This window comes from Pongo abelii, chromosome 7 (genome assembly GCF_028885655.2).
Source record: "Pongo abelii isolate AG06213 chromosome 7, NHGRI_mPonAbe1-v2.0_pri, whole genome shotgun sequence".
NCBI lineage: Eukaryota > Metazoa > Chordata > Mammalia > Primates > Hominidae > Pongo > Pongo abelii.
The window spans coordinates 85,688,607-85,976,964 of record NC_071992.2 but is presented as its reverse complement, the minus strand read 5'-3'; the positions used below and the strand labels follow the sequence as shown (position 1 = coordinate 85,976,964).

The window sequence follows — 288,358 nt, the reverse complement described above, 5'->3', positions numbered from 1 at the left end:
ATGGCACCATGGTGCATCTGCTTAGTACTCAGGAGGTATTTGGGACCCAGGATGAATTCTCTCTCTGGAGCAATGCCATTGCAGTTTTTAGGCAGGTCACTATGCCGTTCCCAGGGCCTGCAAAAGCTGCTCCCATGGGTAAGGTTGTAAGAGTCCACAGTGGAAATGTGAACCACTGGTGGTCTTTCACTTATTCTTTCCCCACGTTAGGGAACCTCCCCAGGTTCCCATCCAATCCTGGCCAAGCTGGCTGCCTTGCTTTCCTCCCCTTCTGTGCCTTAGATGTTTTCTGTCACTTCTCTGTTGAATTTCAGTGTTCTCTCTTAGATGATCTATTTGAAGTGGGATTATCCACTTACTATTTAGGTTCTTCTTGAAGGAGGCAAGTGTTGTATTCCTCTAGTCAGCCATCTTAAAGCCCCTCTCTCTAGGGTAACTTAAAGAAGTTTGAGGCATGACAATAAAAACTCAAATACAAATATTTCTGTAAAAAAGAGGAGTTAGAAATACAAATAATGATAACATAATAATAGCTGCCATTAAAATAGTGCTTACTATCAGACATTATTCTAAGACCTTTACATTAATCAACTCATTTAATACTCATGCTATAATTACTTTTGAGATATTCACAGTGGAAGGCTGCATTAATTAGCTTTATTATGGCCTGTATATACCAAATCCAGGTTACATGCAATCATTTTATTATTTTTATAGTATATTAAGCCTGTATATTTGTCTTTTGAAGAAGAAATAACACTAATTTTTAAGGTATATTTTAACATGAAACTTAAATCACTGAAGAATAAATAGCAAGTCATGGGCGTGCATCCTGACTTAATTATAGTTAAAAATATCTGCTATTTATTTTCATTCATGATTTCTTAAGTCTCCAGTCTTCTTTTTTTTCTTCTTTCTTTCCTTCTCTCCTTCTTCAGTCCAAAATGCATCTGGTAGACCCCAGAAGGGCAGCAATGGTTGCCTGCAGGAGGATAATATTGGAGCTGGAGAGAAAAAGGAGCCTCCAAAGCTCAGTAATGTTGGCCTCTTGAAGATGGTGTTGGAGCCAGGTGGCAGGGGCAGCCCTGTTTCAGCTAGTAAATAGCAGCCAATGCAAAGGTAATGTTGGAGTTAGGAAGCAGGGACAGCCTGACATGGTCAGTAACTGGCTACATAAAAAGGATTAGGCAAATTAATGATAATGAGAGCCAGGTTTCTCAATGACTGAGAACAACCTTATGTGTTGGATAGGAATTGGACTTAGCATGATCTCATGGTTTCAGAATGTGTGCGTGTGTGTGTGTGTGTGTAAATAATGATGTAAAGGGATGTGTGTGTTTGTGTTATTTCTTGGCTCTGGCCTGGGAATAGCAACACTGAATAGCAATTAACCCATCTATTAAATAACATCCGGCACCCAGATCTTGGTTTCCAAATTCCAGTCTACATTCAAAGGAACTAGAACTTCTTAGAGAAATGGCTGAATCCAGGTCTTGGCAAGGAAAGTAGAAGACTAGCCTAATACATCTTTTGGTGCCAAATGGTAAAAATTTGCTGAAAGAACTGTGAAGATATTTCAAAAGCAAACAGAAGCCAGCATAAAGGTGCATCTTATGGCCAAATCTGGGATAATTTGAACGTCAAAATAATGATGACAACATATTATAAACCATCAAATAAAACAGAAATCCATGAGTCTACACTGATCTAAATAAATAAATCAGTAAATAAAAAGAGAGTAAAGGAAGCTCGGTTTACATTATAATACTAACTAATAAATGTAGGAATGAGACATCTATTTTGTCTAACTAGATGGAATTAGAAAAAGCACCACTCAGAAACCATCATAGTAATAACTAATTCAAGCAGGAAACATCAATGGATGCTAAAAGTAGTAGGTGAGAGTGAGATGAGGAACAGATATTTATATAGTTTCAAAGTATTTCCACACAAAATACTTAATTACAGAGAATTAAAAAGCAGCTTTACAATGGAGGATCCTGGGAGACAATATGTTAATCAAGTAATCAGAATTTATACCACCACTATGGGGGGAAATTGACCTTATGTGTCACCTAATTGAAATGCAAGGAGAATGCATTATTTATGTGATATTTTTGCCAAAATTTGTATAACCTGATCATGGGGAAACATTTGAAAACTCAAACTGAAGGAACATTCCACAAAGTGACTGATCTGTGACCCTAAAACATGTCAAGGATATGAAATGTGAGGGAACACTGGAGAATGATTCCAGATTAAAAGAACCTACAGAGACATGACAACTGGTTGCAGCATGTGACTCGAGACCTTATGCTATAAGGAACATCAATGAGGCAATGAGTGAAACTTGAATGGGGTCAATAGATACAGACAACACAGGAGGTTTTTTAAGCTGTTCTTGCAATTTTAATGCAAGTTTGAAATTGCTGTGAAATAAATTAATTTTTAAATCTCAAGTAGATTATGAAATAAAGTTGAATATGACACAGTATAAAACCAAACTGTGATTTGTACATTAAACAGAAAAATCACAGAAATCTGATGAATTATTTCCTTATTGACATAAGTACTCAAATAAGCAGAAATTTTTATTTTTAAGTATATCCTTAATAAAAACTAAGAAATCTACCAGTTCTTCCTTTACAGAGATGGAAACTGAGGTCCAGAAAATTAAAATAGTGTTACGATTGTATCAAACTTACAGAATACTATTTATAGATAAGAATATTTTCTTTAAAAAAAAATCTGAGGTCATTATCTTGTGTCTCGACATGATTAAAACAAAAGCCTGTTTTTCACAGTTTAAATAATGCTCCAAGTAATTTTTGTAAAATGGAAACATAATGATATACCTATTTCAGTAACTGGTCTACCCAAAACCCTGTGAATTTAGACTCAAAATTTTTACTCTCATAAGAGACAGCTCACTTTTAATCTTTCAGTTTGATATGACCATTTTTTATAAACACTTTGTTTCTCAATTTTTTTAGGGAGTAAAAACAGTAAAAATCAACCTAAAAACAGATTTGAGGTACAAACAATTCCCATAGATATTGTAGTAAACATTGTGAATTTCTCCTTAACTTCTATTCTAGTTCAAATGATTAATCTTAGTCAAGCACACTAATTCCCCTCCCCTGGCCAGCAGTTGCCTCGAGGATGCACAGGCCTCTCAGGGATTTTAGGGTATGGAGTGAGTCTTTTCTGTTGGGTAATGCTGAACTTCTGGAAGCCATATTATAATCATAAAAAGAAGTCTGAGGATGGAATCAATGCTATGAATGACATAGTGGAGATATAGAAAAATCTCAATGTTCAGTATCAATGTTTAGCCACCGAACTAACCAACACTGAAGATTACTTTATCTGAGGATTTAGTATTAAAGAAAATAACACAATCATTATTTAAACCAGTTTGAGATGGGTTTTCCATTGCCATCAAAAGTGTCTTGATACATACATATCAATGAGAAAAAAATTATAAGGTCAGCGAAGTTGTTCTACAAAGAGAATAAATCTTAAAAAATGCAAAAAATAAATAAAATATCAGATATAGGCCTCGAATTACCCGAGTTTCCATATCTCAACCAGTTTTGGGAGGTTACAGTACCTTTGCAAGTGGATTTTGTAAGCAAGAGTCCAGAGTTATCCTAAAAGCCCACCACTAGGCCAAGGCCAGAAGATCATGGAGGTACAGCAATTAGCCCCATCAAGGTCACTGCTGACAGCAGTCAACACAAGTTACTTATTAAAATTGTCTGCTCCTAATACCAAACTCAGGGACCACATTCAAAATACCCACCCTAGAATTGAACAATGAGAACACATGGACACAGGAAGGGGAACATCACACTTCGGGGACTGTTGTGGGTTGGGGGGAGGGGGGAGGGATAGCATTGGGAGATATACCTAATGCTAGATGACGAGTTGGTGGGTGCAGCGCACCAGCATGGCACATGTATACATATGTAACTTACCTGCACATTGGGCACATGTACCATAAAACCTAAAGTATAATAATAATAATAATAATAATAATAAAAGAAAAAAAAAAACAAAAAACAAAAACAAACAAACAAAAAAAACAAAATACCCACCCTAGTAGCCATGCATGACCTTTAGGATAGTGTATACAACATGCTGAGTTGGAGAATTGTCAGATGGAACGGAGAGATGAGATAATAGCTGAAAGAGAATGTTAAATGGGCTCCTACCCAGCCAAAGCTATCAGGTTTCTCTGAAATGGCATGTGACTTCACTGGAATATCAGTTTACTTCAGACACTGTCCATTTGTCTGGACAGGGATTCCATGTAAGGGTATTGCCACCTGCTGGTCGCTTTCTTCTCAGGGACAGATATCCTTAAAATCTGGCTACTGTGCCATACCCCAGAGTATATGCTATTATTTGGCAAGTGGTGGTTTCTTTTTTATTGTTAAAGTTAGACTGTTTTCTCTGTTGATTAGACAAATACAAAATTCTCTTCAGGAAGCTGAGTAAGGTATCTCAGAAAACAAACAAAAGAGAAAAAAGAAATAGATGACAAACACATTTTGCAAGAATATCAGTTTTGTTAGAGTGGCTCACTAAAATCCTGCAGAAAAAATTGTCCTTATGTTTATGCAAGTATTAACACACTTTCATCAAAGTAATGTTGGCGGCTATGTTTGAGAAAAATAGACAGAAATGTAGTGTATTGGTTTATCTGAGCACGTATTTAAAGACCAAGTCTTAAAATGTCTGAGAATCCTAATCTCTTGGAGAATGTATTTTTCACATGGTATATAGAAAGAAACACTAGGCTTCAGGAAAAATGGTACAGATTCAGGAGGTTAAAGTGCTCTTTTTTAGTGAAATTTTCTGAAAGCATATCTGCTTTATATTGTAGGTACTGTTGGTGCAGGCAAATCCAGTCCTTCAAGACACAATATGGGTTTTAGGACCTTAAAATTTCTTTCACTATCTTCCAGCATACCTCCAAGTCATATGAATGTAATAAGTAGGAAATTGGTCAATATTATTTCACCCACATTTTATTCTTCATTCTCTTTTCTTTAAGAACATTGCAAGACTTCCATATCCGGAAACATCCCTCAGAATAGACCAGTAAGATTTGTACTATCTTACCTCATAATGGGAGGTACCAAACTTAAAAGGATAAGCAAATATATTAGAGAGCTGAAAAAGTGATGGATAAGCGAAGGTTAAAAGATTTGCTATGAAATTATTTAGTCTAGAGACAGGGAGTACACAAGGTTGCTTAATCACATGGACTTGAAAATGTCTCATAAAGAGCAAACTCTTAACTAGTTTTTTCTACTTTTGTAGAGGACACAATAAAACAAACTAAAACCACAGAGCAACGGACACGGTATAGTAGAAAAAACTTCCACACTTGGAGTCAGAAATGTTAGTCTACTTGCTAACTCTGTGACCTTGACTAAATTAAGTATCAGAGAGAGAACATCGTATCTTTGAGGTAACATGAACTTCAGAGAAAGATGGGACTGCTTTGTCCACCAGTTTTTGTTGTTTTTGTTTATTGAGTGTATGAAATTGAGCCAATTACCTAACATCTCTGAGCCTCAGTTTTCTCATTTGCGATGTAGGGATAATGATACCTATCTGGCAGGCTTGTTATGGGGCTATGAAATCGAATAACAATGCCAGGAATGCACTTAACAGAAAGCCTGACACATTATAAGGATTCAGTAAGTGTTCTTTCCCCAAGTCTTCTGTAGCCTGTTTCATTGTCTATAAAACGGTGGGTAATGATACCTACCTAACTAAATGACATCATAAAATGCATTCAGTACATACATGCATTCTCCCTCTTTGCCTTCTCTAAGCCTCACGTTCACCACCTATAAAATGGAATCAATAATACAACACAGGAGAGTTGTGAGTAAAAAAAGACAACGATTATAAAATCGTTCTGCACTGGCTATGGTGCATAGTAAGGACTTGGTAAATCTGTTATCATCACTATTATTTAAGAATATATTCAACAATCATCACTTGAAACATATTATTTACAATCATGCCTGACCCTAGATCAGCTGGTCTTTTTCAGCAGTCGGTAAGTCCTCAATAAAGGAACAAAAACTTTTGCCACTAATGGTAACACCAAATGACTGAACTTTTGTCTCAGCAACAATAGTCAAGATTTCAAGCCCCAAGTAGGAAGAGATTTTCAGTAATAATAAATGATAATGAAGATTGAAATAAATGACACTGTTTAGAAACCTCAAAACATTTCATTCAACATCAATATTAGTTGATAATTGTTTTCACCATCTTTATGTTCTCTGCTTATAGTTTAATATTGAAGTATAGAAACAGAGAGAAGGAATGCACATTTTCCATGGCCCTCCCAGTTATCCTTAGAGGACACTGCTTCTCTCTCAATTTACTGGCACCAGTGAAATCCAAGAGTAACAAATTCAATAGGTGTTCTTGTTGCCTCCAAACCAGGGTTGAGTCCAGCACAACCAAGATTTGGCTAAACTGTGAAGTTTGACAGATTTGTTTCTTCTATTCTTCCTCCCTTTTTAATCCCTTAAACCACACATCTTGTCCTTTCAGCCTTTTGCCAGCACTGACGTTCACTGACCTGCCTCCAGAGCATCATTCTGTTCTTTATCTTGCTCCCAAAATGTTTCCATGTACTCTGTCCCATCTCTTCAACTCATTGCTCTGTAAACTCATAATCTCATAGTCAAATTCACAATAATGTGACAGCAAATGTTTATAGGGTTTCCTATGCCAGGTTTCTCACTTCTATTCTTACAGAGCACTTTTGGAAACTATGTCTTAAACCCAAAAAGCTGTGGTAAGCCTTTTAGTCATCAAACATTCATTGAGCACTTGTTGTCTCCTCTAAGCCTCACCTTCTCTAAGGTGCTATACTGATATTTCATATATAGGTGAGATATGAACTCTGATTCAAGAAGCTCACAGTCTATTAGAAACAGATACATATGTAATGAATTGCAATATAATTAAATAAGTGGTATTAGAGGTATGCACTATAATAGAATGCAATTGAGGCACAAAGAGTTTAGGTAACCCGCTCCACGTCACAGACCTAGAGGTGGTAGAACTGGTATTTTGAAGCATTCAGGCTCCAGAACCTGTGGCCTTGACCACGGTGGTCAAGTAGCAGTAGTGGGCATAGTCACTAACAAGATGAATTATTTTGAAATGAAAATCACAAAATAATTTATAAAATGTAACTGACCAATTTCATTTTTAAAAAACTTTAAAATAATATGTTGAACCAGTAGAAGAAAAGATATGACACATATTGAGACATCAGTCTTCACAACTTATCCTCAGTGCCCAGCATAGTGTCTGACACCTTGTAGGTTTCCAATAAATATTTTTTAAGTAAAAGACTATTTATAAAACTAAATGTACGTTACCCAGCAATTCCATGCCTCAATATTTGCCCAAGAAATATGAATGCATATGTCCCTTAAAGATATTGGTTCAAAAATGTTTATAGAAGTGTTATTTGTAATAACTAAGCAAAAAAAAAACCCAAATATCAATCAATAGAACAGATTTTTTAAATTATTTTTTAAATCCATTCTATTGTGGTGTATTTATATAATGAAATAATAGTCAGAAATATAAGGAACAAATTCCTGGTACATGCAACACTGATGAGTCCCAAAAAGAGTATGCTAGTAAAAGAAACTAAACACAAAATGTACATAGTGAACTTCCTATATCTAGAACTGACAAACTAACCTGAAGTAAACACGCACACACAGAACAGTGGTCACCTCAGGGTAGGGAGCAAGGACATGGGGGAACCCTTTAGAGTGACAGTAATGCTCCATATCTTGGAAGGAATTTAGGCTACACAGGCATATTCATTTATCAAAACTCAGCAAGGTTTACTTAAGATTTATGCATTTTTGTGTGAAAATTGTACCTAAAAAATTAAACAAATATTGAATTTTACTTACATATTATAGATACTGAAGTGGTTGAGGAAAGCATACCAATGTCTACAATTCAGACATCAAATGCACCAAAAAATTTTGAAATGCACCAAAAAATAAGATAGGTAGAGGGATGGAAAGATATGTAAAAGGACAAATATAGCAAAATGTGTATAGTAGAATATATGGACAGATATATGGGTATTCACTGTAAAATTCACTAAACTTTCCCGTATATTTAAAATTTTCCAAAATAAAATGTTTTTCTTTAAATGAATGAAGTAAATAATGAAACAAAATAAATGAAAATATAAGCAGTGAAAGAATGTTTGAGATCATCTATTCTAAAATTACATCTAATGCAGGAATCTTCTCTAGAATCTCTCAAAACAATGGATCATACCAGCCTCAGTTTATAAATGTATAGTGGTTGGAGAGTCACTATGCCCTTAGGTAGTCTACTACATATTTGAACTATGACTAAAAGTAGTTGCTTAACTTACATTTAGACTATACTTAAGCAGGGAATGCAGGAGAGACTGTAAGAAGCGTAGTTCAAGGAATTAAAAACCTAAGCTTTAGTGTGATCTTTTCTCTTCCTAGATCCTTACTCCAAAAAAAGGATTGACTGTTTTTTTGCCTTGGTAAATTTAACCTAACTGGCCTACAGGTTTGTATTGTTATTCATTCGTTCATTCGATAAATGATTATTGATCCCAGACTATACTTCCTAAAATCTTAAGATCTGAATGCCTGAAAGTAAGCCAATGATGCTCAGATTTCTTTACACTCTGAAGCCTATGGTTCTAGGTGAAGAATTAAAGAATTAGCCAATTGATCTGTTCCAAATAGCTAACCAATTTAAAACGAAAAGGAAACCCATTTTATTCTTAGTGGAAGGGGCTTTATTTGAATTATATTTAATTGTCTTATTTCTTTTCCCAGTCAAATAAAGACTAGCTTACACATTTAAAATTTCCTATATAAGTGTCATTTTCAAGAAAGATCATTTCCTGAGCTATGGCGTCTTCAAGATCTTTGAGCTGCCACTCAATCAGAAGTAAGCTTCTTCCTTATTAGGCCACAGCTCCTCCTTGTGGTTGACAGAGGTAATACCCTTAAATGCCAGCCACAGAGGCAGTTAAAGAAACAAAGTTGATGTGATCATATTAGGATTAACTCTAGGATAAAAAGTACTAGCATGATTTGTCTTTAATACATATCCCTAGATTCTCACTCATTCATCTGATCAGCTAATCCAGCACAGATATTCACTGGTAGCACTTGAGAGACAATCCAGAGTGCAATGTTAGTCTAAGAATCTTTTTCAAATCTGTGGTGGTTTAAAGTCGCATATGAGTCTTAGCTACTCAAAACTAGTTCTAAACAATACTGGTTTTGCTTTGATCTATGGTAAATTAAACTATTGCATGGAAAAATATGAACTCTACTTCATTGTGTAACCAGTCTTGTCCTGCTCAGCATAATTCTTATCAGATCTTACATATTCATTGTTAAATGAATATATGGAAGGATTTATTATACCTTCTTCTGGTAGTTAAAATACCAGGTGACCAAACTACAATCCAAAAACATTTTAACAAGGAAAAATTAGATGAGACTAATAAGATATATTTTTGAATAAAAACAGGAATTTAAGCAACATCAAATGTGATTGGCACAAAATATAAGGCCTTGAATTAACATTTTTCAGAAAATTAACTGCAACAGGATAGCAGAAACATAGATTAGCAGTAGCACATGTAAAAATGGATCAACAGTGTAAGTTTGTTATTTAAAAGCTAATATGAATCTGGTCTATATTAAAATAAATGGAAACAATATAAATGTCCCTCAACAAAGAAAGAATACATACTGCTATAGTTACTTCAATGGAATATAATGCAGCAGTGAAAATGAATGAACTAAAGCTTCTTATATTAAATATTCAAATCTCTCAAACATAACAGAAAGTTGTAAAAGAATATATTATATATCAGATAAAATTTTTATAAAGTTTCAAGATTTTAAGTGCAAAACACTATATATTATATTCTATACATAGAAATATATAAATATAGAATAAAAAGAGAGAAATGCAAGGTTACTTGCAGAAGCAAGCGAGTTTGGGAGATCTACACAAAGAGTTTGGACTGTGTTTAGTAATATTCCATATTTTAAATCCAGTAGTAAGTCTATGGCTACCCATTGCATTACTCTTTACGTATTTTTGTATATCTGAATTATTACATGATAATCTTTAAATTTTTGATTTCACTTAAAGAAATAAATTGCCTACAATAAAGGAAAGAAAGTGTTCAAAGTCCTCTTCTTTTCACTAATGAGACCATGTATTGGCTTCTGTGTTTTTTGGAGAGGCAGCAAACATTTAAAAGAATATAGGAAAAAAGGAAGTATATTGAGAGGGAAAGGCACAATGAAGGGATTCAAATCTATGTCACAGTAAAATTCATTAAAGAAACTTATATTTTAAAAATATAGATGCCAGGACCCAGCCTCAGGGATGCTGATATGACTGGCTTGAGGTAGGCCGTGGGCATCAGTATTTGCAAAAATTTCCCTACATGGTTCTAATGCACAGCCAAAGTTGAACACCACTGGGATAGAAGTTGGAAGTTGTGGGGGCAGTGGAGGTATAGCTTCTACAAGACACATCACATTTCTTACATTTTTTTAAAACTATCTAACAAGTCGCAAACCTTAAAGAATAACATCTACATATATTTTACCTTTCATTTCTGATACTTAAAATGTTTTTGGAAAGTAATATATCCTGTATAATGTTATATTCACAATTTAATGAGGAATGTGACATAAATCTGAATACTAATAAACCATGTAGGCAAGGACTGTCTGTCATAGTGATTGCTATGGCATTTTGTTATTTGTTCATTCATCTGAATTCCATGAAAATTATAGAGGACAATTGCTGTAAATTACAATTCTGAGAAACCACAGCTGACTCAAATTGGTTAAATACTAAATTTTCTTTCCACCGTCTCCAGATGGCTCCTTATTCTGGGGGAGGGAAGAAATCCTCTATTGATTAGCTAGCCCTCTCCCTTGGATCTATAAAAGCTTAAGGAAAATGTACACAGGTGTTTGACAGAAGATATGACAAACCCATGAAAAATTTTTTACTAAAAATCCATGTTTGCAAAAGAATAATCATATAGTGCTGGGGTTAGACTGGATTTTATTAACTCGCTCATTTATTTATTCATTTGATAAATAACTACTGAACAAACTCTTAAGTGTCAGGGCCTAATCCAGACACTGAAGATATATCAGTGAAAAGACAGACATTGTCTTCTCCTCGTGGGGCTTATATTCTGGTGGAGAAGGTGAGCAGTGAGCAAGCAAATATTGACAAATCATGATAAGTGCTATTAGGGCTGTGAATCAGTTTCACTGCTTACCAGTTCTGTGACCTTGAGCAAGTTATTAACCATTCTAAACCTCATTTCTAAAACAGAGCTAATAGGTATCCCTTACTGACAGGGTTGTTTTGAGGATTAAATGGGTTAACTGCCTAGCACACTGTAACGCTTAATAGGAGTTATCTAGTAACATTAATAAGAATATTCCAGTGATTACACAGCATTTGAGCATTTACATATATACTTTATGTTGAAAACCCTGCTACAACAAAACCATTTTTCAGCTCATTCTCTCTACAGAATTCCTTTTTAATATCACTCCTGTAAGTAAAGTCTTCCCCTTCTGTCATCTTTTGTCTATGTCATGGAAATTCAGCTCCTTTCAGATTTTTCTACAGATATTTTTTCCACTCAAAACGTTATTTGTGTCTATTTTTGTCACGTACTTTCCATTTCCCTTTTCTTTTACTTTTCTCCTAAAAAGAAAGGAAAGAAAACTTCAATGTCCCTACCCCATGAATGTCCAGACTCCTTTGTTTGTTGAAATTTGAAGACCAGGAGGGTTTGAGAGCTGTAGGTCAGTATGCCCTCATCTAGCCTGGAACAATAATGCAAATGTGATACTCTATAAGAATGAGCTCACAGAAGAGTAGAGTAATGTATTCATTTATAAAAAGGAAATTGCACTCAGGATACCTGCTTTCTAGATCAGTGAATAGATGGCTATCAAGCTAAAGTAAACCTCTTAAAAGTTAATTTTTATGTTTAAGTCAAGCTGTGCAGAATGACCCTGAGATGGAATTAGGTTTATGGGCTAGGAACCAAGAAGTGCATTTACAGCTGCTCAGACACATAAAAACTGCTTCCAGGATCATAACAGGTGAAAAGAATTTCAGTCATCCCTGCCAGGGAAGCAGTAGGATACAGCAGGAAAATGCATAGGTTCCAATCATGGCATCAATATTTACTAGTCGTGAGGCTTTAAGTTAGATAACCTGAGTTTGTTCATTACCAATAAAATGAATAAGATAATAATATCTACCTCATATACTGTTTTGAGAATAAAAGGAAATGATGATTGTATGAAGCATCCTGGATCTAAACATCTATGAAATCTGAACATAAGTTTCATAAAAATTATAGAAACCCCAAAAAGGAAAAGAAAAAAATGATAGAATTGTGACTGACAGTGCAAATATCTGCACAAATCATGAAGTAAAAATGCAAAGCCCCACCAAAAGATGATAAAAAGGAGGGTTTGTAACATGGAGAAGTGATGAAGGAGAAGTCTTTAACAGGACATGATACAGTTACTGCAAAGGGAAAAATTACAACAGAATTAGAGGGCATTTTAATCAAGAGAGAAACTTAAATGTAAAGAACATACTTTAAATATAAATAGTACCTCAACAAATGCTATTTCCTTTCCTTTTCTCTAGCAGAAAGTCTGGAACAACAGAATTTGAAATTTTAAAACTCAAAGAAATTAGGTACTTTTTTTTTTTTTTTTTTTTTGAGACAGAGTCTCTCTCTGTCACCCAAGCTAGAGTGCAATGGCACGATCTTGGCTCACTGCAACCTCCGTCTCCCAGGTTCAAGCGATTCTCCTGCCTCAGCCTCCTGAGTAGCTGGGATTACAGGCGACCACCACCACATTGGCTAATTTTTGTATTTTTAGTAGAGACGGGGTTTCACCATGTTGGTCAGGCTGGTCTCAAACCCCTGACCTCAGGTGATCCACCCTCCTTGGCCTCCCAAAGTGCTGGGATTACAGGTGTGAGCCACTGCGTCTGGCCCAGAAGTTAGGTTTTTAAAAAGTTATCTGGTATACATATAGTTCCCCAAAACACAAAAAGACTAGGTAGTACAGTGAGTGAAGCATGAATTTGGAATTGGAGGATCTGGGTTCATATCCAAACTCTGTCATTTACTAGTTGTATAACCTTAGAAAAGCCCTACTTTTTCTGAAATTTGGTTGTTTGTATGTAAGAAGTCAATAATAATCCCCATTTCTTCCTTTTATTACTTCATAAGGTAGTTGTGAGACGTGAAACAAAATTACAGAATGCATGTTAGAAGTGTTTTGTAAACTATAGTACGCTGTATCTGCAGACACTGGGGCCTAATTGGTTTATTAAGAATTTATATGTAGTAGAAATGATATTTGATGATAAATTTTATTTACAGTAAGAGTAAGTGACTAATATTTTTCCCCTGGAGACAGGGTCTCGTTCTGTCGCCCAGGCTGGAAGGCAGTGGCACAATCACCACACATTGCAGCCTTGACCTCCCAGGTCCAAGTAATCATCCCACCTCAGCCTCCCGAGTAGCTGGGACTACAGGCGCCTGCTACTACTCTCAGCTGATATTTCTTTTTTTTTTTTTTGTAAAGACAAGGTTTTGCCATGCTGACCAGGCTGGTCTCGAACTCTTTGGCTCAAGGGATCCTCCCACCTTGGCTTCTCAAAATGTTGAGATTACAGACAGGAGCTGTGGCGCCTGGCCTGTGAGTGACTTCTTAAGCTCACAGAAATGACACCAAGTCCTTGAAACTGATGAGCAAAGAATTCTCTTCACTACATTAATTAGGACTTAGAATCAGCAGTAAGTTTTATAAATCTTAGGAATGGCAGCTTTTTGGTGAAAGAAATCACAAAGAAAACAGATCAACACATTTCACTACATATGCTTTTAAAATTTCTATACATAAGAAATCTAAAATTAAAAGGAAGAAATATTTATAACCAATATGACAAACATTAATATTCTTAATAAATAGAGGCTTCATAAAATTAGATGAGCAAAACAATAACACCTCAAAGAAAAACAGGACAGGAACATTAGCACTTTTACAAATAAATAAACTCATAAGAAGAAATCAACTTATTTAATCATCAAAAAAATAAAAATTAAAGCCCTAGTGTGGTATCACGTTTGAGCATTACTTAGAAAAGATTCAAAATGGCAATAATGGAGTATTAACTCAGATGAAATAGGAAATTTCGTAGTTTCTTTGGGAACATAAATTGGTAAAGTCTTTTTAGAAAACCAGTTCAGGCTGGGCGCCGTGGCTCACGACTGTAATCCCAGCCCTTTGGGAGGCCGAGGCGGGCAGATCACGAGGTCAGGAGGTAGAGACCATCCCGGCTAACACAGTGAAACCTCGTCTCTACTAAAAATACAAAAAATTAGCCAGGTGTGGTAGCGGGCACCTGTAGTCCCAGCTTCTCGGGAGGCTGAGGCAGGAGAATGGTGTGAACCCGGAAGGCGGAGCTTGCAGTGAGCCGAGATCGCGCCACTGCACTCCAGCCTGGGCGACAGGGCGAGACTCCGTCTCTACAAAAAAAGAAAACCAGTTAAATAATACATGTCAAGAGGCTTTAAAAATGGTCAAACCCTTGGTCCAGAAATTCTACTTCCTAAACCAGAGGTAAGTCCTGAAAACCTCCACGAATTCATGGAAATAAAAGTATGTAATAGCAACAGTAATAGTCATAGCCAGTTTAAGTGTTCATTGTTTTAACTTACTTATATTTTCCTGTTTAACCTATACAGAAGTCCTGTTATTTTTCTTATCCAAAATAAGAAACTGAGGCAGAGAAAGATTAATTCACAAAATGTCACACATTTGGTAAGTACAGAAGCTTGGATTTGAGTTCAGGCACTTGGACAACAAAGTCCACTCTTTTTATTTAAAAGATAAACTGCAACAAAAGCCTGTATGACAATAAAGGCCAAAGAAATGTCATATGGGCCACTTATTTTGTTGGTAAATGTTACCATGACTCTCAACAGGAGAATTTCCATTTTTGGAGAAAAACATTGAATTTCTTTGGCAATTAACGTAGTTTAAATTCTTCTAAAAGTTGGTAACTGAAAATTATTAGGAGAATAACAGGTAGAGGTGGAAAAATTAATGCATATAAAGACCTTAGAATGGGACTTGACTTTATTCTCAGGACTATTAATGACCCAATGGATAATATAGTTTGGGATAACTTAACCTTCACGTTTGTGATAGCCTCTGCTTTCCTATGCACTCTTTTCTTCCCACCAGTCTTTCTTTTTTTTTGAGACATAGTCTTCCTCTGTCGCCCAGGCTGGAGTGCGATGGCGATCTCACCTCACTGCAACCTCTACCTCCTGGGTTCAAGCGATTCTACTGCCTCAGCCTCTCTAGTAGCTGAATTACAGGTGCGTGCCACCGTGCCCGGCTAATTTTTGTATTTTTAGTAGAGACAGGGTTTCACCATGTTGATCAGGCTGGCCTCGAACTCCTGACCTCATGATCCGCCCGCCTCGGCCTCCCAAAGTGCTGGCATGAGCCACTGCGCCCAGCCCCCACCAGTCTTTCTTATACATTACAGTGAATGTCTAGGTGTTCAACCCACTACCCCCACCTAAACCTTGTCCCATTCTCCATGCCCACGGTTAAGTCATACATCTAAAATCTAAGTTTACGTGGGACCTACTAATTAAATCATATAATATCGGCCTATTTGAAGACTTTCATTAACCTTCATCTTTGAGGATAGAGCACTCCTCTACAAACCAAACAATGTGCTGTTTGAAACCCTTAAAAGGGCAACAAACTTGGTTGATGCTTTCAAAATTTTCCATGAAACTAAAGAAAAATGCCAGGCAGCCAAGTTGAAATAAAACCCTAACTTTGTTCAGTCAGTTGCTCCCATCTCATCTATTTTAATGTGTCTTACATGATGTGCACACTCATATTTTATGACACTGTTAATAATGAAATTCTTGTGCAAAAAGCATTATAAAAGCCCAAAGTGATTTTATTTATAAATAAGGTGTTCACTGGATATATTAAAAATGTATTAACATGAGATCACCTAATTTAAAATTTTAACAGATATCTACTAGTGATAAAAATGGAAAGTTCCATTTAAATTCCATGTAAACTGTAAATTAAGCAATTTTTATTTTATTTGGTTAAAACTTTTTCTTTCTCAGTATATTTTCGTACATATTAACAATTTGAAAATGACCACTTTTTTTTCCCAATAAATACATTCATAAGCAGTGCTGACATTTCTTTGGATTTCACTTCAACTGCCAGAGATTTTTGGCATTTTGCAAAAAGTCTAATTGCAGTGTATGTGTGTGCCAAGGAATGAACTTCTCTGCTTTAAAGGGAGTATCTGTGACTGTTAAAGTGACATACAAAAATATGCTACAGGCCAGAGAGATGTCTTGAGGAATATTTCCAAGGTCTCTCAATAGAGTTAACAGATTTTTTTCAACATCACAAAGCTTTCCAAACTTTCTCTTCTTCTTCTAATTACCATATGTAAAATGCCTACACACAACAGTCTCATAATCTCTTTCTTCTTTCTGTACGTATGTCTGGAAGCAAGAGGAGGACAGGGTGGAAGCTAAAAAGAACACTAAATAATGTTGAGTCTTAACTTTTGGTAACCACATCTATACTTTATGTTTGTGTCTTACTGTTTTTCTTCCCTGCCTATCAGTTTTCTAGGAACTGCATTTTATAACTATGAAAATAAACAACACAAATCACATGTACACATATATGTGTGTGTATGTGTACATGTGTATATACATATAACACTGTATATATAAATATAGCTTTTAATCATGGAATAAATATTCCATCAAAGAGACTTTTATGTTCCACAGAGGCAGTTCTCAAGTGACTTCATGGTATCATGTTAAAAACCAGAACACAGTCCATTTTTACAGTAGATTTACTCAATCACAGTTACTAATCAGATTAGCACCGCCTTTATGTACAACAAATTTTAAAAGTTGAAGGATCATTAAAGAAGCTACATGTTATGAGCCTGTGGCCTGCATTTTTTCACTTGTTAACCTTTTTTAAAAAATGGTCTTCAAAAATCACTTCAAGGAATTATTTTTCTTTTTAAACTACACTTAAAATAGAATATGAATGTATATTACAAATCAGCTTATTAATTTGTAATAATATATTGAGAGCAGAGCATTTTTATTTTAAAATGAGTTCATCATTACCTATATCAACGTACTAAACAGCTAAGCTCCATTTCTACAAGACAACATTTGAGAATGGTACAGGGATATTACACTTACAGTGAAGAGTTTCTCAAATTAACTGTAACAGAAAAAGATCTCCTGTATATGGGAAATGGAAAGTCTGAAAAGTTGCCCAGCCCAAGCTATTACAATTCTTAAAGGAAGTAACATAAATCAATATAAATAACTTTACCTGGGTAGAAAATGGCAAATTTCCATGCCTCTGAAATTCTTATAATTTAAATAAAAGAAACATTTAAACCATTTTGTCTGGCTTTAATTAGATTAAACTGATGTCTTCCATCAAAAAGTCAAAAATTAAGTTATCTAATTATGTTATTTGATGAAGGATGCTTAAGAATAAACAACAAATTGGTAGAACAAACCAAAAGAAGTCAATGTTTGTTTTTGCTAATAATAGAAAACAGGTAAATAGGCCTCTAACAAAGCTTCTGATATGCCACAAACTAATTAGTTCAAATTTCATCTCCGATTTTCGCAGTCCACACCTGGGAGGCTATACTGAGAACCAGTCAAAACTTTAAGCACAAGCTAAAATTCAGTATCTGAGAATTTGCAATACAAATGCTTTGGCCCAATACATAGCCAATAAAGTCTTCCCTTGGAAAACAAAGACCCAAAATAAAGTGAGTAAAAGCCTCACTTTTATCAACATGGATTTATCTACTATTCTGAGGTCTCTAAGTCTAATTTTTCTTTGAATTAGTTTATTCTATGTACCCTTATTTAAAATCGATTACAAAATAAATTATAAATATATATATTACATGACCCAAAGAGGAAATTGGACCATTCTGAAGGAAGTATAGTTTATTTTTTAAATCTCTTTGCAGAAAATTCCATTTTTTGGCATTGTGTTGCAGGGGTAGAGGAAAAAGGAAGGAAGTTAGGAAGTTAATAGACCGTGTCCATAGATCCCACAAATGAATGATCAATTTTCAAAGGATTTTTAAGTATCCAGGTGTCTAATAGATTTCCCATGGCTTATCTATTAAAATTCTAGATGACAGCAATGACATTCACAGACATGACTGCAATTTGGGAGGCACAGAAACTGGCCTTGATTTAAAAGAAGCTCTTCAGGGTGGTCCCATGAAATAACTACAAGAACTTGGTGCTTCCAGGAGCTGAAGAGAGAAGTAAGGCAATCATTCAAGGAAATGTCCTTTTAACTAGAACACAAATATAATTTTTCCAAGATACAGTAACTTGTCAGGATTCTTCAAGAGAATTGTATGAGTAATAAGTGAATTCACTGAGTATTGAGTAATGAGCAATTCTGTCAGAGAACTGTATGTGTTCAAAATATTGTATAATATCTAAGAAAACTATGAAGGAAGGCATAAGAGGAGGAAATAAGCAATGGGACTCAGAGAAGAATTCATGCCAACAAATTTTCCAAGATACCTGAGCAGGTCACTCAATGAAATAAAGACAAGAAAAACCTATGAAGTCCAACTGAAAACTCCAGTGGAAAGAATCAAGTCTAAGTATATGATCAGTAGGTGAAGTGCAGGGGGATAGAGGCAGGGAACGGGCTACAAATTACAATTTATCATTCACCAAATAACTCAAACAGAGGAAAGAGAACTTCTAGAAAAACTTCAGTCAAAGATCAGACCTCTATGTTTCAGAGAGTCCACACAAAGAACCAGATAATCATAATGAATGTGAAACTTGATTTGGCTTAAAGTAAAATAGTCTTGCCATTGAAACTACACTGAACGTTTTAACCTGACTTTCAGGATTGAGAAAACATCAAGATCTTGAAGGCTATCTTTGATATTATTATTAACTTCTTTATTAATACTACTACTTAGTACTTGTTGCCCTAATGAGTTCTTGTATCTGGGATCCATCTCTCAGGAAGTGCTTTCATTTAGATTGAGTCCACCAAAATCTAAGACCATACACCACAATTCAAAAAAAAAGCTATAAAATAGCTTGCTTCATGTAATCATAGATATTCACTAGACACTATCTTTTGCCCTTCCCAATGTTCCTAGGGTAAAAATGTCTGCCATGGCTCCTCCACAGAATTTTTGAGAGACAGAAAGAGAAAAAATGTAACTTCTGTTAGACTTAGTGTTTAACTTCTTTTAATTCCTCAGTAGGCAAAAGTTGGCAAGAAGATATTATCTTCTTAATGCAAGATTATCCACTCTACATTGTTCCTGTTAAGTCTTTTACATTGACCTATTCCTTGGTCTACTGACCTCCTGAAGTAGTAAAAGGCATTTTGCTCAAGGTGGTATGAGAAAATTTAGCAATAGGATTTTTAGGCCAGGAAATAAAGACAGCTAAATAAGAAGGGTCAACCATGAATAAAGAACAGACCTAATGAAAAGAAGGGAAATAGCAAACATAGGCCTTAACTTTTACTACAGAAAAATTCTTGATTAAAAACAATAATTGTGTTCATAATTCTGCTAAAAATAACTTATAAGTATTGTTTACTTACTATGTACCAGGCTAACATTTAAAACAGGTAAAATAGAGGATAAAGTTAACCAAATGATCAGATAGTATTTTTCTAAAATACACAATGGCTGAAAATAGTCTGCTTTTGCCTAATGTATTTCCTCAGTCACTATCTCAGAATCATAGTATATAGCACAGTATTATAGTTAAGCCAGTCCACTCCAGAAAGTACTGTAACCAAACTTTTCCACTGAAAAATTCTCAAAAGACTACAAATTGCTTTGGTAATATATTCCAGTGATTCACAACCCCACCACAAAAAATTCTTGCTACGAAAACTAGATTTCAAGTTCTTTGAGAATAGTGACTTTATTTCTACTTTAGGTAAAACAGTGAAATGAACAGTTTATCCTCAGTGTTCCTAGTGCCTTTCCTTCAGAACTCTCCTCAACTTTTCTGTATAGACCCGTGTCCACTTGATCAAGGACATGAGCCTTCTGGTTCCTCTTGATTCCCCCACCCTGACACCTTGGCTATCTAAAAGTTCTCCCAGGAGACAATCTCATAAACTCACCTCATTGAGATATGAAAACATTCAAAAATATCAAATCCATTACCTTTACTTGAGTACAAGAATCTTTTTCCAATAGCAATTTTCTCTTACCAAAAGTTCTAATCTCCTGCACACTTTTTTAGCAACCATGGGAATTTCAATTCTTGAAGATAAATTGTATGTCATTCCTATCAGAGATAAGCAGAAAAAGAAGAAAGTAGTAGTTGGTAATAGAAAAGATAGAGTGCATCTCAGAGCAGCAATACAAATGTTTGCATTGGACCTTCTTCAGAGATAGAAAAGCTGAGGAAAAGTAACCTTGAGCATTGGAATTACACTTCTACTTCTGTGAGTGGGTAGGAAGTTGAGTTATACTTAAGAACTGTGGTGGTGTGATTTTATGCAAATTGCAGTGATCAGAGCCATAGCTATAAAATCTTGGGTTGAGGATATAATTTAAGAACTAACTACTTAGTTATGCCAAATATGTAAAATAAAGAATTCTCAAAACTAGATCAATGTCGGATATCTAAGTTACAGTATATTTGTGGACCACAGTGGAATCTGGAGACAAAGTCAACAACTCTGGACCATTAAGGCATTCAGACACAAAAGATATCATCTCTTCATGTATGTATTATCTCTCAGAAGGCAAACTGAACACTTTTTATATCTCTTTGAAACTGTAGCAGACAGAGATCCCTGAAAATTTTATAAGCAACAAGCACTGATTGATAAGTGGAAATTATTTATAAAGTATGTATTATTATTAATATCAAATGGATGAAATGTTATGCACTGTATTTTGTGTTTTATATTCTTGACTTTAAGATTATTTATAAGAACTCTTATGTGTTTCTAAAACTTCAGTCTCTGTTTATCTGATAATGTCTTGTATTCTTTACCTATGAATTTTCTTAGAGTTTTTCAGGAACTTGGCTGTCTCAGTAGGGGGAGAGTCTGCTCTGTTTGCATTTCCAAGTAGGTAAAGTCTTAAAAATCTGGGGTTGGGGGCAGAGATGGAAGGAAACAAGTCATGCTTGCTGCTAAAGCTAAACTTGTCGCACAGAATCAACTTTCACTAAATATCCTGGGCAGTCAGTAAGTTAAAGTGATTATCTAACTGATATCCCCACTGCAAATCTGAACCTATTACTCTTTTTCTTTTGTAATATAAATTGTTATTTATAATTATATTATTATAAACATATAATTCATAATTTATATTTCTATGTTTTGAGGTAAATATAAGTAGAGTAATACTTTTAGGAAATTAGCAGATTCAGATACAAAGAAAAAAGTCCATCTTCTGCTTGACCACGTGTATTACTCATGACCACATATATTCCTGTTTTTCCCAAACTATCTGAAATTATTTCGACAAGGTCTTCTTCCATGACAATTACGATAAATTAATAAAATCTCTAATTAAACCCCTAAAACTATCCTGATGAATTTTAAGACCAGAAACATAGGATTGCTTTTAATCAAATTATTGCCTGGATAAAAAAATAAATGTTATGCGATACAACAAATTAAACTGACTTTTATTCAGGTTGATATGTATGAAGGTGCTTCTATTTTCCTTTACAATTGAGTAATGGGTTAGCTCTATTAACTTAATGCATCTATAGCCTCTTTTAATAATACAATATTCCTGCAAGTATAGATATAAAGGAATTGAAACTTATGTTTAAAAGAGAAGCAGCACATAAAAGTTTGGAAAATTTGCAGCCTGAAGATGCAATAGAAAAGAAAACCCCATTTTCTGAGGAGACATTCAAGCCCGCTGCAGAAATTTGCGTAAGTAATGAGGAATCAAATGTTAATCACCAAGACAATAGGGAAAATGTCTCCAGGGCACATCAGAGACCTTCATGGCAGCCCCTCCCATCACAGGCCCAGAGGCCTAGGAGGAAAAAATGGTTTTGTGGGCCGGGCCCAGGGCTTTGCTGTTTTGGGCAGTCTCGAGATGAGATGTGGTGCCCTGCATCCCAGCCGTGGCTAAAAAACTGCCAATTCACAGCTCAGGCCATTGCTTCAGAGGGTGCAAGCCCCAAGCCTTGTCAGTTTACATGTGATGTTGATCGTGAAGGCACGCAAAAGTCAAGAGTTGAGGTTTGGGAACCTCCACCTAGATTTCAGAGGATGTATGGAAGTGCCTGGATGTCCAGGCAGAAGTTTGCTGTAAGGGTGGGGACCTCATGGAGAACCTCTGCTAGGGTAGTGCAAAAGGGAAATGTGGGGACAGAGCCCTCACACAGAGTCCCCACTGGGGAACTGCCTAGTGGAGCTGTAAGAAGAGCGTCACCATCCTCCAGATGCCAGAATTGTAGATCCACCAACAGCTTGCACTGTGCACCTACAAAAGCTGCAGACACTCAATGCCAGCCTGTGAAAGCAGCCAGGACAGGGGCTGTACCCTGCAAAGCCACAGGTGGAGCTGCTCAAGACCATGGTAGCCCACCTCTTGCGTCAGTGTGACCTGGATGTGAGACATGGAGTCAAAGGAGATCATTTTGGAGCTTTAAGATTGGACTGCCCTATTGGATTTCAGACTTGCATGGGGCCTGTAACCCCTTTGTTTTGGTCAATTTCTCCCATTTGTAATAGGTATATCTACCCAATGCCTGTATCCTCATTGTATCTTGGAAGTAACAAACTTGCTTTTGATTTTACAGGCTCATAGACAGAAGGGACTTGCTTTGTCTCAAATGAGACTTTGCACTTGGACTTTTTGGGGCAATGCTGGAATTAATTAAGACTTTGGGGGACTGTTGAGAATGCATGATTGGTTTTAAAATGTGAAAGGGACATAAGATTTGGGAGGGAAGAGAGGCAAAATGATGTGGGTAGGCTTTGTGTCCCCACCCAAATATTATAGGAATTATAATCCCCATAATCTCCACATGTCAAGAAAGAGATCAGGTGGACATAAATGGTTTCCCCCATGCTCTTCATGTGATAATGAGTGAGTTCTCACAATGTATGATAGTTTTATATGGGACTCTTCCCCCTTAATTCTTGGTACTTCTCCTTCCTGCCACCTTGTGAAGAAGTTGCCTTGCTTCCCTTTGCCTTCTGCCATGATTTTAAGTTTCCTAAGGCCTCCCCAGCCATGTTGAACTGTGAGTCAATTAAACCTCTTTCCTTTCCATACATAAATTACCCAGCCTCAAGCAGTCTTTATAGCAGTATGAAAATGAACTAATACAAGCTGGTTGTTAAAAAGAGCCTGGCACCTCTTCCTCTCTTGCTCCCTCTATCATTATATACCATGCCTGCTCTATCTTTGCCTTCCAACATGACTGTAAGCATCCCCAGACCCTTACCAGAAGCAGATGCTAGCTAGCTCCAGGTTTCTAGTACAGTTTGCAGGACCATGATCCAAATAAACCCCTTTTCTTTATAAATTACCTATCTTCAGGTATTCCTTTATAACAATGCAAAACAGACTAACACAAAAAGTATGATCAGACAAAAGGGTATAATCTAGTATTAATAAACTGAGAGGAACTTAGCAAGGCCTATAGGTTCAGATTCTACTCTGTGTCTCTTACTATCCTTAGAGGTAAGGATGTTCTTTTTCTCTAGGTATAGGAAGGATACCTCTAGAATGAGGGTCTTATGACCTGCTTCAGGAGTGAAGGCCAGGAGAAGGTGAGAGAATGACCTTCCTGCTTTTGTTGTTTTCTCAAATGCCAATATGGCATTTTGGAGTAGCATGTTCTGAACTCTATCAGTGCTTTCCATCAGAAGTTTGTACTTCCAAAGGGGCCTCGCTAGAAGAGATATGACAAGGAAAAATGTTTTATATGAGCCAGCTTTCCTCTTTTTGAAGGCTGTCATGCTTAAAATTCACTTAAAAGACTCTAGGGTTTCTTCTCGTCTTTGGTCCAAATCTCAACATAGAGCCTCACACCTGTTCTGTCTTCAAACAGGTGTGGCCCTAGAGGAATGATTAACTAATGGTTTGAAAATGTCAACTTTTTCTTTACAGAAAGGGAGAGAAAACCCTTGGCAAGGACAATATTACTTTACATTTGCAAAGAGCTTTCCAGGATACAAAGTACCTTCACATCCATTCTTCTATTTGGTTCTCAAAATAACCCTATAGGTCAAAACAGCTGTTATTTCTATTTTATGTAAGGAAATTGAGGCTCAGAGATATTAAGTGACTTGTCTGAGGTCCTCAAATTGTTAAGTGATGGAGTCATAATTTTAACCCTGCTTTAAATTCCAAGAACAACAGTCTTTTCATCACCACTCAGAAAAGACTGAATACTGAAACACTAGTGGACACATTGGTGGAAACACAGTCTCATCCCTCAAGGAGAGAACGGAAATTTTTATATGTTAGTAACATGCTGGAAACTTCTAAGAGGTATGATTCTCTTTTACTCAATTTTCCTAAAATATCACTAAATCTTTTCTTTCAAGGAAGTAGTAGAGAAACAGGAGTGTCATTTAAACTTTAAAGCTCGAGGTGGAAAACTGTAAGACATATGCAGGCATCTTATCAATAAGTTAGACACAAAGGGGAAGCTGAAGGTTTAACAGACAAACCAGGAAATCTGTTTCCATGCAGTGCTAAACAAACAACTCAAGGGGGTGAAAGAACAGATCCAAGCTGCTGTTCCTTCTGCAGTCAGCTCTCTTTCTTTGCAGCTTCCTGGTGTATGTCTTTGCCTGTAAACAGTGTTATGAAATGGTGTGATTTTAACCAGCTTTGACTGCACCTTGCTCTAAAGGTTTACTCAGTGCAGTCCTTAGAGGCACATTACTATTCGGCCCTTTTCCAGGGAAGAAGTCTGTTCTTCATCAGCTTTAGAAAGACAGGAGTGCTTTTGTCTCACCGTTCCAGAGCTAAAGAAAGACCTGAGACCCAGCTGACTGGCCATGGACTTGGTCTTGCCAAACTGCAACCACACTGTAAATAGACCAGTGTGTAACCCAATTCCCTAGTAATGACTTAGCAGAGGTATGTAAAAATGGCACAGTCTCTAAGACTACTCAACCCCTAGTTACATTTCTCTATAGCAATTTAGCACAAACAAAATTCCCAAACCATCAAATGTATTCTGCACAACCCAGTAAAAATGATGTATAATACTATACTAAGAATACATGTGGCCACCTGCCCCCAGATTTCATAGATTTATCAAGAATCCCTAAGGACACTCAGATATATTCATTTACTCATTCATTTAACAAATAATGTCAGGCACTAGTTATTTGGTGATAAACAGTCATAGTTTAAGTGTTAGTTATATTATAATAAATAAAAGTCATAATATCTACAATCATGAAGCTTAGAATCTAAGCAAAAGATAGTCCATAAACAGGTAAATAAGTAAACATAAAATGTAATTATAAGCTAAGATAAGTGCTGCAGGAGATAAATAAAAAAATAAAGCACTATAATGGGAAACAAGAATGCCTGGGTGGTGAATGATAATTAGATGAGATGACCAGGGAAGAACTTTAGAAGAATTTAACCTGAAACTTGAAGAACGATGAAAGAGATAATCATGTGGAAACTTACCCAAAAAAAAACAAAAAAAACAGAAAAAAAAAACACTCTCTTGATAGTTTCCTTTGCTGTGCAGAAACCCTTCGGTTTAACTATGTACCATTGTCAAATTTGTTCTTGCTGCAGTTGCTCTTAAGGACTGTCATAAATCCTTAGCCAAGGCTGATATCCAGAATGGTATTTCATAGGTTTTCTTCTAGAATGTTTAGAGTTTCAGGTTTTACATCTAAACCTTTAACTCATCTTGAGTTAATTTTTGTATATGGTGAAAGATAGAGGTCCAGTGTCATTCTTCTGCATATGGCTAGCCAGTTATCACAGCCCCATTTATTGAATATGGAGTGTTTTCCCTATTGCTTATTTTTGTCAGCTTTGTCAAAGATCAGGTGGTTGTAGGTGTACAGCTTTATTTCTGGGTCCTCTTTTCTGTTATATTGGTCTATATATCTGTTTTTTAACCAGTAGCGTACTGTAACCTTGTAGTATCATTTGAAATCTGGTAATGTGATACCTCCAGCTTTGTTCTTTTTGCTTAGGATTGTTTTGGCTATTGGGGCTTTTTTTGGGGGTCCATATGAATTTTAGAATTTTTTTTTCTAATTATGTGAAAAATGACATTGGTAGTTTGATAGGAACAGTGTTGAATCTATAGATTGCTTTGGATACTAGGGTCATTTTAATGATATTGATTCTTCTGATCCATGAGCATGAAATGGTTTTCCATTTGTTTGTATTTTCTGTGATTTCTTTCAGCAGTGTTTTGTAGTTCTCCTTGTAGAGATCTTTGAACTTCCTGGTTAGATGTATTCCTAGGTATTTTATTTCTTTGTGTGACTATTGTAAATAGAATTACATTCTTGATTTGGCTCTCAACTTGAACATTATTGGTGCATAGAAATGTTACTAATTTTTATGCACTGATTTTGCATCTTGGAACTTTACTGAAGTCATTTATCAGTTCTAGAAGGCTTTTGGTGTAATCTTTATGTTTTCTACATATAGAATCACACTGTCAGCAGAGATAATTTGAATTCTTTTCCTATGTGTATGCCTTTTATTTCTTTTGCTTGCCTGGTTGTTCTGGCTAGAACTTCCAGTACTATGTTATCAAATACATTTATCAAAGATAAGACTTTTTGTGGAGTATTTAGGGTTTTCTAGATATAAAATCATATCATTCTCTTATCTTTCTCTTGATGTTGGCTGTGAGTTGTCATAGATGCTTCTTGTTATTGTGAGATATGTCCCTTCAATGCCCAGTTAGTTGAGGGTTTTTATCATTAAAGAATGTTGGATTTTATTAAAAGCTTTTTCTGCATATATTGAGATGATCATATGGTGGTTGTTTTTAATTCTGTTTATGTGGTGAATCACAATTATTGTTTGCACATGTTGAACCAACCTTGCATCCCAGGAATGAAGCCTATTCAATCATTGTGAACTAACTTTTTGATGTGCTGCCAGATTTGGTTTGCTAATATTTTCATGAGAATTTTTGCATCTAGCCCAATCTCTTTGGGCTTGCAAGGATTCTGTTGAGAAGTCCACTGTTAGCCTAATGGAGTTCACTTTGTATATGATTTGACCTTTTTCTCTAGCTGCTTTTAAGATTTTTTCTGTAGCATTGACTTTGGGTTGTCTGGTGACTACATGCCTTGGTGATGTTTGTTTTATATAGAATCTCACAGTAACACCACATTTTCTTTAGTCAATCTTGCATTGATGAACACTTTGGTTGATTCCATATCTTTGTTATTGAGAATAGTGCTGCTATAAACATACAGAACCAGATATATTTTTCATATAATAATTTCATTTCCTTTGGGCAGATAGTCATGGGATTGCTGAATCAAATGATATTTCTATTTTTAGTTCCTTCAGAAATCTCCATACTGTTTTCCATAAAGTTTGTACTAATTTAACTTCCCACCTACTGTCCAGTTTTCCCAGCACCATTTATTGAAAAGGTTGTCCTTTCAATCATGTATATGCTTGCTGATTTCATCAAAGATTAGTTGGGTGCAAATATGTGGCTTTATTTCTGGGTTCTCTATTCTTCTCCATTTATCTGTGTGTCTGTTTTATTTTTGTTTGTTTGTTTAGATAGAGTTTTGCTCTTGTCGCCCAGGCTGGAGTGCAAAGGCACAATCTCGGCTCATTGCAACCTCTGCCTCCCGAGCAGAATACCATTCTACCCAGCAATCCCATTACTGGGTATATACCCAAAGAAATATAAATTATTCTATTATAAAGACACATGCATGTGTATGGGCACTGCAGCACTATTCATAATGGCACAGACATGGAATCAACTTAAATGCCCATCAATGATAGACTGGATAAAGAAAATGTGGTGCGCATATACCAAAGAATAAAAAGCCATAAAAAAGAATGAGGGCCGGGTGCGGTAGCTCACGACTGTAATCCCAGCACTTTGAGAGGCTGAGGTGGGTGGATCACAAGGGCAGGAGATCAAGACCAACCTGGCTAACACAGTGAAACCCCATCTCTACTAAAAATGCAAAAAATTAGCCGGGCATGGTGGCAGGCACCTGTAGTCCCAGCCACTCGGGAGGCTGAGGCAGGAGAATGGCATGAACCTGGGAGGCGGAGCTTGCAGTAAACGGAGGTCGCGCCACTGCACTCCAGCCTGGGTGACAGAGCGAGACTCCATCTCAATAAATAAATAAATAAATAAAAGAAAAGAATGAGATCGTGTAATTTGTAGGGACCATGGATGGAGGCCATTATCCTTAGCAAACTAATGCAGGAATAGAAAAACCAAATACCACATGTTCTCACTTGTAAGTGGGAGCTAAATGATTAGAACACATGGACACATAGAGGGGAATAACACACACAAGGGCCTATAGGAGGGTAGAGTGTGGGAGCAGGGAGAGGATCAGAAAAACAGCTAATAAGTACTAGGCTTAATACGTTGGTGGTGATGAAATAATCTGTACAACAAACCCCCATGACACAAGTTTACCTATATAACAAACCTGCACATGTATCCTGAACTTAAAATAAAAGTTAAAAAAAATTAATAAATAAATACAATGTAAAAAAATTCTTCTGATCCATAAATATGCAATGTTGTTCCATTTGTTTGTGTCCTCTACAATTTAGTTCATCAGTGCTTTATACTTTTCCTTATAGAGATCTTTTATCTACATAAATATATTAAATAGGTATTTTATTTTTTGTAGCTATTGTAAATAGTACGGTCTTCTTGATTTGATTCTCTACTGGATTGTTATTGATGTATGGAAATGCTGCTGACTTTGGAACACTGCTTTTACATACAGAAACTTTACTGAATTCATTTATCAAAGATAATATTTCTCTGGAGTCTTTAGCGTTTTCTAGACATAAGATTGTACCATCAGTGAAGAGGAATAATTTGACTTATTCTTTCCCACTTTGGATACCACTTACTTCTTTTTCTTGCCTGATTGCTCTAGCTAGGACTTCCAGTACTAGCAATGTTGAACAAGAGTGCTGAAAATAGGCATCCTTGTCTTGTCCAGTTCTTAGAGGAAACTTTTCTACATTTCTTTCTTCAGTATGATATTGGCAATGGGTATGGCATATATGGCCTTTATTATTTTTACATATGTTCCTCCTAGTTTTTTGAGGGTTTTTATCAGAAAGAGACTGTAATTTGTCAAATGTTTTTTCCATGTCTATTAAGATGATATATAGTTTTTGTTTGTTTGTTTGTTTTTTGTTGTTTTTTTTCTGTCCTGTTTCTCAGGTATAATTTATTTTTTATTATTCTTATTATACTTTAAGTTTTAGGGTACATTTGCACAATGTACAGGTTTGTTACATATGTATACATGTTCCATGTTAGTGTGCTGCACCCATTAACTCATCATTTAGCATTAGGTATACCTCCTAAGGCTATCCCTCCCCTCTACCCCCACCCCACAACAATCCCTGGAGTGTGATGTTCCCCTTCCTGTGTCCATATGTTCTCATTGCTCAATTCCCACATATGAGTGAGAACATGCGGTGTTTGGTTTTTTGTCCTTGCGATAGTTTGCTGAGAATGATGGTTTCCAGCTTCATCCATGTCCCTACAAAGGACATGAACTCATCCTTTTTTATGGCTGCATTGTATTCCATGGTGTATATGTGCTACATTTTCTTAATCCGGTCTATCGTTGTTGGACATTTGGGTTGGTTCCAAGTCTTTGCTATTGTGAATAGTGCCGCAATAAACATACGTGTGCGTCTTTATAGCAGCATGATTTATAATCCTTTGGGTATATACCGAGTAATGGGATAGCTGGGTCGAATGGTATTTCCAGTTCTAGATCCCTGAGGAATCGCCACACTGACTTCCACAGTGGTTGAAATAGTTTAGAGTCCCATCAACAGTGTAAAAGTGTTCCTATTTCTCCACATCCTTTCCAGCACCTGTTGTTTCCTGACTTTTTAATGACCACCATTCTAACTGGTGTGAGATGGTATCTCATTGTGGTTTTGATTTGCATTTCTCTGATGGCCAGTGATGATGAGCAATTTTTCATGTGATTTTTGGCTGCATAAATGTCTTCTTTTAAGAAGTGTCTGTTTATATCCTTCGCCCACTTTTTGATGGGGTTGTTGTTTTCTTCTAAATTTGTTTGAGTTCATTGTAGATTCTGGATATTAGCCCTTTGTCAGCTGAGTAGGTTGTGAAAATTTTCTCCCATTCTGTAGGTTGCCTGTTCACTCTGATGGTAGTTTCTTTTGCTGTGCAGAAGCTCTTTTGTTTAATTAGATCCCATTTGTCAATTTTGGCTTTTGTTGCTATTGCTTTTGGTGTTTTAGACATGAAGTCCTTGCCCATGCCTATGTCCTGAATAGTATTGCCTAGGTTTTCTTCTAGGGTTTTTATGGTTTTAGGTCTAACATGTGAGTCTTTAATCCACCTTGAATTAATTTTTGTATAAGGTATAAGGAAGGGATCCAGTTTCAGCTTCCCACATATGGCTAGCCAGTTTTCCCAGCACCATTTATTAAATAGGGAATCCTTTCCTCATTGCTTGTTTTTGTCAGGTTTGTCAAAGATCAGATGGTTGTAGATATGTGGCATTACTTCTGTGGGTTCTGTTCTGTTCCATTGATCTATATCTCTATTTTGGTACCAGTACCATCCTGTTTTGTTTACTGTAGCCTTGTAGTATAGTTTGAAGTCAGGTAGCGTGATGCCTCCAGCTTTGTTCTTTTGGCTTAGGAGTGACTTGGCGATGTGGGCTCTTTTTTGGTTCCACATGAACTTCAAAGTAGTTTTTTCCAATTCTGTGAAGAAAGTCATTGGTAGCTTGATGGGGATGGCATTAAATCTATAAATTACCTTGGGCAGTATGGCCATTTTCACGATATTGATTCTTCCTACCCATGAGCATGGAATGTTCTTCCATTTGTTTGTATCCTCTTTTATTTCATTGAGCAGTGGTTTGTAGTTCTCCTTGAAGAGGTCCTTCAAATCCCTTGTAAGTTGGATTCCTAGGTGTTTTATTCTCCTTGAAGCAATTGTGAATGGGAGTTCACTCATGATTTGGCTCTCTATTTGTCTGTTATTGGTGTATAAGAATGCTTGTGATTTTTGTACATTGATTTTGTATCCTGAGACTTTGCTGAAGTTGCTTATCAGCTTAAGGAGATTTTCGGCTGAGACAATGGGGTTTTCTAGATATACAATGATGTCATCTGCAAACAGGGACAATCTGACTTCCTCTTTTCCTAATTGAATACCCTTTATTTCCTTCTCCTGCCTAATTGCCCTGGCCAGAACTTCCAACACTATGTTGAATAGGAGTGGTGAGAGAGGGCATCCCTGTCTTGTGCCAGTTTTCAAAGGGAATGCTTCCAGTTTTTGCCCATTCAGTATGATATCGGCTGTGGGTTTGTCATAGATAGCTCTTATTATTTTGAGATACGTCCCATCAGTACCTAATTTATTGAGAGTTTGTAGCATGAAGCATTGTTCAATTTTGTCAGAGGTCTTTTCTGCATCTATTGAGATAATCATGTGGTCTTTGGCTTTGGTTCTGATATATATGCTGGAATACATTTATTGATTTGCGTATGTTGAATCAGCCTTACATCCCAGGGATGAAGCCCACTTGATCATGGTGGATAAGCTTTTTGATGTGCTGGTGGACTCGGTTTCCAGTATTTTATTGAGGATTTTTGCATCAATGTTCATCAAGGATATTGGTCTAAAATTCTCTTTTATTGTTGTGTCTCTGTCAGGCTTTGGTATCAGGATGATGCTGGCCTCATAAAATCAGTTAGGGAGGATTCCCTCTTTTTCTATTGATTGGAATAGTTTCAGAAGGAATGGTACCAGTTCCTCCTTGTACCTCTGGTAGAATTCAGCTGTGAATCGTTCTGGTCCTGGACTTTTTCTGGTTGGTAAGCTATTGATTATTGCCACAATTTCAGAGCCTGTTATTGGTCTATTCAGAGACTCAACTTCTTCCTGGTTTAGTCTTGGAAGGGTGTATGTGTCGAGGAATTTATCCATTTCTTCTAGATTTTCTAGTTTATTTGCATAGAGGTGTTTATAGTATTCTCTGATGGTAGTTTGTATTTCTGTGGGATCGGTGGTGATATCCCCTTTATCATTTTTTATTGCGTCTATTTGATTCTTCTCTCTTTTCTTCTTTATTAGTCTTGCTAGCAGTCTATCAATTTTGTTGACCCTTTCAAAAAACCAGCTCCTGGATTCATTAATTTTTTGAAGGGTTTTTTGTGTCTCTACTTCCTTCAGTTCTGCTCTGATTTTAGTTATTTCTTGCCTTCTGCTAGCTTTTGAATGTGTTTGCTCTTGCTTTTCTAGTTCTTTTAATTGTGATGTTAGGGTGTCAATTTTGGATCTTTCCTGCTTTCTCTTGTGGGCATTTAGTACTATAAATTTCCCTCTACACACTGCTTTGAATGTGTCCCAGAGATTCTGGTATGTTGTGTCTTTGTTCTCATTGGTTTCAAAGAACATCTTTATTTCTGCCTTCATTTCGTTATGTACCCAGTAGTCATTCTGCAGCAGGTTGTTCAGTTTCCATGTAGTTGAGCGGTTTTGAGTGAGTTTCTTAATCCTGAGTTCTAGTTTGATTGCACTGTGGTCTGTGAGACAGTTTGTTATAATTTCTGTTCTTGTACATTTTCTGAGGAATGCTTTACTTCCAACTATGTGGTCAATTTTGGAATAGGTGTGGTGTGGTGCTGAAAAAAATGTATATTCTGTTGGTTTGGGGTGGAGAGTTCTGTAGATGTCTATTAGGTCTGCTTGGTGCAGAGCTGAGTTCAATTCCTGGATATCCTTGTTAACTTTCTGTCTCGTTGATCTGTCTAATGTTGACAGTGGGGTGTTAAAGTCTCCCATTATTATTGTGTGGGAGTCTAAGTCTTTTTGTACGTCTCTAAGGACTTGCTTTATGAATCTTGGTGCTCTTGTATTGGGTGCATATATACTTAGGATAGTTAGTTCTTCTTGTTGAATTGATCCCTTTACCGTTATGTAATGGCCTTCTTTGTCTCTTTTGATCTTTGTTGGTTTAAAGTCTGTTTTATCAGAGACTAGGATTGCAACCCCTGCCTTTTTTTGTTTTCCATTTGCTTGGTAGATCTTCCTCCATCCTTTTATTTTGAGCCTATGTGTGTCTCTGCACGTGAGATGGGTTTCCTGAATACAGCACACTGATGGGTCTTGACTCTTTATCCAATTTGCCAGTCTGTGTCTTTTAATTGGAGCATTTAGCCCATTTACATTTAAAGTTAATATTGTTATGTGTGAATTTGATCCTGTCATGATGTTAGCTGGTTATTTTGCTTGTTAGTTGATGCAGTTTCTTCCTAGCCTCAATGGTCTTTACACTTTGCCATGTTTTTGGAGTGGCTGGTACTGGTTGTTCCTTTCCATGTTTAGTGCTTCCTTCAGGAGCTCTTTTAGGGCAGGCCTGGTGGTGACAAAATCCCTCAGCATTTACTTGTCTGTAAAGGATTTTATTTCTCCTTCACTTATGAAGCTTGGTTTGGCTGGATATGAATTTCTGGGTTGAAAATTCTTTTCTTTAAGAATGTTGAATATTGGCCCCCATTCTCTTCTGGCTTGTAGAGATTCTGCCGAGAGATCCGCTGTTAGTCTGATGGGCTTCCCTTTGTGGGTAACCCGACCTTTCTCTCTGGCTGCCCTCAACATTTTTTCCTTCGTTTCAACTTTGGTGAATCTGACAATTATGTGTCTTGGAGTTGCTCTCCTCAAGGAGTATTTTTGTGGCATTCTCTGTATTTCCTGAATCTGAATGTAGGCCTGCCTTGCTAGATTGGGGAAGTTCTCCTGGATAATATCCTGCAGAGTGTTTTCCAACTTGGTTCCATTCTCCCCGTCACTTTCAGGTACACCAACCCGACATAGATTTCGTCTTTCCACATAGTCCCATATTTCTTGGAGGCTTTGTTTCTTTTTATTCTTTTTTCTCTAAACTTCCCTTCTTGCTTCATTTCATTCATTTGATCTTCCATCACTGTTACCCTTTCTTCCAGTTGATCTCATTGGCTACTGAGGTTTGTGCATTCATCACGTAGTTCTCATGCTGTGGTTTTCAGCTCCATCAGGTCCTTTAAGGACTTCTCTGCATTGGCTATTCTACTTAGCCATTTGTCTAATCTTTTTTCAAGGTTTTTAACTTCTTTGTCATGGGTTTGAACTTCCTCCTTTAGCTCGGAGTAGTTTGATCATCTGAAGCCTTCTTCTCTCAACTCGTCAAAGTCATTCTCCATCCCCCTTTGAGCTTTGCTGGTGAGGTGCTGCGTTCCTTTGGAGCAGGAGGGGCACTCTGATTTTTAGAATTTTCAGTGTTTCTGCTCTGTTTTTTCCCCATCTTTGTGGTTTTATCTACCTTTGGTCTTTGATGATGGTGACGTATGGATGGGGTTTTGGTGTGGATGTCCTTTCTGTTTGTTAGTTTTCCTTCTAACAGTCGGGACCCTCAGCTGCAGGTCTTTTGGAGTTTGTTGGAGGTCCACTCCAGACCCTGTTTGCCTGGGTATCAGCAGCTGAGGCTGCAGAACAGCGGATATTGGTGAACAGCAAATGTTGCTCCCTGATCGTTCTCCTGGAAGTTTTGTCTCAGAGGAGTACCCGGCTGTGTGAGGTGTCAGTCTGCCCCTACTGGGGGGTGCCTCCCAGTTAGGCTACTCAAGGGTCAGGGACCCACTTGAGGAGGCAGTCTGTCCTTTCTCAGATCTCAAGCTGCATGCTGGGAGAACTACTACTCTCTTCAAAGCTGTCAGACAGGGACATTTAAATCTGCAGGTTTCTGCTGCCTTTTGTTTGGCTATGCCCTGCCCCCAGAGGTGGAGTCTACAGAGGCAGGCAGGCCTCCTTGAGCTGCGGTGGGCTCCACCCAGTTCGAACTTCCTGGCAGCTTTGTTTACCTACTCAAGCCTCAGCAATGGTGGGCGCCCCTCCCCAGCCTCGCTGCCACCTTGCAGTTTGATCTCAGACTGCTGTGGTAGCAATGAGCAAGGCTCCATGGGCGTAGGACCCTCCAAGTCAGGGGCGGGATACTATCTCCTGGTGTGCCGTTTGCTAAGACCATTGGAAAAGCACAGTATTAGGGTGGGAGTGACCTGATTTTCCAGAGGCCATCTGTCACCCCTTTCCTTGGCTAGGAAAGGGAATTCCCTGACCCCTTGTGCTTCCCGGGTGAGGCAATGCCTCGCCCAGCTTCAGCTCATGCTTAGTGCGCTGCACCCACTGTCCAACAATCCCCAGTGAGATGAACCCAGTACCTCAGTTGGAAATGCAGAAATCATACGTCTTCTGCATTGCTCATGCTTGGAGCTGTAGACTGGAGCTGTTCCTATTTGGCCATCTTCATTTTTTAGCTTTCTGATGTGGGCATCTAGTGCTATAAATGTTCCTCTTACCAGAGCTTTAGCTGTGTCCCAGAGATTCTAGTACATTGTCTCTTTCTTCTCATTGGTTTCAAAAAACTTCTTGATTGTTGCCTTAATTTCATTATTTACCCAGGAGTCATTCAGGAGCAGGTTGTTCAATCTCCATGTAATTGTGTGGTTTTGAGTGAGTTTTTTAATCCTGAGTTCTAATTTGATTGCGCTGTGGTTTGAGAGACTGTTGCTTATGATTTTAGTTTTTTGGTTTTTTTTTGCTTTTCCTAAGGAGTGGTTTACTTCCAATTATGAGGTTGATTTTAGAATAAGTGCCATGTAGCACTGAGAAGAATATATAGTCTGTTGAGTTGGGGTGGAGAGTTCTGTAGATGTCTATTGGATCCACTTGATCCAGAGCTGAGTTCAAGTCCTGAATATCCTTGTTAATTTTCTGTCTTCTTGATTTGTCTAATATTGAAAGTGGGGTGTTAAATTCTCCCACAATTATTGTGTGGGAATCTAGGTCTCCTTGTAGGTTTCTAAGAACTTGTTTTATGAATCTGGATGCTCCTGTATTTGGTGCATATGTATTTAGAATAGTTAGCTCTTCTTGTTGAATTGTTCCCTTTACCATTATGTAATGCTGTTTTTTGTCTTTTTTTTATCTTTGTTGGTTTATAGCATGTTTTGTCAGAGACTAGGATTGCAAGCCCTGCTTTTTTTGCTTTCTGTTTGCTTGGTAAATATTCCTCCATCCCTTTATTCTGAGCCCCTGTGTGTCTTTGCATGTGAGATGGGCCTCCTGGATACAGCACACCAATGGGCCTTGACTCTTTATCCAATTTGCCACTCTGTGTCTTTTAATTGGGCCACTTAGCCCATTTACATTTAACGTTAGTATTGTTATGAGTGAATCTGGTCCCATCATCATGATGCTAGCTGGTTATTTTGCACACTAGTTGATGCAGTTTCTTCATATTGTCATAGGCCTTTATATTTTGGTGTGTTTTTGCAGTGGCTGGTACTGGTTTTTCTTTTCCATATTTAGTGCTTTTTTCAGGAGCTCTTGCAAGGCAGGCCTGGTGGTAATGAAATCTCTCAGCATTTGCTTGTCTGAAAAGGATTTTATTTCTCCATTGCTTATGAAGCTTAGTTTGGCTGGATATGAAATTCTGGGTTGAAAATTCTTTTAAGAATGTTGAGTATTGGCCCCCAGTCTCTTCTGCCTTGTAGGGTTTCTGCTGAGAGGTCTGCTGTTAGTCTGATGGGCTTCCTTTGTAGATGACCTGGCCTTTCTCTCTGGCTGCCCTTAACATTTTTTCCTTCATTTCAACATTGGAGAATCTGAGGATTATGTCTCTGGGGGTTGATCTGCTTGTGGATTATTTTAGTGGTGTTCTCTGTATTTCCTAAATTTGCATGTTGGCCTGTCTTGCTAGGTTGGGGAAATTCTCCTGGATAATACCCTGAAGTGTGTTTTACAGCTTGTCTCCATTCTCCCCATCTCCTTCAGGTACTCCAGTGAATAGTAGGTTTTGTCTTTTTATGAAGTCCCTCATTTCTTGGAGTCTTTTTTCATTCCTCTTCATTTTTTTTTCTCTAGTCTTGTCTGCATGCCTTATTTCAGCAAGGTGGTCTTTAAACTCTGATATCCATTCTTCTGCTCAGTCAATTCAGCTATTGATACTTGTGTATCCTTCACGAAGTTTTCATGCTGTGTTTTCCAGCTCCATGAGGTCATTTATCTTCCTCTCTAAACTGGTTATTCTGGTTAGCAGCTCCTCTAATCTTTATCAAGGTTCTTAGCTCCTTTGCATTGGGTTAGAACATGATCTTTTAGCTCAGTGTAGTTTTTTATTAACTGTCTTTTGAAGCCTACTTCTGTCTATTTGTCCATCTCATTATCCGTCCAGTTCTGCACTTTTGCTGGAGAAATGTTGCAATCATTTGGGGAAGAAGAGGCACTCTGGCCTTTTGGGTTTTCAACATCTTTTCATTGATTCCTTCTCATCTTTGTGAGTTTGTCTAGTTTCAATTTGAGGCTGCTGACCTTTGGAATGGGTTTCTGTGGGGACTTCTTTGTTGTTGTCGATGCTATTGTTGTTGCTTTTTGTTTGTTTTTCTTTCAACGGTCAGGTCCCTCTTCTGTAGGGCTGCTGCAGTTCGCTGGGGGTTCACTTCAGGCCCTATTCATCTGGTTTGCTCCCGCACCTGGAGATGTCACTCAAGAGGGCTGAGAACAGCAAAGATGGGTGCCTGCTCTTTTTTCTGGGATCTCTGACCTCAGGGGGCATCAACCTGATGCCAGCAGGATTGCTCCTGTATAGGATGTCTGACAGACAACTCCTGTTGGAAGGTCTCACCCGGTTTGGTGGCATGGGGAACACGACCCATTTAATGAATCACTTTCAGTGCCCCTTGATGGAGGGGGTGTGCTTCACTGGGGGTAAGCACATTCATCTGGGCTGTCTATACTCCTCAGAACTACCAGGAGGAAAGGCTAAATCTGCTGTTCTCCAAAGACTGCAGGAACTCCTCCCCCTAGGGGCTCAGGCCCAGGGAGATCCAGGTTCTGTCCGTGAGCCTCTGGCTGAAGTTACTGGAGTTCCTGCAGGGAAGCCCCACCCAGTAAGGATGAGTCAGGGTCAGGCCTGAAGAGGCACTCTGGCCAGTCTGCCACAGCCAGTGTGTTGGGCTGTGGGGGGGTACATGTCTTGGGACCAAGTTGTCCAGGCTCCCTGGATTCAGCAGGGTAAAAGCCCAGCCTGGAGCTATAGAGATGAATGCCGCCCTTCCCCCACCCAGGGAGCTTAGTGTGTTAGGCAGTTGTGAGTCCTGGTGCTGGCTTCTGCCCTTCCCCCAAGGAGCTCAAATGGCTTAGACAGCAGGCAGCCACAGCTGTGGTGCTGGTCACCCCTCCCCCCGGGAGCTCGGTAGGCTAAGCAGATTCCAGCTGCTAGACTGTTGAGAATATGCGCAGCTCTGGGGTGAGACACTAGGCCCCAGTGGCGTGGGTTCACGAGTGTGATCTTTCGATTCGTGGGTTGCACAGTTCCATGGAAAAAGCACAGTTTCCCTGGCCAGGTAGCACACTCACTCACCGCCTCCCTTGGCTGGGGGGTGGAGGTTCCCCTGCCCTGTGTGGCTTAGGTGGGCCGCTGTGCTACACTGCCCTTCCTTCCTCTCCACAGATCATGCCAGCCCCCTAGTCAGTTCTGATAAGACAATCTGGATACCTTGGTTGCCAGTGAAGGATTCACATGCTTATTATGGTTCTTTTTGATGGGAGCCTCTGATCACCACCGTTTCTAGTCTGCCATCTTGGCCCCACCCATTGGCCAGTATCTTAAACATTTGTGTAGAAGGTAAAGCAATTATGAATCAAGGGACCCCAGGGTCACCACAGCTTTCAAGGAATGTGTAATGCTCTTTTTCTTTTATATAAACTAGAATTGATTTTACCAATCCAAAAGTCTGTGAAATATGCAAAATAAAATGAGTCCATGAAGTAAAGACAAAAACGATAACAAAAAATTTATATTCATTCATATTATTTGACTACCCATTATATTTAGCTTCAATACCAGCAAAATTTGCTATCCAATTAAACATATTAGATTTAAAACTACACAAAAACTCAGTATAAAACCATTTTTTAGAGACCACAGTATGTTTCATAATTTTTTCGCCCTGTGTTATCCATGAAAAGCACACTTACCACCTGCGTTTAATGTATCCTATTTTCCAACTTGTTTCCCAATTTTTATCTAATAACAGTGATGTAACAGTATATGCTAAAAGCTTTACATGTACTATGTTATTATTTAATTTAGTGATCATCCCACTTTGCACATAAAATAACTGAGGCATAGAAAGTTAATATAGAAAAAAAGAATTTGAATCTATAAGTTGTACTGTATATAAAAGTTAACTCCAAATAGACCATAGATATAAATGTAAAACTTAAAACTATAAAATTGCCTGACCCAGCAGTCCTACTTCTGTGTGAACTCAGTGGAAAGGCATAGCCTCCTGTTATCCCAGGAAATACCCAAACAGCAGGGCAGGTGACCCCGCCTACCCCCACCACTTGCAGCCAGACAGATGACACCTGCTAGAGCATCTGAACCAGCAGTTCTGCTTCTGCGTGAACTCCGCCAGAGGGCTCAGCCTCCTAATGTCCCAGGATACAACTGCATGGCAGGGAGGGCAACCCCACCCACACTCACCACTGGTAGCCAGGCAGGCAATGCTTGCTAGAGCTTGTAGCCCAGCAGACCTGCTTCTACGGCAACTCAAAGAGTGCAGCCTCCTGTTGTCCTGGGAAACACCCAGAAGGTGGGAATCACCCCACCTATCCCTGTCACTGGTTGCCAGGAGGGCAACACCTTTTAGAGCTTCTGGCCTGGCAGTCCCACTTCTGCCTGAATTCTGCAGTCAGGCACAACCCCATATTCTACCAGGGAGCACTTGGTCACCAGATTAGGGCTGACCTGGCAAGGATATAGCCTGTCCACAAAATGCAGTCCCTGCCTGAGGGAGCAGAACTTCCAGAACACCCAACAAAAGAAACATGGGTGCAAAAACAGTTATCAAAGGATGCTCCTCCAAGACCCAGAAGCAGGCTAAAATAGAAGCCAGTTGACTGAGGCCACTTTATACCACAATCAAACCTCTAAAGGAATCAAAAAAGATAAAAGCAAAAAAACTCATCCAAAGGACAGCAACTTCAAAAATCATCAGCCCACACAGATGAGAAATAACCAGTGCAAAAACTCTGGCAACTCAAAAACTCAGTGTCTTCTTACCTCCAAATGATTGCACTAGTTCCCCAGCAATAATTCTTAACCAGGCTGAAATGGCTGAAATGTCAGAAGTAGAATTTAGAATATGAATAGGAATGAAGGTCATCAACACTTAGGAGAAAGTTGAAACCCAATCCAAGGAATCTAAGGAATACAACAAAATGATACAGGAGATAAAAAATTAAATGGCCATTTCAAGAAAGAGCCAAGCTGAACTGAGCTAAAAAAATTCTCTTCATGAATTTCATAATACAATCACAAATATTAACAGCAGAAATGACCAAGTTGAGGAAAGAATCTCCAAGTTTGAAGACCAATTCTCTGAAATAACGTCACAATAATTTAAAAAATAAAGGAAAATGAAAAAAACCTCTGAGAAATATGAGATTACATAAAGAGACCAAATCTATGTCATACTGTCAACCCTAAAAGAGAGGGAGAGAAAGCAAGCAACTTGAAAAACATATTTGAGGATATCACTGATGAAAATTTCCCCAACTTCGCTAGGGAAGCCAACATTCAAATCCAAGAAATGCAGAGAACTCCTATGAGATACTATACAAGAGACCACCCCCAAGCCACATTGTCATCAGATTATCCAAAGTTGGAATGAAAGAAAAATGGCTAAAGGCAGCTAGGAAGAAGGGGCAGGTCACCTACAAAGGGAGCCCATCAGGCTAACAGCAGACCTTTAGCAGAAACCCTTCAAGTCAGCATTCTTAAATAAAATAAATTCTAACCAAGAATTTCATATCCAACTAAACTAAACTTCAAAAGTGAAGGAGAAATAAGATCCTTTTCAGACAAGCAAATGCTAAGGGAATTTGATTTCACCAGACTTGCCTTACAATGTGTCCTTAAGGGTCCTTGAGGGACTGCTAAATACAGAAAGAAAAGACAATTACTGGCTACTACAAAAACACACTTAAAAACACAGACACAATAAAACAATACAATCAAGGCTGCATAATAACCAGCTAATAACATGATGACAGGTTCAAACCCACACATATAAATATTAACCTTGAATGTAAATGGGCTAAATGCCCCAATTAAAAGGCACAGAGTGGCAAGCTGAACAAAGAAATAATACCCAACTCTATGCTGTCTACAGGAGACCCACTCCACATGCAGTGACACTTATAGGCTCAAAATAAAGGGAAAGAGAACAGAAAACAGAAAAAAAGCAGGAGTTGATCATCTAATTTCAGACAAAACAGATGTTAAACCAGCAATGATCGAAAAAGGAAAAGAAGGGCTGGGCGCGGTGGCTCATGCCTGTAATCCCAGCACTTTGGGAGGCTGAGGCGGGCGGCTCACGAGGTCAGGAGATCGAGACCATCCTGGATAACATGGTGAAACCCCGTTTCTACTAAAAATACAAAAAAATAGCCGGGCGTGGTGGTGGGTGCCTGTAGTCCCAGCTACTCAGGAGGCTGAGGCAGGAGAATGGTGTGAACCCAGGAGGCGGAGCTTGCAGTGAGCCGAGATCGCGCCACTGCACTCCAGTCTCTGGGCGACAGAGCGAGACTCCATCTCAAAAAAAAAAAAAAAAAGAAAAAGAAAAAGAAGAGCATTACATAATGGGAAAGGGTTCAATTCAATAAGAAGATCTAACTATTGTACATATATATGCACCCAGCACAAGAGCACCCAGATTCATAAAGCATGTTCTTAAGAGACCTATGAATAGACTCAGATAACCACACAATAATAGTGACAGACTTCCACACCCCACTGACAGTATTAGACAGATCACTGAGGCAGAAAACTAACAAAGATATTTGAGATTTGAACTTGATGTATGACCAAATGGGCCTAACAGACATCTCCAGAACACTTCATCCAAAGACAACAGAATACACATTCTTCTCATCTGCACATGGCACATACTCTAAAATCAACCACACAATCAGCCATAACACAATTCTCAGCAAATTTTAAAAAAAGAAACCATGCCAAACACACTCTCAGATCACTGCACAATGAAAATAGAAAATAATGCTAATAAAATTACATGGAAATTAAACAACCTGCTCCTGAATGACTTTTGGGCAAGCAATAAAGTTAAGGCAGAAACAAATTATTTGAAACCAATGAAAACAAAGATACAACATACCAGAATCTCTAGAACACAACTAAAGCAGTGTTAGAAGGGAAGTGTATAGTCCTAACAACCCACAGCAAAAAGTTATAAAAACTTCAAATTAACAACCCAGCACCACACCTAGAGGAACTAGAAAAACAAGAGAAAACCAGCTCCAAAGGTAGCAAAAGACAGAGCTGAATGGAAGCAAACTGAGACATGGAAAACCATATGAAAGATCAATGAATCCATGAGTTGGTTCCTTGAAAGAGCATAAATAAGATTGATAGACCACTAGCTACACTAATTTTTTTTTAAATAGAATATTCAAATTAAAAAATCAGAAATGACAAAAAGATATTACTACAAACACCAGAGAAATACAAAAAAAAAACAAAACCTCAGAGACCTCAGAGTCTAGTATGAACACCTCTATACACACAAACTAGAAAACCTAGAAGAAATAGATATATTCCTGGAAACATATGACCTCCCAAGACTGAACCAGGAAGAAATTGAATCCCTGAACACACTGATAATCAGTTTCAAAGTTAAATCAGTATAAAAAGCTTACCAATCAAAAAACCCCAGAACCTGGCCAGGCACAGTGGCTCACACCTGTAATCCCAGCACTTTGGGAGGCTGAGGCGGGCAGATCACTTGAGGTCGGGAGTTTGAGACAAGCCTGGCCAACATGGTGAAATGCCATCTCTACTAAAAATACAAAAATTAGCTGGGCGTGGTGACAGGTGGCTGTAATCCCACCTACTTGGGAGGCTGAGGCAAAAGAATTGCTTGAGCCCAGAAGGCAAAGGTTTCAGTAAGCCAAGATCGCCCCACTGCACTCCAGCGTGGGTGACAGAACAACACTCTGTCTAAAAATAAATGCCCAAAGCAGATGGACTCACAGCCAAATTCTACCAGATGTATAAAGAAGAGCTGGTACCTTTCCTCCTAAAAATATTCCAAAAACTGAGGTAAAGCAACTCTTCCCTAACTCATTTTATGAGGCCAGCATCATCCTGATACCAAACCTGGCAGAGACAAAACAAAAAAACGAAAACTTTAGGCTAATATCCTTGATGAATATTGATGCAAAAATCCTCAACAAAATACTAGCAAATTGAATCCAGCAGCACATCAAAAAGCATATTAACAATGCTCAGGTAGGCTTTATCCCTGGGATGCAAGGTCGGTTCAACATATGTAAATCAATAAATGTGATTCATCACATAAACAGAATTAAAGACAGAAACCACATGATTATCTCAATAGATGCAGAAAAGGCTTTTGATAAAATTAAACATTCCTTCATGTTAGAAACTCTTAATAAATTAGGTATTGAGGGAACAAACCTTAAAATAGTAAGAGCCATCTATGACAAACCCACAGCCAACATCATATTGAATGGGCAAAAGCTGGAAACATTCTCCTTGAAAACAAGCTCAAGACAAGGATGTCCTCTCTCACCACTCCTATTCAACATAGTATTGGAAGTTCTGGGCTCAGAAATCAGGAAACAGAAAGAAATAAAAGGCATTCAAATAGAAAGAGAGGAAGTCAAACTATCCCTATTTGCAGATGACATGATCCTATATCTAGAAAACCCCATAGTCTCATCCCAAAAGCTCCTTAAGCTGATAAACAACTCCAGCAAAGTCTCAGGATACAAAATCAGTAGCATTTCTATACACCAACAACAACCAAACTGAGAGACAAATCAAGAATACAATGTCGGCCTGGCACAGTGGCTCATGCCTGTAATCTCAGCATTTTGGGAGGCCGAAGCGGGCAGAAGTCCTGCTCAGGAGTTCATGACCACCCTGGGCAACATGGTGAAACCCTGTCTGTACTAGAATACAAAAAAATTAGCTGGGCATGGTGGCACGCACTGGTAGTCCCAGCTACTCAGGAGGCTAAGGCACAAGAATCACTTGAGCCCCTGTGGTGGAGGTTGCTGTGATCCGCGATCACACCGCGGCACTCCAGCTTGGGCTACAGAGTGAGACTCCATCTCAAAAAAAAAAAAAAATGCAATCTCATTCACAATAGCCACAAAAAGAATAAGATGCCTAGGAATACAGCTAATAAAAAGGTGAAAAATCTCTACAACAAGAATTACAAAACACTGCTCAGAGAAATCAAAGCTGACCCAAACAAATGAAAAAAGCATTCCATGCCCATGGATAGGAAGAATCAATATTGTTAAAATGGCCACACTGCCCAAAGCAACCTACAGATTCAATGCTATTCCTATCAAACTACCAATAACATTCTTCACAGAAAATGAAAAAACTATTTTAAAATTTATATGAAAACCAAGAAAAAGCTTGAATAGCCAAGGCAATCCTAAGCAAAAATAGCAAAGCTGAAGACACTACATTACCTGCCTTCAAACTATAATACAAGGTTTCAGTAACCAAAAGAGCATGGTACTGGTACAAAAATAGACACATAGACCAGTGGAACAGAAATCGAGATCTCAGAAATAAAGCTGTACCTCAACAACCATCTTATATTCAACAAAGTCAACAAATACAAGCAATGGGAAAAGGACTCCCTATTCAATAAATGCTACTAGGATAACTGGCTAGCCATATGCAAAAGACTGAAGCTGGACCTCTTCCTTACACCATGTACAAAAATTAACTCAAGAAGGATTGTAGATGTAAATGTAAAACTTTTATATAAACCCTGGAAGATGACCTAGGAAATACCATTCCAGACATAGGTCCTGGCAAAGATTCCATGACAAAAACCTCAAAAGCAATTGCAACAAAAACAAAAATTAACAAATGGGACCTGATTAAACTGAGGAGCTTCTGCAGAGCAAAAGAAATTGCCAACACAGTAAACGGACAACCTACAGAATTGGAGAAAATATTTGCAAACTGTTTACCCAACAAATGGCTAATACCCAGAATCTATAAAAAACTTAAACAAATTAACAGGCAAAAACCAAACAACCTCATTAAAAAATGGGCCAAGGACATGAAGAGACACTTCTCAAAAGAAGGCAAAGGTGACAAACAAGCATATGAAAACATGCTCAACATCACTAATCATCAGAGAAATGCAAACCAAAACCACAATGAGATACTATCTCACACCAGTCAGAATGGCTATTATTAAAAAGTCAAAAAAATAACAGATGTAGGCAAGGTTGCAGAAAAAAAAAGGAACACTTATACACTGCTGGTGGTAATGTAAACAGTTCAGCCATTGAGGAAAGCAGTGTGGCAACTTCTCAAAGAACATAAAACAGAACTACCATTCAAACCCAGAAATCCCATTACTGAGTATATACCCAAAGGAATATAAATCATTCCACCATAAAGACACATGCACTTTTATGTTCATTGCAGTGCTATTCACAATAGCAAAGACATGGAATCAACCTAAATGCTCATCAATAATAGACTGGATAAAGAAATGTGGTACATACACACCATGGAATACTATGCAGCCACAAAAAAGAACAAAATCATATCCTTTGAACCAACATGGATAGAGCCGGATACCACTGTCCTAAGCAAACTAATGTAGAAACACAAAACCAAATACCACATATTCTCACTTATAAGTGAGAGCTAAACACTGGTTACACATGGACACAAAGAAGGGAACAACAGACACCAGGGCCTCATTGAGGGTGGAGGTTAGGGGAGTGAAGATAGAAATACTACCTATTGGGTACTTTGCCAATGAAATAATCTGTACACCAAATGTCCATGACACAAAATCTACCATTTCACACACCTGCACATTGTACCCCTGAACCTAAAATAAAAGTAAAAAAAAAAAAATCTGCAGTTACTGTAGCTATGAGACCAAGGGCTGCTAAAAGTTAAAGATTATATATGTAGATTTGGGATCATATCTGATAAGAGAAGAAGGAATATTTTTATCAAAATTTAAAAATTAGATGATTCAGTTCAAAAGGTTGAATCCACATGCAAATCCAAGTGGAGGCGGGCACTTAGAAGAAAGGCCACACCTAAGCTAAAGTGCGGAGGAGGTAAAAATTGTCTTGGCGTCCTCCTGCTTTTCTGGTTCATGTGCCTGTCCTTTCCCTGGTACTCTCACCCAGGTGACACCCTCTACTCTCCACACTACCTCTCCACCTAAAATGTGCGTGTGTGTGTGTGTGCACACCCCTCACTCTGACTGTTACCTCATTTTTTAAAATTCTTGCTGAAGCATTAACTGATAAAACAACAGACTGAAGTGTTAGTTGAAAAGGGATTCGTGTGTTAACTTTCCCACCTTGAATTTTGACAGAGGTCTCCTAAAAATCCAACAACCACTATTTGAACTCAAGAAATGGAGCTTTAATGCTGCAGGTGCTAACTGGGGGCACAGGATCCTGTCTCCAATTACCTTTCAGAAGGGCAATTTTTTTTGTTCACAAGGCCAGTACAGTCTGGAAGGTCAATACACATATATCTGCCACTGTCATGTTTGTCTTCTTAAGCCTGTAACCTAAAGGCATAATATATGTTATGTTAGGATTGAGAAGGAACAATTTAAGTGTTCATTCAACAAATATGTATTAAGTGGTTACTATGTGCTAGGCCTAGCAGTATGTCCTGTGTCTCTAACATTCTTTCTTTTAAGTAACATACAGTATTTAATTTTAAAATGAAGCTGGTATTCTATTGACATTTCTTTAAATTTACCTTACAGTGATATGCTTTACAAATGTCAAGTTAGTCAATAAATTTTGTAACATTATTAGAGTTACAAAAGAGAGATTTTAAGTCAATAATCTAATTATAAAAAACAGAGCTGAAGTTAATTAAAACAAATGAAAAAGAAAATCAATGAAGCCAAAAGTTTGTACTGTGAAAAAATAAACAAAGTAAACTAACCTTTAGCAAGACTGACAAAAAGAAGACTCAAATTACTAAAATCATGAAGAAAAAGGGAAATGTTACTGCTGAACATACACAAATATAAAAGATTATAAGGAAAAACAATGAACAATTGTAAAGAAACAAATTAGATAACTTAGATAATATGGGAAAGTGCCCAGAAAGGAAGACATTACCAAAATTGACTCAAGAAAAAATTCAAAATCTGGTACATATGAACAAAGAGAAGGGAATAACAGGCACCAGAGTCTAGTAGAAGGTGGAGGGAGGGAGGATGGTAAGGATTGAAAAACTACTTCTTGTACTATGCTTATTACCTGTGTGGTAAAATAATCTGTACACCAAACCCCTGTGACATGCAATTTTCTGTCAAAAAAAACCTGCACATGTACTCCTGAACACGAAACAAAAACTAAAAAAAAAAATAAAAATCTCAATAGACCTATAACAAGAAAAGAAATTGAGTGAGTAATCACAAAACTTTCCACAAAGAAAGGTCTAGTACCAAATGACTTAACTGATAAATTCTACCAAATGTTGAGTGAACAGACAACCTACAGAATGGGAGAAAGTTAGACCATTGTCAGATGCAAATTATGCATCCAGCATCTATAAGAAACTTAAACAAATTTGCAAGAAACAAAACAAACAACCCCATTAAAAAGTGGGAAAGGGCATGAACAGACACTTTCCAAAAGAAAAGATACATGCAGCCAAAAACTGTATGAAAAAAAAACTCAACATCAGTGATCATTAGAGAAATGCAAATCAAAACCACAGTGAGATAGCACTTCACACCAGTCAGAATAATTATTATTAAAAAGTCAAAAAATAACAGATGCTGGCAAGGTTATGGAGAAAAAGGAACACTTATACACTGTTGGTGGGAGTATAAATTAGTTCAACCATTATGGAAGACGGTGTGGTGATTCCTCAAAGACCTAAACACAGAATTATCATGTGATCCAGCATTTCCATTACTGGGTATATACCCAAAGGAGTATAAATTTTTCTATCATAAAGACATGTGTGGGTATGTGTCCATATGTTCATTGTGGCATGATTCACAATAGCAAAGACATGGAATCAACCTAAATACCCATCAATGGTAGACTAAATAAAGAAAGTGTGGTACATATACACCATGGAATACTATGCAGCTATAGAAGAGATCCTATCCTTTGCAGGAACATGGAAGGAGCTGAAGGCCATTATTCTTATCAAACTAACACAGGAACAGAAAACCAAATACTGTATGTTCTCACTTACAAGTGGGAGCTAAATAATGAGAACCTATGAACACATAGAGGAGAATAACACACACTGGGGCCTATCAGAAGGTGGAGGGTGGGAGGAGGGAGAGGATCAGGAGAAATAACTAATGGGTACTAAGCTTAATACCAGTATGACAAAATAATCTGTACAATAAACCCACATGACACAAGTTTATCTATATAGCAAACCTGCCCTGAACTTACAAGTTAAATTAAAAATAATAATAATAAATAAACAACAAAGAGAATAATTAACATTAATTCTTTACAAACTCTTCCAGAAAACAGAAGAGAATCAAAACTTTCTAGTTTATTGTGTGAGGATAGTATTATCCTGATAACAAAATTAGACAAATATACCACATACACACACACACAAAAGAAGAATACAAGCAAATATATCGTATGAATATAGACACAAAAATCCTTAACAAAATACTAGCCAATCAAACCAACAAAATAAAAAGGAGTAGACACCATGATCAAGCAGGACTTATTCCAGGAATAAAGATTGGTTCAACATTCAAAAATCAGCCAATATAATGCACCATATTAATAGAATGACAGGTTTAAAACTACACACACTCATGATTGTATCAACAAAGAAAAATCATTTGAAAAAATCCATCAACCCTTCATTATAAAAGCATTCAACAAACTAGGAAAACAGAACTTTCTCAACCTAATAAAGGTCATATGAAAAACCTATAGCTAACATCAAAATTAATGGTGAAAGACTGAAAGCTTTCTGCCTAAGGTAAGAAGTAAGAGAAGGATGCTAATTCTCACCACTTCTATTCAACATTGTACTGGAAATACTAGCCAAGGTAATTAGGCAAGAAAAAGAAATAAAAGGGATCCAGATTGAGAGGGAAGGAATAAAACTATATAGGTAGATGGCATGATCTTAACTGCAAAAATCCTAAAGTACTAATAAAAACCTGTTAGAACTAATAAATGAGTTCAGCAAGGTTGAAGAATACAAGGCCAGTATGCAAAAATAAGTAATATTTCAACACACTGGCAATGAACAACATAAAAGTGAATTTAAGGAGACAAATTCATTTATAAAGGCATCAAACAAAAATAAAACACAAAGTTGTCATTTAACATAAGATGCACAAAAACGATACACTAAGAATTACAAAACCTCATTAAAAGAAATTAAATATCTCTGCTTTTATTTTAGTAAATGGATAGATATCCTGTGTTCATGGATTTGAAGACTTAAATTGTTAAGCTATTCCCAAATTGACTTAGTGATTCAATGCACTCACTATCAAAACTTCAACTGACTTTTTGACAGAAATGGAGAGCTGATCCTAAAATTCTATGAAATTATGGGAGTTCCAAAACAGGCAAAGAAATCTTGAAAGAAAAGGGACAAAGTTAGAGAACACACACTTCCCAATTTTAAATTCTACTACAAAGCTACAATAATCAAGACAGTGTGGAACTGACATAAAGATAAATATATATCAGTGGATTATAATTGTAAGTCCAGAAATAAACCTATACATCTATGATCAATTGGTTTTAGATGAGGGTGCTGTTATAATCCATCTTCTGTTGCTTATAATCAAACACCTGAAACTGGGTAATTTATAAAGAAAAGGGATTCATTTCTTTGGAAGCTGAGAAGTCCAAGGTCAAGGGGCCACATCTGCTGAAGGTATTTGTGCTAGTTGAGGGTACTCTGCAGAGCTCCAAGATGGACAAGTGCATTACATGGCACAGGAGCTGAGCATACTAGCTCAGGTCTCTCTTCCTCTTTTTATAAATACACCAGTCCAATTCCCACAATAACTGATTAATCCATTAATCCATTGATTAATGTATGTATTAATTCATTCATGAGGGCAGAGCCTTCATGACCCAATCACTTCTTAATGACCTCACCTCTCAATACTTCCACATTGAGGATTAAGTTTCAACATGAGTTTTGGAGGGTACAAACATCCAAACCCTAGCATGCTCCAGAAGCATTCTATGAGAGAATGCTCATTTTAATAAATGGCAAGAGAAGGCTAACATCTATATTCAAAAGAATGAATTTGAATGCCTACCTCACACCATATACAACACTGAAGTCAAAATGGTTCAAGGATCTAAACAGAAGATCTTACACTATAACAGTCTTAGAAGAAAACATAAGTGTAAGCCTTTGTAATTGTCTTAGTCCATTCACGTTAAAACAAAAATTCTAAAGATTAGGTGGCCTGAAATAACATTTATTTCTAATAGTTCTTGAAGCTGGACAGTCCAAGATCAAGTAGATTCAGTCTACAATGACAGTAGATTCAGTCTACGATGAGGGCTTCTTTTATAGCCTTCTTCTCGCTGTGTTCTCACATGGTAGAAAGGCTGAGAGAACTTTCTGGGGTGTCTTTTATAAGGAGACAAATTTGATAAGCTTGTTTCAGAGATTATAATTTTTCTTCTTTGCAACTTTTGGCAATGTTGGCCATTCCCTCCTTGAAGCCTTCTTGCTTCCCAGAAACCTTCTATCATTTCTGCACTGCCCCCACACCCATCTCTTTCCACTGTTATAGAGAATAGCCTCGTCAGGCTCCCTTAAAGCCCTGTCTTGCACTAACTGCTCCTTATGTCAGTGTTCCAGAGTTGTGGGCTCAGTCTTTTTCACTCCATAGTTCATTTCTTTCTTTTGTTGACTGATTGATTTCCTCATTTATTCATCATCTGGCACAGTACATGACACCCTGAAGCAAATTCTTGTGACTCAAAACTCAGCTTCAACGTCGTTTCCTCAGGGAAGACTTCTCTTAACTACTACAGATATAGCCCAGCTCAGTTCAACTTTAAGGCAACTCACGCCTGAGGATCTTGGTACTTATCCCGGCTCTAAAACTTTTCCCACTGTTGTAATTATTGTCTGAGATTCCGCCACTAGACTCTGAGCCCTTGGAGACAGGAACTATGTTCTAGTAATTTTTGTTTCCCCATAATGCCCAGAAAAAGAAAAAGAGTCTATTGGTGTTAATTGAATAAATTAAAATATTTTGTAAGCTATTGTACTGTGCATGATTAGTGTTCCAAAATTAGAGAGATATCCTTTATCTCTAAATTGCAAAAACACTTGGAAGAAAGAACACTGAAGATCAAATGACTGATCCTTTCTTAAGGACAGGCTTGGACAGAGGAGAAGTGTGTGGTAGGAAACAGTGACGAACAGGGACTCCATCAAACAGACACGTGACCAAAGCCTGGCTTACTTAGTTACTAAGTCACTTGGCCCCTCTGAAATTCAGTTTCTATAGAAATTCTTGTAGAGTTTATAAATGAAGGGGGTAAATCACTTAAAATACTGAGACTTAGTAAACCCTAATAAATTTTAGGAATTTTTGCTGAATTTTATACAATCCAAAAATTCATCAGTGTCTTAGTCAGTTCTGTGAAGCTCTAACAGAATACCACAGACTGAGTAACTCATAATAGACAGAAATTTATTTGCTCACATTTCTGGAGGCTGGGAAGTACAAAATTGAGGGGCTAGCATCTGGTGAGTGCTTTCTTGCTGCATAACTCCATGGCAAAAGGGCAAAGAGAGTAAAAGAGAGTGGTGGGGGAAAGAGAAAGAAAGAGGGATGGAGAGAACAAGAAAGAAGTATTTAACTCATCCTTTTATAAGGAAGGAACCCACTCCCACAATAACATTACTCCATTCATAAGGGCAAAGCCCTCGTAGCCTAATCACTTCTTAAAAGTCCTACTTCTTAATATTATTCTAATGACAATTAAATTTGAACACAGGTTTGGAAAAAGATAAACATTCAAATCATATTAATCATTTTTTAATACATACTTTGTGTACTGCTAAGAAAAATATGCCATTGATTGAGAGACCCATTCTTTTTTTTTTAAGTGAGATGAGGGCTCACTGTGTTGTTCAGGTTGGTCTCGAACTCCTGGGCTCAAGCAATCCTCCCCCTACCTCAGCTTCCCAAAGCGCTGGGATTACAAAGCCACCATGCCTGGCCAAAAGACCCATTCTTATTTCAGAAGTGCTGAAGTATTCATGGAATAGATTACAGAATCAATAAAATCCCTTACTGCTGTTGCTATGACCTGAATGTTTATATCTCACCCCTGAAATTTATGTTTAAATCCTCCCCCAATTCTCAAGGTGATGGTGTTAGGAAGTAGGACCTTTGGGAGGTAATTAGGTCATGAGGACTCTGACCACATGCATGGGATTAGTGCCCTCATAGCAGAGGCCTGAGTGAGCTGTTTGCCCCTTCCACCATGTGAGGACACAGCAAGACGGCACCATTTATAAGGAAGCAGGCCCTCACCAGATACCAAATCTGCCAGCACCTTGATCTTTGATTTTCCAGTTCCAGAACTGTGAGCAATAAATTTCCGTTGCTAATAAGATACCCAATTTATGGTATTTTGATATAGGAATACAAAAGTACTAAGACAATTATGCCTTACAGGAAAAAACAAAATTGCAGAGGATAAAAACTAGACTGTAAGAGATTATTTTGGGGACTCTGAGATAGGAGAAGTTAGTCCTATCATATAATATATACTAGGATATAAAAAGGCAAACATCCTCTCCCCATTTCTTTCATTTCAGATGCAAGGTGCTGGACATTGGAACCCTGCTGCATGCAAAGGAAGATGACGAGACACATAATTAATGTGAACCATCCTCTCATGAACAGACATTTACAGAACTAAAGGGGAGTCAGAGCATTTCAAGGTAGGAACTCTTTAAAACTAAGCTTCTCTGAAATGAGAATGACTAAGTACAAAATATCTCACGCAACTGATAACTTGTTTTTTAGACAATTAAAAATATGAAAAAGAAACTAACTTCTAATACTTTTATATATTCAATACTTTTAAAGGCACACTTTCATATAAATTAGTGAAGTTTTGGACCTACTTTCAACTTGTTCCCCCACTTTGGCATTCTATCACATCAAATCACAGTAGTGTACAGGTGTCCTCTTTGGAATTTTGAAACTCAGTGTGAAATATAAGAGCACCATTTTAGATGAAAGTAAAGATCTTGCATAAGAAACAGCCAAAGTAATCAATTCTTTTTAATCACAGGGCTAAGGTGTGTCCTTTAGTAGATAATCTGTGACATGAGGCCAAAAAAAAAAAAAGAAACAATTGTCAAAGGTGACTGGGACAATGAGCACAGTGAGTATAGCTGTTCTTATCTCTGGAGACTAGAGCGCTCATGTAGATGGAGCATTAGTCAAAAATTGGGGTGGTGAATGCAATTGTTGCTAATGGTTACTCCATAGCAATATATAATGGAGTATGACTGGCATTGGCATTGCCTGCCAAACAAGAGATGCTGGACTATAATTAGAATGTTGGTGCTCATCAAAATGCAGTAAAACAAGAACAGTAATTACTTAAACCTGAACCTACATTCCACAAGATGACTTTGCTTTTTAAATTATTTATTCTGTTTTAGCATTTATTAACAAAAAAATATATAGGTCATGAAAAATTAAGATCTCATAGAGTAGAAAGATGAGATGAGTCTGAGATTTCTATATAATGACCAATATTTAGAAAAGTGTAAATTTCAATGAAAATCACTGCAGAGTATTTGTCTTACTCAGAAAGAGATTTCCTTTTGCTAATAGTTACCTCCTCATCTCTACTTCATTCTTTTGTACCACTGAGTCTGCATTGAGACAGAGCTGACTGACCACCATACCATAATATCAACAAAGAAATGACTTACAGGCTTGAACTGCAGCTTTCTGTTCTCTGAGAATGATTGATGATTGTGCAGTTATCAAAGTTCTCTTTGTAGATGAAGTTGAATCCAGCCTTGCATATTTTCTTTTGAATTTTTCAAAGCTTCCTATATTTATGAAGATTTAGGTAAACCACAATCATTCTAACATTTCTAACATATTTTTCATGGTCTCCTAGGCCTTAATTCTATAGAATTAACTTTTTAAAAATTACACTTAATTTTTTGTTTTTCTTATACTTACTATACATAGTATAGATATTTTCCCTTCAGACCTAAGTTACACCTAAACTGTGTTTTGTTGTTTGTTGTAAATGAAATTGGTAAGAAATAGAAAAGGACCATTCTAGTTAGTCATGAGATCACTGGTGATGTAAATTAGTTTGATTAAATAGCATTTTTGAAAAGCTAAATTATAATGGTCCTCATAAGGAACTTCACTATATTTTCTCATATTTGATAGATGAAACAAGGATTAGTCCAGTACTCAGTCAGCAAGCATACAACAGGATATGGACCTAAAATTTTCAGATTTTAGTCTGTTTCACATATGACCCACACACTTACATGTATAGCCCCAACACACTCTCACATCCAGGCCTTCCAACGCACTTGCAGAAATGTGATTTTTAGGACATTTTATAGATCAGGTCAAACTTTTGTTAAACATTATCTTGTAACATTTGCATTTACCTGATGGAGTTTAATTCTTCCCACTAGCAGGTTAGGAAACTCCAAAAAGCTATACTTTCTAGAAGTTATATACATAAGCTAAATTGAAGTATGGCTTCATAAATCATAGATACGTCACTTTTTAATCACTGTTTGAAACTATACATGCTATTGTTTTATAATTACCATGTTACATAAGTGTAAATAATTCAGTACAGACTTGGATATTTAATTTATGAACATCTGCGCTGGTTAAGCTTGCTTGCAAAGTCTTTCAATGATTCAGTGTAAAAATTATTCAATGTAACGTTGGCTTGAACATTTCATACAACTTTGCTGGCCCACCTGCCCAACGGTAGCAACCATACTTGTATGGCATACTTGCACTGCATAGCAAGAATGCTCCACATTGTTGTAAAACATCAACAGCAAACAGAAAAAGTTGCAACAACTGACAATTATTTCTGTGTTTGTTACAACCTTATGAGCTAACAACTAACATTTAATAACATCAGACATGGAGCTATGCACAATTCATGTACACTAACCCCATTCTCAGAACTACGTTGTAGGGTTGGTGCTATTATTTACCACAGGAAACTGTGCAACAGACATAATCACACAGAACTGATCAGTGGAGGAGTCAAGGTTTGAACTTTGGTCTTACCACTGTGTAACTATTAATGATAACTGAAATTAATTAGGTTATTTATCATTGAATTGGTTGAAGTTTGGATATTCAAAATATTAGATTTTTTTCTTCAGTTAACTTAAATAAGGTCAAAGTTAAGTTACCAATAGTCACGAATGAGACTATGTCATGGACCTATTCCTCTTAATTTTTTTAATTTGCTTATTTTCAAGACACCCAAAATGTTTTATTTCAGCCTTGACCAAATACATTAATAATCCTTTCACTAAAAATCATTAATCTAGAAAAATTGCCTTAGACTTTCTCCAAATAGTATTGAATAATGCTGGTCAAAATGTATCATGTAGATACCTAGTGCAACATTTTGTAAAGCAAATTGTACTTAAATAAACACAGACTTGGTTTGTCTGTGTAAAGACTGTATTTTCTGCTATCTGCAAAAAATGGACCACAGCCATGGAGGTGTATTCTCTTCTCTAGTGTTTTAAATATGCTCAGTAACCAGATTAACAAAGCACTGTTACATAAGTTTATCTTCTTGCTTCTCATTTTATTCTGGTGGAATGCACTGTGTACTCAGGACTATGCTAAAGCACCTAAACACTGCAACCCCATTCACTCTCCTCAGGTCTTGGGTTTCTAGACTTAATTTCTTCTCCCAACATTTGCCATTGTCCATGATGATATTTCCAAGCCTATTTTGCATTGAAGATTTATAGCAAATAATTCTTAACTGAGTCACCCACTAGGGTGGTCTTTTGAGAAAAACTACTGTTTCAGCATTATCCCCTAAAATTTTCTCCAGGGTTACTTTTAGAGAAACATATTTAAAAATTCAAACAGGTGATCAGTATCATTATTCTTACTTCTTTAAAAAAATTCTTGTCTGTATGCAAACAAGCAGCAGAATTTGTTTTCAGTGAAAGCATTTGGCTACAACATGGAGATACAGGATGTTATTGAACAATTTTGCTAATCATATCTGCGCAATAATAAATTTCTCTCTTCCATTCTCTTAACTACACAAGCTTTGCTCCAGGATTAGTTCTAAACTTAAAGACTTTGCAAGATTGCCTAATTTTGGAAGAATGTAGTTAATATCTCGTTCCAAGAGTCTACCTGAGCTACTCACAGCCATATTCAAAAACACATTTTGGTAACCACAAAGCAAAAATACTTAATAGAAACACAAAACAAAAACGGAAAAGATTCAAAGCATACTACTACAGAAAAACCATCAACCACAAAGGAAGACAGTAAGACAGGAGGAAAGAACAAATGTATATCCAAAACAACCAGACAGTAACTAACAAAATGGCAGTAGTAGGTCCTTACCTAATGATAATTTCCCTGAATGTAAATGGATTAAATTCTCCCATAAAAAGACACAGAGTGACTGAATGGACTGAAAAAACAAGACCCAACTATATGGTGCATACAAAAGAATAATGGCACACACAAATAAACTGAAAGTGAAGAAATGTAAGAAGACATTCCATGCAAGTGGAAACCAAAAGTGTAGTGTTAGCTATACTTATATCCAATAAAACAGACTTTGTCAAAAACTGTAAAAAGCAGCAAGAAAAAGGACATTATGTAATAATAAATGGGTCAATTTATCAAGAAAATATAATAACTGTAGGTATATATGTACCCAACATCAGAGCACCTAAATATATAAAACAATTATTAAAGGGTCTGAAGGGAGGAATAAATCACAATTCGATAATTATAGGAGATTTCAGTACCCCACTTAAAACAATAAAGAGATCATCCAGACAGAAAATTAACAAGGAAACATTAAACTTGAACAATATTTTAGACTAAATGGATCTAACAGACATACATAGAATATTCCATCCAACAGCAGCAGAATACACATTGTTTTGAAGTGCACACAAAATATTCTCCAGGATAGATCACATGTTAGAGCACAAAACAAGCCTCAGCAAATTTAAGAAGACTGAAATTATATCAAGTAGTTTTTTCAACCACAATGTTATAAAAATAGAAATCAATACCAAGAAAATTTCAGAAAATTAACAAATACGTGGAAATTAAACAACATGGGTCACCAATGGGTCACCAATGGGTCACCGAAGAAATTAAAAGGGAAATTTAAAACTATCTTGGAAGTCCAGGTATGGTGGCTCACACCTGTAATCCCAGCACTTTTGGAGGCTGAGGTGGAAGGACTCCTTGAGCCCAGTAGTTCAAAGTTGTAGTGAGATATGATCATGCCACTACAGCCCAGCCTGGGAGACAAATGACATAGAAAATATATAAAGATAGATAAATATAAATTTTGGTATGTTGTATGTAAGTATATATACATACATATATATATACATATACACACACACACACACACACACACACATATATATATAGAGAGAGAGAGAGCAAAAAAAAGTAAATACAACATACCAAAACTTATAGGATACAGCATAAGCAGTTCTAAGAGGAAAATTTATACTAATAAATTCCTACGTTATAAAAGAAGATCTCAAATAAACAATCTAACATTCTACCTCAAAGAGCTATAAAAAAAGAAGAAGAAACTAAACCCAAAGCAAGCAGAAGGAAAGATATAATAAAGATCAGAGGAGAAATAAACAAAATGGAGACTAGAAAAACAATTTAATTGTTTAATTAATTGTTAATCAATGAAAATGAGTTGATTTTTTAAAAAGATAAACAAAATTGGCAAACTTTCAGTTAGACTGATTAAAAATAGAAGATTCAAATAAATAAAATCAGAAATGAAAGAGGAGACATTACAACTGATATCACAGAAATAAAAAGGATCATAGGAGACTACTATGAACAATTATACATGAATAAATTGGATAACCTAGAAGAAATTGATAAATTCCTAGACACACAAAATCTACCAAAAGTGAATAATGAAGAAATAGAAAATCTGAAGAGACCAATAATTAGTAAAAAGATACAATCAGTAATAAAATGTCTCCCATCAAAGAAAAGCCTAGGACCTGATGACTTCACTGCTGAATTCTACAAAATATTTAAAGAACTAATACCAACCCTTCTCAAAGTCTTCCAAAAAAATCAAAAAAGAAGGAACACTTCCAAACTCTTCTCTATGAGGCCAGCATTATCAATAAATGTGATACATCACATTAACAGAATGAAGAAGAAAAATCGTATGATCACCTGGTAGGTGTAGAAAAAGCATTTGATTAAATTCGACATCCTTTCATGATTAAAAAAAAAAAAACTCTCATCAAATTAGGTATAGAAGAAATGTATCACAACACAATGAAGTCCATATATGAGAATCCTACAGCTAACATACTCAATGATGAAAAATTGAAAGCATTTCCTCTAACATCTGGAACAATACAAGGATGCCTATTCTTACCACTTCTATTCAACATAGTATTGCAAGTCATTGCCAGGGAAATTAAGCAAGAGAAAGAAATAAAAGGCATCCAAATAGAAAAGAAAGAAGTAAAGCTGTCACTGTTTGTTGATGCCATGATCTTATATATAGAAAACCCTACATACTCCACCAAAAAAAAAAAATCTGCCAGAACTAATAAACAAATACAGTAAAGTTGCAAGGTACAAAATCAACGCACAAAAATCAGTAGCATTTCTACACACTAACAACAAACTAACCAGAAAGAATTAAAGAGAACAATCCCACTTACAATAGGTATAAAAAAAGAAATAAATTTAACCAAAGAGGTAAAAAAATCTGTACACTAAAAACTATAAAAAAATTCATGAAAGAAATCAAAGAAGACACTAATAAATTAAAAGATATTCCACATTCATGGATTGAAAGAACTAATACTGTGAAAATGTCCATATTACACAAAGTGATCTATAGAGTCTATGCAATCCCTATCAAACTTCCAGGGTCATTTTTACATAGAAATGGAAAAAATAATCCTAAAATCTGTATAGAACCACAAAAGACACTGACCAGGCAAAGCAATCTTGAGCAAAAGGAACAGAGCTGGAGGCATCACACTACCCGACTTCAAAATCCACTACAAAGCCATAGTAATCAAAACAGCATAGTACTGGCATTAAAGTAGACATATAGAACAGCAGAACAGAAGACAGATCCCAGAAATAAACTCATGCATATATGGTCAATTGATCTCCCACAAAGGTGCTAAGGACACGCATTGGAAAAAGATAGTCTCTTCAATAAATGGTGTCGGGAAAATTGAATATCCACATGCAGACTAAATTGAACTCTTATCTCAAATCATATACAAAAATCAACTCAAAATGGATTAAAGACTTACATATAAGACTAGAAGGTATAAAATTACTAGAAGAAAACATAGGAGAAAAACTATAAAACATTGATCTGAGAAATGATCAATGTATTTGACCTCAAATGCACAGCCAAGTAAGGCAAAAATTGTGAAGTTGGATTACATCAAACTAAAAAGCTTCTGCACAGCAAAGAAAACAATTAACAGTGTGAGAGAAAATCTACAAATTGGGAGAAAATATTTGCAATCCATATATCCAATAATTGGTTAATATCCAAAATATACAAGGAGCTCAAACAACTCAGTAGCAAAAAAACAAAAACTCAGTTAAAAAATGGGCATGGGGCCTAAACAGACTTTCTCAAAAGAAGACATACACACTTTGGGCCGAGGAGGGCAGATCACGAGGTCAGGAGATCGAGACCATTCCAGCTAACACGGTGAAACCCCATCTCTACTAAAAATACAAAAAATTAGCCGGGTGTGGTGGCAGGTGCCTGTAGTCCCAGCTACTTGGGAGGCTGAGGCAGGAGAACGGCGTGAACCCAGGAGGCGGAGCTTGCAGTGAGCCAAGATCATGCCACTGCACTCCAGCCTGGGCGACAGAGTGAGACTCCGTCTTAAAAAGAAAAAAAAAAAAAAAAAAAAGACATACAAATGGCCAACAGACATATTTTTTAAATGCTCAATATTGCTAACCATTAGGGAAATGCAAGCTAAAACCACAAGAAGGTAGCACTTCACACCTCTCAGAATGACTATTATAAAAATGATGAAAGATAAGTATTGGCAAGAATGTGACGAAAAGGGAACCCTTGGTGGTTCAACATTCTACTATTGCTAGGAATGTAAATTAGGACAGCTATTAAGGAAAACTGTATGGTTTCTCAAAAAATTAAAAATAGATTTACCATGATCCAACAATCCCACTTCTGAGTATTTACCCAAACAATGTCAAATCAGTTGGTTGAAGAGGTGTTGGCAGTCCTACATTTATTGCAGCACTATTCACAATAGCCAAGTTATGGAATCAAGTAAAATGTCCATCAGCAGATGAATAAATAAATAAAATGTGGTCTACATATGCAGTGGGATACTATTCAGTCTTTTAAAAAGAAGAAAATTCTGTCATTTCTGAAAACATGGATGGAATTGGAGAACATTATCCTAAGTGAAATAAGCCAGGCAAAGAAAGACGAATCCTGCATGTACTCATTTATATGTGAAATCTAAAACAATCGAACTTATAGAAGCAAAGAGTAGAATGGTGGTTACAGAGGTTAGGGGTTGGGAGAGATGGGAAGATTATGATCAAAAGGTACAAAATCTCAAGCAGAAGGAATAAGATTATGGTGAAAGGGTAAAAAATCTCAGACAGAAGGAATTTTTTTTTTACAACTGTATGCAACATAGTGCATACAGTTTTAGAGTAATGTACATTTCTAAACTAAGGGTACATTTCAAATATTCTCATCACAAATATGCTAAGTATTTGAAGTGATGGATATGTTAACTAGCTCTATTTAATTATTTAACATCATATTCATAAAACGCAATATCACTTTTTATCCCATAAATTTATACGATTATAAATTGTCAATTTACAATAAAAAATAAAAATAAAATGCACACAAGAAAGCACACTGCAGAGGGAAAGACTAAACCCAAGAATAGCAAAGCAACTAATTTAAAGTCTTTCAAAGAGTCTAAGATAGCAGCTGTGCTGCTTCACATTCCTACATGTTTCCATCAGACTTTGAAGTTCAACTTAAGTACAGGTGATAGTGACAGCCTCTGTAGGACTTGGAAGCCAGTAAAGAAAGACTTTACTCAGGACATTTGGGCAGAGGTCTAGAGCTTATAATTTACAATCATACTTGTGTACGTAAGTGTGTCTTGTAAAGTTCTAACCACATACCAAGGGCTTTTCTTTGTTTTCCTAAATCCATAGTGTAAACCATAGAACACAAGTGCTATAAGTAATTCAATGAACAATTTTTCCCCCAGTAATCCACATAAATATTTTATGAAACTAATCTTTCTTTTATTTTTTCAGAACACACTTTTTGAGAAAGGTTGTTCCAAATGTCTATCAAGAGTATACTCTTTGGGTAAATGAGCTGAATAGACAACTCTCAAAAGAAGACATACAAAGTACCAACAGGTATATTAAAAAAATGCTCAACATCAGTAATTATCAGGGAAATGCACATCAAAACCACAATGAGACCTCGTCTCACCCCAGTTAGAATGGCTATTATCAAAAAGACAAAAAATAACAAATGCTGGCAAGGATTGAAAGACAAAGGGAACTCTTTTTTTTTGGAGATGGGGTCTCATAGAAAAATAATAAATGTTTGAGGTAATGGATATGCTGATTACCGTGATTTGACCATCACACATTGCATACATGTATCAGAATATCACCCTGTATCCCATAAATATATACAATTATTACATGTCAACTCAAAATAAAAGGAAAAAAAGAAAAGACAACCCACAAAATCAGAGAAAATATTGCAAATCATATATTTGATGAGGGTCTAGTAACCAGAATGTTTAAAGAATCCTTACAATTCAACAATAAAGAGATAAATAACCCAATTTAAAATGGATAACAGATTTTAATAGATACTTTTCCAAAAAAGATACACAAGTGGCAAATAAGCACATGAAAAGATGCTGAATATGCTGAATATTGTTAGTTGCTAAAGAAATGCAAATCAAAACTGCAATGCAATACCACTTTATACCCACTAGGATGGTTATAATTTTTTTAAAAAGAAAATGAAAAGAATTATTGGTGAGGAAAAGAAAGGAAGAGAATCGCTGGTCCGAGGATAGTAAGGAAGAGAATCACTGGCCTGATGATGGTGGTTTACCAGAACTTATTAACATCAGCATCACTGAAGTTGGTATACAACTCTCCACTGCTAAATTTGACTGTCTTTAAAAAAAAAGAAAAAAAAAGGAAGAGAATTATTGGTGTTGAAACCAATTGTTGGTGAGGAGGAGAAACCTCATTGCTGGTGGGACTGTAATATGATGCAGGCACCAGTGAATTAATTTGACAGTTCCTTAAAAAGACAAACATAGAATTATAATATCACCAAGTATATTAGTTTTCTGGGACTTCCATAATAAATTACAAAAATCAGATGGCTCTAAACAACAGAAGCTTAGTCTCTCATAGTTCTGGAGGCTAGAAGCCCAAAATCATGCTGTCAGCAGTCATGCTTCCTCTGAAGGTTCTAGGGAAGAATTCTTCCTTGCCTCTTCCTTGCCTCTTCAAGCTTCTGGGGGTTTCTGGAAATCCCTGGCTTTCCTGGCTTGTAGCTGGAAAACTTCCAAAATATGTGAAGATTGAACATTATGTTTCTATACAGTACATAAGTCAAAAAAATCACAAGGAACTTAGAAAATATTTTGAACTAAAGAATAATGAGAACACAACACGCCAAAATTTGTGGGACCACCTAAAACAATGTTTAGAAGAAAATGTATAGCTTTAAATGGTTATATTAGAAAAGAATAAATGTTCAAAAATAAATTATCTAAACATTCAGCTTAAGGAGCTAGGAAAAGGAGGGCAAATTAAACCCAAAGTAAGAAATAATGAAGATTTAAGTGAAAAACAATAAAATAGAAGAGAAAAGAGAAAAATCAATTAAATACAAGCCAGTTCATGAAAAAGTACAATAAAATTGAAAAACCTCTAGATAAAAAAGAGAGAAAAGACAATTACTAATATTGAGATTAAAAGAAGAAATATCTCTATAACACTAAATGCCCACAAGAGAAAGTAGGAAAAATCTAAAATCCACACCCTAACATCACAATTAAAAGAACTAGAGAAGCAAGAGCAAACAAATTCAAAAGCTAGCAGAAGACAAGAAATAACTAAGATCAGAGCAGAACTGAAGGAGATAGAGACACAAAAAAATCTTTAAAAAATCAATGAATCCAAGAGCTGGTTTTTTGAAAAGATCAACAAAACAGATGCACTGCTAGCAAGACTAATAAAGAAGAAAAGAGAGAAGAATCAAATAGACACAATAAAAATGATTAAGGAGATATCACCACCAATCCCACAGAAATACAAACTACCATCAGAGAATACTATAAACACCTCTATGCAAATAAATTAGAAAATCCAGAAGAAATGGATAAATTCCTGGACACATACACCCTCCCAAGACTAAGCCACGAAGAAGTCAAATCTCTGAATAGACCAACAACGGGTTCTGAACTTGAGGCAATAATTAAGGCTTACCAACCAAAAAAATTGAGACAATAATTGGTAGGCTTACCAACCAAAAAAAGCCCAGGTCCAGACGGATTCACAGCCAAATTCTGCCAGAGCTACAAAGAGGAGCTGTTACCATTCCTTCTGAAACTATTCCAATCAATAGAAAAAGAGGGAATCCTCCTTACCTCATTTTATGAGGCCAGCATCATCCTGACACCAAAGCCTGGCAGAGACACAACAACAAAAAAAGAGAATGTTAGGCCAATACCCTGATGAACATTGATGTGAAAATCTTCAATAAAATACTGGCAAACCGAATCCAGCAGCATATAAAAAAGCTTATCCACCACGATCAAGTTGGCTTCATCCCTGATATGCAAGGCTGGTTCAACATACACAAAGCAATAAACATAATCCATCACATAAACAGAAGCAACGACAAAAAACCACGATTATCTATTGAGAAACAGATAAGAAAAGGCCTTCGACAAAATTCAACAGTCATTCATGCTAAAAACTCTCAGTAAACTAGGTATTGATGGAACATATCTCAAAATAATAAGAGATATTTATGACAAACCCACAGCCAATATCATACTGAATGGGCAAAAACAGGAAGCATTCCCTTTGAAAACCAGTGCAACACAAGGACACCTTCTCTCACCACTCCTATTCAACATAGTATTGGAAGTTCTGGCCAGGGCAGTCAGGCAAGAGAAAGAAATAAAGGGTATTCGATTAGGAAAAAAGGAAGTCAAATTGTCTCTGTTTGCAGATAACATGACTGTATATTTAGAAAACCCCATTGTCTCAGCCCAAAATCTCCTTAAGCTGATAAGCAACTTCAGCAAAGTCTCAGGATACAAGATCAATGTGCAAAAATCACAAGCATTCCTATACACCAACAACAGACAAACCGAGACCCAAATCATGAGTGAACTCCCATTCACAATTACTACAAAGAGAATGAAATACCTAGGAATCCAACTTACAAGGGATGTGAAGGACCTCTTCAAGGAGAACTATAAACCACTGCTCAGCAAAATAAAAGAGGACACAAACAAATGGAAGAATATTCCATGCTCATGGATAGGAAGACTCAATATCGTGAAAATGGTCATACTGCCCAAAGTAATTTATAGATTCAATGCTATTGCCATCGAGCTACCACTGACTTTCTTCACAGAATTGGAAAAAAACTATTTTAAAGTTCATATGGAACCAAAAAAGAGCCCACATAGACAAGACAATCCTAAGCAAAAAGAACAAAGCTGGAGGCATCACGCTACCTGACTTCAAACTATACTACAAGGCTACAGTAATCAAAACAGCATGATACTGGTACCAAAACAGATATATAGACCAATGGAACAGAACAGAGGCCTCAGAAATAACACCACACGTCTACAACCATCTGATCTTTGACAAACCTGACAAAAACAAACAATGGGGAAAGGATTCCATATTTAATAAATGGAAAAGTGGGTAGCCATATGTAGAAAGCTGAAACTGGATCCCTTCCTTACACCTTATACAAAAATTAACTCAAGATAGATAAAAGACTTAAATGTAAGACCTAAAACCATGAAAACCTTAGAAGGAAACCTAGGCAATACCATTCAGGACATAGGCATGGGCAAGGACTTCATGACTAAAACAACAAAAGCAATGGTAACAAAAGCCAAAATAGACAAATGGGATCTAATTTAACTAAAGAGCTTCTGCAGAGCAAAGGAAACTATCATCAGAGTGAACAGGCAACCTACAGAATGGAAGACCATGTTTGCCATCTATCCATCTGACAAAGGGCTATTATCCAGAATCTACAAAGAATTTCAACAAATTTATAAGAAAAAAAAACCTCATCAAAAATTGGGCAAAGGATATGAACAGACACTTCTCAAAAGAAGGTATTTATGCAGCCAAGAGACATATGAAAAAAATGCTCATCATCACTGGTCATTAGAGAAATGCAAATCAAAACCACAATGAGATACCATCTCATGCCAGTTAGGATAGTGATCATTAAAAAGTCAGGAAATGACAGATGCTGGAGATGAGGTGGAGAAATAGGAATGCTTTAACACTGTTGGTGGGAGTGTAAATTAGTTCAACCATTGTGGAAGACAGTGTGGTGATTCCTCAGGGATCTAGAACTAGAAATACCATTTGACCCAGCCATCCCATTACTGGGTATATACCCAAAGGACTATAAATCATGCTACTATAAAGACACATGCACATGTATGTTTACTGCAGCACAATTCACAATAGCAAAATCTTGGAACCAACCCAAATGTCCATCAGTAATAGACTGGATAAAGAAAATGTGACACATATACACCATGGAATACTATACAGCCATAAAAAAGGATGAGTTCATGTCTTTTGCAGGAACATAGATGAAGCTGGAAACCATCATTCTCAGCAAACTATCACAAGGACAGAAAACCAAACACCACATGTTCTCACTCATAAATGGGAGTTGAACAATGAGAACACATGGACATAGGGAGGGGAACATCACACAAGGGGGACTGTCGGGGGTGGGGTCTGGGGGAGGGATAGCATTAGGAGAAATACCTAATGTAAATGACAAGTTGATGGGTACAGCAAACCAACACGGCACATGTATACATATGTAACAAACCCGCACATTCTACCTATGTACCTCAGAACTTAAAGTATTTTATATATATATATAGATAGATAGATAGATAGATATAGAGAGAGAGAGAGAGAGAAAACCTGCTAAATGCAAGGTACTGTGTTGATAAGAGGAATGTAATGGCAGGCCAGACGGACGATTCCTGCCCTCAGGCAGCTCCAAGTAATCAAAGGCATCAGTAAAATTTAAGGACTTCTTAATTTAAAGTGGCAGGAGAAGGCCCTTCTGACAAGGTGACATTTATGCTGAGATCTGAGGACTAAGGACGGACAGCCATGAAGAGAAAGAACAGGTGGTACAGAGGCTGTCCTATCTCCATTCCTCCAGCCTACAAGGAGAACCTGGCTTTTCCCTGCAGCCAAGTGTCTGCCACTCACTGATCTGGAGGGAGTTGCAGGAGCTCAGAGGAGAACAGGCATTTAACTCCAGACAGCATTCAGAGTCTTATAGAAACCCCAGGGAGTTTATCACATCTAAGACCCGGATAGCATCTGTATTAGAAATAAGAATCCGACCAGACAGCTCATGAAAGATTAGCTTTAATTCTTTCAGAAGAGAAAATGGCTTTTACCAAAAAACAGAAGAAATATCACTAAGATCCTACAGACACTTTAAAAAAGTTACTATTATTTAAATTTTTAAGTGAAAAAATTATTAGAATTAAGCCCTTCCTGTAAATAAAATTCAAAACTCAGATGACTTCATTTTCAAAGAGTTTTAAAAAGAACTCTTTTAGAAAATAGAGGAAGAGAAACCATTTCTCAACTGATTTTGTGAAACAGGGCTTTCCCAATACCAATATGAGGCAAAAGCATTACAAGAAAAGAAAAGACCAGGTTGGGGGCAGTGGCTTATGCCTGTAATCCCAGCAATTTGGGAGGCTGAGATGGGAGGATTGCTTGAGTACAGGAGTTTGAGATCAGCCAGGGCAAGATGGCAAGACCCCACCTCCACAAAAAAATGTAAAACTTAACCGAACATAGTGGCACACACTTGTGGTCCCAGTTACTCAGGAGGCTAAGGTGAGAGGATCACTTGAACCCAAAAAGTCGAGGCTGCAGTGAGCCATGATTGCACCACTGTAGTCTGGGCAACAGAGCAAGACTTAGACCTTGTCTCAAAAAAAAAAAAAAAAATGACCAATATTCCCCATGTACACAGAGGCAAAAATCTTTAATAAAAGTGCAAGCCAATTAAATCCACTAATACATAAAAGGTATAATACATCATGTCCAAGTGTGGTTTTCTCAAGAATACAAGGTTGGTATAATATTTGAAAATAATATAATCCACCATACTAACCAAATTAAAAAGATATCAGAGCATCTCAATAAATGCAGAGAAAGCATTTGACAAAAATTCAACACTTATTCATAATTTTAAAATCTCAGAAAACTGCAACTAGAATAAAACCTGAGAAAAAGCATCTACTAAATATCTACAGCTAACATCATGCTTAATAGTATGATATTACACTGTTTCACTAGTAGTGAAGACAATGCAAAGATGTCTGCTGTAACTTCTGTTTCACATTGTGTTTGAGGTTGTACTCAAGAAACCATGCAAGAAAAGAAATAAAAGTCATACTACTTGGAAAAAAAGAGCTAAAATTGTCTTAATTTGCAAGACATGACTGTACACACAAAATACTAAAAAATTTACCCAAAAAGTGACAAGAATTAAGAACCAAACTTAGCAAATTTGCATGATACAAAATCAATATGCAAGACTCAGTTAGGGTGATATATCCCAGCATAAACAATTAGAAGATGAGATTTAGAAAATAATCCTATTTATAATAACATAAAAATGAGATATTTAGGGATAAATTTAATAAAATATGTACACTGAAAATTATAAAACATGGCTGAGAACAATTAAAGACCTGTGTAGATGAAAGATATTGGGAAACTCAATAAAATTGATCCAAAGATTCAATACAGTCCTAATCAAAATTCTATCAGGTTTTTTCTAAAAGGTAAAAACTTGATTATAATATTTATATGGAAACAAAAGAGACATATAACAGTAAAAACAATTTTGAAAAAGAACAAAGTTGCAGGGCTTGCAATATTTATTTGAATATTTATAGTTATATTTTAAAGAACAGTATGCATTAGCCTAAGGACAGACAAATAAAATAGACAGCCCAGTAATGGACCATTGCATATAGGGTCAATTTATTTTTTACAAAGATACAAATAATTCGATGGGGAGAGGAGACTCTTTTCAACAAACTATGCTGGAACAACTGGAAATCCATATGGGAAAAAGTGAAACTAAACACGTCTCATACTACACACACAAAAAAACACCCCAAATGGCCTATAGATCTAAATGTTGAATTTATAGAGCTTCCAGAAGAAAACAAAGGAGAAAACCTTTAAGACTGAAGGGTAAGCAAATATTGACTTGGTTTGGCCAATAAAACACGAGTGAAGCGAGGCGCAGTGGCTACTCCCTGTAATTGCAGTGTCTCTAGAGGCTGAGGTGAGTAGATGGGAGGATTGCTTGAGCCCAGGAGTCCAAGACCAGCCTAAGCAACATAACAAGACCCCATCTCTGAAAAATATTAAATTTTTTAAAAATTAAATTAAATTTGAATGAATTATATCACTTCAGGGTGGAAGCTTTAAGAGATAGTGCATAATTTACTGTTTCCTTTTTCTACGCAATCATGAAACTATGGGTTGAAGTAGAATCTCTGTCAACCTGTATCCCTAAGTGTATAGGACAGATACTGCCAATAATTTCTGGACACGTGGCATGGGTGAGAATTAAGTATTTGTTGTGTTACATCATGAGATTTGGGCATTCTTTGTTCTGAAGTATGACCTCAAGGAAGAGATGGATGTTCTGTTAAAGGTGACTTATACAAAGAAAAATTGAAAAGTATTATAAAATGATGCCAACAGATAGCCGTGAAACTGTTTCCAGTGAACATTGCTCTAGATTTTAAATCTCCATACTTTTAGTCTACATGAAGATGACCCTATTCTACCAGCCATTCCATGCCTCCTTACTAAACCTAACAAAGATTACAAAGAAATGAAGAGTCCATTCCAACCAACTGGCTTAAGAACAAGTTAAATGGCCCTAATTCACCCTGGACTTTGATTCCAAATATTACAATGACACAATCATTTTGTTGATTCATTGCCTTCATAGGAAGCAAATAAATCAATGTTTTTGACCCTGAACACTTCCCCCTTTTAACTGGCAAATGTAAGTTAGAAATGGTATGCCAACATTTCACCATGAAGCTATCAGTTTCCTCCCCAAAGTCTGATCCACACACATCATAAAAGATTAACACACAAATTTAATCCAAGTGTTTCTCCCCTTTCCCAAAATGTACATGTTGAGGCCACTTTACAACAACCAAGATCATCCAATTTTGCATGTGGAGCTTGTTAAAAGCTAAGCCAAGAGAAAAGACAGCCTGAAGGGACGTAAAAAATTTGTGTTGCTCTATGCTCTATGACCATGGCCACTAGATTGTATTCAAGTTAACTTCTTGCAGGCATAATCCATCATTGACAGAACCAATTTGTTAATGAATATTCTCTGACTTCATTAAGCCATAAGGCCTGCTTCCCTGCATATCCATATCTGTAAACATGCCAAATAATAATCTTGTTTTGGTTGGGCAACCTGAACTAAAAATCCCTCAAAGATACTTGTAAACTGCTTACCTTGCCATATCTGCCAGATCTTTTTATAACCACTGAAAGAATGCACTGGCTTTCCTGAACACTCAGTAATCATAATATTGGAGCCTTTTACAAAGTGACAAGACTTGTGCTACAGTACGATTATATAATATGTTTATCACAAATATACATCTACATTACATGTATAAACTTTTAATTTAATATTTTCATGACCTATTGATTTTCCAACAAGCCAATGGACATAGCATTTTAAAGATAATGTTCAAAACACTTTTCGACTGAAACCAACAATGCTTTATCCTTGCCATTAAAACTCTATAAACTTTTATACCAAACACGCCCCTTTACTTTATACCAAACTAGAAAATTGGGAAGACAAACATTTGGCAAGTCCTAAAAAGCAAAGACTTGCAACACATGAATTAGAAATCAAGAAACTAATTTTTCTGTTCATCTTTCAAAAGGTCTTTTAATTTTTTTAACATTTCTACATAGATATAATAATTTTTAAAAGTCACCATGGTATTTCACGATGATGGTATGAGCACAAGATATCACAATAAAGAGAACTACAATGCATCAAAATGAAACCTTACACAGTATTCATTTCTAAACTCCTGTCAATGTCACAAATGTTATAAGATTCCTGGCTTGTTACCTAGTGAAATATATAATAACCAAGGCATTTCATGGTGTTTTAAACTAGATTGGATTGCCAAGAAATCTACTTCTCCCCCAACTGCTCCTATTATTAAATCGGGCTGTTCAAAATCACTGTAGGGTCAACACAAATGGAAATTTAAATCTTTAGACTCCTTTGGCATGGAATATTGTCCCAAACATACATCACTAAAAAGAGAGGTGCATCATTCCTGTGTGTTCTCTTTCACAAATCTTCTATTCAGAGATCAGCAAATATCCAGACAGATGGCAAACATGTGTTAAATATTTACAATGTTCCAGTTATCATGCTAGACTCCTGACACAGAAGTGAATAAGATACAATCCTGATCTCAAGTTGCTTATATTCTAGTAAAGAAAATGCATTTTAATTATGCAAAGATAATACATTCTCATGGTGTTAATGGTATTAATCTATCAGGTATAATGCAAGTCTGGTACTTGGATGGACCATCTCAAATAAAATTTAACTATAAAAGTATTCAAAAGTGCATTACACATGGCAGGAAAAACATTTTTCTTTTCTATGTTTTATTTTGTTTATCTAAATCTCATGTAGAAAATATTCTTGGGATTTTTAATAAACCAATTTTAATTAATTTTTCAAAAGTAGTCCTTCCAGAAATTTTGTCAATATCTACAATTCTCTTATTGCCATACTCTAAAAGATTCATGCTGCAACAGGATTGGATCATCTGCTTCACCCAAACCTCAAGAAACAGCTTGACAAGTGAGACTGGGTTCTCAAGAGGTCAAGCTAAAAGATATCATTAGTGGACAGAGTTAAGGAACATTTCAGCTATTACCACCCTACCAAAGAACATAGGCCACATTTTCTTTTGACCTAGACCAACCCAATCTTCAATTAATGTCATATGCAAGCTAGAATGACTAAAACAGTCACTTGTTCCCTAGGGAAAAAAGCATAATATTTTTTGAAGTATATTAACAGGCTTGTCTCTTTTACATTCCTTACAGACACACTAAGGTATCCATCTTCCTTGGAAAGTGAGGTGAATAGATCAGTGTTGTTGCCCCATTAATATAAAGAGAAAAAAATGTAGTAATCACTTGGACCACAAAATGAAAATTTCAACTCAATAAGGATAAAAAATAGTCTTGAAAGTCAGGCTTTGTAAAAATAACTTTCTAGATGGCTGAATAGGAACAGCTCCAGTCTGCAGCTCCCAGTGAGACCAATGCAGAAGGCAGGTGACTTCTGCATTTCCAACTGAGGTACCAGGTTCATCTCATTGGGACTGGTTAAGCAGTGGGTGTAGCTCACAGAGGGTAAGCTGAAGCAGGGTGGTGTTGCCTCACTAGGGAAGCACAAGGGGTCAGGGAACTCCATCCCCTAGCCAAGGGAAACTTTGAGGGACTATGCCATGAGGGACAGTGCTATCCAGCCCAGATACTACGCTTTTCCCATGGTTTTTGCAACCCACAGAACAGGAGATTCCCTCAGGTGCCTACACCACCAGGGCCCTGGGTTTCAAGCACAAAACTGGGCTGTCATTTGAGCAGACACCAAGCTAGCTGCAGGAGTTTTATTTCTGTACCCCAGTGGTGCCTGGAACCCCAGCAAGACAAGAAGCATTCACTACCCTGAAAGGTGGCTGAGGCCAGGGAGCCAAGTGGTGTTGCTAAACAGGTCCCACCCACATGGAGCCCAACAAGTTAAGATCACAGGCTGGAAATTCTCACTGCCAGCACGCAGTCTGAAATCTGCCTGGGACACTCCAGGTTGGTGGGGGGAGGGGTGTCCACCATTACTGAGGCTTGAGCAGGCAGTTTTCCCCTCACAGTGTAAATAAAGCCACTGGGAAGGTCAGACTGGGCAGAGCCCACCTCAGTGCAGCAAAGCTCCTATAGCCAGACTGCCTCTCTAGATTCCTCCTCTCTGGGCAGGGCCTCTCTGAAAGGAAGACAGCAGCCCCAGTCAGGGACTTACAGATAAAAGCCCCATCTCCCTGGGACAGAGCACCTGGGGGAAGACGTGGCTGTGGGTGCAGCTTCAGCAGACTTAAACGTTCCTGCCTGCCGGCTCCCAGCATATCTCCCAGCACAGTGTTCAAGCTGTGCTACAGAGAGACTGCCTCCTGACTGAATGAGACCTCCAAGCAGGGGTCGACAGACACCTCATACAGGAGAGCTCCGACTGGCATCTGGCGGGTGCTCCTCTGGGATGAAGATTCCAAAGGAAGGAGCAGGCAGCAATCTTTGCTGTTCTGCAGCCTCCACTGGTGATGCCCAGGAAAACAGGGTCTGGAGTGGACCTCCAGCAAACTCCAGCAGATCTGCAGAAGAGGGGACTGATTGTTAGGAGGAAAACTAGCAAACAGAAAGCAATAACATCAACATCAACAAAAAGGACACACACACAAAAACTCAATCCAAAGGTCCTCTGCATTAAAGAGTAACAGTAGATAAATCCATGATGATGAGGAAAAAACAGCACCAAAAGGCTGAAAATTCCAAAAACCAGAATGCATCTTCTCCTCCAAAGGATCACAATTCCTCGCCAGCAAGGGAACACAACTGGATGGAGAATGAGTTTGACGAATTGACAGAAGTAGGCTTCAGAAGGTGGGTAATACCAAACTCTTCCAAGCTAAAGAAGCATGTTCTAACCCAATGCAAGGAAGCTAAGAACCTTGATAAAAGGTTACAGGAAATGCTAACTAGAATAATCAGTTTAGAGAAGAACATAAATGACCTCAAGAAGCTGAAAAACACAGCACGAGAACTTTGTGAAGCATACACAAGTATCAAGAGTCAAATCGATCAAGCGGAAGAAAGGATATCAGAGATTGAAAATCAAATTAATGAAATAAAGGATGAAGACAAGATTAGAGAAAAAAGAATGAAAAGGAACGAATGAAGCCTGCAATAAATATGGGACTACGTGAAAAAACCAAACGTACAATTCATTGGTGTACCTGAAACTGATGGGAAGAATGCAACCAAGCTGGAAAACACACTTCAGGATATTATCCAGGAGAACTTCCCCAACCTAGCAAGGCAGACCAACATTCAAATTCAGGAAATACAGAGAACATCATTAAGATACTCCTCAAGAAGAGCAACCACAAGACACATAATTGTCAGATTCACCAAGGTTGAAACAAAGAAAAAAATGTTAAGGGCAGCCAGAGAGAAAGGTCAGATTACCCACAAAGGGAAGCTCATCAGACTAACAGCAGATTTCTCTGCAGAAACCCTACAAGCCAGAAGACAGTGGGGGCCAATATTCAACATTCTTAAAAAAAAAAAAAAAAAAAGATTTTTCAACCCAGAATTTCATTTCCAGCCAAAATAAGCTTCAGAAGCAAAGAAAAAATAAAATCCTTTACAGTCAAGCAAATGCTAAGGGATTTTGTCACTACCAGGCCTGCCTTACAAGAGCTCCTAAAGGAAGCACTAAATATGGAAAGAAAAAACATGTACCAGCCACTACAAAAACATACCAAAATATATAGACCAACGACACTATGAAGAAACTGCATCAACTAATGTGCAAAATAACCAGTTAACATCATGATGACAGAATCAAATTCACACATAACAGTATTAACCTTAAATGTAAATGGGCTAAATGCCCCAATTAAAAGACACAGACTGGGAAAATGGATAAAGAGTCAAGACCCATCAGTGTGCTGTATTCAGGAGACCCATCTCATGTGCAAAGACACATATAGGCTCAAAATAAAGGGATGGAAGAATATTTACCAAGCAAATGAAAATTAAAAAAAAAAAAGCAGGGGTTTCAATCCTGTCTCTGATAAAACAGACTTTAAACCGACAAAGATCAAAAAAGACAAAGAAGGGCATTACTTAATGGTAAAGGGATCAAAGCAACAAGAAGAGCTAACTATCCTAATTATATATGTGCCCAATACAGGAGTACCCAGATTCAAAAGGAAGTTTTTAGAGACGTACTAGACAATAATAGACTTAGACTCCCACACAATAATAGTGGGAGACTTTACACCCCACTGTCAATATTAGACAAATCAATGAAACAGAAAATTAACAAGCATATTCAGGACTTGAACTCAGCTCTGGACCAAGAGGACCTAATAGACATCTACAGAACTCTCCACCCCAAATCAACAGAACATACATTCTTCTCACCACCACGCAGAACTTATTCTAATATTGACCACATAATTGGAAGTAAAACACTTCTCAGAAAATGTAAAAAAATGGAAATCATAACAAACAGTCTCTCAGACCACAGTGCAATCAAATTAGAAATGAGGATTAAGAAACTCACTCAAAACCACACAACTACAAGGAAACTGAACAACCTGCTCCCAAATGCTACTAGGTAAATAACAAAACTAAGGTAAAAATAAATAAGTTATTTGAAACCAATGAGAACAAAGACACAATGTACCAGAATCTCTGGGACACAGCTGAAGCAGTGTTTAGTGGGAAATTTATAGCACAATGCTCACATCAGAAAGCAGGAAACATCTAAAATCAATGCCCTAACATTGCAATTAAAGAACTAGAGAAGCAAGAGCAAACAAATTCAAAAGCTAGCAGAAGACAAGAAATAACTAAGATCAGAGCAGAACTGAGGAGACAGAGACATGAAAAACTCTTCAAAAAATTAATGAATCCAGGATCTGGATTTTTGAAAAGATTGAAAAAATAGATAGGCCACTAGCCTGACTAATAAAAAAGAAAAGACAAAAGAATCAGGCCGGGTGCAGTGGCTCATGCCTGTAATCCCAGCACTTTGGGAGGCTGAGACAGGCAGAAAATGAGGTCAGGAGATCAAGACCATCCTGGCTAACAAAGTGAAACCCCATCTCTACTAAAATTACAAAAACAAAAATTAGCCAGTCATGGTGGCAGGCACCTGTAGTCCCAGCTACTTGGGAGGCTGAGGCAGGAGAATGGCGTGAACCTGGGAGGCAGAGCTTGCCAAGATCATGCCACTGCACTCCAGCCTGGGCAACAGAGCGAAACTCCATCTCAAAAAAAAAAAGAAAAAAAAAAGATGGAAAAGAGAGAAGAATCAAATAGACAGAATAAAAATGATAAAGGGGGTATCACCACTGATCTCACAGAAATACAAACTACCATCAGAGAATACTATAAACACCTCTACACAAATAAATTAGAAAATCTAGAAGAAATGGACAAATTCCTAGACACATACACCCTCCCAACACTAAGCCAGGAAGTCAAATCCCTGAATAAACCAATAACAAGTTCTGAAATTGAGGCAATAATTAATAGCCTACCAACCAAAAAAAGCCCAGGTCCAGATGGATTCACAGCCAAATTCTACCAGAGGTACAAAGAGGAGCTGGTACCATTCCTTCTGAAACTATTCCAAACAATAGAAAAAGAGAGACTCCTCCCTAACTCATTTTAAGAGGCCAGCATCATCCTGATACCAAAACCTGGCAAAGACACAACAAAAAAAAGAAAATTTCAGGACACTGATGAACATTGATGCGAAAAATCCTCAATAAAATAGTGGCAAACCGAATCCAGCAGCACATCAAAAAGCTTATCCACCACAATCAAGTTGGTTTCATCCCTAGGATGCAAGGGTGGTTCAACATACACAAATCAATAAACATAATTTGTCACATAAACAGAACCAATGACAAAAACCACATGATTATCTCAATTGATGTAGAAAAGGCCTTCAATAAACTTCAACACCCCTTCATGCTAAAAACACTCATGAAACAAGGTACTGATGGAACATATCTCAAAATAATAAGAGCTATTTATGACAAACCCACAGCCAATATCATACTGAATGGGCAAAAGCTGGAAGCATTCCCTTTGAATGCTGGCACAAGACACGGATGCCCTCTCTCACCACTCCAATTAAACATAGTATTGGAAGTTCTGGCCAGAGCAATCAGGCAAGAGAAAGAAATAAAGGGTACTCAAACAGGAAGACAGGAAGTCATATTGTCTGTGTTTGCAGATTATATGACTGTATATTTAGAAAACTCCATCATCTCAGTCCCAAAACTGCTTAAGCTAATGAGCAACTTCAGCAGTCTCAGGATACAAAATCAATGCGCAAAAATTACAAGCGCTCCTATACACGATAATAGACAGAGTCAAATCATGAGTGAACTCCCATTCACAGTTGCTACCAAGAGGATAAAATGCCTAGGAATACAACTTACAAGGGATGTAAAGGACCTCTTCAAGGAGAACTACAAACCACTGCTCAAGGAAATAAGAGAGGACACAAACAAGTGGAAAAACATTCCATATTCATGGGTAGAAAGAATCAATACCATGAAAATGACCATACTGCCCAAAGTAATATATAGATTCAATGCTATTCCCATCAAGCTACCACTGACTTTCTTCACAGAATTAGAGAAAACTACTTTAAGTTTCATATGGAACCAAAAAAGAGCCCATATAAGCCAAGACAATCCTAAGCAAAAAGAACAAATCTGGAGGCATCACACTACCTGACTCAAACTATACTACAAGGCTATAGTAACCAAAACAAGAAGACTGGTACCGAAACAGATATATAGAACAATGGAACAGAACAGAGGCCTCAGAAATAACACCACACATCTACAACCATCTGATGTTTAACAAACCTGACAAAAACAAGCAATGGGGGAAAGAACTCCCTATTTAATAAATGGTGCTGGGAAAACTGGCTAGCCATATGCAGAAAACTGAAACTGGACTCCCCCTTCCTTACACCTTATGCAAAGATTAACTCAAGATGGATTCAAGACTTAAATGTAAGACTTAAAGCCATAAAAACCCTAGAAGAAAACCTAGGCAGTACCATTCAGGACATAGGCATAGGCAACGGCTTCATGACTAAAACATCAAAAGCAACTGCAACAAAAGCCGAAATTGACAAATGGGATCTAATTAAAATAAAGAGCTTCTGCACAGCAAAAGAAAGCAGAGTGAGCAGGCAACGTACAGAATAGGAAAGTGAACATCATCATAGTAAACAGGCAACCTACAGAATGGGAGAAAATTTTTGAAATCTATCCATCTGACAAAGGGATAATATCCAGAATTTATGAGGAACTTAAATTTACAAGAAAAAAAAACAACCCCATTAAAAAGTGGACAAAGATATGAACAGACACTTCTCAAAAGAAGACATTTTGGCAGCCAACAAACATGATAAAAAGCTCATCATCACTGGTCATTAGAGAAATGAAAATCAAAACCACAATGAGATACCATCTCACGCCAGTTAGAATAGCAATCATTAAAAATTCAGGAAACAGCAGATGCTGAAGAGGATGTGGAGAAATACGTACGCTTTTACACTGTTGGTGGAAGTGTAAATTAGTTCAACCATTGTGGAAGACAATGTGGTGATTCTTCAAGGATCTAGAACCAGAAATATCATTTGACCCAGCAATCCCATTACTGGGTATATTCCCAAAGGATTATAAATCATTCTACTATAAAGTCACATGCACATGTATGTTTATTGCAGCACTATTCACAATAGCAAAGACTTGGAACCAACCCACATGCCCAACAATGATAAACTGGATAAAGAAAATGCGGCATTTATACACCATGGAATACTATTCAGCCATAGAAAAAGAATGAGTTCATGTCTTTTACAGGAACATGGATGAAGCTGGAAACTATCATTCTCAGCAAACTAACACAGGAACAGAAAACCAAACACCGCGTGTTCTCACTCATAAGTGGGAGTTGAACAACAAGAACACATGGACACACGGAGAGGAACATCACACACCAGGGCCTGTCAGGGGGTGGGAGGCAAGGGGAGGGATAGCATTAGGAGAAATACGTAATGTAGATGACGGGTTGATGGGTGCAGCAAACCACCATGGCACATGTATACCTATGTAACAAACCTACACATTCTGCACATGTACCCCAGAATTTAAAGTATAATAAAAAAATAATTTTCTAAATTTTTTATCCCCCTCTTTAACAAATGAAGATCTGATCATCTTAATCATAGACTTTCATATAGAAGATGTATATATAGAAGAAGTCCAAATAAGACAGAAAGAAATGTGAAAGCTTATTCTTTTCTTTGCCAGTGAACTTTGGGAAGAGAAGGAAAACAGAGAGAGAGAAAGCAGCAAAAGAAACAAGTACATTTTCTGACCTACCCTCTCCAAGCTGAAGTTCCAGAGAGGAGAAACTTTAAGATAAGATGAAAGGAATGTTGAGAGTAAAAGAGGTTTTTGGCCCTTTGGGACTCAAGAGCAAAACTGCTGTGCAAGGCAAACCTGTACTAATATGGTATAGTCCCAGCAGAGTAAAGAGGGCAGAGAAGGAAAGTCGAGCAGAAAAAGGCCTAATTGTCATTATTATCTCTCATTTGGTGGAGTAAACCTAAAGTTTTCCACATATCTCTAAGAAAAGAATGAGAAGATCCCAAGACAACAGTCATGACATAGGTTATCTCATAATGGGAAGCAAGGAGAGCTCATCAATAATGCTATAGACTCAAAACTATCTGCAGTATGTGGCTAAAAACTTAAGACAGACGCAGCATCAGTGGGAGTCAAGGTAAATCCATGTCACACAGGTTGGACTACCAGGGCCTGAAAAATCTGAATCTAAAGTTCTGTCAGGAATTATATCATCTGCAGACTCCAGAGGCAGATGCCAATATATTGCCTAGGAATACAATCTGCTAATCCAGCTCAACAGTTATCAGTAATTGTATACCCAAGGACCAGCAACAAGGCCAGGGTCTAAGTTCCCCTCTACCAGTACACTTGAATAATAATTTGAAGAGGAGCAACACCACTGTTTGCATTTCTGCTTCAAATAGGGGATGGACACAATTCACTGCCCTTATATCTACTATAATATGAAAAGGAAAAAAATAATTTTTTCAGAAATTAGTTTTAGATCTGCTTTTTAATTTGAAATTTCCTTTTAAGCCAAGAAGTTCAAACACCTATAAATTGAATATATACATTGTTTATGGAAATGATGTATTATAAATAGAATTACATTCATGAGAACTGCCAAAGGCCAAAGCAGCCAACCATGAACTCTCAAATTCTATTTCAGTTGAAGTCCACAGGGGCATTCTTACCTCACACCCAGATCTCTACGAATGCTAAAAAGCAGCAGAACATCAACTCACAGACACCTTAGAGTTATCTGAAATAAGTTGGCTGGATGATCCCTGCTCTATTCTACAAAGGCCAAAAGAGTCCACAAACATGTGGACTAAGTAAGCAAGGCCACTGCCTCAGGATATTTTTCAAAATTAACCATCATGCTTCTGAAGTAGAGTGAATCACATTCTACCCACAGATGTATTGAGCTCTGACTCAAATTCTCGGCAGAGACTATACTATCAAAGACCCCTTAATCCATTTTATAGCCCACATTTTTCCCTGTTTTTATCCCTTTCTCACAGACTACAGCCTGAGATTCCTTTTTGTTTAGATCATATAAATGGTAGGAATTACTATACAATTAAATCATTTTTTATATCCTCTAGTCACAAAATTATTCAGGATCTGGTCACAAGACTATTAGATCAACCTTCCTTTACCAAAAAATCCACCACATACAATTCATGATTTCAATAGTGTCTCTATATATTTTGTTGGAGGAATAACAAAAGTATGAAAAACCCATTTCTGCTTTGTAACACAAATAAACAAAGCTCATTGAGTTTTACAGCAGACTTGAAACCATTACTAGTGGCTGAATTATTAAGATTTGGGAACTACAAGGGTCCCTTAAAATTTAGGGATATCTTATTTATCTTTATGACATCAGTGGCTAGCACTGCACCTAGAACACAATTAGTTCTCTTTAAATATTTGTTGGCATGAACAGCTGAAACTAACCTCTTTATATATTCTTATTTTCAAAAAATACCATAACTTAAGATGGCTGCATTACTGAACAGAAAGAATGACACTTTTAATAAATTCATGGATGCAGGTGAGGTGAGGGAATGGTTTCAGGATAAAATTGTTCCAGCTTAGATCATCTGGCATTAGTTAGATTCTCATAAGGAGCACACAACCTGGATCTGTTCACAATATGGTTCATGCTTCTTTGAGAATCTAATGCTGTGGCTTATGGGACAGAAGGTGGAGCTCAGGTGGTGATGCTCACTTACCCTCTGCTCACATCCTACTGTGCAGCTCAGTTGCTAATATGCCAAGAACTGGCAGTCCGTTGCCCAGGGGTTTGTGACTCCTGGAACACAAGTTACCAGGGGCTGGAAAAAGAGGGAATGGAAAGTTACTGTTTAATGATTATACAGTTTTTGTTTGGGATGACTAAAAATGTTCAAATCTAGAGAAAAATATTTTAAAATTCATATGGAACCAAAAAAAAACCCAAATACCCAAGGCAATCCTAATCAAAAATAACAAAGCTGGAGGCATCACACTACCCAACTTCAAACTATACTACAGGGCTACAGTAACCAAAACAGCATGGTACTGGTACAAGAACAGACACATAGACCAATGGAACAGAATAGAGAACCAAGAAATAAGAGCACACACCTACAACTATATGATCTTCAACAAACCTGACAAAAACAAGCAAAGGGGAAAGGATTCCCTATTTAATAAATGGTGCTGGGAGAACTGGCTAGCCATATACAAAGAAATTGAAACTGACACCTTCCTGACACCATATACAAAAACCAACTCCAGATGGATTAAAGACTTACATGTAGGGGGGCAGCCAAGATGGCCGAATAGGAACAGCTCCGGTCTACAGCTCCCAGCGTGAGCGACCCAGAAGACAGGTGATTTCTGCATTTCCATCTGAAGTACCGGGTTCATCTCACTAGGGAGTGCCAGATAGTGGGCACAGGACAGTGGGTGCAGCGCACCGTGCGCGAGCTGAAGCAGGGCAAGGCATTGCCTCACTCGGGAAGCACAGGGGGTCAGGGAGCTCCCTTTCCTAGTCAAAGAAAGGGGTGGCAGACGGCACCTGGAAAATCGGGTCACTCCCACCCTAATACTGCGCTTTTCCAACGGGCTTAAAAAACGGCACACCAGGAGATTATATCCCTCACCTGGCTCAGAGGGTCCTACGCCCACGGAGTCTTGCTGATCGCTAGCACAGCAGTCTGAGATCAAACTGCAAGGCGGCAGCAAGGCTGGGGGAGGGGCGCCCGCCAATGCCTAGGCTTGCTTAGGTAAACAAAGCAGCCTGGAAGCTCGAACTGGGTGGAGCCCACCACAGCTCAAGGAGGCCTGCCTGCCTCTGTAGGCTCCACCTCTGGGGGCAGGGCACAGACAAACAAAAAGACAGCAGTAACCTCTGCAGACTTAAATGTCCCTGTCTGACAGCTTTGAAGAGAGCAGTGGTTCGCCCAGCACGCAGCTGAAGATCTGAGAACAGGCAGACTGCCTCCTCAAGTGGGTCCCTGACCCCTGACCCCCAAGCAGCCTAACTGGGAGGCACCCCCTAGTAGGGGCAGACTGACACCTCACACGGCCAGATACTCCTCTGAGACAAAACTTCCAGAAGAACGATCAGACAGCAGCATTCGTGGTTCACGAAAATCCACTGTTCTGCAGCCACCGCTGCTGATACCCAGGCAAACACGGTCTGGAGTGGACCTCTAGTAAACTCCAACAGACCCGCAGCTGAGGGTCCTGTCGGTTAGAAGGAAAATTAACAAACAGAAAGGACATCCACACCAAAGACCCTTCTGTACATCACCATCATCAAAGACCAAAAGTAGATAAAACCACAAAGATAGGGAAAAAACAGAGCAGAAAAACTGGAAACTCTAAAAAGCAGAGCGCCTCCCCTCCTCCAAAGGAACGCAGTTCCTCACCAGCAATGGAACAAAGCTGGACGGAGAATGACTTTGACGAGTTGAGAGAAGAAGGCTTCAGATGATCAAACTACTCTGAGCTACAGGAAGAAATTCAAACCAAAGGCAAAGAAGTTAAAAACTTTGAAAAAAATTTAGACGAATGTATAACTAGAATAACCAATACAGAGAAGTGCTTAAAGGAGCTGATGGAGCTGAAAGCCAAGTCTCGAGAACTAAGTGAAGAATGCAGAAGCCTCAGGAGCCGATGCGATCAACTGGAAGAAAGGGTATCAGTAATGGAAGATCAAATGAAGTGAGAAGGGAAGTTTAGAGAAAAAAGAATAAAAAGAAATGAACAAAGCCTCCAAGAAATATGGGACTATGTGAAAAGACCAAATCTATGTCTCATTGGTGTACCTGAAAGTGATGGGGAGAATGGAACCAAGTTGGAAAACACTCTGCAGGATATTATCCAGGAGAACTACCCCAATCTAGCAAGGCAGGCCAACATTCAGATTCAGGAAATACAGAGAACGCCACAAAGATACTCCTCGAGAAGAGCAACTCCAAGACACATAATTGTCAGATTCACCAAAGTTGAAATGAAGGAAAAAATGTTAACGGCAGCCAGAGAGAAAGGTCGGGTTACCCACAAAGTGAAGCCCGTCAGACTAACAGCGGATCTCTTGGCAGAAACTCTACAAGCCAGAAGAGAGTGGGGGCCAATATTCAACATTCTTAAAGAAAAGAATTTTCAACCCACAATTTCATATCCAGCCAAACTAAGCTTCATAAGTGAAGGAGAAATAAAATACTTTACAGACAAGCAAATGCTGAGAGATTTTGTCACCACCAGGCCTGCCCTAAAAGAGCTCCTGAAGGAAGCACTAAACATGGAAAGGAACAACCAGTACCAGCCACTGCAAAATCATGCCAAATTGTAAAGACCATCGAGGCTAGGAAAAAACTGCATCAACTAATGAGCAAAATAACCAGCTAACATCATAATGACAGGATCAAATTCACACATAACAATATCAACTTTAAATGTAAATGGACTAAATGCTCCAATTAAAAGACACAGACTGGCAAATTGGATAAAGAGTCAAGACCCATCAGTGTGCTGTATTCAGGAAACCCATCTCACGTGCAGAGACACACATAGGCTCAAAATAAAAGGATGGAGGAAGATCTACCAAGCAAATGGAAAACAAAAAAAGGCAGGGGTTGCAATCCTAGTCTCTGATAAAACAGACTTCAAACCAACAAAGACCAAAAGAGACAAAGAAGGCCATTACATAATTGTAAAGGGATCAATTCAACAAGAAGAGCTAACTATCCGAAGTATATATGGACCCAATACAGGAGCACCCAGATTCATAAAGCAAGTCCTCAGTGACCTACACAGAGACTTAGACTCCCACACAATAATAATTGGAGACTTTAACACCCCACTGTCAACATTAGACAGATCAACGAGACAGAAAGTTAACAAGGATATCCAGGAATTGAACTCTGCTCCGCACCAAGCAGACCTAATAGACATCTACAGAACTCTCAACCCCAGACCAACAGAATATACATTTTTTTCAGCACCACACCACACCTATTCCAAAATTGACCACATGGTTGGAAGTAAAGCTCTCCTCAGCAAATGTAAAAGAACAGAAATTATAACAAATTGTCTCTCAGACCACAGTGCAATCAAACTAGAACTCAGGATTAAGAAACTCACTCAAAACCGCTCAACTACATGGAAACTGAACAACCTGCTCCTGAATGACTACTGGGTACATAACAAAATGAAGGCAGAAATAAAGATGTTCTTTGAAACCAATGAGAACAAAGACACAACCTACCAGAATCTATGGGACACATTCAAAGCAGTGTGTAGAGGGAAATTTATAGCACTAAATGCCCACAAGAGAAAGCAGGAAAGATCCAAAATGGACACCCTAACATCACAATTAAAAGAACTAGAAAAGCAAGAGCAAACACATTCAAAAGCTAGCAGAAGGCAAGAAATAACTAAAATCTGAGCAGAACTGAAGGAAGTAGAGACACAAAAAACTCTTCAAAACATTAATGAATCCAGGAGCTGGTTTTTTTGAAAGGATTAACAAAATTGGTAGACCACTAGCAACATTAATAAAGAAGAAAAGAGAGAAGAATCAAATAGACGCAATAAAAAATGATAAAGGGGATATCACCACCGATCCCACAGAAATACAAACTACCATCAGAGAATACTACAAACACCTCTACGCAAATAAACTAGAAAATCTAGAAGAAATGGATAAATTCCTCGACACATACACCCTCCCAAGACTAAACCAGGAAGAAGTTGAATCTCTGAATAGACCAATAACAGAATCTGAAATTGTGGCAATAATCAATAGCTTACCAACCAAAAAGAGTCCAGGACCAGATGGATTCACAGCCGAATTCTACCAGAGGTACAAGGAGGAACTGGTACCATTCCTTCTGAAACTATTCCAATCAATAGAAAAAAAAGGAATCCTCCCTAACTCATTTCATGAGGCCAGCATCATCCTGATACCAAAGCCGGGCAGAGACACAACCAAAAAAGAGAATTTTAGACCAATATCCTTGATGAACATTGATACAAAAATCCTCAATAAAATACTGGCAAACCGAATCCAGCAGCACATCAAAAAGCTCATCCACCATGATCAAGTGGGCTTCATCCCTGGGATGCAAGCCTGGTTCAATATATGCAAATCAATAAATGTAATCCAGCATATAAACAGAACCAAAGACAAAAACCACATGATTATCTCAATAGATGCAGAAAAGGCCTTTGACAACATTCAACAACCTTCATGCTAAAAACTCTCAATAAATTAGGTATTGATGGGACGTATCTCAAAATAATAAGAGCTATCTATGACAAACCCACAGCCAATATCACACTGAATGGGCAAAAACTGGAAGCATTCCCTTTGAAAACTGGCACAAGACAGGGATGCCCTCTCTCACCACTCCTATTCAACATAGTGTGGGAAGTTCTGGCCAGGGCAATTAGGCAGGAGAAGGAAATAAGGGGTATTCAGTTAGGAAAAGAGGAAGTCAAATTGTCCCTGTTTGCAGACGACATGATTGTATATTTAGAAAACCCCATCATCTCAGCCCAAAATCTCCTTAAGCTGATAAGCAACTTCAGCAAAGTCTCAGGATACAAAATCAATGTACAAAAATCACAAGCTTTCTTATACACCAATAACAGACAAACAGAGATCCAAATCATGAGTGAACTCCCATTCACAATTGCTTCAAAGAGAATAAAATACCTAGGAATCCAACTTACAAGGGACGTGAAGGACCTCTTCAAGGAGAACTACAAACCACTGCTCAATGAAATAAAAGAGGATACAAACAAATGGAAGAACATTCCATGCTCATGGGTAGGAAGAATCAATATCGTGAAAATGGCCATACTGCCCAAGGTAATTTACAGATTCAATGCCATCCCCATCAAGCTACCAATGACTTTCTTCACAGAATTGGAAGAAACTACTTTAAAGTTCATATGGAACCAAAAAAGAGCCCACATCGCCAAGTCAATCCTAAGCTAAAAGAACAAAGCTGGAGGCATCACACTACCTGACTTCAAACTATACTACAAGGCTACAGTAACCAAAACAGCATGGTACTGGTACCAAAACAGAGATATAGATCAATGGAACAGAACAGAGCCCTCAGAAATAACACCGCATATCTACAACTATCTGATCTTTGACAAACCTGAGAAAAACAAGAAATGGGGAAAGGATTCCCTATTTAATAAATGGTGCTGGGAAAACTGGCTAGCCATATGTAGAAAGCTGAAACTGGATCCCTTCCTTACACCTTATACAAAAATCAATTCAAGATGGATTAAAGACTTAAATGTTAGACCTAAAACCATAAAAACCCTAGAAGAAAACCTAGGCATTACCATTCAGGACATAGGCACGGGCAAGGACTTCATGTCGAAAATACCAAAAGCAATGGCAACAAAAGCCAAAATTGACAAATGGGATCTAATTAAACTAAAGAGCTTCTGCACAGCAAAAGAAACTACCATCAGAGTGAACAGGCAACCTACAATATGGGAGAAAATTTTCGCAACCTACTCATCTGACAAAGGGCTAATATCCAGAATCTACAATGAACTCAAACAAATTTACAAGAAAAAAACAAACAACCCCATCAAAAAGTGGGCGAAGGACATGAACAGACACTTCTCAAAAGAAGACATTTATGCAGCCAAAAAACACATGAAAAAATGCTCACCATCACTGGCCATCAGAGAAATGCAAATCAAAACCACAATGAGATACCTTCTCACACCAGTTAGAATGGTGATCAATAAAAAGTCAGGAAACAACAGGTGCTGGAAAGGATGTGGAGAAATAGGAACACTTTTACACTGTTGGTGGGACTGTAAACTAGTTCAACCATTGTGGAAGTCAGTGTGGCGATTCCTCAGGGATCTAGAACTAGAAATACCATTTGAACCAGCCATCCCATTACTGCGTATATACCCAAAGTCATGCTGCTATAAAGACACATGCACACGTATGTTTATTGCGGCACTATTCACAATAGCAAAGACTTGGAACCAGCCCAAATGTCCAACAACGATAGACTGGATTAAGAAAATGTGGCACATATACACCATGGAATAGAATGAAGCCATAAAAAATGATGAGTTCATGTCCTTTGTAGGGACATGGATGAAATTGGAAATCATCATTCTCAGTAAACTATCGCAAGGACAAAAAACCAAACACCGCACGTTCTCATTCATAGGTGGGAATTGAACATTGAGAACACATGGACACAGGAAGGGGAACATCACACTCTGGGGACTGTTGTGGGGTGGAGGGAGCGGGGAGGGATAGCATTAGGAGATATACCTAATGCTAAATGACGAGTTAACGGGTACAGCACACCAGCATGGCACATGTATGCATATGTAACTAACCTGCACATTGTGCACATGTACCCTAAAACTTAAAGTATAATAATAATAAAATAAAATAAAGAAATTATAAAGAAGCAGAAAAATAACAACAATAATAATAATAAATAAAAAGAAAAAAAAAGACTTACATGTAAAACCTGAAACTATAAAAACTCTAGAAGCAAACCTAGGCAATACCATTCAGGATATAGGCATGGGCAAAGATTTCATGACAAAGATGCCAAAAGTAATTGCAACAAAAGCAAAAATTGAAAAATGAGATCTAATTAAACTAAAGAGCTTCTGCACAGAAAAAAAAATCAACAGAGTTAACAGACAGCTTACAGAATGAAAGAAAATGTTTGCAAACTGCATCTGACAAAGGTCTAATATCCAGCGTCTATAAGGAACTTAAATTTACAAGAAAAAAACAAACAGCCTCATTCAAAGGTGGGGTGAACAGACACTTCTCAAAAGAAGACACATGCGACCAACAATCATATGAAAAAAAGCTCAGTGTCACTGATCATTAGAGAAATGCAAATCGAAATCACAATGATATACCATCTCAACCTAGTCAGTGTGTTTTACTAAAAAGTCAAAAAAAAAAAAAACATACTGGTGAGGCTGTGGTGAAAAAAGAACACTTTTACACTGTTGGTGGGAGTGTAAATTAGTTCAACCATTGTGGAAGACAGTGTGGTGATTCCTCAAACACCTAGAGACAGAAATACCATTCAACCAGGCAATCCCATTGCTGGGTATATACCCAAATTAACATAATTGTTCTACTATAAAGACACATGCACGTGTATGTTCATTGCAGCACTGTTCACAATAGCAAAGACATGGAATCAACCTAAATGCCCATCAATGGTCAACTAGATAAAGATAATGTGGTACATAAGCACTGTGGAATATTATGCAGCCATAGAAAAGAATAAGATCATGTCTTTTGTGGAAACATGGGTAGAGCTGGAGGCCACTACCCTTAGCAAAGTAACACAGCAACAGAAAACCAAATACTGCATGTTCTCACATGTAAGTGGGAGCTAAATGATGAGAACACATGGACACATAGGGGGAACAATGCACACTGGGCCCACCAGAAGGCAGAGGGTGGGAGGAAGAAGAGGATCAGGAAAAATAACCAATGGATACTAGGCTTTATACCTGGGTGATTAAATAATCTGTATAACAAGCCCCCATGACACACATTTACCTATGTAACAAACCTGCACATCCTGCACATGTACCCCTGAACTTAAAATAAATTTTTTTAAAAGCTCAGGAAATGATAGTGGTGATGGTTGTATAATTGTGAATGTACTTGAATCATACACATAAAAATGGCTAAAATGGGCCAGGCATAGTGGCACCTGCCTGTACTCACAGCTATGGGGAAGGCTGTGTGGCAGGAGGATCATTTGAGGCTAGCCTGGGAAACATAGCAAAACCCTTCAAAAATTGTTAAAATAGTAAGTTTTATGTTGCATATATTTTACCCCAATAAAAAAAGGCATAGTGACTACCAAATATTAAAATAATGCCTCACAAACTGCTGTGTAATAATTCACTCTACAAGTGTGAAGACTCTAAGGTGTACATACTGTATAAATTACCTATCTTATTTAACCCCAAAAGAAACCAATGCTAATCAGTTAATGAGCAAATAGGTAAAATAGCTGAATATTAAAAATAAAGATGGACTACAATTCCCTTATCAGTAGCCTTAGCACTTTACAAAGTAGTTTGAGAACACTGTATGTTTTATTCTACTTACGAGTAAACTGAATAAGAATGGGTAAAAAAAAATGTTGTCCTAACAGAATTTGAAATAGCTATAGAATGATGACTGCTGAAGATATGCTAATTTGATAACTGAATAAATATTTTTAAAGGTCATTAGATTCATTCTGTAACAAGTAACTTCACATGTGAATATTAAAATATACATTATTTGAAAACAAAAATATAAAGAATATGGTCAAAACAGACAAGTTAGAAAACTAAATCCTCCAAAGGGTTAAAATAAGCTGTAGTCTTTAAGCAATCACCCTCTAGAACCATGTCTTCATAAATTTGATTCATTTATAGAGTGTTTTTGATGATAGGCAATTCTTTGTTGAAAGTTAAGTGCTCTTTTATATGAATAAATAAAAAAGGCTTTGGTTTGAACTAATACATTATTTTGACAAATGTTTATTGGAAACCCAGTTATGGGTTCATAAATCAGAGTTCTTTGTGGTCCATCAGGTGAGCTCACCAATGCCACCAGATGTCACGGCAAATACCAATAGGGTAATTAAAACAAGTCCATGGAATGCAGTCCCTCTGCTACACAATGACAATAGTCAAAACAAGAAGAAATAGCTTATTATCTTTAATTTAACCTACTGAAAATACTTCTGCAAGATGTCATAAGAATACCTTCAAAGAAAAAAAAAAACATTTGTTTTCTATTTACTGTTGTATTAAAATGACAAGGTCAAACATGATGCATGATCTGTCAGACAGATTATTTCCAAACCTATCTCACAATAAAAAGAAGGAAAATCATCTGCATGCAGTAACTAAACTATATCCTTAGAAAAATTATTCCTCTTTTTTTCTTCCTTTTCTTCCCTTCCTTTCTCTCCACCCCTTTTTTAAAATAGCTATTATTTCCTGAAAAGTGAGTCCTATTAATACCTAATGTACCTGGCCCAATGCACATCCAGTTGCATATTGCATGGGCCTGAACTGCTTTTAAAAATTCCATGATTAAAAGCTTGCATTCTTTTCTACCAAATAGAAAACATTTGGCAAGAAAATTCTAGCAAAACACCAAACCCATTTTTGACAAAAAACTGGAAAGACTTTTTACTCTGAAGACTTTTGAAAGTCCCTGTATAGTCCCGGCACTACCAGCCATGAAAAAGAAGGGGAACAAGGCTTTTAATTAAAATAGTCATTTGCATAATATAGCTTAGAGTGGGAAATTTTCTTGAAGGATTCCACCCTGTCAGAACAATAGGTAGTCCTCTGCATAATTCATCCTAAACGGTCATAAGTAACACAGGCCAACACATTAGAGATTGCCTCTAAACCAACCGGGCAGCTCCATGTAAAGGGCCAGTATGGTAAGGCCATATAAGGAGAGCTTTGCTATTACTCTGTAACTTCACTGCCCATGCCTGCTGCTTCACTGTTGATGATAATATAAACAGACAGTGAGTGACAATTTAAAATGCTAGCTATTGAACTACTCTAATCTTAAATCAAAGAAATTATGTCATCAAGACTGACTTAAAAGAGCAATGTCTAAATACAGGTGTTATTTATGAATGACAAAAATGTTGCCATTGTATCACAGGACAATGTTCAGAAAGAACTGAACTGGGACCTGGGTCTTCCAGAGCATCTCTGATTCCACATTATCTGGGTAATCCCATATTTTTTAAAAAGTTATTATTAAATGGGTGCCTAAACTATAAAGACAGCTAGTTGGCAAGAAAGAACTGGGGAATAAGACAGCCGGAATAAGCCCTGTCAACATCAAAACAAATATTATACACTGACCTCAGAAACTTTTCTGTCCAAAGAACCACAATTTGATGGGACTAGCGTATAGAGAAATTTATATTCCAGGGTGTTATTATAAACAATAGAGCAACAGTCTGGCAATTTTCGGAGTTTAACAGCTAAGTGTGGTCAGGGAAAGAGTGAGAGAGAGACCTACTGGTGCTGCCGTCATCCCAAGCTAACTGTGGGCATACTCAAAGATGTGCCTCCCTAAGGAACGACATCAGAGGCTTAACAACGTAGGGTTGGGGGTCATATAGCAGAGAGAACATGGGAGAGACTTTATATAATAATCCAGCCAATCACTAAACAAATAAATAAGAAACTAACAAAAACCAGTCCCAGGGTAGCGCCCAGAGTAGCTATATTATCAAAAATAGCAACCAACAAAAAATTATGAGGCAAGCAAAGAAACAGGAAAGTAAGATTAATTCTCTGGGAAGTGGGAGAGCAGACAACATAAATTTCCTGTCAAAACAACTAGATGTCAGATTTAACAGAAAAATAGTTCAAAGTAGCCATCATAGAAATAAAGGAAAGCAGCTGGGCACGGTGGCTCATGCCTGTAATCCCAGCACTTTGGGAGGCTGAGGTGGGTGGATCACCTGAGGTAAGGAGTTTGAGACCAGCCCGGCCAACATGGCGAAATCCTGTCTCTATTAAAAATACAAAAATTAGCCAGGCATGGTGGCATGCGCCTATAGTCCCAGCTACTTGGGGAGGCTAAGGCAGGAGAATCACTTGAACCCAGAGGCAGAGGTTGCAGTGAGCCAAGACTGCGGCACCACACGCCAGCCTGGGTGACAGAGCAAGACTCTGTCATAAATAAATAAATAAATACATACATACATACATACATACATACATGATTAAAGAAGTAAAGAAGGATATATTGACAATATTATACCAAATAGACAATACCAATAAATAGAAATTTTTTAAAAAAGGAACCAAATCAAAATTCTGGAGTTGAAAAGTATAATAACTGAAGTAATTTATTTGCTAGAAGGTCTCAACAGGATGTTTGAATTGAAAGAAAAAAGAACTTGCAAACTAGAAGATAAATTGACAGAGATTATGCATGCAAAGGAACAGAGAGAAAAAAAATGATGAGGAAAAAATAAACAGACCCTCACAGAAATATGGGACAGCATTAAATGCACCAACATGCACATAAAGGGAGTATCAGGAGAGGAGAAATGAGAAAATTCGTAACCAAATGAGATTTCACCAAGAATTCAAAGTTAAACATCCAAAACTCAAATAATGTAATAGGTCATATAAGTAACCTAAAAAACAAAAATCACATGATTATCTCAATAGACACAGAAAAAGAATTTGAAAAAAAATCCATTACCCTTTCATGATAAAAAAAAATTCAATAAATAGGAATAGGAGGAAATTTCCTCAACCTAATGAAAAGCATCTATAAATACCCATAGTTAACATCATACTTAGTGGTGCAAGACTGGATGCTTCCCCTTAAGATAAGCCACAAGACAGGGATGTCCACCCTCACCACTTCTATTCGACATTGTACTGAGGTTCTAGCCATGGCATTAAACAAGGAAAAGAAATAAAAGGTATCCAAATTGGAAGAGGAGGCAAATGATCTCTATTTGCAGATGACATGATCCTATATGTAGAAATCTTAAAGTAGCCCAAAAAACTACTGGAGCTAGTGAATAAGTTCAGCAAGACTTCAAGATTAATATACAAAAATCAACAGTATGTCTATACATTTGCAATGAGCAATCCAAAAATGAAATTAAGAAAACAATTCTATTCACAGTAGCATCAAAAAGGATATAACACTTAGGAATAAATTTAACAGAAGTACAAAACTTATACTCTGAAATCTATAAAAACATTGTTGAAAGAAACAAAACATCTAAATAAATGGAAAAAACATCTCATGTTCATGGACCAAAATATTCAATACTACTTAAATGGCAGTATTCCCCAAACTGATCCATAGATGCAAGCCCTATCAGAATCCCAGCTAATTTCTATGTAGAAAGTGACAAGCTGATTCTAAAATTCATATGAAATTGCAAGGGACTCTGGACAATTAAAATAATGCTGAAAATGAATAATAAACTGAGGAATCACACTTCCCAATTTCAAAACTTACTATAAAGCAACAGTAATCAAAACAGTGTAGTACTGACAAAAGAATAGATCTATAGAGTGGTCGAACAGAATTGAGAGGCCAGAAATAAATCCGTGTATCTAAGGTCAACTGATTTTCAATAAGGGTGCCAAGACTAGTCAATGAATGAAGAATAGTCTTTTCAACAAATGGTACTGGGGTAACTGGATAGCCATAGGCAAAGGAATAAACACTTATCTCACACTCAAATCAACTCCAAATAGATCAAAGACCTAAATGTAAATATAATGCACATATTATAAAAGTCTTAGAAGAAAACATAGGAGCAAATCTTTATGACCTTTTTGAATATGAAACCAAAATCTTGAGCAGCACAAGAAAAAAGCTGATAAATTGGACTTTGCTATGGTTTGTCCCCACCAAAACTCATGTGGAGGCATGGTCCTCATTGTAGCTATGTTGGGAGCTTGTGCCTTTAAGAGGTGATTAGGTCATTAAGGGGGATTAATGCCTTTTATGGGTAAATTCTCACTCTCACAGGACTGGATTAGTTATCTTGAGAGTGGTTTGGAAAGTGAGGCTGCCTCTCGTGTTTGGTCTCTGCACATGCCCACTTCCCCTTCCACTTATCTGCCATGTTATGATGCATCATGAGGCCCTCACCAGAAGCCAGCCAGATGTGGCCACTCAATATTGAACCACTCAGCCTCTAAAATCGTAAGATAAATAAACCTCTTTCCTTTACAAATTACCAGGACTCGGGTATTCAGGTATAACAACAGAAAACACATTAAAACAGACTTCATCAAAATTTTTAAATGTTGTGTTTTAAAGAAGCCAGTCACAAAAGACCACATCCTATATGATTCCATTCATATGAAAGTCCAGAATAGGGAAATCTATAAACAGAAGGCAGATTGTGGTTGCTTAGGACCAGAATCAGTGAGAGGGAAAATGGGGTGGAGGAGCGAGAGTTGTATTAATCATGGTTCTACAAAGACAAAAAATCAATTGGTTGAATATATAGAGAGATTTGCTTCAAGGAATTGGCTTACACAATTGTATTAGTCAGGGTTCTCCAAAGAAACAGAACCAATAGGGTATAAAGAGAGATACATGAGATGGGCTTTATTATGGGAATTGGTTCATGTGATTATGGAAGCTGAGAAGTCCCACAATATTACGTCTGCAAACTGGAAAACCAAGGAAGCTGGTGGCATAGCTCAGTCCAAGTCCAAAGGTGTGAGAACAAGGGAAACTGATGGTATAACTTTTACTTCGAGCCCAAAGACCTCAGAATATGGGGTGACAGAGCAGGTGTGGAGGTTTTGTCACAACTCTCAGAGTCCAAAGGCCAGAGAACTTGAAGTTCTGGTGTCCAAGGGCAGGAGAAGATAGATATCTCAGCTCCAGAAGAAATGGCAAATCACCTTTCCTCTGGCTTTTTGTTCCATCCAGGCCCTCAAATGATCGTATGGTACCTACCCATATTGGGTGAGGGTACATCTTCCTTACTTAGTCCACTGATTCAAATGTCAATCTCTTCAAGAAGTAGCCTCACAACCACACCCAGAAATAATGCTTTACCAGGTATCTGGGTATCCCTTTACCCAGTCAAGTTGACACCTAAAATTAACTATCACAGGCCGGGCATGGTGGCTCACACCTGTAATCCCAGAAACTTGGGAGGTTGAGTCGGGTAGATCACTTGAGGTCAGGAATTCAAGACAGCCTGGCCAACACGGTGAAACCCCATCTCTACTAAAAATACAAAAATTAGCCAGCCATGGTGGCAGGTGCCTGTAATCCCAGCTACTTGGGAGGCTGAGGCAGGAGAATCCCTTAAACCTCCGGAAGGCGGAGGCTGCAGTGAGCCGAATCGCGCCACTGCACTCCAGCCTGGGTGACAGAGTGAGACTCCATCTCAAAAATAATAATAACTATCACAATTATGGAGGCTGGCAAGCCCAAAATCAGCAGGGTGGGCCAGCAAGCTATAAATAGCATGAGCCAATACTGCAGTTCAAGTCTGAAGGCCAGAATTCTCTCTTGCTTGAGGCAGGTAAGTCATCTGTTCTATTCACGTGTTCAACTAAATAGATGAGGCCCATCCACACTACGGAGGGCAACATGTTTTGCTCCAAGTCCATTCGTTTAAATATTAATCTCATCCAAAAACATCTACACAGAAATATCCAGTACAACATTTTTTACCACTTACCTGGGCATCATGGCCCAGCCAAATTGACACATAAAATTAACCATCACAGAAAGGATAAAAGTAACAGTTTATTTTTGTAGGTAATGAAAATGTTCTAAAGTTAATTGTGGTGATAGTTAAAGATTAGAAAAGTTTAATGGTTTTAGTCTATTTTAATGACTAGGCTAAAAACCATTGAATTTTATACTTTAAACAGTTGAATTGTATGAATTATATATCAAGAAAGTTGTTTTCTAAAAGGAAGAGCAGACTCCAATGGCAATCTTCATATCCTTGGAGAATGAAAAAAAGTTATTTTACCTGCAATTTTTTAAAAAGCTGTACATCTACAGATACCAAGAAAACCTAAATCACTCCTCTGGAGTGGTAACCAATCAGTTATTTAACAGATATTTATTAAGACTTATCCCAGAACATGACTGAAGACATAGACAGCCCTCCAAAGCACATGCTGATGGATTGATTTATTGCTCCCAAAGTGGAATCAGATGATTTTCCTAGGGGAAAAAAATATACTCCATTCACTTTTCTAGGAGCTCAGAAAAAGTAACAGTATTCTGCTGTTAATAGAAACTCCTAGAAATTCTATGCAAAGTTCACAGAGCAACACAGAAATGCAATCCCTAATCTATATGACCTCATATTCCAGTTAGCAAGACACACTACCAGACACAAAACAAAACTATAAATAAAACCATTGTTTAACCTTAAAGCAACCATAGCTAAAGGGGCTCTATAGTTCAGAAAAAAAATAAGAGAAATAATATTTATCAATAAATATTTGATGAAATCCTACCATGCACATAAGTGCATTCTTGCATACACACACCACACACACACACGCATTTATACATACTTCCAAATCCCAGAAAATAATTTGCAATTTAAGCCTTATTCCTGATCTAATCACTACTTGTATTTAACAGTCTCAGCAGATTATATTTTCTAAATATCAGGAATAAACACAACATGCAACAGTCTAATGAAAAACTAAAATGTTATATGCAAAAGGATTAAACCTATTTGTCATATAGTCACAGTGATACCCTAGGGTGGCTGGTCTGTCACCAGCCAGAAACCTCTGTGGCCGGTGATGCCTCTGCTTGGGGTTTGCTTGCACCTGCTGGGTTCGTTCCACCCAAACGGCCTGGCAGGCTGCACTCAACTCGCACTACTGGCCTGGATCCCATGCCTGCCAAGGGTGAGCCAGGCACAGAGTGGTGAGAGGTGTGTGAGTGAGCAAGCATGGGTCCAGCCACTGTGCACAGCCAGGCGTGCCAGCTGCAGCAGGGGGGCAGCTCCAGGCACTGGCACAGATGCCGGCTCCATGTGAGGCTGTGGCTGGACCAAATGTACCACAAGTGGCTTCTGCTGCAGGCACCAACATCTAGACAAAGGGAATTTGGTGGCACCTGAAAGCTTGGAGGCACAAGTAACCACAGAACTCCAAAGAGGGTGTTACAGTGTGTCACAGCCCTGGCTTGGGGAGCCCTGAGGTCTGGACTCCCAGAAGGGCTGCAGCTCTTCTCTCCTTCTCGTCACCTACAATGTGGCAGGCATGGAGCATGTTTCAGCCCCGTTTGTATTACAGCTCTTTCAGTCACACCATTCAGCAGGCCCCAAGCTCTTGTCCCACATCCAGGAAGAGTGAGGTACACAAACAACTGGAGGGTAAGCAATGCAGAGAAGATCTTCATTGAGCGACAGAACAACTCTCAGGAGACCTGAAGTGGGTCACTCCTTTGGGTAGCTACTTTCTATAGGCAGGTCATCCCGATGAATGCCCAGCTCTCAGCAGAGAGGATACCCATGGTGGGTAGCTCCTTTCCACAGGCAGGTCGTCCAGGTAAGTGTTCAGCTCTCAGCAGAGAGGAGACCTATGGTGGGTAGCTCCTTTATGCAGGCAGGTCATCCTGAAGAGTTGAGGAGACCTGAAGTAGGTAGCTCCTCCCCAGAGCTTGTATTCCCAATGTCTGTGTGAGTCTGGCTGAGTCTGGGGTTTTTGTGGGCTCAGAAGGGAGGAAGTGCATGCTAATTGGTCCATGGGCAGCTATGGGCAAGCCCAGAAAAAGCACCATAAGTTCTCATCTGGGCAGCGGATTCTACCCAGAACTGACAGCCTGGCCTCCAGGCTTCAGGCTGTCCCTGGCTAGAAGGTGGGGCTTCACTGGGAACCTGCCCTTTTCCACCAGGAACCTGTCTGCCTCCTGCCACCATCAACATGCCGTCCACAGCGCCCAGGCTCCTCGTGCCAAGGGGCACCTGCAGACCTGCACAGAGCCACCCTCAGCCCCCACCAGCCTCCCTCCCACACGTTTGTCAACACCCAAAGTCTAGAGGGAGCCAAGGTTGCAGGGGGCTGGCATGTTAGTGCCTCTCTGAGTGCACACACACCCAGCCAGGTCACAATAGCACCCAGGCTTGGCTCCAACTTTGCTCCACACCAGAGAAGGTGCCAGGAGTGGGGAGAGACTAGAAAGCAGGAGCAGGCACTTCCAAGCCTGTGGGGGGAAGGGGGCTTCCTGGGCCCCTGCGAGTGCAGGGATGCCCAGGTCTAGAGCTGCAGCTGGGCAGCTACAGCTGCACCCAGGAGCACAGGTCTCCCACTGACTCAGTAGGGGGCAGGGCTCCCACCTGCTCCTGCTCCTGCTGGCTCTGCAGAACAGGGCAGCCCCAGCCACACCTCCCCCACTGCAACCCACTTCTTCACAGTGGCCATTCCAGATGGGCCGCTACTGTCGTTAATATAATTCTAAATTTTTTATATGATTATTGCTGTCTCGTACATGTGGAAGTAATTTTACAAAGATATAATAACAACATCAAAATCAAGTTCAAAAAATACTATCTTGGTGAAAGAATATCAAAAACAGAAAATTTCAGGGATAGTAAAAGTCTACAAAACACCATCACATATAGCATCTCACTGATTTTTCACAATAGTCCATGAAGACATTATTATTATTAAATATGTAATTCTTATTTTACATATGCAGAAACTGGGTCTTAAATGACTCATCAATGTCATCCAAAAAACAATGTCAAGTCTAGGAATCAAACTCCAGTCTTTGGACTTTAAATAAAAATTTCCACATTGCAATTAAAAGTAATTGTTGCCTCAAGCCAAGAATTAAGACTACTCAGAAAGGTATCTAAGACTCTACCTATCTATCTTAATCTGTTTTCTGTTGATTATAACAGAATACCTGACACTGGGTAATTTATAAAGAAACAAATGTATTTCTTACAGTTCAGGAGGCTGGGAAGTCCAAGGTCAAGGGACCACATCTGGTGAGGCCCTTCTTGCTGGTGGGAACTCTCTGCAGAGTCTCAAGGCCACACAGGGCATCCCATAGCAAGGGGGCTGACTATGCTAGCTCAGGTCTCTCTTCTACTTCTTAAAAAGCCACCAGTACCACTCCCATGATAACCCATTAATGTATTAACCTATTAATCCACTAATCTATGAATGGATAAATTCATTCGTAAGGCAATGCATTCATGACCCAATCCCCTGTGGAAAGCAGTTTGGAGATTTCTCAAAGAACTAAAAACAGAATTACCATTCAACCCAGCAATACCATTACTGGGTATATATCCAAAGGAAAATAAACCATTCTACCAAAAAGTCACCTGCACTCATGTTTATCTCAGCACTATTCACAATAACAAAGACATGGCATCAACCCAGGTGTTTATCAATGGTGGACTGAATAAAGAAAATGTGGTAAATATACACCACAGAATGCTACACAGCCATAAATAAGAACAAAATCATGTCCTCTGCAGAACCATGGATAGCTGGAGGCCATTATCGTAAGTGAATTAACACAGAAACGGAAAACCACATGTTCTCACTTATAAGTGGGAGCTAAACAATGGGTACACATGGACACAGAGATGGGAACAATAAACACTGGGGATTCCAAAAGGGAGAAGACAGGGAGGAGGGCAAGGGTTGAAAATTTATCCATCATGTACTATGTTTACTACTTGGACAATGGGATCAATAGACGCTAAAACCTCAGCATCACACAATATACCAGTGTAACAAATCTGCACATATACTCCTGAATCTGAAAAAAAAAAAAAGGCCCCACCTCTCAATACTGCCACATTGGGGATTAAGTTTAAGCATGAGTTTTGGAGAAGACAAACATTCAAACCATAGCACTATCAAGACAGAATTTTTAAAGTGCAGCAACAGCAGCAAAGAAATTTTCAAGTTCTGTACCAGTCTAGGCAAAAAGAAAATATAACATTCCTGCAAACTACATCTTTTCATTTTCCTCTAGTCCTTTCCTACCATCAAAGCAATATATCTAAAAGAAAGAAACAGCAAATTCCCTATACTCTGTGATCTTTATATTCCATGAAGAATATAATTATAATATATAATTATATTTTATATATTTTATACATTATATATTTGTATATATCATATATTTACAATATATTTTACTTTATTTGTTTTATATATAATTATATTTTATATTATATATAATTATATTCTTTATATTCTATATTCTTTATTCTGTTTCAATAAGCACTTCAGGTGATTCTGATGCACACTAAAGGATGAGAACCACTAGTCTATGAGAAGCATAGTATTCATATTTGAAGATATGAATGTATAATCGTATTCTCTATGGAATATAATTATATACTATATGCTGTTTATTTTACTGTATATAATTATATATTTATTATATACTGTTTAACATTTTTAAAAAGTACTTAAGTCCCACTTTCACAAAATAAAAGGCACAAATCTTAAAATGAAGGATACCATTTAACTACATAATCATCTCTGTAACAAACTAGATCTAATATCAAAATATAGCCTCTTTGGGAAACCACAAATGGTTCATGTTAACCCCAAAGACTACTATGTATATGTGCAAATGCTCACCTAGAAAAGTCCAACTTTGAATTTATTGTAATCATTAAGTGGGGCATCAGCCAGAGTTAGAGATGCATTATATATCTCTGACCCCCACAATCACAAGGACAAGATTTACAATTGGAAATGAGCATCAAGATATTGTGCGAGAAATTAATGTTTGGCTTTGGTGTTCTCCTGGCTTGTTAGCAATACATAGTTGATCCCATAAACCAGGGAACAAATTAAGCAGCACGTCCAATTTCTCTGTGGTTCCACTGCCCTCTAGTGGCTGTTTTGAAACTAGTTATTAACTGATAGCCTTCAAAAGTCAACCGGGATTTTCAAAGAAGAGAGGGGAGAACAGCAGCATCAGCAACATCCGGGAACTTTTTTAAACATGCAAATTTCAAGCCCTACCTAATGCCTACTAAAAAGAAACTCGGGATAGGGGCCAGCAATGTGTTTCAATAAGCACTCCAGGTGATCCGGATGCACAATAAAGGTTGAGAACCACTAGTCTATGAGGAGAGTATTCATATTTGAAGATGTGAATGTATATAGGTGCATATGAGTGTTCTTTTACGAAAGTATTGCTCATAATTATTTTTCTTTTTTAAATTTCAAAAGGCCTTTTATATGCACATAATAATCTAGAAAAAGCTCAAAATTTGGTTGCGGAAATTTAAGTCTTATAAAGCCATGACTGAACCATATAGAACATAAGAGGATAAAATTAAGTTCATTCTATATTAAAAGTTCATTTTAAAAGCTTACTATTTAGCCAAAACATCTGACCAGGATCTTCCCATTTATTTCTTGGCTATAAAACCAATAAGAAAATGTTCATTGGATGGAATGAATACTTAATCTATGTTTGTGTGGGACACTTAGCATTCAAGCTCCTTAGTAGATGTATAATATATTATTTACTACCCTTTTTCCCATTACATATATTGTTAATTGGATTATTCAAGCTAACAGTGACACAATTCCAGCTCTACCTTGAGCTAAAGCTGAAAAATATTTAGGCTAGACTTTTTTTAAAAAACTATATCATAGGCAAATAAATCATTTAGGCTGGCATGGTAACTCATGCCTGTAATCCCAGCACTTTGGGAGGCCGAGGCAGGTAGATCACTTGAGGCCAAGAGTTTAAGACCAGCCAGGCCAACATGGCAAAACCCAATCTCTACTAAAAATACAAAAATTAGCCAGGCGTGGCGGTGCACACCTGTAGTCCCAGCTACCTGGGTGGCTGAGGCACAACAATCACGTGAACCCAGGAGGTGGAGGTTGTGGTGAGCCATGATTGCACCACTGCACTCCAGCCTGGGTGACAGAGCAAGACTCTATCACAAAAATAATAATTTTTAAATCATGCATAACTTAGCATAGCTGTAGGTAACCTATTTGTCAGATAAAGATAGCTTGGTTTCACAAAAAATAAACTGGATTTGAGGTGAAAAATCCGAGATTTGATCTGTGTGGACTTTGGCAAATTACTTAAACTCTACGAACCTTGGTTCTCTCAGATAAAGGGTAGTGATGATAATAATAACTATATTGCAGTTTTTATCAGGGTCATAAGTAGGGATGAGAGAGGACTAAATGTTAAACTTAAAAAGCTTTACACATCTTGTCTAAGTAAATACTACAGAAAGATTTTTTTTTGAGGTCAAGTCTCGCTCTGTCGCCCAGGCTGGAGTGCAATGGCATGATCTCGGCTCGCTGCAGCTTCTGCCTCCCGAGTTCGAGGGATTATCCTTCCTCAGCCTCCCAAGTAGCTGGGATTGGAGGCGCCTGCTACCACAGCTAGCTAATTTTTGTATTTTAAGTAGAGATGGGGTTTCACCATGTTGACCAGAGTGGTCCTAAACTCCTGACGTCAGGTAATCCACCTGCCTCAGCCTCCCAAAGTGCTGGCAGAAAGATTGGCAAACATTACAGAAAGATTACTGAAAATGTTATAGATTAATAAGAAGGTGGGTTTATCTCTTACTGCACAAATCATCTCACAAATAACCACTATGAACTATGAACTCTGGACAAAATACTGACAATTACCTCAAAGCACTTGACAGCAAAAAAAAGCAAGCAGACACTGGAGAGAGGTCGACATCTGGAAGAAGGAATGGCACTAAGTGAGAGCAGACCCCACTCAGCACACCAACTACACAAAATCCAAATTTAAAAACCTACAGTTTTAGTGGTTTCAAGGCCCAGAGAACAGAGTATGTGGTGACCACAACTGCTGAAAAACGAGGTGGAAAATCTAGGAGAAAAATTGAACCAACAGAAAGGAAGTCTCACTTCATATATTAATTCTGCCCAATTTTAGGCTGACCTTGAACTATGCATATAAGGGGAAGACTGTGCAGCTCACTGAAGGTTAAATAAAGATTGTTTAGAGTTCAGAGTTTAAAGTTCAAGTTACTGCCTGCTGTAAAGAAAAAAAAAATGTTCCTCTGAAGAACAAAAATAATCAAGAGGATCTAAAATGTATCATTCATACCATCCAGGACACGATTCAAAATTAGTAGCCATATGAGCAAACGTGAAAATGTAACCCCTACTCGAGAAAAGGCAATCAATGGAGACCAATCCCAAAATGACCCAGGTATTGGAATTAGTGGACATATTTTAAAGCAGCTATTTTAAATATGATCAAGGCTATAAAGAAAAATATGCTTATGATAAATAAAAATACATAAAATTTTAGCAAAGAAATATAAACCATAAAAAAACCCAAGGAAATTTCAAGAATATAAAAATACAGTATCTGAAAAATGTTAAAAATTCATTATATTAACTTAACAGTAGATTGAAGATAGGGGGAATGTCAACCTGAAGAAAAATCCAATCTGGAGAACAGAGAAACAAATTGGAAAAAAATGAACAGAGCCTCAGGAATATGTGGGAGAATATCAATAGGTCTAACACGTGTGGAAGTGGAGTCCAAGAAGATAAAGAGGCAGAAAAAGCATGAGAATAATAATGGCCAGAAACTTCCTAAATATAATAGAAGACAAAAATTTACAGGTTCAAGAAACTTGGAGAACCCTATGTAGGAGACATACAAAGAAAAAACTAGAAAAAAAATACTATACACATGAACACAGTAGTCATACAACTGCAAACCAACGGCTAAAGGTAAAAATTTCAAGAATAGCTAGAAAAAAACAAATTACACACAGGGGAATAATGACGTAAATGATCACTAACTTTTTATCAGAAACAATGGAGACCAGACAATAGTGGAGTGATGTCTTTAAAACACTTAAAGGAAGAAAAAAACCTGTCAACTCGGAACTCTATATCCAACAAAAATATCCTACAAGAATGAAAGATAAATAAAGATATGTTCAGATTTTAAAAAAATAAAAAAAGAATTTGTCAGTAACAAACCTAAACTATAGAAAAAAACTATAATAAATTATCTAGGCTGAAGGGAAATAATAACACATAGACATTTAAATCTTCAGAAACAAACGAAAACACTTTCACTTTATGATTCAAAGTCTTTTGGCCCTTTATTACTCAAAGATTCTGACTCAAGTGCTGCCAAGCGGCTTAACTTCTTTTCTCACCTTCACCCCACAAACATACATGCAAATATATACACCAAACATGCAGAAACAGGGAGCTATGTAATTATACAAGAATCATGTGCCCAAGGTAAACCGCAGATTTCCTACCTCCCACAAGAGTAAATGGTTCACACTGCTTAACTTTCTCAAAGAGTAGCATAGGGGACATATTACTGAGTTTTTGCCCAGTTTTAATCTGGTTATTTAGGCTTTTTTGTTGTTGTTCAGTTACAGAAGTTATTTATATACTCTGGATATTAACTCTTAATTAAATATAGACAGTTCTCCAAAGAAGATATATGAATGGCCAATAAGCACATAAAAAGATGCTTAACATCACTAATCATTAAAGAAATCCAAATCAAAACTACAAAGAAATATCATCTCATATTCATTAGGGTGACCATTATCAAAAGAAAAAAAAACAGAATACAACATGTGTTGGTGAGGATATAGAGAAACTGGGGCATTTATGCAATGTTGGTGGGATTGTAAAATAGTACAGCCATTATGGAAACAGTATGACGGTTCCTCAAAACAACTACCATATGATCAAGAAATCCTACTTCTGAATAGGATTTAAAACAGAATTACCACGTGATCAAGTAATCCCACTTCTGAGTATATATCCAAAAGAACTGAAAGCAGAATCTCAAAGAAGTATTTGTAAACCCATGTTCACTGTTGCACTATTCACAATAGCCAAGAGGTGGATGCAACCCAAATATCCATTCATCAATCCATTCATCAATGAATGAATGGATAAAGAAAATGTGGCACATACATACAATGGAATACTATTCAGCCTTAAAAAAAGAAGTAAATCTTGTCATATGCTAAAATATGAAGTTCAAAGACATTATGCTCAATGAAATAAGCCAGTAACAAAAGACAAATACAATTTGACTACGCTTATATGTGTCTTAGTCTGTTTTCTGCTGAATACCAGGGACTGGGTAATTTATAAAGAAAAGTTTACTTCACTCATGGTTTTAGAGCCTGGGAAGGCCAAGAGCATGGCACTGGCATCTGGTGAGGGCCTCTTTGCTGTATCATAACACGGCAGAGGGCATCAAATAGTGAGGGCAAGAGTGTGCTAGCTCAGGTCTCTGTTCCTCTTCTTATAAAACCACCAGTCCCATCATGGGGAACCCACCCTGATAACCTTATCTAATATAATCTTAAATACTGCCCAAAGTCCCCACCACCTCCAAATGCCATCAACATACAAATTGAGATTAAGTTTCAAACACATGAAATTTGGGGGGCACATTCAAACCATAGCAACAAGGTGTCTAAAGTAATCAAACTCATAGAAACAAAAAATCATAATTGTGGTTGCGAGAGACTTGGGGAAGGAGGAAATGGGGATTTGTTCAATAAATAGAGAATCTTAGTTTTACAAGATGAAAAAGTCCTTGAGATCTGTTGCACAAGGTGAATACAGTTAACACTGGTGAACTGTACACTCAAAGTGATTAAGATGGTAAATTTTATATGTTTTTACCATAATTTTTTAAAAACAGAAATAATTTAAAAATATGATTTAGATACAACTATTCCAGCACAAATAGGATTAATATAATTATATGTTAAGAGTGCATTAATCCAGAAAAGCTAGGAAATAAGTAAATAATGAAATATCAGACCTCTCAAATGCACACCAATTCTCTTTTGTACTTACTGAATTGGAGATTTCATGGATGAAAGCACAGCAGATGCTAAAAATTTGTTTTCTTCTTTCCCTTCCTTCCCTTTTCCTCTACTCAATCTGTCCCCAACTGCAAATATATGCACTGAAGACAATAAAGGAAAAAATAATAAAGTGTTCTGCTTTTCTCTTCCCTTTGCAGTCCTCCATAACAGGTACAGTAGTATTAGTTCAGGAACAAGGAAGGAAAATGGGAGGGAAGCTCAATTCCAGCCTTCTCATAATGAAAACCAGACCATTTCTTATATTTCAGGCTCAAGATGGCAGCTCTACCAGGTAGTAGAAAGATATCTGAGTACCCAAGATCTTCAAACCAGATGAGAAATTAATTTTAAAAATAAAATACTATTATGTATCTCCTATTTCACAGAACTAATTTCAAATTAAAGGTGGCAAAAATAAGAGACAACACACCCACATAACACACATTTTCTTTACTAACCAATGAAACAAAATATAAGAAAATATATATCATAAATGAATAGCTTATTCCATTAGGAAATATCTCATTCTACATTCTCTTAGAACTGGTTTTCCATCAATTTCATCACATTTTGTTTCTGCACTTCTGTTTGGGTGAAAAGTCCCATAATAAACAATAAGAAAAAGAATTCCAAGAAGAAGAGTAAGAACTATAGTTATACTGATAGGTGTAAAATAGTCTGGATTAAAAATAGTGAGGGGGCAAACCCAGAATACAGTCAATATCCCCCAAGTGCCCAGTACCCTAACAATATAATAACAAGACATTGGACACTTGGTATTCTGTCCCTTAATATTAAAAAATGTAAAGATAAGAATGAATCCAACAACAATCCTATATAAGAATTCCATACATACAGAAGTACAAAACTGGGTGTTCTTTTTAAATGCCCATATTATACCTAACAACCAAATAAATAACAACAGAAATAAAGCAATCTTAACATTTAAGAATAGTAGAAGTACAACACTCAGCATCCACGATAATAATGTAAACAACTTGTAAAAGAGATATGTGATTTTGGGACATAATCCATTAAGAAGCTTTTTGTCAGGCAAGGATTTTCTTAAAGCTACTTGATAATCAACAGTTGACCAAGAAATAGCACAGCAAGAGACCATGATGGCCGCATCTATAAAACAAAAAAATAAAAAAGATATTATTATAGGAATAATAGAAATATTAAATTACTATATCCCATACATGCTATATCTATATACACACACCCACAAACACGTCATGTACTTTACTCTTCTCATCTAATCTTTTGAAGTAGATATTAATATGTCATATTATTATGTATGAGGAAACTGAGGCTTGGAGAGATACACTGCTTGACCCAAGTTGCAAAGCTAGTAAGTTGCAGAACTGATATTTGAACCTGATTCCAAAGTGGATAGATTTATCCACTATATTAGACTGCTTTATTATGATTTTTTAAAAATTCACAGGACAAATTTTATTAAGCAACTGATACACTGAAAAAAGCAAACTCTGTGAGTTAAGAGACTACAGTTATAATCCTAGTTTTTCTAGATGTTTTGACTGTGATTTTAGGCATACACCCAATTCACTAAGAGATAATAGCTTCAAGCAGGGGTAAGGGAAGGAGAGGAGGAGGGGTAGAGAGAGAGAAAGAAGGTTAAACAGAAAATTTAATATGAGATATTAAACAAGCCCAACTTCCCATATCCTGAAGATATTGAAACAAGTGAATGAGTATGTTCTAAAACTTACAACTTTCTGTAGGATTGACATCTATACCCCATTTTTTCTCAGCAAATAACAGAAAAGTAAGTTAATTACCACTCTCTTTCTTTCTTTCTTTCTTTCCTTCTTTTTGAGATGGAGTCTCACTCTGTCACCAAGGCTGGAGTGCAGTGGTGCAATGTTGACCTCCACCTCCAAGGTTCAAGCAATTCACCTGCCTCAGCCTCCTGAGTAGCTGGGCTACAGGCCCACGCCACCACACCAAGCTAATTTCTGTATTTTTAGTACAGACGGGGTTTCACCATGTTGGCCAGGCTGGTCTCAAACTCCTGACCTCAATTGATCCACCCAGCTCAGCCTCCCAAAGTGCTGGGATTACAGGTGTGAGCCACTGCACCTGGCCTACCACTTTCTATATAATATGATTGAAAGGCAGACTTACAAAAATTTATCTATTGATGAAGATAATGAGGACAGGACCTTTATAGATACATTTGCATGCTCTCTTGGTTTTAGCATACACCACTGTACCTCATTAGTCAAACTCTATTGGAGACTGATTTCAGTAATAAAAAAACTCCAGTCTCCTGCATAGAAGGCTCTGCATATGGTTTTAGCATACACCACTGTACCTCATTAGTCAAACTCTATTGGAGACTGATTTCAGTAATAAAAAAACTCCAGTCTCCTGCATAGAAGGCTCTGCATAAATTACTCTTTCTCTATTGTAATTCCCATCATGATAAATTGATTTTGTCCATGCAGCGGCAAGGTGAACCCACTGGGTGGTTACAAATCTGGGGGCTCGTCCAGGAATGCCCTTGTGACTACCAGCCCATGGTTCAGTAGCTCCACTCTGGCAATGGATCCAGAGGCCAGCCCAAGTGGCTGCCTAGCTCTCTTGGACTGGGGGCTGATTCTGCTACTCTTGGCAGGGTGCTGCCCACCCAATGTGCATGGATTTAATTGTAATACAGAAATAGTCCTGGTGAGACATCCCATAACTGTAGCCCCCTCACAGGGTATCTGTAGCTCCATGGCAGAGTATCTGTAGCTGTAACTCCATTACAAGGTGTCTGGTTTGGTGAGTATCCTAGGCATTGCCAATGCCTCCTTCTTTCTCCCAAATGGTTCGGTAGCCCCATGATGGGGTGTCTGTCCACAGCCCCATTGTGGGGTATCTGTTTGTAGCTCCACCACGGGGTGTCTATCTAGTTCAGCTTCTTTGGGGGTCTTGGTTTGTCTATAGCCCCGCTGTGGGGTGTCTGTCTCGGTTCAGCTCCTGGGAGTCGTGGTTGGCTCTCCCTAACTAGTAGGAAGTCTTGGTTCAGGAGATTTCTCCTCAATCAGGAAGATTTCAGGGAGATTTCTCAGACTAAGAATAGGAGGATAGTTTAGAAGAGATACTCTTGGAGTTCTTGATTAGGAATCTGATTTGGAAGGCCTTCTGTCCATCTTGTCTTAGTGTATGTTCGTATATGTGGAGGGGATCTCAGAAGGAATTGTCAATGGAAGTCCCACAGTCCTAACTCAGAGAACTTTCCTTGTCTGGTCACATTCCATGAGCCCAAAAGAATGCTCAACAGACCTGTCTCAGGGTGACTATCCACTCTTCACCTTGCCCAGAGACCACCCATTGTGAATTACCATTCAGAGGTCATCCTTCCCCACCTGGAGAGGATCAAAGACAACAGGGGACCAAGAGGAGAAAATTTGAGCTTTGCCAGGTTGATATTGGGTGCTGAATGAGGTGACTGGTGTCTGTTTTGTTACGTGTATTTTGCTAGAACGGAAAATGTTAATTCAGTTCCCCATGCAGCCCATTAGACAACATCTTGCAAAACTGAAAATCTTTTGTCTATGGTTCCATAAAACAGAAAAGGTGGCTTTTGTAAAGTGGCTTGAACCCCACAGCTATGGCACATCAATAGGGTCATCAAAAGTTGCTCCATTCTTCTGGAAGCTGCAGAGAAAAGGAACCCGGAAACCTGGTATGCCAGCAAAAAAAAAAACGCATATGAAATTCTTACCAGCCAAGTTTCTGGTCTCTTTCTCTCTCTGTCTTTCTCTGTGTGTGTATGTAAATGGTAGACATCACTACTTGTCTGCTCTGCATGAGTCTGATTGATAGAAAAAAGGATTTGTGAAACTAGTCTTAGGCTGTAGCAAATCTGGTGTGCTTTGTGCTAAGAATTTGTCTTTCTGTGTCATTCTATAATAGGTATCACAGGATACAATGAGGGTTTAGGGCCCCTATAAGGCTGCTTTTCAAGCCAGCCCAGCAGGCTGGTCAGTTACAAACTTTGCTGTGGGTCCCTGAAACCAATACTGGATGAAATTTCTCTATCTTGTGTTGTGTCCTTATGAGCTTAACCTTGTGACCATGTGGGAATACTTTCCCTTGGTTTCTGCCATCCAGAGGACAGTAATTTGATGGTTCATATCATAGCCCTATATATATAAATATTTATATATTATTTATATATATTTATATATATAAATAAAATATTTATAATATTTTATTTAAAAAACTAGCTTTAACATTGAAGATGCACTAATGCAAACATGAAATTTGGTTTTCTCATTTGAAAAAGACTTTTATGTAATATTAAAAGATAATGAGATAATGAAAGGGGTTTTTTTGCCCTTTTGGGTAAATGGCAGGGAAAAAGGGGGAGGAAGGACAAGATATCAGTTGGCCTCATGCTATCTCCATTGGGTCTTGTTTGGAAAACTAAAACTATTCAGAGTAAAGGGTTTTGCCTTAAAAAATATATTTTTTTCGAGTTACCACCTCGGATAAGTAAATAAACTGTGATCCTAATTTGTGATATCCAGTGTTTTAAGCCTTTGATAATTGACAAACTTTCCAAAATCAAATTATAAAGTATGTCACTTTCTGACCTAATTAATCCTTTAGACATTAGGTCCCCTGAAGTCCAAAAATGATGTGTTGGCTTATATGGTATAAAAATCATACAGGAAGCACTATCAAATTTAAAATGGTGTTTGGCTTTCTTTGGGCTGTATTTGTGTAAATGTGTTATAGGTATATGCTCCAAAATTATGTGAAACTCCTATAATTCTGATATGACTTAGTATATGATGTCGTTAATAATTATAATTATGTTAAATTATTCTGTGCCACAGAGGTAACAAATTTTCTTGTCAATTGTGTCTTTAACTATGGCTGCCCTAAGACTTTTTGTCATCCATAGGCAATTGTTGCCTTATTTTGATCCTCTTTAAATGGTGGTTTCCTAATCAGCTATAAAACTTTGACAGGTGCTCTTGAATGCAAATTTCTTATAACTTTGGAATTTATGACATTAGAATAAAGAGAAAAAACTTCCAAGACTCCCGCAGAGAGTTGAAATGTTCATGAATATCAAGCAGAACAGGAGTTAACTGAACTATTAGAAGACTAAAGTAATCTTTTTCTGACTTTTTTGCATAAAACATTGCTGATCCTTTTTGTTTTCCAGAGCCAACAAAACTTTTCTTTTGAGCTATTTATAGCTTTTAACAATTTAGTAAAATACATTCCTATGAACAAAATTTGGAGCATATTTGTCTCTCTACCTTGGAAACTATTTGTGAGTATTCTCAACTTACGGCAGTACAGTTATTTGCATAAGTGCAATAAGAATCTGTTTTCTTTTGTAACAGGACACAATTGGAGAAACTGGTTATTTTACCAAGGCTTTGACTGGAATGGCATACTTTCTTTAAATAATTGAGGTTGACTTATAGAGCCAAAAACAGCCCCTTGGGAAATCTGACCTCATACCCTGTCCACACAGTCCCTGTACAAGGTTCCTGACCTGTGGTAAGTAAAGAATGTCACTTTCTAACAGGCCTAGGAGCCCCAAGTTATCCTGGGACCCAAGAGGAGAGGAATTTTCCCAACTCATAGGTATTTGAGGTACAAGCCCATGGCTGGGCTCGGCTTTAAAAAACCTTATCCGAGATTCCTTACAGAACAGAGTTCACCAAAGCCAATTTTAAAAAGCCTATGTGAAAAATAATCTTGCTACACTGTATGCAATAATCAGGCCAATTACAATAAGACTAAAGTTCATTTTGTAAACAAATTAGTTCTATCATGATTTGTTTTTAATAAAAATGGGGTCTGGAGAGAGAAAAATTATGCTTAAAAAGAAAAAACTATAGTACACCTGTTGTTAGCTGTTCTTGAGTTTTTTTCTGCAGTTTGGACAAAATCCTAAATTCTTTTTGGGCTACAAGTTCTCAAACTAATGCTCTCAGATTTTTACTTTTAAAACTGGGAACTGCACTCCTTATCCTAGAGTCATCATTTACCTTATAGTATGCTATTCCCTTAAATGCTGTACTAAAACTATAGATGACAATACTAACGCCTTTAACATGCAAGCCTTGGAAGCCCAGCCTGCCCTGTGTGAGTAGGATCAGACAGTTGCAAAGTGGTTCCACTCCTCTCACCTTGGGGTCAACACCTACCCCCACTATGCCCCTGATCAGCAGGAAGAAGTTAGAGAAGTCTTCGCCCTTTTTCCATCTTCATTAGCCAACATCTTAAGATTAAGAGTTATAAAACCTAAAGAGAGGGATTGAAACCACCACTTCAAAATTACACCTTAGGCAGTGAAAGAGACCTAACCTAACCAACTCCATCTTGCTTCTAACCTCCAAGCTCTCCTTGTTCATTCCTGGGCATAGGTTGATCTAACTTTGGGAGGAACATAGTTTCTAGTTTCTAGTTTAAAAAAAGATAACAGGCCTTTCCCAAAACAAGCCTCTTTCTTGCCTGGAGTCTAGACTGCCTTTGTAGGACTAATAAATTAGCCATGAGATTAGAAATTATAGTTTAGGAGTCATGCAGCTGAAGGCTACAAGATTCTGACCCTACCTGAACTGCTCCTAAGATCAGTGCTTGAGATATTTTGCAGACCTGCACTTAATGGATCAGGTGGCACTACCCAGATCGATAAACTGACTCATCTGATCTTGTAGCCCCCACCCAAGAACTGATTCAGCACAAGAAGACAGTTTCTACTGCCTATGATTTCATCACTGACCTGACCAATCAGCACTCCCAGCTCACAAGCTTTCCCTACCCACTAAGTTGTCCTTAAAAACCCTGATCCCCAGGCCAGGCGTGGTGGCTCATGCCTGTAATCCCAGCACTTTGGGAGGCCGAGGCGGGCGGATCATGAGGTGAGGAGTTCAAGACCAGCCTGGCCAATATGGTGAAACCCCATCTCGACTAAAAATATAAAAATTAGCCAGGCGTGGTGGTGTGTGCCTGTAGTCCCAGCCACTCAGGAGGCTGAGGAAGAAGAATCGATTGAATCCAGGAGGCGGAGGTTGCAATGAGCCAAGATCGTGCCACTGCACTCCAGCCTGGGTGACAGAGCGAGACACTGTCTCAAAACAAACAAACAAAAAAACTCTGATCCCCAAATGCTGGGGGAGACTGACTTAAGTAATAATAAAACTCTGAGGTCCTGAAAAAAAAAAACTTATCTTCTTTAATTCAAAAATATTTTAGTTGAAACACAATTTTCCCCTAAATTGCCCCATGATATCTTTTTTATAATGTTTTAATTTTTATCAAATTAACACATATACAAAGGGACTTCCAAAAGTTCATGGAAAATGGAACTAACAGATAAAAACAAAAAATATAAACTTTATTTTTTAACATAAGCTCCATCAAGATCAAGACATTTATATAAACCATAATACCAGCCATATAGTCCATCCCTAAAGAATCGAGGGTCCTGGAAATTTAACTATGTCAATGCAATCTTTTTTTACATTATTAACTTAAGAAAAATGGGTGCCTTTTAACGGATTTTTTAAGGAAACAAAAAGAAGTCAGAAAAATCCAAATCAGTACTGTAAGGTGGATGTCTAATGATTTCCCATCAAAACTCTCACAAAATTGCCTTTGTTTGATGAGAGGAGGAGCAGGAACATTGCCATGATGGAGATGGACTCTCTGGTGAAGCTTCCTTGGGCTTTTTTCTGCTAAAGCTTTAGCTAACTTTCTCAAAATACTCACCATAAGCAAATGTTATTGTTCTTTGGCCCTCCAAAAAGTCAACAAGCTAAATGTCTCGAGCATCCCAAAAAACTCTTTGGTACCTTTCCTCTTGACCAATCCACTCTTGCTTTGGCTGGACCACTTCCACCTCTTAGTAGCCATTGCTTTGATTGTAATTTGCCCTCAGAATCATACTGGTAAAGCCATGTTTCATCTCCTGTTACAGTTCTTCAAAGAAATACTTCAGGATCTTAATACCATTTGTTTAAAATTTTCATTGAATGCTCTATTCTTACCTGCAGCTAATCTGGGTGCAACAGTTTGGGCACCCATTGAGTGAAAAGCTCGCTGAACTGTAATTTTTCATTCAGAACTCTGTGTGCTGAACCAAGTAAGAGGTCTATAGTGTGGGCTTTGCTCTCATTCTTCTTCCTGCTGCCATGTAAATAAAGAAGGATGTGTTTGCTTCCCCATCTGCCATGATTCTAAGTTTCCTGAGGCCCCTATCAGCATTGCAGAACTGTGAGTCAATTAAACTTCTTTATAAATTACCCAATCTCAGCCAGCTCTTTATAGCAGCATGAGAACATGCTAATACAATAAACTGGTAACAGAAGTGCGGTGCTGCTATAAAGATACCCAAAAAAAGAGAACCCAGACTAAGATGGCCAAATATGAAAAGCTCCGGGCTGCAGCTCCCAGCAAGACCAATGCAGAAGGTGGGTGATTTCTGCATTTCCAACTGAGGTACCAGTTCATCTGACTGGGACTGGTTAGACAGTGGGTGCAGACCATGGAGAGCGAGCAGAAGCAGGGTGGGTTGTCACCTCACCCATGAAGTGCAAGGGGCCAGGGACCTCCCTCCCCTAGCCAAGGGAAGCCATAAGGGACTGTGCTATCAGGCCCAGATACTATGCTTTTTCCCACAGTTTTTGCAACCTGTAGACCAGGAGAACCTTCATGTGCCTACACCACCAGGGCCCTGGGTTTCAAGCACAGAACTGGGCAGCTATTTGGGCAGACACCAAGCTAGCTGCAGGAGTTTTTTTTTTTCCTACCCCAGTGGCACTTGGAACACCAGCAAGACAGAACTGTTCACTCCCCTGGAAAGGGAACTGAAGCCAGGGAGCCAAGTGGTCTCACTCAGTGGGTACTACACCCAGGGAGCCCAGCAAGCTAAGAACCACTGACTTGAAATTCTTGCTGCCAGCACAGCAGTCTGAAGTCAACCTGGATGATCAAGCTTGGTGAAGGGAGGGGTGTGCACCATCTGAGGCTTCAGTAGGTGGTTTTCCCCTGACAGTATTGAGGAGCCCAGAAGTTCAGACTGGGCAGAACTCACGACAGCACGGCAAAATGGCTGTGGCCAGAGTGCCTCCCTAGATTCCTTCTCACTGGGCAGGGCATTTCTGAAGAAAAGGCAGCAGCCCCAGTCAGGGGCTTACGGATAAAATTCCCATCTCCTTGGGACAGAACACCTGGGGGAAGGGGCGGTTGTGGGTGCAGTTTCAGCGGACTTAAAAACGTTCCCACCTGCTGGCTCTAAAGAGAGCAGTGGATCTCCCAGCACAACGTTTAAGCTCTGATAAGAGCTTAAACTGCCTCCTCAAGTGGCAGTTTAAGACTGCCTCCTCAAGTGGGTCCCTGACCCCTGTGCCTCCTGACTGGGAGGCACGTCCCAGCAGGGGTTGACAGACACCTCATACAGTAGAGCTCCAGCTGACATAAGGCTGGTGCCCTTCTGGGACGAAGCTTCTGGAGGAAGGAGCAGGCAGCAATCTTTGCTGTTCTGCAGGCTCCACTGGTGATACCCAGGAAAACAGGGTCTGGACTGGACCTCCAGAAAACTCCAGCAGATCTGAAGAAGAGGGGCCTGACTGTTAAAAGAAAAACTAACAAACAGCAATAAAATCAACATCAACATCAACAAAAAGGACACCCACCCAAAAACCACATCCAAAGGTCATCAGCATCAAAGAGCAAAGGTAGATAAATCCACGAAGATGAGGAATAACCAGCACGAAAATGCTGAAAATTCCAAAAGCCAAAATATCTCTTCTCTTACAAAGGATCGTGGCTCCTCTCCAGCAAGGGCACAAAACAGGATAGAGAATGAGAATGAGTTTGACGAACTGACAGAAGTAGGCTTCAGAAGGTGGGTAACAACAAACTCCTCTGAGCTAAAGGAGCATGTTTTAATGCAATGCAAGGAAGCTAAGAACCTTGATAACAGGTTACAGGAACTGCTAACTGGAATAATCAGTTTAGAGAAGAACATAAATGAACTGATAGAGCTGAAAAACACAGCACAAGAACTTCATGCAGCATACACAAGTATCAATAGCCAAATCAATCAAGCAGAAGGAAGAATATCAGAGTTTGCAGATCAACTTAAAGAAATAAGGCATGAATACAAGATTAGAGAAAACAGAATGAAAAGGAATGAACAAAGCCTCCAAGAAATATGGGACTCTGTGAAAAGACCAAATCTACGATTCATTGGTGTATCTGAAAATGATGAAGAGAATGGAAGCAAAGTAAAAAAAAAAAACATTTCAGGATATTATCCAGGAGAACTTCCCCAACCTAGCAAGACAGGACAACATTCAAATTCGGGAAATACAGAGTATACCACTAAGATATCCTCGCGAAGAGCAACCACAAGACACACAACCATCAGATTCTCCAAGGTTGAAATGAAGGAAAAAATGCTAAGGGCAGCCAGAGAGAAAGGCCAGGTCATCTATAAAGAGAAGCCCATCAGACTAACAACAGATCTCTCTGCAGAAACCCTACAAGCCAGAACACAGTGGGAGCCAATATTCAACATTTTAAATAAAAGAATTTTTAACTCATAATTTCATACCCAGCCAAACTAAGTTTCATAAGTAAAGGAGGAATAAAATTCTTTACAGACAAGCAAATGCTGAGGGATTTTGTCACCACCAGGCATACCTTACAAGAGCTCCTGAAGGAAGCACTAAATATGGAAAGGAAAAACTGGTACTAGCCACTGCAAAAACACACAAAAATATAAAGACCTATGACACTATGAAGAAACTGCATCAACTAATGTGCAAAATAACCAGCTAGCATCATGACGACAGGATCAAATTCACACATAACAGTATTAACCTTAAATGTAAATGGGCTAAATGCTCCAATTAAAAGACACAAACTGGCAAGTTGGATAAAGAGTCAAGACCTATCGATGTGCCATATTCAGGAGACCCAGCCTTATGTGCACACATAGGCTCAAAATAAAGGGATGGAGGAATATTTACCAAGCAAATGGAAAGCAAAAAAAAGAAAAAAAAATCAGGGGTTGCAATGCTAGTCTCTGATAAAACAGACTTTAAGCCAACAAATATCAAAAAAGACAAAGAAGGGCATTACATATTGGTAAAGGGATCAATGCAACAAGAAGACCTAACTATCCTAAATATATATGCGGCCAATTCAGGAGCATCCAGATTCATAAAGCAAGTTCTTAGAGATGTACAAAGAGACTTAGACTCCCACACAATAATAGTGGGAGACTTTACACCCCACTGTCAATATTAGATCAATGAGACAGAAAATTAACAAGGATATTCAGGACTTGAACTCAGCTCTGGACCAAAAGGACCTAATAGACATCTACAGAACTCTCCACCCCAAATCAACAGAATATACATTCTTCTCAGCACCACACAGCACTTATTCTAAAATCAACCACATAATTGGAAGCAAAACCCTCCTCAGGAAATGCAAAAGAATGGAAATCATAACAAACAGTCTCTCAGACCACAGTGCAATCAAATTAGAACTCAGGATTAAGAAACTCACTCAAAACTGCAAAACTACATGGAAACTGAACAACCTGCTCCTGAATGACTACTGGGTAAATAACAAAATAAAGACAGAAATAAATAAGTTATTTGAAACCAATGAGAACAAAGACACAACGTACCAGAATCTCTGGGACACAGCTAAAGCAGTGTTTGGAGGGAAATTTATAGCACTAAATGCTCACATCAGAAAACGAGAAAAATCTATAATCAACACCCTAACATCACAATTAAAAGAACTAGAGAAGCAAGAGCCAACAAATTCAAAAGCTAGCAGAAGACAAGAAATAACTAAGCTCAGAGCAGAACTGAAGGAGATACAGAAACGAAAAACTCTTCAAAAAAATCAATGAATCCAGAGGTGGTTTTTTGAAAAGATTAACAAAATAGATAGACCACTAGCAAGACTAATAAAGAAGAAAAGAGAGAAGAATCAAATAGACACAATAAAAAATGATAAAGGGGATATCACCACTGATCACACAGAAATACAAACTTCCCTCAGAGAATACTATAAACACCTCTATGCAAATAAACTAGAAAATCTTGAAGAAATGGATAAATTCCTGGAGACACACACCCTCCCAAGACTAAACTAGGAAGAAGTCAAATCCCTGAATAGACCAATAACAAGTTTTGAAATTGAGGCAGTAATTAAGAGCCTACCAACCAAACAAAGCCCAGGACCAGAAGGATTCACAGTTGAATTCTACCAGAGGTACAAAGAGGAGCTGGTACCATTCCTTGGGGAACTATTCCAAACGATAGAAAAAGAGGGACTCCTCCCTAACTCATTTTATAGGCCAGCATCATCCTGTCACCGAAACATGGCAGAGACACAACAAAAAGAAAAGAAAATTTCAGGCCAATATCCCTGATGAACATCGATGTGGAAATCCTCAATAAAATACTGGCAAACTGTATCCAGCAGCACATCAAAAAGCTTATCTACCACGATCAAGTCAGCTTCATCCCTGGGATGAACAGCTGGTTCAACATACGCAAATCAATAAACATAATTAGTCACGTAAACAGAACCAATGACAAAAACCACATGATTATCTCACTAGATGCAGAAAAGGCCTTCAATACAATTCAACACCCCTTCATGCTAAAAACACTCAATAAACTAGGTATTGATGAAACATATCTCAAAATAATAAGAGCTATTTATGGCATATCCACAGCCAATGTCATACTGAATGGGCAAAAGCTGGAAGCATTCCCTTTGAAAACCAGCACAAGACAAGGATGCCCTCTCACACCACTCCTATTCAACACAGTATTGGAAGTTCTGGCCAGAGCAATCAGGCAAGAGAAAGAAATAAAGGGTATTCAAATGGAAAGACAGGAAGTCAAATTGTCTCTGTTTGCAGGTGACATGATTGTATATTTTAAAAACCCCTTGTCTCAGCCCAAAAACTCGTTAAGCTGATAAGCAACTTCAGCAAAGTCTCAGGATACAAAATCAATGTGCAAAAATCACAAGCATTCCTAAACACCAATAATAGATAAACAGAGAGCCCAATCATGAGTGAACTACCATTCACAATTGCTACAAAGAGAATAAAATACCTAGGAATACAATTTACAAGGCATGCAAAGGACCTCTTCAAAAAGAACTACAAACCACTGTTCAAGGAAATAAAAGTGGACACAAACAAATGGAAAAAACGTTCCATGCTCATGGATAGGAAGATTCAGTATCGTGAAAATGGCCATACTGCCCAAAGTAATTTATAGACTCAATGTTATTCCCATCAAGCTACCACTGACTTTCTTCACAGAATTAGAAAAAACTACTTGAAATTTCATATGGAATAAAAAAAAAAAAAGCCCATATAGCCAAGACAATCCTAAGCAAAAAGAACAAAGCTGGAGACATCATGCTACCTGGCTTCAAACTATACTACAAGGCTACAGTAACCAAAACACCATGACTGGTACCAAAACAGATACATAGAACAATGGATCAGAACAGAGGCCTCAGAAATAACACTACAGGTCTACAACCATCTGATCTTTGACAGAAACAAGCAAAGACGAAAGGATTCCCTATTTAATAAATGGTGTTGGGAAACTGGCTAGCCTTATGCAGAAAACTGAAACTTGATCCCTTCCTTAAATGTTATACAAAAATTAACTCAAGATGGATTAAAGACTTAAACCTAAAACCTAAACTATAAAAACCCTAGAAGAAAACCTAGGCAACACCATTCAGGACATAGGCATGGGCAAAGTCCTCATGACTAAAACACCAAAAGCAATTGCTACAAAAGCCAAAATTGACAAATGGGATCTAATTAAACTAAAGAGGCTCTGCACAGCAAAAGAAACTATCATCAGAGTGAACAGGCAACCTACAGAATGAGAGAAAATTTTTGCAATCTATCCATCTGACAAAGGGCTAATATCCAGAATCTACAAGAAACTTTAATTTACAAGAAAAAAGATCCCATCAAAAAGTCAGTGAAGGATATGAACAGACACTTCTCAAAAGAAGACATTTATGTGGCCAACAAACATATGAAAAAAAACTCATCATAACTGGTCATTAGACAAATGCAAATCAAAACCACAATGAGATACCAACTCACACCAATTAGAATGGTGACCATTAAAAAGTCAAGAAACAACAGATGCTGGAGAGGATCTGGAGAAATAGGAACGCTTTTACACTGCTGGTGGGAGTGTAAATTAGTTCAACTATTGTGGACAGTGTGGTGATTCCTCAAGGATCTAGAACTAGAAATATCATTTGACCCAGCAATCCCATTACTGGGTATATACCCAAATGATTATAAATCATTCTACTATAAAGACATGCACACGTATGCTTATTGCAGCACTATTTCCTGTAGCAAACACTTGGAAACAACCCAAATGCTCATCAATGATAGACTGGATAAAGAAAATGTGGCTCATATATGCCATGGAATACTATGCAGCCATAAAAAAGAATGAGTTCACGTCCTTTCCAGGGACATGGATGAAGGTGGAAACCATCATTCTCGGCAAACTAACACAGGAAGAGAAATCCAAACACCACATGTTCTCACTCATAAGTGGGAGTTGAACAATGAGAACACATGGACACAGGGAAGGGATCATCACACACTGGGGCCTGTTGGGGCGTCGGGGGCAAGGGGACAAGAGCATTAGGACAAACAGCTAATGCATGTGGGGCTTAAAACCTAGATGATGGGATAATAGGTGCAGCAAACCAACATGGCACATGTATACCTATGTAACAAACCTGCACGTTCTGCACATGTACCCCAGAACTTAAAGTAAAACAAAAATAAATAATAAAAATAAATAAATAGATTAATAAAATAAATAAACAGAGATACCCAAAAATGTGGAAGCGACTTTGGAACTGGGTAACAGGCTGAGGCTGGAACAGTTTGGAGGGCTGAGAAGAAGACAGGAAAATGTGGGATAGTTTGGAACTTCCTGGAGAATTGAAGGGCTCAGAAAACTGGAAGATGTGGGAAAGTCTGGAACTTCCTAGAGACTTGTTGAATGCCTTTGACCAAAATGCTGATAGTGATGTGAACAATAAAGTCCAGGATGAGGTGGTCTCAGATGGAGATGAGGAATTTGGAGGGAACTGGAATAAAGGTTACTCTTGCTATGCAAAGAGACTGGCAGCATTTTTGCCCCTGTCCTAGAGATCTGTGGGACTCTGAAATTGAGAGAGATGATTTAGGGTATCTGATGGAAGAAATTTCTAAGCAGCAAAGCATTCAAGAGGTGACAGAGCATAAAAGTTTGGAAAATTTGCAGCCTGACAATGCTGTAAAAAAAGAAAAATCCATTTTCTAAGCAGACATTCAAGCCCACTGCAGAATTTGCATAGTAATAGGCAGTCGAATGTTAATCACCAAGACAATGAGAAAAATGTCTCCAGGGCATTCCAGAGACCTTTACTACAGCCCCTTCTATCACAGACCTGGAGGCCTAAGATGAAAAAATGGTTTTGTGGGCTGGACCCGGGACCCCCCTGCTCTGTGCAGCCTCAGGACATGGTTCCCTGCATCCCAGTTGTTTCAGCTCTAGCTATGGCTAAAAAGGGCCAATGTAAAGCTTAGGCCATTGCTTCAAAGGGTGCAAGTCCCAGGCCTTGGCACCTTACAAGTGGTACTGGGCCTGCAGAAGCACAGAAGTCAAGAAGTGAGACTTGGGAACCTCCACCTAGATTTTAGAGGATGTATGGAAATGCCTGGGTTTCCAGGCAGAATTTTGCTGCAGGGGTGGATCCCTAATTGAGAACCTCTGCTAGGGCAGTGCAGAAGGGAAATGTGGGGTTGGAGCCCACACACAGAGTCCCCACTGAGGCACTGCCTAGTGGAGCTGTGAGAAGACAGCCACCATCCTCCAGACCTCAGAATGGCATCTCCACTGACAGCTTGCACAGTGCACCTGGAAAAGCCACAGACACTCAATGCTAGGCCAGGAAAGCAGCCTGGAGTGGGGCTGTACCCTGCAAAGCCACAGGGGCAGAGCTACCCAAGGCCATAGGAGTCCACCTCTTGCATCAGTGTTACCTGAATGTGAGACATGAAGTCAAAGGGGATCATTTCAGAGCTTGAAGATTCGACTGCCCCACTGCATTTCAGACTTGCATGGGGCCTGTTGCCCCTTTGTTTTGGCCAAATTCTCCCATTTGGAATGGGTGTATTTACTCAATGCCTGTACCCACTTTGTATCTAGGAAGTAACTAACTTGCTGTTGATTTTATAGGATCATAGGCAGAAGGGACTTGCCTTGTCTCAGATGAGACTTCAGACTTGGACTTTTAGGTTAAAGCTGGGATGAGCTAACATTTGAGGGACTGCTGGAAAGGGCATGATTGTGTTTTGAAATGTGAGGACATGAGATTTGGGAGGGGCCAGGAGAGGAATGATATGGTTTGGCTTTGTGTCCCCACCCAAATCTCATCTTGAATTGTAATCCTATAAGCCCCATGTGTCATGGAAGGGACACGGTAGAGGTAACTGAATCATAGGGGTAGTTTTCCCCATGCTGTTCTCGTGATAGTAGGTTCTCACAAGATCTGATGGTTTTATAAGGGGCTTCCCCCTTCATTCGGCTCTCATTCTTCTTCCTGTCACCATGTGAAGAAGGATGTGTTTGCTTCCCCTTCTGCCATGTTAGTAAGTTTTCTGAGGCCCCCCACAGCAGCCCTGCAGAACTGTGAGTCAATTAAACCTATTTTCTTTATAAATTACCCAGTCTCTGGCAGTTCTTGATAGCAGCATGAGAATGGACTAATACACCTTATTATAACTACATAAGTGCAGTGTTTTTATTGCTTACTTTTCAAAAAAACACTATATTTCCTTTCTTTTAAAATGTTTCATTATTCCTGAAGTTGACAATTGCCTTGTTTCCTCACTTGGTTAGTTTTCATAACCCTCTAATTATTTCTTACCAAAATCTTCAAATTAATTAATAAAACTCCTCCATATACATCTACTAGTTCTTTTTTTTTCTGGTTTTTTAGAACACCATTCTCCCACTCTAAGCCAGTTGTTCTTAAGTCTTGCTTCCAGTCTTCCCACAACTTCCCTTCACCTCTCTTCTATATTACTTTCCTGTTTCCTGGTTCTCCTATCATCTTTCTTGGTTTACTCTCATGTTTTGATTAAACTTTTGCCAGGCCTTCCTGAAAAAAATTTCTCAGAAGCCAAATTTTTTGAGACCCTGTATATCTCAAAACATCCTAATTCTACCCTCATACTTGATACACAGTTTTGCTAGAAATAGAATTCAAAATAAAAAAAATGTTTTCCATTGAAACCTTAAACTTACTGTTCTATTATGTTTTAATTTCACTGTTACGGTTAAAAATTTCATGCCATTCAGTTTTTCTATCTTTCGTACATTACTTTTTTTCCTCTCAAATCTTCTAGAATCATCTTTCTTTGCTCTCTAAAATGATATAATGATGTGCTTGATGTGAGCTATTTTTATTCACTTTTTCAATCTAATAACCCATATCATTTAATGATATGCCCTGTTTTTATTCTTCGGTGATTTCTCTAGAAATCATAACATGAATATTAAGCATATGAAAGTTTAAGGCTAATCAATATTGTTACCTCAAAGATGAATATATCAATAAGATAGTGAAGCTTAAATTTCAGGGACTCTCACTTGCCCAGTCTCCTTCCAAGCCTAGCAAAGCCCTATCTGTTCACCTTGTCACATATTTTTATAAAATTTGCAAAAATAAGACATTTTAATTGCAGTTGATTAAATTCCCTGTCTCTTTCTATTCTTGCTTACTTTCTCTCATATATTCCCCTAGTATGTTCAAGTGGCTGTGGGCATTTTGGGAATGTGGCTAAGGGAAACTAAGTTGAGACTACATTTAGTTTAAGCATAGGGGACATGTTTACATGATTTGCTTCAATAAGTAAGATTAGTAAGTGGTGGAGCTAGGATTCCAAGGCAGTTTACCTGATCTTAACATTTCACTAAATTGTCTTTCAGATGTCAACAGGCCTTTTATTCCCAATGTGAGGGCATGATAGTCTATTCTCATCTAGTTCACACTATTATTTGACATTTTTGCCAATTTCCCACTTTCCTACCTGCTTCTAACATATTTTTTTCTATCATATTGCTGCCCTAACCTGTACATTACACTCTATTCAAACTAAATTTTGTGCCATTGTCAAACTATGCCTTTGTTATGCCTTTTCCTCAGTCTAAAATGACCTTGTCCAATCACATTATTCTTATTAATTCTTTACTTATTAATTCAGAGATTTTCATTAATTTATTTCTGATTTGGCATTAAGTACTGACATCAGTGAAGAAAACAGAGAACTCCCATGTTCACTAAATAAGACATCAACAATAAACTAGTGATGTCAATTCAAACACTAGTTAAAATTAGTCACTTTATCTAAAAAAAATCTTCAAATACCAAAAAATCCTATGGCACATTATTAAAGAAATTGATAGAGGTTTTCCAAAATTTGACAATAATTGAAAAATACATATTTTACCAATAAGTTATGATGTTGACAAAAACTTTTTTAAATTTAAATAAAAACCAAATTTCAATCAACTACGCTAGAGAAAAGACTGAATTATTTTTTCAATTCTATGAAAATTATATTATAAAATCATCAAATCTAGAGCCAATCAGAGAGTACAAAGCCACAAATTTAGAGAAGAGTATTAAAATAATAAAAATATATTATTTTTCTTTCTTTTGTGAAATTTGTAGGTGTTAGCTTTCTTATATCTGTAATTTGCTGTAATTTATTTTGTTTTAAATAAATATTTACATTAATATCTTTTATGGACTGTATTGCATATCCCCAAAATTCATACATTGAAGCCCTAACTCCCAATTTGACTATATTTTGAGATAGAGCCTATAAGGAGGTAAAGTTAAATAAATAAGTTTATAATGGTGAGGCCCTAATCCATTAGGACTAGCGTCACTGTAAAAAGAGAGACATTAGAAATCTCTCTCCCCTCCTCTTCCTCTCCCTCCTCCTTACTCACCCCCACCCACCATTATGTGTGCACAGAGGAAAGGCCACATAAGCATGCAGCAAGGAAACAGCTGTCTGCAACCCAAGAAGAGAGGCTTCACCAGAAACCAACCCTATTGGCACCTTGATCTTGGACAACTAGTCTCTAGAACTGTGAGAAAATAAAGTTCTACTGTTTAAGCTACTCAGTCTGTAGTACTCTGTATGGCCACCCAAGCAAACACACACAATACCTAATTTTTTTCATAATATTGTTATTTTTCTTAAATAGGGTCTCTCTAAATGTTTTTGCTTTACACCTTAAAAACCCCACATCCAACTTTGCTTTACCTTTCTGCTATACTACCTAGTTTTTAACTCCACTTATTCTCCATCTGATTTACATGTGATCATTGTCCTGTATTTTCATTCTTCTTCTTAACCACATAGCACTTTGTTATAAAACAAAATGCCAATATTCATTTAGAATATTCAATATTCATTTATTCATTTAGAATCACCCATATACTACTTCCTTTGCTCTTTATTTCTTCTTGTGCCTCAGAACATTTCTGTTTTGTCTGAAGTATACTCTCTTTGGAATTTCCTCTGGTGGTGATATGCTATGGTATGAATTTCTTTCTGCTGAGTATGCTTGTAAGATGACGGGCTTCTTGAATCTGTGGGTAGGTGTCTCTCATCAGTTCTGAAATTTTTTGAGTGATTAACTTTTCAAATATTGCTTCCACTCCATTCTTTCTCTTCTCTCCTTTGGGGACTCTGTTCTGATGTATATTAGATGTTCTCACCCTATCTCTCATGTCTTTTAATATCTCTTTCATATTTTCTATCTCTTTGTCTCTCTAAACTACAATCTAGATAATTTCTTCTGACCTAGTAGTAACTCATTCATTGTCTATTTAATTCTGTCTAATCTGCTAAGTTGTTCCTTTCAATTCCTGAATTTTCTATTTCAGTAAGTTCTACTTATTTCCTTTTCAAATATAAACTCATTTTTAATAGTTTTCCATTCCATATTTTCAAGTTCATCTTTTAGTTCTTTAAACATAATAGGATACCTGTTTTATACTTTGCATCTGGTAATTTCCAAAAGTTCAAGTCTCACTGATTTTTTTTCCTATTTCCTCTAGTTCTTATTCATGATATCTTAGTTGTTTTGGTGCTATAAACTACTGTCAAACTTTTCTTTTCCATTGAAAACTTTTGTAAAAATTATTTGAGGCCTAAGAGAAGGTGAATTCTTCCAGGGAGAATTTATTCTTATTTCTGCCAGACACATAGGGGTACTATCAGTCTAGAATCACTCTAAACTATATTCATGGCTTGTCTTTTTTGTTAGAGTTTTTGTTTCTTTGTTTTGCAGGGGGAGTTATTTTGTTTGTTTTTTGGACTAGCCAACAGTTGTAAATTTTGGTTACAAAAATGTACACCTTCTCAAGGACGTTTTTCTCTGCTCTACTCAGCATCAACACACTATTACTTGCAAAAATCTTTGAAGTCAGGAGTCAGGTAGGTAACTTTACTCTTACCCTGAGAAGGGTACCTTTTGGAGTCCCAGTTTTACAGATTATAATTTACTAGGAGAGAGAGGTTCCTCATCAAGGTTGTGAGGACCCTGAGTTTTGTCTTCTGTGCCCTGAAAAGTCATCAAACTTGAAATTGTTTATAAGGTTCAGTAAAACCCTCAGAGTATAATTGCCTTCAGAGTCCTACTTAACTATGCTGCTTTCCCACTGTCATACATATTTTGGCCTGTTTTATCAGATATGTTATGTTTTAGGAATATTTTTAAAGATATTTTATCCAACATTTTTAGATATTTTCAGGGGAAGAGTTGAACAATGTAGCCTCTCAGTGGAAGTGTTGATTTAAATAACCTAGGTTTTCCATCTGCTTACCATCTTCCAAACATTTATTGATAGTTCTAATCTGCTATTCTACTCTGCACTCTCTGTCCTTATGTGCTTATATTGTTTTTACTCTTTTACCGTGATTTCAGAAGGAACAGAAATAAAAGCACGATTTCAGAAGGAGCAGAAATAAAACAGTATGTTCCGTCTTCTGAAGTACTACTATATACAACCTGACTTTTTTCTTCCAACTTTTAAGTTTCAAGGGGTACGTGTGCAGGTTTTTTACATGGGTAAATTGTCTATCACTGGGGTTAGGTATACAAATAATTTCCTCACCCAGGTAGTGAGCCTAGTACCCAATACATAGTTTTTTGATCCTCACCCTCTTCCCACCCTGCATCCTCAAGTAAGCCCTGGTGTCTATTGTTCCCCTCTTTGTGTTTATGTGTACTCAATGTTTAACTCCCTCTTATAAGTGAGAACATTGTGGTATTTGGTTTTCTGTTCCTGCATTAATTCACTTAGGAGAATGGCTTCCATCTGCATCTGTGTTGCTGCAAAGGACACGATTTCATTCTTTTTTATGGCTGTGTGGTATTCCATGGTATATATGTACCACATTTTCTTTATCCAATTCACAATCGATTGACATCTAGGTTGATTCCATGTCTTTGCTATTGTGAAAAGTGCTGCAATTAACATCTGCATGCATGTGTCTTCATGGTATAATAATTATATTCCTTTGCATATATACCCAATAATGGGATTGCTGTGTTGAATGGTAATTCTGTTTTAAGCTCTTTAAGAAATCTCTAAACTGCTTTCCACAATGGCTGAACTAATTTACATTCCCACCAACAGTTTGTATAACAGTCCCCCTTTCTCTGCATCTGCTACTTTTTGACGTTTTAGTAACAGTCACTCTGATTGATGTGCAAGGGTATCTCATTGTGGTTTTGATTTGCATTTCTCTAATTATTAGTGAAAATAGAACTTTTCATATGCTTGTTGTCTGCAAGTATGTCTTCTTCTGAGAAATGTCTGTTCATGTCCTTTGTCCATTTTTTAACGGTGTTGTTTGTTCTTTGCTTGATTTGTTTAAGTTCCTTATAGATTCTAGATTTTGACCTCTGCTGGATGCATAGTTTGCAAATATTTTCTCCCATTCTGTAGGTTGTTTGTTTACTCTGCTGATAGTTTCTTTTGCTGTGCAGAAGCTATTTAATTAAGTCACACCTGCCAACTTTTTTTTATTGCAATTGCTTTTGTTTTTTCTTTGTTTGTTTTTGTTGTTGTTGTTGTTTGAGATGGAGTCTCGCTCTGTCACCCAGGTTGGAGTACAGTGGTGCGATCTTGGCTCACTGCAACCTCCGCCTTTCTGGGTTCAAGCGATTCTCCTGCCTCAGCCTCCTGAGTAGCTAGGGTTACAGGTACATGCCACCATGCCCAGCTAATTGTTCTGTATGTTTACTAGAGATGGGGTTTCACCATGTTGGCCAGGCTGATCTCGAACTCCTGACCTCAGGTGATCTACCCGCCTTAGCCTCCCAAAGTGCTGTGATTACAGGCGTGAGCCACTGCGCCCAGCCTGCAATCATTTTTGTAGTCTTTGTCATGAGATCTTTGCCAAGGCCTATGTCCAGAATGGTATTTCCTAGATTTTCTTCTAGAGTTTTTATAATTTTACATTTTATGTTTAAGTCTTTAATCCATCTTGAGTTGATTTTTGTATATGGTAAAAGGAAGGCATCCAGTTTCAATCTTCTAAACATGGCTAGCCTGTTATCCCAGTACCATTTATTGAACAGACAGTCCTTTCCCTGTTGCTTGTTATTGTCGACTCTGTTGAAGATCAGATGGTTGTAGGTATGAGGCTTTATTTCTGAGCTTTCTAACCTGTTCCATTGGTCTACGTGTCTGTTTTTATACCACTATCATGCTGTTCTGGTTACTGTAGCCATGTAGTATAGTTTGAAGTCAGGTAGTGTGATGCCTCCAGCTTTTTTCTTCTTGCTTAGGATTGCTTTGGCTATTTGGGGTCTTTTGGTTTCATATGAATTTGAGAATCTTTTTTTCATTCTGTATAAAATGATAATTTGATAGGAACAGCACTGAATCCGTACATTGCTTTGGACAGCATGGCCATTTTAACAATAGTGATTCTTCCTGTCCATGAGCATCGAATGTTTTTCCATTTGTTTGTGTCACCACTGATTTCTTTTAACAGTGTTTTGTAATTCTCATTGTACAGATCTTTCACCTCCCTGGCTGGCTATATTCCTTGCTATTTTATTCTTTTTTGTGGCTGTTGTAAATGGGATTGCATTCTTGATTTGGCTCTCAGCTTGGACATGGCTGGTGTATAAAAATGCTACCTTTTTGTACATCGATCTTGTATACCAATTTTACTGAAGTTATTTATCAGTTCTAGGAGCCTTTGGGTAGAGACCACGGAGGTGTTCTAGGTATAGAATCATATTGTTTGCAAACAGGGAGAGTTTTACTTCATCTCTTCCTATTCGAATGCCTTTTATTTCTTTCACTTGCCCAATTGCTCTGGCTAGTACTTCTAGCACTATGTGGAGCAGGAGTGGTGAGAATGGGCATCCTGTCTTGTTCCAGTTCTCAAAAGGAATGCTTCCAGCTTTTGCCCATTCTCAGTATGATGTTGACTGTGGGTTTGTCATAAATAGCTCCATTATTTTAGGTATATTCCCGGGCATCCTTTGATGCCTAGTTTGTTGAGGGTTTGTAACATAAAGAGATGTTGAATTTTATCAAAAGCCTTCTCTGTGTCTGTTGAGATGATCATGTGGTTTTTATTTTTAGTTGTATTTATGAATCACATTTATTGATTTATGTATGTTGAATAAACCTTGCATCCTAGGAATAAAGCCTACTTGATCACGTTAGATCAGCCTTTTGATGTGCTGCTGGATTTCATTTGATAGTATTTCGTTGAGGATTTTTGTGTCTATGTTCATGAAGGATATTGGCCTGGAGTTTTCTTTTTTCTTGTGTCACTGCCAGGTTTTGGCATCAAAATGATGCTGACCTCAGAGAATAAGTTAGGGAAGATTCCTGCCTCAATTTTTTGGAATAGTTTCAGTAGAATTGATACCAGCTCTTTTTTATACATCTGATAGTATTCAGCTATGAATCCATCTGGTCTAAGGTTTTTTTCTGGTTGGTAGGTTTTTTGTTACTGATTTAATTTCAGAACTCGTATAACATAATTTTGTACATAGTTACTATAGAAAATTTGGAAATCCAGAAAAATATTTTTTAAATGAAAACAATCATTCATAATTCCTCCACCCAGAGGCAGACACACTTAACATTTTGCATATTTTCTTCCAGATATTTTTCTATATAATAATCTCTTTGTAACCTTAAAAATGTGCTGACAGAAAATTCTATAAACTGTGTTTTCCCTACATTCTACGTTACAATTGCTTTCTTGTGCCATTAAAAGTTCTTTGTAAACACTCTAGTGGCTACATAATGTTCCATACTAACAACCTACAATTATTTATTTACCAATTCCTCTATTGTTAGACAATTGAATTATATCTCATTTTATGCTATTTTTAAATAACTTACCTCAATTTCCTACTTCAAGAAGAAACTATATAGATGAAGATTGAATATAAAGATAGCTATCACTGGATCTCATAGGTAGTCCAGATGCTATGTATCCCTTGGAATCATCATGAGATCTCCCATAACACAGGCTGTAAGATCTAAATTTTGTACCTCTAGCTTCAGAACTATGTAATACAGAACTGTTAAGGGTTCTGTATCATATAGAACCCAATCCATGAATTATTTGCATCACAAAAAAGAGATCTCATACACAATAGAGATCTCATACACACAATCATTTTGTGTCTTACTAACAATCAAAGTAAAGGTAAAATATTAGAAGGGACCGTGTTCTAGAGGTTTACAGGAAAATGGGAACAGAGACACTGTTTAACTGATATCACACGTGAGTCTAGGACAGCAAGAACTCCAGGGAAGATAACAATCTTACCCCCTGAAATAAATCCGAAACTAAATGGAACCCTAGTCATTAATGCAATTTGGGACTATTATTCAGCAAATAAATCGTTTTTTAACATCTCAAGTTAATTACCTATAAAAGGATTTTTCAAAAAGGAAGATGGAAATAAACTTTTCTTTAAAAAATGAACATTTTTACCTTAACGAACAAATCTACTGTAAAACAGCAAACACATTGGCCAACTTGCAAAACATTCATTAGTTTTTTAGCATTTACACTTTTACCCAGTAATTCCACTTCTGGGAGTTTAGACAATGAATATACTTTTTACATGCAAGTGATTTATGCATAAGATTATTCGTTGCAGCATTTTTTCAATGGTTAAATATAAGAAACAACCTAAATTAACATAAATAGGGAACTTGTTAAATAAATTATGGTACATTCATAATTTGCAATACTATGCAGATAATAAAAATGAATGTGGGAAATTTTTCTGTACTAATATGAACAGATCTCCAAGATATACTATGAGGCACAAAAAACAAAGACAGTTTTTATTTCATGTTACCATTTGTGTTAAAGAAAAAAGAAAAAAAAAGGACATACGCTTTTAAAAACTTCTCTGAAGGAATCATCAAATAACTAACAATAGCAGTTTTCTTTCTGGGCAGATGAATACAGTATATATCTATATACTTTTTGATATTTTAACCATGTTACTGTACTTCCTTTTCAAAAGAATAAATAATTTTTAAAGTATTAAAAATTTCTAAAGTCAGCCAAAGATTTATATAGTTGACATAAGGTCTCAGTGGCATCCATTTAACACAAGGAGTTAAGAAAAACTTACACTGACTGAAATTCGCTTGTCCATGCTCCAGAAGAATGTAGAGTTGAAGAATAAGTTGTGGGCAGCCTTCCAGGTAGGTCTCAAATAGTCTGAGCATGCTCAAATCAGTCACTCTATCTATAACTTCTTTATGTAGATCAATTTGTTCTTCCATGAAGTTACTAGTATTGCTGTCATATTTAAAAGCTGCATGGTAACCCCTTTTCAAGGCAAACCAATACCTATAAAGTAAACATAAACACTTATCTTTAGTTTTATATTCTTTATATCATGTCTGTTAATACACATAATAATTTGGAAAAAGGAATATGTGTTTTAAGTACACAATTTTTCCACAAACTCTCTCTACTACAGATTTTTTGTGAACATCTCATAGTGGCTTTATTGAGATTCAGACCCTGTAAACCTTTATTGTATGTTTGATCTGCCAGTTGTGTGCTAGTTCTATTAAGTATACATAATCTCATTTCATCTTTACATTAATTATGTGAGAAAAGTAGACATTATTCCATTTCACAGATGGAAAAACTAAAGCTGAGAAAGAGTGATGTGCTGAAAGTTACACAGATAGTAAGGGGTAGACACAGAGTCCAAACCCAGATCTTATTATTTCTAGTCTTAACCACTACTTTCTGAAAGACAAACTGCAATTTTCCATCCATGCAATTGATCTGAACTACAACACAGATAATTTCCCTTATGAGAATATCAAGGTTGAAGATGAGATTGAATCTTCCTTTAATGTAATCTAGAAATTACTCAATACCTACAAGGTGCTAGGCTCTTTGACCATTACCATCCCAGAAAATATATAAAACTTCAAAGACTCTTGAAATATCCCTGCTCAGGCAAGTTTTCTTCTGAAAGAATTTTAAAGTGAACACAAGTTATCATCCCATAGATAAAACCGATAACAAAAAAAATTGAAACATTTATTTAGAAGAAATTTGAGGCTAGCAGTAAGGCAACCAGAATTCTACCCCCAAAGCTTATCAAAAGTCTTTATTTATGTCTCAGTTTCCTCACATATAAAATAAAGGCAGTGATATATGCCGTTTCAACCTGTTCCTTCTGCCAACGTTTTCCATTTCAGTAAATGGTAATAACATTCACTATATTGCTCAGACCAAAAATGTGGGAATAATTCCAACTCCTCTTTTTTCATGCGCTATAAAAATTCCTCAGCAAGTTTGCTTGGCTCTTGGTTCTAACTTCAAAGATATCCAGAATCTAAACACTTCTTACCACTTTCACTACTACCACTCTTGTTTAAGTAGCCAACTCTCTAGCCTGGATTCTTTCAACAGCCTCATAATTGGTCTCTCTGATTCTACTCTTGCTCCCCATATAAGCTATTCCCTACACAGCATTCAGATTAAACTTTTTAAACATAATTCAGATGTCACTCCTCATTGGGGTAGAAAATGTTCCAATGATTTCCATCAAACTTAGAATGAAATCCGAAGTCCTTAGCATATGTTATAAGGCCCTTCATAATCTACCTCTCACACATGCTACCACCACAACTACCTTTCCATCTCATTTCTCTCCCATTTCCAATATGGCCTCCTTGATGTTTTCCTCAACTTAAGGGCCTTTGTCTTTGCTAATTCCTCTGTCTGGAACTCTTCTAAACTCCATATATTTTCAGTTTGCTCCTTAACTTCATTCAGGTCTCTACTCAAATATTACTTACTTATAGATCCTTCCAGATCATACCACCTAGAGTAGTACTCTCTACCATATTCTATCTCTTTACCCCATATTATTTTTCTTCGAAGTTCTTATCACCACCTAGCACATTATTTACTTTGGTTTATTATCTTTACCTTCTCACAAGAGTGTAATCTACATGAAAGGACAGACTTTGTTTTGTTCACTGCTATATCCTCAACAACTAGAATAGAATTGGCACATAATAGGTGCTCAAGAAATATTTACTGAAGTAATAAATGAAAGCTCATAACATTTTTTCCATAAAGATAAATAGATGGTAGATATGAAAGGACTTTGGAAAGCTGAAAGTAAAACACAAATATAAAGTATTCCCATTGTAAAAAAGATAAATATATGGATATGCAAAGATTCTTTGTCTGGCAAAAAGGAGCATATTTTTACCATCACAGTTCTGGAATAACATTCCATGATGAAGGCATGGTCTCTACCCACAATGACCTCACAACCTAATGGGAGGGCCAAGCCTATAAACTACTAGCCGCAGTATAAGGCAGAAAAAAAATAGTCATTCATTAGAAAGGCAAATGCTGAGCTGTTAGTACAGAAGAAAAAAAAATGATTAATACTGCCCAGGATTTATAAGCAAGATTTCTAAGAAAAGTTGTGTTTTAGCCTTTTCTGGGTATCTGACATAGTAGAGAGTATGTGATTCCTGTTCTTGAAGTGGTATATAATCCAATAGGGTAGATACTATTGAAGAACTTGAGAAATTCACAAGTATAAACATACCCAGAGCATAATTATTACACGCAGCAGAAATTGAGAGAGGTAGCAGAGCAAAGTAGTTAAGAATGCAGACTCTAACAATGCCAGAATGCCGTGGTTCAAATTCTGGCTCCACTACTTCCTGGTCTAATCTCTCTGTGCTTCAGTTTCCTCATCCAGAAAATAGGGCCAATCATCATACCTCCCTCATTGGGTTGATGTGAGAATTAAATGAGTTAATATATGTAAAATGCTTAGACCAGGACCTGGCACATGTTAAGTGTCTGTTAAAAACAAAACAGATAGTGCTGCCTACAAATGTACACATTTTAATTTCCAGTGTCTTTAGGTAGAAATATTTTCTAATTCTGAAACAATTAATGGCAAATACATACAAAGTTCTGCTTATCTGAGGGTAATTTCATGGAAAAAGGAATATGAATATAATTTTTAATCAATAGGACACAGTTTCACTTTTTTATTTATTTATTAATTTTTTTTTTTTTGAGACAGAGTCTCCCTCTGTCGCCCAGGCTGGAGTGCAGTGGCACAATCTCTGCTCACTGCAAGCTCCACCTCCCGGGTTCACACCATTCTCCTGCCTCAGCCTCCTGAGTAGCTGGGACTACAGGTGCCCGCCACCATGCCCGGCTAATTTTTTGTATTTTTAGTAGAGGCGGGGTTTCACTGTGTTAGCCAGGATGGTCTCGATCTCCTGACCTTGTGATCCACCCACCTCAGCCTCCCAAAGTGCTGGGATTACAGGCGTGAGCCACCATGCCCAGCCTGTTTCACTTTTATGAAACAAATGATGAATAGGCCAAAAAAAAGGAAAAACAGAGAGGGCTTTCTTAACATAGTGTATTCCCATATTTTTATTCCTATATCTTCTTTTATTTGAAATAAAAAGCCACCAGCTTCCAGTAATGATGAATTACATCATATCAGGCTGACTCCCCTACTGATTACTAATATAAATTCCAGACAAAATATAAATGAAAACAAGGCAGAAAAGAGCAACAAAAGTAGGACTGGTGAACATGAAGATAGGTGCAATAGATTAAATGTCTGTGTTACCTCAAAATTCATATGTTGAAACCTAATCCCCAGTGGGATGATATTTGAGGTAGAGAGCCTTTGGAAGATGATAAAATTAATGGCATTAGTGCGCTTATAAAAGAGGCCCTAGAGAGCTGCCTTGCCCATCCACCATGTGAGAACACCACAAGAAGGCACCACCTATGACACCAAATCTTCCAGCACCTTGCTCTTGGATTTCCCAGCCACCAGAACTGAGAAATAAATTTTTGTTGTTTAAAACCTGTATTTTGTTTTACAGCCACCTCACTAGACTAACACTCAAAAGACTTAAGACCTCACTAGACTAAGACTAAGGGTCAAGAGAAATCACCCAAACTAAAGCTCAAAGGGGAAAAATTTAGGAGAAAAAAAAAATGAACAAAACAACAATAACAGGTAAAATTGAAGTCCTAGAAGAAAAGAGAGAAGGGCAAAAAAAAACACTTGGCAAAATATTAACCCAAAACATTTGTTACATTTGATCAAAACCAGTAACATACAGACTCGAAAAGCTCAATGAACCCAAGCAAAATAAATACCCAAACACCATACATAGGCACATCTTACTCAAATTGCTGAAAATCAAATGTAAAAAGAAAGCCTGAAAAATAGACAGAGAAAAAGACATATTCCTCACAGGGAAACAATGAGAATGTTGGCTGACTTCTCACCAGAAACAACAAAAGCCAGAAAACAACCATATCAATAATTACACTAAATGTAAATGGATTAAACACTCCAATTAAAAGAGATTATCAAACTGGATTTTTAAAAAGCAAGATACAAATTCATGTGTTTTGGAAGAGACTCCCTTTAAACATAAAGACTCAGATAGTTTGAAAGGAAATCACCAAATAAAAAACTTCATATGGCTATATTACTATCACAGACAAAACAGACTTCAAATCAAGGAATACTACCAGAGATAAAGAGGATCAACGTGTCATAATAATATAAGAATAAATTCATCATGAATACATAATATTTTAAAATCTGTATGCACCTAATGGAGCTTTAAGGTACACAAAGCAAAAATTGTCAAAGGTAAAGTAAGAAAAAGATAAATCTGCATTATCAGTTGAGGATTTTATCACCTCTCAGTAATTGAAAGGAAAAGGAGACCTTAAAAATATCAGTAAGGATACTGATCATTTAACATTATCTGCCTAATTGACCTAATTGACATTTATAGAATATTACATTCAATAACTGAAAATTAGAAATTCTTTTCAAATGCACATGGAATATTCACCAAGTTAGACTACATGCTGGGCTATAAAAACAAGTCTTAATAAATGTAAAAAGACTGTAATCCTATGAAGTATGTTATTATAATAAATTTAAGTGAGAAATCAATAACCAACATATTTTTTAAATCCCCAAAAATTTGGAGACTGAGGTAAAATTTATCCTAAAGTTTTATAAATATTGAACCCTAATAAATTTGAACATGACTACATGACCTCTCTCTAAGGAGTTTTAAATTGAAAAATAGGTAAGAAGGAGAGTTCAACTATTTAATGCCCATTTAACTCCATACAAGGGCCTAAGAATCTGTGGGAAGAAGGAGATTCAACTCCCATTATATTCATTTTTATAGAATTTAAACTTTTTATATGTACTAAAAAGAGCAAAAGCCATTTCCCTTTTTAAATAATTAAAATGCCGTTCATATATCCATCAAAAGAAAACTCTCCTTTGGCACAGAAAGGTTTTCATCACAAATCACACATCAAATAGAAATGCAAAACTGTCATTTAATTTATATTCTGGAAAATGAAACATCCTACTCCACAGACCCCTGAACAGTAATGGCATACATAGTAGCAAGAGGCACACATACCTAATAAATAATTCATATTGATATTCCTTGTCTTTCATCTACCAACACGAACTCAATTTTTCTATTCCTTAGGGAAACAAATCCACAATTCAGCAAATCTCAGGTTTTGCAATACTTAGCCTGGACAAACCTTTGGATAATTTGGCCCGTTTTTATGAACTGTTCTAATTTTTGCTCATTTCTCACTATTTATCTCAGTATTCTGCCACTTCCTGAACTAAAAATATACAAAGAGAAAGGAAAAGGGTGGGGATGTCAAGTGGCCAAGATGGCTGACTAGAAGCAGTTAGTGTGCCTGGCTCTAAGAAAGAAACAGAAGGAGCAAGTAAATACAACATCTTCGAATGAAACATCCAGGTACTCACATTGGAATTAATCAAGGAAACAACCTGACCTACAGAGAACAAAGAAAAACAAGGCAGGACAATGGCCACCTGGGAACAACACAGAGCCAGGGGTTTCTCCCCAATCTAGTCAAGTTGTGAGTCAAAGAGCAACCCGGGGAACTCATGCTTCTCCCACAGATCTTTGCAACCCTCAGGTCAGATCTTGTGAACCCATTCCACCAGGACCCTCAGTCTTCAGTCTGACAGACAGAGCTATGTAGAGTCTCAGCAGAGCAGCCACTCAGGCATGCATGGAGACCCCGGAGGCTTAGATACTAGGGCTTTCCAGCAAAAGTAGCTGCAGCTATGGCAAAGTAGGATGTTAGACTCCTGTACATACCCCTAGAAAACAGGCTGAATCTATGGGGCTGAACAGCAACAGCCCACAGGCCCCATTTCCACAGCACCTCACAAGTTAAGACCCACTTACTTGGCATTCTAGCCAGCTACCAATAGTGGCATTGCACCTCCCTAAGAAGGCACTCCTGGGAGGAGGAGCGGGCTGCCATCTTTGCTATTCAGGCACCTTAGCCATTCTAGCCTTCAGGCTTTGGAGAGTCTGAGTCCACCCAAGACAGAAGGGATTCCCACAGCACAGCACAGCCGCTCTATCAAAACATGGCCAGACTGCTGCTTAATTTAATTAATTAATTAATTAATTAAGCAGGTACCTGATCCCATTCTTTTTCACTGGGCAGGACCTCCCAACCAGGGCCTCCAGCCAACCCCAACAAAGCTTTCCAGCTGACACAGATCTGAATTCCCCCTGGGATGGCACTTCTAGAGGGAGGGGCAGGCCACCATCTTTGTTGTTTGGGCAACTTAGCCATTCCAGTCTTTGGGCTTCAGAGTGTCTGAGGCAACCAGGGGCTGAAGTGAACACAGCACAGCTGCTCTACTAAAATGTGGCCAGACTGTTTTAAGTGGGTGCCAATCCTGTTCCTGCTCACTGGGTGGGACCTCGCAACCACGGTCTCCAGCCACTTCCTACAGGTGCCTTTAAGCTGCCAACAGCTTTGCTGTTTCACAGCCTTCACTGGTAACACCTCCAGGTTCTGGAAAATCTGAGGTGACTAGGACTGGACCGGGCCCCAAGCATACCACAGCAGCCCTACAGAAAAGTGCCCGGACTGTTACATGGGTACTCATTCCCATATCTCCTCACTGGGCAGGTCCTCCAGCCCTGGGCCTCCAACCACCCCCTGCCAGAGCTACCGAGCCAGTACCAACTCAGTAACTCCATAGACAGAGCCTCTGGGGGCAACTGAAAGCCTCTTTGCCAGTGCCTCTGCAGTGGAACATGCCTTGCCACCTTCGGACTAACAAAGGAACAAAGATCCCAAGTGCCTTATCCACACCTTCAATGAGCTGCAGTCAACCTAAGGAGAAGAGGCCAACCAATTTCCCACAAGTCCCCCATACCCTGCATAGCTTGTCACCAGACAGAAAACCCCTGGCTTGGACCGATAGCACAAACCTTCCATCTTGGGCTGACTGCACTGAGCAGTTGCTGACCTGCATCTCTCTGGGGTGGAGCCCTCAGGAGTCAAGCAAATGATCCTTGGCCACAACCACTACTATGATCTTTTCCTCTGCTGCCTCTAACCTGGAGAAGGAAAATAAACACTAAGACTGTCCCAGAGCTTCAGTGGGCAGCCCAGGAGTGACAAGTTGTGAACTACAGCCAGCACTCAAGGGAGAGAGGAACCTACACTTTCAGAGCACTGACAGGGAACACAGCTGCAACTGTGAGGAAACATAGAGAAGCCACACAACCAAGCAAGAGTCTACCAACGGACTGATAAGCCTAAATGTCATCTGCTGGATCATACCCCCAAAGCTTCAACACCAAAAATATCTCACTAATATACCCCCACTGAAACCAGAGACAAGAAGTCAGCTTCAAATAAAGACCCTACACAAAGCCTCAGCCAAGTGAAAACACCCAGAAAAGAAGTCTATTGACTATACTCAATCTGCACTGCAGTTAAAGAAATACCCACATGCAGAGATGAGAAAGAGCCAATACAAGAACTCTAGTAACTCAAATGCCAAGTGTCATCAAAAAGCTAATCTACCATGATCAAGTAGATTTCACCCCTGGGATGCAAGGTTGATTCAACATGTGAAAACCAATAAATGTGATTCATCACATAAACAGAACTAAAGACAAAAACCACACAATCTTCTCAACAGATGTGGAAAAGGCTTTTGATAAAACTGAACATTCTTTCATGTTAAAAACTTTCAATAACCTAGGTATTGAAGGAATGTACCTCAAAAATACTAAGAGCCATGGCCAGGCGTGGTGGCTCACGCTTGTAATCCGAGCACTTTGGGAGGCTATGGCGGGCAGATCATCTGAGGTCGGGAGTTTGAGACCACCCTGGCCAACATGGTGAAACCCCGTCTCTACTGAAAATACAAAAAATTAGCCGGATGTGGCAGTGGGCGCATGTAATCCAAGCTACTCGGGAGGCTGAAGCAGGAGAATTGCTTGAACCTGGGAGGTGGAGGTTGCAGTGAGCCAAGATCGCACCGTTGCACTCCAGCCTGGGCAACAAGAGCAAAACTCTGTCTCAAAAAATAATAATAATAATAATAAGAGCCATCTATGACAAATGCACAGCCAACATCATACCGAATGGGCAAAAGCTGGAAGCATTCCCATTGAAAACTGGTACAAGACAAGGATGCCCTCTCTCTCCACTTCTATTCAACATAGTACTGGAAGTCCTAGCCAGAGCCATGAGTCAAGAGAAAAAAAAATAAAGGGCATCCAACTAGTAAGAGAGGGAGTCAAACTATCTCTGTTTGCAGACGACATGATTCTATATCTAGAAAACCCGTGTCTTGGCCCAAAAGCTCCTTCAGCTGATAAACAACTTCAGCAAAGTTGCAGGATATAAAATCAATGTACAAAACTCACTAGCATTCCTGTGCACCAACAACAACCAAACTGAGAGCCAAATAAGAAAGGCAATCCCATTCACAGTTGCCACCAAAAAAATTAAAAATAAAACACCTAGGAATACAGCTAACCAGGGATGTAAAAAATCTCTACAGTGAGAATGACAAAACACTGCTCAAAGAAATCAAAGACACGAGCAAATGAAAAAACATCCCATCATCATAAATAGGAAGAATCAATATCATTAAAATGGCTAAACTGCCCAAAGCAATTTACAAATTCAATGCTATACCTGTTAAACTACCAATGACATTCCTCACAAAACTAGAAAAAATTATTTAAAATTTATATGGAACCAAAAAAGAGCCCAAATAGCCAAGGCAATCCTAAGCAAAAAGAACAAAGCTGGAGGCATCATGTTATTCGACTCCAAACTATACTACACGGCTATAGTGACCAAAACAATATGGAACTGGTACAAAAACAGACACACAAACCAATGGAACAGAATAACAAGCCCAAAATAAGGCCACATATCTTTGACTATCTGATCGTTGACAAAGCTGACAAAAACAAGCAATGGGAAAAAAAAATCCCTATTCAATACATAGTGCTAGGATAACTGACTAGCCATATACAGAAGATTGAAGTTGGACCTCTTCCTTACACCATATACAAAAATCAACTGAATACAGATTAAAAACTTAAATGTAAAACCCAAAGCTGTAAAATACTCTGAAAGACAACCTAGGCAATACCATCCTGGATCTAGGAACAGGCAAAGAGTTCATGATGAAGACACCAAAAGCAATTGCAACAAAAGCAAAAATTGACAAATGGGATCTAACTAAACTTAAAAGCTTCTGCACAGCAAAAGAAACTATCAACAGAGTAAACAAACAACCTACAAAATGGGAGAAAGAATTTGCAAACTATGCATGTGACAAAGGTCTAATACCCAGTATCTATAAGGAACTTAACAACTTTACAAGAGAAAAACAAGCAATCCCATTAAAAAGTGGGCAAAGGACATGAACAGACCCTTCTCAAAAGACATACATGTGGCAAACAAGCTTATGGCAAAAGCTCAATGCCACTGATCATTAGAGAAATGCAAATGAAAACCACAATGAAATACCATCTCACGCCAGTCAGAATGGCTATTACTAAAAAGTCAAAAAAATAACAGATGCTGGCGAGGTTGCGGAGTAAAGGGAACCCTTATACACTGTTGGTGGTAGTGTAAATTAGTTCAACCATTGAGGAACTGTATGACAATTCCTCAAAGAGTTAAAAGAACTACCATTTGGCCCAGCAATTCCATTACTGGGTACATACCCAGAGCATTCTACCATAAAGACACATGCACACAAGTGTTCATTGCAGCACTGTTCACAATAGCAAAGACATAGAATCACCTAAATACCAATCAATGACAGACTGGATAAAGAAAATACTCCATAATATTCCATGGTGGTATATATACACCATGGAATATTATGCAGCCATAAAAAAAAGATCGTGTCTTTTGCCAGAACATGGAAGGAGCTGGAGGCTATCATCCTTAGCAAACTAACATAGGAATAGAAAACCAAATACTGCATGTTCTCATTTACAAGTGGGAGCTGGCTAGCCGCGGTGGCTCACGCTTGTAATCCCAACACTTTGGGAGGCCAAGGTGGGCTGATTGCCTGAGCTCAGGGGTTCAAAACCAGCCTTGGTTTTGAACCCAGCAACATAGTGAGACCCCCACCCCCATCTCTACTAAATACAAAAAAAAAAAACTAGCTGGGCATAGCAGCGTGTGCCTGTAGTCCCAGCCACTCGGGAGACTGAGGCAGGAGAAAGAATTGCTCAAACCTGGGAGGCAGAGGTTGCAGTGATCCAAGATCGCGCCACTACACTCCAGCCTGGCAACAGAGTGAGACTCTATCTCCAAAAAAATAAAAAAACAAGTGGGAGCTAAATCGTAAGAACTTATGAACACAAAGAAGGAAACAACAGACACTGACAGGCATCTACTTGAGGGGGAGTGTGGAAGGAGGGAGAGGAACAGAAAAGATAACTATTTGGTACTGAGCTTAATACCTGAGTGATGTAATAATATGTAATAACAAACCCCCATGACACGTGTTTATCTATGTAACAAACCTTCACATGTACCCCTAAACCTAAAACAAAAATTCTTAAAAAAAAAAGAAAGAAAAACAAAAAAAGAGTAAAGTGTTTGTTTATCTATCTGGCATCTTCCATTAATGCCCAACCTAATTCAATTTTCTTTTTCTTCTTTTTTAAACTGGCAAAATATTTAAATAATTCAAAAAACTAGAAAGTTATAAGTGAGAAAACTCTATCCTACTCCTATAACCCACTATCCAGCTTTTACCCTCCCCCATGACCACAGAAACTCAGTTATTAGTTTCATGTGTACCTATCTAGAGTTTCTTCATGCAGATACAAGCAAATATAAATATATATTAGTTTTCACCATCTTTTGTTACACAGATTGTGGCATACTATACCTCCTGTCTGCACCTTGTCTTTTCACCCAAAATAAGTCCTGGATGTCTTTTCATTTCAGTATATAAAGTACTTTATCATTCTTTATGATAGTTATGTACTATGCCATTGCACAGTATATTACAAACTCTATCAAAAGACACTAAAATTGTTTTCAATATTTTTCTATTAAAAACAACGCTACACTTAAAAATTGTGTGCATATGTCACTTTACATGTATGCAAGTATGATAAATTTCTAGAAAAGGAAGCTCTGGGGCTAATATACATATATATAATACATATATATAAAATACATATATATAAAAAATAATATATACATAAAATACATATGTATATATATTTGCAATATGGTCAAGCTACTTTCCACAGAAATTATACCAATCGATACTCTGATGAACAAGGTATGAAAGTATCTGTTTTCCCACACTTTACCAAGAGAATATATAGTCATTCAGATTTTTGTCAATCTAGTAAATGAGGAATAATATCTCAATGTAGTTTTAATTGGAATTTTTCATGAATGAGGCTTAGCATCTTTTATACAACTTAAGGCCTATTTGTATTTCCTTTTCTATGAACTATCCTTCTTCTCTTCCCATTTTTCTATTGGGTAGATGGTCTTTTACTTTTTGATTTCCAGAAGCTTTTTAAATATCAGAGGACTAGCCCTTTTTCTGTTATAAGTTTACAATTCTTTTTCCCTGTTAATGTTGTTTTTCTTTGTTATGCTTTTGTTGTGTGTGTTGGGATTTTTGCTTTTGTTTATTAGCATACATTTTTATAGTCAAATAGTCAAATCTACAATTGTTATAGCTTCTGGAGTTGGAGTCATGGTTACAAAGGCTTTCCCCATTTCAAAGTTATAAAGGAATTCTCCGATGTTTTCTTTTATAGTATTTTACATTAAATATTTGATTCATTAGAAATTTATCCTGCTATCTGGTATCCTACCTAGAAGTATAACATGCTATCTTAAAGTATCCCAACTTTATAAGTTAACAAAGTTTTTACTGTTTTCATGCTCCATATACTGGCTATTCCTTCCTTTTTTTCCCAATCAATTTCAAAAAAAAAAAAAAAAAAAAGGACAGGCGCGGTGGCTCACGCCTGTGATCCCAGCACTTTGGGAGGCCGAGGCGGGCGGCTCACGAGGTCAGAAGATCAAGACCATCCTGGCTAACATGGTGAAACTCCATCTCTACTAAAAATACAAAAAATTACCCGGGCGTCGTGGCAGGCGCCTGTAGTCCCAGCTACTCGGGAGGCTGAGGCAGGAAAATGGCGTGAACCTGGGAGGCGGAGCTTGCAGTGAGCTGAGATCGCACCACTGCACTCCAGCCTGGGTAACACAGCAAGACTCCATCTCAAAAAAAAAAAAAAAATGTGGTCTGTGTATTCATATGCCATACAGAGAAAAACTCGTTTATCGCCCTTGTGGTTTGTATGGGTGACGGGGAGAACTCTTGCAGAATATCCTTTCAAACTTTCTCCTGGCTTGGAAGAATTAGAACCCATATTTTGTCACATCAAAAACTGTGACACGCCAAAGACACACACAACATTTCACATTTCTCCCAGGGTCTACCTCTATGTTTCTACTAATATACTTCTGAAGATTTGACCACCACTTCCACAGAATGAAGATTTCATCTCCACAGACGAGACCTCTTTTCTAGATCATGTGCCATGGTAGGGCATAGCCTAAGACTGACCTTTGTGTGAAAACTATTATCACCAATTAAAATTTACAAATTTTGTTTCCTTCTAAATGGCTACCAAGTTTCCCCAACACTTAAAACCACTAAGCATAAAATCAGTAAAACTGTACGATATCTGAATGGCACTATCAACTACACTCACTAAATTTCATTTATAGAACACCAGAACAACCGCAGAAACACGTATGTTTCAAGTGTACATGAAACATTCATAAAGATGGACCATATGTTAGACAATGAAACAAGTCTGAACAAATATCAAAAGACTGAAATCATAAGAGTATGTTATCTGAACACAAAAGAATTAAATTAAAAATCAACATTAAAATAACTACAAAAGACCCAAATATTTGAAAAAATATTTAACAGTCTAACTCTTTAGTAAAAGACAAAATCACAAGGAAGCTAAAAAATATTTTGAACTGCACTGGGCACAGTGGCTCATGCTTGTAATCCCAGCACTTTGGGAGGCCAAGGCAGGAGGGTCACTTGAGGCCAGGAGTTCGGGACCAGCCTGGGCAACATACTGAGGTCCCATCTGTACAAAAAAATAAAAAATTAGCCAGACCTGGTGGCACATGCCTGTAATTCTAGCAACTCAGGTGGCTGAGATAGGAAGATCACCTGAGCCCAGGAGTTCGAGGTTATAATGAGCTATGATGACCCTGTCTCTATTTAGAAAGGAGAGAGAGAGAGAGAGAAAGAGAAAGAAAGAGAGAGAGAAAGGGAGAAAGAAAGAAAGGAAGGAAGGAGGGAAGGAAGGAAGGAAAGAAAGAGAAAGGAAAGAAAGAAAAGAAAGAAAGAAAGAAAGAAAGAAAGAAAAAAGAAAGAAAGAGAAAGAAAGAAAGAAAGAAAGAAAGAAAGAAAAAGAAAGAAAGAAAGAAAGAAAGAAAGAAAGAAAGAAAGAAAGAAAGAAAGAAAGAAAGAAAGGAAAAGAAAAGAAAGAGAGGAGAGAAAGAAATCCTGTCATTTTCATTTGCAACAATGTGGATGACACTGAAGAACATTATCTTAAGTGAAAAAAGCCAGGCCAGACACAGGAAGACAAATTTCACATGTTCTCACTCATACACTGGAGCTAAAAATTGAAACAAACTGATGGAGACAGAGAGTAGAATAATAGTTACCGGAGTCTGGGAAGGGTAGCAGAGAGTCACGCAGAAGTGGGGATACTTAATGGGTGCACAAATGTAGTTAGAATGAATAGGCTCTAGCATGTCATAACATAACAGGGTGATTAAAGTCAATGATAATTTACTGTGTATTTTTATTTTTTTATTTATTTATCTATTTACTTTTTTATTTTTTTATTTTATTATTATTACACTTTAAGTTTTAGGGTACATGTGCACAATGTGCAGGTTAGTTACATATGTATACATGTGCCATGCTGGTGTGCTGCACCCATTAACTCGTCATTTAGCATTAGGTATATCTCCTAATGCTATCCCTCCCCCCTCCCCCCACACCACAACAGTCCCCAGAGTGTGATGTTCCCCTTCCTGTGTCCATGTGTTCCCATTGTTCAATTCCCCCCTATGAGTGAGAATATGCGGTGTTCGGTTTTTTGTCCTTGCGATAGTTTACTGAGAATGATGATTCCCAATTTCATCCATGTCCCTACAAAGGACATGAACTCATCATTTTTTATGGCTGCATAGTATTCCATGGTGTATATGTGCCACATTTTCTTAATCCAGTCTATCGTTGTTGGACATTTGGATTGGTTCCAAGTCTTTGCTATTGTGAATAGTGCCGCAATAAACATACGTGTGCATGTGTCTTTATAGCAGCATGACTTATAGTCCTTTGGGTATATACCCAGTAATGGGATGGCTGGTTCAAATGGTATTTCTAGTTCTAGATCCCTGAGGAATCGCCACACTGACTTCCACAATGGTTGAACTAGTTTACAGTCCCACCAACAGTGTAAAAGTGTTCCTATTTCTCCACATCCTTTCCAGCACCTGTTGTTTCCTGACTTTTTAATGATTGCCATTCTAACTGGTGTGAGATGGTATCTCATTGTGGTTTTGATTTGCATTTCTCTGATGGCCAGTGATGGTGAGCATTTTTTCATGTGTTTTTTGGCTGCATAAATGTCTTCTTTTGAGAAGCGTCTGTTCATGTCCTTTGCCCACTTTTTGATGGGGTTGTTTGTTTTTTTCTTGTAAATTTGTTTGAGTTCATTGTAGATTCTGGATATTAGCCCTTTGTCAGATGAGTAGGTTGCGAAAATTTTCTCCCGTTTTGTAGGTTCCCTGTTCACTCTGATGGTAGTTTCCTTTGCTGTGCAGAAGCTCTTGAGTTTAATTAGATCCCATTTGTCAATTTTGGCTTTTGTTGCCATTGCTTTTGGTGTTTTAGACATGAAGTCCTTGCCCATGCCTGTGTCCTGAATGGTAATGCCTAGGTTTTCTTCTAGGGTTTTTATGGTTTTAGGTCTAACGTTTAAGTCTTTAATCCATCTTGAATTAATTTTTGTATAAGGTGTAAGGAAGGGATCCAGTTTCAGCTTTCTACATATGGCTAGCCAGTTTTCCCAGCACCATTTATTAAATAGGGAATGCTTCCCCATTGCTTGTTTTTCTCAGGTTTGCCAAAGATCAGATAGTTGTAGATATGTGGCGTTATTTCTGAGGGCTCTGTTCTGTTCCATTGATCTATATCTCTGTTTTGGTACCAGTACCATGCTGTTTTTGTTACTGTAGCCTTGTAGTATAGTTTGAAGTCAGGTAGCGTGATGCCTCCAGCTTTGTTCTTTTGGCTTAGGATTGACTTGGCGATGCGGGCTCTTTTTTGGTTCCATATGAACTTTAAAGTAGTTTTTTCCAATTCTGTGATGAAAGTCATTGGTAGCTTGATGGGGATGGCATTGAATCTATAAATTACCTTGGGCAGTATGGCCATTTTCACGATATTGATTCTTCCTACCCATGAGCATGGAATGTTCTTCCATTTGTTTGTATCCTCTTTTATTTCATTGAGCAGTGGTTTGTAGTTCTCCTTGAAGAGGTCCTTCACGTCCCTTGTAAGTTGGATTCCTAGGTGTTTTATTCTCTTTGAAGCAATTGTGAATGGGAGTTCACTCATGATTTGGCTCTCTGTTTGTCTGTTATTGGTGTATAAGAATGCTTGTGATTTTTGTACATTGATTTTGTATCCTGAGACTTTGCTGAAGTTGCCTATCAGCTTAAGGAGATTTTGGGCTGAGACAATGGGGTTTTCTAGATATACAATCATGTCATCTGCAAACAGGGACAATTTGACTTCCTCTTTTCCTAATTGAATACCCTTTATTTCCTCCTCCTGCCTAATTGCCCTGGCCAGAACTTCCAACACTATGTTGAACAGGAGTGGTGAGAGAGGGCATCCCTGTCTTGTGCCAGTTTTCAAAGGGAATGCTTCCAGTTTTTGCCCATTCAGTATGATATTGGCTGTGGGTTTGTCATAGATAGCTCTTATTATTTTGAGATACGTCCCATCAGTACCTAATTTATTGAGAGTTTTTAGCATGAAGGGTTGTTGAATTTTGTCAAAGGCCTTTTCTGCATCTATTGAGATAATCATGTGGTTTTTGTCTTTGGTTCTCTTTGTATGCTGGATTACATTTATTGATTTGTGTATATTGAACCAGCCTTGCATCCCAGGGATGAAGCCCACTTGATCATGGTGGATAAGCTTTTTGATGTGCTGCTGGATTTGGTTTGCCAGTATTTTATTGAACATTTTTGCATCAATGTTCATCAAGGATATTGGTCTAAAATTCTCTTTTTTGGTTGTGTCTCTGCCCAGCTTTGGTATCAGGATGATGCTGGCCTCATAAAATGAGTTAGGGAGGATTCCCTCTTTTTCTATTGATTGGAATAGTTTCAGAAGGAATGGTACCAGTTCCTCCTTGTACCTCTGGTAGAATTCGGCTGTGAATCCATCTGGTCCTGGACTCTTTTTGGTTGGTAAGCTATTGATTATTGCCACAATTTCAGAGCCTGTTATTGGTCTATTCAGAGATTCAACTTCTTCCTGGTTTAGTCTTGGGAGGGTGTATGTGTCGAGGAATTTATCCATTTCTTCTAGATTTCCTAGTTTATTTGCGTAGAGGTGTTTGTAGTATTCTCTGATGGTAGTTTGTATTTCTGTGGGATCGGTGGTGATATCCCCTTAATCATTTTTTATTGCATCTATTTGATTCTTCTCTCTTTTCTTCTTTATTAGTCTTACTAGCGGTCTATCAATTTTGTTGATCCTTTCAAAAAACCAGCTCCTGGATTCATTGATTTTTTGAAGGGTTTTTTGTGTCTCTATTTCCTTCAGTTCTGCTCAGATTTTAGTTATTTCTTGCCTTCTGCTAGCTTTTGAATGTGTTTGCTCTTGCTTTTCTAGTTCTTTTAATTGTGATGTTAGGGTGTCCATTTTGGATCTTTCCTGCTTTCTCTTGTGGGCATTTAGTGCTATAAATTTCCCTCTACACACTGCTTTGAATGTGTCCCAGAGATTCTGGCATGTTGTGTCTTTGTTCTCGTTGGTTTCAAAGAACATCTTTATTTCTGCCTTCATTTTGTTATGTACCCAGTAGTCATTCAGGAGCAGGTTGTTCAGTTTCCATGTAGTTGAGCGGTTTTGAGTGAGTTTCTTAATCCTGAGTTCTAGTTTGATTGCACTGTGGTCTGAGAGACAGTTTGTTATAATTTCTGTTCTTTTACATTTGCTGAGGAGAGCTTTACTTCCAACCATGTGGTCAATTTTGGAATAGGTGTGGTGTGGTGCTGAAAAAAATGTATATTCCGTTGATTTGGGGTGGAGAGTTCTGTAGATGTCTATTAGGTCCGCTTGGTGCAGAGCTGAGTTCAATTCCTGGCTATCCTTGTTGACTTTCTGTCTCGTTGATCTGTCTAATGTTGACAGTGGGGTGTTAAAGTCTCCCATTATTATTGTGTGGGAGTCTAAGTCTCTTTGTAGGTCACTGAGGACTTGCTTTATGAATCTGGGTGCTCCTGTATTGGGTGCATATATATTTAGGATAGTTAGCTCTTCTTGTTGAATTGATCCCTTTACCGTTATGTAATGGCCTTCTTTGTCTCTTTTGATCTTTGTTGGTTTAAAGTCTGTTTTATCAGAGACTAGGATTGCAACCCCTGCCTTTTTTTGCTTTCCATTTGCTTGGTAGATCTTCCTCCATCCTTTTATTTTGAGCCTATGTGTGTCTCTGCACGTGAGATGGGTTTCCTGAATACAGCACACTGATGGGTCTTGACTCTTTATCCAATTTGCCAGTCTGTGTCTTTTAATTGGAGCATTTAGTCCATTTACATTTAAAGTTAATATTGTTATGTGTGAATTTGATCCTGTCATTATGATGTTAGCTGGTTATTTTGCTCGTTAGTTGATGCAGTTTCTTCCTAGCCTCGATGGTCTTTACAATTTGGCATGATTTTGCAGTGGCTGGTACCGGTTGTTCCTTTCCATGTTTAGTGCTTCCTTCAGGAGCTCTTTAAGGGCAGGCCTGGTGGTGACAAAATCTCTCAGCATTTGCTTGTCTGTAAAGTATTTTATTTCTCCTTCACTTATGAAGCTTAGTTTGGCTGGATATGAAATTGTGGGTTGAAAATTCTTTTCTTTAAGAACGTTGAATATTGGCCCCCACTCTCTTCTGGCTTGTAGAGTTTCTGCCGAGAGATCCGCTGTTAGTCTGATGGGCTTCCCTTTGTGGGTAATCCGACCTTTCTCTCTGGCTGCCCTTAACGTTTTTTCCTTCATTTCAACTTTGGTGAATCTGACGATTATGTGTCTTGGAGTTGCTCTTCTCGAGGAGTATCTTTGTGGCGTTCTCTGCATTTCCTGAATCTGAATGTTGGCCTGCCTTGCTAGATTGGGGAAGTTCTCCTGGATAATATCCTGCAGAGTGTTCTCCTGGATAATATCCTACAGAATGTGAGCGACACAGAAGACAGTGATTTCTGCATTTCCATCTGAGGTACCGGGTTCATCTCACTAGGGAGTCGCAGACAGTGGGCGCAGGAAAGTGGGTGCAGCGCACTGTGCGTGAGCCGAAGCAGGGTGAGGCATTGCCTCACTTCGGAAGCAAAAGGGGTTAGGGAGTTCCCTTTCCTAGTCAAAGAAAGGGGTGGCTGATGGCACCTGGAAAATCCGGTCACTACCACCCTAATACTGTGCTTTTCCGACGTGCTTAAAAAACAGCGCACCAGGAGATTATATCCTGCACCTGGCTCAGAGGGTCCTACGCCCACGGAGTCTCGCTGATCGCTAGCACAGCAGTCTGAGATCAAACTGCAAGGTGGCAGCAAGGCTGGGGGAGGGGCGCCCACCGTTGCCCAGGCTTGCTTAGGTAAACAAAGCAGCCTGGAAGCTCGAACTGGGTGGAGCCCACCACAGCTCAAGGAGGCCTGCCTGCCTCTGTAGGCTCCACCTCTGGGGGCAGGGCACAGACAAACAAAAAGACAGCAGTAACCTCTACAGACTTAAATGTCCCTGTCTGACAGCTTTGAAGAGAGCAGTGGTTCTCCCAGCATGCAGCTGGAGATCTGAGAACGGGCAGACTGCCTCCTCAAGTGGGTCCCTGACCCCTGACCCCTGAGCAGCCTAACTGGGAGGCACCCCCCAGCAGGGGCAGACTGACACCTCACACGGCCGGCCAGGTACTCCAACAGACCTGCAGCTGAGGGTCCTGTCTGTTAGAAGGAAAACTAACAAACAGAAAGGACATCCACTCCAAAAACCATCTGTACATCACCACCATCAAAGACCAAAAGTAGATAAAACCACAAAGATGGGGAAAAAACAGAGCAGAAAAACTGGAAACTCTAAAAAGCAGAACGCCTCTCCTCCTCCAAAGGAATGCAGTTCCTCACCAGCAACGGAACAAAGCTGGACGGAGAATGACTTTGACGAGTTGAGAGAAGAAGGCTTCAGACGATCAAACTACTCCGAGCTACAGGAGGAAATTCAAAACAAAGGCAAAGTAGTTAAAAACTTTGAAAAAAATTTAGACGAATGTATAACTAGAATAACTAATACAGAGAAGTGCTTAAAGGAGCTGATGGAGCTGAAAGCCAAGGCTCGAGAACTATGTGAAGAATGCAGAAGCCTCAGGAACCGATGCGATCACTGGAAGGAAGGGTATCAGTGATGGAAAATGAAATGAATGAAATGAAGGGAGAAGGGAAGTTTAGAGAAAAAAGAATAAAAAGAAATGAACAAAGCCGCCAAGAAATATGAGACTATATGAAAAGACCAAATCTACGTCTGATTGGTGTACCTGAAAGTGACAGGGAGAATGGAAACAAGTTGGAAAACACTCTGCAGGATATTATCCAGGAGAACTTCCCCAATCTAGCAAGGCAGGCCAACATTCAGATTCAGGAAATGCAGAGAACGCCACAAAGATACTCCTCGAGAAGAGCAACTCCAAGACACATAATCGTCAGATTCACCAAAGTTGAAATGAAGGAAAAAACGTTAAGGGCAGCCAGAGAGAAAGGTCGGATTACCCACAAAGGGAAGCCCATCAGACTAACAGCGGATCTCTCGGCAGAAACTCTACAAGCCAGAAGAGAGTGGGGGCCAATATTCAACGTTCTTAAAGAAAAGAATTTTCAACCCACAATTTCATATCCAGCCAAACTAAGCTTCATAAGTGAAGGAGAAATAAAATACTTTACAGACAAGCAAATGCTGAGAGATTTTGTCACCACCAGGCCTGCCCTTAAAGAGCTCCTGAAGGAAGCACTAAACATGGAAAGGAACAACCGGTACCAGCCACTGCAAAATCATGCCAAATTGTAAAGACCATCGAGGCTAGGAAGAAACTGCATCAACTAACGAGCAAAATAACCAGCTAACATCATAATGACAGGATCAAATTCACACATAACAATATTAACTTTAAATGTAAATGGACTAAATGCTCCAATTAAAAGACACAGACTGGCAAATTGGATAAAGAGTCAAGACCCATCAGTGTGCTGTATTCAGGAAACCCATCTCACGTGCAGAGACACACATAGGCTCAAAATAAAAGGATGGAGGAAGATCTACCAAGCAAATGGAAAGCAAAAAAAGGCAGGGGTTGCAATCCTAGTCTCTGATAAAACAGACTTTAAACCAACAAAGATCAAAAGAGACAAAGAAGGCCATTACATAACGGTAAAGGGATCAATTCAACAAGAAGAGCTAACTATCCTAAATATATATGCACCCAATACAGGAGCACCCAGATTCATAAAGCAAGTCCTCAGTGACCTACAAAGAGACTTAGACTCCCACACAATAATAATGGGAGACTTTAACACCCCACTGTCAACATTAGACAGATCAACGAGACAGAAAGTCAACAAGGATAGCCAGGAATTGAACTCAGCTCTGCACCAAGCGGACCTAATAGACATCTACAGAACTCTCCACCCCAAATCAACGGAATATACATTTTTTTCAGCACCACACCACACCTATTCCAAAATTGACCACATGGTTGGAAGTAAAGCTCTCCTCAGCAAATGTAAAAGAACAGAAATTATAACAAACTGTCTCTCAGACCACAGTGCAATCAAACTAGAACTCAGGATTAAGAAACTCACTCAAAACCGCTCAACTACATGGAAACTGAACAACCTGCTCCTGAATGACTACTGGGTACATAACAAAATGAAGGCAGAAATAAAGATGTTCTTTGAAACCAACGAGAACAAAGACACAACATGCCAGAATCTCTGGGACACATTCAAAGCAGTGTGTAGAGGGAAATTTATAGCACTAAATGCCCACAAGAGAAAGCAGGAAAGATCCAAAATGGACACCCTAACATCACAATTAAAAGAACTAGAAAAGCAAGAGCAAACACATTCAAAAGCTAGCAGAAGGCAAGAAATAACTAAAATCTGAGCAGAACTGAAGGAAATAGAGACACAAAAAACCCTTCAAAAAATCAATGAATCCAGGAGCTGGTTTTTTGAAAGGATCAACAAAATTGATAGACCGCTAGTAAGACTAATAAAGAAGAAAAGAGAGAAGAATCAAATAGATGCAATAAAAAATGATTAAGGGGATATCACCACCGATCCCACAGAAATACAAACTACCATCAGAGAATACTACAAACACCTCTACGCAAATAAACTAGGAAATCTAGAAGAAATGGATAAATTCCTCGACACATACACCCTCCCAAGACTAAACCAGGAAGAAGTTGAATCTCTGAATAGACCAATAACAGGCTCTGAAATTGTGGCAATAATCAATAGCTTACCAACCAAAAAGAGTCCAGGACCAGATGGATTCACAGCCGAATTCTACCAGAGGTACAAGGAGGAACTGGTACCATTCCTTCTGAAACTATTCCAATCAATAGAAAAAGAGGGAATCCTCCCTAACTCATTTTATGAGGCCAGCATCATCCTGATACCAAAGCTGGGCAGAGACACAACCAAAAAAGAGAATTTTAGACCAATATCCTTGATGAACATTGATGCAAAAATGTTCAATAAAATACTGGCAAACCAAATCCAGCAGCACATCAAAAAGCTTATCCACCATGATCAAGTGGGCTTCATCCCTGGGATGCAAGGCTGGTTCAATATACACAAATCAATAAATGTAATCCAGCATACAAAGAGAACCAAAGACAAAAACCACATGATTATCTCAATAGATGCAGAAAAGGCCTTTGACAAAATTCAACAACCCTTCATGCTAAAAACTCTCAATAAATTAGGTACTGATGGGACGTATCTCAAAATAATAAGAGCTATCTATGACAAACCCACAGCCAATATCATACTGAATGGGCAAAAACTGGAAGCATTCCCTTTGAAAACTGGCACAAGACAGGGATGCCCTCTCTCACCACTCCTGTTCAACATAGTGTTGGAAGTTCTGGCCAGGGCAATTAGGCAGGAGGAGGAAATAAAGGGTATTCAATTAGGAAAAGAGGAAGTCAAATTGTCCCTGTTTGCAGATGACATGATTGTATATCTAGAAAACCCCATTGTCTCAGCCCAAAATCTCCTTAAGCTGATAGGCAACTTCAGCAAAGTCTCAGGATACAAAATCAATGTACAAAAATCACAAGCATTCTTATACACCAATAACAGACAAACAGAGAGCCAAATCATGAGTGAACTCCCATTCACAATTGCTTCAAAGAGAATAAAACACCTAGGAATCCAACTTACAAGGGACGTGAAGGACCTCTTCAAGGAGAACTACAAACCACTGCTCAATGAAATAAAAGAGGATACAAACAAATGGAAGAACATTCCATGCTCATGGGTAGGAAGAATCAATATCGTGAAAATGGCCATACTGCCCAAGGTAATTTATAGATTCAATGCCATCCCCATCAAGCTACCAATGACTTTCATCACAGAATTGGAAAAAACTACTTTAAAGTTCATATGGAACCAAAAAAGAGCCCGCATCGCCAAGTCAATCCTAAGCCAAAAGAACAAAGCTGGAGGCATCACGCTACCTGACTTCAAACTATACTACAAGGCTACAGTAACAAAAACAGCATGGTACTGGTACCAAAACAGAGATATAGATCAATGGAACAGAACAGAGCCCTCAGAAATAACGCCACATATCTACAACTATCTGATCTTTGGCAAACCTGAGAAAAACAAGCAATGGGGAAGCATTCCCTATTTAATAAATGGTGCTGGGAAAACTGGCTAGCCATATGTAGAAAGCTGAAACTGGATCCCTTCCTTACACCTTATACAAAAATTAATTCAAGATGGATTAAAGACTTAAACGTTAGACCTAAAACCATAAAAACCCTAGAAGAAAACCTAGGCATTACCATTCAGGACACAGGCATGGGCAAGGACTTCATGTCTAAAACACCAAAAGCAATGGCAACAAAAGCCAAAATTGACAAATGGGATCTAATTAAACTCAAGAGCTTCTGCACAGCAAAGGAAACTACCATCAGAGTGAACAGGGAACCTACAAAACGGGAGAAAATTTTCGCAACCTACTCATCTGACAAAGGGCTAATATCCAGAATCTACAATGAACTCAAACAAATTTACAAGAAAAAAACAAACAACCCCATCAAAAAGTGGGCAAAGGACATGAACAGACGCTTCTCAAAAGAAGACATTTATGCAGCCAAAAAACACATGAAAAAATGCTCACCATCACTGGCCATCAGAGAAATGCAAATCAAAACCACAATGAGATACCATCTCACACCAGTTAGAATGGCAATCATTAAAAAGTCAGGAAACAACAGGTGCTGGAAAGGATGTGGAGAAATAGGAACACTTTTACACTGTTGGTGGGACTGTAAACTAGTTCAACCATTGTGGAAGTCAGTGTGGCGATTCCTCAGGGATCTAGAACTAGAAATACCATTTGAACCAGCCATCCCATTACTGGGTATATACCCAAAGGACTATAAGTCATGCTGCTATAAAGACACATGCACACGTATGTTTATTGCGGCACTATTCACAATAGCAAAGACTTGGAACCAATCCAAATGTCCAACAACGATAGACTGGATTAAGAAAATGTGGCACATATACACCATGGAATACTATGCAGCCATAAAAAATGATGAGTTCATGTCCTTTGTAGGGACATGGATGAAATTGGGAATCATCATTCTCAGTAAACTATCACAAGGACAAAAAACCAAACACCACATGTTCTCACTCATAGGGGGGAATTGAACAATGAGAACACATGGACACAGGAAGGGGAACATCACACTGTGGGGACTGTTGTGGGGTGGGGGGAGGGGGGAGGGGGGAGGGATAGCATTAGGAAATATACCTAATGCTAAATGACGAGTTAATGGGTGCAGCACACCAGCATGGCACATGTATACATATGTAACTAACCTGCACATTGTGCACATGTACCCTAAAACTTAAAGTGTAATAATAATAAAATTAAATAAAATAAAAAAGAAACCAACAATCAAATATAATATGCAGAGAGAAAATAACTACTCATCTAGCATTCTATAGCCACTAAAATATCTCTCAATAAAGATAATGAAATAAAGACATTTTCGAACAACCAAAAAGTAAGAGGTGATGTCGCCAACAGCCCCTCAATAGATGACATTCTAAAAGGCAGACCTCAGGAAGGCAGAAGTAAAGTAATTCTAGGGCCGAACATGGTGGCTCACACCTATAATCCCAACACTTTGGGAGGCCGAAGTGGGTGGATCACTTAAGGCCAGGAGTTTGAGACCAGCCTGGCCAACATGACTAAACCCCGTTTCTACTAAAAATACAAAAATTAACCAGGTGTCATGGCACATGCCTGTAATCGCAGCTACTCAGGAAGCTGATGCAGGAGAATCTCTTGAACCCAGGAGGCGGAGGCTGCAATGAGCCGGGAAAGCGCCACTGCAGGCCAGCCTGGGTGACAGAGCAAGGCCCTGTCTCAAAAAAAAAAAAAAAAAAGAAAAGAAAAGTAATTCTAGGTAGAAGTCCTAAGATTCAAGAAGAAATAAAAAATAAAGAGAGTCGTAAATATATGGGTAAACATAAACAAAATTTAGTAGAATTTAACTACATAAGGTAGAAAAATACATAATATCATCTAGTGGGATTAAAAACAGGCATTAAAATGACAACAATATAAATATATTAGTTGGGAGCACAGCAAATCGAATTCTATTGTTTTGAGGTCTTTAAATTATCAATGTTAACAGCAAAGGTTTTGTTTTACTTTATACATGGAACAATTTAAGACCGCACATTACGCACTATACTTCTAGGTAGGATCCAGCATATTGGAACAGACCAATGCTCCTGCCAAAGCAACTAGAGAAACTACAAACTGGGCTGATATACCTACAAATGCTTGTTGCTTGGAAATATTTGCTGATTCTATTACTCAGAACAAGAGGTTGAAAACCTGGATTCTGCCCAAGCAAAGGGCTGTTGTTAGGTAAGAAGAGAGGCCTAGTTCAATAGATTATAGCACATCCATACTAAAGGATACACCATGCAGCCTTTAAAAAGAGTAAAGCAGCTTTGTATGAACTCACTTCAGAAGATCTTCAAGATGTTTAAGCTAGGTTTTAGAGGTCTGTTGACCTCAGCTCAATCAATTTTTCCAACAACATATGTGCCAAATTTTGAAACTACACCATAGAGGCTAAAAGCTAAGCAGAAAGTCTTGAAAAAGCAAAACAGGCTTTCTGGTAGTCTTATGGTGCCAAGATAAAAATTAGTGTTCAGGACTTGTGGAGGTGAGATGACCACACCATACTCTCAGTTCCCTAGAGATTACAAACCAAAAGCAGATTGAACCTTAGTCTAAATGCCTACCAGAGAAAAAGCAAAACAGTAGCATTTGGAACTTCTATCATCTTTTGTATACAATGTGTAATATTCAATCAAAAATTACTAGGTGTATCAAGAGACACTGAAAATCAAGGCAATTTGGCCTTTCTTTTATAATACAATTTATAATTGATAACACAATGTACCTTAAGGTCCTCATTTGAATGCTGATGAAAATAGTTCTGTAGATGTGCAAATTTTCCATTATTAGAATGGCAAGTAACAGAGAATTTACCGTATTTCTAAATTCCTTGCAAAAGCAACTTTTATCTTTCTTCAATATTACAACTACATAATTCTTAATATTGCTCATACGGAGTACTCATTTAATCTTACCTATTACATATGTATTTGTTCATCAGCACTTTTACTGTATTTCTTTAAACATTTTCGTCTTATTGAGAATGTGCAGTTTGAAAATTGACTTCTAATACCAACAACTAAAGCACTTTCTTTCCAGCTTTTCCTAAAACCTGTAAACTTCTTTCTCACTGCACATTCTGTTTCTTTTACATATTAAAAACATAATAACTATAGCTTCAAAAAGGCAAAATATGTGAAAATATTTTGAAAACTATAAGTCTCCACATAAATACAATTGCATTATTCCCATTAATTAATATAAGAAAAGCCTGGAATTTTTTTAATACATTCAACTAAGGATCATGAATTTGTTGCTTTTTAACAGGACAGAATCAAAAGTAGAATCACTTAAAGTAATAGTGGAGAGGTCATAAAAAATTAAATATACAGAGAATCATGGAATTCTGAGGGCCTATTTAGAGTCTAGTTTCTCTACCTATAACAACATGATTCTTAAGGTTGCTTTAGTTCTATGACTCTGTACCTAGCTAACCACATAGCTACTGCATTATTGCAGCAAAAATTTCATTTAGTTAAATCAATGATAAGTATCAAAAAAGTGAGTACTCTCTCAGTTACAAGTGAAATGCCATATTTACACAATCAGACTTAGAATATACACAGAAGATAAAAGTTCTGTAAGACATAGAAATGTCTTTTTCCTTCTCATGAAAACTGAGTTCATATCAGAAAATTTAATTAGATATTTAATTAGATAAATTTAAACATTTTTATAAATGAACCTGGAAAATTCTGACAGTATGGCAATGACTTATATTAGCACAATAGTGAGGAGCAAGTAACCTTTGTGCTTCATGCAAACAATGGATCTTTGTACATTTGACTACCAAGATACAAAATGGTAGCTTCTGTTTGGAAAAAGAAAAACAGTGGTAATGATTAAACATGTATGCTCACCTTGTAAAAACTCCTCCTTGCAAGCAATGAAGTAGAAGAAAACAATGCTGACTTTCTTGGCCTGCTTTCTTTAAATCAGCCTTGAACCAAGAATAACTAAAACACTGAGCCACAAGTGTTCCAAAAAGCATAAAGCTTAATGCTAAAACACTAAAAACGTACTGTCCTTCATGGAAAAATCTGACAGATACCCATATGTCCACAATTAAATCAGTTATGTAGATTATAATGCCAAGAACTGACATTATAAAATTCTGTTTAGTATATTTCATTATGAATGACTATAGCTTTTCGTTATCTACTTTTTTCTCCCTCACAAAAAGGGAAAAAAAGCCGAATAAATATTGGTATATCCTTTGGTATAGCATTGAATTTTAATTTCTACTCCCTAAATCTATTTAGAAGAAAGAATAAATAATATGAAATGGGAACACTAACACCAAAGTGACTAATTTTGACTTTCTTTTCTAAATCTCTAATCTAGGTCCAATGTTACAAGGCTTTAATCAATCTTCTGTTTCACAATGATCTTCATTGCAGATGACAAGACCTAAAATAAAACAGATATTTAAGTTCCAAAATATCTTTTTTTTCTTTTTATTATTATACTATTATTATTATTATTATTATTATTATTATTATTATACTTTAGGCTCTATGGTACATGTGTGCAACGTGCAGGTAAGTTACATATGTATACATGTGCCATGCTGGTGCGCTGCACCCACCAACTTGTCATATAGCATTAGGTGTATCTCCCAATACTATCCCTCCCCCCTCCCCCCACCCCACAACAGTCCCCGAAGTGTGATGTTCTCCTTCCTGTGTCCATGTGTTCTCATTGTTCAATTCCCACCTATGAGTGAGAATATGCGGTGTTTGGTTTTTTGTTCTTGCGATAGTTTACTGAGAATGATGATTTCCAATTTCATCCATGTATAATATTAAAAACTTGGCAATGATTTTATCAAAACTCTACTTTTTCTAAAAATAATATATTGCCACTAAACACAGTTCTTATACTAGCTTTGGGAAAGTCTCAGAAATATACTTGATAGTTGATAACTTCCTCTCAGACTATTTATCTTTTAAAAATATGACCTACCCACAAAGAAATTTATCACATGATTTTATAGTGGCAAACTGGAAACAACCTAAATATTTCAACATAAGGAAATGGTAAAGTAAATAAAGGTAGATTCATAAAATGGAATATTATAAAACTACTAAAATATATGTAACAAAGGTACAATAGTTGTAAAAATTCTTAATATGGTTTTGGCCCAGCAATTCCATCTAGGATTCTATCCTAGGGAAATATTCAAAAATGTACAAAAAGATAATCTTTGCAGAGCCTTTTTTATAAGAGCGAAATATTGAAAACTACCTGAATGACAATTGAGAAGCCTAGTTCAATAGATTATGGTACATCCATATTAAAGGATACACCATGCAGCCTTTAAAAAGATTAAAGCAGCTTTGTATGAATTCACTTCAGAAGATCTTCAAGATGTTTTAAGTGAAAAAAGCAAATCCCAGAAAGATAAATACTGTATACTATTTATGGTTTTTAATTATACATGGAGAGAGGAAGGGGGTTGAGAGTAGGAAGCAAACGCAACTTCAGTTGTTTTCTCTCTATACTGCTATATTTTTTGAGGTTTTTTTTTACAACACACTTGTACTGATGTTGTTAGGTATATAATTTTTTAAAATAAAAATAGTAAATGATACTCATGCAGAATCTCGATGACTGGAGAAAATATTTATGCTACTAATGAAAGCTAAATTTACTTACCACTATGTGCCAAGCACTGAGCAAAATGTTGTATATAAAACGCCCCAATTTAATTTTTCTATCACTTAAAATGTAGATTCTACTATTATTTTTACTATTTTATAAACATACTGAATGAACAGAATCTGTATACAAGATTTGTCTGACTCAATGGTGGTTTTTTGGTTTGTTTTCCTAATTAATTGCCAACAGTTCACAAAAAACGCAAATGCTTAACTGCTATCAAAAAACAGAAAGATCTTCTATACTAGATTAGTCCTTCATGAGCAGTGGCTGCCCCTTTAGATGGGGCATGCTCTCTCCTGTTCAACACAGTAGTCATCTGGCCCATTTCAGGCATTTCAACAGCTGGGTCTCAATGTTAATGCAGCTAGCTACTAGCTGTGTGTCCTTAAATGTGTTCGTTTCAGCCTTATACTTTATTTTCTTCATCTAAAATGTGGAGAGAATAATGGTATATACCTTATAGGGTTGTTGTGAAGGTCAAGAAAGATAATACATGTAATACATATAAACCCCTAGAAAAGTACTTGGCACACAGTTAGGGCCCAGTAAATGTTAGTTATCATTATTACTTTGCTAACTGCTTGCCTGGCCTCTGTAAGCATATGAGTTTGCAATGTCTGACCTGACTTCATATAATGTTAAGTGAAAAAGTACTATGGTATGATCTTAAAGGTAAGGAGGGATAAATGAGCTCTGGAGCCCTGAAGCAATAGGACTGGTGTTCTTACAAGAAGAGGAAGCAACACCAGAGAAAAGGCCATGTAAGGACACAAGAAGGCAGCCATCTGTAACCCAAGGAGAAAGAACCTCACCAGAAACCAACCCTGCTGGCACATTGATCTTGGACTTCCAGTGTCCAGAACTGTCAAAAAATAAATTTCTATTGTTTAAGCTAACAAGTCTGTGGTATTCTGCTATGGCAGCCAGACCAGTTAACACACTATGTTTCTATAAAAAATATTTATTACTTTAAACACACCAAGGTGAATGTTTACTAAAAACACACACACACACACTAATACTTACTGTGTTCTTATCATTTTATCACTTATAAGTATTTTGCTAAAAAGTCTTCAGAATAATATTAAAAGGTATTTCATTCGTCTTACAGAATAAAGCAACAGTTATGATCACTGCTTCTCCTGTCAAGAATGTTGTGGCCAAGAGGACAGAAAAAAAGTTTAAAAACTGAGTTTTTAAAATCTAGTGGGCCGTGAATTTCCCTGCAGTAGGTTTCTTATGTTAACATGAAAGACCTCAAGCCAATATACACATGAGGTTTAGGAGGATGAGATTAATCGGGAGGTTCTGCTCAATTGAACTAATTAAATATTTACTTAGAACCTACCATGTGCTGTTTTAGGCTTTCCTGGATATAGCAAGTGATGACAGACAAATATTCCTGCCCCTGTGGAACTTATACCCTAGCACAGAAAGATAATCAAGGGGTATCTCAATTACAATTATTTGATCTTTATAAATTATATGAATGTATTAAATTATCACATGTACCTCAAAAATATGTACATCTATTATGTATCATTTTTAAACATAAAATTCAAAATATAGTCAATTAACAATAAAAAATAATAAATCAAATATATTCGAAGGTGGTAAGTGCTATGGAAAAAATAAAGCATAGTAAGGAAGATCAGCCATTACAGTAGAGATGGGCATATCATGGGCTGTGACATTAATTAGATTGGTCAGGGCAGGACTCACTGAGAGGGTGGCATTTGAGTAGTGAAATTGGCCATGTGAATATGAGATGGAAAAGCTTTCCAGCTTGAAGGAACAGCTAGTTCAAAAGTCTAATGCACTAGATTTTGAATCCTTCAAAAACAAAAGTTTCAAAAAATATTGTCAGAAATTCCTTAGCATGGTTCTATTGGATATGTTTAATGTGCATACAAATCCTGTTCTAATATCATTCTTAAAAATATAATTTCTTAAGCTTTACTAAGAAAAAAATTGCTTATATAGGAGAAGAATAGATGGTAGTAATAGTAGCTACTACTGCTAGGTGTTTACTAAAAGTGAAGTTTTTTTGGCATAAATTATTTCATTTAATCCTCACAAATCCCTGTGAAAACAGTATTATTGACGCTATTGTGTAGACCAGAAAACTGAGGCATAGAGGTGTTGGGTATTTAGGTGAGTTTTCTCTAATAAGTAAAATCTGTTTGCCTCCAATGCTTAGGTCCTACCCACAATATACTTACACAGTATCTGAAGAGAAAACAGAAAACACTTATAGCTGTGTGAGTATAACACTTAGGCATAGCAGTCTATAGATTTGAGATAGAATACACATTATTATTGTATATTATTATTTTCTGTAGTGAAATTAAAGGGAGAGAGGAATATAGTTAGAATTGCAAATGATGTGATCTAAACCTTTCTAAACAAAAATCTTGGCCAGGTACAGTAGCTCATGCCTGCAATCTCAGCACTTTGGGAGGCTGAGCCAGGCAGCTCACTTGAGTCCAGGAGTTCAAGACCAGCCTGGGCAACATGGTGAAACCCTGCCTCTACAAAAAAAAAAAATACAAAAATTAGCCAGGCATGGTAGTGTGCTCCTGTAGTGTCAGCTACTTGGGAGGCTGAGGTGGGAGGATCATTTAAGCCCAGGAAGCGGGGGTTGCAGTGAACTGATATGGCATCGCTGCACTCCAGCCTGGGCAACAAAGTGAGACCCTGTCACAAAACAAAACAAAAAAAGATTTTTTTTTTTTTTTTTAATCTTTAACTTATTTTCCACTGCTTTTTCTCAGGAAAACTTTATAGTCTGAGAACATGTTCAAAAGAATAAAACTTGACTAAAACACAATAGTTAAGCTAAAATTTTGCTTTAAATGATTTTAAATGTAGATAAGTTCCTTAAAATTACAGACTATAATACTTCAGTATTCCATATGTGCATTTCTTAATCTCTCTACCCATAAAGAGAGCTTCCTTTACCTGGCAAGAGTAATAAAAATAGTAGTAGCAGGTTTGGGTGGGTTGTTTGTTTGTTTAAGAGATAGGGTCTCTCTATATTACCCAGGCTGGTCTTGAATTCCTGTGCCCAAGTGATCCTCCCACCTTAGCCTCCTGAGTAGCTGGGACTATCAGCACAGGTACCATACCTGGCCAACACTAGCAGTTTTGAGTCAACTTTTGCAAGATGGAAAGAATAATTTCCAAGAAACAGAAACTGTTACTGGCAGAACATTAGATGCAATAGATTAATCTTATATGGTAATATCCATATTCCTAATTTAGTCAGGCAGAACATAACACCAAGTAGAAGGAAACCTACATAGCAAGCTAATACATATGGCAGATCTGATAAAGAGAGCCTGCAGGTCTTTCAATAATCACATAGTTGTATAACTTGTATTAAGAATAGTTCATCTCTATCTCTATGGTTGATCACTATTCCAGTACCACCTTAGGTAAAATAATGCCACCTACAAAGTTTGGCTTCATAGGGGACTTCTTACACTTACTGACTTAATAGGACAATGATATAGTCTGAATACATGTCCCTACCAAATCTCATGTTGAATTGTAATCCCCCATGTTGGAGGTGGGACCTGGTTGGAGGTTTTGGGTCATAAGGGTGGATCTCTCATGGTTTCGTGCTGCCCTCACGATAGTGAGCGAGATCTGGTTGTTGTAAAGCATTGCATCTCCCCCACTACTCTCTTTTTTGCTCCTGCTCTCTCCATGTGAGACACCTGCTCTCTCTTCACCTTCTGCCATGATTGTAAGCTTCCTGAGGCCTCTCCAAAAGCAGATTCTGGCATTTTGCTTCCTGTACAGCCTGAAGAACCATGAGCCAATTAAACTTATTTTCTTATAAATTACCCAGTCTCAGGTATTTCTTTATAGCAATGCAAGAATGGCCTAACACAGAAAATTGGCACCAGTAGTAAAGTTTTGCTATAAAGATACCTGAAAACAAGAAAACAGTGTTAGAACTGAGTAACAGGCAGAGGCTAGAAGAGTTTATAAGACTCAGAGAAGAAGGGAAGATGAGGGAAAGTTTGGAGCTTCTTAAAGGTTGTGACCCTAATGCTGATAATGATATGGACAGTGAAGTCCAGGCTGCTGATGTCTCAGATGGAAATGAGTAATTTATCAGAAGTGGAGCAAAGATCACCCATGTTATGCCTCAGCAAAAAGCTTGGCTGGATTGTATTTGTGCCCTAGAGATCTATGGAAGTTTGAACTTCAGAGTGATGATTTAGGGTACCTGGCGGAAGAAATTTCTAAGTAGCAAAGCATTCAAGACGTGGACTGGCTGCTTCTAACAACCTATGCCCAGATGTGAAAGCAAGAAAATGACTGAAAATTTCAATTTATATTTAAACAGGAAGCAGAGCATAAAAGTTTGAAAAATGTGCAGCCTGGCCAGGTGAGACAGAAAGAAAAAGCTTCTTCAGAAGAGGACTTTAAGCAAGCTGTACAGCAACCACTTGCTAAAGATATTTGCCTAACTAAAAGGGAGCCAAGTGCTAATATCAATGACAGTGGGTTCAAGTGATTTTCCTGCCTCAGCCTCCCCAAGTAACTGGGACTACAGGCGCACACCACCAAACCCGGCTAATTTTTGTATTTTTAGTAGAGACGGGGTTTCGCCATATTGGGCAGGCTGATTTCAAACTCCTGACCTCAAGCGACCCACCCACCTCGGCCTCCCAAAATGCTGGGATTACAAGCATGGGCAACTGCGCCTGGCCCTCTTTTCTTATAAATTACCTAGTCTCAAGTATTTCTTTACAGCAATGCAAGAATGGTTTAACACAAACGGTTTCAATCCAATTCCAAATATCAACCTAGCTATGTGGCTACCTGGCTGCAAGCCAAAATAGGTAACTTTTGCCCACTGTACAACTATCTGAGATAAAGCAGATATTTAAAGAAATTAAAACTAGGAAACTTTCCCTTGTCAACCAAATATAACACATATAAAATATAGACTTACTTGTCAAATATAAAAAGCCATCTTTGACTCAAAGTCCCTTCTGGAAAAATCTTCATCTTGTGAATATTTTACTTCTTCTTCATTAAAAACAAGTATAATTAAAGGATGTATAAACCTTTAAGATCGAATACTAAAATGAAACTGAAATCACCTGTTAGTCACATGTGGCATTTTCTAATCTAGTGATAAGAATCTGTGCCATTGTGAATACAGTACACCCTTTTATAACTATCTCATTGAGAGGAAGAAATAGCATAGGTCCTTTCATAGGCTGACTAGGTTCCAAGCTTTCACTGTATTTGTCAAATAAGTCAAGAAAATACAATTTGTCTCACAACATATCCAAATGGATAACATGTCATGTTTGAAAAGGAGGTTCTTAAATTTGAAGTACTCTAACAAAGTATCATAAACTTAGCCCTACCTACTTTTCAACCTTATACCTTCTCAAATCTTATGCCCCAAGAGCATATGATTGTTGGTCTGTATTCCCAAAATAAGCACTACTTTTCTTCCATTTCCAAGCCTTTGCTCAAGGTTATTTACTGCTGTCTAGAATAACTGCCATCTATCTGATGAAATTCTGTCAATCCTTTAAGAATCAGCTCAAAAACCCACCATCTTTAGGCTTTCTCAGATCATCCCAATATGTTTCTCCCCTTTCTCCTTGCAATCTCATCACTTCAGCTGTACTTCTCTTCTAGTATTTACCCACATATGCTTTTTTTTAAGAGACAAGGTCTTGCTCCATCACTCAGGCTGGAGTGCAGTGGCACAATCATAGCTCACTATAACCTCGAACTCCTGGGCTCAAGCACTCCTCCAGACTCAGCCTCCCAACAGTGCTAGGATTACAGGCTCATTCCACCATACCTGAACCCACATATACTTTAAAAGTATCTCCTTCATGGTTATGACCCTCTAGAAAGCAAAGACTATCTTATTCATTTTTTTTTTCCTTTTTTTTTTTTTTTTTTAATTTATGAAGTATTTATTGATGATTCTTGGGTGTTTCTCGGAGAGGGGGATATGGGAGGGTCATAGGATAATAGTGGAGAGAAGGTCAGGAGATAAACACATGAACAAAGGTCTCTGGTTTTCCTAGGCAGAGGACCCTGCGGCCTTCTGCAGTGTTTGTGCCCCTGGGTACTTGAGATTAGGGAGTGGTGACGACTCTTAAAGAGCATGCTGCCTTCAAGCATCTGTTTAACAAAGCACATCTTGCACCGCCCTTAATCCATTTAACCCTGAGTTGACACAGCATATGTTTCAGAGAGCATGGGGCTGGGGGAAAGGCCATAGATCAACAGCATCCCAAGGCAGAAGAATTTCTCCTAGTCAGAACAAAATGGAGTCTCCTATGCCCACCTCTTTCTACACAGACACAGCAACAATCTGATCTCTCCTTCCTTTCCCCACACTTCCCCCCTCTTCTTTTCAACAAAACCGCTATCGTCCTCATGGCCCGCTCCCGATGGTCGCTGTCTCTTCGGAGCTGTTGGGTACACCTCCCAGACAGGGCAGCCGGGCAGAGGCGCTCCTCACCTCCCAGACAGGGCGGCCGGGCAGAGGCGCTCCTCGCTTCCCAGACGGGGCCGCCCAGGCAGAGGCGCTCCTCACTTCCTCCCAGACCGGGTGGCAGCCGGGCAGAGGCGCTCCTCACCTCCCAGACGGGGCGGCCGGGCAGAGGCGCTCCTCACCTCCCAGACGGGGCGGCCGAGCAGAGGCGCTCCTCACTTCCCAGAGGGGGCGGCCGGGCAGAGGCGCTCCTCACTTCCCAGAGGGGGCGGCCGGGCAGAGGCGCTCCTCACTTCCCAGACGGGGCGGCCGGGCAGAGACACTCCTCACTTCCTCCCAGACGGGGTAGCGGCCAGGCAGAGGCGCTCCTCACCTCCCAGACAGGACGGCCGGGCAGAGGCGCTCCTCACTTCCCAGACTGGGCGGCCGGGCAGAGGCGCTCCTCACTTCCCAGACTGGGTGGCCGGGCAGAGGCGCTCCTCACCTCCTAGACAGGGTGGCCAGGCAGAGGTGCTCCTCACTTCCCAGACGGTGTGGCGGCTGGGCAGAGGTGCTCCTCCCTTCCCAGATGGGGCAGCCAGGCAGAGGCGCTCCTCACTTCCTCCCAGACGGGGTGGCGGCCAGGCAGAGGCGCTCCTCACTTCCCAGAGGGGGCGGCCGGGCAGAGGTGCTCCTCACTTCCTCCCAGACGGGGTGGCGGCCGGGCAGAGGCACTCCTCACCTCCCAGATGGGGCAGCCGGGCAGAGGTGCTCCTCATCTCCCAGACGGGGCAGCCAGGCAGAGGTGCTCCTCACTTCCTCCCAGACGGGGTGACGGCCGGGCAGAGGCACTCCTCACCTCCCAGACGGGGCGGCCGGGCAGAGGCGCTCCTCACCTCCCAGACGGAGTGGCCAGGCAGAGGCGCTCCTCACTTCCCATATGGGGTGGCTGCCAGGCAGAGGCGCTCCTCACTTCCCAGATGGGGCAGCCGGGCAGAGGCGCTCCTCACTTCCTCCCAGACGGGGTGGCGGCCAGGCAGAGGCGCTCCTCACCTCCCAGACGGGGCGGCTGGGCAGAGGTGCTCCTCATCTCCCAGACGGGGCAGCCGGGCAGAGGTGCTCCTCACTTCCTCCCAGACGGGGTGACAGCCGGGCAGAGGCGCTCCTCACCTCCCAGACGGAGTGGTCAGGCAGAGGCGCTCCTCACTTCCCATATGGGGTGGCGGCCGGGCAGAGGCGCTCCTCACTTCCCAGATGGGGCAGCCGGGCAGAGGCGCTCCTCACTCCCCAGATAGGGCGGCCGGGCAGAGGTGCTCCTCACTTCCCAGATGGGGCAGCCGGGCAGAGGCGCTCCTCACTTCCTCCCAGACGGGGTGGCGGCCAGGCAGAGGCACTCCTCACCTCCCAGACGGGGCGGCCGGGCAGAGGTGCTCCTCATCTCCCAGATGGGGCAGCCGGGCATAGGTGCTCCTCACTTCCTCCCAGACGGGGTGGCAGCCGGGCAGAGGCACTTCTCACCTCCCAGAAGGGGCGGCCGGGCAGAGGCGCTCCTCACTTCCCAGACGGGGTGGCCGGGCAGAGGCGCTCCTCACTTCCCAGACGGGGCGGCCGGGCAGAGGCGCTCCTCACTTCCCAGACGGGGCGGCCGGGCAGAGGCGCTCCTCACTTCCCAGAGGGGGCGGCCGGGCAGAGGCGCTCCTCACTTCCCAGAGGGGGTGGCCGGGCAGAGGCGCTCCTCACTTCCCAGACGGGGTGGCCGGGCAGAGGCACTCCTCACTTCCCAGACGGGGCGGCCGGGCAGAGGTGCTCCTCACTTCCTCCCAGACGGGGTGGCGGCTGGGCAGAGGCGCTCCTCACCTCCCAGACGGGGCGGCCGGGCAGAGGTGCTCCTCACTTCCTCCCAGACGGGGTGGCGGCCGGGCAGAGGCGCTCCTCACCTCCCAGACGGGGCGGCCGGGCAGAGGTGCTCCTCACTTCCTCCCAGACGGGGTGGCGGCCGGGCAGAGGCGCTCCTCACCTCCCAGACGGGGTGGCCGGGCAGAGGCACTCCTCCCTTCCCAGAAGGAGTGGCCAGGCAGAGGCGCTCCTCACCTCCCTGAGTGGGCGGCCAGGCAGAGGCGCTCCTCACTTCCCAGAGTGGGCGGCCGGGCAGAGGCGCTCCTCACTTCCCATACGGGGTGGCAGCCGGGTAGAGGTGCTCCTCACTTCCCAGATGGGGCAGCTGGGCAGAGATGCTCCTCACTTCCTCCCAGACGGGGTGGCGGCCAGGCAGAGGCGCTCCTCACCTCCCAGACGGGGCGGCCGGGCAGAGGCACTCCTCACCTCCCAGACGGGGCGGCCGGGCAGAGGCGCTCCTCACCTCCCAGAAGGGGCGGCTGGGCAGAGGCGCTCCTCACTTCCCATATGGGGTGGCAGCCGGGCAGAGGCGCTCCTCACTTCCCAGACGGGGTGGCGGCCGGGCAGAGGCGCTCCTCACTTCCCAGACGGGGTGGCGGCGAGGCAGAGGCGCTCCTCACTTCCCAGATGGGGCAACCGGGCAGAGGCGCTCCTCACTTCCTCCCAGACGGGGTGGCGGCCAGGCAGAGGCGCTCCTCACCTCCCAGACGGGGCGGCCGGGCCGAGGTGCTCCTCATCTCCCAGATGGGGCAGCCGGGCAGAGGCGCTCCTCACTTCCTCCCAGACGGGGCGGCAGCCGGGCAGAGGCGCTCCTCACTTCCCAGACGATGGGCGGCCGGGCAGAGGCGCTCCTCACTTCCCAGATAGGGCGGCCGGGCAGAGGGGCTCCTCACATCCCAGACAATGGGCGGCCAGGCAGAGATGCTCCTCACTTCCTAGACGGGGTGGCGGCGAGGCAGAGGCTGTAATCTTAGCACTTTAAGAGGCCAAGGCAGGAGGCTGGTAGGTGGAGGTTGCAGTGAGCCGAGATCACACCACTGCACTCCAGCCTGAGCACCATTGAGCATTGAGTTAGCAATCCGTCTGCAATCCCAGCACCTCGGGAGGCCGAGGCAGGCAGATCACTGGAGGCCAGGAGCTGGAGACCAGCCCGGTCAACACGGTGAAACCCCGTCTCCACCAAAAATACAAAAACCATTCAGGCGTGGCGGCGCGCGCCTGCAATCCCAGGCACTCGGCAGGCCGAGGCAGGAGAGTCACAGGAGCCCGAGGCAGGGAGGTTGCAGCGAGCCGAGATCATGGCAGTACAGTCCAGCTTCGATAACAGCGGGAGACCGAAAAAAGGAGAGGGAGACCGAAGAAAGGGGAGGGAGAGGGAGAGGGAGAGGGACTCTTATTCATTTTTAACATGCCCTCAATATGTCTACAACATTACTTTGCATGTTGTAAGTAAATAATAAACTATTGTAAATGTAACTGAACAGAACGTAAAAAATATTTGATCTGATTTCTTGGAGAGGAACTTAAACTTCAAGTCACATTTCTAAACATATTCACAAAGACTTAATTTTGTATCTTTTTTTTTTGACACGGAGTCTCACTCTGTCACTCAGGCTGGAGTGCAGTGCCGCGATCTCAGCTCACTGCAACCTCCGCCTCCTGGGTTCAAGTGATTCTCCTGCCTCAGCCTCCCAAGTAGCTGGGATTACAGGCACCCGCCACCATGCCCACCTAATTTTTGTATTTTTAGTAGAGACAGGGTTTTGCCATGTTGGTCAGGCTAGTCTCCCAAACTGCTGGGATTACAGGCATGAGCCACCACACCCGACCAAAAAATATATCTAATTGTCCATAGGTTTTTTTTACCTGGATATACCACAATTACCTCAATTTTATCTCATCTAAAACATAGTCACTATCTACCCTCTATTTGTACTCTTTTTCTAGTATCTCCTTGTATGGCCCTATGCAAGTTGCCTTACTTTTAAATCCTTTGGCCTATTTCTTCATCTGCCAAATGAGGAGCTTGGCAATTGATTAAATGGAATCCAGAAGGAAAGTGCAAGTGAAAGTTTAATTTTTAAAAAAAGCTAATGAAACTGGACCTTGTCTCTCATCATATGCAAAAGCCAACTCAAGAAGGATTAAATGTAAGACCTTAAACTATAAAACTACTAGAAGAAAATATAGGTAAAATACATAAGGACATTGGTTTAGGCAACGATTTTGTGGCTAAGACCTCAAAAGCACATACAACTAAAATAAAAACAGACAAATTTGACTATATTAAATGAAAAAGCTTCTGCACAGCAAAGGAAACAATCAACAGGGGGCAGAAACATCTGCTGAACAGAAGAAAATATTTGCAAACTATTCTGACAAGGGACTAATATCCAGAACATACAAGGAACTCAAACTCAACAAGAGAAAACACAAATAATCCCATCAAAAAGAGGGTAAAGAAGATGAATAGACGATTCTCAAAAGAAGACATACAAATGGCCAACAAACACATGAAAAAATGCTCAACATCACTAATCATCAGGGAAATGCAAATCAAAACCATAATGAGATATCATCTTACCCCAGTTAGAATAGCTGTTATTAAAAAGACAATAACAGATGCTGGAGAGGATGCAGAGAAAAAGAACTCTCATACACAGTTGGTGGGAATGTAAATTAGTACAACCACTATGGAAAACAGTACAGAGATTTATAAAATACACACACACACACACACACACACAGAACTACCATATGATCTAGCAATCCCACTACTATTTGTGTATCAAAGGGACAACTGCACCTGCATGTTTATCACAACATTATTCACAATAGGAAAGATATGAAATCAACCTAAAAGTCCATCAACAAACAAATGGATAAATAAAATGTGATATATACACACAATAAAATATTATTTGGCCATAAAAAAATAATGAAATCATGTCATTTGCAGCAACATGGATGGAACTAGAGATTATGCTAAGTGAAATAATCCATGCATAGAAAGACAAATATCACATACTCTTATTCATATGTAGGAGCTAAAAAGTTTATCTCAGCCAGGCATGGTGGCTGAAGCCTGTAATCCTAGCACTTTGGGAGACCAAAGTAGGAGGATCACCTGAATCGCTTGAGTTCAAGAGTTCAAGGTTACATTGAGCTATGATAGTGCCACTGCACTGAAGCCTGGGTGAAAGCCAGACCCTGTAAGTAAATAAGTAAAGAAATTAATTAAGCTAAAGGATAAAAGAAGGGGAGTGCCCAGATTCTCAGGAGGAACACTATGGTCCAGAAATTACTGCTCCATCCTCTTCTCCAGGGTTCACTGACTTTCCAGCAGAGTTCTTAAAAAGGGAAGATGTGCATAACTTCCTGCCTGAATAGCCATTAATTGATGTCTATGATAAATACATACTGACAGACTGAAATGCCTGATGTAGGAGATTGGGTTACTTCAAGTATTTTTTTTTTTTTGAAGGGTATACTGCTTAACTTCCCATTGCAACAGGGGATAACTTATGGGATTATTTCAGCGATGATTTTTTGAATATTTTTCCATTAAAAGTACAACTGTGTGAAACAAGGCAAAGACATTTCTCACACACAAAGCAGATGTCATTAGCCACTCTGATACACTATGCTGCTGATTCATAAAATAGATAAGAGCAGATCGTTTTCTTCATCAGAAATATCTGGAAAAAAAAAAAAGCCACCAAGCACTGTATGTGTCAATTTCTCACCTTTTTTAAAAAAAAAAAAAAAAAGAGTGGGCTGCTACAGTGGATATGTTCTACATCTCTTTGGGGCAGTGATTACATACAATTATCATAACTCGATAGAACTGTCTACAGGATCTGTGTATTTTCTTTTAAGTAATTTATAACTCAACTTTTTTTATGGGAAGCTGTAGTTAACACTGGATAGTTAATACTTGGCTGATTAGAAACCGACTTGTTACAGAGAAAATGAGTCCCTTCCATCTTGGGCATAAAACGGCTCCACAAGACCAGCCCAGCTCTCTGGGCAGGCGGGTAACACTGGGAGGCAGAGGCATGCTCCTTGAATCTCACTGAGGGGGGCAGGCGTTAGTGCGAGGCAGGTAGCAGCAAGGCTGCACACGCAGACTCTGTCATCTGGGCAGCCGCCCAATCCCCGTTTTTCATTTGTAACAAAAATAGTGTCCACCTCTTAATAATGTTCTGAGGATTAAGGGAGTTAAGTGGGATGTTTGTAGAAAGCACTTAGGCATAGTAGGAAGTACTAAGCAAATATGTCTTACCACTATTTATTATAAAAGATGAACAGGCTGGCCCGGCGCGGTGGCTCACACCTGTAATCCCAGCACTTTGGAAGGCCGAGGCGGGCGTATCACGAGGTCAGGAGATCGAGACCTTCCTGGCTAACACAGTGAAATCCTGTCTCTACTAAAAATACAAAAAATTAGCCGGGCGTGGTGGCGGGCGCCTATAGTCCCAGCTACTTGGGAGGCTGAGGCAGGAGAATGGCGTGAACCCGGAAGGCGGAGCTTGCAGTGAGCCGAGATCGCGCCACTGAACTCCAGCCTAGGCGACAGACCGAGACTTCGTCTCAAAAAAAAAAAGATGAACAGGCTACTACTACTACTACTACTACTACTACTACACACACACACACACACACACACAGCCACTGCCTAAAAATCTGGCAATCCTTCCTGAGATTTATTACTGAGTAACGAACGGTTACCAAACCTATCTCCCAAATCACAAGACTCTTCCAGATTAAAATGTCTCTCGCCCACTTGGATCCACTCGCCTGTCTAGTACACAAACCCGTGAGGCACCAGCCCCCGTGACAGAGCCAGATTCCGGCTTCGCCTCACGCCGCCTCACGCCGCCTCACGCCTCGCGCCAGCCTTCTCACCACTGCCCGCGCAGCCCGCGCGACGTCACGTGACCTCTGGTTCCGCCTCCGGCCTAGCTGCCGGATCCCCGCCCCGGCTCGCCCGCGTTGTCACATGACACCTGGACCAGCCGCTGGCCAATCCCCTCCCTCCCGGCTTGCGCGGCGTCACGTGGACGCTACTCGCTGTCCACGGCCTGTTGGCTTGTTCCGCGCTGGAGTATCCAGATAGGCGACACGCCGGCGGGCGGCTGAGGCGGGAATGGCTGCTGTACTGCAGCGCGTCGAGCGGCTGTCCAATCGAGTCGTGCGTGTGTTGGGCTGTAACCCGGGTCCCATGACCCTCCAAGGCACCAACACCTACCTAGTGGGGACCGGCCCCAGGTAAACGTCCCTCTCCAACCTCCCCAACATTCGCAGCCGGCCCCGGAGCCCGGGCTTTGACTGATCGCGGCTGCGCGAGCAGTGGAGAGCGCCGCGTCCTGTCCCTAGCTGGGCAGCCCCGCGCCTAGCAGCCCCGCCAGGACTGCACGCAGACACTCGGCTCTCGAAGCTAGCTAAAATACGACCACCCCAGGTGATAGCTCTCTAATTTAGGGAGAAATGGAAAAAAAAAAAAAAAACTTATGTTTTGAAACCCGATTTACTGTGCTTGATGTTTGAATGCCAGGGTGTGCGTGTTTAAACTGTTGAGAAAATTCGGATGTTAAGAGTCCAAGAAAGCGTTTACTTTGCTCACTTGACTTTCACTGGTGTTTTGCCCAGAGTGTAACTTCCCTTCTCAAAAGCGATTAATTATGTTGAGGCGATTTCCTCAACTCAGCAGCAGAGGGCAGGATTCTCCTGGCTTCCAAATTGGTTCTCTGCAGCCTGTGGGATCGTAAGAGGAGCTGACATAAGTAATTTGGGGAAGTTTTTTGTTACAATTGTGTGTGACCTTGTTAGAGTTTAATTTGCAGACACAGTAGCACACCTGTATTTCTAAGAAGACACTTTTGCTCTTGTTTAGCTGCATTCTGTTTTAGTGGAATTATGCAGGAATGGGAGATTTGGTTTACTGCATAGTAAATCTTAGGCATTTAGCAACTTTTGTAGTCTTTACTGGATGAACCCAGATAATGTAGTTTCTCTTGAGCATAGAATTTAATTGTGCAGTCAAGACATAAATAATTTTTAAAATGTAATTGATTACTAAAAACGATTTAGTAAGTACAGTTAATTGAGTTTTCCTTGGAAGTGTCTACTGTTTGGCGTTTTTCCAGTAAATAAGAATTTTAGAAGCAGCAGACCTGCAAAGTGGGCAGGTGAAAGATTAAGTTCAGAGTAAACAAGGCAGGGTCAGGTAGTTACCAAAGGTTTAGGCTGCCACCAGAATCTAGGAGGATAGAGAATTAAGCAGGAAAAATGCCAGATCTCTAGGGTACAGTCTGTCTTGGCTGGAAGTCCCTCAACCAAGTAAATCCATAGGCGGTCTCTCTTCAGTGTGTCATCTTAAACTAGTCAATACCTCGGACAAAAGATGCTTATTATCAGAATTACCCTGGAAAGTCTCTTAGAAGAACACCATGTTGGAGATCAGTGTATTGTCCTCAGTAAGTTCAGCACAACCTGCCTTTTTTCCAGCGTTGAAACAGATGGCTGATTCTGTTTGTAAACCAGATGAATTGGCTTGTGTTTAGGGGCTATGTTGTACGAAAAATACATACTGTATCTTCAAACACTAGAATCACACTCAACATAGCAAAGTGCTAGTGCTAAGAGAGACTTAAAGACTAACTGAGGGAAAAGCAGATTTATAGTCTCCCGTCTTAAATTACTTAACACTGTTGCTCACATGAATTAATGGAGTGGAATGGCCAGTGGAATTACTTGCACTATGTAAATTATTTCTCCATATAGTTGAACTACAGAGTCCGTATACTTGAGCTAGAAATAAGTGTAGATGATGCTACTGTATAAAGTAAAAGGTGTAAAGTAAAAGGTGGCTAGAAATTAATATTAATTGGCCCCTTGTCAGATGTTCTGAGATTGGTATCCACCTGTTCCGCTTCACAAAACAGTTCTAAGATCACAAGCGGCTTTTGTATCACTAACCCCAATGGTATTTTTCTGTTCTCATTTTCCTTGAACTTCAGTGCTTTGACACCATTGACCACTCCCTCCTTAATTTGCCAACACCACATTCTTCAGGTTTCCTATTACCTCTCGAGCTGCTCTTTCTCTTTCACCTTGATAGAGTCACCTTCTTTACCAAATCTTTAATTATTTTAGTTATTCAGTATATAATCCTCATCTCTCATGTTCTTCTACTGTATTCTCTACCTAGGTGATCTCATCTACTTATTTGGCTTTGCCTTTATTATCTGTTTATTATTAACTACCAAATATATAGCTCAAGTTCAAATTCCAAACTTGATCTTCAGACTCAAGTAGCCAACTTTTAAGTCTATTTGCATGACTCACTGCTGCCTGGAACTCAGTGTTTTCCATACTGAACTCATAACCTTTCCCAGAAAACTGCCAGGTCCTCCTCCAGTTGTTCATATCTTGGTAAACAAAACCATCAAAGGAAATGCCTAAATACCCTTCCTGACATTTATTTGCTTCCTACTGCATATCCAAGCCATTATGAAGATCTATTCATGTCCCCTGCTGTCACTCAGTCCGAGCCAGCACAACTCTTGCTTAGGCTACTGTAATAGCCTCCTAATTGGCTTCTGTATGACTACCTCTGTCTCTCTTCAATCCAGTCTTCCCTATGTAGCCAGAGTGGTATTTTAGGAATTAAAACTGGAAGGCCTTGTGTATTCTGGCCTCCATCAGTCTTGTCAGGCTCCTCTCAAACCTCTCCCATTCCAGCCATGCTGGCCTTATAATGTCTCAGATGAGGTTTATGATTCCCTGTCTCAGGGCCTTCACGCATGCTTTCCTCTTTCTTCCACTCATTCCTCCCTTCTTTACCCAGCTAATCTCATTCATCCTTTAGAGCACAATTTAAATACCATTTCCTCATGGAAGTCTTCCCTGACCCATCAGACTGTATTAGGGGCACTTCATACTTTTCATGGTCCTTATCTCAATTATAATGAAATGATTTTTTTGTGCAAGAAGCTTAATGTCTTTCCACACCTTCATACCCCACTATAACGTCAGTTCAGTGAAAGCGTATTCATGGCTATATCCCCAGCACCTAGCACAGAGCCTTGTACACAGTACAGGTAGAACAGTAAATAGTTGCTGAATGAATGAGCATTCTGTACATTTTCTCTTAATTTTCACTATTATGACTCCAGAACTGCTGGATAACTACAGTTTTAGCTGGTCTTCCTTCCTCGTCTGATCAGCCCATGGAAGCCAAATGAATTTCACTAAAACACTGCTAGACCTAACTGTGATGCTTAGTACATAGGTACTCAATAAGCATTTGAATCAACAAATGACAGCCAAATTGTCCAGTATTTTTACTTTCCTCCTCTGCTCAAGAACCTCTAAAAACTGTAATTTTAACCTTTCCTATCAAAATTGTACATACTTTGTGGGCAGACAGTGTGGCTGATAATAGAAAAAGGTAGTCAAGTGGAATAGAATTAAAACTCTGGACTCTGGTTACCTAGATTAGAATTCTGGTGCCATTTACTAGCCATATGACTTTGGACAAGACAGTTCTAAGCTTCAGATTCCTGATACAACCCAATGAAGGTTGTATGGTACCTACCTCATTGGATTTTATGAGGACTCAGTGAAATTTAAGTGAAAAAACATATATGAAAAGCACTTAACAAGTTCTAGCACATGGAAAACATACCATGTTAGCCATTATTTTTATCACTTCTGCTTTCCTCATAACATCTAGACAACACTGTGCTCATAATAGGTGTTCAGAAAATATCTAATGATTTTTTAAGAGTGACAGCAAATAGAGACCAGTTAATAGCTATCTTAATAGTGACATGAAATACCTATAACAAGGAATTTGATTCTACTAATTTTCCACCAATTGAAAATTTTTTTCTCCATTCAGGTAGCAAATAGTTATTGTGTGCCTACTATGTGCCAGGCACTTTGCTCTAGTGAATAAATCGTTCATAGACCTATACAGATTCATCTATACTCTTCTCTTGAGCCCTTCATTAGCATAATTTGCATTTGCAAAATGACTTCCTGAGATAGGGATATTATTGTCTGTGGCCAGGAAGAACAAACTCAACTAGCCCATGTAGAGATGATACTATCCAATCATCTATTATAACTATTTACAGACATCATGGATAGAGTAACTGTTTGCTAAGGGAGAAACTGATAACATTTTTTTCAATTTCAAAACTGATAACAGTTTTTTCAAATGTATAGCTGAAGTTTTATTTTTGCCACATAATGATTCTAAGCACTTAACCTAAGCAATCCCCTTCTGCTAGAGAGGCAGTGTTTTGAATGGAGAAGTCACTGGACCCTTGTATCTGAACATCTAGTGCTTCCTAGCGCTGCCTCTTGCTGGTTATATGACCTGGAGCAAATCACTTAGCCTTTCTGAAGATTAGTTTTCTATAAAATAAATAATTAATAAAGTAATAATACCTCCCTAGAGTTGATAAGAGAATCAAAAGAAATAGTAAATATGAAAGCTCCAAATGGTTTAAATTGCTATGTCAATGTCATATGTTATCAGTGTGACTTTTTTTTTCCCTCAAAGCATGGTGCAAACTCATGTTTTAGGTTTCATAGTATCTAGACACCCCTCCTTTGTTCTGAATAGATTGTATTAATTCCAGAACTTTTTTCTGTTTTCTTTCTTTTGAGAGCCCTTCTTTTATCAATTCCAATTTTGTTAAACCAAGACAGGACCATTAAGAGACCTAAAACTGGAGCCCCAGAAACATGTTCTCCAGTACCACAGTCGTATGGTCACTCACACTTTTACCTGCAAACAACCAGCACAGGCATTCTAAAAGATCTGTTTTCTTTGCTACTAGATTTTATCAAATTCATGTATCAACCCTGTTAATTTTGTCATTACTTTTGATCAGTGTGATGTGATCTGGTCTTTAAATTACAGAAATTCATATTCATTTTTAGATTAGGAGATATTTCAAAACAGAGTTTCTTGGGAGGACGGGAAGGCAAGGATTAAGAAATAATTTTAAAAGTGGTGGGGCCTTGATGGATTGAAAAAATTTGAGCCTTACCTGAAGCATGGAAGTATTCTTTTAGTGAGGACCAGAAGACCCACAAAAATAGTCCTAGTGACTCTACTTTAGGGGCAGTGAGAATTTGTGGTAAATAACCCCAAATGCATGGAGGCAGCCAAAATCTAGGATGGGTGGGCTAGAGAGTATTATTGGAGGTATCATAGTATTATAGTCTTGTGTATTTTTAATTTAGCATAACTAAATATGCAAAATGCTAAGTGCAGTACAATGTATTATAGATATAGAAATAAATCCATAAATTCCTTGAACCAAACAGACAAGCTTTCTGCCCTGAAGGGACTCAAATTTGTAGGGTGGTGTTGGGTGTGGAAATAGGCAATAAACAAATAAATATGTAAATACATAATATATTACATGGTAATAATTGCTATGGAAAAAAAGATAAGATGGCTAGGAATAGCATCAGAATTCACTCTGACCCGAGTCAAACTCATCTCAAATTTGCTCCCTCCAGGGTTTACCTTCTTGATTAATGGCACACCAATCCTCCCACCTAGAAACCTCAAAGTCGCCAACTGTTTCCCTCCTTGCACATCTCGTTTAACAAATATCCTGTTGGTTGGTTGATTGTACCTTCTAAATGTTCTTTAAGCCATCTCTTCCTTACATTTCCACTACCAACAGAACCCTATAATAAATGCCCGCTTCTGTCTCCGGATAGGACAGTTCAACACTGTGTTTCTGAAGGACATCTACTGTGCTACAGAACATAGGGTGCAGACAGAAGCCAATGGGCTATGAGGCCATTGCCCTCCTCCCTTATGAGAGGCCAGTTTGTTTTTGTTGGCTCTGGGTCTCAGGGAGTAGCGTTAGGGAAACAAACCATCCAGTTACTCACTGTTTAATTTTAATGCTTTGCAAAATGCTTTCTATGGTATGTTACTTTTATTGTTTATTTCCAGTCATATGCAGTTCCCCTTCTCACCAACAGTTGAATGTAAGCAAGGTTGTTTTCTCCTGCTTACTGCAGGAAACCAAGTTATAGCACATATTAGGTAATCCATAAACAGTTATTGATCAATTAATGAATAACTCAGACTTTTCGTCAAGGCTAACCTGTCAGCCAGCCTGAATTAGTGAGGTGTTACTGTGAAACAGCATGAGTGAAGAAGTTTGTGAATTGGATCTTGAGCTGGGCATGGTGGCTCAACGCCTGTAATCCCAGCACTTTGGGAGGCTGAGGTGGGAGGATTGCTTGACCCCAGGAGTTAAGAGACCAGCCTGGGCAATATGATGAAACACCATCTCTACAAAAAATAGAAAAATGAGCCGGGCATGGTGGCATGTACCTGTAGTCCCAGCTACTCAGGAAGTAGATGTGGGAGAATTGCTTGTGCCCAGGAGGTCAAGGCTGCAATGAGCTGAGATCGCAGCACTGCACTCCAGCCTGGGTGACAGAGCAAGACCCTGTCTCAAAAAAAAAAGAATTGGATCTTGAGGAACATGTCACCCCCATGTCTTTAGTTCAGCAAAACTTCACAGAGAAAGGCCACCTCATAAAATCATGAGGAAGGGCAAACAAAATATAAGGAAGATTCAGAACCACAAGCAAAAAATACAGCTAATGGGGTTGTCTAAGTAAAGAAAGAAAATAGCTCAGACGTTTTTCCCGTGCTTCACTAAAGCCTTCATTTTCTTGTGTCAGGGTGCTAATGTAAAACTTCAGTGATAAGTTCTATATCTAGTGCCAAAGACTAGTTTCTTTAGGGGTGCCATTGAATCAAAATCTTTCATATCTATAAAACTTTTGAAATATACTGAGATATGAGATCTCAAAGGCAAATAGATAAGAGCACATATTCTGGCATCAGAATATCTGGGTTTGAAAGCTGTTTCTGCCAGTTATCTGTGGAGTAACCTGGGCAAGTTACTTCTAAATATAATGATAAAATATCTACCTTAAACAATTGTTACAAGGAATGTAATTGTTAAAATATGTAAGGTCCTTGGAATGGTGCCATGTTTATTTTAATTGCTACGTAAATGTTCAAGATGACTGCTATTATTCCTTGTTCAGACTTATATTTAGCTCTAATTTTTCTCAGAAAACTTTCTTAGGGTGAGATTACTGTAGTTAAGCTGAAGTGACGTAGCTGGTTTTTGAGCATGTTAAAAGTAAAATAATTTTTGCAGTTTCTTTAATGTAAATTATCTGCGTGCAAAATAATGCTAATGTCAACTCAGCGTTCCAGTTGTGTGATTATCTTCCATTTAATTTTCAGGAGAATCCTCATTGACACTGGAGAACCAGCAATTCCAGAATATATCAGCTGTTTAAAGCAGGCTCTAACTGAATTTAACACAGCAATCCAGGAAATTGTAGTGACTCACTGGCACCAAGATCATTCTGGAGGCATAGGAGATATTTGTAAAAGCATCAATAATGGTAAACAGAAAACATTCATTAAGCTTATTGAGGAAAGCCGTGTTTGGAGAATAATTTATTTCAGTTACAGAGCTAAGTAGTCTATAAACCATTTACTAAATACCTCAGTTTTAAATGGTACTTTTAGAAATTGATGAGACTGTTGAATACTGTGCCTAGTTTTAACAAAGGAGGCACGGAAATCCTGATTTCTGTTTCAAATCCTCAATTTTACTTTAGTGTGTGAGTTACTATTCAGACTTAATCATAACTAACAACTGTTGAGCATTTACTCTGTGCCAGGCACTACACTAAACAATTTATGTGGATACTGTGAGGTAGGTGCTCTTATTGTTCACATTCTAACAGATTATGTCAGGCCTTCTGTAACTTTAAGGCAGTTACTAAGATATGCTGAAATTCAGGCAAGATATCATTGTATTGATAATTCATTGTCCCTGAAACCTATACAGTACTGACATTTTCTGTCTCTTTATTTCCTCATCCCACCATCATATACCTAGATTCATTCATTCATTCATTAAACAAATATTCCAGTTACTGTTATATGTCAGACAGTGTTCTTGGCACAAGGGGTATAGCAGTGAACAAAACAGACTCTGTTCTCATGGAGCTTTCATTCCAGTAGGGAAAGTACTTGGTAAATAAATAATAGATCAAGCTGGGTGCAGTGTCTCATGCCTGTAATCCCAGCACTTTGGGAGGTCAAGGTGGGTGGATTGCTTGAGCTCAGGAGTTCAAGACCAGCTTGGGCAACATAGCAAGACCCTGTCTCTACAAAAAAAGTACAAAAATTTCCCGGGTATGGTGGCGTGCACCTGCAGTCCCAGCTACTCGGGAGGCTAAGGTGGGCAGATTGCTTGAGCCAGGGAAGCTGAGGCTGCAGTAAGCCAATATTGTGCCACTGCACTCAAGCCTGGGCACCAGAGTGAAAAAAAAAAGAGAAAAAAATAGATCAGATAATCATGGGTGCTATGCAGGAAAATAAAGGTACAAGAAGAGAAAGGGAAGAGAGAGTAAAGTGGAGAAGGACAAGGGCTGTTATATCCAGAGTGGACAGAGAGAAGGAGCAAGCTCCTGGCAGGAAGGCCTGCAGGCAAACAGCATTGCAAGAGCAAAGATGCTGGAATGAGAGTGTGGTTGGCACATTCAGGGCACAGTAAGGAGGTCAAGAACATTCATACTTATTTACATTGAGCTAGTATTTTTAAACATTTGTAAAGATCTGCTTTTTTAGGCCTTGTGACTACAGTTGGGACATCTCAGCTACCACACCCAATATCACCAGGCTGCCAGTTATAAAAAACTGGCAACCAAGCTTCCTTACCCTCTTAGCTCCTTTCTTCCAATCTAAGGGGACTGTGTACACAGGAACTTATAATCTCTCAGTCTGACTTCTCCTTCTCTTGTCTTACCTCTTTTAATTTTGTCTTACCTCTTCTTTTAATCTACCTATTAAATCTTGTGAATTAAAAAACTATTTTATGCCAGGGACGGTGGTGTGTGCTTATAATCGCAACCACTCAGGAGACTGAGGCAGGACGATAGTTTCAGCCCAGCAGTTCAAGACCAGCCTGAGCTACAAAGTGAAACCCTGTTTGCGGGAAAAAAAAGAAAAAAAAAAAAAAAAAACTACTCTGTGGTTTCTTAATTAGCTTTGTCACCTCAGCCAACTCTTCAGATTTTTCAGTTTGAAAAATTAAAATGTTTATGGCCCACTTTTTTCCTTCATAAATCAATTTTATTGAGCTTTAATTTACATACATAAAATGTGCCCATTTTAAGTGCACAGTTTAGTGAGTTTTAACAAACATCAATACCTATGTGACCATTCCAGTCAAGATATGGAACACTTCCTCCATTCCAAAAAGAGGTCCCCTCATGCTGCTTTGCAATGATTTCCCCCATCCCCAGCCTCCAACAACCACTGAAATAGGATATGTGTTTTCATTTATATTTGCACATAATTTTGAAAACAGATACAAAGTTATAGTATGACATTTATTTTGTAATTTTGATATAATTGTGATTTTTTTAATTGTCTACTAAAGGTCTCATAAGGAGAAATGTAATGACTCCATTTCTTTACTGAAAGATAAAATTATACAGCTTATAAACAAAACAAACAAAAAAACCTCAATATCTCAATCTTGTTATATAATGTCAATTCCCAGAAAAGCATATCATTGTTTTCCTTCGGCCTCTAAGATACAAAATAATAGAGTTTGGGGTTGGAAGGGGAGGTGGTATTTGTTGTTGTTTCTTTTTATTTCAGTGTTTCTGTCTCCTTTATCCTCAAACTAGCAAATTTCTATGCCTTGTCCATTTTTATTTGAGATATCTCTTTCTCCCTTCATATTTCCAGTGCTACCATCTTACCCCTAATATTCATTACCTTCCAGCTGGGAAATTGCAGTCATTCCCCTCCTGGGCTCTCTGATCTCCTTTTGGTCTCCCTACCCACAGCCACCATGTTGATCATCAGTTAACACTATTTCATTATCTTACTAAAGAGTGTGCAGTGATTACACATGGTAAAGTTTAAATTCTTCTATTTTGTAAAAGATAATTTGAGACCCTTTCTGATCTCAGCTCATCTTACCTATCCAACTTTACACTCTTCCCAGCCAGTATTTTGCAGTAGAAAGTTGGTAGCATTATGCTGTCACACATATGTCATGCTCATTCTCATTTTAATGCTTTTTTTTTGAGACAGTCTCGCACTGTCGCTCGGCCTGGAATGCAATGGCGTGATCTTGGCTCACTGCAACCTCTACCTCCTGGGCTCATTCGATTCTCCTGCCTCAGCCTCCCTAGTATCTGGGATGATAGGCGCACACCACCACACCTGGCTAATTTTTTTGTATGTTTAGTAGAGATGGGGTTTCACTGTGTTGGCCAGACTGGTCTCGAACTCCCGACCTCGTGATCCACCCGCCTTGGCCTCCCAAAGTGCTGGAATTACAGGCGTGAGCCACCGCGCCTGGACTTAATGCCTTTTCTAATGCTGTTCCCCTTACCTACAAGTCCTTCTCTGCACCTTTACCCATCCTGCTCATTCTGTAAGTCACACCTCAAGTTCTATCATATTTATAAATCCTTTCCTAACTCTCCTTTTTCTGAACTCCTGCTGCCTTTATTAGCTGAATTGTCCATTTAATATTCATTAAATGGTACCAAGTATAGTTCTTTGTTTCATGTTTGTAAGTTTTAGTTTCCCAATCAGGACAGCTTTTAAGAACTTTGATATCACAATGGTTGTATTCAGTATACCTAGTATACTGGTTAGTTAATTGGCACTCAATTGTTAATTGGTTAATTAATTTCTTTGTGTCAGTGAGGGGTGGTATAGATTAAGCTTATTTTAAAGGTTTAATATCTTAGCCACTGGTTTGGGGCTTCATTTCAGTACTCATAGCAAGGACCTCGTGCTTTCATTATTAATTAATGTTCATCCTTTTGTTATTAATTACTGTCATGACACCTTTGCTACATGTTAGGCACCTGGATAGAGAAAAGTTTCCAGGTTCTGTATTACTGCCTCTTCAACACTTGTCGGGATGCCAAAGCAGGCTACTTTTAAATTTTTTGTATAAACTAGGAGTGACTCGAAAAATAGAGGCTTTCATGTAGACCTAGAAGGGCATGAAAGAATGAAGAGCCATTTGGTTGAAAGATATGAAATAGTTATATCCCAGAGATAACCTGCTGTAATTCATCCCATTTTCTGTTGTCTCTTAATATTAATATGTTATGCAGTCATTCACAAGTGTTAGCTCTATGAAAGTTGATCTCTTAAAAGGCTTAATTATAAAGTGTGAGTTAATATATTTTATATGTTTTATGACTAGACACTACCTATTGCATTAAAAAACTCCCACGGAATCCTCAGAGAGAAGAAATTATAGGAAATGGAGAGCAACAATATGTTTATCTGAAAGATGGAGATGTGATTAAGACTGAGGGAGCCACTCTAAGGTAAGTAAATGTCCCTTAGCCAGGGAAGGTGAAGAGTCTGTGTATGTGTGCTATAAAAAAGGATGGAAGGATCCCAGCACTTTGGGAGGCTGAGATGGGAAGATCGTTTGAGCCCAGGAGTTCAAGACCAGCCTGGGCAACATAGTGAGACTTTGTCTCTACCCAAAAAAAAATTTAATTAGCTGAGCTTGGTGGCACATGCCTATAATCCTCGATATTCAGGAGGCTAAGATGAGATGATCGCTTGAACCTGGGAGGCAGAGGCTGCAGTGAGTCAAGATTGTACCACTGCACTCCAGCCTGTGCAAACGAGTGAAACCCTGTCTCAAAAAAAAAAAAAAAAAAAAATAGAAGATCTATGCATATGTGCTGGTATGTGTAAAGAGTACATCAGGAAGGATACAAAAGAAATCCAATAACATTACTTACTCTGGGAGGAGAAAATGAGTTGCTTGAGAAATGAGAAAAGAAAGACTTCACTCTTTATTAAATTGTTTATTTGAATCATATGATTACCATTGTTTTAAAAAATAAAATTTACACTTTAAAAAATAAGCGTTGTCTCCTAAGGAGGCTTAGGGATCTACTTATCAATTCAATTCACGGCTTTCCCATATTCTCACTTCCAAAAGATGACCCATACCTAAATTAAATAAGTTTTAGGCCTGACCGATCATACCTCATGACCTATCTGAGGGTTTCAAAATGGTATTTCAAACTCAGTTATTTTAAAACTGAACTCCTCTCTCCCCCACAATCTGCACCTGTTTTCTGATCTCAGAACATCCACTTTTCTCAGTATGTAAGACTTTACTCATTCTTCTAAGACAGAGACTTCAGGATTACCTTGCACTGCTCTTCACCTTTACCATCCCCCTCCCCTTGCCCACCACACTAATCAAGTTAGTTTTTACATCAAAAATATTTGTCAACTGACACAAACAAATGGAAACACATCCCAAGCTCATGTTTGGGTAGGATCAGTATTGTGAAAATGACCATACTGCCAAAAGCAATCTACAAATTCAACACAATCCCCATCAAAATACCACCATCATTCTTCACAGAATTAGAAAAAACAATTCTAAAATTCATATGGAACCAAAAAAGAGCCCACATAGCCAAAGCAAGACTAAGCAAAAAAAACAAATCTGGAGGCATCACACTACCTGATTGCAAACTATACTGTATTTACCTGATTCAAACTATACTGTATATACCTGATTTCAAACTATACTGTAAGGCCATAGTCACCAAAACAGCATGGTACCAATATAAAATAGTCACATACACCAGTGGGACAGAATAGAGAACCCAGAAATAAACCTAAATACTTACAGCCAACTGATCTTTGACAAAGCAAACAAAACCGTAAAGTGGGGAAAGGACACCCTTTTCAATAAATGGTGGGGGGATAATTGGCTAGCCACATATAGAGAATGAAACTGGATCCTCATCTCTCACCTTATACAAAAATCAACTCAAGATGGATTAAGGACTTAAATCTAAGACCTGAAACTATAAAAATTACAGAAGATAACATTGGAAAACCCCATCTAGACATTGGCTTAGGCAAGATTTCATGACCAAGAACCCAAAAGCAAATGTATTAAAAACAAAGATAAACAGTTGGGACTTAATTAAACTAAAGAGCTTTTGCATGGCAAAAGGAACAAACAGCAGAGTAAACAGACAACCCACAGAGTGGGAGAACATCTTCATAATCTATACATCTGACAAAGGACTAATATCCAGAATCTACAATGAACACAAATCAGTAAGAAAAAAACAAGCCCATCAAAAAGTAGGCTAAGGATGAATAGACAGTTCTCAAAAGAAGATATACAAATGGCCAACAAACATGAAAAAATACTCAACATCACTAATGATCAGGGAAATACAAATCAAAACCACAATGCAATACCACCTTACTCCTGCAAGAATGGCCATAATCAAAAAATCAAAAAACAGTAAATGTTGGTGTGGATGCGGTGAACAGGGAACACTTTATACACTGCTGGTGGGAATGTATATTAGTACAACCACTATGGAAAACAGTGTGGAGATTCCTTAAAGAACTAAAAGTAGAACTACCATTTGATCCAGCAATCCCACTACTGGGTATCTACCCAGAGGAAAAGAAGTCATTATACAAAAAAGATACTTGCATACACATGTTCATAGCAGCGCAGTTTGCAATTGTAAAATCATGGAACCAACTCAAATGCCCATCCATTAACGAGTGGATAAAGAAACTGTGGTGTATATATATATGATAGAATACTACTAAGCCATAAAAAGGAATGAATTATGGGCCAAGCATGGTGGCTCACACCTGTAATCCTAGCACTTTGGGAGGCCAAGGCAGGTGGAACACCTGAGGTCAGGAGTTTGAGACCAGCCTGGCCAACATGATGAAACCCTGTCTCTACTTAAAAAATACAAAAATTAGCTGGGCATGGTGGTGCATGCCTGTAATCCCAGCTACTTGGGAGGCTGAGGTAGGAGAATTGCTTGAATCCGGGAGGCAGAGGTTGCAGTGAGCCAAGATTGTGCCACTGCACTCCAGCCTGGGCAACAAGAGTGAAACTCCCTCTCAAAAAAAAAAAAAATAGGAATTAATTAACGGCATGTGTAGTGACCTGGATGAGATTGGAGACTATTATTCTAAGTGAAGTAACTCAGGAATGGAAAACCAAACATTGTTTGTTCTCACTGATATGTGGAAGCTAAGCTTCCACACAAAGGCATAAGAACAATACAATGGACTTTGGGGACTTGGGGGGAAGGGTGGGAGGGAGGTGAGGGATAAAAGACTACAAATAGGGTACAGTGTATATTGCTCGGGTGATGAGTGCACCAAAATCTCACAAATCACCACTAAAGGATTTATGTAACCAGATACCACCTGTACCCCAGTAACTTACGGAAAAAATATATTTGTCAGCTGAGCATAGTGGCACACGCCTGTAGTCCCAGCTACACAAGAGGCTGAGGCAGGAGGATCACTTAAGTCCAAGAGTTCTTGGCTGTAGTGTACTATGCCAATTGTATGTCCATGTTAAGTTCAGCGTCAATATGGTGACCTCTCAGACCTTAGGAGCTGGGGACTACCAGGTTGCCTAAGGAGAGGTGAACTGGCCCAGATCGGAAACAGCAGGTCAGAACTCCCATGCTGATCAGTACTGGGATCGAGCCTGTAAATAGCCACTGCACTCCAGCCTGGGCAACAAAGTAGAAACCCATCTCTAAAAAAAAAAATTAGGTAAATACGCACACACAAACACACACACACATATTTGTCAGTGCTATCCCTTCTTCACATCCACTACCAGTACTTCCTCCTTTATCTTACTGTCTCCAGTTCTCCCCTTTAGCCTACCATCCTACATTGTGCTACTTGAAAGCTTTAATGACTCTCGCTGCATACAAGATAATGTTTATTCTCTTTACCATACCACAGTCTGACCCCAGGCCACTTTTCTGGTCTTAGTTCCCACTCCCCTCACAAAAACACTTAGCCATATACAAATACTCCTGGGCATATTATGCCTGTTTATGTCTTTGTTTATATCACCCCTTTCCACTACTTGTCTCCCTGGTAAATTCTTATCTATTTATTCTTCAAAGCCCAGTTCACATGTTACTTATGTCAAGAATGCTTTCTGGGCAAAATTAACTGCTCTTCTCCAGCTTTTGTATAAATTTTATTCTATAATAGCACTTACTAAGTTGTATTGTGGTTTTGTGGAGGCGGGTAGGTGTCTCCTTAAAAAGCAGTCAGCTCCTTAAGTTCACAATATTATTTAATGCCAGTTGCCATAGCAAAACAACTCAGAAATGTTTAACGGCTCAAGTAGGAAATAAATTTATTTCTTGGTCCCATACAGTCCCAAAAAGGTTCCCAGTTAGCCAGTGGCCCTCTGCAAGTAACGATGTATGCTCCTTCCATCTTGTGATTCTACCCTCCTCAAAGCTTTTTTTTCAAGGTTGCATGCTCAGCTCGATCAATCCAGCAGGTAGAAAAGAGCATCGAAGGGATATTGCATGGGAGGTTTTCATGGACCAAGTCTTCTGTTGCATTGGCTGTCAATTAGGTCATAAGCCACCCCTAACTGTAGGGTGTCAGGGAAATATACTTTAACTGTATGCCCAGCAAAATAGAGGAAATGAGTTTAGTAACTAGATAGCCGTTCTCTGATACAGGCAGATACCAGATTCATCCTCACATCGTCACCTCTAGCACACAGAAGGCACTGAATATTTATCTTACATATAATTAATATCTTTAAAGAGGCAAATAGATGAACAGATGAGTAAGAGAAAATGAAGTAGTAGATGTCCATGTCCTCTTTTAAACTCGTGCCCCCTTTTTTCTACTGTGCTGTGATTTTCAAAATGTAGTTTAGAAACCTGCTAGTTTCTGGGCAGTTTCCTTATAATGCTCTTGTTGAAAATATAGCCAGGTGCAGTGGCTCACACCTGTAATCCCAGTACTTTGGGAGGCCAAGGCAGGCGGTTTGAGACTAGCCTGGGTAACATGGCGAAACCCCGTCTCTACCAAAAATACAGAAAAAATAGCCAGGCATGGTGGTGTATGCCTATGGTCCCAGCTACTTGGGAGGCTGAGGTGAGAGGATTGTTTGAGCCTGTGAGGGCAGAGGTTGCAGTGAACTGGGATAGTGCCACTACACTCCAGCCTGATGACAGAGCAAGACTCTGTCTCCAAAAAAAAAGAAAATATAATAGCATGTTATATAATTCGCCCATGACACCAAAGGAAAACAAATGTTATATTACTACTTCCTCAAAAAGTATTCTTGACAATACTGAAATTTCCTCCATAGCACACCAGCCCTAGACCAAGTTAATGAAAGGGGTAGAGATGGTTTATTGAATCTTCTGTCTCGAAGATTTGGCAATCACAGTACTGGTTTATCACAGTTATCATAGAATCATGGGTATTCATTAGAGCTATACCTAATTTACCAGATTAAAGATATGCAGCTGTTGGATGTTAACTGCCATCCAGATGGAACAGGACTTTTTTTTAAAACATCTTATCAAAATATAATATATAAACAGGAAAGATCACATAGCATAAATGTACAAAGTAATGAATTTTCACAATTGAACAAGGCCCATAAGCAGCATTCAGATGAAGAAACAGAACAGTATCAGTGTCCCAGAAATCTCCCTTGTGCTTGCTTCCCCTTCAGTTGAGTACTGTCTTGGATTCCTGGAGGGAATTGATGCCAAGGATTTCAAATATACGAATTCTATTTATTTTTTGTTTTACTGTACTCTGATGGGAATCTGTGTAAAGATTTAAGGGGAAAACTGACAAAAAGAATCAAAAACAGACACATTTTAAAAATGACTACTAGTAAATAATCTTTCTTCAAAATATAAATTCTCATTATGCTAAAGCCTGGATAAAACATTTAATTTCCTGATGACCGTGGTTTTCAACTTCCACTTTTATGAAGTCAGAAAAGCCCAATTGTTTTCAATATTAACATGTAGTATTTTAAGCAAAACCTTTGTTAAGCTAGCTAGTGAAAAGACATTTGACAGAGTTCAACTCTATATAAATAACAGCACTTAAGAGTTTTGTTCAGCAAAAGTTGCATAAATAGAAGGTTAAAATCTGCCTCAGTCCTCATGTATTCATTGGCCAGTTGATCTTGCCTACTTGCCAACTTTGAAAAAATAAAATAAAATGCAGTAGGGACAGAGATAATATCCACCAAGAACCTTGCAGTAAAAAGTAGAAAACTAGAAAGGTTTTTCAGTAAGAATTTGATTCTGGATGTAAACTAGCAAGCTAAGTTAAATTTCTTGAAGAAAAGTCAATCTGACAGTTTTTGATCACTGTCTTGAATTCTCTAAGAGAGCCATCCTTACAAAGTCCACTCTATCACAGAAGTAACAGAACTAGATAAATTTTCTACCTGCTAAATAGGAAGGCCACAGCTGCAGTTCCTGTGATCTTTAGCAAAGCACCCCTGATGTCATTTCCTTTTCTCCTCCTGCCTGTGTGAAGTGACTTTTAACAATTTTATGCAAATTACAGCAGCCACCCAGGTGACTGGAGAATTGAGATTACTGATTCCCCAATTTAAGAAAACCTGCTACTTGTTTTCTGTGTTTATATCACAGAAAAACAAATTGTTTTCTGTGTTTATATCACAGAAAACAATTACTGAGTTCTGTTGTGGTAGGGGGTTAGGGAGGGCTGATAATGAAGAAGGCATTGCAAGCAAGACAGTTTTCAGATGAAGAGTGGGTTCTCCAAGTGAGTTTTTGTAGATTAAAAAGAGAAAGATTGGGGTTCTGTTTGTTAATGCATTCTATGTTTCATAAGATTGTCCACAAGATGTGACACATCGCCACACACAGACACATATTTATATAGTTGGCTGGAAATACACCCCTTGGAATTATTTTCGTATAACATTGAATACTTCTATTAACAGCTTGCAGCAAGTTTAACCAGACAAAAGAGATGATTTCTAACAGCTCTTTAATACCTTGCCATTGGATCAACTATAATATAGTAATTGTTTGCAATATATGAAATATATACTTGGAAACTATAAAAGCATAATAGTTCTTAATGTCAGACATTGGCCTTTCAAAAATAATTGCTTCCATTAGTATCTCATGTCTTATACCTTATAGCTATTATATTATTAGACTTTTTAAAGTCTTTGCAGTTTCAATATTTAATATTAAGGATTTGGTTGATTTTTATATTTATGGCAAAGGAGAAAATTCCCTAAGTTATAGTCATTTCAGTTCTCTTAAATACTTCTATTTAAGAGTTGAATTTTATCAAATGTCTTTTCACTATCTAGGGAGATGAACTTATTAGTTTCCTCCATATCTTTACTATGATTTTCAGGGATCTTATAATATTGGAGCATTCTTGCATTTTTTAATAAACCTTATTTGGTCATGATCTTTCAATGTGCTTTTGGATTCTCTTTGTTAATATTTTGGTTATTATTTTTAGAATAGTAATAAAATTGGGTAGTAAGTATTTTTCTTTTTGTACCTTTGTCAGTTTGGGGCTTTATCTGTTTCTTTTTTTTTTTTTTTTTTGAGACGGAGTCTCACTCTGTCGCCCAGGCTGGAGTGCAGTGGTGCAATGTTGGCTCACTGCAACCTCCGCCTCCTGGGTTCAAGCAATTCTCCTGCCTTAGCCTCCTGAATAGCTGAGATTACAGGCATCCGCCACCACGCCCAGCTAATTTTTGTATTTTTAGTAGAGACAGGGTTTCGCCATGTTGGCCAGGCTGATCTCGAACTCCTGACCTCAGGCCTCGGCCTCCCAAAGTGCTGGGATTACAGGCATGAGCTACCACACCTGGCCTTTTTCTATGCTCCAGGAGAGTTTAAGTACATAGTAGTAAAATTATCTGACCTTTAAATGTTTGGTAGAATTATCCTGTGAAAATACTGAACCTTTAGTTTCTAATGACAATCACACATCTTTTTACTAGAGCTTCACTGTTGCTTATTAATAATGTGGTCCTGTGAGTTAAGCTTAACACAAACAACTTTATGCTTATTTCTGTATACTACTTTTTATAGATTTTTTTTAATATAAGGTTGGCCTAAACGAGTTTTGTATTCTAAATTAAACTATAATCAGATCATCTTGTAGAAAGACAGGTTTACTTAGGCTGGGCCTGGTGGCTCACACCTGCAATCCCAGCTCTTTGGGAGACCAAGGTGGGAGGATCCCTTGATGCCAGGAGTTCAAGGCTGCAGTGAGCCATGATCACTCCACTGCACTCCAGACTAGGTGACAGGGTAAACCCTCATCTCTTAAAAAAAAATAAAATTTTTAAAAACATTTTTCAAAAGGTTTACTTATTACTGTGGCTTCTAGAATCTAAAATCCAAACTTGAAAACATTTACATATCATGGCTAGGCTCATCAGGGTCTCAAGGAAGAGAGACACACATAATTACCTTTAATGGTATAGTTTTGTTGTACAGGAACAAACAGACAAATGACACAAATGATTAGCTAAGAGGTGAAAGTGGTTGCGTCTAGGGAGAAAGAAATTAAGCAGTGGGGCAGTAACAGTTACAAATCTTAGAGGACTATTTGATTCTTTCCTACATCTTATTTTTCAATTTGAGATATTAACTTTCCACTATGAAAAAATCAGAATTGGGTTTTCCTCTTCTCCCACTTTTGAGCACCATTCCTGTCCTCTAACTCTCAATGTCAATGCTGGTTAGATCAGCATTCGGTGTTGATGTTGTTATGACTGTAGACACTATTTACAGCTGAACCGTGTAGTAAACTATCCTTATTTTTCCTGCTTTCCTGCAGTTAGTCATTGTTTTTGCTTTTTATTTTGGATAGTTTTCTGTGTATTTATCACTAATTTAACTCTGAGTATATATATCTTCCCTTAGGGTGTTTAAATGCATCATGGATTCTCTCAATTTAATCTTCTGAAAGAACCTACCCTTTAAGCCTTCCAGCTAATAACTTGCTCCTGTCTGCTTGTTTTCCTCCAGGCCTGGTGCTGGTGTCATCTCAGAATTCCCTGCACTCTCACCTGGGGCTTCCCTTTGCCTCTCTCCAGTGTTGGATCTCCTTTCTCCAGTGCCCCATAACTGTCTTAAAACCGCCTCTGTTTTAGGGGAACCCATCTCCAGTAGCTTCCTGAGAAATGGTGAATTTTTGAGACCTTAGATGTCTAAAAGTATCCTTTTTTCATCTAACTTTATTTAAGGTATTTATGAGTATAGATTCTAAGTTGGAAGTATTTTTCCTTCTCGGTATTGTCTGCAAGGTTTCATTTCCTTCTGGTTTCAATATTGCAATAGAGAAATCTAAAGCCCTTCTGATTGCTGAACTTCTTTGGTCCCTGGCTTTTGCTTTTTTCCTTCTTTTCCACTGTATCCTGAAATTTCACAGTGATTCCTTCATCAAAGGAATCACTACCTCATCAAAGGATCCTACCTCAGCATGCAAAGGTGCCATATTTTGGCAGTAGTGTGTTCTGAGTCCCATCATCAGAAAAAACCCAGAGGAGCTGACTACAGTTTTAGTCAAAGCGAGTCTTTGTCAATCCATGATAGGCCTTTTCAGTCTGGAAACATGTCCTTCAGTTCCAAAAATTTTTCTTGAAGTGCTTATTTTCTCTCATCTCTTTTGCGCTGTTTCATTTACTAAAATTCCTATTATTTTGTTAGAACTCCTGTACTACTCTAACTTTATTTTTTTCTCTCTCATTTTTCATCTTTTTGCCTTTTTACTATACTTCCTGGGAGATTTTTGTTAACTTTATCGCCTAATCTTACTACATGTTTTTATTTCTGTTCTCAGATTTGTAATTTTCAGAAACTTTTTGTTCCCAAAATGTTCCTTTTATACTAACCTATTCTTGTTTCATAGTTGCAATTTCTTCTTTTTTTGCTAAGGATATTATATTCTGTGGGGTTTGGTTGTTTTGGAAATTTTCTTCTTAACACCCTTTGTTTGCTTGTTCATTTTTATTCACTGCCTTCAACATAACTTTCCTTAGATGCCTAGTAATCCTGATTATCTTCTCATGTTTACTAATTGTGTTCTGATGGAAACTACAGAGCTGTTTGGGAGCTCTGAGAATGTGAGGGGGAGTCTTCCATAGGCTTTAGGCCTCACTGTGGGATAATCTGGATGAGCTCTTCAGTTGGGAACTTTCCAACATTGGTATCGTAGAGCCTTTCTTCCTGAACTGGTAAAATAACTTAGAAAAAGACTCTTCTAATCTTCATGTAGCGTAAAGGCCTGGCTGCCAGAATTATAGAATCTGAGTGTGGAAAGAAGGCATAGGAATCTACATATATTCTTGTAATCTTCCTTTTTTTTAGTATATTGTCACTTCCTCCATCTATGCCTCTGTTTTACCCTCTTCAAAGATTAAACCTCCACCATTTCCCTTAGTGAGATTGGGGCACTTCTCAACTCCAAGTGGGAAGAGACTCTGAGGATCTGAATGTTTGTTAAAAAGACTTTCAACAGACTTCTTATTTCAGCCACCTTCCTTCCACTTCACCCTCCACTTGCAGATTTCCTAAATCCTTAGACTTTGAGGAATTCTGCAGTGCAAATCTGATTGGTTCTCAGCTTTCCCTGCTGCTTATTTAGGCTTCCATTTTCTCCTGTCTGATAAGTCACTTATCACTCATCTATATGTCATCACATTTACCCTATTCCCACAAAATATTCCATTATTGGGAAGATTTATTAAGTATATTTCAAGCATGGCTGGGTACAGTGGCTCCCGCCTGTAATCCCAGCACTTTGGGAGGCCAAGGTGGGCAGATCACTTGAGGTCAGGAGTTTGAGACCACCCTGGCCAACATGGTGAAACCCCATCTCTACTAAAAATACAAAAATTAGCCAGGCATGGTGGCGGGCACCTGTAGTCCCAGCTACTCGGGAGGCTGAGGCAGGAGAATTGCTTGAACCTGAGAGGCAGAGATTGCAGTGAGCCAAGATTACACCACTGCACTCCAGTCTGGGCAACAGAGTGAGACCCTGTCTCAAAAAAAAAAAAAAATTATATATCTAGAGATATATATATTCCAAGCACATAAAAACTCAATACTGACTAGAATAGCAGGTAATTATCCTATTAAACTAAATAAAGTATAATTTAAACCATATTCCTTCAGACATTTATTGCTATTTGTTGTGATTTATTTATGTAAAATGTAAAATGCCCAACCCAAAGTAGTGTAAGGATTAAATGTGTAATACGTGTAAATCCCTGAAGACACTGCCTGGTACATGGAAAGCAATCTATTACTAAAATTAACTACTACTAAGTGCCAAGTACTGAGTGTATAAAAATGAAAATGAGATAAGAGTCCTGCCTTTCTGGAACTCATAACCTTGTGAGGTAGAATAGTAAACAAAACAATGTGAAGCCTACAGAATAACATATAATTCAAAGTAGAAGAAGAATATAGAGGCAACGGTGACCAGGACAGAGAATTAAGTCTGTATATTGCTGAGAAGTCAGGGGGGCTTTGCAGAACAGATTATTTGAACTCAGCTTTTTGTTTATCTGGTTTATTGTTGGCATAGTTACAAAACAATATAAATGTAAATAAGAATTTTTGAAATAAAATACCTGTCATACTTTAAAAGTATTATAATCAGTTTTGTCAACAAAAACTGAAAATTGGAGGAAAGGAAAAAGGAAATAAAAGCATGTTAAATTTCTTATATAGGGTAAAATTTATAAAAAACAGCTCTGTCTTAAAATTTTTAATTAGAGAGAAAAAAATAGATTAAAGAGTCTTTTTCTGATTTGCATTTCTCTGATGGCCAGTGATGATGAGCATTTTTTCATATGTCTTTTGGCTGCATAAATGTCTTCTTTTGAGAGTGTCTGTTCATATCTTTGCCCACTTTTTGATGGGGTTGTTAGTTTTTTTCTTGTAAATTTGTTGTTCATTGTAGATTCTGGATATTAGCCCTTTGTCAGATGAGTAGATTGCAGAACTTTTCTCCCATTCTGTAGGTTGCCTGTTCACTCTGATGGTAGTTTCTTTTGCTGTGCAGAAGCTCTTAACCACAATGAGATACCATCTCACACCAGTTAGAATGGCAATCATTAAAAAGTCAGGAAACAACAGGTGCTGGAGAGGATGTGGAGAAATAGGAACACTTTTACAGTGTTGGTGGGACTGTAAACCAGTTCAACCATTGTGGAAGTCAGTGTGGCGATTCCTCAGGGATCTAGAACTAGCAATACCATTTGACCCAGCAATCCCATTACTGGGTACATACCCAAAGGATTATAAATCATGCTGCTATAAAGACACATGCACACATATGTTTATAGCAGCACTATTCACAATAGCAAAGACGTGGAACCAACCCAAATGTCCAACAACGATAGACTGGATTAAGAAAATGTGGCACATATACACCATGGAATACTATGCAGCCATAAAAAAGGATGAGTTCATGTCCTTTGTAGGGACATGGATGAAGTTGGAAACCATCATTCTCAGCAAACTATCACAAGGACAAAAAACCAAACACAACATGTTCTCACTCATAGGTGGGAATTGAACAATGAGAACACATGGACACAGCAAGGGGAACATCACACACCGGGGCCTATTGTGGGGTGGGGGGAGGGGGGAGGGATAGCATTTGGAGATATACCTAATGTTAAATGACGAGTTACTCGGTGCAGCACATCAACGTGGCGCATGTATACATATGTAACTAACGTGCACGTTGTGCACATGTACCCTAAAACTTAAAGTATAATTTTTAAAAAAAAGTCTTTTTCTGACCACCTTCTGCCTGTTAAGAAAGTTTCTTTTAAGCTTTTAGATAATAACTACTAAAATAAATTTTTTACCATTTATTAAGCATGCAACTTTGTGCCATCTACTATGCTAAGCACTTAAATACTTGTCTTTGAAAAGTATATACTGATGCCAGCCTAGGCAACATAAAGAGACCTTGTCTTTACAAAAAAATAAAAATAAATTAGCCAAGTGTGGTGGTACACACTTGTGTTCCCAACTACTCGGGAGGCTGAAGTGGGAGAATTGCTTGAGCCCAGGAGGTCGAGGCTGCAGTGAGCCAGGATCATGCCACCACACTTCAGCCTGGGTGAGAACAGCTTGGAAAACATAGCAAGACCTTGACCTATCTCAAAAATAAATAAACATATATGTATATGTGAGTGTGTGTGTGTGTGTGTGTGTTTGTGTATATATAAAATGATGTAAACATATAATAATGTAGGAAAATACAATATAATAAGTTAAGAATTCAAAAAATCAGGTATTAAAACAATATCACAGTTTTGTTTTTAAAATATAAATATGCATAGAAAATCAAAAAATACATATTCTGTAATAATGAAAGCACTCCCTCTGAGGAATAGAAATGATTGTTGATGTTCATTTCTTTTAAACACTTTCCTTTTCTATTTTCCAAATTTGTTAAAATCGGTGCTTATTATTTATAAAATAAGAAAAATGGTAGGAGGCCGGACGAGGTGGCTCATGCCTGTAATCCCAGCACTTTGGGAGGCCGAGGTGGTAGGATTGCTTGAGTCTAAGAGTTCAAGACCAGCCTGGTCAATATTGTGAGATCCTGTCTCTACAAAAAATAAAAATAAAAATAAATTAGCCAGGCTTGGTGGCCCACACCTGTGGTTCCAGCTACTCAGGAGGCTGAGGTGGGAGAGTCACTTGAGCCCAGAAGATTGAGCCTGCAGTAACCTGTGATCCTGCCTTTGCACTGCAGCCTGGGCAACAGAGTGAGACCCTGTCTCAAAAAAAGAAAAGAAAAAGGGTGGGAAAAGTATTAAATTTTACTTCAGAGTGAGAATCTTGGTTTAGTTAAAGGAGAGAATTTTCTAATGATAATTTTCAGTGGGTTCAAGAAAAAAAAAAAAGAAGCTTTTTAACTCATCTGTTTATTTGTGTATAAAGATAAGGATAGAGAAGAATTTACTTCTCAAAATTTCTCCTAAGCTTGAGTTCATAATTGTTATTATTCCTTATTTCTTCTTTCAACCAGAGTTCTATATACACCTGGCCACACTGATGATCATATGGCTCTACTCTTAGAAGAGGAAAATGCTATCTTTTCTGGAGATTGCATCCTAGGGGAAGGAACAACCGTATTTGAAGACCTCTATGATTATATGAACTCTTTAAAAGAGTTATTGAAAATCAAAGCTGATATTATATATCCAGGTGGGTAATTTTTTAATTTTTTTGTATTTTTATATTTTTAAATAGAGACAAGGTCTTGCTATGTTTTCTAGGCTGTTCTCAAACTCCTGACCTCAAGCAGTCCTCCGACCTCAACCTCCCAAAGCACTGGGTTTACAGGCATGCCAAAGTGGGTAGTTTTTCAAACCTAGCAAACCATTTGTGTCAAATGATGAGGAAGGTTCATTTTGGCTTGTCTCTGTATGTATTTGGCCTTGAAGAGATAACATATAAGGCCAGGCTCAGTGGCTCACATCTGTAGTCCCAGCACTTTGGGATGCCAAGGCGGGCAGATTATGAGGTCAGGAGTTCAAGACCAGCCTGGCCAACATGGTGAAACCCCATCTCTACTAAAAATAAAAAAATTAGCTGAGTATGTTGGCGAACACCTGTAATCCCAGCTACTTGGGAGGCTGAGACAGGAGAATCGCTTGAACCTGGGAGGTGGAAGTTGCAGTCAGCCGAGATCGCACCACTGCATGCCAGCCTGGGTGACAGAAGCAAGACTCTGTCTGGGGGGAAAAAAAAAACATATAAACTACTTCTTTAAAATATATCCCTCTTTGAGAGGCCTAGGTGGGCAGATTACCTGAGGTCAGGAGTTCGAGACCAGCCTGGCCAACATGGTGAAACCCTGTCTCTACTAATAATACAAAAATTACCCAGGCGTGGTGGCGGGTACCTATAATCCCAGCTACTCGGGAGGCTGTGGCAGGAGAGTTGCTTGAACCTGGGAGGTGGAGGTTGCAGTGAGCCAAGATCTGTCATTGCACTCCAGCCTGGGCAACAGAGCGAAACTATGTCTCCAAAAAAAAAAAAAAAAAGAAAGAAAATACACCCCTAAGTCCTGTCTAGCTGTGCAGTTAAACTTAAAGAGAAGGCCAAGAGCCGTAACTTTTGATAAAGATATGAGGGTTATTTTTCAACATACAGTTATTAATAGAACTGTTAAAAAGAAATAAACTTACATTGAAATGGGAAAATATTTTCATTCCATAAACCAGTTATTTTTGTTAACTCGATTTGTATTTGGACCACATTTTAGCTGTGTAACTTTGGGTAATGTTTGACCTCTGAGCTTTAGTTTTTTTTAATTTACAATATTGAAATACCAGTAGCTTCTATATCAACTGTAAAATGGTATCTTTATTTCCATTCTCCGGAAAAAGAAATATGTTAGTGTCTCAGATCTCACTAGACTGTTCTACAATATCAATCTCCCCTTCATCTTAAGAGCTAAGAAATGGCCAGGCGCAGTGGCTCACGCCTGTAATTCCAGCACTTTGGGAGGCCAAGGCAGGCAGATCACCTGAGGTCAGGAGTTCAAGACCAGCCTGGCCAACATGGCGAAACCCCATCCCTACTAAAAATACAAAAATTAGCCAAGCGTCTTGGTGGGCACCTGTAATCCCAGCTTCTCAAGAAGCTGAGGCAGGAAAATCACCTGAACCTGGGAGGCGGAGGTTGCAGTGAGCAGAGATCACGCAACAGAGTGAGACTCCTTCTCAAAAAAAAAAAAAAAAAAAAAAGCTAAGACACAGGACCCAACAAAAAGGCCCAAAAGGAAAAAAGGACTAGGTCACTTAATTTTCTAAGTTCTTCTAACTTGCTCCTAACCAAGCCATTGAAAGATCCATCCATCCAGTATCTTCAACACATTTACACTCTGCGATGAGTTCCTACTGCTGGGGGAATAGAAAACATACAGTAGAGCTGGGCATTTAGATTAATATGATGACATTAAAGGATTGCGGGCTGATAGCTTTGGGGGGGTTTGTTTGTTTGTTTTGCTTTGCTTTTGCTAAAGACAGCTATTTTTAAAGCGAAGAGGGCAGACGTTCAGTGAATTCACATTCAAGCTAAGCTAATGAGAGGCTACCTAGTAAAGATTCTAGAGTGCTTTAGTGAATCCAGTGAATGGGCTTACTAGCACAGCAGTTGTTTATATGTAAATTATGCTCTGTAGCCATAGCTACCATATATTAAAGCCTTCTAGCCATCAGGTTTTGTGTAGGGGCCTTTACAGTTGACATCCTCACCAAAACCCTGTAAAGTAAGTAGTGGTTTCCTTACCACACAGCAGAAGAAACAGCTTAGAGAGATTTAGATACTTCCTCATTTATTAGCCACACAGCAAATAAATGATAGGTCTGTGTCTAACCAGACCCCATAATAGGTTAGCCTGCTTCTGGATATTTTGTTCTCAAATATTTGAGAACATCATTCTTGCAGACTTATATAATATATAATATTAATGTGTACTGTCTTAAAGGGGAAGTAAATTATAGTATAACTTAATCTGGGTTGTCAAAATTTCTGACATACATAAGCCTATACATAGGATTCTTAAAGTTTTACTGTGGGTCTTGTGAATTTTTAATAGAGCTTGGTCATGTACATCAAACTGCTTTTTACATTGTCCTTTTGCAGTATTTTATAAGCTTAGCCTAATGGTCAAGAACACAGAGTGGTTAAGAGATCCTGTCAGAATCCTAACTCCACCCCTTCTTAGCTATATAACTGTGGACAGATTATTTACCCTCCATATGTCTCAGTTTCTGCCATAAGAAATGTGTAATAATTGTACCTACTTCATGGGATTCTTGTAAGAATAATGTATGTAAAACATTTAGGGCAGTGCCTAGCACATAGTGAGCACTCCATAAACATTACCTATTGTTATTATTGTAGTTGCTATTTTTATTGCTGTGTTTTATTGTTAAATTTTTATTCCATATTTTTAGTGTACACAGTATTTTCTATAGATTGTATTTGCTATAATTTTCTAATTGGGGGGCATTGTATATAATTTTTAAATCTCTTTCACCTGTATAGCTTTCCAAATAGTTCATATTTGAGATTTAGTATACTTTTTCGATATATCATATGAATTATTTTTAAATAGAGTGAGTTAGCTTCTGTTGTACTTAGTATTTTTTTATCTGGCTGAAGTAACTCTTATAATTATTTTAATTCAGGACATGGCCCAGTAATTCATAATGCTGAAGCTAAAATTCAACAATACATTTCTCACAGAAATATTCGAGAGCAACAAATACTTACATTATTTCGTGAGAACTTTGAGAAATCATTTACAGTAATGGAGCTTGTAAAAATTATTTACAAGGTAATTTTCAGTTTTCTTATTTGTATGTAGCCACAAATGTATTAGAATTATCTATTTAGTAGACTATAGAAACGATAAACTTATATCCCAGATCAGAAGTTATGCCACTTTTCTAGATTCGAGACCAGCAGCCTAAACTTTCTACAGTGCTAAAATTCAACAAAAACTGGCCTTAGAGAGCAAAGATAGCCATTTCAAGCCATCATTGAACTTTATATACTTAACTATGTAGGAGAAACTGCCTAACTATGTAGGAGAAACTACCAACAGCCTGATGATTACATTTTGTAATAATTTTTGCATTATTCTAGCCATCTTGATTATCTCGTGTCCTAGCCTGCACCAAGAGAGGAGGGGTGACCTGCTAGACACAAATATTGGAATGTTAACAGTGAGAAGTAGTGGCAAAGCAGTGAGAAGTAGTAGCAATGCCAAACAATGAAGAAAAAGAAAAAAAAAATCAAAGAACATGAGTAAAGTTAGTATGTAGGGAAAGAGACTTACACCTCACTGGCATCTGAGAATATCACTGTATTGACAGCACTATATAGCAGTCAGCATAATTCAGTTTTTCAGCAAATGTTTATTAGATGTCTGCTGTGTAGGCAGCATAGCTTAGAGGTTAAAAATGTAAGCTTTTGTGGCCAGGCATGGTGGCTCACCCCTGTAATCCCAGTATTTTGGGAGGTTAAGTGGGAGGTTTGCTTCAGCCCAGGAGTCCGAGACAAGCTTGGGCAACATAGTGAGACCTCATCTCTACAAAAAATTTATTAAATGAGCCAGGCATCATGGAACATGCCTGTGATCCCAGCTGCTCGGGTGGTTGAGATGGGAGGATCACATGAGCCTGGGAAGTCAAGGCTGCAGTGAGCCAACATCGCACCGTTGCACACCAGCCTAGGTGACAGTGCAAGACTGTATCTCAAAAACTTTTATTTTTGAGACGGAGTTTCACTCTTGTTGCCCAGGCTGGAGTGCAATGGCGCCATCTTGTCTCACCACAACCTCTGCCACCCGGGTTCACGCAATTCTCTTGCCTCAGCCTCCCGAGTAGCTGGGATTACAGGCATGTGCCACCATACCCAGCTAATTTTGTATTTTCAGTAGAGATGGTGTTTCTCAATGTTGTTCAGACTGGTCTCAAACTCCCGACCTCAGGTGATCCACCTGCCTCAGCCTCCCAAAGTGCTGGGATTACAGGCGTGAGTCACTGTGCCCGGCCCAAAAACTTTTTTAAAAAAATTAAATTTAAATTAAAATATACAAAGATATTACCCTGTAACCTAATAAATAAATTATAGGGCCAACTCTCTGTAGCATCATGAAAATTTTCTAAGAATAATGTTTACATTTATTCATTCATAAAATATTAATGTGTTTCTGCTACGTATTATTATGCTAAATACTGAATATTCAGTAATGAACAAAACAGATACTGCTACTGGGCCAGGCACGGTGACTCACGCCTGTAATCCCAGCACTTTGGGAGGCTGAGGCGGGTGGATCACCTGAGGTCGGGAGTTTGAGACCAGTCTGAACAACATTGAGAAACACCATCTCTACTGAAAATACAAAATTAGCTGGGTATGGTAGCACATGCCTGTAATCCTAGCTACTCGGGAGGCTGAGGCACGAGAATAGTTTGAACCTGGGATGTGGAGGTTGCAGTGAGCCGAGATTGCGTCATTGCACTCCAGCCTAGGTGACAAGAGTGAAACTCTGTCTCAAAAAAAAAAAAAAAGAAAAGATACTGCTACTGTCTTTATGGTGCTTACAACCTATTCTATCTATAGGAGTATATATAGAATATAAAACAAGATGTATACAAAGTGAAATTGTTAAAAATGTGTTTAAGATAGGCCAGGCACAGTGGCTCACGCCTGTAATCCCAGCACTTTGGGAGGCCGAGGCGGGCAGATCACAAGGTCAAGAGATCGAGACCATTCTGGCCAACATGGTGAAACCCCGTCTCTACTAAAAGTACAAAAATTAGCTGGGTGTGGTGGCGCTCGCCTGTAGTCCCAGCTACTCGGGAGGCTGAGGCAGGATAATTGCTTGAACCCGGAGGCGGAGGTTGTAGTGAGCCGAGATGCACCACTGCATTCCAGTGTGGCGACAGAGCGAGACTCTGTCTCAAAAAAAAAAAATGTGTTTAAGATAAACTTTTGTTACATTTTGCTTTTCTTCAAAGCTTTCAAAAAAATTAACTGTGTTCTTTTTTAAAAAATAGGAATTTTTTTCACCTTCATTTTTCTTTTAGAATACTCCTGAGAATTTACATGAAATGGCTAAACATAATCTCTTACTTCATTTGAAAAAACTAGAGAAAGAAGGAAAAATATGTGAGTATGCTTCCAAATTTTCTTCTATTACCAGCATTTAAAATATTTTTACAGATGCCTTAGTTTCCTTCGAGGAAAAATAATACTCATCAGAGTTCTCCTATGAATATCACTTTAAGTTGGAGGGACAGGCGCTAGGAAGGTCAGTAGCACAGGGCCAGTTGGAACCAAAAGCTCCCATGGGAATTAGAATCTCAGTTGGAATTCCAATCCTTACCCACCAGAATGGCAATCAAAGACATGTAGTAGGAAGATAACTTCTCTTCTCCCAGACCCGAAAACCATGAAGAATTTTACATGTGGTAGATTTGGGAACAACCAAAGGTTTTAAACAGTGGTAAAGGTAGTAAACTCAGAGATGTCAAAGCAGTAATTATGTAATTATTTTCTAGTGTTAGTTTGTCAAACTAATAATCTTTATAGAAATGTAATCCTTAAAATCCAGAATTCTAAGCTTGAATTTGATGTAGAAGCCTTAGCAATGTTTTTACATGTACCGAAAATACCCAACTTTATATTGAGCAACAAAATTATTTTAAGAATGAATGCTTTTTCTAGCCACAAGGTAACTTAAAATCCAGTGCATTTACTTATCTATTGTTAAATTTTTACTCTCTGATTTTCTTTCTACAGTTAGCAACACGGATCCTGACAAGAAATGGAAAGCTCATCTTTAGTTTCAGATTAAAGAAAGCTTTGTTTTATTTTGCTTTGAGAGAATGGTATGTTTTCTTAACTATAGGTTATTTTATAGAGAATATAAAAGTATAAAACATTAAAAATAACCCTAGATATACTTTAAAATAATGTTATATTTATGCTAAAATATGTAAATTACACTATACAACCATATGATAGGTTATTTCTCTAACCTTGGTCTTCTAACGTTTTACCAAAAATTCATAATCTAATAGTTTTTCAGTTTTCAGTAGATTAAATAAAATGGTTACTTTAAAAATAATAAAATTTATCTAATTTAAAGTTGATATTATTTTTGGTCATTAGTTATCTATTACTAGTGATCAGTAATACTGTTTTCTATAGCTACTTTGTTTAACAGCACAGATTTCTATGCACCTTTACTCTTTCCTCAACCCTTGTCTGTATCTGTACATAATTGCTTTGTCTTGATGTTTCTATCAATTATATCATGACTATCTATTGGTTCCATAACTCTGTATCATGTGTATTTTCTTATTCTGGTATACCACAAATGATTGATGCAAATGAATTTTTGGTGATTGAAAAATATTAAATTCCCAATTTAAAGTATTATATGATAAATAATTATTTCTGTAATCCATTAATGTAACCAACATACTTTCCAAGTTTAAATCTTAGTATGTAAATAGTCATCAGCTTATACGTGAATTAGGTACGAAAAGTTTACATTTAAATTAAAGGATTATAAGATAGGGCATTTTTTATATTTTTATATAAGTAGTATTCTTGTATAGTGGTTAGGTTCACAAGGTAGTCCACCAATGCTTACTTAATTTATACAGTTCTCAAACTACAATACTAAAATAAGCCCAGAATCCTGAGTGTATTTTGTTTACTCTTCCCTAAAGAGTGAGACTTAAAAAATTTTTTTTGTTTTATTTGTTTGCTTTTGAGACAGTCTCTCTCTCTGTCACCCAGGCTGGAGTGCAATTGCACAATCTCTGCTCACTGCAGTCTCTACCTCCCAGGTTCAAGCAGTCCTCCCACCTCAGCCTCCTGAATAGCTGGGACTACAGGCACATAGCACCACACCTGGCTAATGTTTTTATTTTTTATACAGACAGAATCTCACTATGTTGCCTAGGCTGGTCTTGAACTCCTGGGCTCAAGCAGTCCCCCTGCTTCAGCCTCCCAGAGTGCTGGGATGATAGGCATGAGCTACCACACCCAGCCAGACTTAAAATTTTTTTAATTTTCTTTGGCAGCTTCACCTCTTTCTGCCTCTTTTCCCAAGGTCCCTAGCCTTTTCATCCTAATACACTTATTCTCATGCTTTGAAGACCTAGACCCATATTCCTAGAACTGGTTCTTATTACAAAATAACTATAAACTCAAAAACAAAAGCAACCTGATTGAAAAATAGACAAAGAACTTGAATAGACATTTCTCCAAAAAAGATATACAAGTGGCCCATAAGCACATGAAAAGATATTCATCATTAGATAAATGTTAAAACCCTGAGATACCACTTCAGGCCCATTAGGATAGCTGTTATTAAAAATTAAAAATTTTTTTAAAAAAACAGAAAATAACAAGTGTTGGCAAGAATGTGGAGGAATTAGAACCCTTGGGCATTGCTGATAGGAACATAAAATAGTGTAGCCACTATGGAAAACAGTATGATACTTCCTCAAAAAAACCTTTAGAATTACCATATGATCAGCAATTTATCTTCTGACTATATACCCAAAAAATTAAAAGCAGCGACTTGAACAGACGTTTGTACATCCATGTTCACAGCAACTTTATTCACAATAGCCAAAAGATGGAAGCAACCTAAATGTCCATTGAAGGATGACTGGATAAATAAAATGTGGTATACACATAACAGCAGAATATTATTTCTTCTTAAAAAGGAGGCAAATTCTGACATGGGCTACAACATAGATGAACCTTGAAGACATTATGCTAAGTGATATTAGCCTGTCACAAAAGGATAAATAGTATACAATAGTACTTATAGGAGGTGCGTAGAGTAGTCAAATTCATACAGACAGAAAGAAGAATGGTGGATATCAGGGACTAGGTGGAAGGGGAAATGGGAAAATAGTGTTTCATGTAAGAAGTTTTGCAGTTTGGGTAGATGAAAAGAGTTCTGGGGATAGGTGGTAATGGTGATGGCAAAACACTGTCAATGTACTTAATGTCACTGAATGATACTGTGTTAGGGTTCTCCAGAGGGGCAGAACCAATAATATAAATGTATATATAAAAGGGAGGTTATTAGGGAGAATTGGCTTACACAGTTACAAGACAAAATCCCACAATAGGCTATCTGCAAGCTGGGGAAAAAGAGAAGCCGGTAGCCTGGCTCGGTGCAAGTCCAAAAGCCTCAAAACCAGGGAAGCCGACAGTGCAGCCAAGGCTGAGGCCAAAGGATTTATTCTTTTTGTGTGTGTGACAGAGTCTCACTGTGTTGTCCAGGCTAGAGTGTAGTGGGGCGATTTCAGCTCCCTGCAACCTCTGCCTCCTGGATTCATGCGATTCTCCTGCTTCAGCCTCCCGAATTGCTAGGATTATAGCCCCAGCTAATTTTTGTATTTTTAGTAGAAACTGAACTGGTTCTTATTAGAACTATATTTTTAGTTTCACCATGTTGACCAGGCTGGTCTCAAACTCCAGGATTCATTCTTGATATGCCTCTCTTCCTCCTCTTGTAACCAAATCTTCACCAAGTACCTAATGCCTGTTCCACCTCCAGAATGTATCACTACCTCTTACCCCACCAATACTCCTTAGTCCAGGCCATGGTCCTCTCTTGCCTGAACTAGTGCAATCAATTCTGGGCTTCTTACTTCTATTCTTGGAGGAAGTTGGGGAACAGGGGTGAGAAGGGCATTCTGAGCTGAGGAAATCTTACGTAAAAGCCATGGAATCATTGTCTTTTTATAGTACCGTGGCCCACTTCAAATATTGCAGGCTGCAATTAGATATATTGGAAGAGGGGTGATAATGGAAGGCTAGTACATTTATTGTTTATTGAAAGAGTCTAGCAACTGAGAGCTTTAACCAAAACAATGGCATTCATTAAATGTCTGCTTTGTCCTGGGTACTGGGCCAGGCCCTGGGGATACAAAGGTAAACAAAAGAAGCTCATATTTTAGTTATGAAGACATACAATTACCATGTGCTAGAGTAAAGGAAGAGGAGCTAACCTGGCTGGGTCATAGAAAGCTGCTTAGAGGACCCTGAGCTCAGTCTTAAAAGATGAGTACATGGTAGGCAGATGAAGTTAGGGGTATTTGTATGGGAGACAAGAGGAATTGTTCCAATTGGAGGAAATCGTGTATGCACATAAACAGATATGGCAGAGCATCATTTGGTTGGGGAACTAATTTATACAACTAGAATTTATGGTATTGTGTGTTGAGGCCATAGGGATAACAAGAATCTTATGGGAACACAGAATTCACACAGGAAGCAACGTATTGTCATCCAGCCGTGCTTCATACAGATTGGAGTATATATACTTTAGGAATTGGAAAGCAGTTCAGGTTCTGGGGCAATTCTAGTGTTATTTTGTTGTATCCTCACAGCAAGAGTTGGCCCTCTTCTATTACCGTGATTTCATTCCTCTATTCATTTCCATTACTTCAATCACTTTACCTTCCATTCAGAACACCGGAAGTTTTGGCTGACTCATTTTCTGTTTATTCAAGAGTTTCCAAAGCCCGCTTGTTGTCACCTCTGCCTTCTCTCTGCATATCTTTAGCCTCTGTTTGGCAACTGAGTAGCCCTCTTCGTGTCTCAGGTACTGATCTCCTCATAGAAAACAATCTGATTGGTGTGTTTGTTCTCCGTTTGAGAGAATTTTCTTGCCACACTTTCTTATATGTTACTGACCAGCCTTTATGCTGACTGCTCTGGACCAATCATCTGGGACCAGAAGTTTTATCAGAAGGGGACAGGGACCCCATTGAACAGAGGCAGTGGGGAGCATAAGCATTCTGAGATTTGGTCTTTTCAGTATAGTGGGGGAAGGAAAAAAACAGAAGAGGTATCAAGGATTCTAGAATAGGGGATGATAGGATAAATATTTAAGAAGAGGAATAGCACTTAGAAACCTATTAGATATTGAGAGATGGGGGATCAGGCAGAAAGAGAGAAGTCTGGAAGAGCTATAGATTTCTGGCTTGGGCAGCTGGGTAGATGTTGGTAGCCAGATTGAGAGAATAGAGGAAATGGGACAGGTAGAGTACAGAAGAGAAGAAAGATGCATTTTACTACAGATACAAGTTTGAAGTACCAGGAAACATCCAAAGGGAGATACCTAGTAGGCACTGAGATATATGGAACTGGAGCTAAGCAGATAAGATATATTTTGTTACAGGTAACAGAAACTTATTTCAACAAGCTTAAGCAAAAGGGGAAGTTGGTTGGCACATGTAACCAACCTGAGAAGAACAAGGGTAGAGCAGAGCCAGACCTGTGAACAAGAACAGATGTTTACATCCCATCAATACAACCCCACACCTCTCGCCTCTATTTATCTTTGCAGGTAAGAGATCCCACAGTCAACTGGGTTCTTCACATGATGAAGGACGTGGACATGGTTATGGGAGCTCTGGGCTCATGTTACTTTTTTTTTTTTTTTTGGAGACAGGATCTTGCTGTATCACCCAGGCCGGAGTGCAGTGCCACAAACATGGCTCACTGCAACCTCTGCCTCCCGGGCTTGAGTGATCCTCCTGCCTTAACTTCCCCAGTAGCTGGGACCACAGGTGCAGGCTACCATGCCTGGCTAATTTTTATTTATTTTTTTTTTGTAAAGATAAAGTCTTGCCATGTTGCCCAGGCTGGTCTTGAACTGAGCTCAAGCAATCCTCCTGCTTCAGTCTCCCAAAGTGCTGGGATTACAGTCATGAGCCCCCATACCTGGCCTCTAGGCTCATATTCTCACCACTCTATAACCAGCAGAAAAAGCTGGTTTGTCTAGCTTCCAGATGAAAAATCCTAGGGGAAGAATTCAGTGATCTATACTGGCTCATTACCCATTCCTTAGACCAGTCCCTGTGGTCAAGGAAACATTAGGTACTGTATTTAGCCCAGCTACCCCGTGGCTGGAGTGAGCAAAATCTGTTCCCAGAAGAAGACTGTCACAGGAAGATTCTGGACGAATATAGTTACCTTACTAAATAACTTTGCTTTCTTTCCAATTTGTGTAAAATATATAATAAATAAATCCAATTTTTCTGCAGCAATTTACAGAATGACTGGGTCAACTCTGTGCAACGTTAATCCTTTCTGTGTATTTCTCTTGCGACTTTGAGTATTTTGAAGTCATCTCTCCAGAAAAAGTTAGTGAAGTGGTTGGTAGCAGGGAAGATAGAATCCTGGAGAACATGTGAAAAGTATCAAAGGCAGATAGTCTTATTTCTGCCACTGCTGTTTATCAGTGGCCCCTCCAAAGTCTGTGCTTATAAACATATCACATCAAAATGAGACCTGCCGCCAATTTTCAAGGAATGTTGGAGAAGGAAAACTCTCATTATATCAGTCTTTCCCTCCTATTCTATTTTTGGGGGTGCTTGGAAGGATACTTTTGCTTTAATTTTTATTTTAAAAAATAGAGATGGGGTTTGCCATGTTGCCCAGGCTGGTCTAGAACTCCTAGACTCAAGCTATCCACCAGCGTTGGCCTCCCAAAGTACTAGGATTATAGGCATGAGCCACCACACCCAGCCAATACTTGTGTTTTGTTAGGGGATATATGTTCAGTATTTGAAATATTGGGGGATCTGTCCCAAGATGGCCGAATAGGAACAGCTCCGGTCTGCAGCTCCCAGTGTGATCGACGCAGAAGATGGGTGATTTCTGCATTTCCAACTGAGGTACCTGGTTCATCTCATTGGGATTGGTTGGACAGTGGGTGCCGCCCACGGAGGGCAAGCTGAAGTGGGGCAGGGTGTCGCCTCACCCAGGAAGTGCAAGGGGTCGGAGGATTTCCCTTTCCTAGCCAAAGGAAGCCGTGACAGACTGTACCTGGAAAAATGGGACACTCCCACCCAAATACAGCAATTTTCCCAAGGTCTTAGCAACCGCCAGACAAGGAGATTCTCTCCTGTGCCTGGCTCGGTGGGTCCCACACCCACGGAGCCTTGCTCACTGCTTGCACAGCAGTCTGAGATCAAACTGCGAGGCAGCAGCTTGGCTGGGGGAGGAGCATCCACCATTGCTGAGGCTTGAGTAGATAAACAAAGCGGCCAGGAAGCTCGAACTGTGCAGAGCCCACCACAGCTCAGCAAGGTCTACTGCCTCTAGACTCCACCTCTATGGGCAGGGCTTAGCTGAACAAAAGGCAGCAGACAACTTCTGCAGACTTAAACATCTGCAGCTCTGACAGCTCTGAAGAGAGCAGTGGTTCTCCCAACATGGTGTGTGAGCTCTGAGAATGGACAGACTGCCACCTCAAGTGGATCCCGGACCCCCGTGTAGCCTAACTGGGAGACACGTCCCAGTAGGGGCCAACAGACACCTCATATAGGCAGGTGCCCTTCTGGGACGGAGCTTCCAGAAGGAAGGATCAGGCAGCAATATTTACTGTTCTGCAATATTTGCTGTTCTGCAGCCTCCACTGCTGATACCCAGGCAAACAGGGTCTGGAGTGGACCTCCAGCAAACTCCAACAGACCTACAGCTGAGGGACCTGTTAGAAGGAAAACTAAAAAACAGAAAGGAATAGCATCAACATCAACAAAAAAGACATCTACACCAAAACCCCATCTGTAGGTCACCAACATCAAAGACCAAAGGTAGATAAAACCACAAAGATGGGGAGAAACTAGAGAATAAAAGCTGAAAATTCTAAAAATCAGAGCACCTCTTCTCCAAAGGATCACAGCTCCTCGCCAGCAATGGAAGAAAGCTGGGTGGAGAATGACTTTGACGAGTTGACAGAAGTAGGCTTCAGAAGGTTGGTAATAACAAACTTCTCTGAGCTAAATGAACATGTTCGAACCCATCGCAAGGAAGTTATCAACCTTGAAAAAAGGTTAGATGAATGGCTAACTAGAATAAGCAGTGTAGAGAAGAACTTAAATGACCTGATGGAGCTGAAAACCATGGCAAGAGAACATCGTGACACATGCACAAGCTTCAATAGCCAATTCGATCAAATGGAAGAAAGGGTGTCAGTGATTGAAGATCAAATTAATGAAATAAAGTGAGAAGACAAGGTTAGAGAAAAACGAGTAAAAAGAAATGAACAAAGCCTCCAAGAAATACAGGACTATGTGAAAAGACCAAATCTACGTTTCATTGGTGTACCTGAAAGTGATGGGGAGAATGGAAGCAAGTTGGAAAACAGTCTTCAGGATATTATCCAGGAGACCTTCCCCAAGAGACAAAGAAGGCCATTACATAATGGTAAAGAGATCAATTCAACAAGAAGAACTAACTATCCTAAATATATATGCACCCAATACAGGAGCACCCAGATTCATAAAACAAGTTCTTAGAGACCTACAAAGAGACTTAGACTCCCACACAATAATAATGGGAGACTTTAACACCCCACTGTCAATATTAGATCAATTAGTCAGAAAATTAACAAGGATATCCAGGAATTGAACTCAGCTCTGCACCAAGCAGACCTAATAGATATTAACAAAACTCTCCACTGCACATCAACAGAATATACATTCTTCTCAGCACCACATCACACTTATTCCAAAATTGACCACATAATTGGAAGTAAAGCACTCCTCAGAACAGATATCACAGCAAACTGTCTCTCAGATGACAGTGCAATCAAATTAGAACTCAAGATTAAGAAACTCACTCAAAACCGCTCAACTACATGGAAACTGAACAACTTGCTCCTGAATGACTACTGAGTAAATAACGAAATGAAGACAGATATAACGATGTTCTTTGAAACCAATGAGAACAAAGACACAATGTACTGGAATCTCTGGGACACATTTAAAGCAGTATGTAGAGGGAAATTTATAGCACTAAATGCCCACAAGAGAAAGCAGGAAAGATCTAAAATTGACACCCTAACATCACAATTAAAAGAACTAGAGAAGCAAGAGCAAACACATTCAAAAACTAGCAGAAGGCAAGAAATAACTAAGATCAGAGCAGAACTGAAAGAGATAGTGACACAAAAAAACCTTCAAAAAATCAATGAATCCAGGAGCTGGTTTTTTGAAAACATCAACAAAATTGATAGACCACTAGCAAGACTAATGAAGAAAAGAGAGAAGAATCAAATAGATGCAATAAAAAATGATAAAGGGGATATCACCACCAATCCCACAGAAATACGAACTACCATCAGAGAATACTATAAACACCTCTACACAAATAAACTAGAAAATCTAGAAGAAATGGATAAATTCCTGGACACATACACGTTCCCAAGACAAAACCAGGAAGAAGTTGAATCTCTGAATAGATCAATAACAGGCTCTGAAATTGAGGCAATAATTAATACCCTACCAACCAAAAAAGTCCAGGACCAGATGGATTCATAGCTGAATTCCACCAGAGGTACAAAGAGGAGCTGGTACCATTCCTTCTGAAACTATTCCAATCAATAGAAAAAGAGGGAATCCTCTCTAATTCATTTTATAAGGCCAGCATCATCCTAATACCAAAGCCTGGCAGAGACACAATAAAAAAAGAGAATTTTAGACCAATATCCCTGATGAACGTCGATGCGAAAATCCTTAATAAAATACTGGCAAACCGAATCCAGCAGCACATCAAAAAGCTTATCCACTGCGATCAGGTTGGCTTCATCTCTGGGATGGAAGGCTGGTTCAACATATGCAAATCAATAAACATAATCCATCACATAAACAGAACCAACAACGAAAACCACGATTGTCTCAATAGATGCAGAAGAGGCCTTCGATAAAATTCAACAACGCTTCATGCTAAAAACTCTCAATAAACTAGGTATTGATGGAACATATGTCAAAATAAGAAAAGCTATTTATGACAAACCCACAGCCAATACCATACTGAATGGGCAAAAACTGGAAGCATTCCCTTTGAAAACCGGCACAAGACAAGGATGCCCTCTCTCACCACTCCTATTCAACATAGTGTTGGAAGTTCTGGCCAGGGCAATCAGGCAAGAGAAAGAAATAAAGTGTATTCAATTAGGAAAAGAGGAAGTCAAGTTGTCCCTGTTTGCAGATGACATGATTGTATATTTAGAAAACCCCATTGTCTCAGCCCAGAATCTCCTTAAGCTGATTAGCAACTTCAGCAAAGTCTCAGGATACAAAATTAATGTGCAAAAAACACAAGCATTCCTATACATGAGTAACAGACAAGCAGAGAGCCAAATCATGAGTGAACTCCCGTTCACAATCGCTACAAAGAGAATAAAATACCTAGGAATCCAACTTACAAGGGATGTGAAGGACCTCTTCAAGGAGAACTACAAACCACTGCTCAACGAAATAAAAGAGAACACAAACAAATGGAAGAACATTCCATGCTCATGGGTAGGAAGAATCAATATCGTGAAAATGGCCATACTACCCAGGTAATTTATGGATTCAATGCCACCCCCATCAAGCTACCAATGACTTTCTTCACAGAATTGGAAAAAACTAATTTAAAGTTCATATGGAACCAAAAAAGAGCCCACGTTGCCAAGACAATCCTAAGCCAAAAGAACAAAGCTGGAGGCATCACGCTACCTGATTTCAAACTATACCACAAGGCTACAGTAACCAAAACAGCATGGTACTGGTACCAAAACAGATATATAGACCAATGGGACAGAGCAGAGGCCTCAGAAATAACGCCACACATCTACAACCATCTGATCTTTGACAAACCTGACAAAAACAAGAAATGGGGAAAGGATTCCCTATTTAATAAATGGTGCTGGGAAAACTGGCTAGCCATATGTAGAAAGCTGAAACTCGATCCCTTCCTTACACCTTATACAAAAATTAATTCAAGATGGATTAAAGACATAAATGTTAGACCTAAAACCATAAAAACCTCAGAAGAAAACCTAGGCAATACCATTCAGGGCATAGGCATGGGCAAGGGCTTCATGACTAAAACACCAAAAGTGATGGCAACAAAAGCCAAAATTACAAATGGGATCTAATTAAACTCAAGAGCTTCTGCACGGCAAAAGAAACTACCATCAGAGTGACCAGACAACCTACAGAATGGGAGAAAATTTTTGCAATCTACCCATTTGACAAAGGGCAAATATCCAGAATCTACAATGAACTCAGACAAATTTACAAGAAAAAAAAACCCCAAAAGTGGGCAAAGGATATGAACAGACACTTCTCAAAAGAAGACATCTATGCAGCCAACAGACAAATGAAAAAATGCTCATCATCACTGATCATCAGAGAAATGCAAATCAAAACCACAATGAGATACCATCTCATGCCAGTTAGAATGGCAATCATTAAGAAGTCAGGAAACAACAGATGCTGGAGAGGATGTGGGGAAATAGGAATGCTTTTACACTGTTGGTGGCAGTGTAAATTAGTTCAACCATTGTGGGAGACAGTGTGGCGATCCCTCAAGGATCTAGAATTAGAATTACCATTTGACCCAGCAATCCCATTGCTGGGTATATACCCAAAGGATTGTAAATCATTCTACTATAAAGACACATGCACACATATGTTGATTGCAGTACTATTCACAATAGCAAAGACTTGGAACCAACCCAAATGTCCATCAATGATAGACTGGATTAAGAAAATGTGGCACATACACACCATGGAATACTATGCAGTCATAAAAAAGGATGAGTTCATGTCCTTTGCAGGGACATGGATGAAGCTGGAAACCATCATTCTCAGCAAACTATCACAAGGACAGAAAACCAAGCACCACATGTTCTCACTCATAGGTGGGAATTGTTCAACTGAACAATTGGACACAGGGCAGGGAACATCACATACCGGGGCCTGTTGTGGGGTGGGAGGCTGGGGGAGGGATAGCATTAGGAAATATACCTAATGTAAATGACGAGTTGATGGGTGCAGCAAACCAACATGGCTTATGTATACCTGTGTATCAAACCTGCATGTTGTGCACGTGGACCTTAGACCTTAAAATATAATAATAAAAAAAGAAATATTGGTTGTGAAAGTCTTGGTTCCACCTGCATTGGTGCCTTTTAAAACAAATTTGGAATTAAAGTCACTAGGGGAGGGGGAAGGGGGCACATACAAGTGGACTTACTTGTGTATGCAGAATATATCTCTGGAAAGATATCAAAAATATTAAAAGACCAATAACATTGGTTCCCTCCCAGGAGGAGAACTTTTAAGTGGCTAAGGGATGGAGGATAGGACTGGAAATTTTACAGTATACCCATTTATATCTTTTGGAATTGAATTATTTGAATGTATTGCCTATTTAAAGTATAAATAATAAAACATTTTAATGAAAATTAAAGGCCTGAGCTGTCTCATAGAATCTAATGGGGAAGTAGATGACCACTGGGAACTAGTGAGAACTAGTCTACAGTGAGGAGTTTATGATAAGAGGTCTGGGTTAGAGATAGAGATTGGGAAGTCATCAGCACTGAGGCTGCAATTGAAGCAATGGGTGAGTGTGTGTAGACAACCTTGGGGTGGATACAGTAGTCCCCCGTTATCTGCAATTTCACTTTCTGCAATTTCAGTTACCCACAGTCAACTGGGTCCAAAAATAGCTAAGTACAGAACAATAAGATATCTTGAGAGAGAGAGACCACAGTCACATAACTTTTATTACAGGATACTGTTTTAATTATTCTACTTTATTATTGTTAATCTTACTCTGCCTAATTTATAAATTAAACTTTATCATAGGTATGTATGTATAGGAAAAAAACAGCAATGTATATATAAGGTTTGATGCTATTTGGTATGCAGTTTCAGGTGTCCACTGGGGATCCTGGAATGTATCCCCAACAGTTAAGGGAGGACTACTGTATATAGGAAAAGAAGCTACCAAAGAAGATTAGAAAGATTGAATCAAGCACAGGACAATCACTGGGGGAGTAGTGTTTATCAGACAAGAGAGGAGTCTGAAAAAGGAAGGTCAACAGTAGTAAATGAGGACTCTATTTTATGTGCTGCTTATGCTTATTTTGTCCATTATTGGATGATATAACATTAAATTATCAACAAAGTGCTTGTTACCAGTTTTATCCGGAGAAATTACTCATAATGCTAAATTTTAAACATTCTGAATCCCCAACAATCCACATTAAAAGCCATTAACATTATGTACAGTTTTTTAAAACATTAAGCATTATTCTTTCAAATAATGCTTATTATTATTGCTACTCCTTTCCCAGACCCAATAAAAAATAATAAGTATATAGAGGTATATATTCAAATAATAGTAAAAGAGGCTAGGCATGGTAGCTCACACCTGTAATTCCAGCACTTTGGGAGGGTCAGGCAGGAGGATCACTTGAGCTCAGAAGTTCACAAGAAGCCTGGGCAACATAGTGAGACCTCCTCTCTACTAAAATTAAAAAAAAAAAATTAGGTGGGCATGATGGTGCTCCTGTAATCCCAGCTACTGCAGGGGCTAAGGTGGGAGGATCCCTTGAGCCTGGAAGCTTGAGGCTACAGTGAGCTGTGATCATGCCACTGCACTCCTGCCTGGGCAACAGAGTGAAACTTTGTCTCAAAGGGAAAAAAAAAAAAAGGAAAAGAAAAATAGCCCTATGAAAAAGCTTTGGAAAATAAAAACATATATAACCAAAATACACAGAAGTTTGAAAAACAAAGTTGAGAAATTTTTTAGAAATAGAACAACAAAAAACAAAAATGGAAAAGAGAAAAGACAGAAGAATTTAGGAGGCAAGCTGGAAGTACAATATTAACGTAATGAGTCCCCCCCAAAAAAGAACTGAAAATAGGCAGAAATTATCAAAGAAGAAATATAAGAAATTTTCCCAGACCTGCAAGATGAGTCTAAATTGAAAGGGTCTACTTAATACCCAACAACGTAAAAAAGATAAAACAATCCAAACCAAGACATACCATTGTGAAATTTCAGAACATCAGAAATAAGGAGAAGCTCTTAAGAGATTGTAGGTTGTAGGTGTGGTGGTAGGATTAGGCATTTGTAATCACTTAGAAGGGAACACAAATCAAAATGGCACTGACGTTTTCAGTGCTCAATGGGTATTAGGGCAGAAGGCCTTCAAAAATCTGAGGGAAGGCTGGGTGCAGTTGCTCACACCTGTAATCCCGGCACTTTGGGAGGCCAAGATGGGAGGATTGCTTGAGGCCAGGAGTTTGAGACCAGCCTGGCCAACATAGCAGGACCCCATCTCAAATAACTAATGAATTTTAAAAATCTGAGGGAGAAATTATTTGCATCCTAGAAATGTATAACCAAACAATTAATCATGTGTGAATGTAAGGACTCAAAAATTGTATCTGCCATGCAACTCTCTTTAGAGAACTGCAGGATGATAATACTCTAGAAAAATGGGGAAAAAGGAAAGCGCAAAATAGAAATAGTAAATCCACCACAGAAAAACGCCAAGAGGAAGTTATAAGACAAAGGTGTGCCCAGAGCCTTCTCCAGATTGGAGCGGGAGGAAGGGGGAGCTTCAGAGAGAGAGATCTCCAGGGGGAAAAATGGAACCAATATATTTTCTGATATATTTGAGCACTGGGAGTAAAAAAAACTGCTGGTGGTCATACAACAGCTCTAGTTGAACAACTGAAATAATGAGTTCATAGAAAACTATGCAGGTAGAAAATATGAGACAATTGTTTATTCCAGAAAACTAAAGTAGTGCAAGCAAGGAAATAATCATGAAATATTTTCTGCCTCTGCATTTTTTCTTAGGAAATAGTGTTAACACTGACCAAAAAATGGTGATATAGGATAACAGGAGATAGGAAGTGGGAGGTTAAGAATACTAAATCATGGATGGCTGAATAGGAATAGCTCCGGTCTACAGCTGCCAGCGTGAGCGACGCAGAAGACTTGATTTCTGCATTTCCGTCTGAGGTACCGGGTTCATCTCACTAGGGAGTGCCAGACAGAGGGCGCAGGTCAGTGGGTGCACGCACCGTGTGCGAGCCGAAGAAGGGCAAGGCATTGCCTCACTCAGGAAGTGCAAGGGGTCAGGGAGTTCCCTTTCCTAGTCAAAGAAAGGGGTGACAGACGGCACCTGGAAAATCGGGTCACTCCCACCCGAATACTGCGCTTTTCCGACGGGCTTAAAAAACGGCACGCCAGGAGATTGTATCCCACCCGCACCAGGCTCAGAGGGTCCTACGCCCACGGAGTCTCGCTGATTGCTAGCACAGCAGTCTGAGATCAAACTGCAAGGCGGCAGCAAGGCTGGGGGAGGGGTGCCTGCCATTGCCCAGGCTTGCTTAGGTAAACAAAGCAGCCTGGAAGCTCGAACTGGGTGGAGCCCACCACAGCTCAAGGAGGCCTGCCTGCCTCTGTAGGCTCCACCTCTGGGGGCAGGGCACAGACAAACAAAAAGACAGCAGTAACCTCTACAGACTTAAATGTCCCTGTCTGACAGCTTTGAAGAGAGCAGTGGTTCTCCCAGCACGCAGCTGGAGATCTGAGAACGGGCAGACTGCCTCCTCAAGTGGGTCCCTGACCCCTGACCCCTGAGCAGCCTAACTGGGAGGCACCCCCCAGCAGGGGCAGACTGACACTTCACACGGCCGGCCAGGTACTCCAACAGACCTGCAGCTGAGGGTCCTGTCTGTTAGAAGGAAAACTAACAAACAGAAAGGACAGCCACACCAAAAACCCATCTGTACATCACCATCATCAAAGACCAAAAGTAGATAAAACCACAAAGATGGGGAAAAAACAGAGCAGAAAAACTGGAAACTCTAAAAAGCAGAGCACCTCTCCACCTCCAAAGGAACGCAGTTCCTCACCAGCAACGGATCAAAGCTGGACGGAGAATGACTTTGACGAGCTGAGAGAAGAAGGCTTCAGACGATCAAATTACTCCGAGCTACAGGAGGATATTCAAACCAAAGGCAAAGAAGTTGAAAACTTTGAAAAAAATTTAGAAGAATGTATAACTAGAAAAACCAATACAGAGAAGTGCTTAAAGGAGCTGATGGAGCTGAAAACCAAGGCTCGAGAACTACGTGAAGAATGCAGAAGCCTTAGGAGCCGATGCAATCAAATGGAAGAAAGGGTATCAGCGATGGAAGATGAAATGAATGAAATGAAGCGAGAAGGGAAGTTTAGAGACAAAAGAATAAAAAGAAACGAGCAAAGCCTCCAAGAAATATGGGACTATGTGAAAAGACCAAATCTGCGTCTCATTGGTGTACCTGAAAGTGACAGGGAGAATGGAACCAAGTTGGAAAACACTCTGCAGGATATTATCCAGGAGAACTTCCCCAATCTAGCAAGGCAGGCCAACATTCAGATTCAGGAAATACAGAGAATGCCACAAAGATACTCCTCGAGAAGAGCAACTCCAAGACACATAATTGTCAGATTCACCAAAGTTGAAATGAAGGAAAAAATGTTAACGGCAGCCAGAGAGAAAGGTCGGGTTACCCACAAAGGGAAGCCCATCAGATTAACAGCGGATCTCTTGGCAGAAACTCTACAAGCCAGAAGAGAGTGGGGGCCAATATTCAACATTCTTAAAGAAAAGAATTTTCAACCCAGAATTTCATATCCAGCCAAACTAAGCTTCATAAGTGAAGGAGAAATAAAATACTTTACAGACAAGCAAATGCTGAGAGATTTTGTCACCACCAGGCCTGCCCTAAAAGAGCTCCTGAAGGAAGCGCTAAACATGGAAAGGCACAACCGGTACCAGCCGCTGCAAAATCATGCCAAAATGTAAAGACCATCGAGATTAGGAAGAGACTGCATCAACTAACGAGCAAAATAACCAGCTAACATCATAATGACAGGATCAAATTCACACATAACAATATTAACCTTAAATGTAAATGGACTAAATGCTCCAATTAAAAGACACAGACTGGCAAATTGGATAAAGAGTCAAGACCCATCAGTGTGCTGTATTCAGGAAACCCATCTCACATGCAGAGACACACATAGGCTCAAAATAAAAGGATGGAGGAAGATCTACCAAGCAAATGGAAAACAAAAAAAGGCAGGGGTTGCAATCCTAGTCTCTGATAAAACAGACTTTAAACCAACAAAGATCAAAAGAGACAAAGAAGGCCATTACATAATGGTAAAGGGATCAATTCAACAAGAAGAGCTAACTATTCTAAATATATATGCACCCAATACAGGAGCACCCAGATTCATAAAGCAAGTCCTGAGTGACCTACAAAGAGACTTAGACTCCCACACATTAATAATAGGAGACTTTAACACCCCACTGTCAACATTAGACAGATCCACGAGACAGAAAGTCAACAAGGATACCCAGGAATTGAACTCAGCTCTGCACCAAGCGGACCTAATAGACATCTACAGAACTCTCCACCCCAAATCAACAGAACATACATTTTTTTCAGCACCACACCAAACCTATTCCAAAATTGACCACATAGTTGGAAGTAAAGCTCTCCTCAGTAAATGTAAAAGAACAGAAATTATAACAAACTATCTCTCAAATCACAGTGCAATCAAGCTAGAACTCAGGATTAAGAATCTCACTCAAAACCGCTCAACTACATGGAAACTGAACACCCTGCTCCTGAATGACTACTGGGTACATAACGAAATGAAGGCAGAAACAAAGATGTTCTTTGAAACCAACAAGAACCAAGACACAACATACCAGAATCTCTGGGACGCATTCAAAGCAGTGTGTAGAGGGAAATTTATAGCACTAAATGCCCACAAGAGAAAGCAGGAAAGATCCAAAATGGACACCCTAACATCACAATTAAAAGAACTAGAAAAGCAAGAGCAAACACATTCAAAAGCTAGCAGAAGGCAAGAAATAACTAAAATCAGAGCAGAACAGAAGGAAATAGAGACACAAAAAACCCTTCAAAAAATTAATGAATCCAGGAGCTGGTATTTTGAAAGGATCAACAAAATTGATAGACCGCTAGCAAGATTAATAAAGAAAAAAAGAGAGAAGAATCAAATAAATGCAATAAAAAATGATAAAGGGGATATCACCACCGATCCCACAGAAATACAAACTACCATCAGAGAATACTACAAACACCTCTACGCAAATAAACTAGGAAATCTAGAAGAAATGGATAAATTCCTCGACACATACACCCTCCCAAGACTAAACCAGGAAGAAGTTGAATCTCTGAATAGACCAATAACAGGCTCTGAAATTGTGGCAATAATCAATAGCTTACCAACCAAAAAAAGTCCAGGACCAGATGGATTCACAGCCAAATTCTACCAGAGGTACAAGGAGGAACTGGTACCATTCCTTCTGAAACTATTCCAATCAATAGAAAAAGAGGGAATCCTCCCTAACTCATTTTATGAGGCCAGCATCATCCTGATACCAAAGCTGGGCAGAGACACAACCAAAAAAGAGAATTTTAGACCAATATCCCTGATGAACATTGATGCAAAAATCCTCAATAAAATACTGGCAAACCAAATCCAGCAGCACATCAAAAAGCTTATCCACCATGATCAAGTGGGCTTCATCCCTGGGATGCAAGGCTGGTTCAATATACGCAAATCAATAAATGTAATCCAGCATATAAAGAGAACCAAAGACAAAAACCACATGATTATCTCAATAGATGCAGAAAAGGCCTTTGACAAAATTCAACAACCCTTCATGCTAAAAACTATCAATAAATTAGGTATTGATGGGACGTATCTCAAAATAATAAGAGCTATCTATGACAAACCCACAGCTAATATCATACTGAATGGGCAAAAACTGGAAGCATTCCCTTTGAAAACTGGCACAAGACAGGGATGCCCTCTCTCACCACTCCTATTCAACATAGTGTTGGAAGTTCTGGCCAGGGCAATCAGGCAGGAGAAGAAAATAAAGGGTATTCACTTAGGAAAAGAGAAAGTCAAATTGTCCCTGTTTGCAGATGACATGATTGTATATCTGGAAAACCCCATCGTCTCAGCCCAAAATCTCCTTAAGCTGATAAGCAACTTCAGCAAAGTCTCAGGATACAAAATCAATGTACAAAAATCACAAGCATTCTTATACACCAACAACAGACAAACAGAGAGCCAAATCATGAGTGAACTCCCATTCACAATTGCTTCAAAGAGAATAAAATACCTAGGAATCCAACTTACAAGGGATGTGAAGGACCTCTTCAAGGAGAACTACAAACCACTGCTCAAGGAAATAAAAGAGGATACGAACAAATGGAAGAACATTTCATGCTCATGGGTAGGAAGAATCAATATCGTGAAAATGGCCATACTGCCCAAGGTAATTTACAGATTCAATGCCATCCCCATCAAGCTACCAATGACTTTCTTCACAGAATTGGAAAAAACTACTTCAAAGTTCATATGGAACCAAAAAAGAGCCCGCATCACCAAGTCAATCCTAAGCCAAAAGAACAAAGCTGGAGGCATCACACTACCTGACTTCAAACTATACTACAAGGCTACAGTAACCAAAACAGCATGGTACGGGTACCAAAACAGAGATATAAATCAATGGAACAGAACAGAGACCTCAGAAATAACGCCGCATATCTACAACTATCTGATCTTTGACAAACCTGAGAAAAACAAGCAATGGGGAAAGGATTCCCTATTTAATAAATGGTTCTGGGAAAACTGGCTAGCCATATGTAGAAAGCTGAAACTGGATCCCTTCCTTACACCTTATACAAAAATCAATTCAAGATGGATTAAAGACTTAAATGTTAGACCTAAAACCATAAAAACTCTAGAAGAAAACCTGGGCATTACCATTCAGGACATAGGCATGGGCAAGGACTTCATGACCAAAAGCAATGACAACAAAAGCCAAAATTGACAAATGGGATCTAATTAAACTCAAGAGCTTCTGCACAGCAAAAGAAACTACCATCAGAGTGAACAGGCAACCTACAAAATGGGAGAAGATTTTTGCAACCTACTCATCTGACAAAGGGCTAATATCCAGAATCTACAATGAACTCAAACAAATTTACAAGAAAAAAACAAACAACCTGATCAAAAAGTGGGCGAAGGACATGAACAGACACTTCTCAAAAGAAGACATTTATGCAGCCAAAAAGCACATGAAGAAATGCTCACCATCACTGGCCATCAGAGAAATGCAAATCAAAACCACAATGAGATACCATCTCACACCAGTTAGAATGGCAATCATTAAAAAGTCAGGAAACAACAGGTGCTGGAGAGGATGTGAAGAAATAGGAACACTTTTACACTGTTGGTGGGACTGTAAACTAGTTCAACCCTTGTGGAAGTCAGTGTGGCGATTCCTCAGGGATCTAGAACTAGAAATTCCATTTGACCCAGCCATCCCATTACTAGGTATATACCCAAAGGACTATAAATCATGCTGCTCTAAAGACACATGCACACGTATGTTTATTGCAGCATTATTCACAATAGCAAAGACTTGGAACCAACCCAAATGTCCAACAATGATAGACTGGATTAAGAAAATGTGGCACATATACACCATGGAATACTATGCAGCCATAAAAAATGATGAGTTCATGTCCTTTGTAGGGACATGGATGAAATTGGAAATCATCATTCTCAGTAAACTGTCGCAAGAACAAAAAACCAAACACCGCATGTTCTCACTCATAGGTGGGAATTGAACAATGAGAACACATGGACACAGGAAGGGGATCATCACACTCTGGGGACTGTTGTGGGGTGGGGGGAGGGGGAAGGGATAGCATTGGGAGATATAACTAATGCTAGATGACGAGTTAGTGGGTGCAGTGCACCAGCATGGCACATGTATACATATGTAACTAACCTGCACATTGCGCACATGTACCCTAAAACCTAAAGTATAATAATAATAAATAAATAAAATAAAATAAAATAAAAAAAGAATACTAAATCATCACCTATGATAATAGAAAGTCAATAAAGCCTAAAATTGGCAAGTCAAGAAGTAGTAGAAGTGTTTTATTGGTAAATACTAGAAAAAAATGTCTAAAAGAGTTTAGTCGTTGCCTTTGGGAAGTGTGGGACTGGGAGGAGAGAGAATGGAGAAATGTTTTTCCTGCTGTTACTATTTAATATTTATATTGTCTATTTATTAGTTTGGTAAAAATTTAAATTTTTAATGTCAAAATACTGATAGTATGCAATGGATGCGTTCCAACTTTTTAGTTCAGTGTAATAAGCATTTTTGTCCTAGAATTTTTATCCTGCAAAAGCTATCAGGAATTGGAAACAATGAAAGGCACATGCTTATTTACTGCTCACTTAGGTTTAAAAATAGGAATTTTCAAATTCATATTATTTCATGGATACTATTCTTAGCACAAAGTTTTTCCTAAAAAGAAATCCTGCAGTTAGTATCTAGACTAAAGGACCTAGAGAATTAAGGTGAACTGGAGTCAGACTTCTATGACCTTTACTGCAGTATGAAAACCATCTAAAGAGAACTAGATCCAAAGTTACCTGAATCCAGCAGGGTGCTATTTATATGTCTATGGTAGATCCCACCTTTGTTTTTTAGTCACAATATATTAGAGTATTAAAAATCTATGATAGTTCAAGTTTCTGTCACTGAGAGTTGACTTGAATTTAGGATTCAGTAACTAGTAACTAGATTCGATAACTACTAAAGAGAAAAAGGACCCTGCCTCTATCCCTTAGTCTTCAGCCAACACCACATTTTCTCTGTGTGTGGTCAAGTTGCTACTAAATCTGTAGGAATGCAACATTCATATGGCAGATTCCCGTACTTATTTTTACTGGTGTTTTTAAGAAGTATGAGATGACTATGACCACAAAGAAGCACTCCCCTTAAGAATATTTTTTCCTGATGTATTTGAAAATAAAGACCAATCTTGAAAATCGTGTTGCTACAAATTAGATGTTTCCAAATATGTTGGGTTGCAGCAATTCAGGACCATATATATGACCTTATATTATATATGGTTGTATTAACACAGTGATGTCTTTGGCTCTTTAATGTTTTGAGTAAAGTGCATCTCTACCAAAAGACTAGTAAATTCATTTTCCCATGTTTTATCCCATGATTTTTAAAGGTTTTAATCCATTGAGTATGAATTTCTTCTTTTTAGAGTGAGATTAATATCTACTCTAGTGGCATATAAAGCAACCCATGCTTTTAATATTTTCCTGAGTGTTGAAGAAAAGTTTTACAAGAAGTGTTCTGGTTTACCACAGAAGTCTTCTCAGCTTGTAGAAGTAGATTAACCCTGCTTCAGTTTTCAAAAATGGTGAAAATGTCTATTACAAATGGTACACCTTAACATTTGATATCTAAACCTAAAATGCTAAGGACTGTTGTTAACCATCCATTCTCTCAGTGTAAAAATGTGTTCCTGGAGCATTTGTATCACTATCAACTGGTGGCTTATTACAAATGCAAATTTCTGGGCCCCAAAGGAGTATAGTTTTTTTCAACTGACCCAGATTATTCTTTTACTACAGCAACAGAATTGTAATTTAATATTATGTTGGTGGCTTTTATTTTGTCAAAAGTCAGTATAAAGACACAGACATATAAGTCCGAGTGTGGTGGTACACACCTGCAATCCCAGACCTTTAGGAGGCAAAAGGCAGGAGGTTGGCTTGAGGCCAGGAATTCAAGACTAGCTTGGACAACATTGCGATACTGGTCTCTACAAAAAAGTTAAAAATTAGCCAGGCACAATTAGCTAGGCATGGTGGTGCACTCCTGTAGTCCTAGCTACTTGGGAGGCTGAGGCAGGAGGATCACTTCAGCCCAGGAGTTTGTTACAGTGAGCCACAATTAGCATCACTGAACTCCAGCCCAGGTGACACCAAGACCTTGTCTCTATTAAAAATAAAAAAAATAGACAGATAAAATCTTACCTGTTTTTTTTAAATTCCATTGAGGACATTGTCTGTTTTATTATCGAATGTTCTTCAATGTCAATGGAACAAAATCTCTTTCTGATTTCAGAGCTAGAAAAAAAGTTTGTCTCTCCTGTGAACTTCTGTGTTTCCTTTATTAGAGTAGTGCTTGTCAAATTTGATTAATTCTCAGAATTTCCTGGGGAACTTTTAAATTAAAACAACACAGCTTCTCAGCTGTAAGACCATTCACTGGACTCTCCTGGTGAGGGACAGCCCTTGTGATACTGATAATTAGCCATGTTTCCAAAACTCTACATGGGATAATATCTAGATAATTCGCCATGATCACTTTTTGCCTTGGCTTCCCGGAAGCTAGTCTTACAGCAATTATGCTTGGAATTCAGTTATTTAATGTAATTATTCTCCATTTCTTTCCCTATTATATTACTTGGCTCATTTAGTATGTTTTTAATACATTTCAAAATGGGAGGAAATAACCTAATAGTACTGTCTTTTAGACCAGCACATTCCTTGCAATAGCATTTAAGCCTAAAATAAATCAGTTACTAGGATTATAGAGTAAAAGAATATTATGGACTTTTAAAAATTTCCTCATTCAGTTTTATGGAGACTATGGGAAACTTATCATTTGAAAAGGACTCTGAAATTTGCTATTAAAATGACATATACATAATTAAATTCCTGATCCCCCTTAAGCCTCTTTCATATGGACACCCCCAAGACTAAATGCATTGTTCTTTCTTTTTATTCACCACCTCAACGAGTTAATCCATTTTGGTGTTGTTAACATTACCACCATGCTGAATAATTTCCAAATGTGTGATTAGCTTGAATCACTCACCAAAGCCCCAGGCCTGAATCTTTTGCTGTCTGTAGGGATCCTTTATTTGGCTATCTCCCAAAGACCAGACATGCATGTGAAGAAACCCAGTGCATCTAAAACCAAACTTTTCAGCTTACTGAACAATTTCCTGATTACCTCCCTTTCCTTACACACCATGTGGGTAAATGGCATTACCATTCTCCTATGTCCCAAGCTGAATTAGTCCTTTGTCACCCTTGTTTCTTTTTAGCCCCACTCCACTTAACTGGGAAATATTTATGCTACTATTTGAAGATATAGTTTGAAGGCAGATTGAGAACCAAAGAAAATGCTGATTGGTATAAGTGATACTCAGAAGGAGGGATAAATGGCCTAAGAAATAAAAGTGGTTTGCTTCACAGGGAGAAAACCTATCATTTGTCTTAGACTCAAGGATTTATTCCTTTCTCTTCTTTCCCTAGCTTAGTGCTCATTTCCTAATTAAAATCAACTATGATTAGTTGATTTCCCTGTATGCAGCCTATTCCTGTTTCCATTTATCATGGTGGTGGTATTAACAGTTTAGTAATATTTGTCTAATCAATCTTCATCTGTAGAAAAGGAATGGTAATAGGATCTGACTCAATGAGTTGTCACTATTAAATGAGTAGTTTGTAGTGTTAAGCATAGTGCTTGGCATCCAATAAATATTAATTTTATTTTGATGTTGTTAACAGTACATTCACATAGTCCCTTATGATTATTTCACTTTGACTTATACCAATTAATTGCCACAAAGTACCATATTTAGTTTTTAGTATAATCTTACCATAATTTTATAAGCTAAAATTCACATTCTTCATCCTGGGAGTTAAAACTCAGTTGTAAAACCTTAAGTTATTTTTCTGAGCCTCTATCTCCTCATTTGAAACAGGGATAACATTATGTTCTAGGTTTATATAAAGTTAAAATTAGTAACGTATATCAAAAATGCTTTGGGAACTGCAAAGAATTGTATACGTTGTAGTTGTTTTAATTTGTGCCAAAGTTTGTCTTGGAACACATGGGCTGATGCAAGCAAGGAAGGAGCTCCAAAGAATCCGTGGCCGTCACCCCAAGACCTGGGTTCTACTAGGCACTGAGCCACATGCCAGTTTTTGATGGCTACAAGGTATCTATTCAGTTTCATCAGTCACAAATTCCCTGAGGCATAAGTCCTTCTAATTTGGGGAAGGCATTTTGCACAAAATGATGCTGTCAATGTTTAATTCTCCTCAGGTGAAAATGTTCTACTTGGTGGTCCGTGGCAGATGTCAGTGCATAATAACCTTATGAAGCATCCCCAGAAGCTGCTGCTGTCTCCAGAATGTGCCAGCCTCCCAGGAACCATTTACCTGTCACCATTTTCCTGTCTGTTCCTAAGAACTAGAACCCTCTTGGAAGTACAGCAAATTCAAACTGAAGTCCTTCCTCTATCTGTGATTGCTGAAATTATTTTAGAAATCACCCTACTACATATCCCCACAGTCCTTGGCCATTGCCTCAAATACAAGTCACTCCATCCATTCTTCTCATTCACTAACATTCACATTACTGTTGGATTTTTCTTCCCTGATCCAACCACCTCCCACTGTTCCTATACCTCCAGATCCTTTATACCATGTTCTCTAGGACACCAGTGGTGGTTCTACTTGTCTAGTACTTGTTCCTCCACACCTTCTGGTACTAAACTCACCCTACCCACAAGGAAAAGCATGTGGCCAAGATGGGCCACAATAATTGACCGAGAAATGATCATGCAACCTAAACCAGCCTACTTTAGGCCTTTCCTTGGAATTGTTCTGATAGAAACAGCAAGTGACCATGTTCTCTGCCATGTAAATAAAGTCCGTTTACAATAGGAAAAAGTGAAGCCAAGCTGAAACAGAAGACAGAAGAAAAATAAAGAGAGAAAGAAAGGTAGAGAGAGAATCTAATGGAGTCAAGTGCCTGGTTCTATTTCCTAAGATCCACAATGCACCTTGGCTCCTGAAGCTTTTCTTTTGACTCTCTTAACTTTTGGTTCACTATATTCCCATTTCAGTCACTTGCAACTAAAAGAGTTATAACTAATATAATTCATTCCATTATAAATAAACTTCCTACAACTTCTGCCACTGCACCAAACATTCCCTCTTACCAGTTGCTTTAACTATATACCAGGCTCTCCCCTCAAAACACCAATCCCCTTCAGCCCTCTTAAATGAACATCTTTCCTCTGTCAAATTTTGTATGTCTTGAGGTGGGGCTAATAGCCTTCTCCCTCTCCAAACCATTCAGTGCCCCCTATGCCTGAAAAAACCCTGTTCCTGCTGACATATTTCCTTGGGACCTTATTACTGCTACTCCCCACTCATTCGTTCTGTTAAAATAAGTAATTGGCTGGGTGCGCTGGCTCACACCTGTGATCCCAGCACTTTGGGAGACCGAGGTGGGTGGATCACCTGAGGTCAGGAGTTCGAGACAAGCCTGACCAACATGGCAAAACCCTGTCTCTACTAAAAATATAAAAATTAGCTGGGCATGGTGGTGGGCACCTGTAATCCCAACCACTCGGGTGACTGAGGCAGGAGAATTGCTTGAACCTGGGAGGCGGAGGTTGCAGTAAGCTGAGATCATACCATTGCACTCCAGCCTGGGCAACAGAGCGAGACTCTGTCTCAAAAATAAATAAATAAAATTTTAAAAATAAGTAACTGGGCAGCCATAAGGCCAATGAACACCTTAGGCTCCTACACAAACAAACTAAAACCCAATTCAGTAGAAACAGTAAAAGGACACTTAAGCTTAACCAATCACAAACCACCAACTTACCTCTAAGGACTTCCATCAGATTGTACCCAAATAAGGGAAATGTTTAGCTGGACCCAATCAAGTAATTCTTTTTTTTTTTTTTTTTAATTTTTATTTTTTTTTAGACAGAGTCTCACTCTGTCACCCAGGCTGGAGTGGTGTGACACAATCTCGGCTCACTGCAACCTCTGCCTCCTGGGTTCAGGCGATTCTCCTGCCTCAGCCTCCTGAGTAGCTGGGATTACAGGTGGGCTCCACCACACCCAGCTAATTTTTGTATTTTTAATAGAGATGGGGTTTCACCATGTTGGCCAGGCTGGTCTTGAACTCCTGACCTCAGGTGATCCGCCCACCTCAGCCTCCCAGAGTGCTGAGATTACAGGCGTGAGCCACCGTGCCTGGCCAAGTAATTTCTTTACTTGTTCAGCCTATAAAAGCCTGCCACTTACACGGCTGAAACACAATTCTGTGAACCTCTTCTGGTTTTGAGTGCTGCCAGCTTCATGAATCCTTTAATGTTCAAGTAAACTCTGTTAAATGTATTTTGCCTGTAGTTTTTATTTTTAACAATTCAGAACAGAAACTTGGCTCACAGTTCTCCTTGCAGTGCCCTTCCTGAGTTCACCATCCACATGGAAGAACATCCACTGTCATTTTGTGACTGCCCTGTCTCTACTAGCCTTTCCTCCTCCCTCCATCCTTTTGGTGTAAAAAGAAGTGTCCCTTCCTATGTAAAGTTCTAGTGGATTCCAAAGTTTAGAAACCTCTGTCCGTCATTTTGCCCACCTCTTCCCCCTGTCTTCAGCCTGTTCATCTCTCCCCTCCTTACCATCTATTAATAAACATGCTCAACTGTGACATCACTCAAAAAGCAAAAACAAAACCTACCTTGACTCCCTTATTCCTCTTTATTTACACACCCTGCTCTCTTCTCCCCTTCAAAGTTAAACTTCTTGAAAATATTCTCTCTACTTCCTGTTTTCATTTTTCACTTTGCATTCACCACTTACTGAAACTGGGCTCTCTTTCATCAGAGAAGTATTACTCAGGCCCTGATGTGCTTGGTTAAATAGGGTGAGAAAGTCCACCTTGTGCTTGGGCTCCTTAAGCTTCTATAGGTCACAGGATTACATTCTACCCCTATAGAGACACCTAAGTAGTGGTCAGATGGGTCACAGAATCATCATAGCCATTACCAACCAGCTGTCTCCGAATTGCCAGATCTACCTCTAAATGTGACATGCCATCTCCTGCCAGTCTTACATACTAGTAGCAACACTGTATTATAAATTTGTTTTCTCGTTTCCATAGCAGCAAAGTGTATACTCAAGGAAATCATATAATTTCCAAATATTAATGAAGTGGTTTTGCTTCCTCATGAAAATACAATTTGTTTCTCACCAGATGAGTACAATATCATATTTTTAAACTCACTGTAAATGATATAACAATAGCATGTAAACAGAAAAATGATCTGTTGGGGTCTTTTTCATGGGCTTTGTGTTTCTACATAGGCAGCAACCAGTCTCTTGAATAGATCAGGAATGAGATAAGATTGAGAATCACTGCTCTTTGAAGAGTCAGAGTCTTCCTGGAAAGTACAGACCCTGCAGGACTGTTTACATGAGACAAGAATGGGTTTGTTTGCTGCACAGTGATGCACACTTGTAGTTCCAGCTACTTGGGAGGTTCTCTTGAGCCCAAGAGTTTAAGGCCAGCCTAGACAACATATCGAGGCCCTGTCTCAAAAAACATTAAAAAGAATGGGTTTGGCAGGCACACAGATACCTGGACCTATGACCTTGGGAAAATTACTTAACATCTCTGAGCCTCAGCTTCTCTGTCTTTAAATAAAGACAACAACACCAATTTTATAAGATTTATGTGAAGACCAAGTGATATATGTAAAAGCAAAATGCCTGGAATTTAATAAGCATGTAACAAACATTCATTTCTTACTTTTCATCAATTTGTCCCCAAGGAGAGGTTGAAATCAAACAGTCCCATTTTAGTTCTAACTTATTTCTATTAGGTAATTTCTTGTACCTACTTTCATATCATCTCAGAACAGGTTTTTCATTCTTATACATGTCTTGTAAGGCCAACTAAACACAACCTCATTGAGGGCAAAGATCGTATTTCTGTTCTTTTATATTTCTCATAATTACAGCAACCTTGTACCACAAATTTTCCTGGATAGACCTAATCCCAAATAAGCTGCCTTCTGTCCTACAGTCATTAAAAGAATCCTGAGAATTTCAGGATCCAGGCTATGTTTGCCAAAGTCTTACTTACTTGGAATGTGGCCTCCAGAGCTGAACACACATAAGCAATCAATCTGCCTGAGAGGTCCCTGGTGGGTGGGGTAGCTCACCCCTGTAATCCCAGCACTTTGGGATGCCGAGGCAAGAGGATAGCTTGAGGCCAGGATTTTGAGACCAGCCTGGTCCCCATCTCTAAAACAAAACAAAACAAAACAAAAAATCTACTGAGGGAGGCCTCCAGAGCCCATGTGTCTTGGTAGGACCACTTTCCCCACCACCATGACCTACCCTTGGAGAATTTAATGGCAGCCACCTTCTACTATAAACTTAAGAGGCCAATCCTAAAAAAGAAGCTAAAATTATTATTAAACCTCCACATTCCCCTAAAAGACCTCAGGATCATTCTGTAATGCTTCAAAACTCTTTCCACCTTAGTCACCTCCAGATTCAAACCTCCATTGTTATCCATCATCACCACAATCTCCTCCCCACAAAGCTCTATTCATCCCTTTATTTTGCTTAAGCCAAAAGCCCCTTCGCAGTCCCCAAACTCTTCCAGTGTATCCCCCAAAGCTCCAGGTGCGCCATCTACGAAATCCCCAACACCCTCTGACTCTTTCTGAATGTTTTCTTCACCTTCTCGCTCAGAAACCTGGAGGCAGCTCTAACTGAAAACTGAAACCTGCTTCCCTAGAGCCTTCTCAAGAGGTGGCCGTTTCTTCCCTCCCACGCACCACATACCACAGAGCCTAGGGGTGGAGTGGGTGTCTTTCATGGTCCTCATTGCTGCTGACAGACAATTCTCCTCCCTTGCTCAAAATCCCCAGCTTTTCTGGAAGTCCATGCCCTGAAACTACACCACCCACTACCCTCCTGTGGCAATCATCTGCCAGCCTCTCAGGCTCTTCCTCATTTGCAGCAGATGTTAGTGCCCAGCTCCCTCACTGGCTCCCTTTCCATTCTTCTCCTTCAGTCATTCTTGGTGATTTAGCAAGGTGCTGAGCACCTTAGCCTCCTACTGCCTTGACTTCTCACTCTCAAAGCTCTCCTCCTCCATTCACCTCAGCTACCCACTCCCACCTTTCTACCCTGTGCACCTCATTGCCAGTGACTGCACAACCTCTGAAATCATTTCCAGCATCCCACTCTCTCACCACTTCCTCCTCAGCCAGCCACCCTCCACAACAATTCTTCAGCCCCATAGGTGTCTCCAATTCAGAGGCCCTAGCACTATTTCTCTGTCCTCTGTCTCTGTCAGAGAACTGGCAAGGAATAGATGGCCGATTCGAAAGAATTTAGCTGGAGAGAGCTTAATGAAGGGCTTATTCACAGAGGAGTAGCAGGTTGAATGAACCAACAAGGGATGGTGAAGTATCCGGGGAGTAAGAGCATGGGAAGCCATTACAACCAACAGCCTGAAGCAGCAGGGGAGAGAATGAGGTCCCTGGAGCCCACTTAGAGCTGAAACAGTAACAGAAAAGCTACCTGACACAGGCAGTGGCCACAGGAGAACAAACATAGTCACTGTTGGAACCATAGTAAGGCAAAGAGGGATGATAGGAGTATAAAGAAATCCCCAAACCCTCTGATTTTTCGCTAGTGTCTTCCACAGACTTCCAGTCCCATTTCAATGGGAAGTCAAGGGCAAGGGAGCCCCAGTACTGCAGTCTGCAGACATTTGCCTTTCACAGCAGAAAAGGGTGGACTCTCAGGGCAGAGGGTGACAGTATAACAAGCATGATCACCACCTCATGGCCTTCACTTCATCACCCCTGCCCTCACCCTTGCACATCCTCCACATCCTTCATCATACTGGCCTGACAAAGCCCAACTCTGCCTTCTCCATACCTGTATCCAAACAGGGAGACATGCCTGGAGAAAATTATGTGGCTCTGCTTACTAGTCTCACTTTAAATGTATGGCCCCAAATCTCAAGTGGGCCCTGCTGTCTGATTACATCCCTTTAATCTACTCACCCTCCACGGTTTTCCTCCATTCTCTTCTCAAATGCCATCACACTATCTCCACTCCTGATGATTTTGTTTCCTATTTTACTGAGAAAGTAGAAACAATCAGAAGCAGACAACTTCATCTTGCCATTATCACCCTACCCCTAAATTCTGCCCTCTATCTGGTTGCTGTGGGCACCCTATCTTGTCACTGTGGTCAGCTGTGCACTACATGCCATCAACTCTGAGCTGCTCAAGGACTTTGCTTCTGCAAGCAACTCCTGTAGAATAAATCTTTTTTATAGATCATTCTCATCTGCATGCAAATACATTATAATATAGCTCATCCAAAAAGAAAAGCAAAACCCTTCCCTACACCTCTCTTCACCACGTGCCCATTACTCTGCCTTCCCTTGCAGGGAAATCCCCTCAAATGAGTTGCTTATACTCATGCCTCCATCTTGCCATTTCCCATTCTCTCTTGAACCCACTCCAGTCAGCCATTTGTTTCTACCATTTCCAAAGAAAATACTCTCTTAAAGGTCACTAGTGACTCCATAAGAGTCAGGGTCCTAGCAGAAGCAAATGGCATGTTTAAATTGGGTGATTTGGGGAAATTTGTATAAAGGCACCCTCTTCAAGCGTGTGGGTTTGGGTAAGGAAACGACAAATGATAGTGCAGTACCCCAAGACTATAAACAATAGGGTCCCTGAAGGAGCAAGAAGGATAATTACCAAAGCCCAAGAGAGATTTGTGGAGAGAGGGTCTCCTGACAGAAGCGAGGACCTTCTGCGGAAGATGGCAAGAGTGTAGGGTAGGAGCCCACAGTGCATGACAGGGCACTGTTGAGGTCCAAGGACTCATCATCTCCATCCAATGTGGAAATCCTCAATGGGAAGTCTCTGTGCTGGAGCTCTACACACAAGGCTGGCCAAAACTTTCTCAGCTGCACCTCAGTCTGAGGCTCTTCCTGCCTGATCCTTCTTCCTTCCTTTCACAGGGATCAGATCTACATTACAGTCTGAAGGCTTTCCCTGTTAACTCTCCTCCCCTTTAATTTTCACAAATGTTATTGCCAATAAGTCTCTTATGCTTCTAACTCCATCTTGGCATCTATTTCCTGGACAACCCAAACTAACATAACCACACAACCTCCATCTTACCAAACCCAGTGGTCACTGGGCGCAATGGCTCACACCTGTAATCCCAGCACTTTGGGAGGCCGAGGCGAGTGGATCACGAGGTCAGGAGTTCAAGACCAGCCTGATCAACATGGTGAAACCCCGTCTCTACTAAAATACAAAAATTAGCCAGGCCTGGTGGCACATGCCTGTAATCCCAGCTACTCAGGAGGCTGAGGCAGGAGAATCACTTGAACCCAGGAGGCAGAGGTTGCAGTGAGCTGAGATCATGCCACTGCACTCCAGCCTGGGCAACAGAGTGAGATTCCATCTCAAAAACAAACAAACAAACAACAACAACAAAAAAAACCCAATGGTCATCTCAAGTCCTATGGCTGGCCAGAGTATGATATGTTTAAGCAGCTGAAAGAAGACCAACGTGGTCTTCTCACAAAGGAGTGAAAAATCACCAGATTTTAAGGTTTGAAAGGACCAATTTTAGTTTAAAAACTGACATTAGTAGAGCAATTCATTTCCAAATGACCTAGAACACTTCTACTGCACCTTGCACTGTCTCTTTGTAAATATCCATCACACTGGTCATTGTTTACTGTCTGTCTTCTATTCCAGATATGAGTTTCAAGAACAAAGACTAAATCTGTCTTGTTAACTTGCTTGGTGCATTGCAAGTCTTCTTTAAATATATTTAAAATGAGTAACTTTGTAGAGCCATATATCATTTTTATATTTGTTTCTTGGTTAAACTATCTTAAGGTTTTCTTCTCATTTATGTGATGTATTTTTTCTTTTCATTCCCTCAATAAATATTGATCACTAAATATTTGACAGTATAGCATCAGATAGTAGGAGCTGGAAAAATAAACGACTCCCAGTCCCTGAGGAGTACCAGTCTATCTGGGAAGACAGACTTGCAAATAATAGAAGATAGTATGATTATTGCTAAAATGAAATTATGTACAAAATACAAGTGAGTCCTCATAGACCCAAGTGTAAGAGCTAAAACTATAAAACTCTTAGAAGAAAATACAGGAGTAAATCTTTGGAATCTTGGGTTAGGCACTGATTTCTTATATAGGACAACAATAGCAAGTGATTAAAGAGAAAACAGATAAGGTGGACTTCACTGAATTAAAAACTTTTGTGCTTCAAAGAAAACCATCAAGAAAGTAAAAAGACAGACTGAAAGAAAATATTTTCAAATCATATATCTGCTAAGATCTAGAATCTATTTTTTATTTTTTAAAATAAATTACAGAACAACATGGATATATAGAATAGATATTTTTAAACCCTTACAACTCAATAAACTTTAAAAAATTAATCCAACTTAGAAATGATAAAGGATTTGAATAGACATTTCTACAAAAAAAGATATACAAATGGCTTCTGAGCACCTGATAAGGGTAGTAGTCAACATCATTAGTGCTCAGGGAAATGCAAAGCAAAATCACAATGAGATACTACTTCACACCCACTAGGACAGATAAGATTAAAAGACACAAAATAAAAGTATTGGCAAGGATGGGAAGAAATTGGAACCTCTACACATTGCTAATAGGATGGGAAATGGTGCATTCAGTTTGGAAATTAGTGTGAGAGTTCCTCAAAAGGTCAAACATAAAGTTGCCTTATGATCAGCAATTCTACTGCTAGGTATATACCCAAAGGAATTGAGTTCAAACAAAAACTTGTATACAAATGTTCATCAACTAATGAATAAGATGTGCTATATCCATACAATGAAATATTATTTGGCCATAAAAAGGAATGAAGTACTGATACGTGTTACAACATGGATGAACCTTGGAAACATTATCTTCAGTAAAAGAAGTCAGTCAAAAAAGATCATGATTCTATCTACATGTAATGTCCAAGCTGGCCATGGTGGCTCACACCTGTAATCCCAGCACTTTGGGAGGTGGGAGAATTTCTTGAGGCCAGGAGTCCAAGGTTGCAGTGAGCTATGATCACACCACTATACACCAGCCTAGGCAACAGAGCAAGACCCCATCTCAAAAAAAGAAAGAAAAGAAACAAAGAAAGAACAAAAAGAAATGTCCACAATAAGCAAATACAGAGAGGTAGAAAATAGATCAGTTGTTGCCAAGGGCTGCCAAGACTATGAGGGGAAATGGAGAGTTACTGGTAATGTGTATGAGGTTTCTTTTAGAGATTACAAGAATGTTCTAAAGTTATATTATGGTGATTGTTGCACAACTTTGTAAATATACTAAAAACCACAGAATTGAATATCTCAAATAGCTGAACTATATGACATATACTATACTGCAATAAAACTATTTCAAAAATGCAATTGAATCATAAAAGATAAATTGCTTATGTCACAGAATTCAGTGAAGCTTTCGAAGAGGTCATATGTAAATGAGACATGAAGGAACAGCAGGAGCCTGCTGTGTCTATGAGAGGACAGGAGAAAACATTCCAGACAGAGACAGCAGCACACGCAAAGGCAGGGGAGAGCATGGGAAGAGAGCATGCCATGGCATGTACAGTCGTCCCTCAGTCTTCACAGGGGATTTGTTCCAGGATCCCCGTGGATACCAAAATCCACCCATGCTCAGGTGTCTTATATAAGATGATGCAATATTCTGGTAAAGAATATCCTAAATTCTCCCACAGACCTCCGATCATTTCTAGATTACTTATAATATCTAACACAACATAACTGCTAAATAAATAGTTGACTGTACTATATTGTTTAGGGAATAATCATGGGGGGGAAGTCTGTAGATGTTCAGTACAAATGCAGTTTTTTTCTTGAATATTTTTTACTCCAGGTTGGTTGAATCCAGTTATGCGGCACCCACAGATACAGAGAGGCAACTGTATAGTGTGTGTAGTCAATAATGCTGGTACAGAGATTATGGCCTGCAGATGCAGGGCCCCAGTCTGTTGGGGTAGGCAAGGACCAAATCAGAAAGGGCTATTTCATCATGCTAGCTTTCCATGAAGGGAAAGGGAACCTGCTGAAAAACTTTCTGCCAGTAGAAGCATCATTCTAGTATAAACGTTGAAAGGTGATCTGAAGGGAAATGAAACTAGTGATTGCCCAGAAGGAGGAAAAGAATAATCACTGACTAAATTTATAAAGCCCTTACTCCCCGCTAAGGAGTTTCCTTTAATCATCTCATTTAATTACTAAAATGAGCAATAGTTATCCCCACTTTATAGATGATATCCACAGGGCTTGCTCCCTCACCTCCTGCAGGTCTTCAGGCAAGTAGAAGTGCCTCACACTTCCCTATTCCCCTTGCTTTATTTTTCTCCTGGTTGCTCAACTCAATTTAACATCTGTTTCACTTTTGAAATCTTGTTTAAAGATTCTCTCCCACACTAGAATGATAAGTCCCTAGGAATAATTTAATTTGTATTTCAGTTCTGTATCCCCAGTGCCCAGGACATAGTCAACCCTCAGTAAGTACATAAATGAATACATTTTAAAAAATGAGGAAATCGGGTCCCATAGAGATTAAGTAACTTGCCTTGATCATACAAGTAATAAGTGGCAGACGTCTGATTTAACAACCCACATTCCTAAACCACTAAGTGGTTACACAGAGTTGTAATATTGTAGGCAAGAGGCAAGTACCCTCGGACTGTGGTAGTGGGGAAGCGGGGTGATAGGCCTGCCTCGAGTTGGTGATGACTGGATGTGGAAGGGCGCTGAAAGGGCTCAATCTAGCATGACTTTGGTTTCTACATTTGGCTCATGGGTAAACAGGAGAGCAATTCTTCAGGAAAAAGAATACAAAGAACTCCAGGTTTGGGCAAAACGATAGGAGGACGTGTCTTAATCCACGATCCTTTTTAACTCTTTCACTATTTCCCTTAGATTACTAAAACATGTTGTTAATTTAAATATATGTGAAGCCAGTAAACCCAAACTGATCCCTTCATCTTCAGTCTGAGGCCAGTGGGGGATAGGGACGGGGATGGGGGTGGGGACGGACAGGCAGACCAGAATAGGGTCAGCTCTTTTTTTTTTTTTAAGTTAGTCCAAACTTACAAAGAGTAGAAATAAGTCCCCAGGAGTGCTTAACTCTGAGGTAATTTTTAAGGCAGATAATAAAACTGGAGAATACACCGTACCCTTGTGGAGTCAGGTAGTATTCGTAGTTTTAGATTATCCTGACGGTGGCAGTCACTTGTAGAAGTGACAGTGTGCAACAGGCCAATGACACCCAATCCCTGGATGGCCAGGAGGGCGGGAGGGCACCCGGCCGCGGTCTCAGGCTGCTGAGCAGGCGCAGGAAGCTCGCGCCTCAAACGACTCCCAAACCCGGGCCCGGCGCGAAGCAGGGAAGCGTCCCTCACATTACTGCACGCTCACCCGGCCGCGGGCCAGCGGCCTCCGGTCCCCAGGTGGCGCTGTGGGCTCGCGGAGGCGGCCGCGGCACGAGGGAGCGTCGTCTCCCTGGTGCGCATGCTCGCCCCCGCTGCGGGCTGGCTGTTTTTTTTGTTTTTTTGGTTTTTTTTGCCCTCGGGCGGCCCGGCGGCTGCGTACTGGCTGTGGGATGGGAAGTGAAGCCCCAGCGAGCGGCTGCAGCGGGGCGGTGAAGAGCAGCCAGGGGGAGGCGGCGGCGGCGGCTAGTCGGTGAGCAGCTGGGAAGAGCAGAACCGGGGCGGAGCACCTGCAGGCGCGGGCGGCGGCCCCACCATGGCGATTCGCAAGAAAAGCACCAAGAGCCCCCCGGTGCTGAGCCACGAATTCGTCCTGCAGAATCACGCGGACATCGTCTCCTGTGTGGCGATGGTCTTCCTGCTGGGGCTCATGTTTGAGGTGAGCCCGCCCCGAGTCCCAACCGCCTGCCCCGCCACCCCCTGCCCGGGCCCGGGCTCCAGATGCCAGCCCCGGCTTCTCCGCCCAGGACCGCGGGGGGCTCGGGCCTAGGGTAGGTGCAGACCCCCAGTCCCTGAGGTGCAGGCCTGCCCTGCCCTGCCCAACGCCGGCGGCGGCTCCCCGGCGGCCGGCCCGGGGATGCAAAGTCCCGGTGGGCCTCATCGCGGCCCGCAGTGGGTGGGGACCGCCGCGTCGCCCCTTTCCTGACCCGCCGTCGCCCCCTCCCGCCGGCTGCGCGGCGCAGTTCCTGGTTCCCGCGAAGGGTTACGTGGCAGCCGGCGAGGGGCCGGCGGGCGGGGGCGGCCCCTGCGCTGCCGAGCTGGCTTGGGGCGGGTGGGCGGACTTGGGGGGACTGCCAGCCTCGGCCGCGGTGAGCGTCAGCCCCGCGAGGGCCGGGGAAGGCGGAGGCCCGGCCCCCAGGTCTGAGGAGTGCCGGCCTGGAGGCCACAGGCCCCGAGTGACAGGGGGGCCCCCGGTAGCTCCGAGATTGGGGTGAGCGAGAAACCGGAGTCGGGCATCTGCTTTCGACTTGAAGGGCGGTGGCCGCCGGGCACCGGCACAGTGGAGGCGCGCCAGATTGTTTTAATTTTTGTCTTTTAAACTGATATTATTACCAGTTAACGAACTTTTTGCCCTGACGCTTTAAAGAAACAAGGTCTGATGGATAAATCGAGGTTCTGAACAGCGGTGCCAAGGAATCGAGTAATTTTGTTTCTTGAAGTAGGAGAGGATGGGAATGTCAGGAGTGTGTAAATTCTCTTCCCACGTATCTAGTATTTTGATGACTTATTTAACAGCTGTTGAATGTGGATGATAAACTTTGCAAGGTGAACGAGTAACATCCTACGTTTTTCCCCTCGCTCCGCAGTACACACGCTCATTCCTTTGCTTTTTTCCCTTTTTAATTTTTCTCTGGAACCCTTATGTCTCAGTAAATATACAAATTATTTTGCTCCTGCCTTGTTTTGTCTCCTCTCTCCTGCATGTAACAAGTGAGAGTAGAGATTTTGGAGTATTTTTACGAGTCTGTATTTCCAGAGTCTAGGATAGTGCCTGGGACATAGGAGTGCTTAAAAAAATATGAGCGACGTTAAGAATCCTTGAGAAAACCTAATGGAATGATATTACCAGTGACCAAAAGGTGAATACATTTTTTTTTAATGGAGCCTATTTGTTTTTTTTTTAATTTTAAAATTAAATAATATTTTAACCTTATTTTCGCCTCTCATCAAATGGGCTTTTCTGGATCTAGATACAGATATTATTTACTCCTGATTGTGTCATGCATGTTTGAAACCACTGCTAAGGAGGTAGCAGGTATAGTTAAAGGGTAGGTAGAAGGAAACTAACATTCTCAAGCTTTAAGTCTGGGCTGTGCCACCTACCTACTGGGTGACCCAAGTCTGAGCCTCAATGTTTCTGCTCTTTATCAGGAAATAATATCACCTGTACTATTCTCCTCACAGCCATTTTTTGCAAGGATCAGATAATATGGTGTGAAGGTAAATACAGTACTAGGCCTGGTGCGCTGGCTCACGCCTGTAAACATCCCAACACTTTGGGAGGCCAAAGCGGGAGAATCAGTGGAGCCCAGGAGTTCGAGACCAGCCTAGGCAACATAGGGAGACCCTGTCTCTACAAATGATTTTTAAAAAATTAGCCAAGAGTGATAGATAGCACGCACCTGTGGTCGCAGCTGGGAGGCTGAAGTGGGATAATTACTTGAGCCCAGGAGGTGAAGGCTGCGGTGAGCCAAGGTTTCACCACTGCACTCCAGCCTGAAGGACAGCAAGAAGACCCTGTCTCAAAAAAAAACCCAATGTTAAACATTTGTATTCACTTTCTGAATTTGATACTTGCATATACTTTCTGCTTTGATCTTAAAGTAGTACTTTAATATATGTAGTATATTCAGTTTTCTGTAACTTGTCATAAACCATTTCCACATGGTAAGAATTCCTGACTTTAAAAACATATTTTAGGGGTACTGTGACCTGCAAGGTATATTTGCAGTGCTTTGAATGAAATGAAATATAAATCAGAAATGCTGACACATAGTATAACTTTGATTTTATATAAACTATTTTACATTCTCTTACTATATTTCTAGGGAAGTCCACCACCTATACCTTGCCTCACATGTTAGTGATTTTTTTTAACAGTGGATTTTCACCTTTATATAAATTTATAAAATTTGAAAATCTAAATAGACAAAAATACTAAATAGAGGTTTTTAAAGTCAATTCAAAAGTGAGCGTTAAAGTGATACACAAAAGTGAAGTTTGTGCGAGTTCTTCCTTTTTCTTACCATATGTTAAGGTGTTAGGATTTCAAAGCATGTTATCTATATATAGGAATGTGTAGACTAGGTTAGTTTTACTATTCGACTTTTAAAACAATTGCTGCTGAATCTCAAAGTTAACATAATTATAGAATTACAGTACTTGTGCTAGAATAATAGAGAAATTGATTTTTTTTGCAGAACTGTTAAGCCTGTTGTGCAGATACATTGAGGAAATGTCAGAGGATTTATGGTGACATCGACAAAGAAATTCAGAAAGAAAGAAATACTGTATTACTAGCCAAAATGAAGAAGCAGTGGAGATACACTGTAAAAGCATGGATTCTGGAGCTGAAGGGATTCATGTTCAAGTTAGGGCTCTGCAGCTTGCTAACTGGGTGACCTAGGGCAGCTCAGAACTGAAGTTTCCTCACCTGTAAAATGGGGCTTTTTGGGTTACTCTGACAAATTAACCAATATGTATTATGCCTAGTTCAATACTTGGCTTCCAAGAGGCATGCAATAAGTGGTAGCTATTATTATTATTTAAAAACTCACCAAAATTGGGAAATAGAAAGCATTTTTATGTGAGAGAAGGGTCTGGAATCTCTTTAGTTAGCATCTAAAGAGATTATACATACTGAAAAGGCTAACAAAATAGTCTGTTTGGCAGTAATGTAAGAGTTTAATTTCCAGGGAACTTCACATTAATCAAAAATTGCTTGTAAATTTTGGAATCATAGTTTTATTACAGTAAGTATCTGTCCACGTAATTCAAATCATAGTATACAATGAATGGCTTCATATATGAGTTAGGAAAAATTGAATGGTCGAAAAATGTTAGGGATTCTTGGGAAGCTTTCTGAAAGTGAGGATGTGGAGGAGGGGTGAAGAATTAGGGGTTCACAAGAGAAGTATTTCTTTTAAGGAGTGTATAAAGGAAAGATATTCAAGAGGAAAGGTATTCAAAATCTGCAAGTTCTTTATGCCATACAGATTTTGGGGACGTTTACAATTTCAACAATCTGGAAACAGTTTTCAAGGTTTGGGGTTTTTTTTTTTTTTTCTTTTTCTTTCCTTTTTTTCTTTCTTTTTATGACAGGTAAGGTGCTCAGGTCTTAACAAAGTTTGAGAGAGAGACACATCTCACATATAAGCATGAAACCCCAATCATCACACTTGTGAACTGCAAAAGGGTCTCTCTTTTTTTTTTTGAGACAGAGTCTCGCTATGTTGCCTTGGCTGGAATTTGACCTCCTGGGCTCAAGTGATCCTCCCCTCTCGCCACCTGAGTGGCTGGGACTACAGGCACGTGCCACTGAGCCCCACTGGAAGTGGAATTTGATATTCAGAATTGTCTTTACTTTTCAGGGATCCAGTCCATGTAGTGACTGGTCACATCTTCCTCTAAAACAAGTGCAAAGTAGTTAACATCTCTATATAACAAGAAAGATACCAAGCCCCAACTAGTGACACTTGATTAAAGAAATGTTATTGTATTTATGACCTTACATACAGCATAGAATTAGGTAATTCATTACAGTTTCTGGTAACCTATTTAAGATGCATCTGAATAAGTCTCTTTTTTTTTTCATTTTTCCATTTTTGTAAATGGAGAGTACCACTGTAAATGTTCAAACTGTCATAAACTCAGGTGTTTTTACTTTTGAGTTCATTATATATTTCTGTAGTCTATTTATATTCTTAACTAACTTATCTTACTACTAATTAATTTTGGTGTGAGTTTAACTGCAGCAATGCTAGCAGGGTGTGAGGCTTAGGAGGGCTGGAAATGGCTAGGAGCATGACTGCTGGCTTAAACTTGAAACTTTTTGGAGTGTGTAGTTTACATTTTTCCTCTTCTTCTTCTACTTAAACTCACATGCTAAACCAGCTGGAGGTCAAATTTTAATTTTATTTGGAAGCCTGACTAGAAGGATAATCTAATTTTTGCTTTTTAGAAATTAGCACATTTCTAAAATTTTAGAAATTTGCACATTTCTAAAATTTTAGAAATTTGCTAGCAAATTTTAGAATTTGATGCTAAATTTATCTTTGAAGAATCTCATTTGTTGTTTGTAAAGGACTCTTTTTGAGACAGAGCCTCGCTCTGTCACGCAGGCTAGAGTGCAATGGCGTGATCTCAGCTCACTGCACCCTCCGCCTCCTGGGTTCAAGCGATTCTCCTGCCTCAGCATCCTGAGTAGCTGGGATTACAGGCGCCCGCCACGATGTCCAGCTAATTTTTGTATTTTTAATAGAGATGAGGTTTCACCATGTTGGCCAGGCTGGTCTTGAACTCCTGACCTCAGGTGAGCCAGCCACCTCAGCCTCCCAAAGTGCTGGGATTACAGGCGTGAGCCATCACACCTGGCCTGTAAAGGACTCTTTAACAAAGTGTTCTTAGTTGTGACAGTGGTGACTTCATATTACAAACTAGAAACAAGGATGTGGAGTGTTTGTGTGTAAAACAGTGTATGTGTGTGTGTATATATATATAAAAAACATATATATAGTGTGTGTATATATAGATATATATTGTTTAGACTATATATATGTATAAAAAATCTAAACAAAAATAGCAAAACTAAATGAAATGTAGTGACCACTCAACTTTACTAAAAATAATCACATGAAAGTAGTGTTGCCCTGGAGACTCATGTCATCGTTCTGCTCTAATGAGTACTTGTTAATGACCCAAATTTTAATAGAGTAGCCTTAGTAGCCTTTTCTACTCAAGAGACCTTCATATCTAACCCAGTTCAGCAACTCACTTTACTGGCCATATCCTGCATTTTGTCATGCAAGCCTGACTTCTTCCACTTCGTGAATTCCAGGATAACAGAGTTCAGCTACAACCTACGTTTTGTTCACCTCCCTCATTCTAGTACTCATAAGTCAGTTCTCTACCTAGTCCAAGCTTTTGTGGCACCATGGCCCCCTTTCCCTTTCTCCAGTATATTAGCCCCCTCATTGTTTTGCCTTTCTTCCTGCAGTCTTTACGCCACTATTGGCCTTTTCGGTGCCTCTCAATTCCCAGAGAAAGTCATACTCATGCTGGTAGATAATATTGCAAATCAAAGGTTTCTAACCTCAGACATTCGCATCCGGTATCTTTTTACTTTCCCTGGCCATCTCCTTTCCCTATGGGAACTATATAAATAGTCATCATTCACGTCCCCATTATGCTTAGTATGTGACATTGCTTTTTTCTCACACAGGGAAAATAAAAGTTTATCAAGCACAGATTTCCTCATTTTTCTGTCTTTTGAAGTTATGTGTCCCATCCATTACTGCCTTCTTCCCATTTAAGAGGAAAAGTTGTTCAACAGTGCAATACTCAGTCCTTACAATTTTGTTCCCTACCATATGCCTCCATCCATTATTCTCTTTCTATCCTGTGTGTTTAACTTCTCCCTTTTCCCTGTTGCCTTCACGGTTGCCCCCATACAAGCTCAATCTCTCCTATCCTAAAAACAACATAAAATTTGACCTGGCATCTGCTGGATACCACTTTGTGCCTCTATGTTCTTCAATCCACTGGGATGCAGCTCCTGCTGTCACTACTTAGTTGGAATCACTCAAGCTGTGACCACTGATGACGACTTAAATTGTCCAGTCTATTGTTCTCTTTCCTCCCACATCTCTTTTGAAACTTTGACTTTATTAACCACACCTTTTAGAAATGTTTCCCCTTTGGCTTTTGGGACTGCAAGCTCTCTTTATTTCTTTTTCTGTCTCTCTAACTATTTTTTCTTAGTTTCAGTGACTTGAAGTTTTGCTTTTTTCCCTGTTCTCTCCATGGGTCTGATGTTGTCCTACTTCTCTACAAATACTGTGCACTCTCCATATATGATTGAATGTATTTTCACAGCTTCAGCTATTATCTGTAGAAAGAGACTCCCAAATCTTTATTTAAGCTAGGTTCTCCCTACTGAGTTCTAGACTTAGGTTTTAGCTGCCTTACTGCACGTCTCCCAGAAATCTCAGCTGTAGGCATCAATAAGTAACCTTGTACTCTTTCTTCTAGCTTACCAAACCTTATTTTGCCTTATGAGTGCCTCCTCTATCCCACAGTCACTGTCTTAGTTCACATCTCATTATCTTTCATGTGGTCTGTTGCACAAGTTTCATTCTTGGCTGCATGCTCACTCCGGTTTGTACTTTAACTGATATTTATTCAGCGATATTGATTAATTACCTAATATGTACCAGGCCTCATGCTGGGCTCTGAAATACAGTGATGAGTGGAAACAGGCATGGTCCCAGTTCTAATGGAGCTTACTTTCTAATGGGCGAGACAGAAATTATTAATATAATCAACCAGAGTATGCTTTTGAAGGAAAGGAACACAGTTCTCTGAGATAATCTAACAAAGGAAATGACCTACTCTAGGAAGACAGGGAGACTTCCTTGAAAAGGTGTAATGCAACTGAGATCTGATGGGAAATATTTTCCAACCGTATTTTAGATAGAACAGCATGTGCAGAGACCCTGTGGTAGAAGGTGCTGCAGAGGCAGAGAGAGGAGTCAGACCATAGAGTCCTATGGTCACATTCTCCTAGAAAGATGGGAATCTAGTGAAGGATTTTTAGCAGGTAGGGAGGGGGATGTGGTAACATGATCAGAAAATCATTCTAGTTGCAATGTGGAGAATGGATCTGAAGGGGCCTGGGATACCACTTAGCAGGTCACAGACAGCAATCCTTCTAAAACGCATAAATGAACTTTCCCGTCCTCAAAATTCTCCAGTTGTGCAAAAATGAAATCTAAACTACTTAGCTCAAAAAACAGGGTCCTTTCTAGCACTCAGTAATGTTTCTAGTCTTTTCTAACACTTCCTGATGTGAGTCCTGTGCCTGGCCTTGTGTTCACTGCTACTTGATCTTGCCATGCTCTGTTTCTTCTATCTGTACTGTCCTCTTCATCCCCCTTTGTGAACCTAGGGAACACCTATTTTCCAGCAAAACACAGCTCCTTCATTTCATTCTACCCCAGGAAAAAAACCAACAAAGCTCATTGTTTATCCCAAGTACCCACAATGCAAGCTATTGGCACTTATTCTACAGTATTATAACAGTTTATTTACCTGTACTCTTCACACCACGGAGCTCCTTGTCATTAGGGATTATTTTATCCATCTTCATCTGGTCCTTTTTTGTCTAGCACTTTGCCTGGTGCCTGCAAAGATTGGGTAAGCATTCCATTTTTCTGCTCTGACCAATTTACTTTTACCAGTAGTCAGGTCAGTTAAACAGTTATTGACCACTTAACTCTGCTAAGTGCGTGGGATACTAACACACCCACACCACAGACCCTATATTTGATCTGCTTTTCTCATGCTAACTGTGCTTCTCTTTATTTTATTAATTTACACTTAAAATTTGTCTTAATAGGAACTTTTTATTCATTGTATACGGCTAGAGTAGAGAATCATTATTTGTCAAATAACTGTTTTCTGGAACTGCAGAAAATGTCTTTTGAAATCTAAAAGTTAAGGATGAATTACACAATCTTACCTAAACCACAGAAGAATACTCTGGTGAATTACATTAGCTCCTTGGCAATCAGTAATTTCCATTGTGTCTGTCAGGATTCCACAGGAACAAGGAGGCCCTTGGTGCTTCGATTTAGGGACAGATTTTATAATGTTTTTGCCCTGATCTGTTATTTGGGAGAGGGTCACAAATTGACTTGATCTTTGTTTTTCCTTCTTTGTAGATAACGGCAAAAGCTTCTATCATTTTTGTTACTCTTCAGTACAATGTCACCCTCCCCGCAACAGGTAGGTAATTTATGCTAAGAATTTTCTACGTAAATAGAAGTTCAGTTGAACGAACTTGGAAATTTTAATGAATGCTAGGTCCTGCATTAATTAATCATCAGAGATCTCATCCATGATGTGACTGAATGTTATTTTGATGATATTGTAATACAAGATCTTATGTTTTTGATTGACTTTACCCTATATATGTTTTCTGTTTACTATATATTTTTGTGAATGGACTCGAAATTCCATAAAATAGTTTTGTTTTGCTTTCTCTGCCTTCTGATTTTTTCCTAAGAAAATTATAAGAAAAGATATTTTTAAAATTGTTTAAATGTCATTGTTCATTCAAGAATTCTAAAAGCACAACGGCAGATTTAGTTTTTCTGTAAGTTACATTTTGGACCTGTAATAGCAATACTTCTAAGATTATTTTCACTTTTTCCTGTGCTCTACTTTTAACAATTATTTTGATTCCAGAAAATGTGTTAGTAAGCTCCAGGAATTATCTGGTAATAGCATCCAAACTATTAGGTTTTATTTCAAAAATTTTATTTCTTAATCTATGTAAAAATTAGGTGTTTCTTGGAAGTTGATTGTAATTTAATACAGTGATATAATTAACTAGCATGGGTGACGGATGGGGTATTTTTTGGTTGAGGCAGTAAACCTGCACAGTTTTTTATTTAGAATGTAACATAATGTAGTATACCACATTTAGTTGGGGTTTTTTGTTGTTGTTGCTGTTATTTGTATGTGTGTTTTTAAGAGATGACAGGGTCTTGCCAAATGTGTTGCCTAGGCAGGAGTGCTGTGGCGCGATCATAGCTCACTGCAGCCTCCAGCTTCTGGGCTCAAATGATCCTCTCTGGTCAGCCTCCCAAGTAGCTGGGACTACAAGGGCACACCACCACGCCCAGCTAATTTTTCAATTTACTGTAGAGATGGAGTCTCACTATACTACCTAGGTCAGTCTTGAATTTGGGCCTCAAGCAATCCTTGCCTCCCTAAGTGTTGGGATTACAGGGGTGAGGCACTGCACCTAGCCCCTGAGTTGGGTTTTTGTTCAGTTATGTATAGTTTTGTAACTATTTAATTTAGTGATTTAGTTATCAGGTTACTCAAAACTACAATACTGTTTTGAAATTTGAATATGCCAGAGAAGAATAAAGCTCTTTTATGTGTATGTTCCCCATAAACATAAAGTTTGAGAATAAGTGTCAGCAATTCACAAGTATTTGATAAAGATTTGTTTTGAAAAATTATAGCAATTGCAAGGATTAAAAACAACTTTAGTAGTTGCCTTTATCTCTGCTGCTTATAGGTCAAAACTAAATCAAATACAGGTCAAATCAGCTTTTCCATCAGAATCATAATTTAGTGTGTAGTTAGAAAGTAGAAGTAGAAAGTTTCAAAAGCCCTTTGAAAAAAATAGGTCAATAGGCTAAGTATAACTTTATCAACCTAATTTATACCCCTGGGATAATATCAGTTTATTGAGTGTGGCCTCCTCTTCCCTGTTTTTTGGTCTTTGGTGGCTGTGACTAACACATGTCAAGTCTTTGTAAGTAATTTCTAAAGCTTTAGATTTCTAGATAGTCTTGGTTTTCATTGCCCCTCTAAGACTCAAGATGTCCAAGACCACGTTATTTATGATGTTTATACAGAATTATTTAATTGGCTATTCTTATTTGTTTCCATAACTATGTTCTACTTAATGCTGTTTTTATAACCTTGTGTATATTTTTGTCTATTTGCGTCCTTTTTGGTCTTCAGAAGAACAAGCTACTGAATCAGCGTCCCTTTATTACTATGGTATCAAAGATTTGGCTACGGTTTTCTTCTACATGCTAGTGGCGATAATTATTCATGCCGTAATTCAAGAGTATATGTTGGATGTAAGTATGCAGTCTTAGAAATCTATACTTTATAAAGTACTAGCTCTCCATAATCTGATAGTCATATATTAAATACAATTTATAATTTATTCTTAATTACTAGTGGCTGTTTTTATTTTTAGAAAATTAACAGGCGAATGCACTTCTCCAAAACGAAACACAGCAAGTTTAATGAATCTGGTCAGCTTAGTGCGTTCTACCTTTTTGCCTGTGTTTGGGGCACATTCATTCTCATCTCTGTAAGTATGTCCTCTTAGGTTGTTGTTCTCCTTCCTTATCTAAGATTAGGAACTCTGCTAATGAAATAGTATAAGTTAAGAGTTTCAGTGATAAATCTGTTTTAGGTATTTTTTTATACAGCAAAAATTCTAAACTATGTTTACTGTTTCAAAAAGGCTTATTCATTTTTAGTCACTTTGAATGTTACTTTTATATCTTGTGTTTTTTTTTTTTTTTTGAGACAGAGTCTCGCTCTGTCGCCAGGCTGGAGTGCAGTGGCATGATCTCGGCTCACTGCAACCTCCACCTCCCGGGTTCAAGTGATTCTCCTGCCTCAGCTTCCCAAGTAGCTGGGACTACAGACGCACACCACCACGCCCAGCTAATTTTTGTATTTTTAGTAGAGACAAGGTTTCACCATGTTGGCCAGGATAGTCTCGAACTCCTGACCTCGTGATCTACCCGCCTCAGCCTCCCAAAGTGCTGGGATTACAGGCTTGAGCCACCAAGCCCGGCCTTACTTTTATATCTTATAGTGGTTTACAGATACCTCTGTATCAGCAAAAAGGGTAAGATGTGAGTAATACTCCTACTAGGTTACATGAGTTGTAATGTTCACAGTCATTTCCTCCTTTAAAAACAGCCCCAGTGTTTTCCAAGCTTCTTAAATGTTGTATAACTTTTCAGTTATGGCAATCAAAACCTTTAGTTGTATCACTCTAACTAATGAGAAAAAGAAAGGCAGTATTTGCTTTAATATTAGTGATAACAATCCCTTAAATTTATATGGTGTTCCATAGTTCACATACTTTTGAGTTTGTCAGACACATAATTCTTTCTAATCACTATATTAGAAATGAATAACAGTGAGTTTTCCAGGGTAAAGCACTTCATGTTGGAAGTAGACTAAAACTCAGCTTTTTATTCCATTGCTCGTTCCATTTTACTCTGCTGCTTTAATAATACTTTATAGGTAATATGTAAATTTTAGTTTAAAAACTATTATAAATTTTTTTAAAAAAACATAGAAGTTATACTTCTGTGGGAAAATACTCTTACAAAAATCACTTTAGATTTTATTTATTTTTTAATCTTCTTTTTTTTTTTTTTTTTTTTTAACATATGCAGTAATTCTCACTGAGTAGATCTGATTATCTAAGAAAAAAATTGGGGCAGTATTTTATTGACGTAATTCCATAAAACTCGGTAGCGCCCTGATCCTTTGTCTCCTGTCAGATGCTACAAGCTTTTCCTGAAATCTTCTGATTACCTAAGACAAAATTCTTCTCTCCTGGTCGCTGTTGTGCCTCTTATTGGTGGTTTTATGTTTGTTTGTGTACGTGTATTTTTATTCTATGGGATTGAAAGATTTTCCAGGGCCAGGAATTATTTCTTACCTGATTCCATATCTCATTTATATCATTGATTTTCATTTTGCTCAAGTAACCAACTCAAATTGGATTGAAAATAACTAAAACAACTAAGGAGTTTGATGTTAGTGGGCTCTTTGCAACCTGGTATGGGGACCTGTAAATGTTTGAGAAATGAAAGTAATGTCTTATTTTCCAAGAAGTCTGCATTATGCTCACAGGTTAATTTTTATATCTTCTTTCTTAGGAAAACTACATCTCAGACCCAACTATCTTATGGAGGGCTTATCCCCATAACCTGATGACGTAAGTCATTTTTAGCAGCCCTTTCTTTGTTAAGGACCATGGTCATGTCACTATTAATCAGAATTCATTCTTGTTATTCTCTTTAGGACCTTAGGCAAATGCATAAAATAGATGAAAATATGTCTTTGACAGTCCCACTGCCATAAGAAAAAAAAAACGCTGTGTACCTTTTTTTAATGTTTCTATTCTAATCTTTTCAACATCTTTGTAAGCTTGAGACAACTGATTTTAACATAATCTTAATGTGGTACTCGCTTCTTTTCCCTTCTTTTTACTCATCTTTTCTCCTTTTTATGTTTCCATCTTTTCTACATTTTTGCTCCTTTTCTTGGTCCCCACCCCCTGTCTCTTTTCACATCTTACCTTTCTTTCTCCTGTTATAAGCTTCTTGAGGTTAGGGATTGTTTCTTTTTTATTCTCTAGTCTGTACAGTGCTGCCAGGTTAAAGTGCTCAGTGGTTACAAAGACATCTGAATAATTCATTATTCGAGCCCAGCTCTAGTACAACTATTCTATATTAATTTTCCTTACTACTTTAGCCTGTATTGGTCTTTTGTATCCCCAAATTTGTCATTTTGGTAGATATTGATGTATTGTCTATATATTGTTTTGATTGTTCTATAATTGTCTCATTTTTGTAAGTCTTGTATTGTGCCCATACCCACTAAAACTATATGTGCCTTGGTAGCAGTAAAAACTATTTTATATCCTTCATTGTGCTGGGTACATTGCAGGTGCTTGTCACCTAGACAGTATTTAGTAAATACATTGTGATGTGAGAATTGGAGAAGGGAGAAGATATGAAGGAAAGAAGGGAATAACCTGACTGTGGGTATTGTAAGTCCAGCAGTAATACCCACTCTACTGAATCATACTCTGATTTCTAAAGTTTTATTAGTTCAACGAACTTTGTAAATGTTGTATTTATGTATATTATGTATATTTGTAAATATTGTATTTATGAATATTGTATTTATGTGTATTCCCTCCACCCCCACCACCAAGAAATTAGGTTGGCTTCGTGTTTTCTATTTTAGACTTCTGGAGGAGAAGGAGAAGGGAGAATAAAGAGGAAGCAGAAGGGCTAGAGGGATATAATGTCGAGAGGAGAGTATTGGTTCTAGACTGATTATGATATTGGTTCTAGACTGATTATGACACAAGGAGAGCCCTTGTGTGCCTTATTCTGACTCTCTTTAATCCTAGCTCTGCCTCCATTTATTTGGGGCTTTCTCCATGTTCCAACCAGGTACAGTTACCATATTTGCCTAAGAAAAAAAAAAAACAGAGGATATTTGAAATTGGGATTATTCCAGTTTCAGGTGATTATTAATCTATGAGCCTTTGCTTTTGTGTCAGTCTTTTTCCCCTTCTTGTCTTGATGAAACTGTATAGACGTGTGGGTTATGTTTTCAGTAGCTAACATGACATACTAGTCAGTATTAATGAACTAATAGGGGCTCTGACTCCTCCCTACTGGCTTACATGTCAATAGCTTTCTGCAGATAATATCTTTGCCTGCTGTTTAATCCAGGGGTCTTGTCCAATGGTGGGACTGTCACAGGGAGATGGGGAAAGCCGTTGTTGAAGAGTTGTTTAAAGGTGCACAGATATTGTATGGAATGATAACACAAAGGTAGTTACTTAGTATATCCTGATTTCCAGTATTTCTTTACCGTTTTTTAAAAAAATTATGCTTTAAAAGATACTCTTCATTTTCTTATGTTGTACAGATTTCAAATGAAGTTTTTCTACATATCACAGCTGGCTTACTGGCTTCATGCTTTTCCTGAACTCTACTTCCAGAAAACCAAAAAAGTAAGCTGGGATTTTGTAGTGTTAAAAAATGTCTTGTCATTTTTTTTTTTGAAAAATTTTTCTAAAATTAAGTATTTTCTTACATGTTTGCCCTTCCTCCATTCTTCTTACCCCAACTCTTACCCCATCATTCTCCCACCAACCCCCTTTCCCCAAAGCCTAAAATCCTTAAGCATTTCTTGAAAAAAAAAAGAAAAAAAACTTCAGTCAGTATTTTAGCTTAGATTTTTTACATTTGATATGTTAATGGCTTGTCTTAAAATTATATTAGTGGTAATATAAATTAAAATTTAAACAAATTTTTAAATGTAATGTTTGTTTTATCTTACTGATATTCTTAGCGAATTATTTCACAAGTAAGCCAAAAAGGATTAGTCACATTACAACTGACAGTTCTGTGTGTAAGTCTTAAAGCAAAATTCAGTATTGGAAAAAAAAGTAAAATATATTTAAATATTCACCAGCAAAGCCTCTCTTGAAATGGGTAGAGCATTCCGTTTTTAGTGTGTGGAAAGGATATTTGTTTGTTTTACTTGAACAAATAAGTAAACTGCTGGAGCACTGCAAAATCCTCCTTCCTAGTTTTACCCTCAGTGCTTCTGAAGTCCGGCTTCCATGCTATCACAAAAGTCATTTTCTTTACCCTCTCTCCTCTGAAACCTGTATTGGCTCCCTATTACTTTAAACTAGAGTAATGCTGCTCAACTGTGCCCTGAGAGTTTCTCCCATCGCCACCATCTTTTCCCGGGGACCTCTTCCTCTGCTTACTCCTTATGCTTCGTGCACACTGATAGTCTCTAGTTTTGTAATCCCAGCACATCACTTCTTTTTCCTGGAACACCTCTTCCCTCGGATAAATTAATCAAGTACTTTCATTTCCCTTTTTTCTGAGAGGTTTTTTTTTTTTTTTTAATTCTCATATATGAAATCCTATGTGGGATTTTACTTCAAAATAATACCAGGTGAAGGAAAGTAAAGAGGGATATAGATGAAACAAATTTAATCATTTATTAATAATGATTGAGTTAGGGGTGTGTCAGAATCTTTTCTGTCTGTTGTGTGTATGTTTACATTTTTCCGCATTTAAAATTTCTTTTTTTTTTTAAATCCCCTTAGAGAAACCTTCTGGAGTAAAAGTGTGACAGCCAGTCTGGTGACTAGTTTATCTTTGCCTACTCAAAAGCCATAAAACACTATTTTTATGTGTGCTACAAATAGTTAATTCATAGACTAGGCACTTGATTCGCTGCTGTTTCGTGTCTGTGTTCTGTGTATCTGTCATCATCCATGTTGTCTGCTAGGATTAGAAAACAGCACCAAATTAAAGGCCATATGCTATGGCACTTAAGTTCTTTTTATGCTGATTTCTTTTATAAAGTAGATTGTTTCTCCAGCTATATTGATTGTAAGGAATAGGATGAAGACTTTTTATTTTTAAACCCTTGACTTAGAACTGTCTTCAGATAAAATTGTTAGGCCCAGATTCCAGTAGCCCTTCCATGTTTAGTAAGCTCCTAATGTGAATCATAGATATTGTGGAGCTATACTGTCCAAAATGCTAACTGCTAGTCACATCTACATGAACTTAAAAAAAAAACAAAAACGAAATTGACCTTTTTGGCCCCATTAGCCACATTTCAAGTGCTTATTAGGTACTGTGGCTAGTATGTACCATTTTGAACAGAGGAGATATAGAACATTTCCATGATTGCAGAAAGTTCTGTTGGAGAGCGCTACTGAGAGTATCATAGTTTCTTGATGTCTTAGTAGCATGGCTCAGATATTTAAAGCCTTCTTAAGGTATTTGTATACTCATGAACAAATACCTCAGGATTTCATTATTAATCCATGTCTCTATATCTTCTTCACTGACTATGGTAAGTAAGAAGGGACATTTCAAAGTAATTGTTCATTTTAGTTCCTGAAGCTCTTTTCTTATCAGTTCCTGCCAGATGGCACTTCTCCAGAAATGCAATCTAATTTTTATGGAATAATTTGCATAACTTAGAACTTAACTGAAACTATTTTTAACACCTGCATATGACAGTTGAAAGTAACTGTTTCAAGTAATTAACATAATTTGAAAGTAGCAGCTGCATATGTGTTAAACAGTTTCTTAAAATTTACTCTATGAAAATTATTTTTGGAACTCTTTACTGGAAGAAAGTAGTACAGTGATTGTTTTGAACCAATCGTACAGACAAATAGGAAAGAAAGGAAGGCTGTTAGTAGCAGTTCAAGAGGTGTGTTAGTCACAAATAACTTAGTTTCTTTCAAGGAGAAAACTTAAATTACATATACTGTGTATATAAACAGTTCTCCATTTTGCCCATGAGAAGATTCAAAATATTTCTTAGACAGCTTGAATATATGAGCTTTTAGGGAAGTCATGAAATAGCCAAATGTTTTATTTCTAATATTCAATTTTAGTTTAATTATACATACCTATAATTGCATATCATATAAAGTATTAGAAATAGTATTTTCCCCCGTCCTACTTCATGAAAGTTACATTACACTTTTCATATGCAACTTTGATGTTAGTATCTGTCATTCATCATCACTAGAACCACTTTTTTTAATCTGATGACATTTTTTCCACATCATGACGTCATCTTTACTTCTGTCTCACTGGGTCTTTCATTAGACTTATAAACCTTTAAAAATGACATTTATTGAAGTTTTTGGGTGTATGTGTCTTACGCAAACATTTATTTGTTCAAGATAATTAATACAGAACTCTATATGCAGAGCTTTGTAAAGATTTAATTATAAGATGTACTATCTGGGGTTTGGGGGGAAATCTTTGCCTTATATTTGGGGCGTATATGTGATATTCAGCTTTGTTTATTTTTCAGTATAGTGTAGTCAAGAAATGTGTTTTTTATAAAAATAAATTTTTTGAAGTATGTTAATATTTTTTAGTAAAAAGATGTTGGAATAACAACTGAAAATGGCACTTGAAGTTATTTACGATTTTAGAATTTGTTATGATTTCACCCAGCCTTCTCTGTTCTCTCCCTTCCCCCACAACCCGTGTAAATGTGTACGTCCAGAGACCATTGTGCTGGTGCTAGGCAAGGTTTTGTTGTCGGCCTCAGACATGTGAACACCATGCCGTCGGGGTTGTAACCCCAGAGGAAGTGGAGAACATTGAGGGAGGCTGGCCTACCACAGGGATACTAAAAAGTAGCCATTTTCTAGATAAAATTTATCATTTTAAAAATCATGGTAAGCCAGGCACGGTGGCACACACCTGTAGTCCTGGCTACTGGGAAGGCTGAGGCAAGGGGATGGCTTGATTACAGGAGTTTGAGACCAGCCTGGGCAATGTAATGAGACTCATCTCTAAAAAATAAAATAAAACTCATGGTACACTACCCCTACTTCCATGTATTTTTTGTAATCATTTGGGAATACCTTTATCTAGGGTGTTTGTTAAGTTAGCCACAATTCCTACCACCCCTTGTGGTATTCTACTCATCTCTGTCTTTTTTTTTTTTTTTTTTTTTTTTTTTGGTGTTATTGTTGTTGTTATCCCCATTATACAGAGAGATTAATTAGCTTGCCTAAGGTCCCTCAGCTAGTAAGTGACACAAGTATTTACCCATTCTTTTACTAATTTACTTTTTCTGTAGTAAGCTTTGAGTGTACAAACACTGCTTTAGAGACACTAGTCAATTTGTGCAAAGCTGAATGGACCATTACTTAGAAAAAGGTTTCTTGATAATCCTATCTTTTTGAAAGCAATAGATACTATTTTTAAAACTTTTGCATAGGCATTTGATGGTTGTGAAGATAGAACCTAGTGATGGCATTTTACCCTCTATTATTATTGACTCGGTTGACTATCCGAAAGGTAAGGCTACTGGGCACAGTGGCACATGCCTGTAGTCCCAGTTACTCAGGAGGCTGAGATAGCAGGATCACTTGAGCCCTGGAGTTGGAGGCTACAGTGCACCATAATTGCACCTGTGAATAGCCACTGCACTCCAGCCTGAGTAACATAGTGAGACCATGTTTCTATTTTTTAAAAAGGAGATATGGGGCTAAGATACAAAGTTGAATCTGGACTTAGGAAAGAAACTCTATGGATTTTTACTTAGCAAATGTCAAGCACAACTGTCCTCCACCTAATTGGGTTGAAATTTAAAGACAAAAAATCAGAAATGGAGTGGCTTTTTGAAATGTAGTTTTTTTGTAATTTATAATAGTGTTTTTAGTCTTGTCAGAGAAGAAAAGAGTAGGCAGCTTAGGTTCTCTGCTAAGTGACCAGTGTGAATTTTAAAAACTTAACTTGGATTTCTTTTAAATTAAAAAAAAAAAATCCTCCTAAGTAGTTACATTACATTATAGTTTTTCCAGCAAATTAGTTTTTTTTTTTTTTACATTGTCTTACCCAAGTTTTTATGCAATGAAATGAGTTCAATCAGCAGTTAAAAACTAAAACGCTTCCCTCATAAGTTTTAAGGGTTTTCTTGGTCTGTTTTCTCCTCTGAAATCTGGAGCATTGAGTAACACATATGAAAGAATATGGCAATATTTTTTATACCTAGTCATTTATGTGCCACCTTCCTGCTTTACCATATTCACATACTACTAATTCATACTTTTGACATTTTAATTATTAAGGTATATTAAATAACAAAATATTTTGGGTTTTTGTTTTGTTTTGTTTTGAGACAAGGTCTTGCTCTGTCACCCATGCTGGAGTGCAGTGGCCACAATCACGGCTCACTGCAGCTGCAGCCTCAACCTGCCAGGCTTAAGCAATCCTACTACTTCAGCCTCCCAAGTGGCTGGAAGTACAGGCATGCACCACTATGCTTGGCTAATTTTTTGTATTTTTTTAGAGATGGGGTTTCACCATGTTTTCAAAGCTGGTTTCGAACGCCTGGGCTCAAGCAATCCACCTACGTCAGCCTCCCAAAGGGCTGTTATTACAGGCATGATCCACCAATTTATTTAAAATTTTAGTTACAGTTAAATAAAAGTATTTCATTGTGTACTGTCTGCAATCATTTTGTTCAGTACCAATGTACACACCACACTGGGAAACACTGGCATATATATAGTGGCACTTCTACATGCATTGTACATCAAATTGCATTGATAATACTACAAGTGAGCTTTTCTGAGATTATTATAACGGGAGAGGAGAGGTTCCCTTGTGGTTGCATGTTATCTCAACATCCTTTCTCCTTCCTTTTGTAAGCTGAAATATTTCATTAGAAATTTACAAATTTTGTAGAGAGGATCTTAAGACTGTCTATTTTCAGAGATACTTCTCTCTTCCGTTGGAAGAATGACTGTAAACTTGGTATCAGTTTTCCTAAGAGTCCCAAAATACAGTACTGTAAATAGTAATATTCAGACTGTCTTATGTTCTACCTAACTCTTGATCTTTGCGCTATTCTTACTAGAGAAGAGTTTTCCATTTCAAAACTGGACTTCAAAAAATCTCTACTCCTCAAAAGATTTGGTGAAGTAGCTCTCTGTACTGAAACACAGAGAAATGGAGGACCAATAGACCTGCACTCAACTGTGCTAAATGCAAGAGATAAGTTTAGTGAGGCTGCAGAGGAACATAGTTCAGCCTGCCAGCAGCAACCCACCATTTCCATCGTTCTAATTAGTAGCTGTAGAACATAAATAGTACTAACTAGACTAATATAACCCTTGTAAATACATACGAAGAAAACTACAACAAAGGAAATTAGAAATGAGGTATAGGTGTTTCATCAGTCAGTAGGCTGGCCTGTTGAGCTTATCACTGTCAGTGTTTTGTAAACATTTTTACTGCAACCAAAGATGAAAAACTTTTTACATCATAATTCATTGTGTGTGTGTGTGTGTGTGTGTGTGTATGTGTGTGTAAAATGTGGAATAGAATTTTCATAATACAATGTGCTATATACTCTAGCATTTTCTTTTTCTTTTTTTTTCTTTTTGAGACAGTCTCACTCTGCTGTCCAGGCTGGAGTGCAGTCACAATCCTAGCTCCCTGCATCCTTGAACTCCTGGGCTCAAGCAATCTTTCTGCCTCAGCTCCCCAAATAGCTAGGACTACAGGCACATGCCACCATGCCTGGCTAATTTTTAAAACTTTTTTTTGTAGAGATGGGGTCTCTCTATGTTACCCAGGCTAGACTCAAACTCCTGGCTTCAAGCAATCCTCCTGTCTCAGCCTCCCAAAGTGCTGGGATGACAAGTGTGAGTCATGGTGCTTGGCCACATTTTCTGTTTTATTTCATGTTTTAAAAGATGCTGGTGTGACCCCTAAATTGATTTTATGATCCACTAGTAGGCCTTTTTTTAAGAAACAGAGTCTTGCTCTGTCACCCAAGCTGGAGTACAGTGGCATGATCATAGCTTACTGTAGCCTCGAACTCTTGTGTTCAAGTGATGCTCCTCCCGTGTCTGCCTCCTGAGTAGCTGGGACTACAGTTGCATACCACCACGCCTAGCTAATTGTAGTTTTTATAGAGACGGGGTCTTGCTGTGTTGCCCAGGTTGATCTCAAACTCCTGGCCTCAAATGATCCTCCCACCTCAGCCTCCTGGGATTACAGGCATGAACCATCACACCTGGCCCCACTAGTGGGTGTTGACTTGTGTTTTCTAAAAATACTGTTTCTGAGATAACTGTGGGAGAAAAAAGAAGTAAAAATAAAATCTAGGTCCTTGGGCTTGCAAAGTAATTGAGGAAAAAGAATATACAATTAAGGAATAGTATAAATGAGAATAAAAAATGTTAAACTTGTTGTAATGACTGACAAGGGACTAAAGCATGAGCTGAAAATGTGAATGCTATTTTAGGTAAACAAAAGTGTCTCTACTACTATAAACATAACAATATTAGAGGAAGGTCAAATTGTCAGCATGTAACTATGATTAATGTTGTGTCATTTAATACATGTTCATTAGAAAAAAGAGCCATAGATCTTAGCTCTAAAAGGGATTTTGAGTTTATCTGATTGAAGCAAATCTAAGTATTCACAGTTTATGGATGAAATAACTGAAGCCAGCAGAGGTTAAGTGACTTGCTAATGCTATATACCTAATTGAGAATGAGAGATTGGGGTGGGGTGGGGTGGGGGCAGAATAGCTTTCAGATCTCCTACTTCTACATTTTTCACTTACTCTTAAAGAACAGAAATGAGCCAAGCACAGTGGGTCACGCCTGAAATCCTAACCCTTTGGAAGGCCAAGGTTGGGGTATCTCTTGAGTCCAAGGGTTTGAGACCAGCCTGGGCAACATAGCAAGACCCCACCTCTTAAAAAAAGGAAAGGAAATGTTTTAGCATGTTTTAATCTATAATGTATTTTTTTACAGGAAGATATTCCTCGTCAGCTTGTCTACATTGGTCTTTACCTCTTCCACATTGCTGGAGCTTACCTTTTGAAGTGAGTTGGGATATTTCATGGGTGTGTAAGTAGGCTGGGCAGATAGTATGCAGACCTGTCTTAATTCATAATTAACATTCCTATTTTTAATTTGCTCTTTTAACAGCTTGAATCATCTAGGACTTGTTCTTCTGGTGCTACATTATTTTGTTGAATTTCTTTTCCATATTTCCCGCCTGTTTTATTTTAGCAATGAAAAGTATCAGAAAGGGTAAGTTGTTTAGCCATTCTATTTCTCGTGTAGTAGGTATTTAAAGTCAGTGCCTAACATTGCCAAGATCCATGCTTTTGGCCATTATATTAAGTTTTTAAGCGATTAGTAGCTGCTTTAAATAAAACGAAATTATTTAGCAATTCAGACTTTGTATTTTACTCTCTAAAATGGAGGCTTTCTCAGCTAGAGAGATACTGTATTGTATCTTGCAATTTTGAAGGCTTCTTGGGTTTACTTTTCTGTTATAACTTCTACTTTGTTTATTGCATGGTTTTTCTTTTGGAGGAGTGATAGAGAAGTGAACTCTCAGAAGAAAATGAAACAATGGATAATTAGCCTTATAGATAACTAAAATATATTGATGGTGAAATTGAACTGAAAACAATTGGAGAGGTATAACTTGTAAAGAGTGCAAAGTTGTCTTAAAAAAAGTAAAACTGGGACGCTTAAATGAGAATTGGGCATCCTGTTCTTTATAACACAGCTTTTTTGGTTTCTTTTGTCCAGCATTTTCTAAAATTATTCTGAATACTGGTAGTTCTGAGGAACATTAATAGTTCTTATACAAGAAAAGAGATAAGCTAAAGAGAAAATTAAACATTTATTTACTGGATTTTTTTAGAAATTTAAATAGGCTAATATGTGTTATATCTCTCTGAGTGTGGTATATAGCCTTTCCCAGATACTTGACACAAATTTCTTTTTTGCAGAATAAGAAATGCTATTTTAATATGCCTTTACTTAATAGGAATCTAGTTTCTTTTTTATTTATTTATTTATTTTTTTTTTGAGATGGAGTTTCACTCTTGTTGCCCAGGCTGGAGTGCAGTGGCACGATCTCTGCTCACTGCGACCTCCATCTTCCAGTTTCAAGCAATTCTCCTGCCTCAGCCTCCCAAGTAGCTGGGATTACAGACGTCTGCTACCGCGCCCAACTTAGGAATCTAATTTCTAATAGAATCTTGTTTTTGAGATGTCAGGAATTTGACTTACGGCCTTTTTCTTGCAGATTTTCTCTGTGGGCAGTTCTTTTTGTTTTGGGAAGACTTCTGACTTTAATTCTTTCAGTACTGACTGTTGGTTTTGGCCTTGCAAGAGCAGAGAATCAGAAGCTGGATTTCAGTACGGGAAACTTCAATGTGTTGGCTGTTAGGTACAATCAATTTAACATTTTTTTCACTTTATACAGCTAGATAATATATATTATCAGTTTCTCTACTTTGAATCATCTAAAAAAGGATGAATATGAGGTTGGGGAAAATACTCATTTGATTTTATTTCATGCCCATTGCTATTTTACATGTCTAAAGTGAAGTACTAAAGCATTTAACTTTTAGGATAAATTATTAATGTAATGATTATTAATACAATTTTCTCAACTGAGTGGGAATTATTACTAAATACTATGAAAGAAGATAGAATGTATTCAGTGGCATTGTTTTTTATACACTAACTTTTTATTTCTTAATATTTCTTAGAATCGCTGTTCTGGCATCCATTTGCATTACTCAAGCTTTCATGATGTGGAAGTTCATTAATTTTCAGCTTCGGAGGTGGAGGGAACATTCTGCTTTTCAGGCACCAGCTGTGAAGAAGAAACCAACAGTAACTAAAGGCAGATCTTCTAAAAAAGGAACAGGTTTGTATTCAGTAAGCAATGAAAAACTCATGGAAGTAGAAAATTTTTAAAAAATTTGTTGTGGGATCTTATTTATTAGTTTTAAGGTCTTATAAAGAAAATACTATTCTGCTTTTCAACAAAATTAGAGGCAAAGTAATCTTACTGCATTCCACAATTGGGTGATCCCTTGGGTGAGGAAACTCAGTTACTTCCCTCAAAAGCTGTCCACCAAATTTCTCTTTAACAAGTTTTCCGTGCTTGGTTACCTCGAGCTACTTTAGACCAAACTTTATGGGCAGGTTTAGTGAATAACTAAACTAGAGGATGGTAGTTTGTTTTCAGGCATCTTATTCACATTTTAAAAAGCTCTTCACAGCCTCTTCCCATCTGCCCATTTGTCCCAAGTGGAATAGCTTTTTTTTTTTTTTTTTTATAACTTCTGATTGCTTGATTCTTTGTCTTTAAAGCCTTCATTTAACCTCTTTTTTCCTTATGGTTTTTGCAAAAATTGAAAATGCGTTGATATTACAGTTAATTTTTTCAGTGTGTATGTGGTATTATGCCTAGAACTGTAACACAGGAAGTTTTTAGAATATGTCCACTCTGGTTTACTCCTTTGTAAGTATTAATACCTGATAATTTACATCCTCCAGCCCTGCTTTTTGTTTTCTTTGTTGTTTTTTTTTTTTTTTTTCAAGTTTGTCCCAGCAAGTCTTGGCCCTTTGCATTTTCTTAATACATTTTAGTACAACTTGATCTGGGTGCAGTGGGGGGTGCCTGTAGTCCAGCTATTCAGGAGGCTGAGGCAGGAGGATCACTTGAACCCAGGAGTTCAAGGTTGCAGTGCACAATGATCATGCCTATGAAGAGCTACTACACTCCAGCCTGGGCAACATATGCCTCTTTGGAAAAAAAAAAAAAAATTGTACAACCTGGTCAATTTCCACAAAAATTGCTGGGATATTAAGTTGAAATAACATCAAATCTGTAGATCAATTTAGGGATAATTGACTATTTCAACCCATTAACATGATATATACCTCTGTTTATTTAGGTCGTCTTTAATTTCTCCAAGTAATATTTTTAATAGCTTTAATGGGATGTAATTCACATAAAGTTTATCCTTTAAAGTATACATTTCAGTCATTTTTAATGTATGTTCACAAAATTGTGCAAACCACTATCTAATTCCAGAGTATTTTTATCACTGCAAAAAGAAACCCCATGCCCATTAGCATCACTTCACATTTCCCCCTTCATTCTGCTCCAGCACCCTCTAATCTATTTTCTGTCTCTAAGGATTGGCCTTTTCTGGACATTTCATGTAAACAGAACCATGTGATATGTGGTCTTTTGCAAATGGATAATGTTTTGAGGTTCATCCATGTCATAGCATATATAAAGACTTCATTTATTTTTACAGCCAAATAATATTCCACTGTATGGAACCTTATTCTGTGGATATATACCATATTTTGTTTATCCATTCATCATTTGATGGATATTGAGTGCCTTTTACTTTTTGGCTATTATGAATAGTGATGCTGTGAACATTTAGGTGCAAGTTTTTGTTCAAACACGTGTTTTTATTGTCTGGGGTACATACATAGGGGTGGGATTTCCGAGTCATGCGGTAACTATGTTTAACATTTTGAGGGAACTGCCAAACTGTTCTTTGAAGTGGTTATACTATTTTACACTCAGTTTAGCATCTTGATATTCAGTTGTCCCTGTGCCATTTGTTAAAAAGACTCCTTCACTATGAACTGTCTTGATTCCCTTTTCAAAAATCATTTTTAAGAAAAGTTTATTTCTGGATCATGAATTCTATTGCATTTATTGGTATGTCGATTCTTTTGCCAGAAGCACACTATCTTGATTACTGTAGCTTTGTAGTAAGTTTTGAAAGCAGGTAATGTGAGTCCCCAATGTTGTTGTTCTTTTTTATGTTTTGGTTATTCTGGGTTTCTTACATTTCCATGTGAGTTTTTATTTAAGTGACGGGATCTTGCTATGTTGCCCAGGCTAGACTTGAACTTGTAGGCTCAAGGGATTCTCCCATCTTAGCCTCCCAGGTAGCTGGGAGTACAGGCACATGCCGCCTTGCCCAGCCATTTTAATATGAATTCTATAATGAGCTTGTCAGTTTCTGCAAAAAAGCCAGCTGGGGTTTTGGTATGGATTACCTTCAATTTTAGGTTGCTTTGCAGAGTATGAACATGAATGTCTGTTTATTTAGATCTTTAATCTCTTTCAATTATATTTATCAGTGTATACATCTTGCAGTTCGTTAAATTTAATCCTATTTTATTCTTTCTGATGCTGTTGTAAAATAGAACCATCTTCTTAATTCCATTTTCAGATTCTTCATTGCCAGTATATATGAAATAGAATGCACTTTTGTATATTGATCTTGTATTCTGCAACCTTGGTGAATTTATTTATTCAAATAGGTTTTTTTTTTTTTTTTTTTTTTTTGGTGGGCAATCTGGATGCTTTCTATTGCATTTTCTTGCCAAATTGCCCTGCCCAGAACCTCCACAACAGGTGTTGAATAGAAATGGTGAGAGCAGACATCCTTGTCTTGTTTTTGATCTTAGGGGTAGGCATCCATCCCGTCTTTTACCATTAAGTATGATGTTAGCTATGGGTTTTTCATAAATGACCTTTATCAGGTTGAGGAAGTTCCCCTCTGATTCCTAGTTTGTTTTTATCATGGAAGGTTGTTAGATTTTGTCAATTGCTTTTTTTCCTGCATCTATTGAGATAACCTTGTGGGGTTTTGTCATTTTTTTTCTGTTGGTATTATAGATTAGATTGATTTTCAGATGTTAAACCAACGTTGCATTCCTGGGATAAATTTCACTTGATTATGGTGTATGATCCTTTTTATCTCTTGATGGATTTGGTATGCAAGTATTTTGTTGAGGTTTTTTTGTGTCTGTATTCATAAAGGATAATTGGTGTATATTTTTCTTGCAACATCGTTGTCTGGTTTTAGTATCAAGATAATACTGGCTGCATAGAATGAACTGGGGAGTGTTTTTTCCTTTTCTGTTTTTTGGAAGAGTTCTTTACTTGATCTTAGCCAAAATGCCAGGAAGCAATGGAAGAGTTGTTGAAGGAGATATTTTATAGGTTTCTGTATAGGGATCTCATACATTTTTCATTAAATTTATTCTCAGATATTTTCTTTCTTAAGCTAATGTGCATGCTCTTTTTAAAAAACAGTTTTAACTATTTGTTACATAGTAATGCCATTTGTTTTCTTTAAGATACTATCAATGTACTGAAAAAAATCTTCCTAATTCACTTATTCTAAAGTTTACACTAAAATATACAGTTATATCATCTATAAATATTATACCTTTTCATTTTCTTCCTGTATTACACTAGCTAGGACTATACCATAAAATTGAATATAAGAAATGAATACTTTTGTTCCTCATATAAGAGGGAGACCTTTCGGTATTTCATTATTAAGAATGGTTTGTAGATGCCCTTTATTCAGTTCTCTTCTATACATCATTTACTAAGAGTTTTTGTCCATGACTTGTGGAATGTTAAGAAATGCTTTTTCTGCAACATTTAGTTAGTCGTAGAGTTTTTCTTTACTCTATTAATGTTGTGAATTGTATTGACTACATTGACTATCAATGTTAAAATAATTCTGCATTTCTGACATGCATCCAAGTTGGTGATAATACAGTAGTCTCCCTGGGGGAATACATTTCAAAACCCCCAATGGATGCCTGAAACCAGGGGTAGTTTCAAACTATATAGTTACGTGCTAAATAATGACATTTCAGTCAACAGCTGTACAACATATGTGCATACATGACTCATTTATGACACTGGTCCTATAAGATAATGCTGTATTTCTCCAATACCATTTCTATGTTTAAATATGTTTAGATACATAAATAGTTACCACTGTATTACAGTTGCCTACAGTATTCCATCCAGTAACATGCCGTGCAGATTTTTAGCCTAGGAGCAATAGGCTATACCATATAGCCTGGGTGTGTGGTAGGCTCTACCATCTAGATTTGTGGAAGTACATTCTATGATGTTCACACAATGATGAAATCGCCTAACACATTTCTTAAAACATAGCCTGTTAAGTGATGCATGACTGTATATATACTGTTTTCTTCTAATATAGCTATGATAAAGTTTTATTTATAAATTAGTCACATATAACAGCATATTGTAGCAAAAGTTAATTGAATGTGGTATTTTTCTCTCTCCAAATATACAGTACTCACCTATTTTCAGACCATGGTTGACTGTGGGTAACTGAAACCGTGGAAAGCAACACTGCAAATAAGCAGAGACCATTGTACATCACTTTCGCTGAATTCCCTTTTTCAATATTTCATTAGGATATTTGCACTTTGTTCATGTAATAATAGATCAACCTGTATTAGCCCTTTTTTGTAATATGTCAGATTTTGACCTCAAGGTTGTGCTGGCTTTAAAGAAAGTGTTGGGCAGATTTGTCCTTTGTGTAATATCAGCATTATTTCTTATTTAAGTGTTTGGAAGTGTTCACCAACTAAGCCCTCTGACCTAGAGTCTTCTTTTTTTTCGAAACAGGGTCTCGCTCTGTGCAGTGGCACGATCTTGGCTCACTGCAACCTCAACCTTGTGGGCTCAAGCAATCCTCCCACCTCAGCCTCCTGAGTAGCTGGGGCTACAAGCACATGTCACCACGCCACTACTTCTTGTGTTTTTTGTAGAGATGGGATTTCACCATGTCACCCAAGATAGTCTTGAACTCCTGTACCCAAGTGATATGTCCACCAGTCTCAACCAATTGGCTGGGCACCCAGCACTTTGGGAGGCTGAGATGGGTGGATGACTTGAGCCCAGGAGTTCAAGACCAGGCTGGGCAACATGATGAAACTCCGTCTTTACAAAAAATACAAAAATGAGCCAGGCATGGTGGTGCATGCCTGTAGTCCCAGTACTTGGGAGGCTGAGGTGGGAGGATCCCTTGATCCTGATGTCACCCTTGGGGTGTCACTTCACCAGCTGGAAACCTTTGTGGCTGGTGGCGCCTTCTGCCTGAGTACTGCTTGCACCCGCTGGGCTCATTCCACCCGCTTGGCCTGACAGGCTGTGCTTGGCTTAAGCTACCGGCCCAGATCCCACACCTGTCAAGCATGAGCCAGACGCAGAGCAGCAGGTGGTGTGGGCAAGCACACGCAAGGTCTAGCCACTGCACATAGCCAGACACACAGGCTGCTGCCACGGGGCAGGCAGCTCTAGGCACCAGCACAGGTGCTGGCTGTGTGTGAGGCTGCAGCTGGACCAGGTGTACTGCATGCGGCTTCCGCTGCAGGCACCCATGACTGGACAAGTGGAGTGTGGTGACATCTCCAGAGCTTGGAGATGGCCGGAACCACCGAACCCCAAAGAGGGTGTCACAGCCCTGGTTCAGGGAGCCCTTAGATCTGGGCTTCCCAAAGGAGCAAAGCTCTTTTCTCTTTCTTGTCATCCACAACGTGGTGAGCAGGGGGGCATGTTTCAGCCTTGTTTGTGCTGTAGCCCCTTCAGTCCCACCATTGAGCAGGTCCCAAGTTCTTGTCCTGCATCCAGGAAGAATGAGGTATGCAGACAACTGGAGGGTGAGCAAGGCAGAGAGGAGGTTCATTGAGAGGCAGAACAGTTCTCAGGAGACCTGAAGTGGTTAGCTCCTTTCCACAGGCAGGTCATCTCGTTATCTGTGCAGCCCTCAGCAGACAAGAGACCTAGAGTGGTTAGCTCCTATCCACATTCTCATCATCTGCCCAAGTCTGGCTGAGTCCAGGATTTTTATGAGCTTCAGGGGGGAGGAAGTGCATGCTGATTGGTCCATGGGTGGGCCCAGAAAAAGCACTGTAAGTTCTCACTCCAGTCCATGGAACTGGCGGCCTGGCCCCCAGGTTTCAGGCTGTCCCTGGCCTGAAGAGGGGGGGCTTCACCAGGGGCCCACCCCTTTCTGCCCAGGAACCTGTCTGCCTCCTGCTGCCATCAACCTGCCATCCATGGTGCCTAGGCTGGTCATGCCAAGGGGTGCCTACAGGCCCACGCCAAGCTGCCCTCAGCCCCCCTCGGCCTCCCTCTTGTGCTCATCAGCACCCAAAGTCCTGACAGGGCCAAGGGAGCAGGGAGCTGCCTTGGAACTTCTAAAAGGGCTATAGCACAAACAAGGCTGAAATATGCCCCCCTGCTCACCACGTTGCGGATGACAAGAAAGAGAGAAAAGCCCCCAGATCTGGGGGCTCCCTGAGCAGGCATATCAGCGCTGCTCTAATCCCAGGGTCAGTCTCACCTTCACTCCAAAACTAGCAGACGCCAGGAGTGGCAGAGTGGCCAGGCAGCAGGAGCAGGCACTTCCAAGCCTGCAGAGGTAATAAGGCTTCCCAGACCCCCAAGAGCTACGGCTGGGTGGCTGCCGCTGGGCCCAGGAGTGCGGGGCTCCCACCACTCCAGCTCTGAAAGAGATGGGGCTCCTGCTAGCTATGTGGAGCATGCAGCCCTAGCTGCACCTCCCACACTACAGCCAATGTCATGGCAGTAGCCACTCCATATGGGCTGCCGCTGCCATCACTGAGAAGTGGAGGTTGCAGTGAGTGGAGATCATGTCGCTGGACTCCAGCCGGGATAACAGAGTGAGACCCTGTCTCAGAAGAAAAAAAAGATAATACTGTTGTTCACATTTTCTGTTTCTTAGTCGTTTCTCTTTTGGTAAATAGTGTTTTTCAAGGAATTTGTCTAGTTCATATAAATTTGCAAATACATTGGCATAAAATTATTCATATGACTTTCGTTATCCTGTTAACGCCTGTAAATGAGGAGTGATTCCTGTTTTTCATTTCGTGTGTTAGTAACGTAAACCTTTTATCTTTCCTTCCATCAGTCAAAACCAACATTTGTCTTTTTGTGTTGATTTTCCTAGTTGTCTCTTTTCTGGATCATTGATTTCTATTCTTCTTTCCTTTTCATTGGGTTTAATTTGCTGTTTTGTTTGTGATTTACCTTCTTGAGATGGATCTTTGGAGCATTGATTTGTATCTCTTGTGAATTACATTCAGTTAAGGGTAAACTTTTCCTATCAACACTGCTTTAACTGTATTTCACAAGGTTTGTTTTTTTTGTTTTGGGGTTTTTTTGTGTGGTTTTTTTTTTTTTTTAGATGGAGTCTAGCTCTGTTGCCCACACTGGAGTGCAGTGGCACGATCTCGGCTCACTGCAAGCTTCGCCTCCCGGGCTCAAGTGATTTTCCTGCCTCCCAAGTAGCCAGGATTACAGGCACCCACCACCACAACCAACAAATTTTTGTATTTTTAGTAGAGATGGCGTTTCACCACATTGGCCAGGCTGGTCTTGAACTCCTGACCTCAGGTGATCCACCCATCTCAACCTCCCAAAGTGCTGGGATTACAGGCATGAGCCACCATGCTCAGTCTGTATTTCATGGGTTTCAATATGTCTTTTTCATTATTATTCAGTTCAATGATAGCTGTGCTGGGATTCCACTTGTGCTGTGATTCCACTTGTGCTGTGATTATAGGTGCAAGCCATTACCCCCACCTCAAACATCCATTTCTGTATGCAGCTTTTATATTTTTGGAGAGAGAGTCAGTCACACATTTGTTACTCCATCATAGCTTGAAGAAGGCCATTACATTAGCCAGGTGTGGTGGCACATGCCTGTAGTCCCACCTATTTGGGAGGCTGAGGTCCCCGGGAGCATCACTGGTCCCCGGGAGTTCAAGACTGCATTGAGCCATGATCGTGCCACTGCACAGCCTTGGTGACAGAGTGAGACCCTGTCTCAAAAACAAACAGTAGCATAAATAAATAAAAAGAAGGCCATAATACATGCCTCCACGTAGGAATTATCCTAAACACCAACTTTAGTATATTGTAAACAAATATCCCCAAGGACTTTGCTGTCAAGTGTGAAAAGTTTCTTTATTTCTACAGAAGGTATTTCTCTTGAATACTATTTTTAAATTCTTGTAACTTTATAAATAGTTTTCTGTCCTGTCACTTTTTTCTGCTTTTAATAGTAGTTTTCTTTTAATTTGCTACTTTCAGTTCATTGTGTTAAAAATGTTACCAGGTTTTGTGATTGGTTAAATACTAGTAAATAAATTTCACCTGAGTGTATATTGGATTTTACATTTTCTTTTCTGAAGGTATCTTTACATATAAAGATTATAACTTGCATTTATTTATAAAAGAGAGTAACATGGATTCTTTTGTTTTTTGCAGAAAATGGTGTGAATGGAACATTAACTTCAAATGTAGCAGACTCTCCCCGGAATAAAAAAGAGAAATCTTCATAATGAATTATAAACTAATTGATTAATGTCCCCAAAGAAATCTGCTTTCTACTATATCTTTCAGCATTAGAGATTTTTCTGTTCTTGAAAATACAGTCTGTGCTCTTTGATTTTTGCTATTGTACGGTTTCATGCATTTTTTTAAAGGGCATTTGAGGGGAGGATTATTGCTATGAATGAAAAAAATATTTTAGCTTAGACTAAGCTACCTGCCTTCAAAATAGTTTAGGGACCACCACCATATTTTATTTTGTTTTTATTTTTGAACATTTTTCTAATGATTTGGAGAGAAAACTATTTACAAAAATTCCACATATCAGTGATACAATTTCTTGCTGTCACCAATTTTTTATAATAGCAGAGTGGCCTGTTCTAAGAAGGCCATATTTTTTAAGTTATCTTTCAGGGTAAAATGGAAATACTATAAAGTTGGATGTCAAACTTTAATATGTTTTCAGTGTTCTCTAATTTTTTGGAATTTTTGTAGCCTTTACACCTGGAAAAAAAGATTTGTAAAATCACCAGAACAATTGTGTGCTTTATTTTATAGGTAGTGGTTATTAGTATTACATCCCTATTTTAAAAACAGAAACATAATAATGGTTACAACATGTGGAGTTTTATTGACATACATATTAAATCAAAGTATATTCTTAAAAGTACTTGTGAAGTAAAATCTTGTGCATTTTCAATACTTGTAAACTGGAAATCAGAAAATATTTACTATGAACAGGAAAATCTGACTTATACAGCCCTTTTTGATATGTTTATTAATATTGATTCTTAATGGGGCTCATAATAAGTTTAATATGCACAGCATCTTAGAAAAGTTTAACCTGCAAACCCTTTTAAAACATAATGCCTACTTGATTTATTTCTATAAAAAGACTGTCAGGTAATTATATTTGGAAAACATTTAATGCACTAACTGTAAAGAAATTGAAAATTCAGGTGGATAAATAGTCTTACAAAAGACAATGTGCTTTATGTTATACCTATAGCTTTGGTCCCATCTTTAATTGAGAAACATTTATCTGTATAAAACATATTTTTGGATAAATATATATATATATATTTGTATCTCTACAGAAAGGCTCTAAAAAGCATTTGAGGAAAATATTTGGTTCCCTTTTCTATAATCATCCTTTAAAATCCTTATAGCTACATTTGGTTTATTCATTGTATTTACAGTATATATATTGTTGTTTTCAGTGTTCACATCTTGTTCCCCATTTCTCACTTGTGTCACCAGCTGTTTGTGCCATTTTTAGTGTAAAAGTTGCAGACCTATTAGATCTGCAGTTTAAGTTGCCATGCTGCTAGGAAATTGTCCTTTTTCTTTCCAGCTGTTTACCTACTTCCTGGAAAAAGTAGTAGCTCTCTGTAGCATTATGGAGTTTCAGTGGAACCAAATTTTTGCCATTAAAAACTGGCATTATACTGAACTATACATTGAGAAATCAATCAAAATAAAAATTTTTACTTTCACAAGTTGTATCCTGGATGTTTCTGTCATTGTTGGTGTTTAGGCTATTTTGGTATATAACCTCATTAAAATGTACCATATTTAAAACACTTCATAGACATTCAGAATAACCCTTTTCAAAATTGTGTTCTGCAAATAAACAGATTTGTTCCACAGAATATTGGTGAGGACTACCGTGGGGATAGATGGTCATAACCAAATAAATCTGGGAATCACTGGATTAAACTAACCTAAAGGTGTCTCTTTATTATGGGACCATTCAGTCCTTAATATGCAAACGTGTTTCCTGGTGCACCAAGAATGTTGGATATAATATGCAGTGTTTCCCACCTTATTTGCCTGTAGAATTTTCTGTTCATCGAATTATTATAGCACTTTGTTTTCTACAGCATACACTGTGTTTAGGCAAAGAAAAAAAGCCCTTGACATGTAGTTACCAAGGGCTTACATATACACACAAGTATGATTATAAATTATGAGCCCTACATCCTGCTCTCAAATGTGCTGAGGAAAGTCTGTACTGGCTTCCAGATCCTGCAGAGCCTGTCATTATCATCTGGACTCAAGTCGAGCTTCAAAGCATGATGGGAATCCTGTAGGGACCCACACCTGGACAAGGCTCATGGCTCTGTCTTAAACCCTGGGGGACCATGAATTAGTTGCTTTGCTGCCCTGGGGTTTAGTCTTTCCCTCCACAAAATGCCTCCTGCAGTTTTTTTTTAACTGTAGATTGACAATTTATAATTATATGTGGGGGTACAAAATGGTGTTATGATTTATGAGTATAATATGGAATAATTAAGCTAGTTAACATCCATCACCGCAAATACTGAACATTTTTTGTGATGAGAACATGTAAATTTAGTTTTGAAATGTATAATGCTGTTATTAACTATATTTACCATGCTGTGCAGTAAAACTAAAAAGAAATTCCTTCTGCCATATTTTACACCCTTTGACCATCATCTCCCCATTCCTCTCAGCCCTGAGCCTTTGTAACCATCATTCTACACTCTGATTCTGTGAGTTTTAGATTCCATATATAAGTAAGTATGTGCCATATTTGTCTGTGTCTGATTTACTTCACTTAGCATAATGTTCTTCAGTTTCATCCATGTTGTCACAAATGACAGAATGTCTTTTTTAAAGGCTGAATAGTATTCCATTGTGTATATATACCCCATTTTCCACATTTTCTTTAGCCATTCATCTGCTGATAGACATTAGGTTGATTCCATAACTTGGCTATTGTAAATTTAGTGCTACAGTGAACACAAGGCTGCAAACATCTCTTCAACACACTGATTTCAAATCTTTGGGTTGAATTCCCAGAAGTGGGATTGCTGGATCATATGGTAATTCTATTCTTAGTTTTTTGAAGAACAGTTTTCCTTAATGGCTGTACTAATTTACATTCTTAACAGTGTATACCAATTCCCTTTTCTCCATATCCTTGCCAACATTTGTTATCTTTTGTTTTTGTTATGATAGCCATTGTGACAGGTGTAAGATGACATCATATTGTGGTTTCAATTGGCAGTTTTTCCATTACGTTTCCTTTAGTAGTGTTACAGTTTCTGGGCTTACATTTAAGTCCTTAATCTATTTTGAGTTGATTTTTGCATATAGGTAAGATGAAGTTCCAATTTCATTGTGCATGTGGGTATCTAGTTTTCCTAGCACCATTTATTGAAGAGACTATTCTTTTCCCATTGTATATTCTTGGCACCTTTGTGGAAAAGCAATTGACCATGTGTATACCTGGGTTCATTTATGGGCTCTCTGTTCTGTTTCATCTGTACTTGGTGTTTTCGTTTGTTTGTTTGTTTTGCAAGTACTATGCTTACTTTTGTTTTTTAAAATATATACACAGGGAGCCAGGGGTCTTACTATATTGCCCAAGCTGGTGTCAAACTCCTCGCCTCGAGCGATGCTCCTGCCTCAGTATCCCAAAGTGCTGGGATTACAAGTGTGATTACTAACACTTTTTTTTTTCGATAGTTTTTAGGAAACAGATGGTTTGGGTTACATGGATAAGTTATTTGGTGGTGATTTCTGAAATTTTAGTGCACGTCCCACATGAGCAGTGTACAGTGTACCCAATGTGTAGTTTTTTATCCCTCACTCCCCTCCTGTCCTTCCCTGAGTCGCCAAAATCCATTATGTCATTCTTATGCCTTTGCATCCTCATAGCTTAGTTCCCACTAGTAAGTGAAGACATACGATACTTGGTTTTCCATTCCTGAGTTACTTCACTTACAAAAACGGTCTCAAGCTCCATCCAGGTTGTTGCAAATGCCATTATTTTATTCCTTTTTATGGCTGAGTAGTATTCCATTGTATAAATATACCACATTTTCCTTATCAACATGTTGGTTGATGGGCATTTAGGCTGGTTCCATATTTTTGCAATTGCAAATTGTGTTGCTATAAACATGCGTGTGCAAGTGTCTTTTTCATATAATGACTTCTTTTCTTCTGGGCAGATACCCAGTAGTAGGACTGCAGGATCAAATGGTAGTTTTACTTTTAGTTTATTAAGGAATCTCCATACTGTTTTCCATAGTAGTTGTACTAGTTTACATTCACACCAGCAGTGTAAAAGTTCCCTTTCACAACATCTACGTCAACATCTTTTTTTTTTTTTAATTATGGCCATTCTTGCAGGAGTGAGGTGGTATCTCATTGTGGTTTTAATTTGTATTTCCCTGACAATCAGTGATGTTGGGGATTTTTTCATGTTTATTGGCTATTCATATATCTTCTTTTGAGAATTTTCTATTCATGTCCTTTGCCCACTTTTTGATGGAATTGTTTTTTTCTTGCTAATTTGTTTGAGTTCCTTGTGGATCTGGTTATTAGTCCTTTGTTGGATACATAGTTTGTGAATATTTTCTCCTACTCTGTGGGTTGTCTGTTTACTCTGATTATTTCTTTTGCTGTGCAGAAGCTTTTTAGTTTAATTAGGTCCCATCTATTTATTTTTTCTTTGTTACATTCGCTTTTGGGTTCTTCGTCATGAACTCTTTGCCTAAGCCAATGTCTAAAAGAGTTTTTCTGATGTTATCTTCTAGAATTTTTATGGTGTCAGGTCTTAGATTTAAGTCTTTGATCCATCTTGAGTTGATTTTTGTATAAAGTGAGAGATGGGGATCCAGTCTCATTCTTCTACGTGTGACTTGCCAGTCAACCCAGCACCATTTGTTGAATAGGGTGTTCTTTCCCTACTTTATGTTTTTGTTTGCTTTGTTTAAGATCAGTTGGCTGTAAGTATCTGGCTTTATTTCTGGGTTCTCTATTCTGTTCCACTGGTCTGTGTGCCTATTTTTCTACCACGATCTTGCTGTTTTAGCCTAGTTTGAAGTTGGGTAATGTGATTCCTCCAGATTTGTTCTTTTTGCGTAGTGCTGCATTGGCTATGTGAGCTCTTTTTATGGATCCATATGAATTTTAGGATTGTTTTTACTAGTTCTGTGAAGAATGATGGTGGTATTTTGATGGGAATTGCATTGAATCTGTAGATTGCTTTTGGAGTATGGTCATTTTCCCAATATTGATTCTACCCATCCATGAGCATGAAATGTGTTTCCATTTGTTTGTGTCATCCATGATTTCTTTCAGCAATGTTTTGTAGTTTTCCTTATAGAGATCTTTTACCTCCTTGGTTAGGTATATTCCTAAGTTTTGGGGGTTTGTTTGTTTTGCAGCTGTCATAAAAGGGATTCGGTTCTTGATTTGATTCTCAGCTTGGTCATTGTTGGTGTACAGCAGAACTACTGGTTTGTGCAATTGATTTTGTACCTGAGATTTTACTGAATTCATTGTCAGATCTAGGAGCTTTTTGGATGAGTCTTTAGGGTTTTCTAGGTACATGATCATATCATCGTTAAACAGCAACAGTTTGAATTCCTCTTTACTGCCTTGGATGTCCTTTATTTCTTTCTCTTGTCAGATTGCTCTGGCTAGACTTCCAGTACTATATTGAATAGTAGTGATGAAAGTGGGCATTCTTATCTTGTTCTAGTTCTCAGGGGAAATGCTTTCAACTTTTCCCCATTCAGTATAATGTTGGCTGTGGGTCTGTCATAGATTGTCATTATTACCTTGAGGTATGTCCCTTCTGTGTCAGTCTTGCTGAGGGTTTTAATCATAAAAGGATACTGGATTTTGTCAAATGCTTTTCTGCATCTGTTGAGATGATCATATGATTTTTGTTTTTAATTGTTTATGTGATATATCACAATTATTGATTTGTGTATGTTAAACCATCCCTGCATCCCTGGTATGAAACCCACTTGATCATGGTGTGTTATCTTTTTGATATGCTGTTGGATTCAGTTAGCTAGTATTTTGTTGAGGATTTTTCCATCTATGTTCACCAAAGATATTGATCTGTAGTTTTCTTTTTTTGTTACATCCTCTACTAGTTTTGGCATTAGGGTGATACTGGCTTCATAGAGTGATTTAGAGAGGATTCCTTCTTTCACTATCTTTTATAATAGTTTCAGTAAGATTAGTACCAATTCTTCTTGGAATGTCTGATAGAATTCAGCTGTGAATCTGTCTGTTCCTGGACTTTTTTTGTTGGCAATTTATTTTACTACTGTTTTAATCTCACTACTTGTTATTGGTCTGTTCAGAGTTTCTATTTCTTCCTGATTTAATCTAGGAGGGTTGTATATTTCCAGGAATTTATCCATCTCCTCTAGATGTTCTAGTTTGTGTGCATAAAGATGTTAATAGTAGCCTTGAATGATCTTTTGTATTTCTGTGATATCAGTTGTAATGTCTCCTGTTTCATTTCTAATTGAGCCTATTTGGATCTTCTTTTCTTGGTTAATCTCACTAATGGTCTATTGATGTTTATCTTTTCAAAAAAAATAGCTGTTGTTGCATTTATTTTTGTTGTTGTTGTTGTTGTTGTTTCAATTTTATTTACTTCTGCTCCAATTTTTAGTGTTTCTTTTCTTCTGCTAGGCTTGGGTTTGGTTTGTTCTTGTTTCTCTAGTTCCCTGAGGTGTGACTTAAATTGTCTATTTGTGCTCATTCAGACTTTTTGATGTTGGCGTTTAGGGCTATGAACTTTCCTCTTAGCATTGCTTTTGCTGTATCCTAGAGGTTTTGATAAGTCGTGGCACTAATATTTTTCAGTTCAAATAATTTTTTAATTTCCATCTTGATTTCATTGTTGGCCCAAAGATCATTCAAGAGCAGATTATTTAATTTCCATGTATTTGTATAGTTTTGAGTGCTCTTTTTGGAGTTAATTTCCAGTTTTATTCCACTGTAGTCTGAAAAGATACTTGATATAATTTTGATTTTCTTAAATTTACTGGGACTTGTTTTGTGGCCTATCATATGGTCTATCTTGGAGAATGTTCCATGTGCTGATAAAAAAACATGCTGATGAATGTATGTATAGTCTGCATTATTGGATAGAATGTTCTATAAATATCAGTTAAGTCCATTCTGAGGTATAGTTTAAGTTCATTGTTTCTTTGTTGACTTCTATCTTGATGACCTGTCTAGTGCTGTCAGTGGAGTACTGAAGTCCCCCATTATTATTGTGTTGCTGTCTATCTCATTTCTTAGGTCTAGTAGTACTTGTTTTATAAATTTGGGAGCTCCAGTATTAGGTACATATATATTTAGGATTGTGATATTTTTCTGTTGGACTAACCCTTTTATCATTATATAATGTCCCTGTTTGTCCTTTTAAACTGTTGTTCTTTTAAAGTCTTTTGTCTGATATAAGAATAGCTACTCCTGATTGCCTTTGGTTTCCATTTGCCTGGAATATCTTTTTCTACCCCTTTACTTAAGTTTATGTGAGTCCTTATGTGTTAGGTGAGTCTCTCGGAGATAGCAGATACTTGGTTGGTGAATTTTTATCCATTCCACCATTCTGTATCTTTTAATTAGAGCATTTTGGCCATTTACAGTCAATGTTAATATTGAGATGTGAGGTACTACTATGTTGCCCAAATATCTTGGTTTTCTTTCATTGTGTTATTGTTTTATAGGCCCTCTGGCATTTATGCTTTAATGAGGTTCTATTTTGGTGTATTTCGAGGTTTTGTTTCAAGATTTAGAACTCCTTTTAGCATTTCCTGTAGCGCTGGTTTGGTAGTGGTGAGTCCTCTCAGCATTTGTTTGTCTGAAAAAGACTTTATCTTTTCTTGACTTACAAAGCTTAGTTTTGCTGGATACAAAGTTCTTGACTGACAATTATTCTGTTTCAGGAGGCTAAAGATAGAACCCCAATCCCTTCTAGCTTGTAAGGTTTCTGCTGAGAAACCTGCTGTTAAAGTTTTCCTTTAACTTTATAGATTACCTGATATGTTTGTCTCACAGCTTTTAAGATTTTTGCCTTCGTCTTGGCTTTAGATAACCTGATGACTATGTGCCTAGGTGATGAACTTTTTGTGATGAACTTCTCAGGTGTTTTTTGAACTTCTTGTATTTGGATGTCTAGATCTCTAGCAAGGTCAGGAAAGTTTTCCACAATTATTGCCTCAAATAAGCTTTCCAAACTTTTAGATTTCTCTTCTTCCTCAGGAACACCAATTATTCTTAGGTTTGGCCATTTAACATAATCCCAAATATCTTGGAGGCTTGATTCATTTTTTTTTAATTCTTTTTTCTTTTTCTTTGTCTGGGTTAATTTGAAAGCCTTGTCTTCAAGCTCTGAAATTCTGTCTTCTACTTGTTCTAGTCTATTGTTGAAACTTTTCAGTGCATTTTCTATTTCTCATATAATGAAATGTGGCTTTCATTTCCTGAAGCTGTGATTGTATTTTCTTTATGAAATCTATTTCTCTGGAGACTTTTTCATCCATATCCTGTATTGTTTTTTATATTTCTTTTAGTTTTCACTTTTCTCTGGTATCACCTTGAGTGCTTAATAATCAATCTTCTGAATTCTTTATCTGGCAATTCTGAGATTTCTTCCTGGTTTGGATCCATTGCTGATGAGCTAGTGTGATCTTCTGGGGATGTTATAGAACCCTGTTTTGTCATATTACCAGAATTACTTTTCTGGGTCCTTCTCACTTGGGTAGACTATTTTAGTGGAAAGCTCTGGAACTCAAGGCCTACTTCAGATTATTTTGTCCAATAGGGTTATCCCCTTGATGTGATGCTCTCCCCCATCCCCTAGGAATGGGGCCTCCTGAGAGCCTGACTGCAGTACTTGTTATTGTTTTTCTGGGTCTAGCCACCCAGCAGGGCTACCAGGCTCCAGGCTGGTGCTGGGGAATGTCTGCAAAGAGTCCTGTGATATGATCCATCTTTGGGTCTTTCAGCTGTGAATACCAGCACTTGCTCTGATGGAGGTGGCAGGGGAGTGAAGTAGGCTCTGAGAGCCTTTGGTTGTAGATATGTTTAGTATGCTGGCTTTCTCAAATGCTGGTTATGCTAGCAGTGAGGTTGTCACATGGACAGACTCAGGACACCTGGTTAGCCAGGATGTTGCAGGCAGTACAATTAGCTGTTGTTTTCTCCCTGCTCCCTGGGAGCAGGGTTATTCTGTTATGAGTTGCTGTAATGGCCTGAGTTGGTTGGCCTCCAGCCAGTACATGGCACTTTCTAGAGGCACCAGCTTCAGTAGTAGTAGGGAGATATAATCTTGCCTTAAGTTGGCCAGGGTAAGTATTCTGGTTTCTCAGGTGATGTGCGGGGCCATAAGAAGCTCCCAAGACTTTATATCTTTTGTGTTTGGCTACCAGGGCAGGTAGAGAAATACCATCAGATGGGGGCAAGGATAGGTGAGTCTGAGCTCAGACTGTCCTTGGGAGGGGCTTCCCACAGCCACTGTTGGGGATGGATAGTGGTTCTCAGGCCAATGGGGTTATGTTCCAGAGGGGATTATGGCTGCCTCTGCTGTGCCATATAGCTCACCAGGAAAGTGGGGGATAGCAGGTAGCAAAAGGCCCCACCTAACTCCCAGGCAGTTGGCTAGGCCAGTCTTGCTCCCACATTACCCCTGTCAGACCTTGTCTCATGCTGTAAACTTCCCTGCTGAGAAAGGAAGTGCAGCTTTCAGGTCTTGCCCCTCCCCATCTGCTCCAATGTCAGAGGCAGCTCCTTCACTCGTATCTGTAGCAGTTCCCATTCACTCCTTGGATTCTGCTCAAGAAAATTCATGTCCAGTCAAAATTATTACAAATTTCAGTTGGAAGCTTCTTTCACCCTGTGACCCCTCTGTAATTCCACTGGCTGCCTTCCCTGAGGGTCCCTGTGAGATATAGTCAGGGATGGCTTCCCTGGGCTCCGGCTGGAGACTGGGAGTGCCTACAAGACTCTTCACGCTGCTGCTTCTACTTTTACATTTCACGTGGCTCCCTAAATCAGCTCTAGATAAGGTGAAATTCTTCTCCCATGATCTGGATTTTCAGATTCCCCAGTGGGGGATGTGTGTCCAGAGGCAGGTTTTCTCCCTCTCATGCTTTGGGAACTCACAGTTTTTTGCCTCTCTCGTGGAATTTGCAGTGGTGTGCCACTTCTTTCAAAGGATCTATGATTTATTTTGGTTTTCCTGGTACATTTCAGGGGTGGTTCTTAGAGCAAAAGTTCACGGCGTGAGTCACCACACACTGTTCTGTTCATTTAAGTGGTAGCTGCACATTAGCTCTGTCTCCTATCTGCCATCTTCCTCAGACTCTACATGACTTTTTAGTATAGTTCGAAATACTAGTTTGAAATCAGGTAGTGTGATGCCTCCAGCTTTGTTCTTTCTGCTCATAATTGCCCTGGTTATTCAGGGTGTTTTGTGTTTCCATTTGTATTTGAGGATCGTTTTTTATGTTTCTAAGAAGAACAACATTGGAAGTTTGATAGGGATTGCATTGAATCTGCAGATTGCTTCAGGCAGTATGGACATTTTAACAATATTCTAATCTGGCCAGGCGCGGTGGCTCACGCCTGTAATTCCAGCACTTTGGGAGGCCGAGGTAGGCAGATCATGAGGTCAGGAAATCAAGACCATCCTGGCTAACACGGTCAAACCCCATCTCTACTAAAAATACAAAAAATTAGCCGGGCGTGGTGGTGGGTGCCTGTAGTCCCAGCTACTGGGGAGGCTGAGGCAGGAGAATGGTGTGAACCCGGGAGGCAGAGCTTGCAGTGAGGCGAGATCGCACCTCTGCACTCTAGCCTGGGCAACAGAGTGAGACTCCATCTCAAAAAAAAAAAAAAAACAAGAAAAACAAACAAACAAAAAATAAATAAATAAATTCTAATCCATGAATATGGGAAATCTTTCCATTTATTTGTCTTCCTCAATATTTTTCCATTAGTGTTTTATAACATTTAGTGTACAGGTTTTTCATTTTCTTGATTAAATTTAGTCCTAAATGTTTTATTTTATTTTTTGTAGCTACTGAAAGATTATTCTATTGATTTCCTTTTTGGATAGTTTGTTGAAGATCATGTTGCCAACAAACAATGACAATTTTACTTCTTTCTTTCCTATTTGGTTGCCTTTTCTTTCTTTCTCTTGCCTAATTGCTCTGGCAAGGACTTCCAATACTACATTGAATAGAAGTGGTGAGAATGGGCATTCTTGTCTTATTCCAGATCTTAGAGGAGAGACTTTTGATTTTTTCACCATTGAGTGTAATGTTAAGCTGTAAGCTTCTCATATATGGCCTTTATTATGTTAAGGCACATTCCTTCTATACCTAATTTGGTGACAGTTTTTATTATGAAAAGATGCTGAGTTTTGGCAAATGCCTTTTCTGTGTGTAATGAGGTGATGGTATCGTTTTTGCTCTTCATTCTGTTAATATGATGTATCGCATTTATTGATTAGCATACCTTGAACCATGCTTTCATGCCAGAGATAAATTCCACATGATCATGATGATGATCTTTTTAATGTGTTGTTGAATGTGGTTTGCTAGTATTTTGTTTAGGGCTATTGCCTCTGTGTTCATCAAGGATATTGGCCTGCAATTTTCTTTTCTTTTTTGTTTTTTTTTTTTTTGTCTTTTTGTTTTTTTGTTTTTTTGTAATGTGCTTTGTCTGGCTTTGGTACCAAAGTAATTCTGGCCTCATAAAAATAGTTTTGAAATATTCCCTCTTGTAATATGCTTGTCTGGTTTTGGTATCAGGTTAATTCTGGCCTCATAAAAATAGTTTTGAAATAGCCTTCCTCAGCTACATGCAGTGGCTTATGCCTGTAATCCCAGCACTTTGGGAGGCCAAGGCTGAAGGATCACTTGAGGCCAAGGAATGGAGACCAGCCTGGGAAACATAGCAAGACCCCAGTCTCTAAAACAGTAAAAACTTAGCCAGGCATGGTGGCATGCACCTGAAGTCGCAGCTACTTGGGAGGTTGATTGAGGCTGAGGTGGCAGGATTGCTTGAACCCAAAAGTTTCAGGCTGCAGTGAGTCATGATCTGCCACTGCAGTCCAACCTAAGCAACAATGAGACCCTGTCCAAAAAAAATTTTTTTTTTAATTTCTCCTCTTTGTTTTTTCTGAAAAACTTTGAGAAGAGTTAGTATTAGTTCTTCAAATGTTTTGTAGAATTTAACAGTGAAGGCATCAGGTCCTGGCCTTTTCTTTGTAGGAGAGTTTTTGTTACTGATTGAATCTCCATACTAATTGTTGGTCTGTCCACATTTTCTATTTCTATATGATTTAGTCTTTTTAGGATGTACATGTCTAGTAATTTATCCATTTATTTTAAGTTACCTAACTTATTGGTATCTAATTGTTCATAGTAGTCTCCTATGATCTTTTATTTCTGTGGTATCAGTTGTAATGTCTCCTCTTTCATTTCTGATTTTATTTGGGTATTCTCTCTTTTTTCTTACTCTACCTAAAGGTTTGTGAATTTTATCCTTTCAATAAACCACCTCTGTTTCATTGATCTTTTGTATTTTTTATTATCTATTTTTTTTATTTCTGCTCTTTATTATTTCATTCCTTCTGCTAACTTTGGGCTCAGTTTTTTCTTGTTCTAGGTAGTTCCTTCAGGTGTAATGTTAGGTTGTTTGCATTTGTTGTTGTTGTTGTTAGGAGACAGGGTCTTGCTCTGTCACCCAGGCTGAAGTACAGTGGTACAATCATGGCTCACTGCAGCCTCTACCTCCTGGGCTCAAGTGAATCTCCCACCTCAACCTCCCAAGTAGCCGGGACAACAGGTGTGTGCCATCATACTCAGCTAACTTTTTAAAAATTTTTATAGAGATGAGGTCTCCCTGTGTTGCCCAGGCTGATCTCCAACTCCCGGGCCCAAGTGGTCCTTCCACCTCTACATCTCAAAGGGCTAGGATTATAGGCATGAGTCACTGTGTGCAGCCATCTTCTTTTTTGATGTAGGCATTTATTGCTGTAAACTTTACTCTTAGACCTGCTTTTGCTGTATCACAGAAGTTTCTGTATGTTGTTTCCATTTTTGCTTGTCTCGACATCAAGATTTTTTTAAATTTCCCTTTTAATTTCTTCATTGACTTAATGATTATTTTGGAGCATGTTATTTAATTTCCACGCATTTGTGAATTTTCTGAAATTACTCCTGGCATTGATTTCTAGTTTCATAACATTATGGTTAGAAAAAATACTTGATATAATTTCAGTCTTTCAAAATTTGCTAAGGTTTGATTTGTGCCCTAATACAATTTATCTTGAAGAATGTTTCATGTACTTGAGAAGAATGTATATCTGTTGTTGTTATATGGAATGTTCTGCATATGTCTGTTGGATCTATTTGGTCTAAAGTGTTGTTCAAGTCCGGTATTTCCTTATTAACTTTCCATCTGGAGGATCTATCCATTGTGAAATGAGGTATGGACATCCCCTATTATTATTATATTGTGGTCTACTCTCCTTTCAGGCCCCTTAGTATTTCTATTATATGTTTAGGTGCTGTAATTTTGGGTGCTTATATATCTACAATTGTTGTAGTCTCTTGATGAATTGACCTTTTATCATTGGATAATGTCCTTGTCTATTTTTATAGTTTTTGAGTTAAGGTCTATTTTATCTGATACAAGTATCCCTACTCTCATTGGGTTTCCTTTGCATGAAATATCTCTTCCCATTCCATCACTTTCAGTCTATTTGTTTCCTTAAAAGTTAGTGTCTTGTAGGCAGGATATAGTTGGGTCTTGTTTAGTTTTTGTTTTTCTATTTTGTTTAATCCATTCAGTCACTGTGTCTTTTTATTGGAGAATTTAAATTTACATTCATGGTACTTACTGATAGGTAAATACTTGCTCCTGCCATTTTTTTAGTTGTTTTGGAAATACTTCATTTCTTTCTTCCTCTCATGCTGTCTTCCTTCATGGTTTGATCATTTTCTGTAGTCGTAGGCTTTGAATCCTTTTCTATTTTCATTTTATATTTCTACTAATGATTTTTGCTTTATCATTACTAAGATGCTTGCATTTTAGAATATGATTGTGAGTGGTCTAGGTGGACTATTCTGAAGCAAAGGTATTAATGACAATCTTCTATACTTAAGCAATCTTGCAAAGTCCTTGAGTTCAAAACTAATCCTGAAGCCAAGTTTGTGTTGGTGAGGAAATAGGAAAGAGAAATTTTTTGCATAGATATGTTTAGCAAAATCGTTCAGTGACATCCTGTGTCTCCATGCTGTTAACAAATGTTTTTATTGAAAAGTGGTTCTGCTATTTGTCTACATATGAACAATAATAAAAGTTCTTTTTAACAAATATGAATAGTGACACTGATCACATGTTTGAATCTTTAAACAAGTGGCTTTAAAAGTAATCCTGGAGAAAATCTTAGGGGATCATGCTGAAGCAGATGTTTTCCCCAAAAGATCATCCTGGATGTTGAAGGTGATTCAGTTAAGAATTATTTATTATAAAACCTCAACACAAGACAGGTTTGAAAATTTCAACATAGATATCAGCAAGTGTTGGGAGGAATAATTAAGATTACAAACCCAGGGTCTGGGGAGAGTGAATGTGGTTTTAACTTCTAGGTGCTCTAGAAAAGCCCTGGTTGCACAGCCCAATCCACTAGAATAAAACGAGAGGCAAAAGGACAAACTCATAATAACAGTGCTTTGTTAATCTGGTTACTGAACACTTTTAAAAACTATTAGCCATTTACAGCAGGCAACATACCTCCACGGCTCAGTTTCATATTGTGCCAATAGCAGAGAACCCAGTATTTACAAAGACAAATCAGGTCTGTGTTTATCTAAGCATGATTATCTAAGCTTTATAAAAAGCTTTATCTAAGCTTTATAAAAAAATTGTTCTAGGTATCTAAATGTTGCACATTAATGAGCTTTAATTCAAGCTGATTTATTCAATTAATCTAGATTATCTTTAGTGAAAAGATTATTAATGTAGTTGTTCAAGGCTGAAATCAAACATTTTGGGTATCCTGAAAACAAGCAAATAAAAAATTTAAGAAGCTTAGGTCCATGTTATAGTCTCTTTTGTGACTATTAGTAACTTAACTTTGACCTAATTTAAGTTTACTGAAGAAAACAGTCATATTTTGAAGATCCAAACTTCAATCAACTCAAGTGATAAATAGCCTTATTGATTTCAGTTATTATGAATAGTTACACAGTGGTAAGACTAGCTAACCGGAGTTCAAACTGTGACTCCTCCACTGATCAGCTCTGTGTGATTAAATGTCTGTACCACAGTTTTCTGTGGTAATAACACCTACTCCATAAGGT

At 38.7% G+C, this 288,358-nt stretch overlaps 3 protein-coding genes and 1 non-coding gene across 11 annotated transcripts; 2 read left to right on the top strand and 2 right to left on the bottom strand.

The window, feature by feature from the left end:
- Positions 1-62,796: 62,796 nt before the first annotated feature.
- On the bottom strand, positions 62,797-241,414 carry XKR9 (XK related 9). Of its 7 annotated transcripts, XM_054561755.2 has the most exons (6): positions 241,127-241,414; positions 235,984-236,061; positions 234,039-234,199; positions 159,594-160,143; positions 132,085-132,305; positions 106,725-107,413 (listed from the first exon to the last, which is right to left on the bottom strand). In XM_054561755.2, the coding sequence occupies exons 4-6, from the start codon at positions 159,863-159,865 to the stop codon at positions 106,785-106,787; spliced, it is 1,122 nt and encodes a 373-aa protein (XP_054417730.2). In that variant the 5' UTR covers positions 159,866-160,143; positions 234,039-234,199; positions 235,984-236,061; positions 241,127-241,414; the 3' UTR covers positions 106,725-106,784. The 7 variants fall into 7 exon arrangements, with proteins under 7 accessions (XP_063582758.1, XP_063582756.1, XP_063582757.1 ...); XM_063726686.1 differs by lacking the exons at positions 234,039-234,199; positions 235,984-236,061; positions 241,127-241,414 and adding exons at positions 166,370-166,446; positions 174,048-174,696 and having other exon boundaries at positions 106,718-107,413; XM_063726688.1 differs by lacking the exons at positions 106,725-107,413; positions 234,039-234,199; positions 235,984-236,061; positions 241,127-241,414 and adding exons at positions 62,797-64,657; positions 174,048-174,694.
- On the top strand, positions 174,720-230,374 carry LACTB2 (lactamase beta 2). 2 transcript variants are annotated; one of them, XR_008528008.2, is made up of 9 exons: positions 174,720-175,033; positions 182,079-182,242; positions 186,094-186,220; positions 199,797-199,975; positions 202,972-203,120; positions 205,381-205,462; positions 206,096-206,184; positions 210,516-210,683; positions 230,190-230,374. XR_008528008.2 is itself a non-coding variant. In XM_024250996.3 (8 exons), the coding sequence occupies exons 1-7, from the start codon at positions 174,912-174,914 to the stop codon at positions 206,137-206,139; spliced, it is 867 nt and encodes a 288-aa protein (XP_024106764.3). In that variant the 5' UTR covers positions 174,822-174,911; the 3' UTR covers positions 206,140-206,184; positions 230,190-230,374. The 2 variants fall into 2 exon arrangements, 1 of the variants encoding a protein (XP_024106764.3); XM_024250996.3 differs by lacking the exon at positions 210,516-210,683 and having other exon boundaries at positions 174,822-175,033.
- Positions 241,415-241,631: 217 nt separating the features above from the next.
- TRAM1 (translocation associated membrane protein 1) lies at positions 241,632-274,692 on the top strand. Its single transcript, NM_001132765.1, is given in 11 exon segments — positions 241,632-241,900; positions 249,963-250,026; positions 251,785-251,906; positions 252,029-252,145; positions 253,743-253,801; positions 255,535-255,619; positions 262,955-263,025; positions 263,132-263,236; positions 264,249-264,392; positions 264,718-264,878; positions 273,129-274,692. Coding segments are annotated over 11 exon segments (1,125 nt in total). The 5' UTR covers positions 241,632-241,777; the 3' UTR covers positions 273,203-274,692.
- LOC112134829 (small nucleolar RNA U13) lies at positions 245,334-245,439 on the bottom strand. Its single transcript, XR_002916178.1, has one exon. It is a non-coding gene; the product is annotated as a small nucleolar RNA U13 (small nucleolar RNA).
- Positions 274,693-288,358: the final 13,666 nt, after the last annotated feature.

Coding starts and splice junctions, on each gene's coding strand:
- LACTB2 (XM_024250996.3), top strand. CDS start 174,912: ATGGCTGCTGTACTGCAGCGCGTCGAGCGGCTGTCCAATCGAGTCGTG. Junction 175,034..182,078: donor CTAGTGGGGACCGGCCCCAG/GTAAACGTCCCT, acceptor TTTAATTTTCAG/GAGAATCCTCATTGACACTG. Junction 203,121..205,380: donor TTGTAAAAATTATTTACAAG/GTAATTTTCAGT, acceptor TTTTTCTTTTAG/AATACTCCTGAGAATTTACA.
- XKR9 (XM_054561755.2), bottom strand. CDS start 159,865: ATGAAATATACTAAACAGAATTTTATAATGTCAGTTCTTGGCATTATA. Junction 132,306..159,593: donor CAAGGAGGAGTTTTTACAAG/GTGAGCATACAT, acceptor TTTACTTTATAG/GTATTGGTTTGCCTTGAAAA. Junction 107,414..132,084: donor ACAAGCGAATTTCAGTCAGT/GTAAGTTTTTCT, acceptor TTTGTTTTATAG/ATGCGGCCATCATGGTCTCT.